The 288358-nt window shown below is 39.9% G+C and overlaps 1 protein-coding gene across 8 annotated transcripts; it reads left to right on the top strand.

The window, feature by feature from the left end:
* The first annotated feature begins 106816 nt into the window (after positions 1–106816).
* On the top strand, positions 106817–271828 carry Smarca2 (SWI/SNF related BAF chromatin remodeling complex subunit ATPase 2). 8 transcript variants are annotated; one of them, XM_076846022.2, is made up of 34 exons: positions 106817–106923; positions 120144–120404; positions 124454–124583; positions 130972–131403; positions 140178–140436; positions 146570–146696; positions 148564–148737; positions 150171–150344; positions 152805–152975; positions 161775–161828; positions 165024–165154; positions 165377–165434; positions 166609–166709; positions 167957–168104; positions 171452–171615; positions 173165–173231; positions 173895–174005; positions 176796–177038; positions 178416–178529; positions 187689–187796; positions 188527–188613; positions 191953–191999; positions 194328–194494; positions 199644–199807; positions 204573–204800; positions 208200–208277; positions 213385–213603; positions 244785–245002; positions 253523–253576; positions 263027–263132; positions 263633–263734; positions 266326–266458; positions 269700–269842; positions 270963–271828. In XM_076846022.2, exons 2-34 carry the CDS (start codon positions 120180–120182, stop codon positions 270996–270998), a joined length of 4773 nt encoding a protein of 1590 aa, XP_076702137.2. In that variant the 5' UTR covers positions 106817–106923; positions 120144–120179; the 3' UTR covers positions 270999–271828. The 8 variants fall into 8 exon arrangements, with proteins under 8 accessions (XP_076702137.2, XP_076702139.2, XP_076702138.2 ...); XM_076846024.2 differs by lacking the exon at positions 106817–106923 and adding an exon at positions 107575–107642; XM_076846023.2 differs by lacking the exon at positions 106817–106923 and adding an exon at positions 108600–108697.
* Positions 271829–288358: the final 16530 nt, after the last annotated feature.

The following is a 288358-nucleotide window of genomic DNA, read 5'->3' as shown; positions in this document are numbered from 1 at the left end:
GCCTGCCATCCACCCAGATGTGGCCCGACAGCCTTTTTAATTAAAAGGACAAATTATATTACCCTGCGTCTCATCTCAACACATCTGTACAATTGGCCAGAGAGAGGACCATGGCAAAAGTGCTCCCATGTAGACAGTGGGTGGATGGGGTCACACACCTCAGATTGATAACGGGCAATAACATAACCCTTCTGGGTAGAGTTCCCATTCCCTGGTGGGGAGGGTTGGCCCTTGGTGAGACCCTGGGTGCTCTCTGGGAGCAACTCCCTTGACAGTTCCTTCTGAGTATTCCTTCTTCTTCACTAATCTGCTGGACCATTTTCAAAGTCTCTGTTGAAGAGGAATCCCTCCTCAGGGGCTCTGCCACTTCTGCAGCACATCTCAAGCTGACACACATTTGGGGGTGAAGATTGCTTTCAACACCAATTAGAGGAGTCTTTCAGTCCAATGTTGTGATTTTATTGGCATCACTCTGCCCTAAAATACATACTTACCTTCTGATGAGTCTGCTTGCTTCTCTCCCATCAGTAGTGCTTTCTGAAGCTCCCCAGGATTGTGGTAGGGGAGGGCAGGCCATCCTGTGTTTGCCACAAGACTGAATCCTACTGGACATTGGTTGCACAAACCCATTCTATTTTTATCTCTGTTTGGGGCTTAAAGGAAATAATTTTTCCAACTTTTTGTTGCTCCAAATTTCTGGAGCCTCTTATCCCTTTAATCCTGCTTGCAAATAAGTCAGTTCAACCCTGAGGTTATTGCTTTTTTATTTTTATTTTTTTTAAAGAGAGAGAGAGAGAGAGAGAGAGAGACAGAGAATTGTTTATTTTTCAGTTTTCGGTGGACACAACATCTTTATTGTCCTTTTTTACTGGCTATTTTCATTTGGCATAATATCGTCAAGCTTCACCCACTTTGAATACACCAGGATTCCTTTCTTTTTAAGACTGTATAATATTCCACTGTATGTTTATACTACATTTTGTTTGCCCATTCATCCATTGTTCTTTCTGTTTTGCAACAATTTGCTAAAAGTAGAAAATAAAAGCCAACATAAATGCTTTCATTTATGCCAAGCTCTATTCCTAAAACCAGTCTCAATAATACTTTGTCTGTCTTCCAGCTCAGTAGGGACATTTTCTCCCAAGTGGTGGGTTTGGTTTTTTTTTTTTTTTTCATTATATAATATGTGATTTTCCCCCCTAGCCTCTAATATCAATTTTCTTCAGAGCTACTCCCTGACTTTTACGTCAGTGCTCTGTTTTAAATTTTATGAGTCAGCATTTCACTTAACGATATCACTTTATTTCTTAAGTCCTGGAGTTGTAATAGATAAACGCTGGAATATTGATGGCTGTCTTAGTCTTGGTTTCCCCAAAATCACAAGCTGTTAAGAACCTGAATACTGGTAGTTCTTTTAGGATTTGACCCCAGGAGGCAAGAAAGAAGAAATAAGGAGGAGGCAGGAAAAAAGGAAGACACACTATAACAGGTGTTATTGAGGTAACTGCTGTGGGTTCAGTTCTGTGGGGATTCCTGAGGAGTATACAGAATGCCTCCAGAACTCTCTACCTGAGGGTGGAGATGAGAACATTTATTCTCTCACTCCTGACCCCACTCATTCAGGGTTGTCCCTGGGGATGTTCATTCTCTTGCTTGTCCATGAGGTATTTGCTTGTGAAGAAGGCAAACTGGGGCCGAGAAGACCACAGGACAACAGAGTATACGTGAGGTGGGACAGGTAAGCCAAGATCTGTCTTAAGTTGTATGGAATGGAACGCCTCACTGCAGGCACCGCTGAAGTCCAAGGGAGGCCAAGGGGAATGTGAGAATGTGACCACAGCACCAGAAGGGTCTGCTACGTTGCCTTAACAACATTCAAGTTCAGTGGTCACTGACATCACACAAACGCATGTGTGGCCTTCCTCTAACAGCAGGATCCAGGCAGCCAGCGCCTGTGATTCTGCTTAAATGCAATGCTGCATCTTCATTATAATCGAAACTTAGAATGGCACACAACGTTTCTACCCACTACCCACGGGCCAGAGCTCAGTCACATGACTATATCTAACTGCACAGGAGGCTGGGAAATGTGGTCGATTTTTTGTACTACAGGATAGAGGAAATTGATTTTGGCACAAAAACAATCTCTACCACAGACATTAAGACTGTATTAGAATCAACTGAAAAAAAAAAGCATGACTTTTGAAATTTGAGTGTCTTGATTCTCAGTATTAAAATTTTTATTGAATTTATTTCTTATTAAATTATATAGTTATTAAGACTTTTTTCTGGCAGTATTATATAATTTTTATCATGGGGAGGTGGCAGTGCCACTGGTATGTTACTATGCAGGCAACATGTATGTTTTGGTCTATTCTTTATTGTATTAGTAGTTTCATGTTCTATATGTGCCAACACCAACCTATTGCCCATGAGAAGAAACATGTAAGATAAAGTATTTACAGCCATTGTTATAAGTTTATATATATATATATTTTGTACCAGAGATTGAACCCAGGGGTGCTTAGTCACTGAGCACATTCCCAGTCTTTTATTTTTTTAATTTTTAATTTTGCAACTGGGTCTCACTAAGTTGTTGAGAGCCTTGCTCAGTTGCTGAGGCCGACTTTGAACTTGGGATCCTCCTGCCTCAGCCTCCTGAGTCTCTGGGATTACAGGTGTGCACCACTGTTCCTGGCAATGTATTTTTCTATCTTGTTTCATATATATATGTTCTATAACATTCAAAACCAATTTTTTCTTGATAATGAAAAGAATACAAAATGCAAAATCCACAATTTTGATAACTGAAAATTGCTGATTGTTTTGCAATGCAGTTCTTTATTATATTGGGTGTCTTGTCTTTCTTGATCTTTTAGGTTAGCTGATGAATAAATACATTTATTAAACACCTTGGGTTTTAGCTGGGATTTTACATAGCTTGCATTTTAATTCCTTGGTTCTTGACTGTTTCTATTAGCCTATAGTATTATTTTAATAGATGTTATAATGTCAGCCTACTGACTCTGGACTATGTTTGTTTATTAATCTTTTTTTCTTGGTGGGGAGGGTATTGGGGAGTGATCTCAGGGGCACAATGTGACATCTTAGAGGAAGGAGTCTTCATCTACAGGGTGGAAGAAATAGCTTGATTTGCATAGAAAAAGGGTAAGTGTGCCTGAGAAAATAGGAAATCTTATGCCATCCAGGGGAACATGAAACCTAAACCAAAAGGAAAAGATGTGAGGGAGTGAATGGGTAAAGAAAAACTTCACCCCACATGTATCTTTTTGTAAACTCACCCTTCAGAGAAACTTCCATTAACTATTTTCCTCATTTTTAATCACCGAAACACCTGAGATGAGGTTCCCGTTCCTTTGACATTTTTGATTCCTCAATATGTACAACTGTGCAAAGTGAGGTATGTGCATTATTTTACTCAATGTTCTTTAAGGCATCTCCACATTCCAGATGAGGAAACTGAAACACAGTAAGTTTATCCACATTTTTTCTGCCCCCCTCACTTTCTAAGATGACACATTCGTTTGATAAAAAAAATACATACAGATATTATGTTGTACAAATTTTTAAAATCAGGTAATAGCTTTGCCTTTTTAAGTTATATTTTATTTTCTGTTTATAAAACTAAAATATCTAAAAATTTGAAAAACCAGATAAAAGGAAGAAAAGAGAATAAAAAAATAAAATAATAGCAAGTATTTATTGAACTAGTGCTATAGTAGTGAATGAAATAAAATACCAGCATTTTTAGAATTGCCATTGTAGTGGGAGACAGACAGACAATTAGACAGTAAATAACAGGTAACGCTATGATATACTTAAAGCCCAGGGATTCGTAGGTGAAGGTGGTAATTTTGGATGGATATTCAGGGAAGGCATCTCTGTGGAGTCACATTTGAACAGAGACTGGAGGAAGCCACATTTGAGAGGTGAATGTGTCAAGGGAGCTGGCCATGAGATCGATTTGGGGGAAAAGCAGGTCAGCAAAGAAAACAGCAAGTACATGAGCCTGAGGCAAGAGCATGTGGGACAGCCTTGGTGAGCAGCAAGAGATTGTGCTAGCTGGAGCCCCATGAGTGAGGGGAGAAGAGGCTCTGTAATCACAAGGACAGCAGGGGGTCACGGCAGCCTCGGAGGCCCCAGCAAGAATTTTGGATTATTTTCCAAACCCAATAGGAAGTCATTGGATGATTTTGAACAAGGGACGGACACAATTTGATTCACATTGTAAATATCTCACTTCTTATGTGAAAAATTTTGCTGAACTCTTTGTTGCAACTTTCAGGGTATTGTTTGCATTCTTTGTCTTTCCACTTTAACAGTAAGCAAAAGTATTATACACAGAAAGTAAGACACAACTTAAAAAGACAAAAGGATAATGGTATTCGTTATTTATTGCTGCATAACAAATTACCCCTAAACCCAGTGACTGGAAACCCCAAACATTTACTATCTCAGTTTCTGTGGATCAAGCATCCAGAAGGGGCTTATTCTATGGTCCTTCCTCGTAGTTTCACGAAAACCTTTACTCAGGGTGGCAGCCAGACTGCAGTCATCTCATTCCAGCACAGAAGGTCTGTTCCAAGCTCTCTCATGCAGCACTTAGCCAGCCTCAATCCTCTCTGGCCAGTGGCTTGATGACTTCATTTCTTTGCCAAATGGGAAGCTTTCTACCCCCACAGTGAGCACATCCAACAGGGAGAAGCCACAGTCTTTTTATAACCCAATTTCAAAAGTGACATCCCATCAGTACTGCCATATTCTGTTCACAAGGAGTTGCTAGATGCAGTCCACAATCAAGTGGAGAATTACCCAAGGGTATCAAGACCAGGAAGTAAAGGTCATTGGGGCCACCTGGGAGGATATTGACAAATCAGTCATTTCCTCCAAGTTCCTTAATTTACGGAAAAATACATCTGCATGTAAAACCTGTTTCTACCACTTGCCTTCAGGCCCTCATGGGATGGTTGTGGTGATGCCCCTTAAAAGGGCTTCCAACACTCCCAGCATGGGCAACTGCCAGGGCATATTTTTCTTTTCTCATTGATCTAGTCCCTTGTTATCCATTCTAGATCTGGCCTATGTTCTTCTTCATTCCCTGTACTAATGACCATTTTTCACCTATTGGTTAGATTGGTTTTTGTTTTTTGGATTTTTTTATTGTTTTTAAATTAATTGATTGATTTTAATTAGGTATATATGACAGCAGAATGCACTTTAATTCACTGTACACAGTTGCAACACAACTTTCTACGGTTGTACACGAGGTAGCGTCACACCATATGTGCCTAGGGTAAGGATGTCCATCTCATTCCACCATCTTTTCCTGCCCCCATGTACCCTCCCTTCATTCTCTCCTCTTTGCCCAATCAAAATTCCTTCATTTTCCCATGCCTCCCCTCTCCCCATTCTGGATCAGCATTATCCACTTATGAGAGAACATTTGGGCCTTTGTTTTTGGGGATTGGCTTACTTCTCTTAGCATGATATTCTGCAACTCCATCCATTTACTTGCAAATGCCATGATTTTATTCTCTTTTAATGCTGAGTAATATTCTATTGTGTATATATACCACAATTTCTTTATCCATTCATCCATTGAATGGCATCTAGGTTGCTTCCACAATTTAGCTATTGTGAATTGAGCTGCTATGAACATTGATGTGGCTGTGTCACTGTAGTATGCTGATTTTAAGTCCTTTGGGAATAGACCAAGTAAAGGGATAGCTGGGTCAAATGGTGGTTCCACTCCAAGTTTTCTAAGGAATTTCCATACTGCTTTCCAGATTGGTTGCACCAATTTGCAGTCTCACCAGCAATGTACGAGTGTGCCTTTTTCCACACATCCTCGCCAACATTTACTGCTGTTTGTATTCTTAATAGCTGCCATTCTGACTGGAGTGAGATGATACCTTAGAGTAGTTTTGATTTGCATTTCTCTAAATATTGACTATGTTGAACATTTTTTCATATATTTGTTGATTGAATGTATATATTCTTTTGAGTAGTGTCTGTTCAGCTCCTCGGCCCATTTATTTATTGGGTTGTTTATTTATTTATTAATTTATTTATTTGGTGTTAAGTTTTTTGAGTCTTTATATATTCGGGTGATTAGTGCTCTATCTGATATGCATGTGGCAAAAATTTTCTCCCATAATGTAGGCTCTTTCTTCACTTCATTGATTGTTTCTTTTTCTGAGAAGAAGCTCTTTAGTCTGAGTCTATCCCATTTAATAATTCTTGATTTTTTTTTCCTTGCACTTTAGGAGTCTTGTTAAGGAAGTCAGGGCCTAATTTGAGGAGATGAAGATTTGGGCCTACTTTTTCCATTACTAGGCACAGGGTCTCTGGACTAATTCCTAGATCCTTGATTCACTTTGAGCTGAGTTTTGTGAATGGTGAGAAACAGGGGTTTATTTTCATTTTTTGCTGCATATGGATTTCCAGTTCTCCCAGCACAATTTGTTGAAGAGGCTATCTTTTCTCCAATGTATGTTTTTGGCACCTTTGTCTAGTATGAGATAACTCTATTTATGTGGGTTAGTCTCTGTGTCTTCTATTCTGTACCACTGGTCTACATGTCTAATTTGGTGCCAATGTCATACTGTTTTTGTTACTATAACTTTGTAGTATAACATAAGGTCTGCTATTGTGAGGCCCCCTGCTTCACTCTTCTTGCTAAGGATTGCTTTGGCTATTCTGGGTCTCCTATTTTTTCCAAATGAATTTCATGATTGATTTTTCTATTTCTATAAGGAATGACATTGGGATTTTAATTGGAATCACATTGAATCTGTATAGCACTTTGGGTAGTACAGCCATTTTGACAATATTAATTTTTTGTTCTTTTATTACTAGAATGAAGATCTTATAGTTTGAACAGAAACATACCATTGAAACACAGTATGTGAACTCTTTGAGGTTCAGGAAGAACTTTCTATTTAACCCTTCCCTTCCTAGTAATAGAAGTTCTGATAACCCAGTCCCAAATACCCACACCTCCAACAGACTCAAGTTCAACAGAACATGTATGTGACAGGAGGGCCAAAGAAGAGCAAGACATTGTATATATTTTCACTCGATATCTGTCTATCTCACTCCACAGTTATCCAGATTTGATTGTAAACTCTTTGAAAGCAGAGACCTTTTTAGTCTCTGAACTCCTTCCCCAAGCTCTACCATTAATAATTACCTAAGAAAAATGCTCCTCTATTGAAGGCAATTCAGGTGGTTGTTGTTGTTGTTTCCACCCCCTCCCCCAGCATCTCGAAGGCTGAGATGGGAGGATCACGAGTTCAAAGCCTGCCTCAGCAACTTAGTGAGACCCTGTCTCTAAATAAAATATTAAAAGGGGGCTGAGGATGTGGCTCAGTGGTTAAGGGCCTCTTGATTCAATCCCAAAACAAAAATCTCCATGCTTGCATTTCTTCACCCATTTCCCCCTTTCTGGGATCTCTTCTACCCACTAGTGACTTCTTCATCTTAGTATCCTCTTCCAGTACTACAGCTTGAGTATCTCTTATCTGAAATGCATAGGACCACTATTGTTTTTGGATTTGGGGAATATTTACATATCCATAATTAGATATCTTGGATGGGATCCAAGTCTGAATATGACAATCATTTTTGGACACATACACCTCATACACATGGCCCTAAGATAATTCTATAAAATATTTCCAGGGGGACCCGTCACGTGATGTTAGGTGTGAAATTTTCTACTTGTGGCATCATGTCAGGGCTCAATATATTTTGGAGCTTAGAACAGTTCAGGTTTGGGATTTTTGAATTAGGGATACCCAACCTATATTACTTTACTTTGATAGCTATTTTTTAATCTCATTTCTCTAAGACTGAAATTCATTCATACTCTTCATACTACTTTAGCCTAATATTGGTTCAGATGCCATTTCTCCCCTCATGTGATTACAACCTGGAAGTCTTTCTCACCAGTTAGAGGAATTCTAAGATAACCAGCAGGTGGCCACTGGGAATGAGGAAGAAAGGGAGCCACTGAAGTCACAGATCCACTTATATGAACCTAAAATTAGGCAAGATTCCCTCTCTTTAGAGTAAATGAATTAGGAGGGAGATGTCAGAATGGACTGCCCATTATCTGAGTTGCTTATGAATACATTAGCATTAATTAATACACACATGAATATGTTTTACATTAATTTGTGTTGTGAAATATATGTGGGCCGGCCATCTGCCTAAGGGCAGGCAGGAACCATTCCCGGAATTCTCTCAGTAGCCGTGAACTAAACAGTTCACCCCTATGTTCTCAGTCCATGTTTGGACAAGAGATGTTTCAGCTACTCAAACAATTAGAAAAAGACTTGTTTACAGGGAAGAAGGCTAAGACAGGAAAATGATGGTGCCTGCATCTGTTCCATTTAAATGGGAAGCAAATGATGTATGCTTCAAGTTTGGTGCCTACTCTGTGGCGAGCATTTTACAACTATGACCTCATTGCTTAAAGATAGAAGGGAGAAGAAACTGCAGTTTATTGATTGTCTATATGGCCTCGGGTGCTTGACACGCACGACTTCATTTATTTCTCCACAGTGGTCGCAAAGGGAGGTAAATTAGACCAATTCTACCACAAGGTAAAGCAAGAGAGCTTAGTAGGTCCAAAGCCATGGAACCAGGATGTGTGTGTCCAGAATGTTTCACACCAGAGAACTCTGGCTTTGGAGGATGTGTAAATGTAATGTAGCTTTTACATGAGGAAACCCTGAGTTTGAAAAGCTCAAGGCCTCAAAACGCTTTTCTAGAAGTGAGAGGGGTAGGGCTGGGGATATAGCTTAGTTGGTAGAGTGCTTGCCTAGTATGCCCAAGGCCTTGGGTTCAACCCCCAGCACCACCAAAAAAAGAAAGAAGTAGACAGGAAGAGGGGAAAGGAACAACCATAGCATGGAGAGAACAGGGGAAAGGAACAACCATAGCATGGAGAGAAGCTGACTGCTTTTCAGGAGAGAAACAATAAAAATTAATACTGTTTTTTAAAAGCTCAATTGCTGAGCAACAAAAAATTTAATTGTTTCTGTCTTTTGACCATCCAAACAAATAATGACTACAGAAGGGAAAAAGAAAGAAACTAATATTTCTTAAATGTTCTTAAATGTTTTCTCTCAGGGCCTTTGCTAGCCTATGTGTTGTGGGGTGGGGGGGATAAGAGAAGCATCCTCCCATAGTGGAAGCAGCTACATCATCACAGACCTCAGTGGACTGACCAAGCCCTGAATCCTCTGCAGACACCTGTAAGCCCTGCTGGCTTGACTTGTATTACTGCATTATCATAACACAACAGTTATTCCCACAGTGTACTTTAGGATTCTCAGGACTCTGAAGTACAAAGAAATTAAATCTCTCTCTCTCTCTCTCTCTCTCTCTCTCTCTCTCTCTCACACACACACAAACACACACACAAACACACACACACACACACACACATACACACACACACACATTTCACACCTCGATATCCCAAAGTCACACAGAAAGCAAATGCACAAAAATAGTGTTAATTGCAAGTAATTTAAAGCCAATAAATAATGAAGGCAATTTATTAGCTGACTTAACTAACAACCCACAAAATGAAGTGGGCTTCAGGTTAGGAGTGATCCTAGAATGCACTGATTTTCCTACAGTTCCTTCACATATGTCCTTCTTTGGGCATCACATTCATTCTCACACCTACAACTCAGCAGTTGCAGAGGCACAACTCTAGAGTAGGCTACTTACAGTATCTCATCTAGTAATTCTCATGACATGGGAAGAAAGCTAATTTTCTAGGAACTCCTAGCAAATGTCTACTCACTGGCCCTACTCACATTGGATGGCACATGTGATGGTTTATTTAACCAGATTAAGGAATACCTAGAAGTCTGAAAAAGAATTATTTCATGGGTATGTCTGTAAGAGTATCTCCAGAGGGTGGACTATGTAGGGAACATCAGTCCTCAATGATGTTCTGACTGGGGGTCCAGACAGATTAAATGCAGAAGGAAGATTGGTATCTGCCCCTGAAAGCAAGAACTCACTGATCTTAGGTTTTGGACATCAAACTCTAGGCTTGCTAGCTTTGAACTCCAGGATTTGCACCAGGGGCCTCCTTCCCAGATACTCAAGATTTTGATCCTGAAATGAGAGTTGTACCATTGGCTTCACTAGTCCTGAGGCCTTTTGACTTGAACTGGGCCATGCCCACCCAACATGCCGCAGTCTCCAGCCTTACAAATGGACTGTTATGAGACTTCTCACTGGCCATGGTCACATGAGTCAATTCCCCTCTCATAAATTTTATATGCATAGCCTGTTGATTCTGTCTGTCTGAACAACCTTGAATAACTTGGCATGTTCACCCTTAAGCAAGAAATTGTGTCCAGAAGGTGAAATTAAACTGATAACACAAGCCTGATCTACATGCCCAATCTCTAGAACCAGGTAAAACATCTATTTCCAAAAGCAGACAAATGTTGGAATTGTGGGTATCAGCACAAAAATCAAGGTAATTACTAAAAAAGGGACTGAGCATTTGGCTTGGTACCCATCTGTCCACCATAAGAAATGTGATAAATTTTATGTTATTAATAATTTTCACCTTCTCCTTTCCTCGGAAGGAGAAGTATACTTTCTGTCCCCCGCTGACCCTGGGTTTAACCATGTGACTTCAGCTCTTGGGTTGGGGGTTAGTCACGTGATTTGCTTTGGCCAATGGAATGTTAGCCAATATAACATAAACAGAGTTGGATTTACTGTTTTGCACTTCTGCCATCACTTATAAAACCATAAACCAGGAAGTCCACCTGTTCAAGATGAGGGGAGACTTTTGGACCACAACTGGGCCTAATCTACAATAGAGAGGCAAACCCCACTGGACCCAGCCTGTCAGCCAACCACCCAGCTAACCTACAGACCTACGAGTGAGACTGAACCATGGTTGAGTTAGGCTAATCAATCTCAAAGTGTTCTGTTTTGTAGTATGAAGGTGACAAGAGTTGACCGAGAAAGTGGCTGAGTCAATTCTAGGTGTGTTATTTTCTTACATGAGAGCGCAGAGCACCGATGTGTCCTGTTTTCTCCTTGGCTGCAATCTAGCCTGGGTCTCAGCTGAAAATGAAGGTTGTGGCTTCATTCTACATTTTCAATCTCACAAACACATCTGATAGAGTCACAGCCGCTTTCGAAGGTCCTTCAAGAGGGGCTGGTTCCTGTGCCACGTGAGCTGGTCAGCGTCATGAGGCAGAAGCACACAGCCATTTCTTCCAGACCCTGCCAAGTGAAAGCTTGCAATATTGAAATGGCTGCACCTCAAACTGTCATGTGACTTCTGTATCATAGGAATTTTAGAAACAGATGGTGAGCACAGAAGACGGTGACGATTACACTATGCATATGGGGCAAAGGGGAAAGAGTGAGCAAGGAGGTGAGAATCCAGCAAATTCTGGAGGAGCACTGGAAAAAGAGAATTGCGGAGAGCTCGCCTTCTGTCTGAAATTGCAACCACAGGTTGCCAGAAGTTGAAAAAGAAAAACACCTGACAGGCAGTTGGGGATGGAGGAGGAGAAGAGGCCAAAAATGCGTGTTTTGCTTCAAAAGCCGTGAAGATTATATGTTTAAAGAGTTTTTTTTTTTTTTTCAAATCACACCAGAACAAAAAAAGGCAGCAAAATTCATCAATTCACCTGAGCTTGACCTTTGAGTGAATAATTTTGTTGCTGGAGGAAACAGGCAGTGTCGGAAGAGTTCAGGATGGAGCATATGCCCATGAACCCGATTCAGATAAATTACCCTGGATACCTCACACGGCCCAAGTCACCAGCGCCCTGCTCCCCAGAAACCCCATTACATCTCAGGGTGGGGGTTGATTTCTATGGACGTCTCAGATGGCTGCTCTCCTAATTCTATCATGAAATGTATTTCCCCTGGAGCTGGCATTTATTGCTGCATTCTGGCACGGCTCCTGAAATGTTGCATCTGCACCACTAAACTGAGGTTACTTGTAGTTCATTAATATGCAAGAGGGGCCGTGAAATCATTCCTGTTTCTGACAGGAGCTTGTACATGCCTTTCTGGAATGCTTCGTTTCTGAAGTGGTCTGGCACTGAGACTTTCCTTGTCTTCTTTTAATCAGCTCCATCTTGTCACTACATAAAGAGTTAAAAAAAAAAAAAAAAGGCTTTCTGAAAATCTTAAGGAAGGTGCAGTGTATCTTTTTCTCTTTTCTTTCTTTTCTCTGTCTCTCTCTTTTTTCATTGTCATCCCCCACCCCCTCCATGAACACATCAAAGTAAGAAGTGACATGCAGTGCCCCCGAGCTCTTAGCAACATGCTTTTAGGTTTGGAAAATTTCATTTTCTACCTTATGATGATTACATGAGGAAAGATGAAATGCTCGCTTTGAGGTTTATTTGAGAAAGAGATGTAATAAATGTTGTGGCTTCCCACTGAATGGAACAAATCCATTCTGGTCATGTGGGGATATTAAAAATTACATATGTGTGTGCATGGACATAGCCTGTGTGACTTAGGTGGTATTTGTGGTCCCAGATGCTGAGAAAGAAGACCTGGGTGGCTTCTTTCAGAAAATGCTGAATAAAGTTTTTCATTTTATCCAGCCCTGAATGCATTTGATTCCAAACGAAAATGAGTTCCCACCCTGTCTGAGCCACAGCAATCTCCTTTTAACCAGTCCCCCACCGCCACCAACATACACACACACACACACACACACACACACACACTCATTCATGTACATGAGCACATATAGAGTCTTTCTCTCACACACATACACACACAAATACACACACACACACACACACACACACACATACACACAAAGGACTGAATGATTCACACAGACTGGCAGCTTATGAGGTTCCCTTAACTGAAACCCACAACTGTGCCCGCCTGTTGAAGAATTAATCCAACATCCCTTTTCCAAAATTCATTTTTCTAAATACTAGAGCAAGGCAAAGGACCTTTGTGCTTTGTGCTATCAGTTTTGTGGGGTGTTTGGGGGTGTGTTTTTTTGTTGTTGTTCCTATGTTTTTGGCTTTGCCTGGGGAACTTCTCTGTAAACCGGGAGCTGAATGGAAAATGATAAGCTCACCTAGTCCAGGAAACAGAACCAGCAAGGTAGAGAAATAGCCTCATGGTTTTAGCCCTGTGCTCCTTAGTTGGAAAGGATGCTAGGAAAGAAATCAAGTATTCACCGAGTAAACCATTTTCCCACACAGAGAAACATGCAATCTCAGGCTCTATTCAGAGCTTCACATCACATATGCCACTCTTTGTTCAGCCCACAGCTGGACCACACAGGTTGTAAGATGCAGGATTTGCACAAGCTTTGTCCATCAGCTCCGGCAGCCCACCCTCCCTAGAAAGTCAATCATCAACCACCCTCAGGGGCAGTTCCTCAGCCACACTGATCATTCAAGCTTGGAACAGAACTGTGAAATTTTTGCTTTGGATGCAGAAAGGGGAGAGATACTGATCCTTTTTCATAAATAACCTAAACTCCAGCTCTCCAATGATGAGTAATCTCTGTTTACTCTCCTTCATAAGGCAATAAGAAATGGCTTTGATTGAATGCTTACTATGTGCTCTCAGATAGATTCCCTGCCCTTATCCTGCTCAGCTCTGTATTTAAAGGGAGATGACAACTTGTAAATATTTTTAAATATTTAAAGTTTGAAAAGTTTTCTCATTTAAGCCCCACAGTCCTTGGAGGCAGGTGCTATTATGGTTCCTACTTCAGAGGGGAGGAAACCAAAGCCCACTGAGTCTATACAATCCCCACCAAATGGACTGAGAAGTTGGGAGTCAAATCCAGAGATCTGACTCCGGAGGCTTGCTGTGAACCGCCAGGCTCTACTACCTCCTCCCCTGTGGGAAGTTCTTGGGTACCATTGTCCTCTGTTCAGCTCATGAGCAAGTACCATGATTTCTGCTTTCAAGTTCATTTCTTCCATACATTGTGCATCCCTGGAGTTATAGTAAGCATTTGTTCTCCAGTCTGACACCCTCATAAGTGTTCAATAAATGTTCGTTGAATGAATGAAAAATAAACTAATGAGGCATAGATTTCAGAGCATCGAAGGGAGGGTGAGTAAAGAATAAGATTCAGGGGAGAAAAAAATCAGTCTATAGTATGAAAAAAAAGGAGATGAGAAGAGACAGGGAGTTAGACTCAGCTTGGATGAGAGAAAGGAAAGAGAATGAATTGCTGCTGCTGTGACCCCTTCAGGGTGCATTCTGCCACCATGTTGGAAAAGGGGGTGGGCAGGGAGAGTGTGAATATCAAGTCAGAATATTTGTGCCATTCCTGGTTGAGTAGAAAGGACCACAGAATAGGAATCAAGAAACTGGGTTATAGTTCCTTGTTTGCTACTCACTAGTTGTCTAATTTGGGACAGGTTTTTTACTTTCTTTGGACTTCAGGTTCTTAGTCTGTACAGTGAGAAAATTGGATTAAAGTCCCTGTAGCATTGTAGAAAAGCAGAGGCATATAGTTGTATTATAAACTGGTTGCAAGCATCTTACAAATATAGCAATATGGATAACTTATAATTATCAATAAAAATAATGTATCATTAAGTGCTTTTTATGAACCAGGCATTATAGATATAATCCAGCCCAATAAGATATTATGGTCCCAGTTTTATGAGGATAGAGATTGTGGTTCAAAGAAATTACCGAATATACTCAAGCTCACATAGCTAGTAAGTGGCCAAGCTGGGATTTGAATGCAGGTCAGTCTGTCTTTGAAGTAAACCCCCGGGTACATGAGGGGACTAATGTGACGTCATTCCTTGGCAAATGTCCCTCAGAGGAACTTACCATCATTTTGACTCAGAAAGCCCTACTGACCACCCAACTCCCATGTGCCACACTGGCCTGCCCAGTGATGACAGCCCCTGGAGAGAAGCTCCCCATGGGTCCCCTTGGACCTTCAGAAAGCACTTAGTAATGTTGTTATCGTACTGCTTCCTCAGCAACAGCCGTGCCTGCTGGAGTTATAAGACCAGCAGCACACTGAGTCAGGATGAGCAAACTGTTCCCTAGAAACCAGCCCTTCCTGCTCCTCTCCCTTATAGACCTTGAAGCAAAATCCCCTTGTTAATTCAGGGGGAAGTGTCATGTGACTTCGCTGTCTCTGAGGCTGTCACTTGCCCATTCACTCAGTACTTATTTGCAAAAAATTCTTCTGTCTAGATGCCGTCAAATCTTTTTTCTTCGTTGTCTCTATCTACTCCCTTCCAAATTTAAAATTTGCTTCCATTATTGTTCCAAAGACATCAATAGAGAGTCGATGCAAAGCACAAGAGCTTTTAAATGAATCATTCTTTGGCTTTGATTATTATACTGTAAATGTCTTTAATCAAACTCTTTAAAGACTCGTAATGCAACCATAGTCTTAAAAATAATTAAATTTTCTACGTGTATGAGTTTATAACTGTTATATGTGTGCATGCAAATATACCTGTATACAAGGTAAATGTCAATATATACATGTACATAAGTTCCTTAATCACACACATACAAAAAATTCATCTTGTTTTTTGAAGAATGGGACAATTATTTTCTCCTTTTCTCTCAAAGGAGTTCCCTGCTCTTCCTTGTCATGCTCTGCCATTTTTTTAAAAGGAGGTAAAGTTTATAAACATTTTTAAATATTTATTTTTTAAATACTCATTTCTGCCATATTGTATCTGGTGGGCCTAGATCGAAAAGCTAAGGGCCTAATCTTGATATAGGAGGTTGAAAGAAGCTTGAGCACACTTTCTAAACTATCTGCAGCCAACCCTGGTTAAGTGGACTGTTGGAGTAAAGATTACTTAAGGTTCTGGAGATGTTTGAGAAGGTAACTAATTTGTAGAACAGAATAGAGCCTGTATTCTGAAGGGTCAAGCCAGGCAAATAGACACACACCAGGTCATTCAACAGAGGGGATTTTATATGCAGAACTGTTTACAAAGGTGTTAAAAAAGCCAAAGGAACAAAGAGTGAGGCAACCTGAGAATAAGAAATGAAGGAACCACTTTTACCCCTAGGAAGGACAAAGAGCAGAAAGCAAGGGTAAGCCCTGTTCACAGATGCTAGACCAACAAGGAGGCAGCCTGGCAGTTAATTGAGCTTAGCCACCCCAGGGATGCTACCAGAAGCAGAGAGAGAGGGGAGAAGGCCTCTGGATGCTCCCTTCCTCACATCCTCCAGTCTCCTGCCAGAGCTTAGCACTGAAATCTAAACAAAATCAAGGAAGCCCAGGAAACCTATTTGGCAAGAGTGAGCACTCTGAAATACAAGGCCTAGCTGGCACATTAAGGGAATGTGGCCAACAACAAATGGAAAATGTGACTGCCCTGATTTCATCACTGGTTAAGACCTTTCTGAATAATTGAGATCTATATCTAGATGTAGATACTGGTGAATATATTGCAACAGTTTACAGGTGTATGTACACAGTTGTTTATCCACGTGACTTTTTCCATCGCCCCTCAGGCGGGAACATCCTGAGCTCAGGAGTGGTGTGTGACTTGCATTGTCCAGCGATATGTGAGTAGAATGGATGCTTGCTTTGCCTAAATAGAAACTAAGAACCACACACCGTTGCTCCACCGTATTCTCTTTCCCCCATCACAAGATCTGTGGTGTCCTAGATAATTCATTATCCAACCTGGGACACTGAATTTATCACACTCTTTACAAATCACAACATTGCTTTAAATGGAGAGGTATTTCACCTGAAAGGCATCTGAAATTGAAAGGAAAATGATGTGCATACCAATTGAAAATACAATTAACATACTATTTAAAAACAAGTTTCCCCTGTGTTTCCCAACTTTTCAGTTTCCTGAGAGTCATAGAGAAATAGAAAGATGGCATCCAGCGTTGTACTGAATTCAGAACGGTTAAGGCCTCAAAACAGTCCCCAAGTTCACAAAATTAGCCCCAGCTTGAGATGAGTAAATTCTGGTGACACTTGTGGATTTTCAGAAGTGATCTGTAAAAGAAAAGCAAGGAAAAGAAAAGAACTCTGGACGTGCTACTCTCTTGCATAAAAACTCCCCTGGCTCCCTGCTCTATCCAAGCTTCCCAGAAGATAAAAAGCAGACTCCTTTGCTTGGCATAAAATCTTACCTCTATTTATCTGCCCAACTCTGTTTGTGCCCAAAGCACAATATATTCCAGAAACTTAGCTTGTTGTTATTATTAGTAAGTTGTCTTTGCACAGTTTCATGCCATTTGTATATCATTCGCTGTAAACTGAGAATTTCCTCTTCACCTCTCCTCCTCTAGCCTCCTCTTGACAAAATCCAACTCCTCTTTCTAGTCCTATCTCCAGTGTTCCCTCCTCTGTGGAGCCTTCCTAAGTGGTGCTCCCAGTGCTGCTCACTACAGCCCTTGCCACACGCCACTGTAATTCCTCTGTCCATCCATCTCCTCCTCTTGACCTCATTACCCCAGGGTAGTATCTTTCTCAACTCTACCTACCAAGCACCTGTTACAGAGGCCAGGGCATTCCAGGTCCTCTTGAAATGTTTGCTGGATAAATGAATAAATGAATGAATGAAGAGTTTCCTGTTTATCCTCAAAAGCTGCTCTGAAATCATGAGATATCTGAAATCTATTAAGAATTTCAGATACCTCAGTGTTAATTTCCAGATATTTATCTATGCTCATTACAGGTATAATACAGTACAATGTATAGTTGAGTTCAGTCCATTCATATAGAGTATTCAGAGTAACTTAATTTTAGAGGTAGAAGGAATCAGAGACCAGCTCACTCCTTTCAGGTAAAGATAAGGTGTGTTGAGCAGAAAGAGGTTCAATTAGAAGCCCATACAGCTGGAAGTACCATACAACCCAGTATTCTTTTTATTCTGCTATTCTTGACTGTGTTTGGGGAAGTTTGATTATATGAACATTCATGATAGAGAAAATATAAAGAGAAAATAAAGCATATAAAAAATAATCAGACTTGATAATAATCAAATAAATGCAAATCGTTTCACTTGTATCACTTGCTAATTTTTTTTTGAATGCTACAGTCTGAGGTTGCAGCAAAATGAGGTTTTTATACACATCTAAAGGCATTGTAAATAGGTACAACCTTTTGGGAAAGTAATAAGGAAATCCAGAGGAAGAGTCATAACATTCATATTGTTTTGACCCTGTATCTAACGTACTAGGAATTTACTCTATGAAATATTTGAGCAATACTAAAATCTTGTTTGTAAAAAATGTATTTACTGCTGTACTGCCTACTAAGAACAACCTCAATATCCAACAAGATGGGATGGTATATAACAGTAATGAAATAGTTTGCAGCCATTAAGCATTATAATTATGCAGCCTACAAGGAAACATGGAAAATATGTAACATAAATTGGGTGTAGTGGAAATCAAAATAGTGTGTGCATTATGGTAGCAACTCTATAAAACCAGATTCTTACAGGGAGGCATGGAACAGCAATTTTTAAAATGGTTGTGATAGGATAGACTTATGGTTTACTATTTTTATCAACATTATAAATGTTGCTATGACATATTTTCTCTCCTAAGAAGCAGGTGGAAAGTAAATTCATTCACCAGTGGCAACTGAACAAGGGTGCAAAGGGACACAATGAAACAGGTGAGTCATCTCTGTTTTGGCCCCAAGCATGTCTCATCCTGAGTGGTGGGAGTGGAGGGGAAAGTCAAGAAGAGTGGCTGCTGCGGGGAATCTGTTTAATTTGCAGGAAATAGAGGATGAGGGGAACTTGCTGAAGAAATCCCACTCTATTTTACTAAGAAGAAAATATGATGGCCTATGAGACGTTAATGCCCAAGTGAGAGCACTTTTCTTTGATCTCTGCTGTCAGTCATTAAGTCCACATATTTATGAAGAGACGACTAAGCACCAGGGACTGATCTTTTAAAATTTAACATATTTATTCTATTGAATCCTCATAACAATTGGGCAATGTAATCACCATAGTACCTTTTCTATTTTACAAGGGCAAATTCTAGAGCACAGGTAGGTAGGTCTGCTTTCAAAATCCTTTTCTGTTGAGTCATTTGTCGAAATGCTACATTGGCAAGGGAGTGTTCTCATTACCTGAAGACAGGTGAAAATGAGCTCAAATCACTTGTCTACTTGCCACATGTGAGCACTTTATGTATGACGCTCATTAAATCATAACATGAGGTGTACAATGCCCATTTTGATTCCAAAGTTCTAATAGCAAATTTGCAGGTAGCTAAGGTATCCCTAGGATAAATCTAAAGCCTTAAGAGGGCTCAGGACTTCCTGAAATTTGGTCTTCTTTGCAGTTTTTCTCAAAGAAGAACAAATTAGCATTCATAGCAGGGCACTCCTTGGTGCAGGGCTGTCTGATAGATTGCAAGACATTCTGTATCTTTGGCCCTGGTCACTAAATGCTTAGAGAATCACTCCCCAGGATTGAGGCAACCAAAACTGCTTCTACACTTCCATATGTTCTTTGGAGTGGGAGGGTGCTACCTCCATTAGAAAATCATTAAGCAATCCATATTCACCCATCAATAAATGTTTATCATGTACCTTCTCCAGGTCAGGCCTTTTCTGGCGTTGGAGACATTTAATAGGGATAACTGACATTTAAAGTGGTGCCATAAAATACAGCAAATGCTACAACAGACCAATGTGGCATGAGCATAGAGAAGAAAATGACTCTGTCTAAAGTATCTTAGTCAACCTTGGTGACTTGTCACCATGAAGTGACTCCAAGGAGAGATCTAGATTTGATGTCTAAAGACCTCCATTCATGTCCCCAATCCACCTCTTAATTATTATCAGTACAGGCCCCTTGCTTATTCTCACTAAAAACTAATTTTTTCATCAGGAAGATGGAAACCATTATACTATCAGCCCTACCTACCTCACAGAGTTGATTCTGAAGGATGCACTATGGTGAGCTCTGCATGTTTAGTGAGGTAGCAGTGATTGGAGTTTGAGACTAATTTGTGTGCTATGCTGGGAACCAGACATGTCTAGAATTGTCCAATGACTTGGTGGGCAGGCAGCCTCCTGAGGTCTATTTTTAAGTCAGTTTCCCTGGATTCTCATCTGAGCCCTATGGAGAGAGAGATTGTTTGCAGAGGCTGAGGAGATAGTTGTCATACAGGGCACTGAGAATATAAGGGCTCAAGCAATGCTCTCTGGTAAGGCCCAGAGCTGGGGGCTGGGGAGGTGGCGGTGAGGCAGAGAATGCATACTTGCTCTCTGCAGACAGAATAATATGTTTTTAGTTCCCTGAGGACTGAGTCCACAGTGCTGCTTTGGTCCTCAGGGCAGGCGCTGGTCCCTCACTGCCAGCAGAAATAGTGAAGAGATATCCAACTTTGAATGGCTTCAGGGGCAGGAAACTTCAACCAGGATGACACGGAGTTTAAAAAAATAAAAAGTAAAGGGGTAAATCATTAGTAAGTATAGGTGAGATAACCCTTGCAGACTCCTGAAGTACTTCCTGAGAGACTTCATCCTGGATGAGGCTATTAACAACTGGAATGTGATTTGTTGCTGTTAATGTGACCTTATTTATACCCACAGGCTAGAAAACTTGGGTTACTGTTATTTACTACAGTAAGAATATATGTCAATTAATTTTAAAAAAATAACTATGGGTAAATGACAAAAAGATCAGTAGATTAGAGAGAGGGACAGGAGCAAGGGGTGAGGGAAGGGGAGGGGAAGGAAAAGTAGTGAGGACTGAATTAGAACAGGATATATTCCATACTTTTACAATAATGTCAAAATGGGTTCTACTGTCATGTATAACTAAAAAGAACCAATAATAGCTTTAAAAAAAAGAAAGAAAGAAGAAGAATATATGTCACCAGATATAGAAGAGATACTGGTTCTCCAGGGGCCATTTACCCTTTTGTTTTTATTTTTTTAACTCCAGGTCATCCAGGTTGAAGTTTCCTGCCCCTGAAGCCATTCATTGCCCACTTTTTATTTTAGCCAGGACAAGAAGGCATTAGTCTGAAGCCCACTGCCATAGAATCCTGCGTGGAATGGCCCTGCCTTTCAGTAGACTGAGACAGGAGAGAGAAGTTTCCTCAAAACCATCTAATTCTTAGTAAAAGCAAAATAACAATAGGATTTTTTAACAAAAGTAATGGTTCCTGAAAATTAGACCATAGTAGACTCTTTTGATTTCCAAAATTTTCATAAGTCCCATGACTTTGGGACAGTCCCACCTGTGATGCTAATGGGGAAAGAGGTGGAATCTCGTGTCCTGGGGCTTTCCCAGGTGTTGTAAGCGCTAAAACATGGTAGATGAGCTCTGAGGCTAATTAGGTAACTGAAAGACTTCCAATTTTCCCTCTTCAGAACTGTCTTTTCCAACCTCAGCAATCTGTGTTTTCCCAAGATGGTGACAGCAGTACGTTCACATGCACTTCTTACCATGTGGCCCTGGTCCTGCTCGTGCAGAGAGATGGGATCTGTCTGTGTTCACTCCCTTTGAGCCTGGGTGAACCTTTGTGACTACCTTAAATATGAAGTCTAGAAGTGACGCTATGTGCCTTCTAAGGCTACAGCATCAAAATGCCACGCACGTCAGCCTGGCTCTCTTGGCTCTCTTCAGAACACTAGATCTCAGAGCCCAGTTCCTGCTCCAGAGAAAGCTCACACTGCCACAGAGAGGCCCCCAGTGGGGGAAGCCAAGATCCCAGCCGCCAGCCCAGATGAGCTGCCAGACAGTGGCCAGCACCAGTTTGCCAGCCATGTGAGTGAGGAATCCGGAAGCAGATCCCCCCCACCCCGGCTTTCAATGATGCTCTTTCCTCTTGATTTTGCCCCCACACTGCTGCACCCTCAGTTCTGGCTGTTCTAAAGACCCATCTCAGGTCTATGCCATTTGGTTTTATTATAAAGTAGGATTATTTGCTTCCTGATCTTACTGTCACATCACAAAAAAAATTTGATTTGGTAAGTTAATTCTGACCCTTCTTGGAAAATTACAAAATTTGAGAAATAGAAGACATTACTATGATGCTCATGCACGAAATGCTTTTCTAAAATTATCAACGCCTTAAAGATGGGCTTTTCTCTAGGACTACCAAATATTCACTCCTGTTGGCCTGTTGTGTTGTGCTGGGGGGGGTGGATAGAAGAGGGTGAGATTTTTGATTTATCGTCCCAGTCTCCTTCTCTTTCCACCTCATTTAATGTGATCCTTTGAAAGATATGTCCTTGTCTTGCTCTCATTTAAAACAAAGACTCCTGTCAATGATTTCCTCAATTTTAAGTTTGTGAAGCGGGAGGGAAAAAAACACAGGTAAGGTCTGCTGTTACACTAATTTCACTTATTCTCACCTCATTTCAAAACCATGTTATTCTTCCTGCTGCATTTCCACCAGCCATTTTCTCCTGCAACCTGTAGGTTTCCTGCAGAGAGAGGACAATGGGTAAGTTAAGTGAGAGAGATGATTTACAAGGCTTTTTTCCTTTTTTCTCTAATTTACAGGAGAATCATCCTTGCATGGGAAGACAAGCTAACGCCCTATATCACTAAAGATTCGAGGTGATGGAAAAGAAAATGAATTAATAGAATATAGTTTATTTTAGTAATACCAAATACATCTGATGCTACTGGTCCACTCGTGCCTTAAGTATTAATAAAAATGCCTTTCATTTTTTCTGAAAAAATATTTGCCTTTATTTCAGATAATACTTCCTTTTATTCTCTTGCAAGTACTAATTTGTATCTGTTTCAGTTAGGATTATGTTTTGATACAGAAAATAGAAAACCCAAAAGGGGAAAAGAAAAAAAGCAAGCTTCTTTTAAGAGGCTTAAAGCCACAAGGCTCTATTCTTTCATGTAAAAGACATCAGCAATGAGTGGTCCAGGGCTGGTGGGGCAGCACTACAAAGATGTCAAGAATGGAGACAGCTTCCAACTTTCTGCTTTACCCCCCAGTTTCCATCCTGGTGCTGGTGGCTGGTGCTCCAGCATCTTATCTGGGATCCTGGCAACCAGAAGAGGGAAAGGGGAAGGAAAACCCATATGGAAACCTGCTGAGTCGGCTCTTTTAAGTGTTCCCTGGAAATTCCTTATCATGGTTTTGCTTATATCTCAGTGGCCAGAATCTAGTCGCAAGACCTCTAACTGCAGAAGAAGCAAGAAACATACTAACACCTGCTCTGACTTGGGTATGGAATGAGTGTGTCCTTCACTGGTTCTTGTGCTGGAGGCTGGGTCCTCAGTGTGGTGGTGTGGAGGTGGGTGGGACCTTTAGGAAGTGTGGCCCAGTGGAAGATATTGGGTCATGGGGCACCATCCTCAGAGGGGATTAATGCTGGTCTCATGGAGTGAGTTAGATCTCAAAGGAATGGATTTGTTTCCATAGAGCAGCCTTTTACAAAAGAAACCTGGTCATTTTTTCTCTCTCTCTCTCTTTTTTAATCTCCTGTCCTCTCCTCTCTAGCCCACTTTGCTCCTTTGCATGCATTTCTACCATATGATGCCAACTACTATGTTGTAATATACCCAGAAGGCCCCACCAGAGACCAGTCAGATAAGGTCATCTGATCTTGGACTTTAATCCTCCAAAACAGTAAACTAAACAAAACTTTTTGAAAATAAAGTTACCAGCCTCATGTATTTTGTTATAGCCACACCAAACACCAGTTTATAGAGGCCCCTTACTTCTCCAATTTCCTCCAGTTGGCTGATTATCTGCCAAACATGATCAATTATAGCTCCCCTCTCTTGTCCTGTGTTCCAGGAGCAGAGTCTTTCACTAAAATTGTAAGTTCACTGAGGGTAATTTGTTACAATGTGCCTTATTTTGTCACACCCTTCATCATTCTTGCTTTGGAGCTGGTAGAGAAGGCACTTCAAAATATTTATTTATTTGTATCAAATTGAAATATATATGATGAATGAGTCATCAAGTATTAATGATATTGTGTCAGGTTGCTAGTTATCTATATAATATATCTGTTCTCTTCTTTTTCATGAGCAATAGAACCACTATAATTTTGGGGTGTAGCACTGCTCCACCTTCATACCAAAGAACTGGGAATGAAAACACTAAAAAGTGATGTGGAGTAATTAAATATCCCAGGAGCTTACATTTCTAGTAAAGAACTCTGCTTGTTTGGAGAACACAGACTAAGAGAGCTCTAGGGGGTCACGTATGTAGTGCAGACGATAAGGACCGGAGGACATTGGAGAAGAGAAGGACTTCAGAGTTGTGTTGATGTTTTACTGAAGATAGAACCTGCAGTGGGAATTGAAGCACATAACATACAGGTGTGGTGGGTAATTCTGTGTCTATTCAACTGAGCCACAGAGTGTCCAGATATTTAGCTAAATGATATTCTTGGTGTGTTCGTGAGGGTGTTTCTGTCTGACATTAGTATTTGAATCAGAAGGCTAAGTAGATTTCCCTCTTGGTGTGCGTGGGGCTCATCCAACATCCATTGGAGGCCTGAAGAGGACAAAGAAGCTGATTAAAAAAGAATTCTCTCTACCTGACTATCTTAAAGCTTAGACATAGGTCCTCTCCAGGCGTTGGAGCTGGACTTGAACTGGAATAACACCATTGGATTTCCAGGTTGTCAACCCCAGGTCTTGAAATTTCTAAGCTTCCATAATTGTGTGAGCCAGTTCTCTATAACAATTTTTTTCCCTTTCCCGCTCTCCCTTCTTACCTCTCTATTAGTTCTGTTTCTCTGGAAAGTCCTGACTAATACAATAAGTCTACAATAAAACTTTTAGCACCCTGGCCATCTCCTAAGCTCAATGACAAGGCCAGGAATAGAGATGAAAGATACATCTTCATTCCTAAATCTCTTCAAGGGCTGCTGAGGGAAGAAGACGACCCATGATAACAACATGTAAAAGTCCTATGGTAGAAGGATACACAGAGCTCTGGGGACACAAGGATGGACCTTTGACTTCACAGGAGGAAAGGACAGTCTCCAGAAGGAAAATGTGAGACTTCTCAAAGGAATGGTGGCCATGTGAGGATATGTGGGGTAGACTTGAAGGAGGGCACATTGGGTTTTGTTTCTCTTATTTTTCTTGGTGAGATTTGTATGTGTTTAAAGGCTGAGAAGAAAGGATCTGTTTTGTCAACAATTTGTCACTTCTGTCCTGTGTGGCACAATCCATTCTAGGCCCCTGGAAGTGCAGAGCAGCCACCTGAGATCTCCAGTTCCCTGGCAGTCCATAGATGCCTGGGATCTGCTGTGTTTAGAAGTCACAGAGTAGACATGGAGGTTCTGCTGGCTCTTGGACCACCCTGTGCAGCTTCTCTGAGTCAGGTACTGTGTGGGGCTGCAGAGGCAACAGAGAAGGTAGGGAGAGTCACATAAGGACTCCACATATTCAAACAATACATGGTTTGGAGTTAGAGTAGTTTGATTTGCGTGATTTGTAATAAATGCAATAAGAGCACCATTTATTTCCAACTCTCCAGTAGTATTATCAACTTTTTCTTCCAAAGATAAACTTGATTACATTACTTATTTATACTATGTACATTGCATTAGAAGTAAAAAAAAATGCATCAGGGAAAAAATCATATACAGTTTTTTTTTTAAATTAGTACTTTCTTATCTGTGCTAATAAGCTTAGATTATTTAAAAGGAAGAATATTAAATATGCAACCCACCTTCAGGTGTTAGTACTGCTTGTTTACTTTTACACATTTTGCTTAACTTGACAGGCAATCTGGAAATATCATCTCTACTCACTTTCAATTCCTCATTTTTACACCAGGGCTGAGCTTTTTGTTGGGGTCTATGACATATCAGGAGATGATATGTCTGATGTAGGATATAGATGAAAAAATGGGTATGTTGGAGCTGCATATATTTAAGCTAAAAGCCAAACATGTTTTTTGCTAGTGCAATGTGGGGGTACATAATTAAAAAGCAATTGTAATCAATCATAGTTTTAGAAACTCATGAATAGAGATGACAAATGAATTTCTGGATGTTTATTTTGAACCATCACTGAATAGTTTACTATCTTATTACATTTAGTTTTGATAACAATCCTATGAAATACCTATTATAGTCTCCATTTTACAGATGAGCAAATTGAGACTTCAGTGAGCTAAATTGGCCAAGAATAATCAATGAATGCACTAGGGGTTAAACTTATGTGTTTTGACTTTAAAGACTCCTTCTTGACCATTGTCCTTCACTGTGTCCTATGTAGATCATCTCCAGTCCCTGAAACAGGGACCTATAGGGGGCTGTCATCTCCAAATTAAGATGAAAGAACTCCTGTTAGAAAAACTTTCATATACGCAGAAGGCTAGAACCATTCAATTTTATAATCCTTTAACATTTTCCATGTTCTGGCCCCATTTCCTTTTATTCTTTTCTTTTTTAATATTTTTAAACATATTTATTTTTCTTGACTGGTCATAACTGTATATATTTATGGGATATGTGATATTTCATTACATGTGTATATTGTGTAATGATCAATTCAGGATATTTAGGTTATCCATCATTTCAAACAGTCATCATTTCTTTGTGATGAGAACATTCGAAATCCTTTCTTCTAGCTATTTTGATTGATGTGATACAATCGTTGGAAGTATTCAGGACTGGCCCCACTTCTTTTGAAGGATGCTGCCCTCTGTTGTTGGGCTAGGGAGAGGGGCCACGACATTCCGTTTAATATATGCCTTCTTTGTTCTGAAAATCTATAAAGGGGACTTACCAAGTACTACAGCATGCTTCCATTTTCCTTTACCTTTCACAAACCTCCCAACATTCAGATAAAGATGAGATTCAAAGACTTTTAAGGACAGGTGTAAAACAACAGAGTAGTTTCCATAGTACAAAGGGAATTTGACTATAAATTCACCACATCAGTGTTATGCTCACGTGTACCATGGGCACCGAAAGAAACAAGTGCTCAGCAATGAGATCATGACACTCAGGAAGTCTCTTAGGAAAGCCCACCATTTTGGGGGTAAAGAAGAAACTCCCCAGAATGATCAACGTGGGCTTCACAGTCTGCCTGCCTCCCAACCTTACCAGCTCCTTCCTTCACCATTGCTCAGACAAAACCCTTTCCACTCATACCATGTCAGAGCAGCTGCCACTGCAAAATATACCTTGTCCCTCCATTCAGGCTGGTCCCTTGTCCTGTTCCAGTGATTCTTTCAGAGTTCAGTACAATGATTAACCTCTGAAAATTTGCCCCAAACTTCTGTTCACCAAAAATGTTTGCTCTACATTTTGTAAATGCAGAGATACTATTCCATAATTGAATGCTTACATAGCCTCCTCCCTAGTAGAAGGAATAGGTTTTAAGAGCAGCAATCATCCCATTCGTTTTAATACTCCTCACCTAGCTGCATGGATCTAGTATATAGGAGGTGCCCCAAAATGGGTTTTGTCATTGCTTTTTGGCTAAATGTGTTGAGTGTTCCATGGACATTTATCAAAATGCTTTGTGAATAATAGCACTCAGTTCTCACAACAGCCCTATGAGGTAGGATCTGTCTTCTTCTCCACTCTACAAATGAGGAGACTGGGCTCAGGTGAAACAAGTTCCCCAGGTAACCTGGCTAGCAAGAGGCAGAAACAAAACCTAGACCAGGCACCAGGGATCCAGAGCCTGTGTTCTCCATAGCTGTTCCACAGTGCCCCTGCTTTCTTGGTTAGAGATGTGTTAAATGATGAATAAACCAAAAAGCTCTCACAGGATTAGAATTTGGCTCAATTTAACTCTATGCTTAAAAGGAGGGAGATTAGGGAAACTTAATAGTAAGAGAGTCTAGGTTCCCAGTTTCACCAAAAGAAAAGGCTGCAGTCCTTCTTCTTCCTCTACAAAAAGAGCATTTCCATATGATAATATTTCCATTGTCTCTCATAAATGTCTTGAAAAGAATGCAAGCTGTGTGCTGTGTTACACACTTTTAACTCCCCAAGGTAGGAGGTTGAGGCAGGAGGATCGAGAGTTTGAGGCTGATCTGAGCAACTTAGTGAAACCTTGTCTCAGAACAAAAAAATTAAAAAGCCTGAGGATGTTGCTCAGTGGTAGAACACCCCTGGGTTTAATTAATTCCCAATACCAAAAAGAAAAAAGAAAGGAAGGAAGGAAGGAAGAATTGTGGCAGCCATTGCTTGTAACCATCTCTTCAAAGATCATATATGAATCTTATAAAAGTTATGGTCAGACACAGAAACCTGTTTGGCTTTCTTTTTTCAGTTGTACTGAAAGTGATATTTAGGGTAGGAAGGGAGTAATTGGAAAGGGCATTCCTTCTAACATCCTTGGAGAGATGAGTAAGTAAGGACAACCAGGTAAGGTCTCTTGATATAAGAAGAAAGATGGGGCCATTCTCCAAACTGAACTATGGAACCACTGAAGAGTAGATCTGGTGGGTTAAATAGGATGGATCGATCATAAGAGTATCCCATTGCATTCTCTACCCAAATCAACAAATAGTTGCGGGACCCTCAAACATGGTTCTATTGTTTATGGCAGAAACAAAATTGGGCCTTTCCTCAAGGAGCTTCAGCTTTACCAGAAGCATGTGATCCATCAACTTCAATACAGCACATACTTAAATTATGGCTAAAAAAGGATAGAGGCAAAGAACTAGAATGGGTCATGTGGAGGAAAAGCTCATGGAGAAAAGAATTACTTCATAGGTGGGGAGTCCTTTCCACATTTGGTGATTGGAAGGACAATGAGCTCACTGAGCTCATTAATCCTCATGAGCTCCTAGCACATAGGTGAGAGCAGAATCATCCCATTGCATAGAGAAGAAGAATATTAAAGGGAACAGAAACATAGAAAGAGATAAAACATAGAAAGAGGGGATACAATGATGACATGTAGCATTTAATAAGTGTCTACAAAATGATTCACATAGACCTATTTAAGCTTATCCATGTAGGAATCCTGAATTATTGGTCCATTATACAGTTAAAGAAACTAAAGCCCAATGGCAATAAGTTCATGAAGTTCCTATAGCCAGAGCCAGGATTTGAAACTAGGTCTATCTTTTGTGGCCTTGGCTTTCTCTATTTCACCATGCCACCTTAAAAAAAAAAATCATATAAAAGGAAAATAAGTGTTCTTCCTCAAGGACATGAAAAGAATGTGCAAACAGCACAGTCATTTTCTACAGTAAAATCTTTTAATTATGACCCAAATCACAGCACTACAGTGATAAGCTGATTGTGAGCTCACTCGAAGTCAAAGCACTTCACAGCAAGTTCAGCAGCGACACTTTGGCTCTTTTTCTATTAGCAAATAGAGAACCCTAGGAAGGTATGTTTTATCCAGCTTAGACCAAAATGTTGTAGAGTGAGACATTTATAAGGACGCCAGCAGGAGGTGAAAGAAAAGAAAAAGGTAGAGTTTGCAACTTATTATCTCTAAAAAACTTCATTTGGGGACCTATTATCATTACCTTTCTGGAAATAGAGTACATCTCTTTTGAAGACCGATTTAGGGAGTATTTACAGGGAACATAAAGACTCTGAATGGAGGTTAGCAGGATGGTATGGCTGGGAATGTCCGCATAACTTGATGGGTTCAGAACCAATTCTGCAGCCCAGATGGAGACTCGGGTCTCAGATGTAGCTCATGATTCACTGACGGCTTGCTTTTCTTAAGTAACTAGATAACTCAGTATCATTTACTTCCCAAGGTGGCAACGTTTTCTATCATTACTCCTAATGATTTATTTACCCTTCATCATTTTTAATCTTTGAACGCTGTCAATACCTATAAAACACATTGAAATCACTTGGCCCAAAATAGTCTAAGCTTTTCTTCTTTAAAGCTTCTCTGAACCAGACAATAGCATCACAGAACTTTAGTTTATTACTTTGTTTATTCTTTTGTACCATGCCATAAGTATGTGTGTGTGTAAAAGAGATGTGATACACATACACACACACACACACACACACACACACACACACACACAAGATAGGAATATTCTGAAATTGGAAGTGAGCAAGGGCTGCCCGAGTTCTACCTGCACCCACATGTCCCAAGGTAGATGATAAAGGAGAATATGCTTAACTCCAAATAAAAGGACCTTTAGCACTTAAAAGAGGAAGAAGACACAAGAGCAAAAAAAAAAAAAAAAAAAAGAAGAAGAAGAAGAATATTCTGGAAGAAAGCATATGTCTGAAAGATCCAACAAGTTACTATGTTTTAGTTAAGTTCACTCTTGACAGCAATATATCTCATCTTGAAATGTAACAACATTTCAACCAACTCTATCACATGTGGGGGCAAGAAAAATTCTCCAAGACCATGGCATTCATTCATCCATTTCTTCAACTTTCACTGAGAACCTACTGTGTTACACAGTGCTCACCACTGTACTCCCAATTTTGTGTGGTAAAGGATTAATAAAGGGGCTGGGGATGTGGCTCAAGCGGTAGTGTGCTTTCCTGGCATGCGTGCGGCCCGGGTTCGATCCTCAGCACCACATACAAACAAAGATGTTGTGTCCGCCGAGAACTAAAAAATAAATATTAAAATTCTCTCTCTCTCTCTCTCTCTCTCTCTCTCTCCTTAAAAAAAAGGATTAATAAAGGGTAGAAACAATTTATTCCCCAAGTTTTATAGTCGATTTATCGATGATGCATGTTTGTTATCAATATGGGTGTAAGTACTGACTCTCTCTGGAATGGATAATTTATTCATTTGAAAATTTTGTAACTGTGCTCTCAGGCCCGAAGCTATAAGTATATCTCATAAGCCTAATGAAGAAATAGAGGCGTGCAAAGTCATTTTCATCAAAATCCTAACATATAGGTAAAGGAAGTTTGGCTTGCTGCATTGTCTCACTCACGAAAATGGAAAAGATGGTGACTTACCATAGCAAGGTGATATTAAAACAGAAATGTTAAAATTTTAATGAAAATCAAAGTTGTCCAATAGGAAGGTTAGCGGATAAATTCTGAGTGTTGAGCTCATACATAGAAGCATATTGGTGGTGAGTTAATTTTATTCGCTTATGTAAGGAAGGAGTGTGGCAACCAAGACTCTGGTAGCTGGTTGAGTGCTTGGAGTCTGAAAGGCAGGAGAGAAATGCAAAGATAACTCGGTCGTTTTCATGGAGCATTACCATGTTACTATAGTTTCGTCTCAGCAAAGGGCACTGTCAGCACCAAGCAAGTGTGTTATATAATCCCTCAGTAAAAATGGAATAAAACTGGACTCTGTGGAGGAGGAGGACAATGGAACACAAGTTCTGACTGTGCTAAAGGGCAACTGTACCTATGAAATCCAAGAAAATAGTAAAAGAGTTTGAGGCACAGGTATAGAGTAGGGATGATCAGGATATTCTCTGAAGCAAGACAGTATGACTGTCTGTTCTTCCTCCCAGATTTTAATCTGCAGCTCTGGGTTTCTCCTGACCAGACCTCTGTGAAGCAAGGGAGGGCAAAAGCCAGACAGAAACCTGGGGCACTATTTCCTGTATAAGTAAACTCCAACGGACAAACTGCAGCATTCTAAGTTTGGGTTTCAGGTGGGCCAAGAATTTTGCGAAGGTGACTTGATATAACATAATAACCACTGCATTTTCTTAGGAACAGCCGGTGTGTGTCAGTACCCCAGAGCGACCAGGACCTCAGAGAATAAAGTGGATATTTATATGAAGCTGGGTGCTGACACTCATCATTCTCGTAATTACTGTATTTCTCATTTCTCCCATTTCCATGGGCCAAACATAAAGTGTGCAGGAAAGCAACTCCCCATATGTGCTTCTATTTACTGAGGTTTACAGCTCTCGTACAGTACTGATTAATCCTCCCTTCTCCATGACACTGAGGCACTAGCATTCTAATGCCATCTTTATTATTGTTCGGCAGATCCCATACTACTGCATACAGAAATAGTGTAAATCATGGAACTAGTGTTTGAGGTCCATAAAATGCAAGGTTATGAATATTTCATTACTATACATTTTATTTCCCTGTCTATTCTGCATCTCCCAAAATGTTGTTTGTTTATTTATTGGCTCACTGTTCACCAGGAATACTTAATTCTTAATCTTAGGTGTGGACTAGATCACCAATCCCAGCCTGAGGTCTGAGCTGTATTTGAAAGTAATGATAAATGGGTCCCCCCCACCCTGTTCTTTTTTTTTTTTATCCTTTTTCAACCCACAAATAGTTGACTGCCAGGTTACCCCACCAATAGGAGCCTCAGCTTCTCCGTCATAATTGCATTGATTTTCAAGCCCCACATATCAACTCCCCAGCATTTCTCCTGTGAAGTACAGCTCCGTATTCAGATTTTTCTCAACGCCCCATTGTATCCTTCTTTGGCTGAAGTAAGCAGTTAGACTTTCGCTGCAGATCTTGGCAATGAAAGGCACATTGTGCCAGTGCAATTAGCTTCACTCCCTGTGCTGGTACAAATGATTTGTATGAATCAGCTGGTCCTGCAAAAAGATGCAGCCATTATCACCTGCTTTCAATTTTCCCTTGAACCACAAAATTCCTATTAGTAAATAGCTAGGGGGATTCGACCTTAGTAAAATCAGAAACCAAGTCCTGACATTAAGGTGCTAACTTCGCTCCTGCCATAGGACATAGTAGAGATTCATACAACTCTTTGGTACAGGCTGCAAAATATATAAAATGTCATAATTATATCTGCAATTCAGCAATGAAACAATTTTCCTCCTTTCTTCACTGTCATCAGCATAATAGCAGCCTATGGGATTTGTATTTTCTGGCTGTGAGCCCTTTTATGGGCTGTGGAAAAAAAATACAAGCAGGTTAGTTTCACAGCTCTGAGAAGGCCTCATGACAGAAATATTGCTTTTAATGTTATTGTCTCTTTCTAGCTTGTAACCCACTCTCTTTAGGTGGAGAGGCTTCTGTGCTGAGACAGCATCGCTTATGTTTTTCTGATAAACCCCTATGTTCCCTTCCTGGCTTCCCCCACCCATCTGGACAGGGAAATAATTAACCAGCTTTCAGGACCATGCCATGTTATCTATAGATAAAGGGGAAACATGGGTTGGGAGGGGGTTTGTCAGAGGGGAGTGGAGGAAGCATGTCTCCAAGGTTTCTTGTGGAGACATAAAAGAACATAAGAAAGATGCATTCTGACTGAATCTTCACATCCCGTTTATTTTGCTAGCCAAGACAAATATCACAGCTCACATCTAACATTTGAAAAGCAGGGCCAAATAAAATGATGGATTAATAAGTCCAAGGACAGAATAATAGAAGGGAAATATATTATAGAGAATGAGACCCATGTCAATCTGAAAGGGGTGGGGGAAAGCTGAAATGGAAATGGGGGGTAGTACCATAGCAACCTTAAAAAAAAAAAAAAAAAAAAAAAAAAACTCCTGTAGTTACGCTAAGCATTAATTAATGTTACCCAAGACCCCTATGGTACTATTACTTCAAAAGCAGGTATCTCTAGACCATTTGAGATTCTTTTTTGTTATAACCCACACTGTGGGCATCATGGATTGAACACCAGGCTAAATGTTCCCTCTATAATTATTGGTAATAATATTCCGTGCACATTTATATCCCCCATCATCATCTGCGATGAGGCTAATCCAGTACTTTCTGCATGAACTGTTATAATACCCAAAGCAGCAGGATGGAATATTATCAAGCATGGGTTTACCGATGGAAAGCCTAATGTAACTGAGTTCATTTCCAGAAAATAGGCTGGGGATGAAATTTGTTAGGATCAGCCATACCAACAGACACCTGTAACATTCTCCAAGGCGACTCACTCAAGTGACCATTTCTCATAATGGTTTCGTGTCAGTCACCAGAAGCATCCTGAATACAGTTCCATAAAACTGAGAAAATGTTCTTTAGTCAAGAGGCAGATCTTTAATGAGAGTCGAAGTGATCTGGATTCTGCTGGCATCCCAGCCACAGACACCTACGTGGCAGCGTTCAACTGACCACTGAGGCTCAGTATCATAAATGGTAAAAGGTGGAACATAGAAAGAGAACTCTCTAGGAATAAATATGATTTTAAAAACTGGTAAGCAACCCAGATATCCCCAGAGACAAATAGTTTTGTTATTGTATTTTTAAACTGAGTGCACAGACCAATACTGTTTCAAGCAACAAATCATCATGTAAATGGAATTATGCAAAATGTCCTATAATCTGAATTAATAGGAGGGAAAACCTAGAAGCCACAAAAAAAGAACTTAATTGTAGAATTTTTAAAAAAGCTGTCATGTGTTAGACCTTCTTGAATTTTAAGATTATAAAGAAGAGACCATACTTGTGCCCAGATTTAAGAAAAAATTGCAGCATATGAAAATTCAAATTTACAAACCAGATCAATTAATGGGTGATTATTCACACTATAAAAGGATTTATCGCTTTACAAATGGATTCCCTGCAGGGTTCCATTTTAATAACTGAGCTCTCTCAGTGTTAGGAGTCACTGCCAATTAAAAGTCAATCAGAAGCAAAGATAAAGCGCCTCTGAAATTAAAATGTATGTCGATGGAAAATCATCAGTAGAGTTACAAAAATTCACATTATACACAACTTTGTGGGGCAGAGAATTGACTTCCCAAACCCTTAGTAAGCACCTACTATAAACTAAGATGGTCCTGAGAGTCATGGCCAAAGTGTCTCAAAAAGTAGAATGAATGGTCCCTGCCTTTGGGATTTCTGAAGTGTAGATGCTGTGGTGCTGCATAAAGCAGAAGTGTCTACATTCTGAGTGGCATGACGCCTTCTCATGGATGCAGACCTGCACATTCTCAGTCCCCATTCAGTAAGTGCCAAGGAAGGTCTCCTGACATGGAATCAACCACAAAATGCCCCTATATACTTTCCAGTGTCTTCTGTATAACCCACCCACACACACTTTTGAGAGCCCTTGTGAAATCCAGAGTGCTTCATCTTAAGATACTCATGTTGAGGACACGTTAGAGGTCATGGAATTCAACTGTTTCTTTTGGGTGAGGAGGAAACTGAGGCCAGAAGTGACTGGTCTCCCAATGTACACCTCACAGATCTTTCTATTCATCACATTTCTTTGGAGAAAGAGAAGGCATTGGACATCTACTTTTGAACTCAACTTTTTCTAACTCACAATTCTGTCTGTATTTTCCTGGGTTTCCCTCTTCATCCCTGCCCTTTGCCCTCATTATCCTCTCTCTCTCTTGGGGCCAACTTCTACCTGTTCCCCTGAACCTCTCTTACCAGAGCTTTGCTTCTTCCATTAGCAGGATTTTAGAACGTGAAGTGAATTAGTGAAGATCTAGCTCAATGGTTCATTGGTGGTATAGAAAAAGTTCTTTAATGAACTAAGCCAGTCCCTTGCTGGGGCTTAAGGAGGGGAGAATGTTTGGAATAAGTGTAGATGTGGAGGGCACTACAGGGTATAAACCAGCAGATGAATAGAAGAAGTCTTATTGTACTGGGTTCTGCTAGGTTTCAGCTGATGGTATTACACAAGACCTAACTGACCAAATCAGCCTGTTCTCATTATTCTACTGGAAGAATGTGAGAGAAGAAAGTCCTCTTGGAAGTCATCCATAATTGATAAGTGGGTAATGTAAGAAGAAATGGCTAACCATGAGGTCCATGAGAGAGTGCCAAAGTAACACAACAGTGACTTGCATCTCCCACGTGGGAAAGCTCCCAGGAGCCAGAGGCAGTTGACATGCTAACTCTGGTGATGAGAGAAGAGAATAAAGGGAGGTAGAATTTCCAAGACGAAGGTCAGAGTCTCAGTTCTCAAACTTGTAGTAATTTTGTGTAATTGTGATGGTCCTGATGTGACCAGCTGGTGTGGTTGAGATGGGGTAGAAATGAAATTATTAGGATAAATGTTACACCCCTAAAAATGGTATGGAAAGAGAGAGTGAGACAGGTGCAGAAGTCGTTTTGTAAAGTAAATGGAAGCAAGCTTGAAAAGAATGACTCAAATTTCCATTAAAATACCTCTGGGACAAAAGATTACAAGAAGATATGCAACAATTCTCAACTGCCATCATATTAGTGTAATGCATTTGGGAAACCTAAAATAAGGCTTCATTTACTCACTGAATTTATATTGATGCCATTATTATTCAGTGGATTGGTAGGTATTTTGGATACATGGTGTGCATAGTGTAAACAGTTTGAACATCAGTCCTGTGTCAGGTACTGTATGTGATATAGTTGAGAATAAACAGGTTCCTGCCCTTAAAGAGTTTACCCCCAGGGAAGGAGAAGGAAAAAGGTTTAGTCTCCACAGGTATCTCCCCTTAGGATGTATGCCAAACCCAGATTCTCTAACCAAGGAAAACTTTCAGAATGTGTCAATATCTAAACTGGGACCTGAAAGATTAGCAAGAGTTAAAGAAATCAAAGGTGATGCATGATAGGTGCTGGCACAGCAAAGGCTCAGTACCAGAACAGAGCCAGGCATGGTGTTGCACACCTGTAATTCCAGCAGCTTAGGAGGCTGAGGCAAAAGGATCTCAAGTTCTAAGCCAGCCTCAGAAACTTAGTGAGTCCCTAAGCAACTTAGCGAGACCCTGTCTCAAAATAAAAAATAATAATAATTTTTAAAAGGACTGGAGATGTAGCTCCATGGTAAAGCGCCTCTATGTTCAATTTCCAATAATAATTAAGAAAAAAAAAACAGAAGAACAAAACAACAACAACAGAGCAGCACACAAGAAGGAACTGAAGATATGGCTGTGTTACAGAAAGTTATGGGAGGGAGGAAGTGGGGGAGTGGTAGAAGGTACCAAATGAGCAAGGATCTCTTGGATCACTCTAAAGAGTTTTCATTCTATCCCCAGAGCATAGAAAGCCATTAAGAGATTTTTACACTAGAGGAATGGCATCCTCTGATCTACATTTTAGAGAGCTCATTTTGGTTGCCTTTTAGAAAGTGCATTAGTCTGAAGAGGCAGGCAGGGCTCTATAAAGTCGAGTTACAAGAAATTGTCGCACCAGTGAGGGAGAAAAAAGAGTGGAAGCAAATGCCCAAGACTCTAGCTCATGCAATGAGCAAGGTGGCCGCACAAAACCCTAGACATGTTAGCATCTGATTTTGGTGATGGGATTAGGATGATGGTGGACCTGTTTTAGTTCTCATGAGTTTGAGGTGCCAATAGGACCACAGGCAAGTATGGTCAGTTGACAGGAATGAAGTAATTGTAGAAGTCAGGTGAGAGATCTGGGCTGGGGTTGGAGGTATAAGAAGTCTTCCCCATGCCTGGGGTCCTGGGAAAAGAGGAGATACACTAGAACCAAAGAGAAAAGGGTGTAGGTAGGAATCCTGAGGAACTCCATGTGTAACAACTCCAGGCAGTAATTCAGGCAGAAGATTATGCTGGGCTAATGAGCTAAAAGATCATAGCAGTGGGAGGTGAAAAGATGTGAGTGGGATTCAGAGACATTATAGAGGTGATTCCAAACTCTCCATTTGTGAAGCCCCAGGATGTCTTCATTACAATAAATGCTTGGTTGACCCAAGTACTTTAGAAAGTAATCTTATTGTTGTGTTTTCTATTTAGAGGATGATGAAGGCAATTCAGGTGTCTCAAAACAGAATACACGGCTAGTAGCTCTGCATTATGCAAGGGAATTTTCTGCAACATAGAGTCATTGAGGGACTGGGGCTAAGATACTAGAGTGTAAGAAGTCTTGGAGATGTGAGCTGTAAACAAATGGATAACTTGATAATGAAAATGAGTGTTCATTGATCCCCAATATATCTCAGTCTAATTCTGCAATTGATTCTTCTTCATTGTACTCCACTGGCCTGAGCTCTGGTTCACTTCTTCATGGCCCCATGGGAGAGCCTACGCTTTCTGGAAAACCAAGATACGTCCTCTCCACTTTTAAGCAAAGCTTCTTCGTCTACATAGCTTCCTGAAATCCAGACTGGTTGCAACTTTTAGCCTGGGGTTTCAACTAGAACCTCTTCAGCAATTCTTCTATTTCTGAATTATTTTCTCATTCTGGAGAAATTTCCTCTTATGGCTCTTTCCCATTCTCAAGACTTTCCCAACTGGCCTGCCTCTGGGTGATAATGTGTTTGTATAATTCCCTGTCCCTACCTGAGACAACTCCCCCTTGATCTTCCTCCCAAACGCCCTAGAGATGGCCTCCTTTGCTCCCCCACCCTGCCTCTACTGTCAGCACTCTCTCACTCAAAACTCCCCAAAGACCTGTACATTTAAAAATCAGCATTTTGGTAACTTTAGCTCATCACTCAGTTGTAACTTAGGATTGTAGAATTCTGTTGTCTCACCCATAACATGGGAATAGTACATGCTATGGTAGTACCTGACATATGATTAGAGCCCAGTAGATCTTAGTCAACATCCTAATTATTACTGAGACTTAAGTCCGAGTTCCCATCTTCTCTAGCTGTGTAATAAATGGCTGGGCACTTACTCTCTTTGACCCTCTGTTTTCTCATTTGAAAAGTGAGGATTATAATGCCAGCCTATCTCTCAAAGGTTAGTTTAGTTCTAATAAGAAACATTAAACAAAAGTATTTGCATGTTACAGGAATTTATGGAAATGTTGATTTTTTTTTTTTTTTTTTAGTTTTCTTTGAAGGTAGTGCCTTTCCTGTATATTATCAGGAGAATCAACAATAGTTGCGTGGAATGTTAGCTGGGATACAGATGGAAGAAATTGGAAATCTGACTTATAACTTTGTCACACAGCTGCCTTTGATAACTAATATTTGAAGGTTACTCAAAGATTCTCTAACTTTTATTTCAAGTTAAATTCTTAAAAACTGCACACCTGAACCATGAATACTTAACTCCCAGTAAAATGTCTTCTTTGAATTATTTAATAATGCAGAGATATTAGAGTTAAGGATTAATTTAAGAATGGTCATGTGAAGCACGTTCTGCTTCATTTATAAAGTTCCCATTGAAAACATTTGTCCTTTCTTCTGCTCAATGTTTATAAGAATCTGTATGACAAATACCAATTTAAAAAAAAACAAACAAACTTCCTAACGTCGGGACTAAATTCATTTCCACTTTACATAACACTATGATTTTACCTATGATGCAATGTACATTATGTAACATACTCCCTGACTTTCTTAATTTCTACCTGGGTTCATTAAAAGAATTACCCATGGTCTGGAATTGGTCAGCTTACAGGATGTGGGTCAGCTGGGGACCAGTTACTCATTTTCTGTTCTTATAACATAGGAGTGTCTTGGCTCTGCACATCACTCTTGTCCTCTGCTTGCTCGTGATTTCAACTTACAAGTTACATGGCCCAGGTGCTGCCTCATGACCTTGTTTCAGCCTCAACCCCCATCAAATTATTTCTTTCCTGCACTCCAAATTCCTGAGGGAAGCGATGTGATTGCCAGAGCTGAGCACTTGCACATCTGTTTGTGCAGAGCCGTCATGTCAGGCCCATCGTGTCTGCTGGAAAAGTCCAGATGGACCATCTGGGAGTAGGGGACCAGACTCCATCAGCCAAGACAGGATGGAGCTGTTGATCTAGAACATGCTGTCAGGGTATTTTCCCCTTTCTCCAGCTTGCTCTTTTACTTTCAATTGAACTTTCTTTCTTTCATTTTTTTTTCTTTGTTAGCCTTTTTATGATACATAGGTGTTGGGGTAAACACTAGTCAATACCTAGGAAAGCTTGTTATGCCCGATGCTTAGACAAAAAGGACTCCAAAGAATGTGGTAAGAGGCTGGGGTTGTGGCTCAGAGGTATAGCACTTGCCTAGCATGAGTGAGGCACTGGGTTCGAGCCTCAGCACCACATAAAGTAAAATAAAGACATTGTATATAACCTATAACTAAAAAATAAATATTTTTTTAAAGTGGTAAGGAAGGAAATGGAGAGGGGAAATCGGCTACTTCCATTGTCTTGACTCTTTAGTGGGGATCAAAGCAAAATGACCTTCGCTATAAAATAAAAGAATGCACTATAAAACATCTGAAGAAATCCATCTGCCCAGTGGGCATGCAACCAGTCCTATATGTGGCCCCTGCTTGTAGGCAAGATGCAGCCCCCCCAGTTGCATCACAATTTGGCACCACTGAGGAGCAAGTGAGTATGTCCAAAACTCTCCATTGAAACCTCTAAGTGCTTTCACTGGAATCAGGAAACAGTGCATTGAGGATTTCGCAGGCCTAGGGTTGAATAATAGAAAATTTATAATGTTTACCTTTAAACCATTTTTAGTATAAAAGAATTTTTTAAAAACAAATGAATATATCAACTTAGAATCTTTGGGGGTAAACATAAAATCAGTTTAGAAAAAAATTACTCGTTCTGGGCTAGGATCATGGCTCAGTGGTAGAGCGCTTGCCTTGCATATGTGAGGCACTGGGTTCGATTCTCAGCACTGCATATAAATAAATGAATAAAATAAAGACCCATCAACAACGAAAGATAATTTTTAAAGAAAGTTACTCCTTTTTTAAAATAAAAAAACAAATCTAGGCAGCTGAATTCTAATTAAGATTTTACTATAGGGATGGGGTTGTAGCTCAGTGGTAGAGCACTTGCCTCACACAGGGTTTGATCTTCAGCACCACATAAAAATAAGTAAATAAAATAAAGATATTAAAAATAAAGATTTTACTATTAAAAAAAGCCACTCCAACATAATCCACAAATGGTGGAGTATCTGAAGTCCTTACTATTAAAGTCGAAAAGGTGCATGATACATGATGCATGTCTTACTTCGATTCCAAAGCATAATCTTACCTGTCCTGAGATTGGGCCTATTCAATTCTGTACTAGAGTCAGCTCATACTAGCTCTGAAAGTTGATTGTTAAACTTGCAGGAACTTTGTGAGCTGCTTGTTAAACACAGCCATCATTAAAACTAAATTAGCTGAGTGCAGTAGTGCATGGCTCTGATCCCAGAGGCTCAGTAGGCTGAGGCAGAAGGATTGCCAGTTCAAAGCCAGCCTCAGCAAAAGTGAGGTGCTAAGCAGCTCATGAGAACATGTCTCTAAATAAAATACAAAATGGGGCTGCAGATGTGGCTCAGTGGTCGAGTGTCCCTGAGTTCAATCTCTGGCAACCGCCTCCTGTCCCCCCAAAAAACTTAAATTACATCAGTTCATAATTGAACAACATATATTAGCAACAAAGGTAATAAATAAGACTCATCACTTTCTTATTAGTCTATTGCATTTTACTCTTATCTCTGCTTTTGAGGTTCCTTAATCTACTGTAGTGGTATGGTTTAAATACTATATAATGGTTTGCCACTGTGCATTTTGTCCCAATTCCAAGTGCAGTAACAGTAAGCTATATGTGTTCAGAACTTCAAATGCCAGATGATAGGAATATTTACACCACATGAATGTGCAAATGCTACCCTTCAAATCTTTCCCCCTCCCCCTCTCCTGTGGAGCCAGTTATTAACCAATCACAACACACCCCTAGGCACATGTTATACAACTTGAAAGTTTTAAATTCATTCATTTAAAACTTGCTCCAATTTGCAACAATATGGGGTTTGGATAAAGGATGCTTTTTTGAAACAAGTTGGGAATCATTGCTTTAGTGCTGAGATACCTCTAGCAAGGCACTAAATTTGCTCACCAATAGGACCAGCATTGAAACCTTTCCATCTCACCACCTTTATTTAAAAGTCTTATCAACAACCTTCTAGAAAATCTCAGTATGCATTTTTGGAAGTAGAGAAGGAGGTTCCTGAAGACGTTAGTCTCTAAGGAGGTTATACACATAACCCCACATACGTACCTGTATGGAGTGTCCAACCAAGAATAGTGGCACATTGTTCTAATGATAGAGTTTAAGATTCTTGAAACAATTATGAATTCCATTTAAATTCAGATGTTTTACTTTCTCATCAACTATACATTTTCTTGAATAGAAATGAGGAAGCATACTAACTTTTTACTCCACATTTTTGATTCATGATGACCTCATTAACCACCAAACAAATTAATCCAAGTTATAACCTTTTGAAACATTACTGCATTAATAGGGTGTGGAAGAGAATTACTGACTGAATCTCTCATTAATGTATTTTGTCACTTAAAACATTGCCAAAGTAGTTGAATATTTCAAATTCTCTTATACAACAACTGGACAGAGTGATAGTACATAGGAAAAAAATGATGACCTAATCACTCTTGGAAAGCTCATGTATGGGATGGGGGAGCTGAAAGCTTCATGCATCTGGCCAACTGGCAGGATGGGTCTGCCATAGGTCTATTTGTATGATGAGCTAAGGAGTTTCTTGGGCAGATATCATCCTAATGGAAAAGAGAACCAAGCACAAGCTCACTCAGGAACAGAGCCAGTGAGGGGTGATTATTAATACATCAGAGCATCTGTCACTTGGATTAGCTCCTAGCCTAGTCCCTGACCCAACATCTGAGTTCTGAATAGAGTTGGGTTCTGCAAGTAAAAATGGATATGGCTGCTCAGGAGGTCCATTCTATGATTTCAGAGCACATGCAGTATTGATTTGGAAACCCTCTGGTATAATAAAGGGATAAAGAGAAGAAAAGCATGTTTGCCATTTTACAATGGGATTATGAACAGCCGTGGCATCTCACGGGTACTTGGGCATTGGTGGCACAGGAGCTGTGAGGGTAGAAGCCTGCCAAAGCAGCAGCTGGGTCCATCAGAGGTTCTGGCCTCCCTGGGAAGACAGTTGGGCTGACGTGTCATTATCTAGTGGGAGAGGTAGAAGTAGGCATCAGACATGGTTCCAGACACCAAGCACAGGGACCTGTATAAGAACAAAGACAAAGACAAGGCATGGTTATGGACCTGAATTAGTTCTGAATTCATTGGCTATTCTACCTAAGAATTCTGAGGAACTTGGGCAAAGAGGAATAACTTAAAGAGGACTAGAATTTTCTATTAGTACGAGCTGAAAACAACATATGTAAAAGGGTTATTTTTTTTTCTCCTATTGGAACACTCCTGGTGCAGATGTCAGAACAAAGAGCATGTTTTTCACCCCAACTGCCAAATTCCTTGTCAATGGTTGACATGGAGGCCCCCATTGACTTTCAAGAGTCGTGCTGGACTTTGGGTTACTTCTGTAAAGAAGAGGAAACTATTTTACAAATTCAGTAGGGCCTCAGGAGGCATGTTAAGATGCTCACCACTCTAGCTGTGGTGCTGTGACAGTGCCCAGTTTGGGAGTTGAGGTACCAGCATGAAGATCCCTTTCATTGGAGGATTTTTGATAACAACTAGGGTAGTTCTATTATCAGCTACTATGGTTGATAAGGTCAATTAAGAGACATAAGTTGGGGGCGGGGCGGGGAATATGGAAATGGTCTGTCTTCTCCCTTTGAATCAGTGAGACTGGTGGGAAGACAAAGAAAATGAAGATTCTAGGCGAGCTCCCAGGGGATAATTAGAATGGAGAAATGAACCACTCCGACTGACACCTGTCAGGGCAGCACAAACTGTCATTATGCAAATCACAAAACATGTAACCCCTCCAGATGACCAAGTTGCAAGGAGACCTATCTTTCTCAGGCTGACAACCCCTTACTAGGGACACAGTCTGGCAAGCAAAGAAAGACCCTCGATTCTTTAGTATGTTTGTGCATTTCACAAAATGCAGAGCTCTGCGGGTTCATCACCATGGTTTAGCATGCTACAAAGGTGGTAGTTCATCAAATGTACCCATGTTATGAATCAGGGATAAACCAGGGAGAGTGTGCTCTTGGAGGTATGAACCAGAGGCTTGGCTTCAACTGCAACATTAAGAATGTGAGGCTGGATCAGCAGCCTGGGGAATTAGCCCTTCCATCTGTCTAGATGGTGTATGCAGAGCATTGCTTTGCAACTCCTAACAACTGCCAGTCATCAAGGAGGAAAAAGCTCAGGGAAAAAAAAAAAAAAAAACTTTTAGAATCAGAGAGTGTCATGTCCTGGGGGGATGGGAGTGGGGGTGGGGGGAGTCATTGCAGGCTTGAAAGAGATCCTGGCATTGGTGAAGGTCAACTTCTCATGAGGGAGACTAAGAAATCCATTTGTGTTTAGTTGCCAGAGCTGCTCAGGGACAGAAGCCAGGGGCAGCCTCACTCATTGCTGGGTTCCACAGGTCTACAACAGTGACCCTAACAGGTGAAAGCAGAAGGAGATGGAGAGTTTCAGAGGGCGGACGTAGATCCCCATGGGGTTGTAAATCAAGAGAAAGCTGTGTCCACTTCTGGAAATCGACCATGTGTGGGCATAGGGAGGAACTGTAAAGAATGCTCTTGCCAAATTTATATTTGCATGATTCCCAAGACAGAGATCTATTTAGGAGAACAAAGAGCTGGACACTGAGCACTGTACTTGTTGGAGGAAATGAATGGATTGGAGAGCAGGGTCATTCATGATCCCCATAGCATTTTGTCTCCTGGCTAGAATTTCACACACTTGTGTATGTTCCAACCACTAGATGGCAGGGACCTGGGGAGAGGTTAGTCAGCCCTGCTAGGACTGTCACTGGACTGTGAAGAGTGGTCACAAGTAGCCACATGTTTGGAGTCCTTCCACAAGACAGTGTCACAAAAGGGTCTTTCTCCCCTACTTTATAGAAATCCTGCAGTTTGGGCACCTCAGGGATTTTTAGAGGTACAAGTCTTCAGTGGAGTTTTAAGGTTCTAGAGTTATTCTGAGAGGCAATGAAGTGAGCTACACCCAGAAGAGGTGGCCCCAGTCCCCGTGGTGGGGACACAGAGGGATCAATAGATGGGGCAGTTCCCACATAACAGCCTGAGTCCGAAGGAGAAGAGAAATTACAGAGCCACAGGGCAAATGATGTATTCATTTGTGAACATATGGGAACTACCCCTGGGACCTCTAGAGATGCCTGGGGTAGAGCTGAGGACTCTGAACAGGGCTAGGATCCAATATCTGCATGCCGTGACAAGAACCAGAAAAAAATGAGTGACAATATAGTCTTCCTTTTGAGAAAACCTGTTTTCTCTGAGAGTTGGGACAATAGTTTAAAAACTAAAATTATATCCACATCAAATATAGTTTTCAGTATCATCAAACTGCATCATTTTTTTAGCCTAAAGCCTAGAATCTAAAAATGTACAAACTGCTTAAATAAAAATGCAGCAGGCCTTTCCCCTTAGGCTCAGGTCTGAAGGGGCTATTCAGTCCCTGAACATGCCAAGTTACTCTTACCTAGGAATGTTCTCCTTCAAAACTTTGCAAAGTGCTTCCTTCCTGTCATTCAGCCCTCAACTTAAATACTTTTTTGCTCACTAGGCAGTTTTTTTTTTTTTTTCTCTCATCACTTCACCCACAACCACTCTCTCGCATAGGCAATTGCATGCTCTTAATGACACTTATCATTAGTTCTAATTATCTTAGATTCTTTTTAGTTGCTTGTCTGTGGCCTTAATACAACAAGCAACATAAGAGCACCAAAGAAACCAGGGCATTTTGCTGTCATATCCTCAGCTATATTCCCTAGCATATTGCTGTCTGACACATGGGGCGTGCACTTAAGAATTGGTGAATTGATTAATTCAAACATTCATTGTCAATTTCTTTGCAATTGGAAGAATTATTCACCATAGGTCAACATCAAAAAAAAAAAAAATGTCTCTGTACCATTTTTCCTATTCATTTTCCAGGTAAACAAGAGCCCAGAGAACTCGCACCTTAAAGGTAGTAACCTTGATTTGTTTACATGTGTTGACAGGTCATTTTCAAATTCGTATCTCTAACACCTTTGTACACTAACACCTTTCCCATATCAATACTTTAACATACATTTTGCTGGAGTATCAGATGTCTTGACAGTTCTGAATTGGCCTTTTCTAACCCAGTACTGTTAAAACAGCACATCACTAATGAGAATTTGTGACCTATCAGCAATACAGATGATCAGTTTTCACTGCATTAGCAACCCTAAAAATCATCTGCATACCATATGGAAACTCTGATCCTCAAAATTGTGCCTGCTTAAGGAATGTGTGTAACAGGACACTGTTTCAGACAGGGTTCAGGTCCCTCTGGTGTATCTCAGTGTCTTCGCATACCCACTGGGATTGGGGCTAATGTTTTCCAAATCCTTTTAGGTGGCTAGTTTGACACCAAATGTGCTTCTAAGACGCACTGCTGAATCATCCTCATTGGAAAGTTTTAAGAATAGAACAGGTACTGCCTGTGCCAGATGAGGTGTCACTGCCCTTAAAAGCTAGGATGTAAACCAACTCGCCTCTTGAGATTTGCTCTAGGTAGGTGATTTCGCTTTTTGGATTGTAATTAGTCCTCCAAAACTGTCAAGTTCTGCTCTTAGCAAACAAAATTATCTTGAAGGAAAAGAAAAACTATATTAATCAATATTGAAAGTTTCTATTATTTTTTCCATCAGAATACAGCAGAGTAACTTTAATATCAAAGGGACATTTAAGACCACAAAAGGTCAGTGACTTTGGAGGTATTTACTGATCTGTTTGGCACTTTTAGAATTTTTGCTGGTTTTCTCCTTTTATGTAAATCCTCTCTTGGTAACCAGCATGGGGTATTTCTGAAGTTCATTTACTGCCATTTTGCTGTATTGTCCAACAGATTGTTTCTAGTACCTTCTGATGTGTGGCAGCTGTGTTTTAACAATTCCAAGTGTACCATATGAAAGTAATCAAAGACATTAACACACTAGTGTCTGCAGCTCTGGAGGTATTTCCTGCATGTGGTACTGCTAGACCATGCAAAGTTATATGTAAATTACTTTGGGTTTTTTTTTTTTTTTTTTTCAGTTTGGGGATTTGGGTTTGGTTTGGTTTGGTTTCAGCATGCTGAAGAGTTCTCTACATATATGTGAGCTCATCATGTTTGTGCTCAGAGATCCACGTTTGTATGGACGTAGCTGTCTACAAAGGGCAACACACTAAAATCTGCCTCTAAGTGCCATTTTTACAGAGCATAGAATATATCACACATTAATCTGTGCAAAGTGATTTCTCAGATCCCAAAGGAGGAAACAGTTAAAGTTTAGTGTTTTTTCTGATATAGTGTACCCAGGGTAGAGTAGTAATGGCTAACTACATAACATCCTAATGTAAGCAGTTATTGGGAAATGTTTCGCATACAGTATTTTATTATAGTGAGATTGCACTGTACTTAAAGTAAATATCCCTGGATCCCCTCCAAAGCTGAAAGAATGTAGTTGGGTTCCAGAATCTGCTCATTCAGCATTTGTGTCTTATAATAAATTAGGGTTTTGAAAAGAGGGTTGCTTTGTTTATCACAAAAGGTGGGAGAGGTAAAGAGTAACCTGAAGAAAATAGACTATCAAAGTACTTTCATAGTTTGCCGAAAAGCAATGTGTTGTGCAATCTTGAAAGAAGGTATATTATATGCACATTTTATTACCTCAATGATTGCAAAAATCACATAAATCATATGGGCAAGGTATCCCAGGATGCAGCTTACAAGTCAAGATTCCCAATATTACAGATGCTGTCATAAATTGTATATTAAGATTTAAGTTTATTTTATATATTCAACTTCAGCACACTTTTGCAATGTTTATTAAAATGTAAATTCTTTAATTGTTTTACTATGTATTCTAGAATTTCAGTGGACATAAGTGGTGCAAGTTTAGGTATAGGTAAAGATACAGATTTAGAGAAAAACAGCTAATATTCCATTTTAGTGTGCCAGCTTCTCTTTCCTTGCTAGTTGAGGTTTTTTCTTCAAAATATGCTTTAAATAAGGGGTTCTGGGTCCCCGTGGTAAGAAGCTAAGAGCCCACATTTATTTGACATTCCATTTCTCCCCAGTGACCACTACTGACAGAGCCTCAGCATGTCTGGCCCGTGTAGAACTTTCACTCTTAATTAAAATAGTGACACCAAAAGCTTTTAATGACTCCCCAGATGCTATTAAAAGGTACAGGGTAAATGTTAGAGCTGGGGCCCATCTTTGGGGAATAACTCTGAAATTTGGAAGCAACATTTTCCGAGCTGCTTCATCCATTGCCTTCCCTCGGCCTCCCCTGGGACCCCCCTAGGCACTGGGCCACATCCAACCTTAACTCCTTGCTGAAGAGCATTCTTTGAAACATCAAACATGAGAAAAGTAGTTTTTTTTTTCCAATCTGAAAAAAAAATGCTTTAACTTTTAACTCTGCATCCCAAATATTTGTTTTTTTCCTGGATCCAACTGATCTTTTTTTTTTTTTTTTTGGCTCAAATATATGTAGGAAAAATCATCAAAGATATTGTCTCTTCCAAATCACCCCCAAAATGTACACATTTTCAATCTTCGATGGAGTCTGGATTTATGTAGAACTTATTTCCTGCAAATGGCAATACTGAAGATTTCTTTTTAATCTAGACTGTATCCATGTTCTTATAATTATGCTGAATGTGCTCTAATAGAGAGATAGATGCATAGAGAGACAAACAGATGTTACTTTGAAATGAAAGAGTTAAGGATTAGGATACTATGGAATCCTTGTGGTCTACCTCTCTTATTTCTGAGTCTTAACTTTGTCTGTTTTTCTCAAGCAAAGAAAATTAGAAACAGTTCCTGAAAAGTTGCCATTTGGATCAGTTACTTTAATTTACTTCACAAATTCTTTTGGGGATACTTAGAATATGCAAGGTACTGTTCCATGAACATGGAGGGATCTGCAAAAGGAAGAAATGAAGTGTCTTTTCCTGCAAGAGCTGGCTACCAGTGGGAGGGCTGAGCAGGCAAATGGAGAAATTCCAGCCGCTAGGTAGGCTGTGCAAAGGCCCTGAGGTGGGAAATTGTACACATGATTGGAAATCAAGAAGTTGATTGATTTAGCTGAAGATTAAGCTGCATGGAGAAATAATGGACAGAAAGAGAGCAAAGGGCTAGAAATAAAAGTGAGGCTGAAAAGTAAGACTTGATCTAAGCTAGGGGACTCTGAATGGCAGCCTAAGGTTTGGGCATCTCTTCCTAAGCAGCAGAAAGTCCACAAGCACACAGCACAATCCAACATTACTCTTTACTTCTGAGGTGATCTTCCGTTTAAAAGCTCAGGAATTATTTAGAAGACATTTAAGAGCATTGCCAACTGCATCCCAATTTTGTGAGAGTCTTATCACAATCTTAGAGTAGGAAAGGTTCACCTCTGGTGGGTCTTCTCCCCTTGATCCTCCTCCTCCCGCTGCGTCAATCTTACCAGGGAGAGGGAAACTAGCTCTCCACTCTCAACTCACCATTAATTACATGACTAACACTTTCATAAAGGTAAAGTGAAGGGTATTCTGTTAAATTGATGTTAGAATAAATGAACAACTCCCTTAGGATGTGGTTCATGAGGGACAGGCTTTCATCTCCTTGACCTTCCCCTCCCTGACCAATGCAAACTCTACCTAATTATTTATCCATAAGATTTCTGGGGACCAATTTTTTTTATTGCCATAGTTGAAGTAAAAATTTTAATAGCCCAGGAAGAGGAAAACTTTGAATTTATATTGAGGTGTAAATGACCAGTTATGTAAATACTATATCAGTCAGGTTCCCAGCAGGAAATAGCTGGCCTTCTCAAATTAGGATCCATCCAGAAGAATTTAATAAAGAGACTATTTACAGAGTTGTAGGGAAGCCACAGGGTTAATGCAGCATCCTGGGCTAATAAACACACAGAGTTACCAGTCTGAGGACCAAGACAGGAGAGACGGAAGCAGTTACTGGAACCCAAAATGTGAGTCACGCAGAGAGAATTGCCCTGAGAAGAGCTGGGCCCTGTGCACACCACTGACCCAAGGTGACCCTGCAGGGACACAACCAGGGGAGCACATACCCTGATCTCAACTTTAACCTTCCCTCAGTCTCTCTCGGGGGCTCCCCATTGGCAAAACTCAACCAGAGACGGAGGGCAAAGGAACCTGTGTTAGTTAGCCGTGAACAAAATACCTGACAAGAACAACTTAGAGAAGGAAAAGTTGAGTTTGGCTCAGCTCATGGCTCAGAGGTTTGGTCCATGGTGGGCCAACTCCATTGCTCTGGCCTGAGGTGAGGCAGAACATCATGGCAGAAGGGCTTGGTGGAGGAGGACTACTCCATTCACGGCAGCCGAGGAAGCAGAGAGAGAGAAGAAAGAGGGCAGCCAAGGAAACAGAGAGAGGAAAGAATGGCAGAGAAATCCCTTCAGAGCATGCAACCAGTGACCCACCTCCTCCAGCCACACCCCACCTGCCTACAGTTAGTCCATTCAAACTAGAAGGGATGGTTTATGTTTTAGCTCTCATACACTAATGATTTCACCTGTGACCATGAACACAGGAGCTTTGGGGGTATATCTCATATCCAAACCCCAACAAAGCCCATTTATGAAATCCCTGTAAGTTGTCTCCCTTCTCTATGCAGAGCCAAGCAGAAACGAGTGCAGAATAGATCTGGATAGGAAAAAGACAGATTCAGAACCAAGAAGAAAGGAGAAAGAAAGTAAAAGCGTCAAGCTTGGGGTGGGAGTAGGAGATGCCGAAGAAAGGAAGACTAAAGCTTACTGTTACACTTGTGTTCCAAAGAATTAACCTTGTTCTCAGAGACGCACACAGACACACACACACACACACATGCGCATATACAGCTTCCAAAACTAAGCAATTACATAATGGTGGACCACCTGTTCTCCCTCGGAAGTTGAAGGAGGACGTTCTCAGGCACCCCTTATTGCACAAGATGGCCAACCTCTTTTTTGTGAAAAAAAAAAAAAAACTAGCTTATTGAAATTCAGACCCTAATGACATTTTAAAAATGGGGAGATGCCTAGTCTTGATATATTAGCCCATGGGAGTGTACTTGAAGATCGGCAGGTGGAGCAAAGCATTTCTTCCTTCTCCCCATCATATTGCCTTCAGGCCATGCAAAGTCGGTCTCAGATGGAAATCCATAGTCTTCTGGAGTCTCTCCAACACCCTTCTTCTATTTTTCACTCCTTTACCCTTCCCCCAACCAAGACCTCACATCTCTAGGTCAAAGCTTTGGAAACCTTCTCTTATGGTTTGGAGATTAGGTGGCCCCTGAAAAGCTTACGTTTGGCAATACAGGAATGTTCACAGGTGAAACGATTAGATGATGAGAGCTGTAACCTCAGCAGGGGATTAATCCATTTGACTGATTCATAATTTGAATGGACTACCTGGTGGTCACTGTAGGCAAGTAAAGAATGTCTAGAGAAAGTAGGTCACTGGACCCTTGGCCTTGGTCTGTATCTATCCTCCCCCCTACCCTCCACCCCGCTTTCTGGCTGCCATGAGCTCAGCAGCTTTCCCCTGCCACGCCATCCACCATGATGTTCTGCCTCATCTTAGGCCAAGAGCAAGGAAATTGGCCATAGACTGAACCTTTGAAACTGTGAGCCTGAAATAAACTCTTCATCCTCTAAATTGTCGGCGTCAGGTATTTTGATCATGATGAGAATACGACTAGCACACCTTCATTCATGGCTCTATCTTGAGAAGGTGTTTCAAATTTTCCCTTATGTTCAATTTTTGTTTTCTCCATGAGTAAGACAGGATTCTAATGCCTGAAGCAACTGCATGAGGAAACTTCCTCCAACTAACAATAAACATAACTTTGAAACATTATTATGCTGAAAAACAAAAACTTTCTTCCTGTCCATATCTCACCCCTCATCCATACTGCAACCTACACCCCTTCCCTGTGAAAGGAGTAGAGGAGGTGAAAGAGCATGAAATCTTGTTTAGCCTCACAAACCTTAGGGAGATCTGTTTTCTGGTCGTGATTGGACAGTGAATTCCTCAATTGGTCAAACTGGTTTCATAAAGTAGGTTCATTTTTCTTATCTATAACTAAATTATTTTTAATTACTAGATTTTATTTGGTTATCTTTAGATGAATACATTTATGCCAAAATATTGTGGCTTGAAACAGTGTCTTAACTTTCATGGTTTTATGGGTTGTCTGGATGCTGTAATTTCTCAGGCATCAGAGGCTCCATTGGACTGATTATCTAAGATGGCGCTCTCAAGCCACTGGACTAGGATGCTGGCTGTTGGCTAGGTGGTAATCTAAGACAGAGGAGGACTAGAGCAACAGCGTGTAACCTCTCTCTGCAGCTTTTATTTCCTGCAGCATGGCAGGGAGGTTCTGAGAGGGAATGTTTCAGGGTAAGCCTCCCAAGGGACCCAGGTAGAAGCTGCCAACTTATTACTTAGTCTCAGAAGGTCCAGATGGCACCTGCACCCCAAACCTATCTCTAACATCAGCCAGATTCACGGAAAAAGGAGACCGACTCTCCCAACCACTTGATACAAGGAGTAGCATGTACCTACAGAGAAGGAAGGAACTGAGGATGTGGAAACCAACCAAATTTCCCGCTCTTCTTTTTTCTTTTCCTAATGACATCATAAGCATTGACTTGTGCTAACATTTTTCAATAGTCTACAGTGGAAAGATCACCAAATTCAGAGTAAGAAATCCAGGCTGAGAGTCTCTACCAGGGGCAAAGCCAAGTCAAGGCAGCAGCTGGGCTCTGAGGTTCCCATATATCTGTGCCTGGTTACTCCTATGCCTTCCCATCCTACTCCAGACAAGTACACCATTAAGAAGAACTAATCTACAGGTATTTCATCTTTAATTGGCAACTCCCAGCTCTTGCAAGATGAGTGGAGGCAAATTTACCCCCCAAATTTAGGAGTGAACAGAATAGGCCCACCAATGTAGGATCAACCTGCCAATTGTAGGAAGAGCCAAAGAATCATGGGCAAAAGTGGCCCCTTCTGAAACACATGAGCTGGCAAGTTTACTTGTAGGTCTCTCCTCTTTCAAATGAAGGCTAATTCTCCTCTCCAAAGGACATCATATGAAGCATACATACAATTTTTATTAATCCTGACTCTGTCACTTATTGCCTCTGCTTTCTTGGGCTAGTCACTTTCAAATGTTCTCATCTGTAAAATGAAGAGAATGGGTAGTTCAAAGTGCTAAGGGATCAAGATAAGCAAGATGTGGGGAAATGTTGTAAACAGTAAAGCCCTATGTACAAGTAAAGTATTTTCAAGAGAGTTTTGAAATCCGGGGTTGGCAAACTTAACTTTTGTAAAGGATCAGATTATAAATATTTTCAGCTTTGTGAGCCATATGGTCTCTGTCAAAACTACTCAATCGCACAACTGTAGGGAAAGCAAAGGAGTCACAGACACAATGGTGTCGAAAGGGTGGATTTGGACATTTGCTAATCCTCTGGTAAAGTCATGATTTCATTAGGGAAAATAATTGTAAAAAAATTTAAAATAAGTAAACTCTTTTTCTCTCTTTTTTTTGTTTTTTCTTTTCTTCATTCCTTTTTAAAATTTATTTTTAATCTTTTTTTCCTGTGGTGCTGGGGATTCAAACCAGGGTCTTGTGCATGCTAGGCAAGTGTGAAGCCGTTGAGCTACACACCCCCAGTTCACAAGTAAACCCTGAACAATAATTTTTATTTTTACTTTGCTGTGGTTCAGACACCAGACAGAGTGAATGGCAGAGGCAAAGCAGTGGGAACATGCTGATTGATGCCAACAGGTGATGATACCAGACTGCTCCAAAGAAGAGAATATTGTTGAGAAAAGATGTCCTGCATCATGCCTGGGAGCAGACAGCAAGAATGTGTTGCCTTGGCCTCAGAAGATACATTGTACTTGAGAGAGAAGCACTAATATTTATCCACTTAGTCCATTTCAGTTCCGTTTGGGAATTAAAAGACAAAGAGAGGCTCCATGCTTCTCAGTGTGCCCTGCCTGTGAACTGCCCCATCCTCCTCAGCGTGGCTAATTAACTCATGAAATGCGTACAGTGAGTTTTAGGGTTTCTTGGATTATTGTTTGTTGTTTGGTTTGGTTTGGTTTTGCTTTTTTAGGGGTTTTGGTATGTTTTCTCTAGTGAAGAGACTAGGGCCTCGTCCCTCACTTGGACCAGACTCTTAAGTTTCATGCCAGGATCTTAGAGACAGAGGCAAAGAAAATCCAAGACACAAGCCCTAACAGCACCTAGAAACTGCAGGGAGGCCCCTGGGCTGTCACAAATGGAAATGGGATGTAGAAGCACTTAGCCAGATGTCCAGAGGGCAGAGGCCCTGGCTGGAGCCTGTAGCAGAAACACTGAACTTATCATGATAAATAATGCTGATTGTAGCAGTCTTACAAAGCCCACCAAATACTTTCTCTCAAAATGTTAACTAAAGTTTTTAAAAGGTCACTATTCTCTTGAATATGAAGTTGTTGTTTTTTTTTTTAAATAAGGTAAGAAATGTACATCACTGGCAATTTTACATGGTTTTCATGAAGATTTATCCAAATTTTACCTTTCGAGGATGAAACAGTTTTCTTAAGTGATCAGTTCTTTTTGTGAACGGGTTTCTCATACAGCATGTTTTCTGCAATCACATTTTCAAAAACCTTATTGCTGCCTTTGGCTAAAAACAAAAATTAGAAATCAGCAGTTGGGTACTTGAAGAAACAATGTTCACACAATACCAAAGTCTTCCAGATAACCCTTCCCGAAATACTGACCTGTAAGTGCACATGTTTGCTTCCCTGAGACTGACCAGTGCAAAGAGCCAGGGTCGGCTGAGTGCATACACTCAGCATCTATATTTGAATCTTGGCCATGGGTTGGAGTTAGCCACTGCTAAAGGTGGCTGAAGAAAATAATTCAGGATGCTTTTATTTTATATGAAAGGCACTATGATATGCATAAACAACTTCTTCACTAGGAAATGGGTGATTTAGATTGGAACTTGAATTCAGCCACTTTTTCCTTCTGCACCCAGGGTTCTAACTAGATTCTAAAAGACTCCATTTCATCATCTGAACCATGATAATAATGTCTGTCCTATGTCACCAGGTTGCTGTGAGAAGTGAGTGAGAAAAGGTAGGCAGAAAAAGTTTTGCAAGTTGACAGAGAAACAGAAGAGCTTTTAAAGCAGCATTTGAGTTGATGTTATAACTAATTGTGAGGTATTTTCCTGTTTCACTTAATAGGATCTAAGCATGAATTGCTGAGTATGTGTACGTTATCAGCATGTCAATAGTATATGGGAAGCACATTATATTTTGTGTCAAGTTTTTTCCCAGCATTACTCTGCAAACTGATAATGAACCAAATGAAAGCAAATAGCAACTTGTGCACTGTGTGACACTCTTGGTCACCTCCCCCCGACTGCCTGTCCTTCTCCCTCCCCTGTTAACAATGCCCACTTTTTAATTCATATATCCATACACATATCTATTTCTCTACACCCCATTTAAATGATGAATATTAGTTCTTCATAGCCAATCGGACTGACTCCATCCGGTTTTTTTCAGTGACTGATGAAGAGATGCATGTGTAATAAAATTAGAACTATTAACGTCATGTGGTAATGTGCACTTACTAAGCATTTAATATATATGTCAGGCGTGTTTCCAATGCTTGTATGTATTATTGCTAATTCTGACAACTCTCCAAGGAAGATTCTATGACTAAGTTATAGCTGAGGAAATTGAAAACTAAGAGATGAAAAGAGTTGCAGAGACAGGGTCTCACTATTTTCCAGCCTGGCCTTGAACGTCCCTGCCTCAGCCTCCAGAATAGCAGGAAACTAAGTGGAGTCAGAATACAAACCCGGGAAGTCGAGCTTCATGCTCATCACCAGAACTCAGTACTGAGGGGAAATCTCCTGCAGGCTTCTGGGGAAAATCTTTTCACTGACAAAGGGGGGGAAAAGGAGTCATAGAGTATATGGCCTGAGTCACATAGGATATGCCTTTTTCTGGACGTCTGAGGATTGTGTGTGATAACTGCAATAATGTCAGGCATATTGTGACATGAGGGACACCAAGCTCATTCGCTGAGGATAGCTGAGTGAAAAGATGGAAGATTCTGGGTCTTCGATATTGTATTAAAGCACTGATTTTTACAAATTTTGCCTACCTCAGCACTTCTCAGATGAGCCAATATATTGTAGACGAGATAATATATTTATATCTTTGTTTAAACCGTTTTTTGATTGGAGGCTTCTATTACTTGCAGCTAAACACATCCCAGATGAGCAAACACAGACATATTTTTAGGAATGGTATGTTCAACAAGTAATTGATTTCCCTCTGAAGTACAATTTACTATCACTAAAATATGTCAGGAATGCCATAAAAAGGATTGACGGGGAGTAGGACAGGCAAAATGATCCAAGGTGTCTTTTAATTCTAGGTTGCTAACTTCCGTGAAATTGTGTTTGTTTCCTGTCAAGTAGGATCATTAAGATAAGAAGCATTAAAATACAATTTAACAACCTTCTGGAGGAAAATGTAAATATGTAGAATATGAAGGAAAAATAATTTGCAGAATTTTAGACATATCCTATGGCCCAGTCAAGGAACTAAGGCTAAAAATAACTTGAGACTTCAAGAAAGGCCAACTTAATTTAGGGGCTTGCTTTCAAACAAAATTCCTAGCCTCTCTATCAACCACCTATCTATTTCTGGTTTTTTTTTTTTTTTTTTTAACCTCCAGCTTATAGAAGAAACTAAAAATGCCTGCTTCCTGATTGCTTTCAAAATCATTGTCCCTGGACTTCTGTTCCTCAACCCTAGTGGGACTCCTCAAGCAGAAGCCTTAAGACTTCTTACATTGCAAATCTCCAGATCGTTATTCATTCTTCATAGCATTTGGCCTCGGCCTCCACTTCTTGTCCTATTTTCTATTCTCCATCTCCTCTCTCCATCCCCCTCACTGATTAACCTCACCATCCCTGACTTATGCATGTCAGATTTTATTTTGCCAGCCCAGAGCCCTTTCCTCAGCTCCAGACTCCACCCGTTTCCAAGTCTCTTCCAGCCAGCTTCTGTATATTACATAGTTGACCAATGTCCCAAACTGATTTTGTTATTTTTGCCCTAAAAATCTACTTCCCCCATTATTCCTTTCTCGGTTTCCCACACAGGAGGAAGGATGCTCATGCCACCTCTACATCTGCTACATCTCCTGTCAACTCAGCCTGAAATTGTCCCCACTCCATTTCCACTGCCCAACTCCAGATCATTCTCTTCTAGGCTCCAGAAGGTTTACCCTCAGATTCCTTGCTGACTACCCACATAAGTCTGACACTGCTTTTGCACATTCACTTGGATGGCTCCCCATTGGTTTGGGTAGTTATTGCTTTCAGAATGACACCAATGTTCCTTATGGTGTTCCTCACAGTATGTTTGGTCTGGTCCCAACCTACTGCCACCTCCATCTCCCGCCATTCCCTCCAAGCATCCTGTGGCTCACCTGCAAGAAACTGCCCGCTTTCTCCTCTCTCTGTTGTGCATCCATGGTGTTTCTTACAGTGAATTGTCCCATCTGTCATTCTTTGACCTGGCAACCTCTTCACGCCTCAAGGCACAGCTTAGGCTGTACCATCTCTTCCCCTGAACTTCCCCACCACCATGCAGACTCTCAGCTCCCTGTCCATCTCTATCAGCATGTCTCCATCAACGCAGACATGGGAAAGGCAGAAGCTGCAGGGGTAATGCAGTGCATCCCAGCCATAGTTCTGCAGGTATGCCCAAGTCCCAAGGGCTTCTCCGCAGCCGAGCTGATGTATCCCTGTGGGACCAGAGAGAGCTGGTACTGAATCTCCTCCACACAAAAATCAATTTTCAGGGACTGGGCCTGTGACTCAGCAGCAGTGCACTTGCCTGGCATGTGTGAGGTACTTGGTTCAATTCTCAGCACTGCATATAAATAAATAAAATAAAGTTCTATCAACAACTAAAAACATATTTTTAAAAAATCAATTTTCATAGAAAGGTATATGAAACAATGATTTGATAACCACAGACATAAAACCACAGAAGACAAAATAAAAGTCAAAGATATTCATTTTCAATCTTGTGATTAAACATTTTTTAAAGTTTGTGCCAATTGAGTATGATGAGAAAAATAAATGAGATACAAATGAGATGATTTCTGTTATCTTGGGATGATTTGATTATTTATGTGAAAAAAAGAATTCATCGAATGAATCTAGTGAGGTTTAATAAACTTATTATAAGTGATATGAATATGTATTTTAAGTATGTAAACTTCAAGAGTTTCTCCTATGTATTAGCAATAACAATACTTAAGTCTTAAAATTGATTAGAAAATATAAAGAGGAAATAAACTGCAATACTTTGGGGTATAAAATAGGTGAAAGATAAAATCTAACAAAAGGATAGTTTCCCCAAAAGCAAAAGTAACGCTAAGCATACAAAAGTAGGAGTCACTGAAAAATCATTAGTGAAAACACACACACAAATACACATACACACATACACACACACATGCATATGTATACATGTGTAATAGCAGGGATGGGAGAAAAAACACTAAAAAAGAATTTTTTTTTCCAGAAAACTGTAAACTTTTACTGAGAAGCATAATGATTCTGATAAAAGGAGAGACAAAATAACAGGAAGACTTTACATTAGAGAAATCTCAATGCTTTTTCAAACAATCCCTAAACATAATGAAATCTGATTAGGTTCATCATAACACATCTTTTCCCTTAAAACTTATTGTTCCCAGTGGCATGGGAGGCTGAGGCAGGAGGATTGCAAGCTCAAAGCAAGCCTCACCAACTTAGCAAGACCCTGTCTCTAAATTAAATTTTAAAATAATGGTGGGGTCTGGCTCAGTGGTTAAATACCCCGGGGGTTCCATTCCCAATACCAAAATAAAATACAATAAAAACTTATTGTTGATCTAAGATTCCATCAAATCAAAACAAAACCAAAAAATGCAAAGAATCACAAAAAAATGTGAGATATCAGAGTAATAGAGGACCTCTGCAATAAGATATTAAAATGTGCTACAAATCTGTAGCAATCTGAATAATGTGACACTGACACCACCTCCTAAGCTTGAATTATCTCCTCCTCTTCCTCACCTTCCGTAATTCTTATCTGCTCACAATCTTCCTTTTTTTGTGACACCTTCTTAGACCACCCACTCTGGGAGTCACATCCATAATACATTGGATCTTCTTTTGGGTTGTTTACTCCATGACTTTGGCCATATAAGAGAATGGTTACATGACTCTCCTTCCACGGAGTTTAAGTTCCCATGATTAAATATGTCTATTCCTATGAGGCTGTGTTTTAATACCAATCAGTGACAGAAGGCCATCGGAGATTTAATCACATAAGGATGTCCAAGTATCAAAGTTAGATCCAAGACCAGCAGCCGCTGCCCCTGAGAGCTTAGAAATTCAGAATCGATAGTGATTTACTATATCCCAAATATATCAAATCAGAAGATATAGTGAATCAGAAGCTGCATTTCAACATGATCCTCGCGTGATTTGTATGCACATTAAATTCTGAGAAGCACTGCCCTACAGACTTTCATAAAATGGAAATATTTCATAACTCACCTGAAGCAATCAGACATAGTTGGATATCTTCCTGTGAGACAAACAAATAGAATTATTCAAATGTTATGTTTCCTTGATAGAAATTTAGTGACACCAGAAAGGGCACTGGAATGTACACACCAGAAATGTGTGCTCAGGCACTAGGAGGAGGGGAATGGGAGAGGCATGGGGCACCCAGACTGCCGTCCAAAACTTGGAATTGCTTGACAGTCTGGTTTACTTCTCCTGTAAAGAGAAGAAACTGCTAATTTCTCTTCCCAATTCCAATCCCTACAAAGATATCATTCTTTGTCATCATCTGCCTAACTTATGTTTTAACCTGAGTTACTCTAATCTCTCCTCCAATTTTTTGTCTTTTGGGTAAACCTAGTTCTTCTCATGACTTCCTCATTCCTGTCAATCCAAGCCTGGCTCCCAGATCACCTACAAGAGTGAAAACTCCCTATTAGCACAGAGTGAGCTGCCTGGGCCACTTGCTGTCTCTCCAGGGAATATGGAAGTAGGTTGAAGTAGGTGTTAAACAATTAAACCTTCAACAAATAGTCTAAGCAAAAAATTTGGTCAGCCTTTATTATTTCAGGTCCTTCCACCAATTCCCAAGCAATTGCCACATCTTTTGAGAATAGTACTTCTTTCCTTGGGTGTTTCCTAAAATCTATTTTCATTTTGTCACCCACACCACCAAAACCACCTCTTGCCTGAACTACCATAGTAAAATCTGAGATACTCTCCCTGTCTCCTTTAGCTGTGTCTCTAATTCTTTACTAAGTAATCTGTTATACTCCACTGTTACCCAAAGTATTAATCTGGACCTTTTACTCTGGTATTCAGCTCTCAGAGTCCAAACCCAAGCTTCTTGTGGAAAGTGTTTCATGACTTCCCAAAAGGAATCTTTGTTTTTAGCCAGGATGATCTACTCATGATTATTTACCATGCATCCCCTACCAGAATCTATTTCTCCAAAGTAAAATGCCCTGTTCTACCCACCACGTTCTCAAGACTTGGTGCCTCCCACTTTTCCCATGAAACGTGGTACTGGACCATTGTAACTAACATGATGCACCCTTAGATCATTCCCTGGGATATCTAGGGTTATTCCCTTGGAACTCTCATGGCAGGAGTTACCTATAATACACAACTTTTAAATTCCTTTAAACATAACGTTATTCAGCATATCTGTTGCACATACAGGCAAATGAAGTGGTCAAGTCAAACAAACCTAGAATTAAAGTCTTTCTCTATCACAGAGTAGTGATGTGATGTTGGGCAATGTACCTCCCCTTTCTGAATCTCAGCTTCTTTATCTATAAAAACGAATTGTGTTAGTTAACATTTTTGTCACTGTGACCAAAATACCTGACAAAGACAACACAGAGGAGAAAAAGAGTATTTGAGTTCATGGTTTCAGAGGTTTAGTCCATTATGGGTCGATGCCATCGCTCTGGGCCCAAGTGAGGCAGAACATCATGGTGCAAGGGCGTGGTGGAGGACCCCTGCTCCATTCGTGGCCGTCAGGAAGCAGAGAGTGAGAAAAGTGGAAGGAACTCAGGAAAGATGAACACTTCCCTGGGCTCTCCCCCAGTGACCTACCTCCTCCAGCCACACCCCACCCACCTACAGTTACCACCAGTCACAAACTAGGATGAATTGAAGAGTTCACACCTCTCAATATCATTGTTTCACCTCTGAACATTCCTGCATTAGCACAGGAACTTTTGAGGGACACCTCATATCCAAACCATAACAAGTACCTACCTTGCGGGATTGATATAATTAAATCACATACTTTAAAAAGTTTCAAAGCAGCTGAACATGGTGGTGCACACCGGTAATGCCGCTGGCTCAGGAGACTGAGGCAGGAAGATTGTTTGTTCAAAGTCAACCTCAACAACTTAGCAAGACCTTGACTCTAAATAAAATATAAAACAACTGGGGATGTGACTCAGGGGTTAAGCACCCCTGGGTTCTTTCCAGCAGGGCTCTGGAGCCTAGAGAATGCTCAGTAATATAGACATCTTTTTCCCAGAGCCCCTTGTTATGGTTGCAGCCAGTTTCATATTTCAGTAGATCAAAATATCCATTTATTCATTGGTGAATGGATGAATGTTAATGTTGGATAGCAATATAGAGTTTTCACTAAAGAATTTTAAAGGAGAATTTTCTGTTCGTTTTAGACCAGAGAGAAGACACTCTTCCCTTAAAAAAAAAAAAAAAAAAAAAAAGTGTTGAAGGGCTGAGGATATAACTCAGTTGGTAGAGTGCTTGTCTTGCATGCACAAAGTCCTGGGTTCAATCCCTATCACCACAAAATAATAATAATAATAATAATTAATTTAAATTTTTTTTAAAAAAGTGTTGAGGGGAGTACAAAAAAGAGAAAGTGCTAGCTAAGTTACTATATCTTTAATAATGTGTCTCGTGAGGGAGTGCAGTTTTAACATTAAAACTGTACTGAGAAGTAGAATATATTCTAAAAAAAACCTCACTGTGTAACCTTGGACAAGTGGCTTAGCCTCTCTGAATCTGTCTCCCCATTAACAATGAAATAAAACCAGATGATCTGTGTTGCAGTCTGGAATGCTACAGGGATGTAGTTACTTTGTAGTAGAATTCCAGGAATATATTATCTCATTGTCTTTCACCTACATAGTAGCCCTAAGAAATATCCTTCTTCTAAGTAACAAATAAGTACCAGAGTCATTTCAGATTATAAAATATTAATTCTACCAATTGTAAGATATCAGGTTGTAATTTGGTTATGACTAAACCCCCCAAAATTCATATTAAATCTGAAAAATGTATAACATCCTACAGTATAATAGTAAATGATAACCATGCTTAGTTTACTTTGAAAAAAAGTCAAATTATCATATATAGGGAGAACAATTTACTCAAAATTAACTATTAGCTTGCTGGGAAAAATGAAGATAGCCCATAAGTTTCCTAATTTCTACTTCTCAATTTTACTCAACACTACACAAGCCCTTTGAGGCATTAAATCAGAATTATTTTTTAGTTTGGCAATTGTCAAGTATGACAAAGTTCAAATAGGACACTACCAATTTTTAGTCAGTAATACAAAATTGTTTGCTATTGGATCTCATGCATGCCCTGACTTGACAGGTGATGTGGTGTTTAAAACACACACACACACACACACACACACACAGAGAGAGCAAATCAACAGCCATGCTCAAGATGACACAAGATGCAAAAGCATGTCGACACTTGTCTTTTGCCATAGATTGTTGGTGTGTGTGTGTGTGTGTGTGTGTGTGTGTGTGTGTGTGACTAAATTGATGTTTTTTCCTATCGACCTTATTTCAGTGTTCTCTTTAGAAACCTGTAAAAGGCCAGCTTGAGGTCATTCTGTGGCTGTGACTGTGTCTACCATTCAGAGTGCCATGGAGTGGGAACTGCAGAGCAGCTCTGGTCACAACCTGAATCTCCAGGCTTCAGTAAGAAACTTGCCAAACAATAGCACAAGAGTCTGCAGCCCTAAGATTAGTAGCAGTGAATTCAGGAACTGAACATCATTTCTCCCAAACCCTGGTTACTGTCTTCAGCAGAGGTGGGAGCCTCCCTTCCCACATCTCCTGTATTTCTGCAGAAGAGTAGTTCAGGTATAGCTTCCCACAAGAAACTCTGCTCATGTGGCTCTGCCTGGGCTGGTCCTGCCCTACCTCAAACCCTCTGGTGGCCCCCTTACTGTTGCATAAGACTGCAGTCTCCTTATAACACAGGAACAAAGAGGAATATCTATGCCACTAGGCCACAGATCCACCTAAGGTGCCCTTGTAAGAGGCCAGTCCCTGGGATTAATATCCACCCAAATCAAGGCTCTCTAAGAGCTACTTAAACCTGATGATGCAGGGTCCCAGGATTCAATGACTCAGAAGTAGGTGAGCCCCTTGTGGTAAGAGCAACCCTCAGAATTGCATGTTGGTTGGTGTTCCTGGAGAACAAGTCAGGACATCAGCTCTGTTTGCAGTGGCAGCAAAGGCCTAAGCTGTCCTCAAAAGCATCTCGCAGCTTCTTAGAGAAGGGTGAACTTTCCCTTCATAGATATCCCGTTCCATCTAAAACCAATCCTAGAGCCACCCAAGTGGCTGCTGCAACAAAGCAGTTAGGGGCACCCTTCTCCTGTATCTGCCTGAATAAATGCTTTGGACATTGGGAAGGTTTCCCTTTAAGTTCTTTCTGGAATCAATGGGCCACACCACATAAACCCTTCAGGCAGGGTGGAAAGGCTTTGATTTGTTCTTATTCATTTAACTTGTACATTGCTCCCAGCAGTTTTGAGTGAAACCAGAGAGTCTTACTCAAGTGTAGGATCAAACAAAGTGATTTGACTTTGGACCACAAGCCTTCGACCTTAGTGGTAGAAACTGTTTGGTTCTAGACACAATAAGCACCCCTGCATTCACGAGACCCTTGCCTATTAGGATGTGCAGCTATCTTAGAATCAAGCAGAATAATTTTTGAATAGGTGGAATATCTCATCTCTCTGTAGAGATTCCTGGATCAGAATACAAAAAGGGAGGGGCTGTCCTCATCTGATTTCCCTCTGCAGTTGAGGATCAGATCATCTATTTGCCTGGGGGAAACAATGACTTGGCAAACTGCTTTCTTCTCTCCCACCATGTGCTGGGCACTGGGGCAAGTAATGAAATAGGAGTGGGGCTGACTTGAGCTCCGCCACAGATGTTGGCCTACCGCAGGTTTGCCCTCTCTCTCCCTCGCCACCCCTTCCTTCTGCCAAAGTTAGCATGTGGGAACAGTAGTGCACAAGGCTGTGCGTGACCCTTCCTTGGGCTGGACACTGTCATCTGGCCAGATAAACTAACAGGCTAGCAAATCCAGCTGGGGCTGGTTGTACTTTGCCCACGTCTGTTACAGCATATGGTGCCTTTGCTTGAAGTGACTGACAGGACTCTTTCACTTCGCAGTGTGTTTGTCTGATGCCCCCACCCAAATACCAAACATACTGTCACGCATTGGTGAGCAGTCTCGACTTGGTTACAATTCATAGACTTCATAAGGAGGATTACTTTAAAATTGGATTTGAACTCCACCAGTCCCAGGATGGCAGAGCTGGCTGGAAACATTTGGAGACATACCCCTTAATTGGCCCCATAATTTTATAGAAGAAGAAATTGAAGCAGAAAGATTAAGTGACTGCCCCATGGACTCACACAGCCAGTTAGTATGTGGACTAGGGCTAGAACCCTTGACCCTGATTTCCAGCCCACTGCTTTTCCAGCTCAGGCTGTCTCCACATGTTCAGTGTCATTTCATCTTCAAAATTTGCCCCCTTGGAACCTTTCCTGGAATTGGACTTCTGAGCCTAAAGTGGCTTAATGCACACTTTTGGGAAGGGAGACCACGAGGTCTCTAAGTGGTTTTGATCAAGTTTGCCAATATTTACACCCTAGGATAATCTGCATAAACTTCATAAATAATGTAAATTCCTACAAAGTGAGTTAACTGTGAGCTACATGGTCTTTTGAAAAATCCATGTTATGCAATCACCCTGGCTAAGTTAACCACGCAATAGAGTACCGAAGGTAACCACTGATTGCAGTCACTGCTATTGACCATTTTAAGTGTGACTATTTTTAAAATACTGTATGCCTCATTAAGCTGTGCTCTGAAAATGAGAAATTTGCTTTAACTGCATTGTTTTGAATTGCTGAGAGAAGAATCTATCAACCACAAGGTGCCCTGCTGCTGAACTCAGCCAAAAAGCTGTTAATAACTCCAGCAGATGTTTCAGCTTTTTAGGCCAATAGACTCCCTCCCTCCTGCCCTCCCCTTTCCAGAATCTGATGCCAATATGACTGAACTCCAGTTTTTGTGGTTGCCGCCACCAGGGCCGCCACTGCTGGGGCCGGTGGTACTAGTGCTGCTGAGAAATGATTCTTTAAACAACCACCAGCAACAGAACCTCTGGCCTTTAAGGTCAGAACATTATTGCTTTTACTGTCAGAAGTTTAAATCTTCACGGGGGAAACGAAGGCAAGGGCTTAGAATCAGTATTCCCGTTTTGTTGTCTGCCTCTGTTGCTAGTCGTTTGGTTTGGCTTCTAGTGATTTCTCCCAATGCTGAAAGTCCGTTTCTCAGACTCATCAGAGTGCTGTGCTTGCTGAGGTCAGGGGTCATTAAGACACTAGGGGCCCTACGGGTCCAGGAGAAAGGTTGTTGGGTTAGCAGCTTTACCAAGGGGGGGGGCTCTGCATGGTGCAGTTTTGTGTGGTTGTTTTGCCTGATACCATGTGGCTCAGAATGCCCTGACCTTAGCAGTTCTGCAATATTAGATGTGTGTTTTATAAATATAGCTATATCCCTATGAGATAGGTAGAGTAGGAGGGCATACAGGTCCACTGCAGTCCCATATTGGGATTTTTCCACATCTTTGGACAGGATTAACCTGACATCTTCACCTGAAATTAAATCAGTGTTCCGAGGCTTTTCAAATGAGGAGAAATTAAAGAAAAGCTGAGGAGAGAGGGGAGTGGAAAGATCCTGCCCTTTTCTCCCCAGCCCTACTCATTTATTTCAGAGAGAGCGTTTTTTAAGGTACCCCAGTGACAGCAGGGTGACCAAGAAAACACAGGTGCACCACATTTATGGAATACTGCCTTGGCTAGGAACGCGTCTGAACTGCTCATCTAGACATATCATCATGCAGAGAACTGCCATTTCAAAGGAGAAACAAATTGAGAAGCAGAATTAAGTTCATAAATATTTTGTTTCCTTATTTTAATGCAACACAAAGCCAGAATATCCAAGACTCTGTGTGCCTCTATTGTCAACTTAATTTGCCAACCACAGAAATTCAAGCCCCAAACCTCCACTCTATGGCCATAGTGGCTGTAAAAAGTGAGTGCCTTCTCTCCAGAACACTGCCACCATGCCGTCTGCATACTCTCAGCACTATGTACTTCTAATTCTCAGATGAAGCTCAGGAATGGGATGCAAGCCCACCGCTCTTTTTTTTTTTTTTTTTTAAACTGGGTAGAATAATAGATACCATTGTGACTTGGTTCACATTCTCCTCAGCACATGGGCAGAACACTCATTAATGCTAATGGAATTTGCACTATATATTGAAGGAAAAATATAGTTGCCCATGCCTATGTATTCTTTATTTTCTTATTAGACCAAGAGCAATACTATACACTAGGGAGTTCAATGGCATCAATATCTCTTAATTCTGAAACATGAGAAACTCAGATTAAAAATTATGCCATTCATTCTGAAATATAGTGTTCCCACTAGCCAGTGAGATGGGCATTTCTGCTTAGATTACTGTGGTTCCAAGAAGTGACTATCAGATGAGGACTCTTTAGTAAAATAAGCCTCAATGTTGTAACAATAAAATAGACTTAGAAAAACAACAAAAACTCCCTACTGAATCAGTAGAGAATATATTCTCATTATTAAAAAATTCCATATTAAATCACCCATATGCATCTCCAGAGGAGTGAATACATGAGATAAAGAAAGGAGGACTGAAAATAATCATGGTAAGTTGAGATTCCAGACCTGCCAGCAGTGAATATTGAAACTAGACATTAATAAACTATGTGGAGATGGCTGAAGCCCATGTAAATCCAGGCCATATCCTTCATTAGGTCTTGAACTTTACCTGGAATCTTATTCTGCAAGTGATGATTTCCAAGCTATTTTGTTCTTGATTATTTCCAGTCCAAGTAAAATGGACAATAAAGAAAAGATGCCTCCATACTATTTCCATGATGGATGTTCACAACCAAAATAACTTCACCATCTGATGTATTTCACAGTTTTAAGTTAAAACAGACATACTATAATATGCTTGTACATCTGGCTCAGGTGCTTCAATTGCCATATGTTTGTGAAATAATCCAAGGAGATGTTACAATTGTATATTCCCCTTGGGACCTGAATAAAACGTGCCCACAAAGAGTTACCTAATTATTCATTCCTGCCAACAACATCCTCACCTAATAATAAGGTGGTGCTTAAAATGAGACAATAGTGCTTTCAGTCTTGAGAGATGTCAGTGCCACTTATTATTTCAAAAACAGAAAAGTCTTTTGCATTTTTAAAATGAGAAAAAGATCCTTGGCCTTTAAAGCAAATAAAATCTCTGCAGGTGGTATATTTGGTATACTTATGGGGGCAAATTCTGCAGTGCCCATCAAGGCTTAATGCTTCCTGAAACTTATTGGATGATAGCCCATGGAGCCACAATGGAAATTAGTGACCAAAAAGCCAATTGTCTGTAAGAAATGGCTGCTCTGGCGATGCTACATGCTTATGGAGAGCTTTATAATTGGCAAGTTGCCCTCCTATATGTGGCCACTTTTAATTCTTATGACAACCTTATGAAGCAGAGACAAAAGCATACCTTAGTTACCCCTACCAGTTGTAGGACTGACTCTTTATAGCCCTAATTAAGGAGAAGGATGAGCATTTAAAAAAAAAAACAAACTTAAAACAAATTTTTTTGGACTTGACCAATGAGCACCACTTGCCAGAATGCACATCTCTTACTACGAAAGCCATTAATAATCTTCCCCTTCTTTTCCCACTATTTGCCTCTGTGACTCTCATTTTTGTATGATTCTCATTTGACTCAAAATGAATAATCTGGTTTTCTTTCAAGGGTTAAAAAGAGGAAGGGGAAGTTAAATTAGCTTCATAGGTAAAATTCAGTTTGGCCATTAAAATTCAAATTCTGTCAAACGTCCAATAAATGAAGCATGCTCCAGGCTTCGCTTTATCCACCATTACATCATTTCAGAGAATGTGGCAAAGATGAAAATGTCAGGCAGTAAACCTCTAATAGTGTGTTAGTTGTTGTATAATAGTTAAAGTAATACATGATATGGGGTTGAATGTTCTTAGAGACTAGACCAAAAGACCCCAAATAGCCAGGCTAAGTTAGAGGTTCATTTTGCCTAAAATACAAATCTCAGAGCAAAACAGAAAACAAACGATGAGAGAGAAAGGGTAAGAGACTTACCTTTGGTCAATGTGTAAATGGCTGTCCAGGGCAAGTGCCTGCCTCTAAGGTGTGATACACATCTCTTAGCTCTAGTTTTCCAGTAAATCTTAATGTTTTTTATTATGCAATGTGTTATGTTTCAATTCTGTATCTAATAATTCCCTAGAGAGGGAGGGAGAGTTTCTATGAGAAAGCAATTAAACATTGGTCTCTTGGTGGCTGAGAGAAATTAAAGAGAAAGTTCATAGAACAAGAAGTGTACAAAATTTCACTGAAAGTAGAACTCCACAGGGGAGATGCATGCAATAGTTTAGAGGAACTCTGTATCCCTGCCTTGACATACAATGGTCTGATGGATGTCTGAAACTTACCTTATGGGGGCTGAGGGGTCTATTGGTAGAAATACTGAAACCTATGTGCTTGAAGAAGGGTGTCTCAACAGTATATGTACACAGACCTTACTCATCCTTTCCCAGCATCTTCTTCAGTTAGTTAATGAGAATCACTGGATCCTATCGGTCAAGGACATTAAACCCAATTACCATCATGATCTAGAACTCTTAAAAATGTATGCATGTACCAGTAGTGGTTCAAAAAATACACTCTTTGAGCAATATAAATTATAATTAGAATATGTGTGTCTCAAGGATTATATATGCAATCAAGTAGGTATTCCTGAGTTTAATTTTGGCAATGAAGGTATTGAGATTCCTCAGGTAAATGTTTTCCCACTCATTGCCTACACACATGCATTCACACACACTCACACACACACACACACACACAATTTACTTCATTCACTAAATGTTCATTGAGTGTCTATTAGTATACTTCATGCTATGGATACAAAGTTGAGAAGGCAAGGACCTGTTCTTAAGGCATCTAAACAAGTAAAGAATGAGACTTGCAAACATGTGAGTACAATGAGAATTACTAAATTGGATGATCCACAAAGTTGAGTGGCAGGTGAGGATAACACATCTAAATCTGTCCTGGAAAAGTTCCCAGAAGAAGATGAAATATGAATAGGTGTTTTCTGGGCAGACAAAGGATTTTAAATTGTATGCTCTGAGTCATGAGATGCCAATGATCAATTGTAAGCAAGGGGGTAACAAAATCAAAATCTGTATTTGAACTCTAGAACCACAGTGAAAGGGAGATAAGAGATAGGAATTCCTGGCGGCCAGGCAAACGTCAAGGATGATATTGCAGTAAGTTAAAAGAGTGGGAGGACCTACTCAAGTGTGCTCATGGCCCTGTCAATATGGGCACATGCAAGGAGAAGAAAGAATAGAGTGTGATGACTAGAAAGTGAGGAAGTGTTTCAGTCAGCTTTTTTTTTTTTTTTTTTTTTTCTGTTGTGACTGAAGGACCAGACCACAACTGTAAAGGAGGAAAGGTTTATTTAGGGGCTCACGGTTTCAGAGATCTTAGTCCATAGAAGGCTGGCTCCATTCCTCAGGGCTCAAGGTGAGGCAGGACATCATGGTGGAAGAGTGTGGCAGAGGGAAACGATTCATGTGATGATCAGGAAGCAGAGAGAGGTCTCCACTCACCAAATACAAATCTATACCTCACTGCCCTGCCCAATTCCCACCTCCTCCAGCCACACCCTACCACTTCAGTTACCACTCAGTTAATCCCTATCAGGGGATTAATTCACTGATTGGGTTAAGATTCTCACAATCATTTCTCCTGTGAAACCTTCTTGCATTATCTCACAGGTGAGCTTTGCGGGGACACCTCACTTCCAAACCATAACAGGAAGGAATTGAAAGATCCCAGACTGTGACTTGGGAAACTAGATGAAGGATCTAAACGTTCACTAATTTAAAGAATATCAGAGGAAGAGCAGGTTTTGTGGAATAGCTGAGGATGGGCTCCAGAGCAGAGATGAATATGCTTGATTCTGGATATGAGGAGTTGGCAGTTCCTGGAAGACAGGGGGTGGAACTACTTAGGATAGATATTTAGATACAAAACATCAGCAGGGGCAAGAAACACCCGCCTCAAGTGTGTATAAAGTAGGGGGAAAAGATGCAGATATTTAAGGGGAGGGTAGAGGAATAGACACCAATGAAGGCCCTGGAGAAGGAGCAGTCATATAGAAGGAAGTAAGCCAGGACAGAGAGAAGAGTGATGTCACAGAAGCCAAACCTGGAGCTTCAAGAAGGAAGAATAGTCAGAATGCTGACCATGCTTTTCTGTTGAGTTAGGAGGCAAAGCCAGGCAGTCGGTGCAGTGATATGGGTAGAGCCAGGTTAGAATGGACCAAGGTAGGAATGGGGGAATGTGAAATCATAGATGGACTATTGGGGCTGCACTTTCTAAAAGAACAATTATCAAAGGAAGGAACATGAGGGTCATTAAGGGGCTTTTGTTTGTTTGTTGTTTGTCTTTTAAAGGAAAATGATCAACATATTCTCAAACTGAACAACCAACATATTCTTAAACTGAAGTTAAGAAAAAGGCATTGCTAAATGAAATTTCCTAAGCAAACAAAATGGAATAATATCCATAGTCCCTGTGCTTGGGGTTGCCTTTGACAGGAAGATTGTCTTTTGCTGGAGATGAGGATGAGGAAGAGCAGATGCCAATAGAGCTGGGCTTACGGGTGAAGGGGTGGCGAAATGAAAGAAGCCACTGCTGATTGTTGCTAGTCTGTAAATTAAAGAAAGGTCATCCCAAAGAGAGAAGATTGAACGTTTTGAAGAGTGGCGAAGGTTTGGAATAGTAGTAGCAGAGGGAGAAGGGAGAAGCACGTGTAATAGGACTGCCGAGTAACATTAAAGGCACAACTGAGATTAGTTTCACTCCAGATTTATGGTTTCCGTTCTGTATGGTCGTGATTTTTCTTCTTCCTCCAGCACAGCAATGCTCAAGGAATGTTTACAGCTAAGGAGGCTCCATAGAGGATTGCCTGAAGGACACGAAGTCCATCCATCTCTTCAGATAGTTTAGATTACATCTCAGAATCAAGGTAAACCATCCACGCTAAATACTTGAGCCATATTGTTTTGGCCCTTTTTACTATTACTCATTTTTACTGAATTACATCTTGGCATTGGGCCTTGGCTTGCACTGAGGGACTCAACAAGAAACAGCCATGGGCCTCCCAGCATGGTTTGTATTGTAAAGGACATTCCACTGTATGGATTTGTGTTCCTCTCATGAGGAAATTAAGAGCCATTTCCCTTAGACCTCTGTACCAGGAGACAATGTGTCTATGTGTTTACCTGGTGCAGAGTCAGGGGTCATCAGACTCATGGTCTGAAGCTGGAATGCTTGGGTTCAAATCCAGCTTCCTTTACCTATTAGCTGGTTGGCCTTGGGCCTGTTAACTTCTGTGTCTCAATTCCTCACCTATAACAGAGCAAAAATAATAGCCATTACTTCATGGGGCCTCAGTGAGAATTCAATGAGACAATCAACATAGAAGTATTTCATAATGTTTCTGGCAAATCATAAGCCCTCAGTACAGATTGGCTGTTGTTTTATTGTTATCTTACAACTGATCTTTTTGGTTTTGTGTTTTGCCTTCATTCTCAGCGGGGCCTGCCTTGGCATGTGCTAATCTTCCTCTGCTCTCCACTTAATATGATTCTGCCATTTGTTCTTTATCCACACTTCATTTATTTTTTATTTAATGTAATATCCACGTAGCTTCATTTTGGAATGAGGGTAGAGTATAAGAAAGTAAATTAAAGGAGGTCTTTTATCAGTAGATAACAATAAAGACTCTTCTGTTTTTGTCCCTCCTTTAGGATGAGTTTCAAAGATGGTGGAAAGGACTTGGAACTTTCTTATCCCACATGTGTATTAGAAACGCCAGCTTCCTTGAGATCCTTTTCCCCTTCTACTGACTTTTCTTATAATCCCTCTTGATGGGCTCCTACCAGGATTTAACCTTGAATCAGTATTTGCTTATGTAGGGACTGGAATGAGGGCTTGTTTGTGGGGTCACAGGGTCTGGGTTTAGACACCAGTTCTGCCACTGGAACTCTCTGGTCTCAGTTCTTTTATCTTCTAGGTAGTGTTAACAATATTGATGTCAAAGTGAGAAGTAAAGGACTTCAGTGAGAATTAAGCTGAACCTGCATCCAGTGCAGGAGGTAGCATTCAACTAGTCACTCCAACTGGTACTTAAAAAATCAGGCCAAATAGTTGAGTCTTCTTATGTGTTTAAAGGTAACCATCCTGAACATACTTATCTTATTGAGCTTAGTTATTAGACACATATATACAAGCCACTTAGGAATATTTAGTCAGAAATGAAATCAAAAAGCTTTAACTCCCTTTTAAGAATACCATACTAAAGAAATTTTATCTCCATTTCAAAATATCAACTTGCCTCGCTGGGTCACAGGATGAACATGAAAAATATTCCAGATTGTACTCTCTGATTTTAACAAAATAAATGATCTGAAAAAACCCCCATATACAAATAAATCTGCTTTATCTTCTGACAGACAATAGCTTTGTTTTGTTTTATTTTATTTTTCCTCGTTTCTGATGCTTTTGTTGCTACCTTGGCCAGGTAGCACACATTGATGAAAGGCAGGTTTGGTTTGGTTTGGTTTTAGCTGGGAATGGGGATGGTGTATCCCAGGTGTTGCTATCAAAAGCATAGCAAAGGGTTTAGGCCCACTTCTTTGAGGAAAGGGGAAGACTCACTTTCCTTTGCCCCTCCCAACTCCCCCGAGACCAAAGTTGAAAACCAGAGGGTGTTGTGTTGAAGGGCCACTCCCATCCCACAGAATACCCCTGAGAAATCAGTGTCAAATCGCACAAAAAGAGCCCAGCTACAATGGTTGGTCTTCAAAGGGGCTCATTTATTATATTGCTCAGTGCCCCACAGAGTTGCTCCAAGCTCATAACTGCTACTGATTTCAAAGAGAGCTCTGAACTTGCATACGCTCCGCAAGGCACAGCACAGGATGAGAAATAGGCTGAGTGGTTTTAAGCCACGTTCAGACATTTTTTAATGTTCATAAATGTCTTTGGCACCATCACTTTCACATAGAAACCCACTTACCTCCTGCCGCAAAGTGTGAAATAAAGCCATTTTCAAGCCTGGGTAGGGGATGGTCTGGAAATTGGGCTAAATCTTCAAACTGCATGAAGACTGAAAATAGGATTCACAAGCTGGAGCTCAGATCTCACCCAGTCATTTCCAAGGTCAGGTCACTATGATACTCTGCTTTATTAGAGCAATACCACCCTTAAAGGGTTAAGATGATAAACCATGGTGATCCCAGTAGCTTCCAGATGACCCTGGAGTTAAACTGAAGGCCAGGGCTTCCAAAAATTGGTGGACTACTGAAGGAGAGAAGTACTGACCCAACTGGTGCTTGACTGGGAATCAACTGGCCTCACCCTGGGAAACCTCCAGTTAGGGCCTGGCATTGCTGACCACCCAGTCTGCCTCAGGAGATGCTGTAGGCTCCCCCTTGATTGAGGATATTTGTGGGAGATCTACAGGACCCTTCAGAGGTTTTCTTCCCAACAACCTGCAGACAGATCACCCATTTTCCCCAATTGTGTTTCTGTGACCCCTTTATCACTAAGACAAGGAGGAAGAGATTCTTCAGTCCTCGAACACTAAGACTTCTCACTCAGAGAGTTAATTCTCCAGGGAATCTGCTCCATGACCTCATCAGCACCTTGCTTTTGGAAAGGTACAGAAAAAGAGGCATCCTATTTATGTACTGCTTAATAAACACTCATTAATTCTTGGGCAATGGGTTATATCGTACACCATCTTTAGTAGGAAACAGAAAGCTATGTGCTGAAGAGAAAAGAAGTTGAATTATGAGAAATCAGATGCAATTTGCATAAATCCAGGAATAGCTTCTACACGTATGAAACCATATAGTCCCTTCTCATAGTCCCTTTGCTATTTAAGAAAACATTGCTAAACATTTATCTGCTATAAATCTTCACTAGTTATTCATTCCTTCAACAAATACTTACTGAGCACTTGCTATGTGCAGATGCAATTCTAGTTGCTGGGATACAGCAGTGGACAAAGCAACAAAAATCCCTGTATCAGACTGGGTGAGACAGATGATAATAAAATAAGAAGTGGGGGGAAAAGGCACCTCTAGTGTGCCTGATTATCATGAAATGAGCAGGAATGAGGAGAAAGGAGTGACAAGGTAGAAAAGGATACAATCTGAGACTGGGTGATAGTCCCAGGTGACATTTGAATAAAGAATCCTGAGGGACCTTTGCTTTTAAGTGCTTATCTTTTTGTTGTTATTAGTCTAAATGTTGGTAGAAAGCAACTAATCCAGAATTGTCTCTGAAGTCTTTTCAAAACTTTGAAGGAATGTCTGACTTGCCAAAAATAATGAGGCAAAGCAGCCCTGTCCTCAGGTGCTTGCATCAATTTGGCTGTGCCATGGGGCCACCACAAAGCCCTGGAAGAGGGAACTGCATCTGGCATTGTGTTGTGCACACAGCCAGTGCCCAATAAGCGCTGTTCACTTACAGATAAGATCCATGGTCTTGGATTGGATCTAAAAAAAAAAAAAAAATGTTTTGACAAAAATAACTTCTCTGTGTTTTTGTCTCACTTCCAGAGGGCCTGTGAGTAGATACAGCCTACAGACAGATGAAACATCACAAATAGTTTCTGGAAATTTATCAAGCATAGCTATTCACAGTAGCATCCCTAATTTGGCCATCAACATAAATACCTTTAACTAGTCTGTCTCCACTTACTATTGCCCTCACTCAATGCAATATGCTTATGGACCTCTGCCTTCTTTCTATCACATCTTTTTTTTTAATTGCAGATGGACACAGTACCTTTTATTTTATTTATTTATTTTTATGTGGTGCTATGGAGGATTGAACCCAATGCCTCACACATGCTAGGCAATTACTCTACCACTGAGCTTACAACCCCAGCCCTCTATCACATCTTCTTATCTCTGAAAAGAGACATTTATTTCTGTCCAAAAACCTGAATGTATTTCCATCCTTTCTCCCTCCTTTCCTTTTCCTCCTTTTCTTCCTTCCATTATCTATATCATGGAAGTCAAGGTCTATTCCACAGACCTCATATTAACCACACTAAAAAAAATGTATTATTAATACAGATACTGTTAAAAGCACTGAAAAGAACAATGTAAAATGAAAGGATGCAAAAATCAGTAGTGTTTTGTATTAGAGAAAATGTCCAAGAAGGATATACCAATACTGTTGCCACTGAGGGTAGAACCTCCTACCTGTTTACCCAGGAGTTTGCAAGTTGTTGTTTTTTTTTTTTTTTTAACATGCATAACATTATGCTCAATCCTCCAAATTCTTACTTCTCAAAATGAAGTCCTCAAACCAGCAATTGGTATTTCCTGAGTGTGGCCTGAAATGCAGATCCCAGGACCCACTCCCAAGTTTGCTGATTTTCATTTTAACAAAAATCTTCAGGTACTTCGTACACATGTTGAAGTTTGAGACTCTCCACTTTAAATTGTTCTGTGAGGTAATTAGAAATTGTTAATTAATTAATTAATTAGAAATATCTCTAGCAATCAGAAAAATGCAAATTAAAACTATACTGAGATTCCATCTCACTCCAGACAGAATGGCAATTATCAATAATACAAGTAACAATAAATATTGGTGAGGAGGTAAGAGAAAAGGTTCACTCATACATTGCTGGTGGGACTGCAAATTGGTGTAACCACTTTGGAAAGCAGAATGGAGATTCCTTAGAAAACTTGAGATGTAGCCACCATTTGACCCAGTTACCCACCCAAAGAACTTAAAATCAGCATACTACAGTGATGTAGCAGCATCAGTGTTACAGCAGCTCAATTCACAATAGCCAAACTATGGAACCAACCTAAGTGCTCTTCAACAGATGTGGAAATGTGGTACATATACACAATGGAATAGTACTCAGCCAAAAAAGAATAAAATTATTGACATTTGCCAATAAATGGATGGAGCTGGAGACTACCATGAGAAGTGAAATAAGCCAGTCCCCAAAAAACCAAAGGTCAAATGTTCTCTCTGATATGTGGATGCTAACCCATAACAAGGGAGGGTAGGAAGGGGAAGTATAGAAGTTCATTGCATTAAACAAGGGGAATGAAGGGAAGGGGAGAATGGGAATAGGAATGACAGTAGAATGAAGCAGAGAGAACTTTCCTATGTTCCTTTATGAATACACGACCAGTGTAACTACACATCACGCTCAACCACAAGAATGGAATCAAAATTGTAATGGGTTGTACCCCATGTATGTATAATATATCAAATTACAGATTACTGTCATGTGTATCTAAAAACAACCAATAAAAACTAAAAATTAGACACTAGTATTGTTGTATGTATAAACGTGGCTGTATAACCAATGTGATCCTGCAATCTGTACACGTGGAAAAATGAGAATTCATACCCCATTTGAATCAAATGTATGATACTGATACGACAAGATCATTGTATTGTCATGAGCAACTAATAAAAAAATTTAAAAAATTAAAATTAAAGAAAAGAAATTGTCATTTAAAAATGAAGCTGGATTTCAGAGATGCTCAATCAGCTAATAGGTAATGGGAATTGGAATAATACACCAATATTAATTTTACTAAAGAACTGGATGTTTTTGAAAGAAACTAACACCTCTTTTTAAGTCTGATGTAAACCGATTTATTTCTTCTTTCCTCCATGAGAAATATATGGTCAAGCAGGTGTTTACCATTTGCCTATTTAACACTAGGGGAAAATATCAGTTTATAATTCCTATGCAGATGCTCCTTAAGAGATACTGAGCTGGATGAGATCCTGAGTTTGACTCCCAGCACTGAAAAAAAATGAGAGAGAGGGAGAGAGAAAGAGAGGAACAGAAGAGGAAGGGAAAGGAAACAAAGGAATTACAGATTTTCTTCCCTATCCAGACTCTTAAGTGATCTATCTGAACATTTTGAAAGAAAAGGGAAAGGCCACTAACAGTAAAAAATCACTTCCTGGACACTAAGCTCAGTGCTTTGTATTATCTCAGCTTCTTTAGACTAAGGGATTGGTTCTAACATCCCATTTTACAGGTGTGGAAGATGAGAATCAAAGGTGGTACATGTGACAAGGCTGGGAATCAACCAAGATCCTGTCAGACCATGCTGGTGCCTTCCTAGAAATAAATATTGCCTGAATTAGCATGGAAGGTGACCCCTGGTATGGGAGGGTATAACATTACCTTTTGGCATGTATCACCATTGACATTATGGTGGGGACTATTTATCATATTTTCCAAAGAGAAAACTGGTTACCAAACTCCTCCCTGTTTTAAGAGTAAAGTTAAATGGGGCACCTTGGCACATGCCTATAATCCCAGCAGCTCAAGAGCCTGAGGCAGGAGAATCACAAGTTTAAGGACAGCCTCAGAAATTTAGTGAGGCCCTAAGCAACTGAGACCCTGTTGCAAAATATAAGATTAAAAAAAAGTGGGGGCTGAGGATGTGGCTCAGTAGTTAAGTGCCCCTGGGTTCAATCCCTAGTTTAAAAAAAAAAAAGAGAGAGAGAGTACAGTTAAGTAACTGAAATTAAGTCAAAACAGAGGAGCACAAGTTGAATATGCAGAATCCCCCCAAAAGGATTCAAAAGTCAGCAGAGTAGTGTTGCTGGATAATATATTATGAAAAATCCACATCAACACCATATAAACTGGCTAAAATCCAGACACGTAATCTAAGCAAAGCCCTCTAAAGTGATGTGTTTTAAATTCTTCATGTTTAACAAAAAACAGGAAAAGGTCACCTTAGTCTTTAAGAAAGGAGAGGGATGAATAGATATCTCAAGGTGGCCGAGCTGAGAAAGGCATCTCCTAGACGCGCCACATGATTTGAGTTGATACACAAGTTCTGGAAACCACAGCTTCCTAGGCTAAGCCACATCTCTTAATCCCCGGGCTGGAATGTCCTCCTATGTTACTCTCTGAGGACAGTTCATGTCAAAGTCTCTCTTTACTTGGCAAAGAAGTAAGTAAATACTATAATTACTCAGAGTTTAACATATGCTACAACTGTTTTGTTGGCTTGGCGTTTGAGGGTACACACTTTCCAATCTCTTCCAGAAACATATCATTGTAAAAGGGACTTCATAATTAGAATTAAAACTGTACAGTCCTGGCAGGAATGGGGGCACACACCTGAAATCCCAGTGACACAGGAGACTGAGATAGGAGGATTACAAGTTTGAGGCCAGCCTCAACAACTTAGCAAGACCTTGTCTCAGAAAAAGGGAGGGGGCGCTGGGGATGTATCTCAATGGTAAAGTGTCCCAGTACCAGAAAAACAAATTCCCAGTACCAGAAAAACAATACAAAACAGTCCTCAGTAATGAGAAAAGCAGCTTCTAAACCCAGGCAGGCTCTACTTCTATCCCAAGAAAGGTCAGGAAGATGGGCTCTCAAGAGCCCAATAAAGATTTAGGTCAATCTGTGCTTGCTGGAATTGACTGGGGTCAATGTGCAATGGCTTTAAAAGACAAGGAACAACAAATATTATTAACAGAACAGATCTAAGCAAAGAAAAGGCTTAAGAATCATGTCAAGCAAATCTTGGTTAAAGTTTCACTACTATTTACATCTTGATTGCCCAAACTCATCGAGGCTTAATGCATGGTGGTAAAGCCTGTCCTATCAGCAAGAACGTCATGGTAGCTGGTTGTGAGGCTTCTGCATTCCTGCTTACATCGTGTGACCAGAAGAATGCTTTCTGAATTGAGGCCGAGAATGGTAAGTCCCCAGTGACTCAAAATAGCTGAGGAGCATGTATAAAACCAGGCGCAGGCTAGTCTCAACAATGATGGCTTTACGTTGGTTCTTTAATCTCAACATCCAGTTCTGTCCTGCCAGAACCGTCTACACTGGGGCCTCACGTGGTATTAATCAGGGCAAGAGTCAAACTTGTAAGCCTGTTTCATTATACCTGTCCAAGGGGATTTGGTCACTCAAATCACAAATGAGCTATGTTACCAGGTGTTTAGATGTGAGCAGGGTCACAGGCAGGAAGAAGACAAGAAAGCATCCTGGAGGAATTGAATTTGCTTATGCTTTCTGCTTAGGAACTGGAGATGTTGTACCTCGTGGAAAAGCAGCATGAAGAGTGTAGATAGCGAATATGTAGTCCTTGTTCCCTCTGTAGCTGACTTTCTTAGCTCCCATGTTTCAAAACCTGATTAAGTTTTACTTCATTTACAACAAAATACACTGAATAGGAATTACACCCCCTTTTCTTCTTTGCCACTAGACAGTTCTATGGCACCAAGCAAACTAGCTTCCTGCTGGTGTTCCCTGGTGTCATAACACCTATTTATTAAAACACACTCTGCAGGAGGGGCTGTGCCCAGCACTGTAACTAGATTATCTCGTCTAAACTTTACAAGTGGAAGTTCATTCATACCTTTCCTTCACATGGGGAAACTGAGGCATACAAAGGCTGAAAGCTTGTCCAAAGTAGCACAACTTGGCCACAAAAGAATCAGGATTTGATCAAGTCTCCTGAGCCTGTTTTCTGAATCTAGGTTGCATGGTTCTCTGTTTGGGTATCCCAACCCAGGATGTCCTCCTGCTCTATTAATGTGTGATTGTTCTTGAAGACGATTTGGCTGAATTTAGGTAGCACATCTGTGCAGCTGTGTTTGTTTTGATGTTTTACTCTTTTACTCTTACCTCCCCCAACCTGAGTAAAATGTCTGAATGAGTCAATAGAAATGTAACTTCTTACAGGGTAATACGTGAAGCTTTGGCCCTTTATAAATTCCTCCCTTTCTCTGGGCACAGTGTCTCACATCTGTAGTCCCAGCAACTTGGGAGGCTGAGGCAGGAGGATTGCAAGTTTAAAACCAGCCTTATACACTTAGTGAGGCCCTAAGCCATACAACAAGACCCTGTCTCAACATAAAATACAAAAAAGGGCTTAGGATTAGCTCAGTGGTTAAGTGCCCTGGGTTCAATCTCTGGCGCCGCAGTCTGGCTGGGCACAAAATAACCGAGCAGCCACACAGCCTTGTAGATTCAAATAACATCCTTTATTCCCGAACTCTCACTGGTCCTCTACCCACACTTCCCGGTAACACACTGCCTCCACCGGGCTCCCCTACAATTCTCTCAGAACTGGGCAAGAACTCAATGGGAACTCCAAAGTAGCAGGCGCCCAAGCAGCAGGATCCACCCTAATCCCAGCAGGAGCCGCCCTATTCCCAGCAGGATCTGCCCTAATCCCAGATCAGGGTCACCTTTCAACCATTCCCTCTGGCAAAAATGCCTGGCATCATTCTGACTAAACTGTGGCTCTCAACACTCTGGTTCCAGAAAAAAAAAAAATTTTTTTTTTCCCTTTATAAATGAAGGTAATAGTGCCTGGCTGATGCTCATGGTACAAAATGGCTATAAAGTAAATAACATCATATAAATAGAATTTGTTTACTAATATTTTAAATAACCAGTTCTCTCAGGGAAGACTCTTTCTTATACAATGTAGTTACCATACCACATAAGATGTGAGATGCTAAAGTGTATGTACTGATCATTACTTCAAGTTTTTTTAATTTAAAAAAATTCTTAAACACATTCTTATTTACCTAGACACCATAACTTGGTGTAGCAGGAAGAACATCTTAAAGATGAATGTGAAGCATGTATTGAGTACCTACATTTGTACCAGACCTTTTCACATTGAATTCCTGCCATTGCACTATGGAAAAAAATGTAAGAAAACCAAGAGAATGATATTGGGCCGTTTCCATGTAATATTCCATGAAAGCTGTCTCCAGAAACCAGTTCATCTACCATGTCATAATGAAGATGATTTTCTTTAAGATTTTTATGCTTAAAAGTCTGGGTTTTTGCAAACTGTTCATCTACCATTTTATAAGAATATTCAACTGAATAGCCATCATTTTCATAATAAATATGATGGTGGTGAAACATCAGAGCCCAAAGCTTAGAATCCTTAGACATTGCAAAAGACCTTAAAATCAGCACACTCTGTGACTCACCCTTGCTTTTCCAGTTTCTGCTTGAACACCTCCTAAGATGCAGAACTCACTGCCTTCTGAAGCAAACAACTTGATGTTGGAACACTTAGAACACATTACCCCTAGGCTATTCCTCAGGCATCTCCAATTTTACATGTTCAAAACTTAATGTATAAAGGAATTTCATAAATTTGTTTATAGTTAATTGGGGAGCTGGGTTTCCAGAGGAGGTTGAGCACTAATGAAGGTAACATTACTCCATCAATAATTAAACACAGATTACAGTTTAAGCATCCAATTTTTCATTACTAAGACTGAAGAAAGAGGTCAGTAAAAACATTGTCCTATCCCCTAAAAACCCTGGGGTTTTTCCAGATCACCTGGTCAGAGTTTAGTGCTCCATTTGGTAGAAGACAATGCCATCCCTCAGGGTTCAGCAGATGGGGCATTCACAAGGGATTAGAGTCATGCTAATGAAGGGGCATTTACAAAGGTAGGGGCAGGCCACAAAGAAGTCATCTGAGTGTGGTGAAGCATCCCAAGGTCAGCAAGAAAGGAGAACTGTTGGTGTCTGTAGGGTGAGAGGAAGTAGCTGAATCCTGACTCTTTCATGTCCAAGTTGTGTCACATTGGACAACTTGTCACAGAAGAGGATGCCCCCCACTCCACTAAAAGTATGGCCTGAGGTAGAGGCATGCTGTCAATGGAGGTTCAACCATGAGTACCTCTTCCTCACTGTCCCACTGGAGTTCCTAAAGGTGGCTGAGTTCTCATTGGTACCAATTAGAAGAAAGAAAGTTGCTTACTAATGCAGTACAAGAGGGCCAGGTTCCTTCAGACACAGCAAGGCACAAAAGACTAGAGAGGAGATCTGAAAGTGCAGGAGAATTCTAGCTGCACAATATTCCATGCCTCTCCAACCTGACCTGAGTTTTGTTTCTTCCGCATTACACCCTTCTTGCTACTTATCCCAACCATACTCTCCCATTTCCACCAACTAAAACACCAACAGGAAGACCAGCTAGTTTCAAAGTAGCCTCTGGTCATGGAGAGAAATGATAATCCTATAGTGCCACCAGATTTTTTTTTCATGAAAAAAAGTTAGTATTAGCTCTTCAACTGTACAAATTAACTCTAAACAAACAAACAAACCTTTCTTCCATATTTCTGCCTCATAATTAGTAGACCAAGCCAGCCAAGAAATATATGCATAAATTTTACACATACATACACACACCCACACTCCCCCTCACACACACTTACATATTTGGAGGGTATTAGGGTTTCCACATCAAATACACGTTTCTTTCTTCCTGATTCCTGAGACTTTAACTATTCTTTGTTAAACTCTAAACATGTAAGTTCTAATTTCTCAATTTCTAGTCTGAATGCTTTATCCCTATCACCATAATGTTTGAAGACTTGCCTCTCAGAAATTGTGTCCTTGACACTGTTTATGTTATTGAACATAACATTTCTGGTGAACAGAAATCATTTTAGACAAGCTACACAAATTAGGGGAAAAAAAGCAAAAAAAAAAAAAATTTAACATGGAGAACCCACAGACACTTCACCATTGAATGACATCCCCCAGTAGTTTTCATTTTTTTATTTTGAGACAGAATCTCACTAAGTTTCTGAGGATATTTCTAAGTTGCTGAGGCTGACCTCAAACTTAAAATCCTCCTACCTTCTCAGCCTCCCAAGTCACAGGGATTTCTGCTATGCACCTTCATGCTTGGTTGAGAAAAGGAATTATTAATTTTCTTATGAAACTCTCAAGATAGAGTCGACACTACTTGAAACACAAGTTCAAGGAAATGTTTGCACTCATTTTAGTCTCTTCATTGAAATTTTTGAACATGAGATAGTTTTTTTTTCTTTAAATCATATAAATCACATATTAGTTTACCCACTGTACACATACAACAAGTTTGAGAGTAGAACACCAATCAAAACCAGAATACATTGGTGATAAAGATGACAGATTCTTACATAGCATGAGCAGAGTAAGGGCAACATTCTGTCTTAAAAGGGAACTCAGACATCAGCAAGTTTGGCAGTGAGGTCTTCAGAGTTCCATAATTCTCTAATGTGTGTATATTTTTCTCCTTAATGTTACTAGTGTGGCAGGTACACTGAGAAATAGGCCTTTTAATATATGCACTCATTGATTCAAGTATTTATTAAGCCCCTTCTTTGAGCCAAGAGTGACATTAGGAGTGGCACATGAAATAGTTTATATGGGTGACAACATCACATCAAAATGCGGAAGGGGGACTTCTGAAAGCAAAGTGTCAGAGATTCTGTTCCAAGGCATCTTTTCATTTGCTTAGTGTGAAGCCATTAGACCAGGACCCACCAGGCAGTAGGGGAGCAGATAGTGAAGTTGTGCATGTGCCACAGGATCAACAAATGATGATTGTGATTCCCCATCTTCATGACGCGAGTGGCCCAGATGGTTACTAGCTCTCAGGTTGAGTAGTTGTCTGCCTCCCTTGTATATTATATATTGTATATTCAAGGGTGTCTTTCCTTTATTGTCCCCAAATCAATTCTCAGCCACCCTGGAATGGTTCTTGTACAACCTGAAAGAAGTAGTCATAGTTCTTTCTTAAATCAATTGACAGTTTTTCATGTCTGCTTAGATAAAATCCAAACTCACCAATGAGCTCCACAGTGATCTGATTCATGCAGACCTCTCCAACACCTTCCCACAGCCTTGTCATGGATTCTGTTGTGGTGACCCTACAGCACACCATACCAACTTCGGCGATGGGCTTCAATGCCTCCACACCGTGTGCACGGTGGCAGTCTGCCTGAGCCAGTCTTCCCCGTGCCTTTCCCAACTCCACTCTTGTTCTATTGGTCTTGTTCCATTCTTCTTCTCCTCACCCCTCAAGCATCATCATCTATTCCCTGGCTCACTGCCATAGCTTCCCAGTTAAGGTTCACTCCACTCCACCCCGACTCTTTCCCCATCAATCCATTCTTAACTGTGGGATGAACATAACCATCACCCACACCTACTCTGCCTGCAGCCTGTCTTGTCTCCCATAGAATGGAGAATGAAGTCCTTGCCAGGGCCTGTAGAGAAGAACAGATGGGGCCCCACTTGTCTCTCCACCCTCGTCTCCTCTTTATTCAGTTTGATTAAACTATGATAAATTTTCATGTCCTTGAAAGTCACATTTCCTCCTACTGTAGATTTTACACATACTAGTCTCTCTTCTTGGACTGTTTCCCTGCATTTTCTACCCATTTTACTGATTTCAGGTCCAGAATTGCTCCCAGAAGAAAGCTTCTTTTCCCCCCAATCTAGGTCAAGTTTCTTTATTCTGTACTTCCAAACCAGAGTGTTGCTTTTCCTCATAGCATTCACCTAGTCTGTCGGTGGTTGATAAGCACTGTCTGTTTCTATCCCGGAAGCAAGCTTCAATAGTAATGACATCTGTTTTTGTCTGCCAATGAATCCCTGTACTAGCACAGCACCTATCACAAGCGGAACACCAAAACATGTTGAGTTAGCCAACCATTCAGCCCATCTCCCAAGACTCTTTTTTGGTTGCTGGTCTTATCTGAAAAGACTTAATACCATAATCATCAATGTAATGCCAGGTAGCGTTAGTCCCCTAGCAGCCTGTCTGTATGTTAAGACAATGTACCTTCATTCTGTATTATTTTATTATTTTACTTGTCAATCTCTTGAGGACCTCAACCTCAAATTCCAGAGAAAGAAGCAATTTTTTTTTCTTTTTTTTTTTTTTTTTTGGTACAAGGAATTGAATCCAGGGGTGCTTAACCACTGAGCCACATCACCAGTCCCCCATCTATTTTTTTTTTTTTTCTTTTCTGGGACAGAGTCTTACTAAGCCTAATCAGGCTGACCTTGAACTTGTGATCCTCCTGCCTTAGCTTCCTGAGTTGTTGGGATTACAAGTGTAAACCACCATGCCCACTGAGAAGCAATATCTTAATGAACTTCACATCTTCTCTATATAACACACAGACAGTGAGTATGTTAGGTGGACAGGCTTCCCTTCCCCCTCCCCCTCCATGGGGGGCAGTGGGCGGGGACTTTCCACGTGGCTGAAGAGACCCAAAATGACCAATCAGAAGCTGACATGGTAATGGACCCAACCACCACAGTTCTCACTGGGGGAAGCAATCACCCCTGCATCTCACATCAGCCCTGACCAACGACATGATCCCCCTAAACTCCAATAGATGACCTAGGCCCTCCTACCTCCAGTTTCCCATTGTTCTTGCCTTTCCTGCCAGCAACTTCCCCCGGAAGTTGTAAATGAATTCTAACACCCTTTTGGGGACCAGTGAACCTCTCCTGGGAGCGACCCCAGTAACCTTCTTTGGGTGCCTCATTCTTGTTCCATGGTTCCTGATCTCCCGCGCCCCTTTCTGCTTTACATGAGTTATATATTCATCCATAAGTTTTTAAAGTTTGAGAAGTCATGTATCTTAGAATTCACTATTTTAACTATTTTTTTTTTGACGTTTGTAATTCAATAGTATTTAGCATATTCACAATATTATACAACCATCACTGCTATCTAGTTTCAGAACATTTTTATCAGTTCATCAGCCCCAAAGGAAGCCTCATACTCAGTAAGCAGTCACTCCCACTCTTCCAACTAGCAGCCGCTAATTTGCTTTCTGTATTCATAGATTTCCCTATACTAGATATATCATATAAATGGAATCATACAATATGTGACTTAAATATCTGGCTTCTTTCAGTTTTCATAAGTTTGGTTTGTTTTTGCAGTGCTATATAGATCCCAGGGCTTCAACACACTAGGCACATGTACCACTACACTGCATCCCCAGTCCTCATCATAACATTTTACAGGACTTCCACGTGGTAGCACATCTCTGTTCTTCATGATTATAGCTGAATGGTATTCCATTATATGGACATATCACTTTCTGCTTATCAGTTCTTCTGTTGATGAGTATTTAAGTTGCATGCAGTTTTTGGCTACTGTGAATATTGTGTCCATAAAAACTCATGTACAAGTTTATGTATGAGCACTTGTTTTGATTCTCTTAGGTATATACCTAGGAATTGAATTGCTGAATCATATGGTAACTCTATTCTTAGATGATTGAGAAACCACCATCAAACTGTTTTCCACTGTGACTGCACCATTTTACATTCTCACCAGCAATGTATGAGGGTTCTGATTGTTTCTTCACATCTTCACAAACACTTATTCTTCACTAAATACATATTATTATGTTATATTTTATTAGATATTATTGGGCTAGAAATGTAGCTCAGTACTTGAGTATTTACCTACCATGCACAAGGCCCTGGGTTCTATCCCCCACACCACAAATAAATAAATAAATAAATAAATAAAATGACTAATGATGTTAAAATCTTTTCAGATGCTTATTGGTCATTTAATATATCTCTTTGGAGAAATAGTCATTCAGTTCCTTCACTCGTTTTAAATTGAGTTGTCTGCATTTTTTTGTTGAGTTGGAAGAACTTTTATATAAATATTATATATATATCTTTGCCAGATATATGGTTGGCAAATATTTTCTTCCATTCTGTGGCCTGTCTTTTCATATTTTTGATAGTGTCTTTTGAGGCATAAAAGTTTTTAATTGTAATGAAGTTCAACTTATCTATTATTTCTTTTATTGCATGCATGCTTTTTTTGAGCTCTAAAATTCTAAAATTTTAAATGTTATTGGGCACCTTTTAGATGCAAAGAGCTATTGAGATTTCAGAGAAACTGAGTACTGTAGACCCACTGTCTAGAACGGACTTTATTCATACAGTATCTTCTTAGGGTTAGAATTCATTTACAACATTGAAGTTTCAGAAGTGCCAAGATGGAATTAAGTTGCATATAGACAGGGATAGGGCAGAAATCTTTAAATATATATTTCAAGGTAATTTAAAAGGATGTCAATTAAAGCAGTTAAAGAAAATTGAAAAATACATAAAGGCTAATAATATGCTCCCAGGGAAGTTTAAAAAAAGAAATCTGACAAATACCAAACAGTGCTTGAACTGCAGAACACAATGGTATTTGTGAAGAGGCAAAATGTTAACAAATGCTACATATAGTTGTGGAATGTCTGTAGTAAAAACCATCCTAGATAATGCAGGAAAAGAAAATACTTGGTTTCTAGTTGAATTCTAAGCAAGGTAAAATGAAAACTTTCCCTAAAACTAATAAATGTGCAGTTCAGGTTTGTTAGACACAAAACAAATTCCTGGAAGAACAATGAGTACCCTGCACTGAGTAAGTACTCAATAATATGTTTGTTAAGTGGAAAACAAAACTTCCAGAAAATAAGTAAATTTTATGTGACCAATATAAATGTATCTCAATTGAGAAAGGACATTTCAAAGTAGATGACTGATCAGGAAGAAGTAAGTAACCATATTTCAGAGAATACCATCTTGGAGAAGAAACAGAAAAGAAAAGGAAAAGGATGCTAACCCACTTGTAAATTTGTAGGCGCAATAAAGGAGGGAAAATCATCCAATGAAAGATCATTTATTCAGACTACAGGAATAGCACCATTCACTCTAGATGGAGGAAACCCAAACAAACATATGGTAGTAGTCCAGTATTACTTGTATTTAAATATGTTAATTTAGAATAAACATACTCTTTCCTCCTCTCTCCTCTCCCCTCCTCTCAGCTCCTCTCCACAGTTTTCCCATCTCTCCTTTGTAGTCTAAGGTATCTTTCAGCAAGAAAAGAAAAGTCCCAGAAGAAATTGTAAGCAAGGCTATACATATGGGAGTGGTGATGTTTATAACCTATGAACAGTAGTTTATGCTATTGCTCTTTACGTGTTTGTTTGCTTTGTTTTTTTGAAATGGAGATTTACTATGTTGTCCAGGCTGGTCTCAAACTCTTGAACTTAAATGAGCTTTCCACTTCAGATTCTAGCTGGGATTACAGGTGTGTTCCATCACACCTAGCTGTGCTCCTGTTAACAGTAGTGTATGAATACTGCAGTTTTGTTAAGACTGAGGTCAAATAGCAATCTCTTAAAATGTTCTACATCACGATTGTATTGGTGATTTCAATACCACACAGATTTGTCAAAATGCATTAAATTTTATACTCACATAGAAACTATACTTTAGTAAAGGTGACCAAAAGGAAGCAGAAAGGCAAGTCATAAGCAGGTTAATTGTAGTGCAGGTAGAAGTGGCTTACTGTCCTCCAGCTAGGAAGAGGTATTTACCTAACCTGGATGGTCCTGCAGAGTAGCTTTTGCCCTGGAAAAAGCAAAGAGAGGGGGGGGGGTGAGGGAGGGGGAGGGAGAGAGAGGGGGGGGGGGAGAGAGAGAGAGAGAGAGAGAGAGAGAGAGAGACCTCATTAGCAAGTGTTTTAGTCAGCTTTTTTGCCACTGTGACCGAAAGATCTGACAAGAACAATTTTCAAGTAGTTAAAGTTTATTTGGTGCCTGCAGTTTCAGAGGTCTCAGTTCATAGATTGCCAGTTCCATTGCTTTGGGGCCCAAGGTGAAGCATCACATCATGGAGTGAGAATGTGATGGAGGAAAGCAGTGCAGGACATGGTCATCAGGAAGCATGGTGAGCACCCTGTTCCTGGTGCTTCATTCACCAGGAACAAAATATAAAGACCCAAAGACATGTTCCCAGTGACCTGCCTCCTCCAATTATCTTCCTACTGTCACCACCCAGTTAATCAATTCAAGTGGACTAAATGTATTGTAAATATATTGAGTAGTTTAAGGCTTTTATAACTCAGGCATTTCACCTCTAAACTCTCTTGCATTGTCTCACACATGAACTTTTGGTGGACACCTCATATCTAAACCATAATAACAAGCGTGTTGTAGAATTTAAATAGATTCTGCATTTTCTGGTTGGTTAGAAATAAAGTACTGTACTTTGGCACAAAAATGAAAACAGTGGTAATCCAGAATTCAAGGGACTTTGAAAAAATAAGAACATGGAATTGTGTTGATGAATGATAGAAAAACATGTTGAAACAAAGATCAGTAGTATAAAAATGGTAATACTACCTCATTTCTAAATAAATAAAAGGAAGCAAAGAAGTGCTGATGAGGATAAAAACCTTTGTGGACTATAAAATGGTGCAACTATTAGGGAAAATATTAGGAGCAGCTTCTTAAAAGATTAAAAGTAGAATTTGCCATGTTCCTCTTTTTGGTATGTACCCAAAAGAATTGAAAGCAGATGGGGCTGGGTTGTGGCTCAGTGGTAGAGCGCTTGCCTGGCACATGAGAGGTGCTGGGGTTTGATCCTAAGCACCACATAAAAATAAATAAATAAAATAAAGGTATTGTGTCCAATTACAACTAAAAAATAATAATAATTGAAAGCAGGTTCTAGAACAGAGATTTGTATATTCATGTCCATAACAGCATTATTAACAATAACCAAGAGCTGGAAGCAACCCATATGTCCATTAACAGATAAATGGATAAGCAAAATGTGGTATATAAATTTTGGGGAATATTATTCAGGCCTAAAAGGGAAAGAAATACTGTCACACGATACAACATGCAAAAAAAAAAAAAAAAAAAACTTGTAAGCATCATACCAAATTAAATAAGCCAGTCACCAAAAGACAAATATTATGTGATTCTACTTATATGACATATCTAGAGAATTCAAATTCACAAAAAGAAAATAGACAAGTGGTTGCCAGACACTGGGAACTAGGAACAAGTTGGGAGAGACCACACTCTTCCCTACATAGGGAGATCTCAAGCATGCACTTGCATGGGATGGTAGCCTCAGCTTCTCACTGTCTCTTGCATTCCTCCAACAGCAATCCTTATAAACCTGAAGACTCCCTAATATTTGAACATAACCATTAGGCACCTATTCAGGAAAGAAGTAAAAAGTTACATAATAGCAAGAGGAGGAAAGGAGCAACCTGGAAATTGAGAAGTGAATAAAATTCACAAAACAAAATTAGAAATCATTTCATGAGTGGAATAAGCAAATGAGAAATTCAGAAGTTGTAAAAGAAAGGCAAGATAAAAAGAGCTAAGCAAGAAATAGCAAAGTATTCTATAGAAAAATGACAGGATCTGGGGGTTCCAACTGATGAATGGAACTGATGGCTAGCTGACTTTTGGTTTAAATATTTAAAAATGCCATGTTTTCTGTAAGTAGCAAATATTTATTGCATAAGCGTTAGTTCTGATGAAACACTCAGCAAATTATAATATTCGTAAGCATATATTTTACTAGAAGTCATGAAAATACTCACAGAAATAAAAAAGCAAAAAGTCGCACTGTTTACAGTAATATATTTTGAGATTCTTTTTAATAAAAATTCTTATTTATTTTGTGTCAGGAAGAATACCGGAGAATAAAATTATTTTGAAAGGAGGCTAGGTAGAGCAAAATTCATATTCTCCCCCAAGATGGGCAATAAATAATCATATCTGAACAAACTTTCATATCTAGTTGAGTTAGTATGTAAGCCATTCTTAAAATGATTTTTCAGGGAAAGTTATTCAATGGGGATTATCCTCACCTTTTACAACCCCTTTTCTTTCCTGGTATGTGGCTTTAAGCCAGACTCCTGATTCTTAAAATGCTCCAAAAAGAGATGAATTAAGAAAAAGTAAAGGAAATTCAAATAAGTCAATGGGGCTACTTGGCCATCGAGAACATGAAACGTGATGAGGAAGAAGTTGAAATGAACGAAAGTCAAAGCAACTGCTTTCTCCAATATACTATTTCTAGTCTCCATTTCTACAGAAGAAATCAAAATAAAATGGTTTAATAAAAATAACTAATATCCACCAAATAAAGATCATGAAGTGCCAGGGCCAATTCTAACTGCTTTGCCATGTATTAGCTCATTTCATCTTCATAATAATCCTGTAGGCAGGGTACCCTGTGGGAGCTGGTTGCCAAATTTTCGGAATTTTGTAAGCCTGTTGGTAGTTTGAAGTCAGTAGTTGTGGGAATGCTTGTGGAAATCAACACATGCCCCAGATCAGGGATCTTGTGGAGGAGAGCAGGTTGTTAAACTCATTCTAGAACAGCAGTGCTACCCTCCCTTTCCACAGATTGGTAAACTGAGTCCTAGAAAGGTTGAGTCACTTGACCACATTTGAGCAAGTTGACAAGTAGAGTTTCACCCTAGGCAACAGCGCTTGGGAGCCCAAGGCTTTGGTTATCATGTGCTACTACTCATGTTGCAACTAAAAGATATTGGTTGTAGTTACAAAGCTGGGCGTCCTCATTTGGACTCGTCTATTTCTGTTTAAACTGAATCTAGAGGCATTTTGTAATATAGATGTTAAAATCTAAGAAAGCTATTCCTTTATCTCTGTTATGTCATGAGTGAAATAAATTATGTGAAAATGCAAAATAAGTCTCCTTCCTTTTCTTCCTTCTTCCTTGTCCTCCCTCCTCCTTCAGTTCAATGCTTTTCTTCCTTCCCTTCTCCCTTCTTCTGTCCTTCCAACAGTGATTAGGTCTATGCTATTGGAGTAGAATATATGTAAATCTCTTGGGCTTTGGGGGCACATTTAAGGAGGACTATAGTGAATTTTCTCCGAAATGTCCCCATATTGCTTTCATCATTATCACAGAAAGCAGAACAGCTGTGCTGACTGTGGGCATCATCATCATCATTAATAAATATTTATTGAGCGTGCCCTTTGTGTTGAGCTCGGAGGACACAGTGACTTAGGAGATAGCGTCCCAGAGTTCATCAAGAAAGTGGTTCAGAACAAGTAGAAATTGTTAAAAAGAGCAGAGTAACCACAATTTGTGGTGCAGCTGGAGAAGGCTTCAGGGGGATTGCTACTGAGCTAAAGGACATATCTTGGGGGAAGTAGGCATCACAGTCGGGCTGAATGGCTTGAAGAAGTGGCTGAGGTAATTATCATTTGGGGTGTGAAATAATCAGTAGTACAATTTGGCTTAAGATAAGTTTATGAAATCGGAGATGAGGCTGGAAAGAGTGGACTCCAGTTTGAGGAGAGGTTTCAGTGCTTGACAGGAAACCTGGACTTTATTTTCTGAGCACTGATGAATCAGTCCAGATTCTTGACCACATGGAAGATGCATTAAACGGTGCTGTGAAGGAGACTGAAGTTAGCCAAGCATGGTGACTGAACTGGAGGTCAGAGTTACTGGAAACAGAGGGAACAGTAAAATAATAATCTATTATAAAGGGTTTTCAATGTAGAAAATTCTTATGGAATACTTGCAATTATAAGTAAGATACAATTAGAATTTTAAACTGTGATTATAATGGTACAAAACATATACAATGAGAACCAAGGGAAAGAACTACAAATAAATGATCACAATGATTGGGTTGGGCTGGTAGTACAATAGGTGACTTTTTTCTTTAATCAAATTTTTCGTAACGTGGTTAGTACATCAGTACAAAAAAAGTTTGTGCAAATAATAAAAATTATTGACAGCAAAAAAGATGCTTGGAAAGCTAATTTTAGGTAAAACAATGAATTATGTTTTAGATCTGGTTAAAAAAAAAGTGAAGAAAAACCATTCAAATATGGATGGCTTTGGAGCAGCTGGAGACAGCACTAAAATTTTGGAGTGCAGAAAAGATTTGACACTCTGTTTTGTAAGTCATAGAAGTGGTCAAGAATTCTGAAAGGGTATTCAAAGCAAGAAGAGCTCAACAAGAAGGACTGAGCAGGGGATTCTCCAAGAAGGTATGGAATAGGAGAAGTCCATGGAAGAGACTGAATATAATTTTCCTAAGAAAAAGAAGGTATTAAAACCTGTTAGGAGGTGCTGGGGATATAGCTCAGTTGGTAGAGTGATTGCTTCCATGCACAAGGCCCTGGGTTCAGTCCCTAGCACCACTAGAACAAAGAGACCAATGCAAACCAGTAGCTTATCAAGTAGCTGACCTATAAGAGGTTGAAAACAATTAAAAATGAGGAAAAAGTCATTCTTTTAACTTTTTGGTCTGATGTAACTAAAAAAACAAAACTCCTAAACTAATAGTAGCTTCATTTAGCAAGTGCTTCCTCTGTGTTAGTCACATGGTATATGCATTCATCTATTTCCTTTTATAATCTTCATAATAATGCCTTATGTTGGGTACCATTATAATAACACTGTCACCAATCTACAGAGGAGGAAACAGAGTTTAACATGATAGGAACTTTAGAGATTATTTGGCCTAAGTCCTCTTATTTTATAAGTGAACATAAAAGGACCCACTGGTGATTTCACTTGTCCAAGGCCACATGACTTGTCCAGGGAAGAACTTCATTTGAATAAGAGTAGCTCATGTTGGAGTAGCTCCAAAAACTATTAGTTTTTGAGTTTTGGGAGGTTATACACCGAAATTCTCCCTTGGGGATGGCAATCCCATCTCGTAGCCTTGCAGAGCCCTGCCTTCAGCAAAGATGTTATAGATGGTTATGGATTTCCAAAATGGATCTGGAATGGAGGTTAGTGTTATTTCCTCACATTTACTTTCCACATTTTCTCAATAGGTAAATTGACTAAACGTGCAAATATTGATGCCTATGTCATTCAGTATTATTTGGCTTTTCCTAGAAGTTTTCCCATTTCATTCTTGGTAGTATTACATCAGTTTTCATATACAGCAAAGCTTTTTATGCCTGGCAATGCATCTGTCACTAAAGTGGATTTTTTTTTTTCTGGAGGGGGGACATGGGGGATGTTGTCCAGGAAGGAAGAAAAATTGTGATGATTCAGAAGAACACTGATTAAAAGCTTAACCAAGGCCTAGATAATACAATAAAAAAAGGAAATAAAATGTAGACAGATTGTAAAGGAAGAAAAAAAATTGTCTTTATTTGCAGGTGACATGATCATCTATCTACATAGAATATCTGAAAGAATGAACAAAAATACATCTGGAACTATAAAGCAGTTAAAGCAAGGTTGTAGGACACAAGGTTAATATGCAAAAATTGATCTGTTTCCTATATGTCACAAAGAATAAGTGGAATTTGAAATTAAAAACACAATATAATTTGCATTAGTACTCCAAAAGATGGAATTAGGTATACATCCAATCAAATTCATACAAGGTTTACATGAGGAACATTTGTATACTTTTAGAGAAATTAAAGAATAATTAAATAAATGGAAAAATATTCTATGTTCAATAGGTAGAAAGTCTCAATGTTTTCAAGATGTCAGTCCTTACCAACAGATTCAGTGAAATCCCGTCAAGATCTTACAAAGCTATTTTATAGATAATAACAAACTGGTACTAAAGTTTATATAGAGAGCAAAAGACCCAGAATAACCAATACAATATGGAAGAAAGGGAGCCAAGTTGGGAGGTTGACGTCATCTGACCTCAAGAGTTAGTATAAAGCAATAGTAATCAACACAGTGTGGTATTGGCAAAATAATAGGCAAATAGATCAAAGAAAGAGGATAGAAAGCCCAGATATGGCATCACATAAATATAATTAACTAACCTTTGACAAAAGGAGCAAAGGCAATATAATGAATTAAAGATGGACAACAAATGGTGGTGAGCAACCGGACATCTATACGAGAAAAAAAAAAAAAAAAAACTCTAGAGATAGACTGTATGCCCTTTATAAAACTTAACTCAAATGGAATGTACAAAACTAGATGGACTTAAATATAAAATATGAAACTATAAAACTTCTGAAAGATAACATAGGAGAAAATCTAGATGACCTTAGGTTTGATGATGACTTTTTAGATACAGCACCAAAAGTACAGTTCATGAAAGAAATAATTGATAGGCTGGATTAAAATTAAAAAGGTTTTGGCCTACAAAAGACAATTTCTGTCAAGAGAATAAGAGAACAAACTATAAGCTCAGAGAAAATATTTGCAAAAGACACTTCTGATAAAGGACTGTTTTTCAAAATAAAAAAGAACTCAAAATTCAATAATAAGCATGATAATCAACCTGTATTAGTCCATATTACATTGCTATAACTAAATACGTGAGGTAGACAAACTTATAAAGAAAAGAGATTTATTGAGCTCACAGTTTTGGAGGTTAAACAACCTAATACAGGTTTCGACTCAGTTCTAGTGAGGGCCCTCTTATCTGCATCACATCATAGTGGATGGCAATGGTGTGTGTGTACACAGAAAGAAGCAATCATGTTGACAGAAAGCAAGAGAGAGGCTCAGGGATCAGACTCAGACATTTACAACAGCTCATTCTCAAGAGAACTCTGAACTCTCAACTCACTCTCTCAATTCACTCAAGGAGACCAGTATTCCCTTCCAAGGGCTGCCCTCAATGACCTAAGGAACTTCCACTGGCCCTACGTCTTAAAGATCCCACCTCCTGGCTTTACTACACTGAGGACCAATGCTCTAACACATGAAGCAGTGTCCAAACTAGAGCACAACTTCATTGAAAATGAAGACATCTCCCCAAAGAAGATATATAGGTGACAAACACATGAAAACGTACTCCACATCTTGTTATTAGTAAAATGAAAATTGAAACAATAATGAAATATCATTACATAACCATTAAAATGGCCCAAATCTAGAACACTGAAGATCACAAATGTTATTCAGGATGTGGAGCAACAGGAACTCTCATTCATTGCTGGTGAACACCCAAAATAGTACAGCCACTTTGAAAGATAACTTGATGGTTTCTCACAAATCTAAACATACTCTTACACATGTGTTCTAGAATGTTATGCTTATTTTATGCATGAAACCAGAGGTCCTGAGATTGGTGTGTACTTGCTTTAGTTAGCTTTTTCACCGACAAGAACAACTGGAGGAGGAAAATTTTATTTGGGGGCTCACAGTTTCAGAGATCTCAGTCCATAGATGGTTTACTTTATTCTTTGGGGATCATTATGAGTCAGAAAGTCATGACAGCAGGGTGTGGTGGAGGAAAGCAGTTCAGGACATGGCACCAAGAAACAGAGAGTAAGCTCTGCTCCATAAGAACAAAACAGGTACCCACTCCAAAGGCAGATCCCCAGGGTTGTTCCTCCTCCAGTCACACCCTACCTGCCTACAGTTAAACAGTTAATCCCTATCAGGGGATTAACACATTAATTGGGTTAAAGCTCTCCCAATCATTTCACCTCTAAACCTTCTTGTATTGTCCCCCACAGCTTTTGGGGAACACCTAATATCTAAATCGTAACAGTACTTATTCAGAGGAGTTGAAAACTTATGTCCACACAAAACCCTGCACACAGATATTTATAGCAGCTTTATTCATAACTGCTATAACTTAGAAACAACCAAGTTGTCCTTCAGTACATAAACTGTGGTTCATCCAAACAATGAAATATTATTTGGTGTGAAAAAGACACGAGCTATTAAACTATGAAAAGACATGGAGGAAACTTCCATACATATTACTAAGTAAAAGAAGCCAATCTGAAAAGGTTGCATACTGTATGATTCCAACTATGTGACATTCTAGGGAAGATTAAACTATGGAGACAATAAAAAGATTGGTAGTGCCAGCAGCTGGGGAGGAATGAATAGGCAAAACACAGAGGATTATTAAAGCAGCGAAAATACTCTGTATGATAGTGTGATGGTGACTACATGTCATGATACATTTTTCCAAGCCCTTAGAATGTAAAACTCCCAACAGTGTAAACACCCTGGATTAAACCCTGGACTTTGGGTATTAGGATGTGTCAGTGTTAGTTTTCAGTTGATAACAAGTGTGCCACTCTGGAGGGGGATATGGAAGAGTGGGGGAGGCCATACAGGTACAGCTGCAGGGAGGATATGAGAAATTTCTGTACCTCCTCTTCAATTCTGCCGTGAACCTAAAACTGATTCAACTCTACAAAAGAATGTATTTAGGTTATAAGTAGCCTAATGCTTTAAGTTTCAATGTTTATGTGAATGGATGGACTCAGATGAAGACCTGTTCTGAGTATTTCATCCAGTTTTCAAAAAGTGTCCTGAATATTACATATTAGCAGAGACCAGATACTGTATTCTTGACCATGGCCAGCAAGCAACAAATCCACCATGAGCCTACTAAACCATTGGTTCTGGAAGTGTTACTGGCAAATTTAATAGTTTAAACTCTCACCAAGGTGGAGGGATTTTATAGATTTTTTCATTAACACACTATGTGACATCATGCTTACACAAAAATATAATCATGAACTAACATTTTCATGTTAAACAAAATTAAGATGTGTCCACTTTACTGGATTTCCAAAAGTATAAAACTTTGCATGTGCAATTATAGGTATATTTATATGCTATTAGTTGTCCCTAAATTTTAGTTAAATTTTCCATTTAATATCTTTCCACAATTGTTGGGGTGTGCTCACAAATTCTTATCCTTGTTTGAGTATTATCAGTGTCTTTGTAAAAATGACTTACAGAGAATGATTCTTTTATATCATAACTACTATTGCTTGATTATGAGATCTATGAAGAAAAAATAGAAAAAAATGATAAATATAATATCTTCCTATTTGCTGATTGTGGAAAAAGAAGAACTGAGATTGATTTGTGTACTTCATTGTCATCCATCACTATTTATTTTGTATTCATTTACCTGAAAAAATAGTCTAGTTATAGGAACCCAGTAAAAACGTTTTATTTAAGGTTCATACAATATAATTCATCAACTCCTGATTATGAGACCTATGTTTTAATAACCTATCCTAAAATCAGAATATTTAGATGCAGGCAACAAATTCATGAAATGTATTTATTCCCTGTTGGTCCAAATAGGGCCTGTCTACTCACTGCAAATTATGCATCATAATAAGGTGTATCTATGTTAAATTAAAAAGAAACAAAAAAGAAAATATTAACTTCGAGGGCATTGTACTTAGGGTAAATCCTGTTTTAGGAAACTTCATTTCAGATACGGGGTCCATTGGTTCTCAAATCCATCCTTCATCTTGTGCTCAGCTCTCCGAGGCAAGTGAACAGTGACCCTGGTAGGCTGCACTGCCTGGCCCCTTCTGTCAGCTCTAGGCAGCCCACAGGACCCTTACTGGTAAGAGATGCAAGCCAGAGACTGGCCTGCAGGAAGAGAGGAGGAAGACAAGTTATCCCCTGCATGATTTCATTCAAATGTGGAATCTCAACCATTTCATTGAAGCTGAGAATAAAATAGTTCTTACCAGAGTCTGAGGAGAATAGAGAGAGAGGAGTTGGGAAGAGTTTCTGGTCAACAGGCACTGAGTTAGTTAGATAGGACAAGTCAGTTCTGATGTGCTATGGCACAGTAGGGTGACCACAGATAATGATAGTAGAGCATGGATTTCAACAAAGCCATGAGAAAGGATTCTGAATGTTTTAACCAGGAAGAAATGATAAATGATTGAGGCAATAAATGTACTTACCCTGATTTGAATGCTATACAATGTACACATGTATCAAAACATCATGTGTTATCTCATAAATATGTATAATTTTTACGTGTCAGTTTTAAATTTTAAGTAAAGAAATGGTAAGGTATTTCCCTTTTCCCTTTCTTCCACTCCAGCAACAATTCTACTCATCATCACTCTGAGAATCACATGGTTTCAGATTTAATAGAAGACCCTGGGCTCTGGGATTTGTTAGTTCTTCCTTGTCCCTTGGTTTCCCCAGCCTAGGAGAGACCATGACTTCTCACCGTTGCTACTCAACTCCCAATTTGATTTCTAAACTCTTTCCACATCAGTGTAACCAATTCCCTGAATTAAATTCCTTCTGTTTTCCTGGTTGAACCCTAACTGATAACAATTCACTATCTAAGTAAGTATGTGTATCCTGGATCATGATATACAATACATTTCTTACTGTGAATAGTTGTTAAAATAGTTGGAAAACCTCAGTCTATAAAAATACATTTGATAGCCTGCAGCGGGTGGTGCTCGGCCCACTTCATCAGTTGGGCACTGATGGCTGTCACTGAGCTGCCAAACAAGATCCCAGAGAATTGCTTTTTTTTCTTTTAAGAGAAACAATGTGGGATAGTGGAGGGTGTACTGACTGGAACTGAGGAGACGAAGATTCTAAACCTAGGGTGGCTGTGGACAGTCTATTCAACCATGTGTTCTTATTTTGTGCATGGAACCAGAGGTCTTGAGATTGGGGTTTAGTTTTTAAAGCAGTGACAATTGTAAGAAGTCTTAGTGTTACTACTCACAATAAGAGATTGATAGATGGTCTGTGATAGCTCAAGTATCAGCAATATTAGCATTGAAAGCTGTTTGTAGGCATAGTCATTTATCTAGATCATTATTCTTTTACTATTTCCCTCAATTTATCAGTAGTTGATGATGATGACGACGATGATAACGATGCTAGCATTAGCAACTAAGTTCTTGTGAAAATTAAAAAAAAAAAAGAACATTGGCCATGTGAATTGTGGAACATCAGGTTATGGTAGATACAGTTAGTAATGTCAATTGCCTCTTTGTTAGTATTTCTTACCTTTTTGTTAGTATCTCTTACCCTATAAACTTAAGATAGCAAAAAAGACAAATGCTCTGGTAGGTGGTTATATTTTTAACGTATTTTAATAAAATGTGAAGTGTAAACGTCTTAAAAATTTAAACATACCCCTAAACCTTAAGTCCTGAGTTTTATTAACAATGGCAAAGTGTATAATTCTCTTATCAGCAAGTCCTGTTTTTTCCTCTATTTAAAGAAGTCTATTACCAAAAGGCCCCAGATAGTCTTCATAATAGCAAAATTCCAACAGATATCACAATGTTTGTGGTAAGATAAACAATTGAATATGCAGAATTCCAGAACAAATCTGAGCTTTTTCTTTATGCCCAACACTCATTGAAGTCAGTAACTGTTCAGCTGAGTTTATCTGAAAGGGAGATAAAAGCTTCCTGCCCAGCATTAAAACTTGCCCCATGCAGAATCCAGATGCTTTCAACTCTTTCCCAAACTTCTTATACTTTTTCTTTATTTATATGTATCACTTTCTGGCTAGTAACACTATTGAAAATTAAAATAAAGCCATATTGTTGTGGAATGTATTTTATCACTACCTATGTGAAGCCTAACTTCTTTTTTTTTTTCACCCAAAGCAGATTATTTATCTCAATTTCTTTCAAGTGTCATCTAAGGTATTTTCAATGGTTACTTCTGTTTTTATATATTTCTGACTTATTTTCTATTTCTCTCTTGAATTTACAGAGAATTTCAAGTATAGAAAAGGGACTGAAATGATCACTGTGGTTTGCATTTGTGTACTGAACTTAAAGTAAGAATCCTGTGGGTGACGTAACACAAGCCAAGCTAAAAAAGGGGTACATACAAATAAATGCCAATAAATAGTAACTGAAAAGATAAATCCAGGATAGCTGAAGGTAATACAAAGTTAAACAGTACAATACAATTTTACATAATAGTATGGGAGACGTGTATACATATTGGGTTGAGGGGCTCAGAGGTCACCCACAGTGTCACATTGGTACAGAAGCACATTATCATTCAGAAATGACAAAGCAAGTCAAAGTGGAGTAGTTACAATGGCCTGCCAAACAAAAGTTAACATATTTGAACAATGTATGACAAAAAATGAAGTCATGTTCTGATTCTTACTGTAAAACTGCCCCAAGACATGTCAAAGCCTCCAAGACATGATGATGATAATAACACTTTCCCAAACTTTCCTTGTCTAGCCAATAATATATAATGGAGTACTGAGAAATCCTTAAGAACCAAATCATCCTCAGAAAGCCCTGTCTGGAGGTAAATGAAGACTTCCTTTGAGCAGCTAGAATGCATTTGAACTACCAGGTATGGTGATGCATGCCTGTAGTCAGTCCCAGCAACTTCGGAGCTGAGGCAAGAGGATCACAATTTCAAAATCAGCCTCAACACCTTAGTGAGGCCCAAGCAACTTAGCAAGACCTTGTCTCAAAATAAAAAATATAATAATTTTTAAAAAGCACTTGGGACATAGCTCCATAGTAAAGTGCCTCTGGGTTCAATCCATGAACACCCTCCTCCCGGAAAAAAGTTTAAAAAAATTTAAAAAGTGCATTTGAACTATTTAGAGAAATATTGAGTTTTATAGGTTTTTTTTTTTTTTATATAAGTCATGGAGAGGGCTGATTTCTTATCAGAAAATTATCCTAGGTCATTGACATTACCGATGCCTCTTTGTTAGTATTTCCTACCTCTTTAGGGGAAGAACCTCTTGAGAATGGTGAAATGTATGGAGTCATTGCCAAAAGTGCATATTAACATGATCATGGAATTTTGAACAGTTTCAGGGAATTCTCAAATGCCCTGAAGATCTTTTATATTCCACCCCGACAGAATCTCCATTATGGATTTAAAACCTTGTACCCATGACAAATTATTGAGCTGTTTTTATATGAGCAGTACATAACACCCTGAGTCTGGAGTTCTACAAAGTCGAATTAAAAATTCTGACTTCATCATTTAGTCATCTTTGAATTGTTTGATCATTCCCCTTGCACATAAAAAGCAAAATAAAAACAACAACAACAAAAACAACAAAACAAAACCAGAGAAAGCATGATTTATGTGTATTTATTGATAATACACATTCAGTATTAATATAGAAAGTGCATTGTAAAACATACACAAAATACAAGTGATGAAAAATGAGATGAAGATTATAGAAAAATTTTTTATTATCTTTCTAATTATGATGAAATTATATTATCAATAGTGAATATCTCAAGGCAAATATGGTAATTAATATAAATCCATACCTCAAGTAGGCTTGTATAATTGTGGTGTTTTCCACTTATTTGTTAGCTCTAATTAGACTGTCATTGTTTTACTTCTTAATGTGCTGGCAAAGAATTCTTAGAGGTTAAAGTGATAATTTTGATCCTGATTTTCACCTGTGCTTGCATTATCAGTATTATCTCAATCTTTGATTTCTTTTCAGAAGTCTTTTTAAACCACTAGCTTTACAAATAAGAGCGTTGATTGGTTAAAACTAGATATGGTAATATAATCTTTTGAATGTATTTAAGGTTGAAACTGTAAACCTGAGGCAATGTCAATGCCTAAAGAGAGATTAATGTCCATGAAAGAGTAGAAGAATCAGTGTTTCCTTTGTGGGGCTCCTTCTCTCTCATTCTTCAGATACAATACACAGCACATGACCAGTTTACTTGGGATCATGTAAAGATACTAGGGTGGATAAGTATAATAAACATTATTATAAATGCTCCTTTTTTTTCGTTATTGCATCATTACATTTTCAGACATTAAAGAAAATAAATAAATAAAATTTCTAATCTTCCAATATCACAATGAATTGCTTGCTCACTCCACTTTGGAGACCCCTCCCTGCCTTAGGTGAATTGCTTACTGACTCTAGTTTTCCTCATCTGTGAATGGGGACAATGACACATATGTCATCAGGTTAAATAGATGAAATGACATGTATACAGGTTTTTGCACAACTTCTGGCATTTAATTTAAAATAGAAATAAAAAGAACTTGCAATTAGAATGGTAACTACTCTATTACATAATTGCCATGTATGCATTCTTGTTACTTCTAGGCCTGATTTAAAAACACAAACAAAACCTCTTGTCAATGCTCTTTATATGACCACAAGAACTATAGTTTCTTCTCACCTCTCCTCCTCCAAACAAAGCCAAATAAAACCCCAAAACATTTTTCAAGCCCTTTCAGTTTACAAAATAAAGATTCTGAGCATTTAGTAATGTTTTAATTAACATGATAATTATTAATAGTGAAGACCTGCTAAATTCTCTATGTCAGATAATTTTATTATCCATCTCTCATCTTTTCATTCAACAAAGTGGTTAAGAAAAAACACACACACATACAATGTGCTAAGCATCCAGCTAATTGCTGAGGTTTCAAAGATGAATTGAACTTGTTCTACACCCTCCAGGCACTAACCATCTAGTGGAGGATACCAAACAAATAATCACATCAAAGTGATAAGTGCTCTAATGGAGGTACACATTGGTTGCTATGGGAGCAGAGTAGGACAAGCTTCCTCTGCTGGGGGGAGGGCAGGGAGGACCACTATAAGGATGCTGGTTCACAGGTGAGTCATGCTTTTTTTGTCAGAGGGAAGTGTGACCAATACAACCTCTCAGGAGCTAGAAGATAGACCAGGTTTCCCAGAGTGCAGACATTTTGGGGCAATAAACAAGGCTGGTAGAGACCTGTCCATGCACAGCATTGGGTGACATGCTAAGAAGTTTGAAATTTATCACAACAAGGATGGGGAATAAACAAAGATTTTAAAACTAGAGAGTGATATGATCACAATGAAAACTATGATTCTATTTTGGAGGAATGATTGTGGAGAGGCAGAAATCTATTGAGAATGCTCATTGGTAAAAAAGAGATGAGTGCTTATTTCTGTAGTAATTTTACTTACTAATTCTAAACTTTTCACTAAATTAAACAACATCTGATTCAATTCGTCAAAGTTTAGTTTGCATTACTAAAGATGAAGTATTCATTTCTTAAATGATCTTATCTGCTCCTGTTTGAAGTCAGACAACATTTCAGTTCACGTTAACAGTTTGTTAGGACTAGAAGCTTCCTAACTTTATGAATGGAATATTTTTTCATGAAGGTTTTGTGACAGATATCAGTTTTCAAACCCAACATCTACTCTATACAGAATGTCAACCAACACAGACGTATGTAACAATTGATTATGGCCACACAGGCATGAAAAAGGGACTTATACCCCATGATACCATTATGACTCTTCAAAGTCCAAAAGGAAAAATTTCACATGAATATAACATCCTGTGCAGCTTCCTAGAGTCATTTTAGCCTTCAACCATATTTGTTTTTGTGTGATTCTCTGCAAAACCAAACCAAACCAAATAAACAGCCTCCCCCCAAACCCCCATCATTTTCTTCCTTAGCATTAATTGTTAAATTATGCTTGACCTCAGAGATGGAGATCATACTGTATGTTCTACATTCTTCTTTTTAGACTGAACAAGTGATACTGCTTTTTTTCATTTCTCCTAAGTTTAGGCCTTATTTTATAAAAATTCCTATTTCCAGCAGTGCAAGCTACAAACAAGATGAATCTTCAGAAGCAAGACCTGAAGGGAGAAGATGAAGCATTCTTAGACCAATGTGAGGAGAAAAGGAGTTGCAATATATTTCATCTTTGCTCCCAATGATAGATGGTATTTTTCCATTCCCATACTTATGCATGTATGTAGATACCAACCCATTCAAGTACTGCATCAAAATTTTATATGATCTGAAGAATATACATGTATAAAAAGGAGTGTTTTCTTCTTCACTTTTTCTCTGACAGAAAAAAAACAAAACACAGAAAAACAAAACAGAAGGAATGCCTAGTCTCTTCCAGTGTCTTAATAAAATAATTGTTCTTACTGAAATTTGGCATGACAGGTGGAGGTAGAATCATAAGGGGATAAGGGACTTACTTACAAGGAAATAGAGGCGAAGTCTTCACTTTTTAAAACCTGCCATGTGAGGTTGGCATGTCAGAGAAACAAATTAGGCCCCCAAAAGTTAAAGCCTAAGACTTCTCAATGAAATAAGCATTGTCATCAAGTTAAGTCACTTTACAGTAGATGACTGTTTCTGGCTACATTATTAATTGCAATTTAATAGGGAGTTAAAAGTTAGTATTTATGATATATATGTACTACACTACTCATCTTGTTTAAAATTTCTCACTATGTTTTCCAGTTAAAGTTATACCAGCATACCCTCAGGCAGAAAACCAAGTTCTTACAATGGATTCTTCAGGGCATACTATGTTCTATTTCCTTAGATGTATTATCTTTTGTAGTCTTGAGGTTCACTTTGGAATAGACAGAAAATGTAGAAGCTAAAGTTAACAAGCAAGTGGGAAGACCTCAGCAAACTATAGGGTGGGTCATCACTAACTCTCCCAGCCACAGTGAAAATGGTGCCCTTTCAAGCTCTACTTCTTTCAGCAGTGGCCCAGGGATGTAAACAATTCTTGCACTTAATGACCACATGCAGTATTTGGCAGTACTTTGCATTGCTTCTTGTCTTCAACTTATCCAGCATCCTAGAACTGCATTTCAGACCAGGTTGCTCAAATAGAGCCAATTTTGCAACAGTCTTAAAAGAGGATTTTCCTCTGGGGGGAGGGGGGGGTCCTCAACCAAATAGTCACAGCGCACTTTGAATGACTAATTTAAGCCATTACATTACAAAATAAGGGATAAATCATACTTTCATAATGCTACTTCATAGGAACAGTTTTAATTTTAAGAGTCAAGCACCTACATTAATCTGAGTCTAAAATAATAGGTCCCTGATTTACCTGATTTAAAATCTCCTAACATTCTTTCACACTTCATAAAACTAAAAATAAAATTGTCTCACCAAACACTGACCTATAGGGCCGGCCAATATACTGCATTTCAAGGAAAATTGAAGCAAGAAGTCTCAAAACCACGACATGCCGGAGATTACAGTTTGTAGCCTTAATTGGTCTTAAATGTAGGGTGAGAGAGAAGAGACTATGGTCTGTAGAGAATAAGAGATTTATTCCTCTTCTTAAATCAGAAGCAGATCTCAGGCTTCAATGGCCCCCCAACCTGCCCGCCCAGCCCCCAGGGGTTGTTTCCCCATATTTTTGTCTGTTTCCCGGGAAGATGACAGGTGAGGGAAGGTTAAAGGGCTGCTTCTAGTTCACGAAGTAAACAGAGGGTTTAGGGCAGGTTTATTTATTTATAAGGCGTTTGGCCTCTCAGCTGTTTCTCCTTCATTGGCATTTGAAAGCTTGCAGTCCTTTAGAGCAGAGACAGATTTGGCAGGAGTGTTCTTTGTGCCCGCCTCCCGTTTTACTGGGTAGGGGGAAGGAGGCAGATTTATAATGACAGCCTTGAGGGGAGGGAGACAGAAAAAGTTTCAGCTGGCATGATAATGCCCGTTTTTTCCACAGCCAACACTGTGCCACAAACAGCTTTGGTGTCACTCGGAGTCCTCCCTTGTCCCCTCCCTTTCTCTAGGCAGGCTCGCACTGACAGGCGGAGGCATAGTTAAATTCCAGCACCTTCTCCACATACCCCCAAACTACTACGCGCTATTACTACGATTGCCCTCCCTTTCGCTAGGCGTTCTCCTCCTCCCCAGCCTCCCTGGAGGAGCCCCGCAGCAGCCCTGGGAGAGGACTGCCAGGAAAGATATAAGGGGCGCCCAAGTCCAGCAGGGCTTGGGTCTCTCGCGTCCTGCGCAGTTTCCCTGCTCCAGGCACAAACACTGCCCGAGAGCCGGCGCCTTGCAGACACACACGGATCCACGCATACAGTAGAGCTGTCTCAATCCACATTCTTCCATACCCCCCTCCTCCCCCCCGCGCTCCCGGAGTCGCTGAGCGGGGCGAGTGACAGGCTCGTCCCGCCAACCCGCGCCCGGGCGGGCAGGGAGGAGCGGCGCGCGGGGCCAACTGCGGCGCGTCTTCCGGCGCCCGTGGAGGCGGCGAGGGTGGGACGCGGGGCGGAGCCGGAGTTTAGGAAGAGGAGGGGATGGCTGTCATCAATGAAGTCATATTCATAATCTAGTCCTCTCTCCCTCTGTTTCTGTACTCTGGGTGACTCAGAGAGGGAAGAGATTCAGCCAGCACACTCCTCGCGAGCAAGGTAAATATAACTTACAACTCCTTTCTCCTCTCTTCCCTCCCTCTGGCCTCTCCGCTGCAGCCACCGGGCAAACCCCTCCGGCACTGCGCCGCCTTCGCCTGGGATTATTCATTATTATCCTAATTATTATTTATTGTGCATGCACGGAGACCAAAACAAACAGGCGGGCCAACCGCCACAACAAAAAAGCCCGCCTCCTCCCCGCGGGCCTCAGGTGGAATGCTCTAACGACAGCTCCCGGGCGGCGGTGGAAGAAACGAGAAAGTTTCCACCGAACCTCGCTGCTCTAATAATAACAGTAATAATTACTACTTCACGGGGGCAAGAGGGGAGAAATCCCAACAAACCACAGCCCTGACTCTGGGTAGGCAGTGATGCGATGCCAACTCAACGTTGCAACACACGCTCGGCAAGGTTGCAATTCCCCCATCCCCTTAAAAGCTGAGATGGAGAGGGCTGGTGGCAGGAGGAGAAGGGCTGGGGGGACCAAGGAGGAGAATGGAAACGCGACAGTTCATCCCAAGCAATCCTCCCCGGAAGAGTTGGAACGGGAAAGGAGGGCGAGGAGCCCGGGCTGGCGGCAGGTTGCCAATGAACGCGGCTGCCACCCGCTTCCCGGGTACTTGTTTAAAGGGCTCCGGCTGCGGATACGCGAGCAGATCGCCGCGGGAGAGCCGGAGCCGGCGCGCCGAGGAGGCGGCGGCGGCCACTATCGCAGGGTCGGTGCATGCTGGATCGGAGGTGTCAACCTCCACTCTCTGCGTTCCCTTGGGCGGGCAAAGGGGCTCTGACTGATAGGCCTTTAGGAAAGGGGGCTGCCCTGGGATCTGTGCCCGGGGCGCTGCGGAGTCTCTATTTCTGGTACTGGCAGCAGTGTGGGTTTGGGTATTGAAGTTCGGTGTGTCCGGCCCCGGCCACAGTGCTCAGGGCCGGGGGTGTGTGGAGCAAGGAGGCCCCAAAGAAGGAGGTCGGAGGTGCCACCCGGGCTCCCTTACCCTTCCCTCCCCCGGGTTTGTTTTCTTTTGCTTCTTGTCTTCCCCTGGCTACCGCCGCGGGCATACGAGGCGCCTGCGATCGTTTGGGTGCTAGGGGAGCTCTGGGACCCGGGAGAGCCGCGGCGGCTGCGGGCCAGGGAGGCCATGATCCGGATAATCCTCTCTGCCTGACTGTCACAAACAGGACCCGCGCGCACCCGGGCAGCTGCGGTGGCGTTCTCCCGGGAAGGGGAAGGGCTGCGGTGGGGAGGGAATAAGGGGTGGCGAGGGCGAGAGGCGGGGAGTCTGGGTGGAAGCCTCCTCCCAACGATGACACGCACCCCTTCCTTCTCGCTCCCTGCTAGCGAGTTTGCTTTATTCCCATCCCAACCTGGTTTACCCCTTCCTCTGCTCTCCCTCCTCCACCCGGCCGTCTTCCCCCCTCCCGTTTGCGTTGCAAAACACGGCCATGCCATCTGCAAAGGTGTCGCGATGCACTTCCCCAAATAACCGGTCCAGCGCGCCACCCCCTAGGCGCCCTCCGGCCACAGGGCGCACTCTGAGCACAGTGCCACCGGGTGCCCCGCACCAGGCCTCGCAACCTGCAAGCAGTTGCACCGCGCGGGGCGGGGCGCAGCGGTGCGGACTCCAGCGGACACCCGTGTCCTGGCCAGGGCACTCGGGCTGGTTTCCGGTACACGCGGGGAAATCGCCTCCTGCCAGTGTCTGCGCGCTCGCCCCCGCCTCCGCCGCCTGGATTGCATTATTTTTATCCGGGTTGCCGTTTGCAGGGGATGGTGGTGAGCACCCGGCTGGTCGGGCTGCGTGGGGGGTGGGGTGGGGTGGAGGGAAGTTGGACGTGGATCAGGCAGGAAAAAAAAGTTTGGCAGGGCAGCTAAGTAGGGTGGAGGGGTGGGAGGGGGCGGTGAGATCCCGCGGCTCGCGTTTCCGCGCCCTCGGGGCAGGCACGAGTGTGTCTGCGCGTGAGTGTGAGTGTGTGTTGTGCGCGCCGGGGCCAGTGCTTCGGGAGCAGCGCGCTGATAGCGGCTCCCGCCCGCGCCCTCCCTGGAAGCCCGGGGGGGACTAGGCGAGGTTCGGTGGCAAGGGCTGGTGGGGGTGGCGTGTGCGTGTGGCTGTGTAAGTGTGTGTGTGCGCGCGCGAGCCGCGGAGAATCAGGAAGTCACAGCAGCGAAGCGCACACAGACATGTTTGATCGCCGTGACATGACGCGCGCGAGGGAGGAAGCGGCCGCTGCGGGCGCCGGCCTAGAGCTGCAGCGTTGAGACCCGCTGCCTACTGCCGCCTGCGCCGCCGCCCTGGCTGCGCGAGCCCCGCGCCCCTTTTTGTTCCGCGTCCCTCAGGTAAGGAGCTTGCGCCGCCGCCGCCCGCTGCGTGCGGAGCTTTCTAGCTCTTTCCCTGCCGGCCCCCTCCAGTCTCTCGGTTCGCCTTTCCTGCAAAGTCAGGCAGGCGGGGGAAATGGGCTCCTTGTCCTTCGATCGATTGCGTGGAAAACTTTCCAGCGGGAGGCACCGCGAGGGAGAAGAAGGAGGCCTTGCGGGCTGCTGTCGCTTGTCAGTTCTTTCTCCTCCAGGTCCGGAGAGTGTGAGTCGCGGCTCCCTGCGGCTGTTGCACATTCAAACTTCGGGCCTAAATGTGTCTCCAACTCTCGCAGGATTTACTCTAGCAATAAAATAAATATTCCAAGTTGTCCACTCGTTCTTGCCAAGCAAGCATTTGGATGTTTTAAGGCAAGGACGAAGGCTTGGAGTCGAGGGAGTGGGGGTGTTGTGCAGAATCCATTCCTTATTCAGTGTCTGCACCGAGTGTTATGTAATTTTAGTAGCACATGGGTGCAAAGCCCACACTGGGCTTCTCTCTCCTTTGTTTATATAACTTTTGGGAGAGTTTTGCTAGGTTGTCTCCTCATTTTCCTCTTCCCTAATGTCATGGAGGCTGGTGCTTTTGATAAAGCAAATCTAGCCGGGTTCGTGATTTTTTGGAGAGCTGTCATCATTGTCTCCTTTCTGGTCATTATGTAGACCTGTATTCCTTTGTATGTGTAAGGTTGAAGCATAAGGAAGACGTTAAGGATACACGTTTGTTTACTGCATTGAGTTGTTATTTTTAACTTCCCTGCGTTCCTAATAGCAGAGTTAAATCTTAAACTTCCATTTCAAAGGACTTTTTGAATTTACATCTGGTTGTGTTCTTTGCTTGTATGAACAGAATGCTCCTGTGAACGGTGAGATTGCTTGGGTTGTTGTTTGGGGGTTGAGTAGCAGAAAATTCCTGCCCACCTACCCAGGTAGGACTCAGAAATCCCTTAAAACTCTACTCAAAAAAACAAACAAACAAAAAAAAACCATGCCTGATGCTGTGTGTGTGTTTATATATTTGTATATGCACAAGCAGATGTTTTCAGTAGTATTTTCTACCAGTTACTTGGAGGGTCACTACCTGAAGCCTGTTGGCCTCACTGCGTTTGTTAGGCTTCAGTACTACTGGTAGCACCCAGGTGAAGTGTTAAGAGGTGTGGCAGGTTTGAATCCTAGTTGGTGCATTGTTATGCAAATTGGGGCACACTTTTTCTTTTAGAAATCTAATTGCCCTTTTATTAGCCCAGATTTTCTTTTTTAATGTTCCTTTTTAACTCAGATGTTTACTATTGGAAAAGGGGATTTAGAGACACCTGTTAGGTTCAAAAGATATTTATTAAAGTAGACTGAGGGAAAAAAAAACTTCCTCTATAGATCAGAGGTCCCTGTACCTTGTTGATGGCATTAAAGAGAGATACTATATTGGTAAAGAACATTTTAAAATAAATTAGGGATTGGGGTATCAGAACCCTCCAGGGCAAGAGAAGGAGGGCTTTCTTCAATGCAGCCTTTCTCTTATGAGTTATATCAGTTACATCCCAGCATTGGCACTAGCTGCACTGTGGTGTTTCACAGAAAATATTCACCGCAAGAGCATGTTCAAAGCAGCCTTAGATCTTTTCTTTTGTTCGTTTTTAAAGTGGTTTTTGAGCATTTCTCATCAAGTTTCTTGAAAAGTGCTTTGACCAACACCTGAGGCTTAGAATTGACCGAAAAAAAAAAAAAAAAAGTGCCTCTGCTTGTATTATATTGTTAATGCTTGGATTCTGTTTCAAGTATTCCTAACAGAGTATAACTAGAAAGTAATTCTTTGTAGGTAATTATTTAAGACTGGTTTTCTTTGATTAAGTTTAAGATAAGTCATTCTACAGGTCATTGTAAAAGTTCATATCATTCTTTTCTAGAAGGTAATTGGGATCCTTTATAATACTGTAATATTTTGACATTTTTATTTTAAAGACTTATTATGTATTTTTAGAGCAAGACCATAAACAGAAAACTCTAATAAATTATAAAAGTGACACTGTCCTCCAATGTTGTCATGTTTTTTTTTCTCCTTTAGAAGTCTTACTTTGTAAACAAGGCCTTTGTCAAATTCTCCTAGCTCAGCAGCTTTTTGATACCCCAGAGAAATAATAAATCACTATTTATGACATCTTGACATGCTGCCATGAGGACAACTGAATTATCACAAATAAAATGCTAAGGACTATTTCCCAGTTCTAGCAAGTTGAGGGACCGCTAGTAAGGCCTAATTTTAACCACCAGAAGTTTTGACTGTTTCTGGTCAATGTGATTTTAAAGGAAGAAAGGGAGAGTTAGTTGTTAACATGAGTGGCCTTAGAAGAATCTATACAAAAGTCACATTTCCCTTCTACATGATTTCTGGTGATCAGATCAGACTATTTCCATAATATGAAAAGTTACACTTGGGGGCTACTGCTGATTTCTTTTCACTTTTTTAATATTAAAAAAATTACCTTCTAAATAATTCCTTTTCTTTAAATGTGGTATTTCAGAGATTGTTTTTGGCCAATAGAGGGATGCTAAATTTTCTGTCACCTTTGAAAGAGTTCTTATTGTGAAACTTTAATATTTAGCCAGTTAATAAACTCATGGGTCATTCCATAAGTAGTTAGGAACAGATACTACAGATTGTGGTAATTTATTTGGTAGAGTATTTAGAAAGGCCTAAGGTGTTTATGTTTTCCATAAGGAAAGTTGTGACTTTCTTTTTTTTAATATTTATTTTTTAGTTTTAGGTGGACATAATATCTTTATATTTATGTGGTGCTGAGGATCAAACCCAGTGCCTCATGCATGCTAGGTGAGCGCTCTACCACTGAGCCACAAACCCAACCCTAAGAAAGTTGTGACTTTTGATACTTGGAAGGGAATGTAGGATTCTAAAACTACAGTCTGTCAGACTCATTATTCAAGACAGCATATTTATTTGCCTAAGGTATTTATCACCAGGATCTTGCAACCTGGGTTTGGAAAACTTTAAAGCTTTATTACTGTTTATTATAACTTTATTATTTCTCATGTTAATGTAATACTTTTCCTTTCAAGTGTTCAGAATATAACTTTTAAGTAATAAAAGTTTTAAAGGTATAGTAAAAGGTGTTTAAATAATTATGCCTTAGCAAAACATACAATGGAGCGGATGAAAGCCAGTAGCTAAATGGCTAGGTCTTTTGAATGTTGTCTGTAAACATCTTTTTAATTCACTCAAAATGATACTTTTGATATGGAATATAAAATATTTGATTTTGACATAAATGGTAACTTCTGGGCTTCTGGGTTCAAAATATATTATTATGCAATGGAAACCTAGTATGGAAGTGATACTTTACTAGATATATAAGATTTGCAGGACATTTAGACAGCTATAATCAGGCCAAATGCTTGTATAATTTAATGGATTTTGAAATATAAAATATTCTATTAGGTGGACAATCATCAATATAAGCCTCATTCCTACACTAATATGTGATCTACATCTGTGCAAGTACTGATATCTTAGAAACTTTTTACAGTATGACCTAATTTAAATATGAACTGGCCATTTTATAAATTGAGGTGTAGGATCCACACAAGTTGAAATAAAATTTAAAATTTAAAAACCATTAAATGTAGCTAAAATCTCTTCCCTTTTAAAACTGAATTCAGAATTTGTGAGTTAAAATTTCTTAGAAATGAAAGAAACAATCTCTTAACAAGAAAAGGATTGTCATACAAATTCTCCAAGGGGACCCTCTATCAGTTTACACATCAGTTATGTTTTTTTTTTCTTTTGAGTGGTTGTACATTTCTTTACCTATTTGATGTGGTGTATTCTAGTTTTTGCCAATCCTCTGGGAGATGAGTTGTTACCCTGGAAACTGAATGTCTGTAAGGTAAACCCTGTCCCATCTTCAACCAGTGCTTTGTAGAATGGGGCATATAATAGCTTTGCAAATATTTGCAACTATTTTGTGGTTTGCTGTTGTGCTGTTCTGAAATGCTATTAAGCAGAGTCTAAAATTCTGTTAGAAAATCAATGGTCTGTAATTGAGAATTTATGTATTTTACAGAATGTACCTGAACATTTAAACATAGAAGTAGAAATGTAAACTGCTCAGGCTTTGTGGTACAGAGAGATCAGGCAAGCTCTCTTGAGTTGATAGGGCAGATAAGGTCTTAGAGATGGTGTATGGTTGGGGAAGGTGGTGAGTGCCAATCATACCAGATCAGAAGAAAACCCTGAGATCACAGGCATCAAGCCCAAACAAGCTGTGGGAGGACCATTGAACCTGTTTTGACCTGGCTGCCTGGGGCAAGAGGTTCCAGTTGGGAAGAGTTTTCAGAAGATAAAGTCAGAGATTGTAGAAAGACTTGACTTCCAGGCTATAGCATGAATATTTTATCCAGTGTGTGTTGAAGGCTTGTCTCTCAAAAGGTTTGAGTCAAAAGGATGCATGAACAAAGTAAAATCTAAAATATATTTTAGATTAATCTGGAGAGTTGTAGATTCAAGTTTAAGATGAGAATTGGAGCCTTTAGAAGAATTCTGGCAGTAATGCACATTTGTATCCAATAGCTTACAAAATGTCTTCATATCTATCTAATATTTTATTTGGTTCTTCTTGCAATTGAGGTTGTAGCTGGTTTCTATTATGTCTATTTTGTAGGTAAGGAATTTGAAACCTGAAGAAGGTCATAAATGGCAATTATCCATTTTAATTGCAGTGGACTTGAAGGGTTCATTGTTGAAGTTTTGTTGCTGCTGTGAAAGTCAGGGCAAGTTGGGCATATTAAAAATAATCCTTCATGTATATAACCTTGGTTCATTCAGCATATAATGGTTGAATTGCACTGCTAAGTAAAAGTGTGCCATCTCAACTAGGAGTTTTAAAGTCTGCATTTCAAATTCTTCTTTTGTATGTTGGTGTATAAATAAAACTATCTTAGCAAAAAGAAAAGGAAGTGGCTATTATTGATTCTTATCAGTATCCAAAATGGGGTTGCCTTGCAAAGGACCTAACAAGACCTGGGAAAAGCAGGCATACATGTAAATGTATATGAGTGATTGTATTGGGGGGTGTCATGCTTTGAAACTGGCTTTCAATGGTTTAGTTTGTTGGCTTTTGGTTCACCTGAATTTTTGGAGTGATAAGTTATCTGTGATTAGGCCTCTAGCTACCAGTGGACATGAGTCCTAGATTACAGGGATACCTTGCTGCAGTGCTTCTTTGTGGAGGGGTCTCCAACATTTTGGGTCATCTGGTGGTCACATTTTTTAAAACAATTTTTCCTATGTGGGAACATCATCAGTCCTCACTAAGGAGGCCATCAGATTGAGTCACAGGTAAACTCTTATATGATGGTAACTCAAGGTATCTGTGGGGATGATGATGTGAAGAGCCAGAATCCAGCACAGGCAATGCCTGGGGCTCATGGGGGACTAATTAGTGCTGCAGTTTGTTGTTATCTTCTGTTGTGCAGAGCCTCCTCTGGCCTTTGCCAGGTCTGACTCTGGGCAAGGGTGGTCCCAAGGCAGTTTATTTAGAGTGAAGGTAGCAGTTCCACACACCCCGTCCTAATTTGTTTCCCTGATTGAAGGATGAAGGAGAGTTCACAGATGCACAACAAACAGAGCAAAGTTTTAATCCAACAACTTTTAAAAACATACTTGACTTTGAAAGGGAGGGCTAGCTGACATGAATAACCATGAGGATGTGTTTTCAATGCCTTTCTAGGTTTTGATGGAATGATTCATAACCTTAGCTTTAATGCCACTGTAATTTTTTTTTTTTTGTGTGTGTGTGTGTGTGTCTATGGCACAAATCATATTGTACACTGTTTAAAGTTATATGTTTCGGACCAAGAAGCAGCGTGGGCCTTGGTAATGTTTCACCATCTCTGCAGACAACCTTGGCCTCTAAACAAGACTCCTGGTAGATTTATTTCCTTTATCTTCTTTGCTGTTCTCCTTACCCACTGCCTGCTCTCCCATCAAGAATAACAGTGCTGTGTCCCAGTTCTAGCAATGTTGCTACTTCTGTGGAGGAATTAGCAATTCATTTATAGAGAAAGCTACATAGAAAACAAGAATCAGGGCGTCAGGTCAGAGATGTTCTGAATCAGCAAACAGACATAAAAAGAACTCTTATCTTAACTATCTCTGGAGCCTTATCATTCTCCAGTAGCAACCAGAAAACTTTAAAAAGACTGAGTTATTGTTAGGGATATGAACTGGGCTCAATTCTTATTTCTGATATTTTACCTTTAGCCTGGCTCTCAAAGTCTGTCTGTAAAGTGAGCAGTGGGAAAAGATATTCTGGAGATGCAAACTTCCCTGTGCTTCCTTATGAGCTTTGGTAAAGAGCAGTTTAAGAGGTATTGTCTAGGTTGGTGACCTTCCCCCAACTGATTTAGAAACTTTTGTTTTCTTTAACTGAATGTCTGGCCTCTCCCTGATTCCCCTTCCTTCCTCCACCTTCCAAGCTGAAAGCAGTCCCTCCTACCCTGCCACCCTGTGGACATTCTAACTGTGTATGTCTCCTTGTCTTGGAGGGTCTTCCATCTTGTTGCCATTTTTTTGCGTTTAGTCTTGCTTCCCTAGCAGACTTTCAGAGTCCTGGTGGAAGCACTCTGATCTGATCATATTTGTGTGCACTACATACCTTGTGCCTGGTGGACACTCCGTAGAGGAAAGAAGAGAGGCGGAAAATACATCCTTTGGGTGTTTGATTCAACATCACCAACCTCTTCAAATTGTGACATGGCCTTCACCTCATATTCTCTCTAGAGCTCTCCTTTACTTCTCTTCTCTCTCCCTTGATATTTTAATGCATGATCACAGCCAAATCCTGATCTTTGCAAAATACCTCCCTCATTGTTTGCATCTTTGTTTCTTTGTCCTCCATTTTCCACCCCTGCACATTGTTCTGGCCTTAGTGAAAACTGTCTGCCCTGGCAGATGGCTGGCCTGGTCTTTGCAACAACAGCTCATCCTTGGACTGAGAGTCAAAGTCATAAAAAAGTTTTGACTTGGGGTTTCATTCCTGTTAACAGATGTGACTTTGGGTAGGCCATGCTGTCTCTCCCTGCCTTCCTGGCTTCATCTTTTTAATGGGGGTCATGACAATATGTCTCCTCAATTGAGGTCACTAAAATTATTATGAAGCACATGTATGTTTAAATATTGCTATGCTTGTGAGGGTCTCAGATTTTTCTAAGTCGTGATTAGAAGTACGTCGTAAGTTTTGTCAGGGTTGTCATAGTTGGAGTGGTGACCCTTAAAATTCCATGGGGTTGAATTCCTTTTAATATGCAGATGGATGTGCTGAGCCTTTCAGCTAAGGAGGGGAAGGACAGTTGGGCCGAAGATGACTGACGGTGGTGTTTGGCGTAGTGTGAGGCGCCAGCGCCTTTTATTTTCTAAAAACACACACTCCCCAGTTGTAAAGGCAGGAATGTCAGAACCAAAAGAAGACATGGTGTACTGTTGGAAAATTCTTGCCTAGGAACACAGTGGCCTGGCCCTCAGGGAGTCCTGTCTGGGAGAGAGGAAAGCATTATGGGGAAGAGGAGGAAACCCACAGTGCATGCCTATGGGAGGTAACTGTACCCTCCCTTAGGCACATTTTCCTCATTGTATTAGTCACATAATGTGGAACAGGTCCTTCTTTTCTGTGACAATGTACATCTCCTTCCTGAACACAAAAGAAAATAGGTTGTGGGTTTTATCAAGTGGACAGACCTGCCTGCACCTATCAAGGTCATCTGAGCCCCTTCCTCTCCCCTTGCCCTCCTGTGCCCATTCCCACCCAGGCCACTTCATCTCCATATTCTCTTTTGTGCTTTGGAGAATAGAAAAGGGGTCAGGATTCCTGTGGATACCATAGGGAGAAGCTGAGTTAGCCAATACTAGACTTCAAACCTCAACCATACTACTTATAATAACGTGCCTCTGCTTGAGGTTTGAGACTTGTACCTCTTGGCAGTTTATACCCCCAGGTTTATTCTGCAGGAAAGTTGCCACCAGAAATGTAGAGCAAGAATCAGAGGTCAGAACTACTGGCCTCATCTTTGTAAGGTCCTCTTGTTGGGTACCCTTGGGTCATGGTAGTCAGAAGCAGATCCTGGGATAGCCCTGGTTTTGACATGGAGATTCATTAGTGAACATACAGGGTTGGGATGGAGTCTTTGAGATGCTTCTGGGGCAGCGGGCATAGACTCATGGATTCACAAGGTAGGTACCTTTGAGATAATCCTATGGGAGTCTACAGGAAGCCTACAGATGTTAGAGGAATCCCAAGCACTTTCCCCAGGGCTCCAGTAGGGTGGTCTTAAGATTTGGACCCAGGTTTTTAGACTTTAGCTTAGCTTGGAAGTCAGTAAATACCACATTCAATTTCTGTGGGAGTTCAGATTCCTGCCATTCACTACCTGTTTGGCATGAGATTAAACTATACTATTTTTGTGAGCCATACCGGTTCATCACATCCATGAGTCTGAGGGTTCTCTTCTTATTAAATGGTTTTCCTATGTAACATGTTCCTATATTACCATTCCACTTATGTGCCTATGATTTTCCATTTCCCTTCCAATATGCTTTTCCCTCTAAGAAGTTTTTAATAGTTTCCTTTAACAATAAAACAAGGAGCATTTTTATGGGACTCTGTGTGAGCAGTTACAACACACTCTAAGATTCTCAGATGAAATTGATAATGATGTATATTAAAATGTACAACTTGAGAAGTTGGAATCAGCCTATCTTTTTAGTATTTTGTATCTTAATTGTTCAAAACTCGCGGTATATTATCAGAATACCTCTTGAAGCTGATTTCAAGGTAAGCCAAAACAGGAACTAAGCAATTTCCTTTTATTCACTAAAAAATAAAAGGGTGGATTAGTTTGCTGATATACATGAAAGAACATTATAACTTGTAGTACCCCTGAATTGACGTCAGCTTCCTAAATTTAAAGTGCTGACTGAACATGTGTGTGTTTGTGTGAGAGTGGGGGTGGAAGGAAAAAAAAAGTTACTTCTGCCTGCTTTGTTAGTAACAAAGAATAAATAATAATATTTGGCTTTCTGGTGAATTCAGGATTATAATTCACCCTTGATACTCTTGATACTCCCCTGTTTTAGAAACCAGTTGTACTGGGTTCTTTTACGTCCATGTTTTTATAATCGTCCATGTCCTGCTTTTATAATCCTTGTGAAGTAGCCTTTTCCTACTTCCCATTTTAGCCCTAGTTTACTCACTGGAAGGGCCTAAATTTTTACCTACCCTTTAATTTTTTTTTTTTTTTTGTAAGCAGACGCACCTCAAACACTGATTACTCTTTAGTTTTCATTTATAAAATTAGTTGACTCCATCAAGTTTGCCCTTGAAATTTCACCTGCAGTTTATTCATCATCTGTCCTTTGAGTACTTGCTGTGTGCTGGTGGGAGGTGCTGGGGATAGAGGAGTGGAGAAGAGCCAGACTGTGCCTTTGTGTCCCTCACATTCTAGACACACAGCCAGAAATGACAGTGGGTAAGGAGGAATGGATCTGATGTTTTTGTTTGGTGCTTCCTCTCATCCCTGGTTTCACTATGGAAAGAGCCCTGTTCTGAGTGACTAGACAGCTGCAGTTTAATTCCATCTCTGCCACTAAATGGTAGGTAAGAAAGTTAACTAAGGTATCTCATTCTGTATTTCTGGGGGTTAATGGTTGGAAAAAAAAAAAAAAAACAACTCTTGCGTGTACAGATGTGTGCCTCTAAGGTAACGTTAGCATATTGAACAATTATTAGTGTATTCAGCTCTTGCTGGGATTGTTGAATCTGGATGACATCTTGTTTCCTCATTTCGGCTCATATCCAAGGTGCCATTGTACACAGTGTGTGAGGCAGGTCCCCAGTAGGGATGTCCAGAAGCCTTGGAGCATGGGTGATAGAATTAACCTTGTTCTGCTGAAATTGGAGAACCAGAATGTCTGCACCTACACCCTGGTCCAGTAGTCACGGACCACATCTCCCAGGGATGCTTGACCAGAGCAAGGCCTGGGACAAATCACTGGCCTTCACTGTCCAAGTGTCTCAGTTTCAATTAGTTCTCTGGCAGGAGGACCACATCTTACTATATCTTTTCTGATCACTTGAGGTCCAGTGGAGATAGCCGAGGGAATAACCCTGAATAAGAGTGGCGGTTTGTTGTGTCAGGTACCAGCTATATTTCTTACACATACCATTGCATTTAAATAATTTAAAGATTGTATAACTTAGCTAGTAATCACAGATGTGGGTATTGGAACATCTATTTGTCTGATCTTCACAGCTTCTGTTTTTTTCCATGATTGGAGCTTGTCTTTCATTCTCCATATGAAATTCTATTTTTTTTTCTTCTTTTAACTATCTGGAATTCTCTGTGAAGTTTTGAATGCTTGTTGACTCATGAAAATGGGTCTTTCTTGGATATATTTTAAAGGGGTTTCTATTCTAATGGCTTTGGGGGGACGGCTAATGTCTTATAGGGTGTCCAAGACAGTATTTAATGGAGAGCATTAGTTGGCTTCAGTAATAAATTTCAAACTTGTTTAGATTCTGCTTATGTGTTAAATTTCAGTTTCTCCAGTGAGTCTTTTTGTATCTTGGATGATTTATATCTTTCTGGGGAATCATTTAGAGTGTGTTTTTTTAAACAAGTGGTCTTCATAAAGACTGGGGCAGGGAGATATATGTCACACTCACTCAAACATCTGGACGAGACAGGGCAGTTCTGTTTGATGTTTGTTATAGAAATGGCACCATCAAATGCTAACGACTGTTTTATTCTGATCTTAACATCATGTTTAAAACATTCCTTTCTTTTTCTCTGCTTTCCCACTTAGTGTCACTCTACTGCCTGACAGAGACAGGAGAAGTAAATGTCCACACCCACAGACCCTGCTGCGATGCCCCACCCGGGGCCCTCGCCAGGGCCTGGGCCCTCTCCTGGACCAATCCTCGGACCTAGTCCAGGCCCAGGACCATCCCCGGGTTCTGTCCACAGTATGATGGGACCAAGTCCTGGACCCCCCAGCGTCTCACATCCTATGCCAACCATGGGCTCTTCTGACTTCCAACAGGAAGGCGTGCATCAGCTGCATAAGGTTAGAGTTTACTCTCCCCTTTGATGTGTCTTCTGAGTCGTGGATGGCTAATATTCCTGATAACCCGCAACTTTTTTTCCTACTATGGTTAACAGGAGAATCAAGCCAGATCTTTGACTTACCTTGTATATTATTAAAAACACACATTTTGAGGCACTTTTATTGCTACAGATGTACCAGTCATGAAAATCAGATGTTGGCTTTTTAAAATACTGAGTTAGGCTGTGCATTTCTGACAGATTCTGTGACTTTTGGGTTGAAGCTATTTTGGCTTGGTGAATGAGTTTATTAGTGAATAAGTCTTGTCTTTTCCTGTCTGTGTTAAGTAACTTATATCATGTATAAATGAATGTATTGAGGATTATTCTTCCTAAAAATTCTGATACTTACTTTTTAAAATTAGATCACTAAAAGTCTCTGGGCATTGTAGTGCATGCTTCTAATTCCAGCAATTCAGAAGGCTGAGGCAAGAGGATTAAAAGTTTGAGGACAGCCTCAGCAACTTAGTAAAGCCTTCCATAGCTTAGTGAGACCCTGTCTTAAAGGACTTGGGTACATGGCTCAGTTGTAAAGTGCCCTTGGGGTTCAATTCCTAGTACAAAAAAAAAAATCTAAGAGTAGAAGGAAGGAGTCCTTTTCTTCTTTTCTACAGATTTTTAAAAACATTTTATTGAAATTAAATCGTTTTTAGGGAATCCTTAAAATGCACTTTGCTATCTTTCTGTGAAGTAGTCTTATTCTGGTTTTGGAAGAAGACTGATTTTGCAGATCTCAGGTCCAGCTGTTTGTTTCTGGACTAAGATTATAATGATCCTCTCTATTTATGAGACTTAGATTTTTGCTGTGAAGATGATCGGATTTGTACAGTTTAGCATTATGCCCTCACAGGAAATATGAAGAAGAGGGACAAGACATCTTTCTTTTCTATCGTGGGTTCTGAACCCAGTGATGCTCAACTACTGAGCTACATCCTCAGCCCTTTATAATTTTTATTTTGAGTTGAGGGTCTTGCTAAGTTGCTGTGTCTGGCCTTGAATCGTAAGATCCTCCTAACTTGGCCTCCTGTACATCCCCATGCCCAGCAAGAGAAGAGACTTTTGAGGCTCAACAAGATCCCCTGCAACAATTTGCTTCAAGTTAGCACTAAGCTAAAAGAGAATCTGTGAGGACATTGTACAATATTTGAAAGTTTTGTCTCATATGACATGTAGAGGTTTTCATACCCCTTTGCATGACATCACAAGTGGGGGGGGGCTGCTGCTTGATATTCAGCAGATCTATAGGGTTCTCTAAAGAAACAAAACCAATGGAAGATATAAAGAGATTTATGAAATAGCATTGACTCATGCAGTTATGGAGGCTGAGAAGTCCCACATCTGCAGTCAGTAAGCTGGAAATCCAGAAAAGCTGGTGGTATTGGTCCAGTTGGAGTCTAAAGTCCTGAGAACTAGAAGAGTCAAAGGTGTAAGTCCCTAGTCTGAGGGCAGGAGAAGGGCAACATCCCAGTTAAGCAGTCAGAAAGAGAGAAGGGGAGAGAGAGAGAGAGAGAGAAAGAGAGAGAGAGAGAGAGAGAGAGAGAGAGAGAGAGAGAGAGAGAGAGAGATATCTCTCCAGTGCACAACATCTCCTCCCGTCTACCTTTGTGTATGCTGTGGCCCTCTGTGGGTTGAATGATGCCTACCCACTGGGGAGGGAAACCTGCTTTCCTCAGGTCAGTTCAGAGGCTAATCTCCTCGCCAAACACCTTCACAGACATTCACAGAAAGAATGTTTAACCAAATATCTCGGCACCCCAGCGCCTAGTCAAGTTGACACAGAAAGTTGACCATCAGAGAAGATAAGCAGTAGCTGCTGACTTGACACAAAAAGATCACCACAGAAAAAAGTGACCTCTAATTGTGTAGGACTTTAGGTCAGTTTTAAGGGAGGATATGGAAGAACCATTTTAAAAAAATGTTATTTGGTGATTTTCAAATCAGGAAAGTAGTATGTGCTTATTTTGAAAAGAGAAACAATACTGAAATAAATAAGAAAACGGTTATCCTGGTTTTCATCCCAGGTAACAGCCTGTTGTAGTGCATTTCTGACCTTGTCTTCCTTCATGTTCAGTAAGAACGTCCTATTAGCACAGATGTGCATACATAGGTGGGAGGGTTTTTGTTTTTTGTTTTCTGCTTTTCTTTTGCCGTAATAGAATCATATTGTCTCGAATCATGTTGTCATTATTCGTTACTTCCTCTTTTGATTTAGTAGTAAATCATGGATATTTCTGCAGTATCCCCAAATTCCCTCCCTCCTTTTTTTTCCCTTTAAATCCATTTTCACCTTGTCAGACATCTAGAGAAATAAAACTGCTTGTTTTCTGTATCATATTTTGTGGGAACCTATTGATACACTACAATCATTAAATTATTTTGTGTTTAGGTTAATTTAGAGCTGTGTTCTAGCTCCGATCTATTGCTAGTAGACACTTGCCTAAGTGAATTACAGAATTTTAGAAAGACTTGGGGATGGATGTCTCACCTTCAAAATGAAAGAGAAAATGAGAAGGAAATAATATTTAACTAACCTTTATTTATTATTTAGTCATTTAAAAATGAAGCATGTAAGTGAGGGTTGGGGCCATGTTCTGTTTTTGTATGTGGTGGTTTTATTGATTTTTTTTTTTTTCTCTTCTGGTCTCTCTGTTTGGGTTACCTGCCATCTTTCTCACACTCTCTCATATTCTCACCCTCTCATGCTCTTCTCTGTTTCGTGTGACTCTGATGTTGTGATTCTTATGGTCTTCGCCATCCTCCTTTAGCTCCCTGTAGCCCTGGCCTATTCCCAGTGAGGATTGGACCCAGAGGCAGCATGGGGCTCACACCTGCTGGCCAGATGCCTCACTTTCTTATGTGCTTTTTATAGGCTGCTTTCTTCCTTGTCTTACCCCTCCTTCTCCCCCTGAGCTTCAGCTTTTTGCTTTTCAACATTACTGGAAATAAATAAACAAGTAGCCTAAATACATCTGCTGTGTTGCTTTGATTTCCTCCCTATTATTACTATTTAACAGGCTCAGTGACACTCTTTATACCAGATTTTCCCCATTTTTCTTCTGAACGTCCTCTTTATGGTAAATTTTTCCTCTTTTCAAGTGCATGCTTTTGACTCTGCAGAAATTAACTTTCTTTTCTCCAAAACTGCAAACACTCATACTTTCTTGCTTGAAGTCATTTGGTTTCTATAAACTCCTGGAAATATTCCTTTCAGGCTGTTTTGAACATGGCCATTACAGTTTGGGGAGGAATAGACTTTTCCTTTTTCAAACACAGGCTCCATTGCTCAATTCTGGATTGGATTAATGTCGATTCAATAGCTATTTATTGTGTGTCTGTCATGTACTGGGCCTCAATCCGGGGTCCAGCCCCCATAGTCATATTTATTTCCAAACTGTGCCTTTAACCTCTTCCAGTCCTCCTCTCCCTGGAGCTTAGCTGTCTGTTTCACACTTGTGCCTTTCTGTATTCACCCCCATTTCCTTCTCTGCCTTGTCTGTTCCTCTCTTCCCAACTGCCATGGAACTTTATGGTTTCCAGCTTTTTAACTTTCCATAGTTCCTTCCTCTCCAATGAAAAAAATTTACATCAACAACAACAACAACAAAATAGATCATCGCAGATCCTTCGGATAGTCTTCCTCAGACGCCAGACTCACTTCATCTTACAATAGTCTTCAAGACTCCTTCAAAAGGGTATGAAAAAATAACTTATATTTGTGTACTTGTGAACAGGACTTCATTTTTATTGGCAGGTTGTGACATGGCTGAGTAAAAAAGTTCAGTTTTTTTTTTTTTTTAAAAGCCTTAACTTTTGACTTCCAGATGATTTAACTGATCTTATTGGTATAAGTTTTTTTCCCTCTCACCTGTGAGTTGTAAAATATGTGACTGTAGAGTGGGTAATGGATGACTGTGTCACACTTTTGAAGACTTCGGAGAGAGTTCTTAAAACTACAGTTAGAGATATTATACCTTAAAGAATTGTCTAACTGATGCCCTTTAAATGTTTCAGCCCATCGATGGGATGCATGACAAGGGCATTGTGGAAGATATCCATTGTGGATCCATGAAGGGCACTGGTATGCGACCACCTCACCCAGGAATGGGTCCCCCCCAGAGTCCAATGGATCAACACAGCCAAGGTTTGTGTCTGCTGCACACCTGATTGTGGTTCTGTATGTTTTATATAACTTCCAAAAAATGTGTCTAAGGAGGGTCAAATTCAAAGATTTCTTTTCCCTGTAGAAAACTACCCTTATCCTTACCAACATAACTTTATGATTTGTTTGGACAATTTTATTTCCAAAGTTCTAGTAATTTTACTGGCCACCATGTGTCCAAGCATGCTGCAAAGTGCTTTATGTACTTTACCCAAGATTTTTACCATGATCTTGAAAGGTAAATAATGTTACCACTGTTTCATAGATAGGAAAACTATAGCTCAGCAAATTTACTTTGTTTTCCTAAGTTTATACATCTGGTAAGTGACAGGGCCAGAGAGAGAATCAGATCTGCCTGCCAACAACAGTGTAGATGTGAAGGTCATGTGAGCCACCTGAGTCCCTGGAGTTGTACACTTACACATTGTGTGTAGGGTGGTGTTTTCTGGCAGTGAAATTAGTTGTTATCACTGGTGGGTGGCTGTATTATTTTCCTAGGGCTATCATAACAAATGACCACAAACTGAGAGGCTTGAAACAACACAAATTTATTCTCTTACAGTTCTAGAGGCCAGAAGTTCAAAATCAAGGTGACACTAGGGTGGTGCTCTCTGAAGGCTTTAGGGAAGAAGCCTTTCTTGCTTCCTGTTAGCTTTTTCTGGCTGCCAGTAATCCTTGACATTCTTTGTCCTATGGATGAATCACTCAGTTCTCTGTCTCTTTCTTCACTTGATATTTTCCCTATGTCTATCTCTGTATTCAGAGTTCCCTCTCTTTATAAGGATGTTAGTCACTGGATTAGGGCCTCCCCTAATCCCAGTATGACTTCATTTTAAGTTGATTACATCTGTATAGATCTTGTTCCCAGATAAGGTCATAGTCACATGTTTTGGCATGGAGAGGAGCACAGAAGCTCACAACAATGACCAGATGGATATATATGGTAGATTTCTTTTCTCCTTTGAGCCTTACATGTTCTCTTTCCTTCTGTCACTATTGAAGACATATTAAAATACTTCAAAGCATTTTTTTAAAAAATTTTGATGCTAGGGATTGAACCCAGGGGCACTTTACCACTGAACTACATCCCCAGTCATTTTTATTTTTTAATTTTGAGATAGGATCTCACTAAGTTCCTGAGGCTGGCCTTGGACTTGAGATCTTCCAGCCTCAGCCTCCCAAGTCACTGGGATTATAGGCATGCACCATATCCTTGAAAGTCTTTTAAATACATTGTAGCCTGATTTCAGAATGATAGTGTGGTTAATTCAGCATGGGAGAGACATGCATTATTGTAGCACTAATTGACATTGATATGTACATATTCTAATTCAAGACTACTATGGTTTACACATTGCTGTATATACTCCTATGTAATGAAGTGTGCTTGAGTTTTTCCTTCATCCATGACCATCCATCCACTGAAAGAAAATATTTGGCTGGGAACATTTAGAGAAGTATATTTTTAGTTCTAATAGTAATTCTAAAATAAAATTGCTGTTTTTTTGAAATAAAAATAGACAAATTATGGAGGCGTCAGAGTGCTTCTTCACTAATATCTAAATGGGCTTTTTGAACATCCCCAACTCTGATCTGAATTTTGGTGGCAGGCAGGTATGATGGTTACACCTGACTTATAGAATCTTGACCATTGTCAGAAAGGCAGTCTGAAGCATTCTGGCATTTTACAGTACAAGAAGAAAAAAAATTAACCCATTTAGTGCTAAGAATGGATTAAACAGCATTTCTAGGTTTATATTTTAAATTGTAAAGGCCCAGATGTGTTTGTAGAGCTAATAAAGATCACATTTGTAATTCCTGAGTGGTATAGATGAATTATATGCAATGTTTCTTAAATCTAGGTGGTGGCTTTCTCTGCTCCTGACTCTAGTAGTGAAGTTACAGGAAAACAACAAAACAAAACAAAACAAAACAACAAACAACAACAACAAAAATACTGGAAATGCACAAGTCAGAATTGAGAGCAGTTTTGCTTAAAACTCTCTTAAAATTCTCTTAAAATTTCTCCAATGGCTTGGCTCCCTTTTTCACCTGAAGAATTATCTTCTTATTTATCTTGGAGTCTCCAACACTAGCAAGATGTCTAGCACATGACTGGATAGACACTTGTAAGTTTTGTTCAGTTAAGGTATAGAAAGGAACGCATGCATTCAAAAGACAACAATTATAAATAGATCTCAATTTTTATATAAGTTCTGTAAGTTATAATTACTTTGAAATGCAGAGGTCTGCAGTCAGTGGAATCAAAATTAACATGTAATGTTATTCTCTAAAATAGTAAAGTGCATTGTGGGCTAGGGAATAAATTAAAGGTATATTTTTGAATAAAGGAATGTTGGTATAATGTAGTCCTATTCTTTATAATAACTAGAAGAATTTAGACTTGCTAATAGCATGTATCTTTAAAAACTCCATTGTAGAAAGCCATTTATAAACACACAGGTACAGAGAGGTGTGGTATTGATCAAAAGGCTGCTAGCTTTAACTACCTAGCAACCTATTAGGTTATTTTAAGGTATTGGTTGGGAAGCAAAACCATTTCCTTCAATAAATACTGGAAGGTGTACCTTATGGTCCAAATGATAACATTGTTTATTTTTAGTGCATTGGACAGAAAAAGCCATCATAGGCAGGTATACAATATTTAATGGGCATGTGTATGTAGAGAAAGTTCATCTAAATCTGGCACTTACAAATTCAGGATTATGAATAGGAGAGAGGTTAGTGCTTCTCTCTCAGAGGCAAGGTGAAACTGGGGAGATAATGGCCCTTGAAGACCAGGGAGGGGAAACTGCTACTTTTTAACTACTTTTGAATGAGCCAATCAAATAAGATTTCAGAAAGAGCAGAATCTGCATCAACATTGTCATCCTCAGACAAATGTATATTCACTCCCAGGCAATTTCTTCACCCTGTTTTCTCAACTAAGGATAATTACCAAAATATGTTATGTTGTTACATCTTTTAGATTCTATTTTTCCTCAGGTTTTATGAAATGCTCTTCATATAGGGGGAAAAAAAAATCTCTGTAGCTGGGACCCTGTCACATTGTTAATGTCACACTGTGACAGAATGATTCTATTAACATCTTCTATGAATTCTGGGATAAAATTCCTCCCACCCCCAGTTTCTTCTTATCAAATTTCAGGTAAAATTTCTTGGCATTAACTTTCCAGTGATCATGTTCTCAGAGTCTGCATTCTTGTGCTTAATGGAACCATCTCACCGTTACAACATTGCTTTGCCATGTCTCACCCTCATAATGATGCCTTGTTCATAGTTTAAAGGATAAGCATTGCTAGGTAGTTGAGTAAAAATTTCATTGTTTAGTATTTTGGCCCATTGTATCAGGCATCCGATGCCTTGTCAACCTTAGGAAATGGGAATGACCAGAAAGCAGAAGACACATGTCCCGTTTTACTGCAGTAGGTGTAGGGTTGTCTAGAAAGATGCCATAATGAGCAAACTATCATTTTATACCAGCATTACAATTAAGGGATGAATGTCAGCCTCATTGTATTAGTTAGCTTTCCATTGCTGTGACAAAATACCTTAAAAAATAACTTAATGAAGGAAGTAATTATTTTGGCTCAAGGTCTCAGAGGTTTTCAGTCCATGGTCAGCTGGGCCTATGATAAGGCAGCACATCATGGTGGAAGGGTATGGAAAAGCAAATTCACCTTGTGGTGAATTTGTGCTTCACCTTGTGGTGGCCAGGAAGCAAAGAGAGAGTGAGAAAGGGTCCTGGGACTAGATGTAGTCCTCAAGGATACTTCCTCATGGACTCACTCCCTTCAGCTAGGTCCCATCTCCAACAGTTTCCACCACCTACCAATAATGCCATCAAATTATGACTCCATCCGTGGATTATTCCATAAATGAGATGAGAGCCCTCATGATCCAATCATTTCCTATAAGCCCCACTACATTGGAGCCCACACCTTCAATTATTTGAGCCTTTGGGGCTCATTCTAGATCTAAACCATAATGCTCATCAAAAAGGAAGAATATTAATGATAAAAGTTAAGAATATGTTGTTGATGTCCTCTAAGTGTTTATTATAAATACCAACATGTTGGGACCTGAGTTTCTGCCAGTCTTTCAGACTAATTGGAGGGAAATCTTCTTGGCTTTCTTATAAAACCAACTAATTAGAGCCCTAATTGCTGATTGGTTTTTGTCCTCCCTCATGGAGTAGTAGGGGTTTGGGCAGAGAGACTTAGCAGTTCTTCCTTTTCTCTTCAGAGTAGGAGTTCCCTGAATGGACTTCCTCTTCTTACCAATCCATAGAACAGAACCCTGTTTTGTCTCAGGGGATCATGCTACATTTACTCCCCGTCTCCAAATGGCAATTAGAAAGAAAAGAAATTGTATCCTTTATTTTCTCTGATCTTGTGAATGTGTTTGTGAGTCCCTGTTTGGTGGTAGTCCCACCTTCATGGGCCTCTGTGACTGTACATAGATGCACAGAGCTTTATCAGGTCAAACTTGACACAGATTTATATATACAGTCCTCACCTATGATGATCTGTATTATAATTGTGACACATAACATTTAATAGGGCAAAGACATTTCCTCTATGTGTGTTACTGTGTTTTGTGACACTTTTGATTTAATTAACACTTTGTTCGAACTTGAGAGTCTTGGATTACCGTAGGTCACTTCATTTTCTCCTCCATATTGGATCTCCTCCAACAGCCCTCAATCATTGTAGAAATTTTTTGGCCTGGCTGTACAGGTTGTCTCCTGAACTAAGTGCCTGGGAATTTTTGTCCATTTTAATTTTCATTCCTCAAGTAAAATATTCTTAAATTTCCCACTTAGATCTCTTGTAACCTAACAGGTTACTCTCATTTTTGTATTATATCCTAAATGGTGCTAAGTGGTGCTAAGAGAAACTCTTAAGTCCTTAACTTATTTTTGCATAGCAAAACACATTAGACCATGGAAAGAGAGTGTATACATTAGAACCAGACAGGTATTGGTTTAAATCTAGGAGCTGCCAGGATTTATTCTCTGAACCTACTTATTCTCTGAGCCTCAGTTTCCTCACTTTAAAAAATGAGTTAATAGTGCACATCTTCTGGGGTTATTGGAGGACTGATGTAACAGTGCATGCTCTCCCCCATACCTTTGGGTCCTCCTTACCATTCCTGTACCCCTACCTGCCTGATTGCCACTGGCTGGAATCACCACTTTGGTTTACTTCCACCAATACCCACCTTACCCACAACAGAGCAGTCCAAGGAGACTGGTGATTAGTTTCCCTGAGTGGTAGTAGTAGCTTGTGTTATAACCAGTGACTGATGATTGTAAGTGTCGAAATGCCCCAGCTTCTTCATCCCTTCTTTGGGATAATTGGAAGCAATTTATTTATTTCCTATCCCAGAGCTTTGCACTGGATTAATCTTCATGACCCACTGCAACAACTGCTTGATAATACACTTCTTATTGGCTGCCTTCCCTTCTTATATCACCTTCCTAAATCCCTACCAGGGTCCCCGCACCTCCTGGATAAATCTCCTGCACTTGGTCCTTGGATCACTCTCTGCTTCTGGGTGGAACTCATTTGGGACATTGTGTAGAATCCCCTGTCCTCAATAACTGGAAATTAGTGGTAACTTGCATAATAATAGGCCAGATGATTTTTGCTTTCCCTGTAAGACACTCTTCATTCCCCATTGAGATATGTTAGATGCCTTTACATTTTATTCCCTAAGTTGGAGCTACTTTTAATGTATAGCACTGTCGTCTGGTGCCTTTGCTTTAGGTGTACAACAGCCACTAACAGTTTGCCTTCTAGGATACAAGTGGCTATTGATCACTTGAAATGTGGCTAGTCGGAACTAAGATGTGCTGTGAGTGTAAAATACTTAACTGGATTTCAAAGACTTAGTATGAAAAAAATAACACAAAAGACCTCATCGATAATTTTTATATTATGAAATGTGGATATTTTGGATTTGTTATTTGAAATAAATTATGTCATGAAAATGAACTCTGCTGGGAGGTAGGGAGGGAGAAAGTGCTAGAGAGTGATACTGGCCAAATCATATGGTTATATTGTGTGCATGTACAAATATGTAAAAACAAATCCCATCATTATGTGTACCTATAATGCTCTGCTAAAAAATATGAAAAAAATGAACTTCACCTGTTTTCCTTTTTTAATGTGGCTACTAGAAAAATTTTAATGGCATACATAATATGCCATTACATAGTAAATACACTATATATAACTGATAAATTAGAGAAAATTTTTACCATATAGTGTTGTTGTAGAGTACTATTAGTATATTCAGGAATACCTCTCTTTCAGGGTCATGATCTCCTTGTGTTTTATTTTAGGTTACATGTCACCACACCCGTCTCCATTGGGAGCCCCAGAGCATGTCTCCAGCCCTATATCTGGAGGAGGCCCAACGCCACCCCAGATGCCACCGAGCCAGCCAGGGCCCCTCATCCCAGGCGATCCACAGGCCATGAACCAGCCCAACAGAGGACCCTCGCCTTTCAGTCCTGTCCAGCTGCATCAGCTTAGAGCACAGATTTTGGCTTACAAAATGCTGGCCCGGGGCCAGCCCCTCCCCGAAACACTGCAGCTTGCAGTGCAGGGGAAAAGGACCTTGCCTGGCATGCAGCAACAACAACAGCAGCAGCAGCAGCAACAGCAGCAGCAGCAGCAACAGCAGCAGCAGCAGGCACCGCAGCAACAGCAGCAGCAGGCACCGCAGCAGCAGCAGCAGCAGCCGACCCTTGTTAACTACAACAGACCATCTGGTAGGTTAATATGCAACCAAACGAATAATGCCATGGTCCAGCTCGGATAAGAAAGACTGATCTCACACACACAGTGCTGGGTTGGAATAAGCCCAGGGCTGACTCAGTCCTTTGTTATACCTCGCCGACTCTCTTTTTCTTGTTCCACTTAGATTGGCCAAGATTCTTGGTCTCCCACTGCTATAGAGTCCTAGAGCAGTGTTTCTTAACCTTTGGAGACTCGTGTGAACTGCTGACCTAGAAAGAAAGCACAATCACCCATAATTTTTCATTCTCTTGCAAAATCTTCATGTTTTCTCAGAAGCCTATCCATACACTTCAGGTTAGGGACACTTGTACCCACTGTGACATATCAATACAACTCCCTCCTTCAACAGGTCCCACCTGAGCCATTTTTATATTTGTTGTTTTTTTTCTCCTTTTTGTTGGAAAAGCATTTAAGGAGGTCTACCAGAATTATGCCTATAGTAAAATAATTAATAGAAAATCAGAAACAAGGAAGAGTATTAAAAGAAGTAAGAAATTGAGGTCAGGGATGTGGGGACCGCAAGAGCCCTCCTAGTTGCTGTGGTCAAGCTTCAAAGGCCACTTGAGTTTCCTGACAGCCATAAGGAGAGGGGATCATACACCTAACAATTCTCATCATTTGGGAGGAAGTTGCTTACCAATTTCTCACACAAAGCCACTTGTAGATTGAAAATATAAAGTAGATTTCCTGGGTAAGATTATTGTTTAAATTACAGTCGTTCCTCAGTATTTGAGGGTGATTGTTCTAGGACTTCTAAGAGATATCAAAATCCACAGTGCTACCGTCCCTTATATAAAATGCTATAGTATTTGCATATAACCTGTGCATATCCTCCCTTGTGCTTTAAATCATCTCTAGATCACTTTAAATATCTAATATAATTGAGTGCTATGTGAATAGCTGTTACACCATATTTTTTAGGGAATAATGATAAGGAAAAGAACTCTGTCCATGTTCAGCACATAGGCAGTTATTTTTTCTGACCATTTTCTATCTGTGGTTGGTTGAATTCACAGATGTGGAACTGGTAGATATGGAAGCCTGACTATACTGTTATCCTCATCTTTATTATTGCAAGAGGCTTTGCATGATTAAAAACTTCAATAAAATTTATTCATAATAGAGTAACAGATTTCACATGACCAATGTCTTGGTCTCTGTGGCATAAAATTAGAAGTTATGATATTATGTAATAGGTAGAGATGACAGAGTCCTTTGCATGGCCTTCTTGTGGTCTAACTTGATCCTGGTGATAGAACACAGAGGAATACAAAGGGTTGTAGAATGATGTTCTATGAAGGTTGTTTCATCTAGGGTGGTGGTTGTTAAGAAATGGACAAGCAGAGTTTATAGTTCAGCTCTGATGAGAGCTTGGGATTGTGGGGAATGGGATGCTCCTTGGACATCGATAACATTTCTTGTGAATGATTTCTACTCATTTGGGCAAGTCCTGAGATGCTGGTCATTAAGGAACAATTAGTTTGCTATGTTAGCACTCTTCTTAAGTTTTGTGACTTGAACAGTGGGAAAGAATTCAGATCAGAATTTTTTTGTTTTTAAATATTTTATCTTTTGAGTTTGTGAGTTTTTTTCTGGTAGAGTCAGCTCTAAGAGTTGCCTTACCTAAATGATAAACTCGTCTTGTTAACTGTAGATATAGCATTACGAATGGGTGTCTCAGGGCCTGTGGGTGTGTAGCTCAGTGGCAGAGAACTTGTCTAGAATGCACAAGGTCTTGGGTTTGGTCCCTAGCACTGCAAAACAGGGAAAAAAGGGATTGTGTTAGTCTGTTTAAGCTGCTATAACAATATAGGGTAAGCTAGATGGCTTAAGAAGAACAGAAATTTATTTCTCACTGTTCTGAAGGCTGAGAAGTACAGCATCAAAGTGCTGTTAGATTTGGAGTCTGCTGAGGACTTTCTCTTGTATTTATAGATGGCACTTTCTTATTGTGTCCTTATATAGTGGAAGGGAAGGGGTGAGGGAAATCTCTTGGGCCTCTTGTTTAAGGACACTAATCCCATTCATGAGATCTCTGACACCCTAGCTAAATTACCACCCAGAGGCCCCACTTTCTAACACTATTTCTTTGGGGATTAGGATTTCAACATAAAAATTGGGTGGGGGGATGGCAAACATTCAGATCATGGCAATTAAAAAAAAAAGTTTCAGTGGCTGGGGTTGTGGCTCAGTGGTAGAGAGCTTGCATTGCACATGTGAGGTACTGGGTTGGATCCTCAGCACCACATAAAAATAAATAAATAAAATAAAGATAATGTCTCTCTCTCTCTCTCTCTCTCTCTCTCTATATATATATATATATATATATATATATATATAAATAGTGGGGTTCCTTTTGACATGTTTATAAATGCATATACATAGCATTCTCCATTTTGATCCCCAGTCTACTCTCTTCTCTCCCCCTCATCTCAGTCCTCTATTCTGCTCGTCTTCCTTCTGTTTATTAATTTTTAATTGATGCATTATAGTTACATATAAAATTGGAATGCATTGTCAAGAAATTTCTGAAAGAATGTTCAGTGTCCTTAACAAACAAGGAGATACAAATCAAAACAACACTGAGATTTTTATCTCACCCCAGTTAGAATGGCAATCATCAAGAATTGAAATAATGATAATTGCTAGCAAGAGTATAGGGGAAACAGGTACTATTATACATTGTTGGTAGGATTGCAAATATAGTAAAAACACTTTAGAAAGCAATGTAGAGGTTCTTCAAAGACTAGGAACGGAACCACCATATGACCCAGCTATCCCTCTTCTTGGTATTTATTCAGAAGAACTAAAATCAGCCTACTACAGTGATATTTACATACCAAAGTTTATAGCAGCACAGTCCATTACTAGTAAAATTATAGAATTAGCTTAAGCACCCATCAATAGACGGATGGATAGAGAAAATGTTACACACACACACACACACACACACACACACAGTGGAATTCCACTTAGCTATGAAGAATAATGAAATTACAGCATTTGCTGGTGAATGGATGGAAGTGGAGAACATCATGCTAGGTGAAATAAGTCAGACGCAGAAAGTCAAGGGTCAAGTAATTTTCCTCATATGCAGAAACTAGAGAGAAAATTAGGAATGAAAAAGGACATCTTGTGAAAATAGAAGGGAGATCAGTAGAGTAGAAGCACAGGTCTAAGCAGGAGGGAGGAGGGGAGGGAAAACGGAAGAACTGAGGAATGAAGTTGACCAAATTATTCTGATGCATGGATGAATATTTAAGGCAACTGATTTTTAAAGAGGAAAAAAAAGTATTGATTGCACCAAGATTTCTGGGTAGCTACTATGGAGCTGAGCCATTTGTTAGGTAGAGGATCACATAAGACTTAACAGTAGTGACTAGAAAGGTTATACAAGAAAATCATGCTGAAAAAGGCAATTTAAACACTCTACAGGCCTTAAAACTGTAAAATCTCAGCTCTCAAGAATGCATCCAGATATATAGGAGGAAAATAATATGTATATGTGTGCATAGCTTGCACCCACTGCATGCCTGCTAGCTTACCCATGGTAAGGTGCACTTTGCAGTATTACACTTCCTTTGGAGGGAGAGTTGAGATCCAGATCCCAGCAGTCTGACTTAATTAAGGGTTCATCTTGACCCTTTCCTATATAGTATCCTCCCTGGCAAACTTATTAGGACAAGGGAAAGAATCTGTCTCGGAGTATGAGTACCAGATTGCAAGTGCATTTTACTCCTGTATGTAAAGAATGTAGCATCTCAGCTTCTTTTGTAGAGCCTTTTTACTCTTGCTTCAGTGTCAACAAAATTGGTCATCTTTATCTTCTCACCTTGGTATATGACAGTCTTAAATAACAAGTTTTGAGCAGAGGCCAGCTAGTCATGACCAGATAGCTGATGACTTGATGGAGAGAAGGGAGCAAAGCCTAAACTTCCCCAAAGATGGTGGTCTGGGACCTTGTCTCATGGCCATAACCTCTAAATGTGCAGCTTGTCCTGGGGTGTCACCTTGTCACAGGCCTCTGGAAGCACTGGCATTGTAAAAATGACCTAGACTCAGCAGGAAGAAATTCCAAAGTGTTAAGAATGTAGGAAGCTGAATTACTCACTTGAGAAACATTTTCATCCAAGGTTAAAATAATGGGACTGAATGAAGTAGTAAAATTTAAAGGATGAAGTTTTCAGTTGTCTGGGCACATGTACTTAATCAATACTTCATGTTCTCATAAACCCAACTATGCATGCATTTTCTGGGTCGTTTCCAGAAATGAGGGATCTTCTTCTTCTTCTTTTTTTTAAATACCCACCTCCAATACCTATGTCTTCCCTTATCAGATTTTTGCTATTGGAGGAACTTCATTTTATTACCCACTGTTCATATCTTTTGTATTTTCCAACAGTTGGGCTTCATTAGAAATGAACATATTTGGGAAGATATGATTTTATGGCAGAGGGGACAAGGAGGCCACGAGTGAAAGAAGAAAAGAAAATCCTGTCACTGTTAGGAGCTTTCATCCACCACCTTTGCAGAACTTGTCCACAAACCTGATTGCCCAGGGAGACCTTACTATCTTACTTAGTAAGATAGTAAGGTATTTTCAAGTCACTATTTTTAAATCCTCTAAACTTAGTAAGATAAACTTTCATAGTAAGATAAACTTTCTTGACAAAGGCATGTTTCAGATTGGCAATAAGGGTGAGTCAAAATAAGGCCAATTTTTTTAAAGTTAACATTAAACTATTTATTGTTCGTCTCCCTTCTAAAAGTAAAGTAAATATAATTGCTTATGACCATCCTGGTTAATATTTCAGGAAACAATAAAGGTTAGTAGGTCCACTTACCTGGAGACAGTTGCATTTCCATTTTCTTTCCTTCCACTTCCTACTGTTAGTGTGGGTGAAGAAGAGGCTTTGGGCTGGGATGGTCTGCCTCAAACCAGCTCCAAAGTTAGAATTCACCAAAAGTGTGGTCACATTGGCCACCCCCAGGGAATTATGGCTCGCCTGAAGGCACTGTCTACCGAAGGCCGACTCTGAAGGCCTAACTCTGGTGGTTTCCCGTCAGAATTGTGGGCCACTCTTGCCCTGGAACACCCCCTACCTGCTGTGGGAACCACTCCAGTCTGACCCAGCCTTTTCTTTTCATTTTGATTCAATTTTCTTTTTGGAGATTAAAGCAAATAAAAAAGGGAACTGAAAAAGTTTTGGTTTGGGGAAGGTGAAGGGAGGGATCTTATGTTAGAAAATGAAAGTTTTTGTTCAGTTTTTTTTTTCAGTGCTTGTCTCTCCCCACACTTTGTTGTTGTTGTTGTTTCAGAAATATTTCTTGGCATGCCCCATACTCTTCATTACATTTATTTTTCCAACCTGTGGAAATCACTTGAATTCCTATGTAAGGCAAAGAATGGTTATTTGCATTAATATCCTTTGTGCCAAGCGGGAGTTCAGAATGCATAGAATTTCTGTGCATGTGAGACTTGGGTGTTATTACTAAGTTTGTTGCCCTATTAAAAATCAGGCATGATGAGGTGGCATGCATCCACTCAGGACCCCTCTTAAGCAGTGCTGGGACCCCTTTTGGAGGTCCAGGGCATGTTTCTACTTTGTCTTCTAAGGTGAGGACTGAAGAAGTAGATAGCATTTTGTACCTCTGACAATTAAGCTTAAAATGTTTATATTGAAGAGAGGCTAAGATATAAGCTAAAGAATGTAATTTGTCTTCCATTTGAAGATGTCAGGGAAAGTTCCTGTGTATGTAGGTGGTAGACCACCAATGTGTGGAGTAGAGGTGATTTCTGTGGATAGAGAGCAGACCCTCCACCATGCAAATGAACTGTAAGCCACCTGAGGGACAGGCACCAAACATAACAAATGGGCAGCAAATTGTGTGTGGGTCCCTAGCCACTGTAAATATAAGTACTTATATAATCTTTTGGTAGGAGGAGAAAATAGAAACAGTAATTGAACTTGTAGTGTTTAGTTAGGAAATGGAGTTTGCTTATAAGTGGCACTGATGGCAGATTAGCAGGAAGCATACATGAAGCAGACTTGTCCAAGTTTTTGTGCTAAGTTGTATTAAACTGTAGAGACATTCTGAACTGTGCTATGAAAAAGAGTAGTCCCAAAGTTTCCTTTGCCAAGGATTTTTTTTTTTTTTGTAAAGCAGAATATAATATGTAGTAATTAAATTAGGCTCCTTTATCTCCCTTTCCTTGGTGGTAATAAAGATGAGGGCTGAATATATGGAAATGTGGATCACACCACTTTCCCTGTGAGGGGTGCATTATTATTTTTCCCATTCTATAGATGAAGAAATTGAGGCATAGAGTGGTTAAGTTACTTGCTCAGGCTTATGCAACCATTTGATGCTGGAGCTCAGACAAAACTTATCATTTCTTTTGGGGGGAAGAAATACATGCTTTAAATGTACCTACTTAGTGCATATCAAGTTGTAGACCTTTTAAATTAGAGATTTGATGTAAGTTTATGTTTAGATTTCTCTGTTTTTCGATGTTAAGGGAGGGTCAACCAGATTAGAATGTCTTTATATTTAACAATTGAAGAAGGCTAACCATATATTTATCAGATTTAGTTTGGAGACACAGACTAAAAATAACTGGATACCTTTCTTTGATTAAATACAGTTTTTAAAATGGTGACTTGAAAATACCTCAAGGAGTCCTTCTAGGATTCTGCATCAGTTGTATAGACAGCAATGCAAAAGATGAGTGCCCAGAGTGAGTGACTTGTGTAACCCTGTTGTACTGTTAGGACTTTGTGAATTATTTGAACTTTGAAAGGAGAAAAAACACTTTGAAAACTGAATTTAAAGTAATTATTGTGATGTTATCAGTGAAACCCAAATTTTCTTTACATTGAAGGCAATGGTTTTTAGAGGATTTAAATATATTAAGTTCACTATTTAGTATACTTAAACTATGGTTTACAATATATTTAAATGTATTAACTTCTTGAGCTTATTAAAGAGATTCATAGGATCACAGGGAATTAAAATAAATGTTAGAAATCTCTATCTCCTCTCATTTGACCAAATCTACCTAAAGCAACCCAAATGAAAAATGTACCCTACTTTGAAGACCTCTATGGGAAAAATATTCTAAAACTCCCCTCTATAACTCATTCCAGTACTTTAACAACCCTGAGATTTAATGTTTAGAAATTGGTTTCTAATATATGATGAAAGGAACTCTAAATAAAAAATTAGGAAGAGCTATGCATTATGTAAAAGACCTCCCATTCAGAAAAAAAGAAAATACTTAGCTGGGGAAAAAAATTTAATTATGATAGTACATATCTGAAACTTAAAATACTTGAAATAAAAAATAAAAATAGAAAATGTACCCTCCCTCCCAAGATTTTTTCCATCTGTTCCTAGAACCAGGGCTGCAAATTACCTTGAGAAGAAATCTTATCTGGCTTTATATCTTTTGGCAAGTTTTGCTTAATTTCAGAAGGAGGGGAAGAAAGACTAATAATGCACGCACGCGCGCGCGCGCACGCACACACACACACACACACACACACACACACACGAGCACACAGATGACACACAAGGTGGTTTCCTAAGCAGTTTGTTCTATTTCTTCACATTCTTCCTGTCAAAATGTTTACTTATTGCTTTCTTTTCATTGTCATTTGAGCCCATTTCTGAATGGTATTTGTTGGAAATTGAATAAATGTGTTCCATTTTTCATAATGTATGTCTTTGTATGGTTAATTATTAAGCCATTCTGAAGTCTATAGACTATTGTTTGTTACCACTTAATAACTTTTTTTCTTAGAAGGGATATGGAAAATAGTTGGAAGAATGCCTGTTAGTAGCTTTAACATATGCTTACTAATTTTTTTTTGTATTTACTAACTCATCTGGTAGCATCACTAATCTTATTTATAATTTTAAGATCACTAAAAATTCATCCAGGAGTAGAGATGTAGCACTTCTTATTTAGATCTATACCTAGCAATTAAAGTTATGAAATTTAATGTGGAAAATTACTTTAAACTTCTTAAATGTATTTTGATAAGCTTAAAGATTGTATGTTATTTGCTTGTGATAACATGAGAAAAATGCTCTCTTGAATCTTAATTATTTGCAAATTTTTATCAGGTGAAATAAGCAGATTTCCCCACTGACTTGTTTTTAGAAATATTTTCTAATATATAGTAAAAAAAAGAAATAAGTTCCTGAGATTTACTGATGAAGCCTGAAATATGTTCTAAATGCCACTAAGGAAAAATGTAAGCCCTTTTTAGCTCACATCAGAAGACCAGCAGACTCCTTGCCCCTAGGTTGGGTCTGAGGTTTGCAGTAAAGGGGCTGCTGTGGACCCCTCTGAAGTTGCATCCCTTGTTATGTAACTCCCTTATGCCTCTGAAATTTGAATGCACCTGTAATTCTTTTTTAAAAGCCCATCATAGCCCTGCATTAAAAGCTATCCTGCTATATCCTTAATTTATTACCTATGAATCATTTTTGGACCTTGTTCACCAATGTTAGTTAATACCATTCCCCTATTGGGATAGATGCCAGATCCTTGTTTTCTTTTTCCCTTTCTCTTTTCTCCTCTCCCCTCCCTCCTTCCTGCCCTCCTTATGTCCTCTTGCCTTTATGTATTTTAAGACATTTGGGGGTCTCATCTCTGGTCCCCAGGGACAGGTGTGTGGCCAGTGGGCACCGCCCTGCCTGCCCTGCCCCCCTGCCCATGTCACTCTTATTCCTGCAGGCCCGGGGCCCGAGCTGCTGAGTGGCCCCAGTACCCCGCAGAAGCTGCCAGTGCCTGCGCCCAGTGGCAGGCCCTCGCCTGCGCCCCCCACAGCCGCACAGCAGCCTGCAGCCGCAGTGCCCGGGCCCTCCGTGCCACAACCGGCCCCGGGGCAGCCCTCTCCCATCCTGCAGCTGCAACAGAAGCAGAGCCGCATCAGCCCCATCCAGAAGCCACAAGGCTTGGACCCCGTGGAGATCCTGCAGGAGCGGGAATACAGGTACTGCCCTGCCTGGGAGGGGTCAAGTCATTGGACTGGCAAGTGCCGTCATGCACAAGGGTTGAGGTGCCTCCTCAGGCTGTGGTCATTCTGTTATGGGACAGGGAAGAGCCAAAAGGAAACTCTGGAGGCAGAAACTCATGCCATGAAAATGGTTTCAGAACAAAACTGTAGAGAAGAGTTTGTGTGCCATTGCTGGGACTTTGTGGTGGCTGACTGTGGTTTTGGTCATGCAGTCAAGAAAACTTTATCCACCCCCACGCATGACAGGTGCTGGGAACAGACTCAAAAGCCCAAGGATATGGGCATCTCACTCTCGGGTTATGCAGTGTGTTTTCCTTGTTTGTCAGTTTATGTCCTTGACGGTCTATGAGGTGATCAGATGTTGAGTATGCTGTGTTGGGGTGACCTTCAGATTGGTAGCACTTCTCATGATACTAAAGTATGCTTTGGTAGCTTGGTATAATATTTTCTTTGTTTTAAGTCACACATGTTTTGGTCTATTGCTTGGAAAATCCTGTGTAAGTATCTTCAAATGGGGTCCTTATTTAAAATGTTATTTCAGAAACTTAATTTTCACTGGATTTGGCATTTTTATCCAAAATTGGGGTTTGGCAGACTTTTTCTGTAAAAGACCAGACAGAAGAAAATTTATGCTTTGCAGAGTTGTACCTCTCAGGCATAAATACTCACCTCTGCCCATTTTGTGTAAAATACCCCGGCAATAATTGCTTGGCTTCAGTCCAATATAAAACTTTATTTATAAAAACAGACTGTAGACAGGATTTGACCTGTACACTATATTGCAGATCCCTTATGTAAATGGTGAATGTCAACTCAAAAGGGAGTTCACTTAGTATTGAGCCAAGATAAAGCCAAGCTAAGACTGTGGATCCTAGATTTTTTCAGAAGTATGCTATGGTCAACTAGCTATATAACCTTGGTTACATTTCTTTTCTGTGATTCAGTGTACTATCATGTTAAAAGAAGGTATTATGGTGTTTCTCATATAATTGGGAAGACATAATGGCATAGAAACATTCAGTAAATATTAGTTATTATTATTATTTCCCCAATATTATTTAATTTTAAAGGAAATCAACATTTAAAATTTTAGTTAATGTTAGTATACATTGTTTGAATTCCCCTTTAAAACATTACCTTAATCTTTATTGATAAGCACATGACTTGTTATTAGACTAAAATTAGTCAATTTTGAGGGTTACTTGGAAAGATTCATAGTAACTGGCATTAGATGTGTGGCAGAGAAGTATAACCTTACTCTTTCATTACTATCCTCAGCTAAGAGCCTTTAAGTTGTAGTTTTCAAAATTTCACATATATCTAGAATGCTAGATACTTATCATCAAACAATATTTCAAAATTGATATGTGGACTCAATTGGGTGAATAGTTTTGTGGTACAGTGTCAAATACTAGCCCAGCCAAGGCAGGAGAACTGTCTTCATGTGTAATACTTTGTTTATGTTAATATAGATATTGAAAAGTCAGCAATAGGGTAAAGAGGCATTGTGAAGTTACTCTAAATTTTGGATTCCCTAAGAACTAACATTCTTTTTTCCTACTCTGAAGGTGCAAAGCTGCTGGTACTTTTGTTAAATCATATGAAGTGCCCTCAAGACATTCTCTACCAAGAAATTTTGTGTAATATCTGGCTTTTTCTCCTTAGCCTGTTTCTTTTGTGTGTGTGTGTTTTAACTGTTTATTTTGCTGACTGCTAAATTTTCTATATTATTTTTACCAGAATTTTAATTGCAGGGCTAATTTGTAATGAGCTCATATTTGTACCTTTTTTGGAAGTGTGATCTTAATGGATGGTTATGAAAATCTTTTATTCTCCAACCCCATATTGATAAAAAATTTGTATCAGTTCCTTTTAAATTATACACGTTGTAAAAATGTGGTGGAATGGCTATTTTTCATATTATTATTTAATATCTTTTGTAAACTGTGTGGCTTTAGAAATCATTGATCTCAACAACCTTGGGTCTGAATTTTTTTATGGCCTTCTAGACAAGAAGCATAAGTTTCTATTGGTGGTATTTCAGGACCATATCTTTGTTATTTATAGAGTAATAGTTGCTTTTTGCTTATATGAAGATAAATTGTTCATCTGCAGAGACTAAATTTATCTATTAAAAAGTTTAGATTAAGGCCTTTAGATACTTTTTCAAGACAGTCACAAACCTCTTTTCTTTTGATTCTCTGTAGTAGAATGGCTTACTAGTTTTTAGCTTGGTTATGAGAAGGATCCATTGCATTTTTATCATCTGGCTAAAGATTTGAACAATGTCTTGAAAAACCTCTTTTACACTTTGATAAACTTTGAACAAAAATCATCTGTCAGAAATTCTTTAACAGATGTTAATATCTTTGGCCCTTATAATATCACTTACCTTGTCTGTGAAAACTGCAAGGAAATTATGAGAACTTATTTTTTTTTTTTAACTTTTAAGTCAGTTGGCTGGCTTTTCCTTGTTCATCATAAAATCAGAATTTTGACAAATTGATCTTCTTTATTCCGTCCTAGCATAAATAAGTTTCTGCATGTGAACACTTTGCCTCAGATCTGTACCAGCTCTCTAGTTAAGACATTTTTCCCTATTTAAATTGGATCCTTTCTTTTTTGATGGAACTTTATTGCTTCTCTCTGTAGTTAGTGTCAGGGAGAGATTTCTACCCGCTGCTCCCACCCCCCTTTGGCACACTTCCTTTACCGTCTCATTACACCCAAGTTCGTTTCCTTCCATTTAGAGTTAGATGTCTGAACAAAAGTACTTCAGGAGTTGTCGCATTGGCGTGTAAACTAATTCCACGAATGTTTGCATGGGAAATGTATTTCACAGTCGAAAGGGTTTATTTGGGAAGGGTATCTTTGAATATATCAGCCTTCTCTGCAATGGAGTCAGAATTCAGTGTGAAAACAGTCTGCTTGTTTCGGGAGCAAGCATGGGCTCCCTACTGGTGGTATTTTTGGTCTTGCCCTGGTCTCCATTGCAACCCTAAAAATTTCTTCTCAAAAATTACCTATAGACGCTTTACCAGCAAAGTTACAAAAAGTCTTACACATGCTTTCTCTCTGTCTTTTTAAAGTGTCACTCAGCTCCTTGAAGGAACAAAATGTACCAGTGTCATTTTCTGTTCAAATAACTCTCCTACAGGAATCATAAACTTCTCCTCTGGACCTGAACAAATATCTGTTGCCTTTAATGGAACTCTTTTTCTTGCCAGAACAGTAACCCCTCTTGATTTACTGTTCATCTGTATGAAAAACCTGAGTGACCTAATTCTGCTTCAATTTTCTGTACTCATGAGGACACTAAATGAGTCTCCCGCAGTCATGCAGTATTACATCTTGCTGTTGTTTCAGGAAGTTCAGAATCCTGAATCTCTTTATCAGACTACCTGCCGAATTCCACTGATGGGAAGATGAAATTGTCTGGAGAGGAGCATTATTTAAAATGAACATTTCTATTAAGCACAACAACAACAAAGATATAATTTTCTATGTTAAAGAAGCCCCTCCTGTACCTTTGCTATCTACCCACCACGTGCAGAGTTGAATGCATATCATTTCACTGTGAAGGTTTCCTTGCCTCTTCCAGAGTTTTTACTTTGTACTTCTTGCTTCCCTTTCATAAAAGAGAGATGTTTTTGTGTTGGGGACTGAGATTCATTAACAAATGACAGGGCCCTTAGGAGAAGCAGTCCTCACAGGGAGAAAGAAGTGTACCCCCCAGTTTCTACCTGCTCTAGTGCCTCAGGCACCCACACCCCTTGTTGCAATCTCCCACTCCCCACCTCTTCCTTTACCCTTCCCCCTTTGCCCTTCCTTTACCCTCCCCTTGTAGTTCAGTGAGGTTTAATCTCAGCATCATCAGCCACTTGTCCTGCAATGAGGTTATTTATTTCCTAGTTCCATAGTCCTTTGGAAGATTAAGGAAAAGGCAGCTAACTATTCCTTCTGATTTAGCATCTGACTCACTTTGTTCAAGAGTTAACCAGAATATAAAGGGGTAGTTTGAGTTCTAGGTTATTCAAATACGGAAAGTCTTTCACAAATCTAGAATCAGGATAGCCAAATTGTTGGCAGCCATCTTACTCCACTACAATATTCGATTTTCTTTTCTTATGGGCAGAATCATAGGCCATAAAGTAAAGTGATATCAAAGGTAAAATTGTTTGTATTTTACTTTTTTCCCCTAGTGGATTTTCCTCCTAATGGCCTGATGTTCAAGATACATCATCTGCTGCTATATTTGGAGAATTGGGGCTATGTGTATGGTTAATAAAATGAATTGGATAAATGAATTTGGTATTTGTTTCATATAGTAAAAATAAAAAAACCATGAGAATAACCCCATGACCATCACTACTGGGATGTGGGAAAAATTTGAGAGAGTTTGAATGATATTTCCAAAAAAGTAAAATGGTAAAATCTTCTCATTGTTGTTTGAACTAACACAATTTTAGTCTGTTGGATGTTTAGATCATTTAAAAGTGCTATTATTTGCAGTGGTGTGCTTACTGTAAAGTAATAGCTAGGTGATGATGATAATATGAACACAATGGTGATAAATAATTTAGCAAATCAGAATCAATGGCAAGCGTACCAAATAAAATAGGAATCTATCATCTGTATTATTTATAGTGAAGCCAGTGGAAAATAAGTCATTTTTATTTTGATCATCTTTAAATGTTTGAAAAAGATGGTATTTTATTTCCCTCCCAAATCAAACATCTGAAATTTTTAGGCGTGCACTCATCTTGATATTTGAGTCATAGGAAGTATGAAGATCCTTTGCAGCACCTAAGTCTCAGAAGGTTTTACTCTTTCAAATTACTATGCAACATCATAAAGGTTGAAAAATAATGTAATAGTCATTTTTCACAGAATCCTTAATTTCCAACTTTTGTAGTGGAGGCCAGGAAAGTTCTCAGAAAGTGTATTTTAATGATTAACTTTATTATCACAATGGTTTTAGTATCAGGTAAATGAGGGTTTCAACTTTGGTCCTGTGATGTCCAAAAGTTCTTTTATTTTCATCATCAGTAAAATGGGACCATTGTAGTATTCACCTTGTGAGATGAGTGTGTGCATGTGCACATGCACTTGTGTTTGTGAGAGATAATTAAATAAAATCATCCATTAAATGCACTTAATTTAGTATAGTTAGTATTTATTAGGTTAACTCACTACTTCTTTTATTACTATTTTTATGAACTCTATTCCAACACAGTTTTGCCCTCAATTTAGGAGGCAAATACATTTAAATGACACATAATTATGTATAAGAATAGGATTCAAAACCTATTTCAAGTGTGTATTTGTGACAATAATGGTATTCCAAAGGAATGAAGAGAGATGTCTTGTATTTCTGTTCTGCCTTCATTATGGGGAAGTACCTGCAGTTATATTTTTGATGGAGTCTAAAATCAGAATTCCCAGCATCCTCCTCTAGAAACTCTTAGATTTTAACTTCTATGTACTGATGCCCCTGATTTTTGAAAAATGCCTAATTTGTCTTCTTTTCTCAAGCAAGCACTCTGCACAGAGGAAGTGGTTGTGGCTGGCAGGGCTGTCTGAATGTTTGGGGTTGGCTGGTTTCTGTGGCCTCAGTTCCTTCTGCTCTTGCCTGCTCTGCTTTAGCTGCTGTTGTCCTCAGAGTCTTGGCAAGGAGTACAAATGGCCTGGTTGCCTTAGGACAGAACTGGAGGTTAAAAAGAAAATTCTGGTCTCAGCTGTGCACTCTGGCTGGCTGGGAATTAGGGAACAAGTCAGATTTTCCTGTCTCTCATTTTCTGTTTGTTAAGAATGAGCCAGAACATTTGATTTTATTCCCCCTAGATGTAGCATGAGCTTTCTTTCCGGGTGTTAGAAGTTATGGAGAAAGTCAGAGTGTTAGGTAACATATAGCACCTGTCTATATTAATTCAAAGGTAGCTTTTCTCAGCTTAACATCAAACAACGTAGCTGGGTGTCAGAAATCGACTGTCAGTAACTGGTATGTTTCGCCATGAACTTGAACTGAGGTTATTGTCGATCATTGAAGACTAAATCGTAATGTATATTTTCATCTCCCCCCTCCCCCCATTTTATTATTTCCTTTCAGACTTCAGGCTCGCATAGCTCATAGGATACAAGAACTGGAAAATCTGCCTGGCTCTTTGCCACCTGATTTACGAACCAAAGCAACCGTGGAACTGAAAGCACTTCGGTTGCTCAATTTTCAACGTCAGGTAATACCTTTTCCCCAGTGAATCTGAGATGTAGGAAATAAATGTAATTGTTCCTAAAGGGTGATCTGAGTGTTTCCTTTAGTCTCTTCAATGTTGTTATAAAGACATAAACTTAGCAAATTAGCTTATCTTTTAGACCAACTGAGTATAGCTAATAGTATAGATGAATTGCTTATTATGGTTTTCTTCTTCTGCACATCAGAAACATTTCTTCCCCTGGACTCTGGTTTACAGAATCAGGGTTTGGGCATTTGTTACTGTGAATGAAAAACCTGGAGAACAATTAGGGCTAGCTCATATTTGCCTTTATGGTGCCAAGGAAAAATGAGGAGGTGGTTGGTCAGAGTTTCTTGGTAAGCACAAAGGGAAAACATTAGCCATGAAAATAATTTTTAAAAATGTGATAGCCTTTCTACTGTATAGCTCATTACTCATAGAAGTACATGAAACAATGTCTTGTAACTTGATTACTCTTTTCAAAACCTAACTTTGGGGCACTTGATCCCACATTGACTAATCAATGAGTTGTTATCTGGTCTTGTTAGAGTTTTAAGTAGTCACTTCTTAAAAACTAGCATAATGATCTATTTTCTGATTTCCAAATCAGTAGGAGACTTGTAAAATGAGGTGGAACTAATTTTTACTTTGATGAGTTTTGCCATGTTGACCCCAAAGGTGCAGGTCTCCCCATCTACAGATTGCCAGATAAAGTCAAAGGGGATAAAGAGCTTTTCATTACTAGTCAGATGGGTTTGTTTTATTGAAGGCCAGGGCATGAAAAATGAATTATTAATAAATAAATGTAGTTTGAAAGTATGAATTGCATGATTTGGTCTGTTGGAAGATGTGACTAAAATTCTTAGGCTACTTCCTGTGCAGTTATCATGTGAACTTGGATATACACTTGACTTATAGGTTGTCATTACAGAAAGGCATCAGTGGCTGGATGCTACTTAGCAATAGATTTGAATTTAGTTTAAAATTAAAAAAAGAAAATCCTCCAAGTTCCATTTATTTCTTTATTATAGGTGACTTCATAATATGAACTAATGAAAGTGATAAAATTTTGTTAAATGAATATTAGCTAAATTTATTTTCAGGAATAAGCTTAGATTCAAAAGAGCTTCACTGTGCTGGAATCTTACTGGTATCTGAGTTTTGTTTGATAGTATTGAAAAATCTGTCACCTATAAAGTTTCCCAATTACATTAACTGTAATTGATGCTGATTTCAGATTCAATTGAATGAGTATTGTAATGTGTGCTCCCAAGTCCCCTTCTCCTGCTGCCATATAGCATGCAATATAAGCACCTACAGTAAGCTCATGATATAATATAAAACTTAAATATATTGCAAAGAATATTATTTTTGAGTGTGAGGAAAGCAAAACAGGTATTTTGCGTCATTTATTTGAGGTTATGAATTCATAACCTTATGACATGAATAGAAAGCACCTCTTTTATTCTTTTTGCAAATCATCATTAAGGGTAATCTTTAAACACACAAGAATCTTAGTATGACATTTAAAACAAAGTAAAAATATTTAAAGTTTTTAACTAAATAACATCATGAGAGTAATTAAAGAGAATGAATTAATTTAAAGTCAGGACAACATCCATATTTTTTCCTTTTTACTATTTCATTACTATAATTGTTTTTTATCTGAATTATTTGGAAAGAAAATTCATACCATCCTGGAAAATACCATGTGAATCTGACATGTTTTTAGTTCCTTCATTTAGTTTAGGCTAACCGTGACTGAGAAACTCTAAGTAGTTCTGTTCCATTAAATGGAAAAGAGAGAAGGTCAGGGCTCAGGAATCCAGCTTCTGTTCCGGAGACTGTCTAACAGCTCTCCTCTTGACAGCTGAGACAGGAGGTGGTGGCCTGCATGCGCAGGGACACCACCCTGGAGACGGCTCTGAACTCCAAAGCGTACAAACGGAGCAAGCGCCAGACTCTGCGAGAAGCCCGCATGACTGAGAAGCTGGAGAAGCAGCAGAAGATCGAGCAGGAGAGGAAGCGCCGGCAGAAACACCAGGTCCTTAGAGCTGGGCTTTACCTGGATAGAGGTGTCTGATGGGGTCATTGGACAGGGTCAAAATGACTGCAGATATGTCCCTTTCAGGTGGTGGGAGAATCACAAAAATAGAAAGGCCTCTTGGAGTTTACATAGTTCAGCGACATCATTTTTATATATCAGAACACTTAGGCCAAGAGATAAATGGGTGACCTGCCCGAGATCACATACTTGGTCAGCAGCAGAATGAAGTTTAGGACCTAGCTTTCTTGAATTGCAGTCCAATATTGTTGGTTGAGACTACTATAATAAAATACCAGAAACCAGGTAGATTAGAAACAACAGGAATTTACTACTCAAAGTTCTGGATGCTGGAAGGCCAAGGTCAGCATGCCAGCATAAGTCAGTTTCTGGTGAGGACCCTCTTCTGCTTTGCAAAGTGCAGACTTCACGTGTCCTCGTATGGCAGGAAGAGAGCAAGCAAGCTCTCCAGGATTCTTTTGTAAGGGCACTAATTCCATTCATGGGGGCCCCACTTCTAATACCATCACATTGCAGGATTCCAGCATTTGAGTTGGTGGGTGGGGCCCCACAAACACATCATACATTTAGTCAAAAACAGGTATCATAGTCATGGTTTCATGGAAAGCTGCCTAACAGGTAGGCATAGTGGGTTTCCCAGAACAAAATCCTGGGAAAAAAGCAACTTGGAAAAGGAAAGAACTGAGCAAAAAGTTATTTTTATTACAAGTGTAAATATAGGATCCTGGGCTTTTTGATGGTCCAGTAGAAGGTTTCACAGGGGCAGATATTTAAAAATATTCCTTTGTAGGGAATATTTTGAAATAGTTTGATAGGATTTAATTTTGTTTTTGTAATCTTTTACATTTTGTTTTTTTCTTGTGCTTAATTAAGTGACTTAGTTTCCTTTTGAAAAAAAAATATTGAATTTTAGTATAAATAGGGTATACATTTCCCCTCCTCTATTTAAAAAATGACTACAAATTTGTGCCATTTTCACTTCATATAAACATATTTTGTATCACCATTCTAAGGTATTTAAGTTAGAGCAGAGGAAACATTACTTTTGTAACGTGATTTTTCACTGGAAATACCAGGTCCCTCAGGTTTATTTTAGAGTGCGGGAGCGACATACTTTAAATTTGTCATTGCCAGTCTCTTTAGTCCTGGATCTTCCCATGTGGAAGCAGCCACACCCCAGAAATGGAGTTGGCTTTTTTTCTACAGATATGCAATCACACAGCCATGGAGAGGTGCGTTTTCCCACTGGCTCATAGCCTGTCCCTCACTTGCAGAGGCCAGGGCACCTGTCCCAAAATAGATTCTAGTCTGAGTTGTGTTATGTGTACATTGAGAGTCTTGGACTAAGTTGATACCTTGATGTTGGGAAGTGCATCTTAATCATCCTTTTCTCCCCCTTGTGAATCCTTTAGGAATACCTGAACAGTATTTTGCAACATGCAAAAGATTTTAAGGAATACCATCGATCTGTGGCTGGGAAGATCCAGAAGCTTTCCAAAGCAGTGGCAACTTGGCATGCCAACACTGAAAGGGAGCAGAAGAAGGAGACAGAGCGGATTGAAAAGGAGAGAATGCGGAGACTGATGGTAAGGGGGGCCCCCTGCAGGAGCCCAGCCGGATGCTCGGTTCACATCTCTCTGCACTGAGAATATGAAATAAGGCAGGAGAAATGAAAGCTGCTTATCAAACATGTTAAAAAGTTTCTTTGAATTTCTGGGGGATGGACTATGAGTGTCTTCTCTTTCTTATACAAAGATCTATGCCATAGATCTAGGGCCAAACTTGATGAATGTGGTGTTGTACCATTGCTGTACAGACTGTAGCTTCTCACTTACATAAAGACAGTGTAATGTTTTGAACAACCAACAATAAAAATTAAAAAAAAAAAAGGCAGGGACGGTGTTTTACTGGAGTTTGATAATTAGATCTGGAAGAATTATAAATGAGTTTCTTCTAAAAACATCACTTCTCTGAGATGAACGGCCAAGTCCTTTTGTCCGTGTGTGTGTGTGTGTGTGTGTGTGTGTGTGTGTGTACACGTGCACGCTATTGGAGGATCAAACCCAGGTTGTGCATGCTAGGCAAGCACTCTACCACTAAGTTACATACCCAGCCTGTATGAATGAAAAGTTTTTTTTTTTTAATGAATAGCTTATCTTATCTTTGAATCTAAGAAGGTCCTGGTTTTGGAGCCTCTTGGTGCTAATCAGAAATTATTCTGATAACAGTGTAAAAAGTGATTTTTAAGTTAATTTTGAGATGTTGCTTTTTTGTGGCAGTTGTGTTATTCTCAAGAGCTATTCATGGATCATTACATTTGCACTGTTAGTTTTTAGTGGATCTATAAACACAGAAGGGATAGCTTTATATTGTTGGAGTATTTGGTTTTATTGGCTATTTATTTCTGAAATTGGACAAAGCACACTCTGGATTTTAGAAAAGTGTAAGCAGTCTGCTCTGATGATAGGAGACCTGCAGAACTGTCTGGGACATAAGCCTGAGTGGGTGAAGAGAAACTTTCAGCCCATAGTTATGTACCTGGGAAATTGTGAGTGACACTGTCTTCCTTGCTGGTATTACAGTCTGTGTTTTATTTTCATTAATTGTTCTTGGATTCCATAAAGTAGACACTATGTTTTCAAAAGGTTCCAGGTGTTCATGAATCTTACCGTCTTATACTGCCTCCCTCTCTGTTTTTGGGAGGGAGGGGACTGTCCAAGAGATTTCTCACTAGCTAGGGAGTCCATTTTATAGTAATTGGAGCAGTCAACAGTCAAATTTGTCTGATTCAACTGAAGTGAAACTATATTAGAACTTCAGTAACAGATTGGTTTGACACTAATGATTAGGCATTTGCAAATCATTAATTTTTGCAATTAAATGATGGAATATACAGATAATAGAGAAACTGAAGTTTTTTATCACTCTTTCTTCAAGTGAGATCAACCATAACCAAAAGCAATTAGAGTTATAATAGCATTTGAGGTTCACGCTCATTCATGGGGCAGACAGCCGCCAGACTGAGTGATGAAGCTGCTGTCACTCGGGCAAACGCTGGAGTGACATCCTCGCACTGAAGACCCGAGTTTTTCTGTGATGCAGTTGCCTCTTAAAGATTTTGCAGCTTGCTTCTTTTATTTAGGCATCACATGAGGAAAATATTTTGGAGTGTCCTTTAATTGGGTTGTATAAAAGAGATTTCTCTCTAAGTAGCTCAGAGTACATCAGAGTTTTATTCTGTTTAACCTCATCATGTTGCTTAATGGGAGGTGGAAGTGGAAATCATTGTATCTGTTTTATCGCTCAGCAGTATCAGACTTCAGGTGCTAAATGACTTGTCTCCAGTCACCTCAGCAGTGCAGGTCTCTGACAAAAAAAAATTCTCAAAATTTGACCTTTCCTATTATCCACAATGTTTCTTATACTTAGTTGTTTCTAAGTATAAGAAATTATTCGTTAAAAGCCTATTTGATTGCTTAACTTACTGAAATATTTATGAATGAAAGGATCTTATGTCTGGAATTGGCTTCAAAACAATCAGTTTGGGGTAAAAGGAAGGAAGGGTAGCAATTGAACAGGAGTTGCCACAAATTAATTGCTTGCTGTTAGTTATATAAGAGATTGTACCATTCTATCCAGTTTTTATTATACTTAAGATTTTCTGAAATATGAAGTAAAAATAGACTTCAGAAGGGAATTGTCAAATTTTAATTATTTTTGTGCAGTTAAAGAAACAGAAGAACAAAGCACCAACTCAAAGTGCTGATAGCACCACACACACACACACACACACACACACACACACACACACACAGTGGGGCTTTGTGCCCTGACTTTGCTGTGAACCCCAGGGTCCCCAGACACAGGTGTTGTACATCTGTATGTTTGCCTGGTCCCAGGCCCCTTGTGATGGCTTGTGAAACCTGGCTCATCCAGTTTGTTCCACTCACTACCAAAGTTCAGAGGGTCAGGAGCAGAGAAGAACATAAAATGCAGTCGTCAGAAAATGTGTACAGTGCTGTCATCACTCTCTCCTTTGCTTATAGGCTGAAGATGAAGAGGGCTATAGGAAACTGATTGATCAAAAGAAAGACCGGCGTTTAGCTTACCTTTTGCAGCAGACAGATGAATATGTGGCCAATCTGACCAACCTGGTTTGGGAGCATAAACAAGCACAAGCAGCCAAAGAGAAGAAGAAGAGGAGGAGGAAGAAGAAGGTAGGTGTTCTAGAGTTGATGGCTGAGCCTCTGCTCTTCCGGCAGGGATGAGCTTGAGTATTGCTCTTTATTAAGCACCACTTCCTACACTAATGGAAGGTTTGGATTATTGAATGCCAACAACTGCATAAATTGGTATGGGAACAGACAAGGTATTGGAGATAAGGGTATGAAGGACAGGATGTACTCCACCAAAGTAATAGTCTCTATTTTCATTGTTTAATACAGTATAATATTTTAAATTGAGTACCACACAACTGGCAGGAAGAATAAAAACATACAGATAAGTGTTTGCTTAAGTTTAATGGCAGTGTGGCAGGAGACTGCTGAGTTAAGAAACTGGAATGAAAATTAAGAATAATGCAATATACAGATTGAAATAAGCCAAAGGAAGATGTACGAGGTAGCTTTTAGGATTTTTTTTTTGGAACAAATTTCAGCCTATTTGGACAGATAGTGATGACAAAATTGCTCATTCAGTTCTGCTGCCCTGATGCTGCAGTGAGATAAGTGTGCAGATAAGGGTTTTAGGTAGTTAGAGGAAAAAAAATAGTCCTATGTAAAATATAACCTAATTATGATGAGAAATGAAGGGTAATATTTCGTATCTCTGTTCTTCAGCTATTATATCTCAATTCAGAAGTGACTTGCTGAGTGTAGGCCTGTGAATGCAGATTTCTTTAAAATTCAGATAGTCCAGTAATCTAGCTAGTTCTTGGTTGATGATCAGCCTTCTGTGTCTGTGAATATACATCCACGAACTTGACCAATCTAGGGTCAAAAATATTTTTTGGGGGGAAGGGGGTACCAGGGACTGTACTCAGGAGCACTCGACCACTGAGCTACATCCCCAGCCTTATTTTGTATTTTATTTAGAGACAGGGTCTCACTGAGTTGCTTTGTGCCTTCCTTTAATTGAGGCTGACTTTGAACTCGTGATCCTCCTGCCTCAGCCTCCGAAGCCACTGGGATTACAGGTGTGCGCCACCGTGCACAGCGTAGGATAAAAAATATTCTTAAAAATTTTGTGTGTATTGAAAGTAAACAGACTTTTTTCTTGTCACTATTTCATAAACAATACAGTTTAAAGTGACTTACATAACACATTGTGTAGGCATCTGTGATCCAGAGAAGATTTAAAGTATGCAGGAGGATGTGTTTAGGTTACATGCAAGTGCTCTTTCATTTTATACAAGAAACTTGAGCATCCTCAGAGGTTGGTGTCCACAGGAGTCTGGGAACAGATCCCCCCATGGATACCAAGGGATGACTGTATTTTGTTTTCATGATAAATTCTGATGATACCAGGTACAAACATCAACAGAAAGTCTTCATCAGAATTGTGAAGATTGAGGGTTGGTAGCACTTAATCATTTATTCTCTACACTGAATAATTGAACAAAATGTTTTTCAAAAAATAATTAATTTCATGGCTCCTGAATTCTCATACCTGTTTCATAATTAAGGAGGAGGAATAAATGATTGAGAAGGTGCCTTCTCGACCCTGATTTCCTTAGTGTAAGATAGCTTACCTTATTGTGAAGACGAACGAGGGATGACTCAGGGCTTGGATTTAGACATTTTGTTGGAGAGGAATACCTCATTTTCTTGTCAATGCAGCATCATAGACTTTACAGAATTCTAGCTCCCAAGTTTCTGACTTAAAAAGACAATGTCAGAGTTAGTGAAAGGAACACAGGCAAACCAGATACAATTCTATGAGTGGACCCCGTTTTTTGTTTTTTCCTAATCTAGGGGTGTGTCTTGCCGAGGTTGTCACTATCATTGGTGTTTTTGGTGTTCAAGTTCATGTCCTATATTTCTGCTGAAGAAATGAAAGCCAGTGGCCTGGATTTGAGCTTCTGGTTTATAAGTAACAGTTTCCTGCCATGGTGTTTGGTAGTCTTATCATCATGGACAAAGAAAGAAAGATAGTTGACTGTCATTGATGCTGCTGGTGTTTTTGTGTTGATCTGTGCAGAGTGGGGATTTGTTACAATATTTCTCATAGCACAGCTTACTCTACAGAATTTGTAGCTTGGCACTCTCTCCTTCCAAATTCTTGCCCCCAGGTTTGTTAATATCACTTGTTCTTTCCGTGTTATATTTTCACTCAACAGCTATTAACTGCATACTTGCTATGAGCTTAGGTTGTATGCTAAAGAGAAAAACAGTGCAGACAGACACTAATCAAGCTTTCACCCAAATATATAATTATAAACTGTGGTTAAATGCTGTGAAGGGAAACTCAGAGTCAAATTAGAGGTGGGCCCTGCTCTTCTAGCAGACAAATAAATAATAGGTATCAAAGTAATGATAGCCTGCCTTGTGAAGATCTCTGAGCTTCTCCTGTTGGTCATTTCACACGGTCAATGTGGAGGAATTTTACTTTGACATCAGCCTCTTCCCCATCATGTGATCAGGACACATAGCATATCAGCACTAGGCCCTGAGCAGGACCATGGAGAAGGGGCTGTGTTTCCCTCCTCTTGCCAGAAATGGGATAAAGAAGAAAGGAAAGAACCAGATTCCTCCTAGCCTGTCCAGTACTCTGTCTCTTTGACAGGGGTTTACGACTTAGTTCAAAGTGAGTTACCAATTCCAGATGCACCTTTATTCAAGTGCAAAAACAAGAAAAAGGGGGACTGGGGTTGTGGCGCAGTGTTAGAACACTTGCCTAAAGCATGCGTGAGGCATGGAGTTTGATCCTTGGAACCACATAAAAATAAACAAATAAAATAAAGGTATTGTGTCCATCTACAACTAAAAATTAAATAAATAAATAAATAAATAATAAGGAAAAGGGTGCTTTCAAAAGCACATTATTTAGCACTTGGATTATCTGTAGTTCTTCTACCCTCCAATAGAGGGAATGATTGAGAGCTGCTTGTTCCAGCTCCTCTGATGGAGGAAACTTTTGCATCCATAAGCTTAGAAATTCTGTGCTCTCCCTTTCAGCCTTTTCCCAGAGCATTTAATATTATGCTCTGCCGATCCATGTTTTTTAAAATTAAAAAGGCATCAGTACACCTTTGTTTTGAGAAAATCTACATTACTCAGAGAAGTAATAGCCCTGCGCTGGTCACAGCACTTGAAGGACCCCAAAGATAGACAACTATAAAAACTGTGCCATTGAAGATGAATACGGTTGACCTTGAAATTTAATTGGAAAAGGATTGTTTTTTACCTTCAGTGGTAAACTAGTATGTGGTTTTTCTTTAAAATAAGAGAAAATAAAAAAGCCCAACGTAACAGAAGGCCTTTGTCTTTCTGTTTACTGTCACTCTTGAATAAAGGGATGGGCTTTCTTTAACCTCTCATGACCTTGTTTAATTTTCTCTTCTCACCATTAGGAGCCTTTATGTGTAGTGTATTATATTTATAAATCATTTTTGAAACTTCTCATTCTCAGCCTGGTCTTTCATTATTGCCTTTGAAATGGAAGAAAAAGAAGTCAACTATGTGCATCTACCTAAGGGTCGGAAGAAGAATAATTTTTAAGTATTAAAATATAAAATTATGTGGAACCAGTCTCTGCAGTGTTTTAGAAAGAAGGTGCTGTTATGTGCATTTAACATGACCTTAAGGTCTCTGTTCTCTGCCATCGTTATTCTCTAATATCCACAGGGTGATGACAGGATAAGAAAGAAGGAGCTAGATAAAGCCACCAGGTATATGGAAATAGGACTGAACATGGCCTTATGAGTAAATTGGATGAGTATTCCCTGAATCGTGTAAATTCATAACTGCATAAGAAAAATATGCATATTAATTTTCCCTTTTAGAATATTTTATTAAAGGATGTATTACATGGTACTTCAATCTCTTGGTCTGTTAAGAGGGTGATAGGAAGTTATCTACACCACAGATTTGTTGTGAGGTTTACATGGGAAAGTTTATCTAAAGCATTTAGAATACTTCCTGGTACATATTAAGTGCTCAGTAAATATTAGTTGTTGTACCAAGAATTCTGTGATATAAAAGAGTGATCATGTAGTTGAAATGTGGTTATAGGTTTTTGAAAATGAAATACTTTTTTGTCCATTGACTGCATATTTTTTGTAATGTTGACTATATAGATGGTCATCATATTTTTGTACTTGAGGATCAATTGGTTATTTATGTAAGGATGTCTTTTAGGACAGTGATAGATTCTTTGACTCTTGGTACATGCAGAAGAAAAATGAGGATTTGTTATTTTTGGTGGACTCTGCTTACCGCTGGGCTCCTGAACTTCTACAAAGAGAATTTTCTAATTACATAGGCACTAATTTAGAATGGCTCCTGGTGGTAATGAGGTATTTCTCCCAGTGCCTTAGGATATGTTTTTGCCTAACCTGGTCAAAAGCTTATGCTAGAGGGCACCCCTGTTACTGCTTAGCAGTCTAGCCTTTTCAGAGGTTTTGCTTCCAGAGCTATTTGACATCAAGCCAAATATAAATATGAAATTCTCCCTTCCACATCTTTCAATGGGATGTATACTAGCAGAACTATGTTTTTGTTATTAATTTGTGACATTTCTTGAAAACCTGAGATACAAATTGGCATGTGCTCAGAGAACCCATGGGGTTTCACTGTGCCACAGATCTCTTATATTTTTTTTCTCTTACATTAATTTTTTTCTAAGTTGTTTTGTCCCTCCCCCCCCCCAAATCTCTCTCTCTCTCTCTCTCTCTCTCTCTCATTGATTGCTATTATAAGTAAAGCTCAGAACTGTTTCCTTGGAGGGAGAACTGTCCTGACATGCCGTATTGTTCAATGTAGTGATAGGAAATATCTTTTTGCAATCTTTGTAGATAGGTTAAAAAAAATCAGAAAAGCTGTTGGCATAATTTATAATGAAAAAATGCATCAAATACAAAAATAGTGATGATGGTGAGACTTTTGTTTTAAATTTAAGTTATTTCTTGATTCTTCTGAATTCTTAAATTTATCTTCCATTTCCCCAAAGACTGTACAGTTTATTGCAGCTTTTACCTATAAAATTCTCCTAAGTGAAAGAAAGGTTGTAAGCAGTTCTGCCCATTTGGGTATAAGGACTAGTAAAAGAGTAGGTGGACAAAGTGCTACAATGATTAGATTTATGTGATTAGTTTAATGTCAAATAGGTGAAACCAGAAGTTTGGATCAAAGTCCTGTTTAACTGGATTGACCAGTTAGTGGAATCAGAATGTTCCAATTGGTTTTGTCTTTAAGATACAACCCAGGCAATGTGCAAATGCCTGTTAATTTGATATTCCTGGGCATTTTTTATTGCCTGATAACCTATCTTAATGCTCACAGCACTGCTTAAATGACAGTAAAAGTAACCCAAGTGGTTCCTAAAGCTTAGGTTTCCAGTGAAGCAGAATGAGTCCTTAAGATGCCAGCACGTTGGAGTGTTGTTTCAGCATATTGTAACAATACCTGCTGGGGGATAAAATGCGTTCACTTTATAATAGATTGTAAAATATTTGACATAAAACTGTTTCTTTACAAAATGAGGCTCTTTGTAGCCCCTGTGCTGTGGTAAACTAAATAAAGTGCCCCACTGAAGTCCTCCTCTTGAGTTCAGCTTACACAGGATTTTCATAGTTAGGGATTTCTTTCCCTCTGCAGTCCCGTTGCTCATTATTTTATACACCTTCTGTGTAGAAGATGAGTAGCCTGCCCATAGCTTTGTTCGTCAACATTCCTAAGTGGAGGATGGGAATTGACACTGACCTTGGAAGTTGGGAACTCAAATCGTCTTTAGTTTGAATGATTTTTACTAACAAGTTATCTTCAGTTAGGAGTAATTTGTATCATTCTATCTCTTGGTATGACTAGGTTAAATAGACTCTTCCCTCCCTACAGAAGCATAATTAGTTCTCAACTTTTTGTAGACAGGAAGAAGCTAGTGCAAGCTTGATTAATGAATGAATTATAGTATTTTGTTTTGGTGTTTTTTAGTCAATGAATGTAAGCCCGGGTGTCAGCTAGCAATATTAAGAGGCTGTGTTTATGATTTCATGCTGCAGATAACTCTGAAAATCCGTCAGGTGGCAGGAGATGCTATAGCTGCTGCTGCAGTAGTGTTAGGCCACTTCACCAAGGGCTTGGAGAGTATCCAAAGTTAGCTCACATAGTAGCACCAGTCATAATCTCTTGGATAGAAATTTAAATAGGGGAGGATTTTGGCTTAGTTTTGCTTGTTTTTTTTTTTTGAGATGGAACTTCTGTTTAATGTGAGAACATGGATTTATGAAAGCACACCAACCAGAGATCCTTACCAAGCTGGAAGAACCCAAAGCATCATGGGAGAAAGGGCCTCATGGAGGAGAGCACTACTTGGCTTCTCCCTCTTAACACAATGTGGCAAAAGTGGGTCTAGGGACAGGGCATGCATGAGAGAGGTCACACAGAACTCCAGTTCAGTGACATATTGTGTGTGTGTGTATTCTTAACTATTTTGTGACTTGAAAATATATTGGTGACTGATTACAATAATGATAATTGAGTGAGTATAAACAAAGTGGAAGGTGCTGTTCTTGGTGCTTTTGTTCATTCCTGCATTCCCCCACTATTTATTTAATGGCTTTTAGGTGCTAAGCACAGCTCTTCAAGGTGTGAGAATCCCTCGGTAAGCAAAACAAATAGAAGCCCCAAACCTGTAGTCCTGTGAGACAGTTTTTAGACAATGCTAGAGACACTCTTAATTATGGACATGAAAGAATAGCCTCTCACAGCTCTGGCTTGGTTATGTTGTAGAGGTGGATACTTCTGGCATATTTTATGTAGAATGTTGGATTGTGCATTTTGAAACAGTGATCTAGCCCTGCGGCAACCCTTAGACTCTTACCATCCCTATTTCACACAAGAGGGAACCAAGACACACAGAGAAGCAGATTTGCTCAGGATCACAGTGAAGGTTTCTTGTACTTAGTCCAGGGCTGGGATTCACACTTAGGTTGCCTAATTTCAGAACCAGGAGGCTTAAATCTAATAGTGCTTTGCCTTTGCATTTGATACCTAATAGAATTTTTAAATATAGTTCAGGGGACTCTACATACTGAAAGGGCCCGATTATGAAGCAGTTTTTAGATAACGCTGGCTAGTCCGTAGTATATTCATTGGAAAGTATCCTTCAGAATAGTTTCGCTTCTATTCATTTATGGTGTTTCAAGCTTTTAAATGTTCTATTCATTGAAATGGTGATCCAGTTCTACTTGCTAGATATTTGAAATTGATTTTTTCATTGTCTCATTAGATTTTCTTTGTTGGCCAAATTTGTAGCTTATTTCTGGTTTGCATGGAAAGAATGGTGGGATTAATTGACTTTCTCCCATTAATTAAAACTATCCCTTGAGTGCAGTGCCTGAGACTTCCAAAAACGGGTCCTTCAGTGGCTGGAGGCAGGGATGGTTTCTTTGCTAAGGGAGGGGCTCTGCCATTGTTCGCTGCCTCCTTAGCCTTAAATTGTAGGGCCTAGTGCACTGGGAAGCCCATCATTCCTTTTGAGCTTGTAAATATTTTTGTTTCAGGGTGGCATAGACAGAAAACTAAGTTCTTGGACTGTCATAACCAAATGCTTTGGTAGGAGCTACATTGTTGTATGCCTGTGCCTTGGCATACATACACATGTGGATATTTGGCAAGAGAGTTATTTTATAAAAGGATCTTCAAAAATTTTAAACATTTATAATACTGCCCTTTTTCAGTATGAACAAAAGGTTAGATTTTAAACATTGAACATTTTCAATAAAAGTTGTTTTGTCAAGATACTATTGAATTATTTTCATGGAAGGCAAAGATATATTAATAGAATCAATGTCTTAAGTAGGTGAAGTTGAGTTAATATTGATTCCATACCATTGTATATATTTTTAATTAACTAAAGAGCCCAAGGGAGGAATGCTCATTTTCTTCAATGTCTTGACAAAGGAAATGACTGAAGTTTTTTTTTTTTTCCCCTCTCGTTGTATTACATAGAAATAATATAGCTTTTCAGTAATAACTTTAAAATAAAGATTCTGTAAAGGTGATATGAAATATTTTCACTTGTCAGAGAGGTTATTATAAGTGGAAGAAGTTTCAGACTGTTTTGTATATATTACAGATGAGCGCTCTTGGTTCTGTATAAAAGGTGACATAATCTTAGCTACTGATTTAGTTGTCTTTGAGGCATGTAGAGGTTAATGGACTAAGATATTGAAATATTTAAGAAAAGGTAGATGACAGAATTTTTCATGAGATCATGGTATCTGTATCCAATTTCCTTATATACACACTGTGGAAATGCTGTATATTACGAAAGCCAATTAGGTAGAATGAAAAACACCCAGGAAGCTCATGGAAATTTGTATTATTTTATATTTTTATGACCCAGGAGCAGCCCAGAGCTGATTCTTGATGGACATTTTTAGAATGTTCTTCTTTATTGCTGATGAAAACTTGCTTAGGGAATAGGCAAGTTGAACTAATTATGTCAGGATTTGTCTCCACAGTGCCAAACACAAGAAGGAAGTTTCTTGTCTTCACTGCTGTCTCAGTGCTGCCATGTCTTACGCTCTTTGGGTCTCTAAAGATGCAATCCACAAATCTCTAGTGTGCTGGCCTTGAATCACATCTGGCTTTAAATGACTCTCTGCCAGTTGCTAATACAATGCATGCTTTGTGCTTTGTCTCAGATAGCAAAGAGAAATAAAAAGACATTCACACTTCTTAAGCTTTGTTAGATGATTATGGGCCATAACGAAATAACGATATGTACCAAAGAATTGTCATGAAGTCCTGTCCCATCCTCTTGATTAACACATAACATTTGACGTTGTTTTGCAGAAGGCTGAAGAGAATGCAGAGGGTGGGGAGTCTGCCCTGGGACCAGATGGAGAGGTAAGGGAACTTGCCCCCATCGCAACCACGCTCTGCTGAACGGAGTCCCTCTCATATACAGTGCAGTACCATTCTGTATGTGTACTAATTTTATTTTTACTCAGCTAATCATTTTAAAAACAGTAGTACATAGTAGAAAATCAGAATGCTGTGAAAGGGATACAGTGAAAAGCAATCTGCTTCCATTTCAGACTGATGAGGTTTCTTGTGGACCTTTCCAAAATTTTCTGTGCACAGATAGACCTATTGATGAGTATATAGAATGTATGTGAATCTTACATGATTCTGTAACTACATTTGCTCAGTAAGTAATACAGAAGCATTAAGTATGACCCAGCTTCCCTAGTTATTAATTTGGAACTGCAAAAATATATAAATTGAGAGGTTGGGGATATAGCTCAGAGGGTAAAGTGCTTGCCTCGCATGCACAAGGCCCTGGGTTTGATCCCAGTACCACACACACAAATATAAATTGAACAGTTCAAATATTTGGTTAACTTTTATTTTTTGACAACTCTCAAGGCTTAGAGTAGAGCTCATGTATGTAAATACATGAACACAGTCTTCAGTTTTATTTCCTGGTATTTCCAATATTCTCTTGGATCAGAAGGATACAGTTATTTATTTATTTATTGGATTTTTTTTTTTTTCTGAAAAACTCTAGGATCTGTTGCCAGTGATTCACAGTGAGGAGGCACATCCCCCAAGCAGAGCAAGAAGAAAGTTTGTTTGAAACTACCTCTTCCCTCACACCTTGATCAGCCTGTTTGGAGGGTTGGGCATGGGATGCCCCTTCTCATTCTAGAATCACTGTGCACACGAGTCCTGTTGTGTGCTCACACAGTCTGGATGCAGAAAAAAGGTCCTTCTATGCAGAAACCTTGAAAATAAATGTTGTCTAACTACTGTAATTCATCACAAGGGAAGAAAGGATCAGGATAAATGTCTATGTGTAAAAAACTCTCAGTGGGCTGTTATGAGGGAAGAATACTATCTATCAGAGCACTTAGACATGATTCCAGCTTGCCTTACCTAAGCATGTCGCATGTCTATTTGTAATTAGCAAGCATGCAAGAAGAGATTTAATATGTTACTGTCATTGTGCTCTTTCTCTTATTATCTCTTGGGAGTATTAGTCACTGATCTTGGACCTGTGACATATACCTTTTCCCCCTACTTTCATTTTTAACACATATGAATTCTGATTGCTGAAGTTTGCAAAGTGGACATCTTGCTCAGTTTGTTGTGAAATAATGCTCTTATTAATCTTCTGTGTTCCTTCAGTGCTTTTTGCCAAAGTTCTAATTCCAGCCGCAGTGATTTCCAATTTTCTTTGAGGCATGACATTAGCAATAAAGCAAGCTCTATTAAAATAGTTCCAGATATGACTTTTTTTCCAAGTGAAATGATAGCAAGTGGTCGATTTCCTTCTTTAGCTTGTGAGTGTATGGATGACCTTTTGCATTAATGAGGAAGAAACGTCATATTGCCACGCAAATTATTGGTGCCTGAAACCATTCTGTTAGACTGCATGAAAGGGAAAAGAATAAACTGGAGTAAGCTTTTTCTTCTTTTAAGGTTATTTTTGTGAACAATCACTAGTATATTGTTTATATATTTTTTATTCTGACAGTGCTTTTTTGAGGGAGTAAAGAAGTTTTTTTTTTTTTTTTTGGTCATAGCCTATAAGATATAGTAGATAGCCTTCAGCATGCTGTTTTCCCTGTCAGTTTGCTTAATTGGAATAGTAAATTATACAGTAATCCTAATTACAGCTGATAGTGTTTCCTTTATTTATTTGACCACAAAACCAATTAAGAATAACTTCTGAAAAATTCTTTGAAATAATGAATTGCCTAATCCATTTTATTGCTCTTGAGGAAGTAGGTAAACTTGAAGCAATCACAAATCAAGCATTTCCAAGCATCTTACCTGGGAATGTGCTCCTAGAAGTTGGTATCCCATCAGTAGCATTCATTTGCCTAGGATTGCTCCATTTGGGGGCCTTTTGAGACAATTTGTTCTCGAGTAGGTTAAATACAACCTCTGCAATTTCATTTATTCTTTTAATTTTCTGAGCAAGACATTTTTTAGAGCTTAGTAATGGTCTTCAGCTTAGCCTTGATCAGTCCACCAGGTTATAAATAATCAGGCCCTTTTCTTTATCATACAGGACAGTGGTTGAGTTAGATACCTGGTAGTTTGATTTTGGATAAAGAACACTGGTTCTGCAGAAACCAGTCCAGCCACTAATGAGATAGCATGGACTATAGTACCTTTTCTTTCCTGATTCTTTGAAACCAAGGCTTTGCTATAGTTACCTAGGACTGTTAGTTGAGGTGGTGGTTGTTAGTTCCAGAAAACCAACTCTGCCTGCCTTAGGTAAAAAAGGGAATGTAGTACAGATTGAGTACCCCTTATCCTAAGTGCTTGGGACCAGAAATGTTTAAGATTTTAGATGTTTTTGGATTTGGGAATAATTTGCATATACATAATGAGATTGTCTTGGGGATGGGACCCAACTCTGAACATGCATTTCATTTATGTTTCACATAAACCTCACACACATAGCCTGAAAGTAATTTTACACCATATTTTTAGTCCACCTGTGTTTTGACTGTGACCCGTTCTATGAGTTGTGGAGTTTTCTACTTGTATGTGTCATGTCAGACTCAAAAAGCTTTGGAGTTTGATTATTTTTGGATTAGGGCTGCTCACCTTGTAGGAGGATATTAGTAACTCATCAGATCTCCAGGAATACTGGAGAATCAGACCCAGAACTCTGCCCAGTATGGTACTGTACAACTAATCTGTTGAAGACTTGGCTGCTGTTGGGAGTGGGAGCTTGATTGAGCCCATGCCACTTCACTGGCATGGCTGCCACTGTCATCTGCCTTCTTCTGGTCCCCACTACCTTGAACTTCTAGCTCCTAAATCAGAGTGTTGGCGAATGCATACAGTTGAAGCAGCTAAGGTCTCGAACCTGTACCTTAGCTGCCAGGGAGGCCGGCATTTTCAGTTCTTTAGTGGGAGGTGGCCTCTCACTTCCCCGCCCCAGACACATTAGGTAGTGAAACTTCAAAACACAGGGAAAGGTTTCAGATGCTGGGCCGCCAAATGGCTGAGGAATGTCTAGTGCAGACCGAGAGAGTGTCTTAAGATCCAGCAGTGACATGACTTTTCCCCCCCTTCTAGCCAATAGATGAGAGCAGTCAGATGAGTGACCTGCCTGTCAAAGTGACTCACACAGAAACTGGCAAAGTCCTCTTTGGACCAGAAGCACCCAAAGCAAGTCAGCTGGACGCCTGGTTGGAAATGAATCCTGGGTATGGCATGAAAGCACCATTACTGGTGTTCTTTGGGCTTCTTAGGTTTTGATGATCCTTGTAAAGTCCTTGAGACTAAAACAATGTGGGCTTGCTGAGACGGTGGAAGTGCTTTTCTGCGTTTGTCATCTGTACACAGAACATGCTCCTTAAGTCCTGCGTGTCTATTGTTTCACCATTTAAAGAACTAAACCCCCTCTTTTTCTCTGTTCCTTTCCTTAGTTATGAAGTTGCCCCTAGATCTGACAGTGAAGAGAGTGATTCTGACTATGAGGAGGAGGTATGTATACATCTGTGTTTGGGGTTTACTATTTAAGTTCATAAGGGAGGAAAGTTTTTTCTTAATGGAGTCCCAGACCCAGAGTCCTTCTGTCCCTCCTTCCTCTAGGGTTGACTTTCAGGTGAAGGTTGGAGCTAAGCACGTGCAAGAGCTCTGATGTTACACGCCTAGTGGCACACTGATCTCCTGGGGCTCCTGGCTGATGGGGAAGCTCAGTGAATTCTAAACTCATTTGGGACCAAGAGAAGAGAAGTGGGCATTAAATTGGCGATGGTGAAAAGGTCTTTAGGGGAAAACTGACGATGGATTACATGGGGAAGGGCAGTCCCATGCCTCTGAGTGGTTCACAGTGAGAGTTAATTGCCTAAAAATTTCTAAGTCCATGAGCCTTAGAGTCCATTTGAGGGTGCAAATCTGAGAACTTAGATAAAAAGAGTACCATGGTCTCGGCTTAATGAGTTTATCGATCCTCTGGATTTCTCTCTAAATGTGATTTTTTGTTTGAATCCTTAGATATACTTGTTACCTAAAGAGAAGCACACTTCTCAAGTCTCTTGGAAGGAATTCTTAATGTCTAGAACATAAAATGGGAATCTTGGATACTTTGAATAGAAACTAAGAAATAATTACAGTAGTTGTTAGGTCAGTTGTAAAATTTTAATGATTACAAATTGAAGGATTAAAAGAAGTTTAAATACTCGGAAATGTGTGATGTGAAGCAGCAGCAGAGAGCAGTGTTCCTCTGCACGGAGCACTTGGGGGTCCTCAGAGTTCTGCAGGCATATTCATAGGGAACGTGTTTAGGAGAAGGAGTATATTAAGATGTCGGAAGCCTGCCTTTGGAGAGAGGGATGTAGCAGATATGGTGTGCCAGGCTCTCTGATAACCACATGATGACAAACATGCAAATTCTTGGCATGATTTTTACATGTTTAGTCTTGGGAGCAAGGGTCTAGTGTTCCCAGGGGGTCCCTTTCATTCTCCCATTGAATGCTGTAAACAACAATGGAGTGGTGGGTTGCCTGGGAAGTAGATGTTAAATTTACTTCCTCTCTTCACTGTATTTACTGGCTTCATTCATGAAGTTGCATGCTACTTGTCTTTTCAGGAAATGCCAATCATAAAATTCCCTTGTTAAAATGTAGTTTCCCCCATATCTTTGCTCCTTTCCCAGGACGAAGAAGAAGAGTCTAGTAGGCAGGAAACCGAAGAGAAAATCCTCCTGGATCCAAACAGTGAAGAAGTTTCCGAGAAAGATGCGAAGCAGATCATTGAGTATGTGTCTCTGTTTTCTCCCTTGGAGATACACTGCGTGAGGATCATACTGTGTGGTTTTTCTTTTAGAAGCTATTGTTTAAGGGAAGGAGCCATCTTCATGCCTGTAGTTGACTTGGCACTGTCCCCGCAGCCTCTCAGAGGTCACTGAGCTCCAGGCCCCAGGTCCACAGGCTTCATGTTGCTCATCTCCTCCCTTTGTTCCTCTTCCCTTCCTCCTCGCCTTCCTCCCACCCTCCCTTCCTCCCCCACTCTTCTCCTTCCTTATCCCCTCCTCCACTGTGGCCTATTCACACCTGTCATTGGCCCTTCTCTCCCAGGTTGGAATAATCAGACTTACCCCTATCTGGTCAAGCTGCTTCCCTGCTTTTTCTGCCTCCCTTAATGGGACCCTCACCCAGAAGCCCGAGTTTGCAATGCCATTCCCGTCTCACCCTGGCTGCCACAGCTGAGTCAGCCCTGGGCTCCACCCAGCCCCTCAGCCCCCACTCCACCCTTCTGAGTACCAGGTCTTATCATCCTATCAGTGATCTACACATCTCTCTGCTTGGATAGCTCATTATTATAAGGAAAGTTGTGTTATTGTAAGAAAATTGTTGTGAAACAAACAGTATGCAAAAGGGAAAATTTTAGAAGTTGAATTGTTTTCTGAAAACCAGAAATAAACATCCTAATATCCCCCTCCCCTTTTTCCATAGCTAGCTGCCCCATTTCAAGAACCTGTGTTTTCCCAGTGCACTCCTGTTCCTTTGCTGAAGGCGTTGGGAACACCTCCGTGGCTCTTCATTGTCCATGGAATAAAATCCGGCCTCATTAACGAGCCATAAAAGACCAGAGACTACCTTCCTTCCTCCTTAACCCTGTAATGTCCTCTTTGATCCTCTCCCATATGTCCTCCAGTCTTTAGCCAATGTGCTGTGAAAAGAGCAAATTCATTGGCAGAAGATTAATCTCTAACTGTAGGGTTCAAGCCCCTCTCAGTCTTTGGAGATCGAGGACACCTATTGTGGCCCAGGCAAAGGAAGTAACCTCTCTGAGCCTCAAGTTCGTCATGTGCCTAGAATCAGGCTAATGCTTACCTTGCTTCATTTCTGTGACGATTATAGCAAATGTGTTTTAAGTACAAGGCATGGAGTCGTTGCTAAACTATCTGTACTGTAGCTGTTTTAGACTGTCCGTTCTTTTTTTGGGTAAAATAGCACCACACTCAAGTGACCATGTGTGAGTCTCCGTTTTGTTGTCCTCAGGACCGCGAAGCAAGACGTGGATGATGAATACAGCATGCAGTACAGTGCCAGGGGGTCCCAGTCCTACTACACTGTGGCTCATGCCATCTCGGAACGGGTGGAGAAGCAGTCTGCCCTCCTCATCAATGGGACCCTGAAGCATTACCAGGTGATCGGCATGTCCGTGTGTCCTTGGCAAGCCATTGTGTGTTACCTGTGACCAATTGGAGTGTGTCATGCAGCTTTTGATGGCTTGAAGTCGGCGACACATTTTAGGTCATGTCACTTATATTGAGAGTCCCTCCATCAAGTCTGTAATCCTTCTTGCAGCCTCTTTCCACACGTGTTGTCTTCTTTTGCAGGACACACCATACTGGTTTTCTCTTATAGTTTTTGGGATGAATTTTGTTATAAGGAATACTGAGTTAACATTTGGAAAGTTTCACTGTGTGTGGATCTCTTCAAAATGGAAAATCCAGCCACATCCTCTTAACATAGAAAACCTCCATACCTGAAGTAAATGAAATATTTCTTTAAAAGTTTTAGTTGTAGCTAGAGTTTCATGCTATGGATCTGACCAACTAGTATAATCTACTACATTTATGTTTTTTCTTTTGAAAGGCACCATATAGTTGTGAGCACCTGTGCTTTGATTAAAAACTAGGCTATCAACAACAGATTTTCATTTGATCTGCCTGGATTGAGGTCTGTTCTTTCACCTTTTACTACCTGTAGTGTTTCTCAAAGTGCGTTCATTGGAGCATTGGTTCCATGAGTTTTTACTAAAAATATATATAATAATAATAATGGTTTGGGGGAAATACTGTCAACTGTAACTGGGACCATCATGTAATTTTCTATTCTAAATTTGGATATGTGTGTGGTTGTGTAGGGGCTCTTAATGTTGGCCATAGGCATAACTCTGGTCTGCCCCAAGCCAACCAGACATGGTCCCCTTGGCATTTGCCTCTCTTGGCAATCCATGCTGCACATCAGCATCGTGCAGTAAAATATCTTTATTTATATTGCTTAAGTTTATATTTATTAAGCTTCTTTCATCACCAAAGCCATTCTGTTATATCACTTATGAAGGTCCTATAAAATGTGTATCTTGTAGAATATGCATGAAGAAGTGCATTCTTTAGGTCAGTGACTCTTAAACTTCTTGGCACAAAGTCCTTTCCATTCTTAAAAGTTGGCACTGTTTGCTGCCATCACACGAGCGGGGGGCATGCCTCGACTGGTTGTACCATACTGCCTGGATTGGTGCTAAAGTGCCAGCAGTTGTGCCCACAATTGCTTTTGCACCATTAGTGCTGATGTCAGTGCAGTAAAAATGACAAATAATGCCTTGATATTATTATGAAAATTGTCTTAACCTTAGGATGTTCTGGATGTTCTACAAAGGTCTTGGGTGACCCCAGAGTCCCTGGAGCACACTTGGAGGACCACTGCTGTCTCTCCCTGACATAGATATTAACTCATGGTGTAGTCTAACGAACTGTCATGTACCTGTATAAGAGATTCAGTTTTGGATTATTCATCAGTAACTTTTTTAATGCTATGTGATTCCCTCCTGCACCTCTGTAAGCACTCCTCATCACTCCAGTTTCAAACCTCCTTCCTCTGGCTTCCAAATGTGAGTCCTGTTCCTCTCCCCTCCTCTGTAAGATTCGCTGGATGTGATTTGTATAGTCTCCCTCTGGATATTTGCCCAGTGAAGTTTCTTCTTCTTGGAAATCTGTACCTTTATCTGCCCGATGAGTTCTCTGTTTTTTCACTAATTAATTCGAATTATGGCTCACTACTTCCCATGGCCATCCTCTCTATGAGTAAGCTTTCTGTCTTGCTCCTGACAGGATTTTGTACATTTACTATTTATTTAACCTTGACATAGCTGTGGCCTTCCTGCTACTTCCTGGAGAGCCACACCTGCTCCTTCTCAATCCCACAGCCTAGGAAAGTCCCCATCACTGTCTACAGTTACTGTGAATTTCTAGTCCTTTCTACTGCTAGTTTCTGCATTTGTTTTATCCAGAATTAACACAGATACAAAATTCAATCCCTTTTCCAGTTTCATTTAAAAAAAAAATTATCCTCACTAAGTATCCAATGTTCCTGGCATTTAGCTGACTTTCCTAGAAGTCTGGTGGCATCAGGGTCATGTTGCAGGCAGACAGCCTCTCTTGCCCAGCACCTTGTGGGTTCCATTTATTTCCCCTTCTCCCCTCTCTTTTTGCCCATTCTCTTTGAGGCTCTTTCTGTTTCTCTCTTTATCTCTTGGTTTTGCTGTAGTTGTGCAGAAACTTCTAGGATGACTTGTTTTTTTTCACCAGGTACTCCATGCGGCTCATGAAATTATTTCTTCAAACCGTTGTAGAATATCCCTAAGAAAAATTCTGACTAATACAGTTTTTAAGCACATACATTGGCACTGTTGGCTACTTCTCGGTACATGGGTATAGGTGTGTATTGTTTCTCCTTTGACTGCAGGATTCTGAAGGGAGACTTGCATCTTACACACCTTGGTATCCATCTGCTATAGCTCCTTGGTGAGCCTTTGCAAAGAATAGTCATTTAATAAATATTTAAAAAACACAAATAACTCACTTTGTTCTTACATACAATGAATTGATATTAACCTTTCACTGAGCATAATAACTTCATTGGTAAGCCAAATTGACTTCTGCATGTATGCATTATACGTTGTGTGGGGGTGGGTGGTTGATTCTGCCATTTTAAATGCAGCATCTTTGATATCATGGTGCAGGGGAGTTGGTTATTCGGGAGGGAGTTTTAACAACTTTGCATTCTTACCTTCCTCTTGTACTTAACAAGAAGAATCCAAAGCGCAGAGCTTCTGTGCTTTAAAATATGTCGAACAGGTTTCCAGGCGATCACTCCCAGTGTGCCGCCTTTGGGGAGAACCCACATGGCAGAGTCTCCATGTGTTCCCTGGGAACATTCTCTCTGCCAAGAAAAGAAATGCCCTCCCATGGGCCCAGCAGAGTAGCCCTGGCTCCCTGGTCAGTGCTTCTTCGCTGAGGGGATGCACCCTGGGGGCATCACCAAGAAGCATGTTTCTAATGATTAATAGTCTGTGTGCCAAACCTGCCTTCTGGTTTGTTCCTCTTTAATCCTCTTGTTGGCTTTTTGTTGTTGGAGTGTTTGGAATAGATTTGGGTTTGGGTTTTCTTCGTTTGTAATAATTCTAGAATGTCTTATACTGTGAAATGCTAAGTAGGGATGAGCAGCAGAACTGCTTAAAATCCCACCAGTATGCTGCAGCCCATCATTTCTAAATCTGATTAACACTCAACACCTGCCAAGCAGCAGGGACGATTACAGGCTCATATTTTAAATTCTTTTTGCGTTGGTGCTTCCCCCACTTTTCTACTGTGGGAAACCCAGCATACAGCACGGGGAAGGTAAGAAGTCACAGCCTCACTTGAGTTGTATTAGTATTAATTACCTGTGCAGATCTTGGATAATTGAAGCAATTACTCTTCATTTCAGCTCCAGGGCCTGGAATGGATGGTTTCCCTGTATAATAACAATTTGAACGGAATCTTAGCTGATGAAATGGGCCTAGGCAAGACCATACAGACCATTGCACTCATCACTTATCTGATGGAGCACAAAAGACTCAATGGCCCCTATCTCATCATTGTTCCCCTTTCGTAAGTCAAGTCATTTATTCCACAGTCACCGTTCTGTACATTGTAGATTGCCCTATTAGTAGCTTGTCCTTGTTTCTCACGGAAGACAGAATTGTATCATGTAGTAGGATTACCAAGTGCATGTAATCTGAATTTAGGTTTTAATTTCCTACCCCCCCCAGCCTTTTTGATTGGCTAATTAAGTATGGGACCAAGTGAGTTTATCAGCAATTAGCATTGCTGTCCACACAGCCTGCACACTGTATCACTGTATTAGTGGGTCTTGTCAATCATCTCTCAAGTGGCTCACAAAAGAGAAAGATATAGGTGTTTTTTTAAAAAATATTTATTTTATAGTTTTTGGTAGACACAACATCTTTATTTTTATGTGGTGCTGAGGATTGGGCCCAGCGCCCTGCGCATGCCAGGCAAGCACGCTACCGCTTGAGCCACATCCCCAGCCCCATATAGGTGTTTTTTTTTTTTTTTTTTAAGATTTTTAAATTTTTTTCTTGACACACACAAAAGATTATCTGTGTAAGTTTTCCTTAATCTTTTAAAGCAGAAGGGAAATCAAAATTAAAACTGTGAATTTTGCATTAAGCTAACTTCAGTGTGCGCACTTTGTGTTTCAGTGGCTCTGCTGCTTCAGAAAGACTAATCTTTGCTATTACCATTACATTCCCACTGCCTCACCCACTAGGTGTTTCCTCCTGGGTCTTCAGTGGAGGCTCCTATGTGAAGGAATAACTCTTCACAGCCACCCTCCCCGGGAGTGCGTGGATCTGACGAGGGCGTGAGGTGGCAGCTTTATTCGCTGAGAAAGACCTTGTCATAGATCTCAGTGCTGATATAATCTTGGAAATTGGATGATATTTTTGCATTTTCTTCAGATTTTGTTTAAAAGAGGACTGTTTGCAGACCCTTCTGTGTGAATTGTCTGTTTCCACTATATGTGGGCATTCTTTGCATTTTATCTGTTCTGCATGTTCTGACTCAAAAGAGTCATACAGTATTTCTTCCCCTGATTTATCTAATATTTTCATATGGTTTTTTGATTTTCCCCCCTTAATCAAGTTTTCTCTGAATTTATATGATTAGTTCTAAAGATTCCCCACCTCGCTGTGGCAGTTGCAGTTTCTCGTGATCATATTAAAATTTAGTTTTTCTGTATTCATGTACTTTAACATTTTTTTCCTTAAGTTTTTTCTTTTTTTATGAAACACAAAGTTGTCACCATTTGTGGCAGTTTATTTTCATCTTGACTTTTATTTCCACACGTTTAAAAATCAATATGTAGGGGCTGGGGTTGTAGCTCAGTGGTAGGGTGCTTTTCTAGCCCATGTGAGGCACTGGTTTTGATCCTCAGCACCACATAAAAATAAATAAATAAAACAGAGGTATTGTGTCCATTTATAAGTTAAAAAAAAATCAATATGTAGTTGAGATAGTTTATATTCTCTAGCCCCTTTTAAGGCAAAGCCTGAAAATAAATAAGAACATCTTTTTAGACATTGACTTTTATACAAATGTCTTTTTTACTGTATTTTTCTTTGTCATTGTTTTATAGGACTCTTTCTAACTGGACATATGAATTTGACAAATGGGCTCCTTCTGTGGTGAAAATTTCTTACAAGGTTTGGAATGCTGTATTTATATATAAATGTGGAAAAGCAAAAAATAGACCCTATTTTCTTCATTCCATATGCACATCTGTGAACTGTATTTGGTTGTAAAGTTTTGTCATGTACATCATGTACTAAACAGTGAGAGTTAATCATCCCAAGAAGATTACTGTAATAAACCATAATTACTTTCAGATAGTGAAATGCAGAAGAAAATTGTTAATTATCATATTGCGAGGTTTCTGATGAGAGTAATACAAATGACAAATATCGCACATTCTGCGTGCTGCTGACTGGCTCACTGTGGGCTGCTACAGTGCCGAATGTTCCTGCAAAGCCAGGCAATTACCAGGGCGCCGGGGCTGCCTGCTGCATGCTCCCACAGAAATGGAGCCTTTCAGCTGATCAGCGGGTTCCCTACTACTGCAAGCTTGCTGCAGTTTCCTCTTCTCTTCCCCTCCCTCTGTCTTAAGTGGGAAAACCTTCCTATAAGGGCCTAGAAAGTGTCAAGATGTGCGTGATTTAGCCAAGACTTTCTTCGTGGATAATGGATCAGGATATGATAATGCACACATGTGGGAATGTCACGTCTAGGCTCCATTAGGCTATGAATAGTGAGAAATAGCACCCACGTACTTTCCATCAGGTAATCTATATATTTTTCTTTCCATTCAGGGTACCCCTGCCATGCGCCGCTCCCTTGTCCCCCAGCTACGGAGTGGCAAATTCAATGTCCTCTTGACTACTTACGAGTACATTATAAAAGACAAGCACATTCTTGCAAAGGTATGTTTTTAAAGAAATTCTTTTATCTCTAATTATGGACCATCTCTGCAGAGTGTAAAGTATCCCTCAAATTATACTCAATGGTATAATTTGATCATTGGATGGCTGGTGTCTCTCTCTCTCTCTCTCTCTCTCTCTCTCTCTCTCTCTCTCTCAATGAGTGTGATATATTTTGGCCATGGATTTCTCTTTGTCTTTCTTTCTCTTTTGGAGTGCGTGTGATTGATGCTGAGATTTTCCCCATCTTCTCATAGCTAACGAGTTGACATCTTTTAAAAAAATTTACCTGGGTTTCTTTGGTTCCGTTGGCAGCTTCTCTCTCCAATAACCCTGAATGTGCTTGGGAAGAAATAATTGTTTTTGTCGCCCTGGGTTATTGTCAGCGTAACTTCATTCCTCTGGTGCCTCTCTCTCTCTCCAAAGATGAGTAGGTACCTCTCCATATGGTCCCTTTCCGTATGAGCACTTATTCAAGCTGAGTCTCCTGTGCTGTATCTGTTTCTGTTTTTTTCCTGGTAAAAGGATGGGCGATCATTGCTCAGATTACTCAGGGATGTTCTGTGACTATTTATCTGAAGCTGAAAAAGAGTTGTTTCTGTGACCTGTATGTCTCCTCATTTGTATGTGCTATGTTGTCCTTTAGCACAACATAGAAGGGTTTTTCTTTTCCATTTATATCATCTTATCTCTTAATATGTTCATGTGGAAAGATGGAAGTAGGGTTTTTCATGGAACAAATCAAGAAAACTTATTTTTTTCCCCCTTGGTAATTTCTTTTACCCTGTGGTGTTTTGAAACCACTATAATCTGAAACTGAGTTATGGCCAGAATTGAACAGAATCCCTGTTTCTGGGGGTTTGTTCTATCTCTGCATTAAACCTTTGCTCTGGGAACTGAGAGTTCCCTTCATGGCATCATAGGAAATAGCATAAAGGAAACGTGTTCCCAGGGGAGGTTTAATAATTGAGATGGCACTGACAACAGTGCTGCCTTCCCATTCCTCACAGTCAGAGATGAATTTGACAATGTCAAAAATGACGTGTTTCCATTATTACTAAGGGAATGTGTTTGTACATTTGAGATCCTTTTTAAAACAATTCACATCGTATCTTCTGCATATGTATTTCAAAATTCAGTGGAGACGCCTGGTAATGAGATACATTGCTTTTATTTGTTGCTGGAGAGTTGGAGCTCCAGAAAGGGGTAGTAATTTTTTTTCCTAGTGGAAGACCTAATTAGTAGTAGACCCAATAGCAAAATCAAAGGCCTCTGCTTCCTTGTTTATGATTTCATAAGCTAAATTAGGCAGGAATGTAGATTAAAGAGTATTTATTTTAGTATATTTTTGGTCTGCAGGCTCTGTTCATGCTTTTGGTAAGGCTGGGAGAGTTGACTGTACAACTGTAATCATTCTTAAACACTGTAGAGAAAGTGAAAAAAAATCTGGTGGTTTCTTTTACCTGTATATCCCAGCCAGACTGATGATTTTATTCCTTTTCCCCAGTGTACTGGTGCTTCTAATGAGGAAGGTGAGGACTGTAAATACATTGCTTGTCAGCTTCCTCTCACTAAGAGTTTTGCAGCAGGGTCCAGGGACATCTGAGCAGCAGATGCTTTCCTTGGCCATTGCCACTGTTGTGCAGGGAATGGAAAGGCTTAGTGGAACATCCCTCACCATCAGTCAGAAGAGGGCTGAGGGTAAGAAATGAAAGAGAAAAGGAATAGACAGAGGAAGGAGGATCATGCCATGGCCATTATTGACTTTGTAAGTGATAGTCATGTGGGAGAGTTTGTCCTGTTGAATTTTGCAGTTTTGACATAACCAGAGGAATGAAGTTTTTGCATTGCCTCTTTGCCAGTGAGTATATTTTTATTTTTGATAAAACAGGTTCTGGATATTGCAGGTAAGAAATATGCATGAACTGAGGGAACCCAGAAGTTGAACGTTCAGATTTTTATGTGAAATAGTCTTAACTTTTTACTGTTAGCAATCAATTCAAACAAAACAAAAGAGTACAACATAAAAACCAACACTGTTCCAAGCCCTAAAGGTAGTAGCTAGCTTATATTAAGAGAAAAGAAGGTGTAAACCAGGCTTGGTGGTGCATGCCTGTGCCCCAGCCGCTTGGGAGGCTGAGACAGGAGGATCATGATTTCAAAGACAGCCTCAGCAACTGAGCAAGGTCCTAAACAACTTGGCAAGACCCTGTCTCAAAATAAAAACATAAAAAAGGACTAGAGAGATGGTTCAGTGGTTAAGTGCCCCTGAGTGCAATCCCCGGTGCTGCCCCTCCCTCCAAAAAAAAAAAAAAAAAACAAGGTGCAAAGCTAAGAGTATCTCAGCTCTAGATACCTGCTGGTACTATCTTGGAAACATCGGACATGAACCTTGGCTTCAAGTGGGTACCTATATAATCTGTGCTTATGTGAGCAGGGCCATGGCCATGAAGTCTGGAATAGCTGACATAAGACAGTATGGATAGAAGGAGAACTGGAGGGGAGATGCAGGATCAACCATTTCATTTTGGGCCCAAATTTCCTTCCTCATAAAGGGTGACTTGGAGTCATGCATCCTCTGCAGAAGAATGTTGATTTAACATTCCATTACCACAAGATATTTTATATGCTGTATCAGGCCTGGGAAATAGTGTGTTGAGATCGTTTTTTCTTCTTATTATGCCACATTATGTGCCAAGTATGGATTCTTAGGTTTTTCCTCACCCTCACCTGCCTGTTGGAAATTATATTTTCTCTTGTTCAGTGTATGTTGTTGGCCCTTTTGTGTTGCAGATTCGGTGGAAATACATGATAGTGGACGAAGGCCACAGAATGAAGAATCATCACTGCAAGCTGACTCAGGTCCTGAACACTCACTACGTGGCCCCCAGGAGAATCCTCTTGACTGGGACCCCGCTGCAAAATAAGCTTCCTGAACTCTGGGCCCTCCTGAACTTCCTCCTCCCCACAATTTTCAAGAGCTGCAGCACATTTGAACAGTGGTTTAATGCTCCATTTGCCATGACTGGTGAAAGGGTACTCGTTGAATTTTTTTTTCCTAATGCATGACAATGATATGAAATCAAGGGGCCTAAATTTGAGAATAGTAGAGCCACAAAACTCCCACAGGGTGGCTTACCATGTGACTAACTTTATGGTTCCAATCAGTGGGTGGATATAGCCTTATTCTAGGATTATTTTCCCTTCCAAATCCAGAGGTGTGGGGGGCATTATGACCCCTTTGCCTTTTGCCAGCCTCTGTCCCAGGCCACTAGAGAATGTTCCTGACTTGGAGGAAGGCTTGACTGCTATAGACACAGAAATGATGGACCTGGAGCTATTTACCAAATTAATTTAACCAGGTCAACTCAATCAACTAAATACAAACCCTACAATGAATCTTTCCATGTTATAAACATAGATTACTCTTTGAAGTATTTCCATGTAGAGTTTCTGTGTAAAACTAAACTAGTTTACATTCATTTCCTGCACCATGTTTTTTAGGTTTCAGCGTGAGCCTCCATTTTGAATGCACATAAATCCTCATCAGAACTAGAGCAGACTATTTCCATTTCATTATTATTATTCCTTCAGCTATCTTCTCTTAGAATTCACTTATGAAAGGAAGAAACGAAATGGATGCATGCCATTTTGATTAGTGGTTCCTTAACTACAGGAATGAAAAGCCACTAAGAATGTTTTAGGATAGGAATATTTATGTTTGAACTCTGGCCCTCTAATCTTGAGGTTCCTTGTAGGCACAGCTGCCATTTGTCCGCTGGTTGGTAGTTGGTCCATTTGTGGAAAGTAGTTTCGATCTACTCTGCCCCCTAGAGGTTAACAGAGGAAGGTGAATGAAATAATATGGAGAATAGAACTTGAACAGCATCAGAGCAGAGAGGGCAGGTGGAGGGTCTTAGAGACCCACCAGCATAAGCTGGATCTACTCGCGTTCTTCCTCTTTTCATGTTCAAGTCCGTGTATCCCAGGGAGTTTCTACATCTGCAACAACCACAGGTCAGGGTAACTGAAGGCTGAAGCTTGAAGTAGGAGCACATTTACTGTTGCTCTTTTTCTTCCTGTTCTGTCTCAATCTGCAGTCAGTCTTTATTGCCAGTCAACCCAGAAAATGTTGGGCTGTTAACACACTGATCTAAAACTGTTTTTCTGGGTCTTTTTCCACAGAAGTAAGTATTTAGACAAAAAACATATATCTGGAGGTCACTTTGTTGCCACCTGATGGGAAGGTGGAAGAGAATTTAGTGGCATATGTGACCAGCATAACCTGGTTTTAATGCATGTAAACATCTCAATCATGTATTGACATATGTAATACATATAACTTAAAGTTTTATTATATGAAATATCCTTTTTTTAAAAAAAAAATCAAGTTCATCCAAGATTCCCTTGTAGGTGGATTTAAATGAAGAAGAAACTATATTGATCATCAGGCGTCTACATAAAGTGTTGAGACCATTTTTATTGAGGAGACTGAAGAAAGAAGTTGAATCTCAGCTTCCAGAAAAAGTATGTTGCAAAATCAAAAGTTGTGAGTTTTTTACCCCCTGCAAATACATTTGAGTACCTGCCCCTGAAATCATGTTTCTAAAATAACAGGTTTATATTTTAGTTACAGGCGTCTTGAAAATATCCTAAATATCCTAAAAGTGCTGCTGTTGTTTGATAGAGCAAGAGAGAGAAAGAAAATTATAGCATTCTCAGCCTGGTTTCTAAAAGATTTTGGCTAGGTTTTATGAAATCATCAAATTCATTGAGTCTCAACACATTTTAACCTGAGATTTTTTGTTTGTTTGTTTTGTTTAAAGTAATTGACCTCATTGAGTAACTGTTGCAGGAACTACACTTGTTCTGCTTGTAATCCAATAAGAATATATGGTTTGGGACTTGTGTTGTTATCATCAAAGGGCATAGGAAGCATCTGCCTAATTTCCTGGAAGTTTGTTCAGTGTTTGATATTTGTGATGTCACCATCCTGCAGACTACAGACACATCAACTAATTATTCTGGGACCTGTTTTTTTTAATATTTTGTATTTTAGTTGTAGTTCGACACAATATCTTTATTTTATTGTTATGTGGTGTTGAGGATCCAACCCAGCGCCCCGAATGTGCGAGGCGAGTGATTTACCATGGAGCCACAACCCCAGCCCATCTGGGACCTGGTTTTTGTCCTATACCTAAAATTTAAGATTTGGAAACTGAGTTTTCAGTGTTTCAGAATTTTTTTTTTTTTTAGCTTTACAGTTTTGGCTTGAATTTGAGTATTACTTTAATATTTCTCTGATCTTATTTTGGAAACCCTACACTAAAAGTGTAAGTTTTAAAGATAGATTGTTTAACATTGCATATTATTTGTTGCATGAGATATTTTTATTTGCATTTCTTTACATCAGCTAATTCTGAAATGTCTTATTTTTATATGTTTGTGGTCTTTCTGGGTAACAACTATTTTTGGACAGATTGGTTCATCCTCTTCATTTTAAAGTTGGGAGTTGGCAAGATGCTTTACAAAAGTGATCATTTTGCCAAGAGAAACTTTTATTCCCTGAAATATCTCCTATTCATTAATAGAAAAAAAAGTTTTAAACAATTATGTCATGCTTATCCTAGTAAAAGTCTGAACATTGAAGTATCTTATTTTGCTAGTGTATGCATCTTATGGATTGAGTGCTGTTGATACTCACTGTGATTTCCGTGGTCTTGGCCTCTTTGGGTTTCTGTTCAAGATGGAGTTGAGTTGCTGAATAGATAAGCTGGCAAGGGAGTGCTGTGGTCAAGTTGGCTGTCTTGCTGTACTTCCTGTCTTGCTGTTACAGTGGTCCTGCTAGTTATTGATGGATTGCTAATGATTTTAGTATGTCCTGGACTTTATTTTTTTTTTCTTTAGAAGAGGTATAAAATAAAAGGTAGTTGACTGAAGTCCTTTATTCCATAAATTGTCTTGTTTATTTACTTCCAGGACTCGCTAATGTAAGTAGACCTTTAGAAACACATTACAAATTAAAAGTATATGTCCTGCTTTAAGAAAATCCAGTACAGAAAAATTCAAACATTTGCAGCATAAAGATTATGGGGGGATCAGGTATACCACAAAGGAATTCTTTTCTTTACTAAATGTTTGCTTTGTAGTTCTTTCTACAAGAGAGTTTCCTGAGTACCCTTAAAGGATGATAAACTTAAAAAAAAAGTATTTCCTCTATGATTGTCATGAGTAAGTCTCCTGCATAAATATACTGTACACTTCAATAACTGGGGTATAAGATTGAAGGTATGTAAAATACTCTGTGGGTGATATTGTTTATGGATACCTTGATAGGTATGCATGATTTAAAATTAACCATGTTACCTTTTCCCTGGAGGCTGTTTGTGGAATGGGAATCATGGTCTCTGCCCGTCAGTGGTCATGAGTCCCCACTGCTTTCTCTGCTCCTTATTAACTGTGTGGACTTAGGCAAGTCATTTTACCCAAAAGGGTCTTAGTATTCTCATCAGTGAACTGGAACATATACGTATCTGCCTTGCAGAATCGTCATGAGGATTAAGTGGGTATGACACTATCCAGCTAGTGACAACGGCTGATACCATGGTCCTTATCTTCCACTAATGTTGCTGCCTCTGTCACTAAGGGGAGGTCCATTTTCTTGCCCACTTCAAGTTCTTTCTCACTGTTATCTCTTCTTTGCTGTGCTTTCGGTGGCCCTTCCACATCTCTATCCCCATAAACTATTCAGTGTCTGCGGGGACCAGTCACATTGCATATGTGATCTTGTTTGGCTGACATTCAATCTCCACATTTTGTGCCTTGTTAGGATTTTTTTTTTTAACCTGGGGAAAATTGGAAATTTAAGTATCCTTCTTGAGGTTGAGGGGGCTCTTCTGCTACCACCTGCTTATAACCACAAGCAACATGTGTGTTTCTTGGCCCATGTAAGAACCTATGGAGGAATCATGGCTGATGGCAGGAAAAGGCTAAATATGTTCATAGCAGTCGTACTCAAAGGTATTTATGAAAAGAATCAAGAAAGTGTTTTTAAAATCTGCTTTTTAATTTACAGTTAGTAAAATTCACTCCTTTTTATGTATATAGTTCAATGGGTTTTTAAATGCATAGTTACATTAAGCATGTCTACACCCAAACTATAGAACTATTCCATCACTCCTCTCCAAATAAAGATCTCTGGTGCCATCATTTTAATCAGCCTCTCTCTCTCTTCTTAGCCTCAGGTGACCCCTAATCGGCTATCTTTCCACATTGAGTGGAATTAGGCTATCAGTAACCTTTTGCATCTGCTTTTTTGCAGTCCACCTAATGTGTTTGAGTCATCTGCTGCTGCTCCTATCACCAGCTGGTTCATTTTTTACCATTAATGATATTTTGTATCATTCTGCTATATGGACACCCCAGTTTGTTTAACCATTTAGTTGAGGGGACATCTGGATTATTTCTAATTTTGGACACTTAAAGATAAAGCTGCTATAAACACTCATGTATAGGGTTTTGTGTGGACGTGGGTTTTCATTGGTCAACACCTAGGACTGTGACTGCTTGACCGTAGGGTCATTGTATACGTAATTCTGTCAGAGGCTTCTACATTGTTTTCTACTCTGTCTGAACCACATTATAGACCCACTCTCAAAGTGTGCACATTCCAGTTCCTCTACACTCTCATCAGTACTTGGAACTGTCAATTTTCAAAAACATCTTTAGCCCATTTCAACACGTTTTAGTGGTATGTTTTAACTTTAACTTGTATTTCTCTAATGTCTAACGGTATTGAGTAGGTTTACATGTACTTCCTTGGGTCAAACTAAAGCAGGTATAGAAGGGCCACCATTTGATGACTGCATCTCTGTTGTATAAAAAGTTAGTTTTACTGTAAGACTAGTGAAACCTTTAATGAGCAAGGGAGTACACTGTGCCATACCACCACTACCACCAATCTGCCAGCAGAGTTCCTGTTCTCAGGAAAGAGTCCAGTTCATAGAAAAAGGACTATATAAAACAACTTAAGCTAAATGAAAATTGATTTTTTGATTTAACTCTTATTTGAGGTTGTCTGTGCTGACTCTCTCCTTTGTTAATTCATGTCATCAAAAATCAGCTACCCAGCTGGCTATGTATATATTGATGTCTAAATATATTAAAATATGTGTATGATGTCTGAGGTTAATCAGAGAGAGGTTGGCCTAGCTGAAATCAATCCTGACTTTGATATAATTTGTGTCAAACACTTGAAAAAGCTTTGTTTAGATGGACAACTTGTACATTCATCATATAAAAGCTTAAAATGCTTACTCTGGTTAATCATTACCATCATTTATTCCTTCCTCATGATATGGATTCTAGAACCCCAAGCTTTCATAAATTGAATTGTATTATTTCGAAATCTCAGTTCAGACAAGCATGGTGACACATGCCTATAACTGAGAGGCTGAGGTAGAATGATCACAAGTTCAAGGCCACCCTAGCAACTTAGTGAGACCCTGTCTCAAAATTGAAAAAAAAAAATTAAGAAGATCTGGTGATGTAGTTCAGAGATGAAGTACCCCTGAGTCCAGTTCCCAGTACCCAAAAAAAAAAAAATCCTCTCAGTTCATAAAGTCCTAATATATCACACATAGTCCTCTGGGTTCATGTATCTAATAATCCATACTTTTGGAATGGGATTGTAAATGAAGGACAGAATGCAGGCATAAATTATGAATAAAGCTAAATTCTTCTACAGGGTTATTTGGGAAGAGATTGTTCATCAGTATAATCAACAGATTTGCCTACTTACAGGACCAATTTGACCATTTGTTAACATAGAATTCTTAGGATATAATTATCTTGTACATGAGATCAACATCTTAATTTTGCATACAGTTTGAACAAAAGTTGCCCCTGTGGCTCTCACGAGGCTAACTTATGGGGGGAGTTAGCTCCCAGAAATCACAAATTTCACTTCTCGTAGCACCAGTGTATTTTAAGGGACTTTCCCATCGGTGCTGTATACTCAGGTGCCATCGTGTTTGTGGAGGGTGAAGTCAGTCCCCACCAAGTTGAAGCTGGGTACCATTGTTAGAGAAACCTGTTTCGCCTTTTACTTATCGGTCTGTGTGTCTACATTGTGATGACTGTTTCTGTCCCTTTTCCCAATTCATAGCTATCAGTTGCTGATTCTGGGCGTCGTCCTGCACTCAGGCCTCATGGCAGGCATAGGGGCTACCCCAGAAATGGGAGGCCTGGGATGAGGGGTCTACATACTTGGCCTTGGAAGATGACATGTACTTACACCAGACGCTGGTGTAGCAATGGAAGGAGACATCACCCAGCCCAGCAGGGTGAATGGTCCAGGCATTCAGGTGCTTTAGGTCAGGAGTCTCTGGTGCACACACAGGGGGATGTGTGTGAGGGAGGGTGCACACTAGTGATCCCTTCAGATGCAGAATGATGTTAGAAACTCCACACGCTTATTTTTTCTTAAAAAAATAAAAACATTAAGCTATATTGTTATTTAACATTCAGATTGACACCATACCGTGTGTGTATATCAGAGGGTCTGACATGCCTAGGGTAGCTTGCCTAGGTTATCCCAGCAGGAACCGCCACCAGTATAGCACCTGACTGCCCATTCATCCTTACTGCCTGTGCATTCGTTTTCTACATATTGTAGAAACCATATATTTTACCAGATCAGCAGATTTGATATGATCTTATTTTTTTTTCTTGCAGTGCTGGGCATTGAACCCAGTGCCTTTTCCATGCTAGGCAAGCTCTATACCACTGCATCCCAGCCCCTTATCTGATTTTTCACTAAACTAACTACTCTAGTCCCCAGAGGGCTTAAAAAGATTCTACAAAGGAATAAAGTTTGAAATCAAAATCAATTATAGGTAAACAATGGAAAGAAGATCATCCTGTCTCTTCTCTGATTCTTTTTTTAAAATATTTTTGTTTGTTGTTTTTAGATATACATGACAGTAGAGAGTGCATTTTGATATATTATACATATGTGGAGTATAACATACCCTAATTAGGATCCTGTTCTTGTGGTTGTACATGGTGTGGAGTTTCACAGGTGGTGTATTCCTATATAAACATAGAGGAGTAATGTCTGATTCTTTCTACTGTCTTTCCTATTCCCATCTCCTCTCTCTTCCCTTCATTCCCCTTTGTCTAATCCAATGTACTTCTGTACTTCCCCTCCCTACCTTCCCTTGTAATGGGTTAACATCCATATGTCAGAGAGAAATTTGACTTTTGGTTTTTTGGGACTGGTTTATTTACTTAGTACGATATTCTCCAGTTCCATCCATTTACTAGCAAATGCCATAATTTTATTCTTCTTTATGGCTGAGTACTAGTCCATTGTATATGTATACCACATTTTCTTTACCCATTTATCTGTTGAAGGTCACCTAGATTAGTTCTATATCTTGGCTATTGTGAATTGAGCTTCTATGAACATTGATGCTGCTGTATCACTGTAGCTTGCTGATTTTAAGTCCTTCAGGTATAAGCTGAGGCATGGGATAACTGGGTCAAATGATGGTTCCATTCCATGCTTTCTAAGTAATCTCTATAATGCTTTCCAAAGTGGTTGCACCCATTTATAGTCCTACCAGCAATGTATGAATGAAACTTTTTTCCCATATCCTCACCAACATTTATTGTTACTTGTATTCTTTTTTGTGTGTGTGTGTGGGACTACCAGGGAATGAACTTAGGAACAATTAATCATTGAGCCACATCCCCAGCCCTATTCTGTATTTTATTTAGAGACAGGGTCTCACTGAGTTACTTGGCGCCTGGCTTTTGCTGAGGCTGGATTGGAACTCTATCCTCATGCCTCAGCCTCCTGAGCTGTTTACTTGTATTCTTGATAATTGCTATACTGACTGGAGTTGAGAGGGAATCTCAGTGTAGTTTCAATTTGCATTTCTCTAATTGCTAGATATGTTGAATATTTTTTTCATATATTTGTTGATCGATTGTATTTCTTCTTCTATGAAGTGCCTGTTTAGTTCTTTTACTCATTTATTGATTGGGTTATTTTTGGGGGGTATATGTGAAGTTTTTTGAGTTCCTTATTAATCCTAGAGTGGGTTTTTATCAGCTGCATTGTAGGGTAATGAGGCAGGAATTTTTCAAGAATACTATGTATCATCAAATTAGCATCTTGAAATACGGATATAAATCAGCTGTCTCTAACATTGTTCCTTGCCCTAAAAGTAACTCATCACATTTTAAGACATTAATATTAATGCATGCATGTAATTTATAAATAAATATTTAGAACATATTGGGAAGATGGGCTTCATGATGAGAAAATGTCATCAGATAAGTTTATGACCATCTTCTTTGAGGGAATTAAAGAGGAAAATTAGTTTTGGTGATAGACTGATAAGGTGATTGGGGAAAATCTCAAAAAGAGCCCTCAAGGTACAACAGAATTTAGAAAGAAGCTTCAAGGCCAAGGACATCCCAGGCTTAGAGAAAAGTAAAAAAGCAAAAAAAAAACCAAAAAACAAAAAACAAAAAACTCAGAGCTGTTTGGAAGTTTCTAGAAGCAAATGAAAAATGCAGTTGTGAAACTTCATTATTTGATCATGTGTATCAAACAGTTACCCTCTAATCACAATGAGGGAGAAGGCTGGGGTGATTTCCTCTTCCAAGAGTAGCCATCAGATCCTAAGGAAGAGTTCAGTTCTCACAGACAGGACTACCTGCGGGACACTTGGATCCCTGTGTCCATAGCGTAGTCCCACAAGTCTGCTGCTTCCCAAGCTCTTACCCTCTAGCCCTTAGCAGTAGCTGACTGGTGGGTAGGGGGTTAAGGGTTCATCCCCTAGTTTTGGATATGCCATGCCTCAGCCCTCCGCACCTTGAAACAGGATTGGCATCCTCCCCACATTCGGGAGGATGTGAACAAGACTTCCAAGTGGCCTAGCGGAAAGTGAACACCAGGCAGAGCTGGGAAGCCTGAAAATCTCCTTGGTCTTCCATAGTGTAGTGCTTAAAGAATGATGTCTGTTTCAAATCCTAGCTGTACCTTGAATAGCTGGATCACTTGTGATCCTCCTGCCTCTGCCTCCAAAGCCACAGGGATTATAGGTATGCACCATCAGGCGTGGCTCTTATTATGATTTCAGTGAGAAAAGGCACATGAAGCATTTTGCACAAGACCTGGCACATAGAAAGAGCTCCATAATATTGGCCCTTCATGTCATTTATATCTTTGTCCTTGTTAAAGTCTGAATTTTTTTAACAGTTTTTTTTTTTCACCAAGATCAAATTTCATGGTAATCAAGAACTCTGGAAAAAGTAGGTTAGTGGTAATCATTTCATGATGTATATGTATATCAAAACATCACACTGTATACCTTAAATATATACAGTTTTTATTTGTCAGTTATGATTCAATAAGACTGAAAAAATAAAGATATTTAAAAAGAAAAAGGAGAGATTCTGAGATACTTAAGCATATAGCGTGATCAAGTATATAAAACACAAAGCTTGTATTAAGTTCATACTTATTTATTAAACTTGGGGATTTGGGTTTTTTTTTTTCCTGACCAAGCATGTTTGGGTATTTTATTTGCTTTTCTTACTGTTATGCAAAACAGCAAGCCTTTCTATAACCTGACTTGATGCATCAAAGTGAGAAGCATAAGACTATCAACCCTGGTCCCCCCAAGTCTGACAGGTTCCTTCTGAAGCAACAGTGAAATGAATATATTCTACTTCTCTTCATTTGTGACCTCTTCTTTCTGGCCCTCAGAGCTGAAAATACTCCAATCATTTTTAATCGGTTTATTAAACATTAGGCAGCTCGCTGATTACTTTTAATCACATTCTGCAGATTTCTAGGCATTAATCCGACTTTTTTATGAAAATTGCACATTTGTATTCTTGGAATTTTTTTAATAAAGAAAAATAATAATAGGAAATAAGCAAGGCAGATTTTATGCATTAGGAGCATGATAAAGTAATACAAGTAGGTGATAAAACATGGACATATGAATTTTCTTTAACTGTTTTAAATTGGATTTTGTCCTGTTTCAACAGGAAATGGCCTTTCGATGGACATAGAGTTGTGTCCAATTGTCTATTAATTCTTCTCCTCCACCTATTGTCTTATGTTGTGTCCTTTCATTTCTCAAGAGTAGTGGTTAGTGACAGTCAACCTGGGCCTGCTGTGAAATCTCAGCTTATTTAAGGCTAGCATTAGTGATAGCCATATAGGACCAAATTAAAATGTTTTACAAAGAAAACCAGAGGCTGTTGGTCAGCCGCTGTTTTTCCTAAATTGTTCATATGAAAGGAGGTGTGGTTGGGAGGTAGAAGAAATACTAGAGATACCATATATTGAAAAATTTTGAGTATGAGCAGTCGGCAAGCCATTGCCTCTCTCAGATGGTTGAAATTAAGTCCAGACAGGGTAGAAAACAGCCTAGCTTCTGCTATGTATAACCTTTCAGGGTTCTCCCTATCCTATTGGTACCTTTAACAGGGAGGACCATGGTCTCCTCCGGTACCCCATCCCAGCCCTACCCTGTGAATCCAAGAAGGGGGGAAAGGTGACCTGGTGCTTTAGGAGTGGCACCAGATCTGGTCTCAGCAGTCATCTTAGAATGGCACCTTCTCCCTATTGCTCTTAGCTGCTTGCTCTTCTTTCTTTAGGTTGAATATGTGATCAAGTGTGACATGTCAGCTCTGCAGAAGATTCTGTATCGCCACATGCAAGCGAAGGGGATCCTCCTCACAGATGGTTCTGAGAAAGATAAGAAGGTACGTTGAGGAAGGAAGCTGGCGTAGCTTGAGGTGCTGGGCAGTGTCTTCTCATGGCTGTGGAGTATTTCTGAGAAGTATCTCTGCTCATGCTGATTTCTTAAAAAAAATTACTGGGCATTTTTTGTAGCTATTGTTGCTGCCAAGAGAAATCTTCTAACCTCTGAACTATGTTGGGGCAGGAAGAAAGGAATATGTTCTTGTTACCAAAAGAGTTATCTCTACTCATGTCAATTCTGCAGAAAACACCTTCTGTCTCAGTGTTGGGTGGCATCTGAAAAGGTTTTGAAATCCAGATTTACTCCCTGGGCATCTGTTCTGTGCTCTGACTTCCAAAATCCTAGAGAGTAGATAGTCATTCAGCTATTAACTTAATGTAATGCTTTAAGATTTACTTTGCCTATAGGATAAGCTAATCATAAGATAGACATTATATCTAACTCAGAAGCAGCCATGTAACAACAGGAACTGTGGATTGCAAGGTGTGTATGTTATTGAGAAGACCTATGGTCTTTTTTCCTTTCTATAAGAAGCCTAGCTTTTATTGTTTTGGTGTGTGTGTGTGTGTGAGAGAGAGAGAGATTTTGGACCTAACCTGGATTTTGACACATTCTAGGCAAGTGCTCTACCACGGACTTACACTCCTAACCCTGAAGCCTAGCTTCTAAAAATTGGAAATATCTGATCAATTAATAATTAGTTCTATTCTTCTCTTTCCATTTGTTCTCAGGGGAAAGGAGGTGCAAAGACACTTATGAACACTATCATGCAGTTGAGAAAAATCTGCAATCACCCATATATGTTTCAGCACATTGAGGTAAGTTTGAGTCCTGTGTTTTGATTCTGTTTGTGCTAATCCTACTAGTGCTAGTTAAAAAAATAAAATCAAGCCAGATGTGGTGGTTCATGCTTACAATCCCAGCTGTTGAGGAGCCTGAGGCAGAAGAATGGCTAGTTGGAGGCCAGCCTGGGTAACTTCACAAGACCCCGTCTCAAAGTCAAAATTTTAAAAAGACCTGGAGATTAAAAAAAAAAAAAGTCTAAAGAATCTATGTATAGAATTCAAAAGGGGATGATCTAATAGCTCTTCAGGCAGAATTAATAAATGTGAATTTCCTGGTTATGGATTCTCATTGGCACCTGAGCATCTGGAATTTTATAACCAAGAGTTTAAAGTAGTGAGGAGTGGTGTAAGCAATGGCTCATGTGTGGGTTCAAGTGAATTGCTGTGTTCCAGTGGGAGCTCTGAAATTAATGACAGCCACATCTAGTTTCTTCCAAAGGATGTCGTCAAAAATATTCAAATGATGTATTTGTAAATATTAAAGATAAAGGTGTTCTTTCAATATTTTCTTTGTGAAAGAAACTGGTTGTAGTTTGTTACTTAGATTGGTACTTTTTCTGTCTTCTTTCTACTGTGATGATGATGTAAATTGATGCTTTTATTCTGATGCTCAGCTGTTTTTAGGGGAGAGGACATTGTCTGCCCTCTTCTCTACATGTGAACATGCTTCCAACACTGGTAGTGTTTCACTCTAGCAGGGACAATTGGCTGTAGCAGAAGAGGAGCTGCCATTGCCATATCCATTTTTTTTAGTGTTGCTGAGGGAGCACATGCTCCTGGGGGCATTGTTTGCCAGTCTAGGGCCTAGTTTCCACTGCAGATTGGGCAAGAGAGAGGAAAATCACTTCAGGACTCCAATGTCTACAGCGGTTCATTTAAAAACAATAAAAAAAAGCTTCTAGAAAATTAAAACTTAATCACAGGATTTTAAAAAAGTGTTGAAATACTTTTAATTTTGAATATTCTTTTTTACTCCTTTATTTTTGGCTCACCTGTTGGGTCAGAGTATTTATTCCCTACCCCTCCCTGTGCTACAGTCCTATCTCAACTGTGCAGGGAAATTAGGAGAACTTCTTACCCTGCTGTGGCCTTCAAGTCCTTAGGAGAGAGTGTCTGAGATGTACGAGAGAGGATCCGTAGACACAGGGAAGAGGACCCACACATAGAGGAGAGTGTCCTTGGATAGGGAGGCTTCCACGGACACAGGGGATCATGCGCATAGGATTCTTGTGGAGCGCTTAGATTCATAGAGGATTACCCAGCACAGTTGAGACCGGACTCTAACATAGGGAGGGGGCATATTTATAGATTGAAGGGAAGTAACAATGGGAATAACAGTTTTAAAAACAATCTTACCAACCAGCCATATATTTAGATATAGATGAAGGAGAATTCATTGGGCATTAGTGAGTTCGTGTCCCAGGCCACTGTGTCCCTGTAACTTGGTAGAGAAAGTCACTCAAGCCTGCTTGATTTGTAATAAGAGGGGAACAATAGATTGTAGAGCCAGTAGGTAGGTGAACTTTTAAGTGAGAACACATTTCCAAGCATCTTGGAAACTAATGTGTTAATCAGGCATAAGGTGTCAGTGAATTAGCACTGGGTAGATATGGGGTTGGGGGTGTGGGGAAAGTCTTAATGATGAAAATGATGAGGGTCGTGTCAGGTTGACCTGTCACCTACTGTCCCATTTTTGCCTGAGAACAATTTTAAGGCATTTACTCTGATCTATAGAGGGCTTTGGGGACTTAGAAATTATGAAAATTAAGTGTCTTACTTCATTTCAGTTATCATAAAAAAATTAACCTTCAAAATGTGCTGGGCCATGTGGGGAAGGAAGGCAGATGACGTCTTCTGTCTTCAAGCTTCTGTCTGGAGTATTGGGAAGGACGAAGGGTCATAAAGGAGACCGAGCTTGGAGCAATGAGCCCCAGTGCCTGCCTGTTTATAAGTAGCTGCCAGTAAACAGATTTTGACTTGCAGTGTTTTTAACATTAAAAAAAAAAAAAAAAAAAACTTTGAAGAGCTTATTTTTAGAAAAAAGAGACCCACAGTCATTGGCTGATCTATTGTCAGTTACGGGTCTGAAGTATCCTGTGCATTTGCCTTTATTTTGTTTCCACACAGTCCTTTGTTGATGCCACATTATTTCAGAAGCCCTGTCTCGAGATTGGTCTCACTGCCTCTCTGGGAAACTTTGAAATGGAGATATGAAAGCAGTATTTTTAAAGATACTGATTACCCAATCTTATCATGGTCCATGGACACATACCATCACTTTGGTTTTCCCAACCTGCTAGGAGACAGGGATGGAGCCTAAGAATCTAGAAAGGAGTGGTCAGATCTGGAAGTGGAAGTGTGAATCTAGAAGGGGGAAGGGATTTTGACATTGTCATCTGTGTTGGCTTTGCCACAGGGCAGTACCCTGAGTGACTGAAGCCTGCCAGGAATAATGAGCATATTTGAGATAGAAACCAAAGGGAGACGTATGGTCCCCTTGGAGGAAAAGCTGGTGGCTAATGTAGAGGTGTGATGTATTTACCCCTAGATGGTCTCTGTTTCCATAAAGCAGGAATGGAGAGAGCCCAGAGCAGAGTCATATATTTCTTCCTCTGAATCTGGAGGGAGTTCAGTAACTAAGTTCTGTCTTCTAAAAGTGGAAGCTGAACACTGAGGGTAGAGTACATTTAGGGCCTTCATTGTAAAAACAAAAGCACCGTATGGGAGAGATGTTAGGATTTCACTTAGTTAAGAACTGCATTATGTAGTAGCCATTATTTTTATTGGTAACTGTTTTCACATTACATTTATGTTTCCCTATTAAGCCTGACTTGCTTGTGTTGTGCTCTTCCTCCAACCTAGACTCTGATCTGAGCTCCTTGTGGGTGGGTCCCCAGAAACAACTGCCTGCTCTGCTGGGCTGGTTGATGCTCAGTGCCTGTTGCATTGGCGAGCTCACGTTCTCCTTTGGGAGTCCATTTAGAGCAGAACGAAAATCTGACCTCAAAGACACTGAGTTTCCAGTTCAGCCTACACTGAGTATTTGCTTGTTCATTGATTATTTTGTTGCCTTTGACTATAGGAGTCCATAGGGCATAAAAGAGAAACTAAAAGAGAAACCATTATTAGGTCAATAATATTAGTTCCATGGAACAGCACTTGCCTAGCACATGTGAGGCCTGGGTTTGATCCCTTGCACTGCAAAATAATAATAATAATAATAATAATAATAATAATAATAATAATAATAATAATAACAACAACAATATATTTAGATTTTAAAGTCATTTTCTTCTTTTCTCTCTTTTAAAGGAATCCTTTGCTGAACACCTGGGCTATTCAAATGGGGTCATCAATGGGTAAATCTATATTTTTTTCCTTTGAAAATATAGTGTTATTGGTCCTACCTACATTATCATTTTCTATAGTAATTTTTTCCTATTATGCAAATACATACTACCAGTGTCCTTGGTCCTCCTTGCTCCACCGTGGAGGGGCAGAAGTTGTTAACCAAAATGATATCAGCATTCTCTTTTTACTTTACTGGCATAAATTACTACTTGCCTTGAGCAAGTGGCTATTCAAAGGACATAGATCTCATTTAATAGACTTAATAGTCTCCTAGTGTTCTAAAACGTTGCTGGAGCCTCCAAGGGTTGTCACTTGTAACTGAAAGTGTGGCTTGGGCTTGGAAGAAAATTTATCTTATTAAATTTCATGTTGATATTTAACATTCATGTGCATGAAAGGAAATGTCTCATCTGCTATAAACGTGTACGATTTTGCAGTCATTCATTCCAGAATGAATCTGTATAAGAGATTTTTCATTAGCAGTGGACATTGAAGGGAATCATCCTTGCAGCGACAGACAGATGAAGACTACACTAATGGACAGCCTGTTTTGTTGGGTTTGCTCCAGAGATGATGTATTAGGATAGAGGGGTCCTTGTTGGATTCCAAGAACAGACAGGGCCACTGGGAGAATTTGGAACTGAAACCCAGGCAGAGTGACAACACTGGGGTCTCCTCCCTGTCCTTGCCGCTTTCCCCTGGAACTTGTGGCCACTTCCACTCTTGCAGCTTGGACAGGGTTGCAGGGTGGAAACATGGCTAAGGGTGTGAGGCTCTGAGGGGCAGTGGTCTGTGAGGGATGAAAGCAGGAAGACAAAGGTTTGAAAATATGACTGTTAAAAGTAGCATACCCAGGGGTTGGGGATCCTAATTAGAATAAGATGTACTTCATGTTTGTATAAATACATCAAATTATCCTCTACTGTGTTGTAGAACTAAAAAGAACCAAAAAAGAAAAAAAAGTAAATAAATAAAATAAATTTTAAAAAACCCAAAAAACAAAAGGCAGCATACCCAGTGATAGTATTGTAGACTACATGTGCACTGGTGAGCTTTCCAAGCACTATTAACCCTAAAATTAAGTTATAATAGCATATGATACAGCCCTGTTGCTTTTAAAAAAAAAAGTTGTTTATTGTGGAGCAAAAAGGCCCTACTTTAGCTTTTCTCCATATCATGTCAATCTCTCTTTTCACTGTCCCTTCATATTTTTTACTTGCTCTGTAGCAGTGAGCCAGCACTCCTGTCCCTTTCCCAGGCCACTCTTATTCTGTGTCCACGGTGACCTTGCAAAAAGTTAGACCAGGTCTCTTCACTCCCCTGTTTAAAGCATATGGGTGGAGTGCGCAGACCCCGTGGCCAGTCCCTGTGCCCACCTACCTTCTTTGTCCTGTCTCAGCACTTTCCCCTCACTTAGGTTTAAGCCATTATTTGTTTTACTCACCATTACTTTTTCCAGTTTCTCCGGCTGCTTTTCTGCTTAGGGCCTTTACATGTGTCTCACCTCTCGCTGAAATATCCTCCTCTAAGCCTCCGGCCCCCATTGGTCACCTGCATGCCTTTAACCATCATTCAACTTTCAGCTAAAATGTTCTCTCCTCAGGGAGGTCACAGTGATTTGCGGACTTTCCTGTAAAGGATCAGATTGAAAAGATTTCCAGCTTTGTGGGCTATGAAGTCTCTGTCACCCTTACTCAGCTCAGCCAGTGTAGCACGAAAGCAGCCAGACAAAGTAAATGAATGAGCGCGGCTATGTGTTCTGAAAAAACTTTATAAAAAGAGGCAGCAGGCTAGGGCCCACTCAGGTCTGCCAAACTCTTCTCTAATCTGAAGAAGGTGTCTTGCATTGGGATGAGCCCTCTTATCATGACCCACTACTTTTCTTCATTGGACTAATCATAGTTAATAATCACCCTTTTTGTTTATCTCTGTACCCATGCCCAACATTGTGCTTGGTACATACTAGGTACTCAATAAGTATTTTAATTGATCACTGAGTGCCCTAAATTAACCTTTTTATGCATGTAATACATAAAGACTTAGAATTTAGAGGGAGAAAGCGAAAAGGCTAGGAACATGAAAGGGTTTCCTTTTCTTTCTAGAATCTGCCGTCATACTTAGCAGGTACAATGTACCCTTTATGGGTTTCCTATGAATAGTATACTTTCTTTCTCCACTGAGTACTTTGTTTTAGAGCTGGTATTCATTCATTCGTTCCACATTTCCTTACTGAATGTTTATTACATACAAGACACTGGGAGAACAGCAAAAAGCTACTCGATCCTTCAAGAAGACAGCAGTAATACTGTCTTCTTGTTTTGCATTTTTGGGTTCAGGGCTGAGCTGTATCGGGCCTCAGGAAAGTTTGAGCTACTTGATCGTATTCTGCCCAAATTGAGAGCGACTAATCACCGCGTGCTGCTTTTCTGCCAGATGACGTCCCTCATGACCATCATGGAGGATTACTTTGCTTTTCGGAACTTCCTTTACCTGCGTCTTGATGGTGAGTGTGTGAGGCAGTAGGCTCAGCATCCCTGCTTTCTGAAAATGAAGGGAGGAGGCATTTAGGTCCAGCCTTGGTCAAAATGCAGGAGGAGAATCAAAGTTTGTCTTTTTTTTTGTTTGTTTATTTTTTATGATACTAGGATTGAACCCATGTCCTTGCACATGGTAGGCTATATCCTGAGCCCAGGTACAAGTTTTCTAGGTGGCAGTATTTACATTCTCTACCTTTCAATAAGCTTACAACATTGTGCAATTGTTCTACATTCAAGCCAACACAAATGAATTTAGAGTCACTTATGAGTATTACAGTTACACTAAATTTTAAAAAATTTTCCTTGCTCTTAGGATCAAATGTTGCTTATGCATCATGTTGAAAATGCTGAAAATCCTTTACCTTTTCCTGAGAAGATATATTTTAAGGGAATAAAAGCTATGTCTCCTTTCTCTAGTATAGTAGTATAATGTTCATCTCCAATTATGTCTATCAGTAAATTCTCTTTTTCTCAAGAGAACATACCTATGTGTCACATTGTTAGGAGATTTGACTTCATTGTTCCCTGCATTTTGCAAACAAAATCAGCATTTCTGATTTCAAAAGTAAAATTGAAATACCACATCATAAACATTAGTAAGCAAATATGAATGGGAAGAAAAGATGAAATTGGTAATGTTCCCTAAGTTACTTTTATGAATTTAATACTGGCTATAACATTTTAGAGATTAAAGATGTTACAGTTTTCCTACTGTGGCAGGTGAGAATGTGTTCAAAGAGTGGTGAGGAGGAAACAGAGCTAATTTACAGCCAGGATGCGTTTAATCCCTGGGTACAAAGATCAGAGAACTGCTAATACCTGTTTTTTTTTTAATCTAATGCAGTATTAATGTTATTGTTAAGTGAACAGGAAATTTAAAGTTTTCTATTTGATTAGAAGGTTTTATTTTATTTTCAATCCAATATTTTGTCTCCCTTTTGCCATAATTAAATATAATTGGAAATACACCAAACTGAGACTTCTCATACATTTTCTCATTTGAATTTTTAGGTGAATTCTCTGTCTGGCCTACCTTTTAGAGTATTACTAATATAACCATCTGGCAGACTTGATGATTTAAAAGCCCTTTTACCTCTCCCCTCCAAAGTCACTGAAAGCTAACGGATGGTTAAGTAAACATTAATTTTGAATTTATAGATTCAGACGTATTATCCACAGTCTGTCTCTTTTGGCAAGACTCCTGATTGTTTTCTCTTTGACTGGTTGCTCCCCACCAGCCTCTGTCCCAGTGTGGCAAAGTGTGGCACTCTTTCTTTCCACCTTTCACTGTGCTCAGGGGAGGGCTTGATGTCCCCCTGGATTTATAGCCAGATGTCCTATATAAATATGTTTGCTACTTGTGGCCCTTCATTTGAACCTCACTTCTCAGAGGCCAGCAACCTGGGAATAATTGAATCTATCAAACTGGTAAGAAGTGATTTCCTTGAAGCAATTCATTCTAATGTTTTCTTGCCAGTGTGAAAAATTCTGATAGTCTATTGGTTGCAGTCCTTGTTGTTGTTAGTAATAACTGTCCTGACAGCTGATGTTTATGGAGCATCAATGACACATAGATAATAGCAGATGCATGCTCTGCTTCATTGATTTTCTTCATCACTGATTTTCTCCACAATGGGTAGTGGATCCTTATTTATCACTATTCTTATGATTCCCATTTAACAGATGAGAAAACAAAGGTCAGATGGTGAAAACAGGGTTTAATTTGCATCTTTCTGATTCCAAATGAGCTCAGTTTTAGCATTCCCAGTGAGATAAACCCCACCTTGGAAATAGTATTGGCTTACTGAATTGATAGCATTTTAAGAATGATTATGAACTTGTTTAAAATTATTAATTTGACTAATTGAAAATGACTAGGAATTAGAGACATAAGATAAATGAGCCACTCGCTGTTCAGACATCAAAGCTCTTATCATTCATTGAGTTGAAAGAGACAAGTAAGTTGCATAGTGCTACAGATGGATGGAGACGGCTGCACAGGCTTCTTCCACTAGAAACAGCAGCCATTCATTTTGGGAGCAGAGGGTTGTTGGAGAATCAATCAATACACACAGATAAATTATTATACACCCTTCCAACTGCACACACCCACACACATACTCCATCACCAATTAGTAAAATGTCTTCAGATTTTCTTTGCTGAATTTGATATCTCAGATTGTGACTTCAGGGGAAAAAAAAATCACTTGTTGACAGCTCAGCAAGGATTTTCTGCAAAGATTACGGTTATCTGAATAGGCTTAGCAACTATTTCATTCCTGTTTTTGTTGTCATTGGAAATGATTTTTGAGTGAAAGGTAGTGATACAGTTTTATCCCAGAAGATGAAATTTTCTAAGAGCAGCTGAAACCCAGTTAAAATTAGTAATCGTGAAAGTCTCTTAGTGTGTTCCTTCTGGCAAATTCTGTAATTTTCTAAACAGTTGCCCTTGCTATTAATCACATTCTTATAATTGGATATGTTCTACATCAGTCTAAAAGACCATGAAACTGATGCTAGTGCTGAGCAGGGTAAATTCTGTGCACCTGCAAGGAGCATTTGCCTTTGAATCTTTCTGAACAATATTGAAAAGATTGCAGATGATTAGTAAAGATCTTGACTTGAGGATCTTTAATAGAAATGAAAATCTAGCAGGACACAGTGGTGCACACCTATGATCCCAGCTACTTGGAAGGTTGAGGCAGGAGGATCAAAAGTTTGAGGCCATCCTCAGCAATTTAGTGAGACCCTGTCTGAAAAAAGAAAGAAAAAAAAAAAAACAAGACCGAGAATGTGACTCCGTGATAAGGCCCACCTGATTCTGAACCTTGTAATAAGGAATGCTATAGCTTTGCATCAAAAGCGTTTGAATCTTTTCTTGTTTGTTTTTATAACTTGTCAAGTTTCCAGCTATTTACACAGTTTAAATACACACCAGATATATAGTGAATCTGTTTGCCTGAGGTATCTGGCATAGAGCCTGAGAACTCCGTGACTAAGTAATTTTGATATTCTTTTTGTTTTTCAGTGCTTTGTTTTGCATTTAAAAAGTCATTTTGTCCCAAGTAGGCCTTTTCCCCAATTAGTTTTATTTGTATCTTCTTAACTTACTAGGTCCCAAGTTTATATTCTGCAAATATCTCAATGAGATTGACACAGCTTCATTAAAATAGATTAGAAATCATAATCTAGAGCTTATGATATAATTTATTATCATTAATAATATATCATTAAAATTAATGCATATTATCACTATTCACTTATTACTTTCCTCAAAAGACTATGACTCTAAAAACAAATATTTATTTCAGAGTTACCGTAAGTGATATTTGTTGCTCAATTTAATTTTTTTTAAGTGTTCCATAAATAGGATGATGGGACATAATGGGTTAATACATAAACAGATATTTTTCAGTTGATTAAAACTGTTGAACTTCTACCCTCAGAGTAGATAGATGCACAGTTTTTATATCCTGCTGTCAGAAAACAGATGTCATTACCTCTGGGAGCCCCATTCTTTCCCCTTTTTTTACTTTCGGTTTCTTTGGCTTTTTCTTCAGTTTAAGGCCGAGAGTAAATATGGGAACCATTAATCCATGTAATTAAAAAAATTATTGTAACTGGAAAGGTCTTAGAGAGAAGCTTGCACGGCAAAACAGAACATGTCTTCCTTCAGCATCACGAACAAATGGTTCCCGTGGTCTCAGACAGCCAATTCTGAAAATAAAAGGGTTCCACATGTTCAAAACCTCACTCAGCAGAGCAGGTTAATGCTCCTCCCCCAAATCTAGATTCCTGCCGTTCATCCTGGAGGATTTGACCAGCTTCACCAAACAAGAGATCTAATTTAGGAAGTACACTGAGTCTAAAGAACTTTGCTTCATTAAATGGGGAGCAACCCCAAACTCCTCCTTTCTAATCCTCATTTGCTGTGTGTGTGGGGAATTGATTTTCTTCCCTTCTCAGGAGGGTACTTATTATTTTTACTGGATGTGAAAAACAGATCCCCCACGTTTGGGAACTTGACCCTCATAAGTAACTTGATTCCTTAGGCTAGTCACTTAAATGTTTTAAACCTCCAAAATAAATTGCTGGTGTGTTTTCACCCTTAAAAGAAAGAACAACATGTAGAAATAATATTTTTATAGCAGCCAGCCAGCGAGTATCATATAACATATAACATGCATATGTATTTCCCATCAGCCTAAAGCCCCTTTCAGAACCCAGCCTCTGCACTCCTTGGTGAAATGCATTCAGATGGAGTGCTGGTTGGTTGGTGTTTTTGTTTTCATTTTCCCTTCCACAATGTATTTCATAAAAAGGCTGGATAAATACATTACAAATGGATAGTATGGGAATGAGTGGCCAGTTTGGAACACAAGTGTGCCCTGAAGTGAGCTCCACATCCTGAGATTGGGGTTCTCTGCTCATTCACTATCCACACTCCATGGTGTGAACCACCGCAAGGGTGTACCATGTTTGATAGGTTTTAGCGTGGCATCCTTTGAACCTAATAGAGCAGAATGTTACCTGAGATACAGACTAGAGCTTACATTTTTAAAAATATAAATGTTATTGTGGCTTCAGATACAAACATTTCATTCATATTTTATGTCTTTCCCATAGCATACTTAATAGCGAGCCAAACAGCAAAGTAGTAGAAATCAACTTTCCTTTTGTTTTTATTCTCTTGACATAACTGAGTGTCCTTCCTTTAATGCCTGTGAGCAGAGTTGCTGTAAGCCATTGTAGTAACCATTTTAGGCACATGTGTGTTTGTGGGTGGGTTTTTTTATCATTATTATTTGGTATTTTACAACCCAGAAATAAATCCAGGAAATGTTTCCAGTAAGTCTTAGATTAGAGTAAGAATGTTGTAGAATTTGTTAAGCTGCAAGGGTGCCCAGTCAGAAATGTTTAAACAATCTTTCCTTTTTTATTTTTTTAATTGCAAAATGTTCAGAGTTCCTTTCAAATGTACAGAAACCCTGGTGATTACCTCACCAACTTGTAGAAGTCTGGATGAATGTCTCAAGGAAGCAGGCCTTTTTGTCTAGTTCTCTGCCATTTTCAGACAGGAGTTAATTGGCAAATTTATTTTTCTTATCCCCTCAGGCACCACCAAGTCTGAAGATCGTGCTGCTTTGCTGAAGAAATTCAATGAACCTGGGTCCCAGTATTTCATTTTCTTGCTGAGCACACGCGCTGGAGGCCTGGGCTTAAATCTTCAGGCAGCTGATACGGTGGTCATCTTTGACAGCGATTGGAATCCTCATCAGGTGGGCAGATCCGACTCAGGAGCCCAGGCCTCTCTCTGGAGAGAAGCTGAAAGATTATCAGTTTCATCATTCACATTTATGGGACAGAGCAAATTTCTAAACGACTAGGCCATTTCTCCAAAGGAGAAATAGCCCAGCCAATTATTATGGCTCTTTCCTTATCTCCCCCGGAGCATAGATATTGGGTTGTCATACACAGGCCTTTGAAGAGCTCAAGATTGGGTTGGAAAAACTGAGTTCCTGCTAAATTTTAATCCCATCTCCCGGGATTGCCATTTGAGCAAATTACATCTGGTGAAGGATAAATCAAAAATGTTCCACTATACTCAGTAGTAGAATGTGAGCTTAGCATGCAAGAGGTCCTGATTTTGCTTTCCAGTACTCCCCCACAAAAAGAAAGAAAGAAAGAAAGAAAACTCAATAATAGCAACTGACACTAGATTTAGTCTGTGCCAACCCCCCTTCATGTGCATTGCCTCGCTCAGTTTTCTAAACTACCCTACAGTATAGTTAACATTAGTATTTGCATCTTTTACAGTCAAGGAAGCTGAGTTCCAGGCAAGTTAAGTAACTTCCTCAAGGCCAATTAGTATATAATAATTAATCTTCTATTTTGTGTATTTTGTTTAAAATATCATCATGGAAAAAATATCCTATGAGCGAAGTGTGGTGGTGCATGCCCAGTGACTCAGGAGGCTGAGGAAGAAGGATCACAAGTTCAAGACCAGCCTGGGAAACTTACACCTATCTCCAAATAAAAGACAAAAAAGACTGGGAATGTAGTTAAGCACCCCTGAATTTAGTACCCAATACCAAATATCTATATGTGTGTGTGTGTGTGTGTGTGTGTGTGTATATAACATGTGTATATGTGAATATATATTTTCATATTCTATGGAACATCTGTCATTGTGAAGTCTTTTTACCAGGTAAGTTTGGAGTTATCATTTTAAAGAAGTATTTAGATGGATTTTAAAAAATACATATTGAATGCATCCTTTGTGATGCTGGATTCCGACATTGCCATGGGAGGTGATGTATCTGCCTGTAAGATCGTGGACATAATGAAAATGCAGCCGTTGCATAGGAATTCTACAACTTGTACATCCACCTCATCCAGGTTCCTCACTGAGCTGTGCCTCCTCTCCATAACACTGACCATCTCACTGGCTTCTCTGAAGGTTGAGCAAAAAGACTTAGAGCATTTGTTTGGGGCAAGAAGTAGAGTTCAGGATGCATTTTAAGAATATGCCTACTTCCTGTTTCCTGCTGCCCCACCCCCAAGTTTCCTATTCAGTGCTCTAGGTGCTTCCTTGTAAAGCTCCTGGGAGATGCTGAGAGAGGCTCACACACCTTCTTGAGTTAGGCACTGCACATGCTCCCCAGTCATTCTCTGTAGCTGAAAAAATTCACATAGAATGACCACTGCAGTGTTCTGACCTTGAAAAGCATGGGGAGCCACCAGCACAGTCTGTTAGTTCCAAGTCTTCAGGAAACATATTATATGTATTTTGATTTTCCACGTTGCATCCCAGAGCACAGAGAGAATTCACATTCACGTGAGAGATCTGCAGTTTCCCTCTTTACAATTTTGCATTCAGTATTTGTTCTGTAAGCACAGGTGCAGTTCCTGTCATGTGGTCCCTAGGGAAAAGGAATATGTGATCCCTTTGCTCCAGGAGTTTCATTCTGCTTGGACATTTAGATTACTCCACTTGCTGGTACCTTTGCCTTTATTGCTGACCATCTGAAGATGAATGGAGAGTTTGCTGTCTTTTGTCTTTGATCTGATTTTCTCAGATGTTCATCTTCACTGGCACAGTGTCAAATCTAAGGGCCAAAGGAAATCTCTCTTTCTGGAAATGCTGATTTCCCATGGAAAAGAATGCTGAGATATCTGTGCCCTCTTCTGCTCCCTCCCTCCTCACATCTTTCCTTCTCTGTTGCAAACTTTGAGGGCACAACTTTTCTGACCAGTAGCTAAAGGGAGACCTCCAGAACCAAAGTTAAATTGCCTGGGGACTTGAAGTGTTCTCTTGTAACTACATGTGAGCTAAAATTTTGGCAGCAAAAAAAAAAGACCCCAAATTTTCTCTGCCCTAATTGACCATGAGTTCTTCGAACTGAGCTGTGTACCTCTGCCAGTTTTTGCATCTACCGTAGGTGGATTCACTTCCACCTGATTCAATAATCTAGGCTGACCCAATTTTGCCTGTTTGTCATTCAAACATGGCCATTAAGTTGGGCAAACTTTTGTTTTCAGAAATGAGTGATCTCAGAGTGATCTGGATGAGTACTGAGCTTTCACTGAAAATATAAAGGAACTAACTTTTTATTAAGCTACAACTCTTCCAGAAACTGCTAGGCACCCTACACACCTTCCTCAGGTAATACTTTGCACCTAAAGAAACTAGATTGCTCAAGAGCACAGAGCCCCGAGCCCCCCTGCATCTATGCTAATACATGTTTCACAGCCCCAAAATGAACACAGTGGAGTTTTTTTTTTTTTTTTTAACCACCCTGGTTTCAGCATGCATGACATTTCTGTAAGTTTTCTCTATTGCATTGAATCAAAATTAAGGCAAAGAGAGGAAATGGGGTTTAACAAATTGAAGATAAAGAGGGCTACCTAGAAGCAAAGGTATAACTAATGAATGTGGAATTAGCAATAAAACTGCTCAGAGTTGCTCATTTTCACACTATTGATTAGAAATAGGTTGATTTTTAACCCATGGAGCTAGAATAATGTGGCTGCTTCAGAAAAGTTAGCCACTCAGCTTCCTTGAGGCCCTCTTCTGAACTGTGCTTTTGTGTTCAAGTATCATCATTCTGCATCAGGGTGATGATCTGACCACTGATTCAGATGCAGAAGTATTGAACAATCCATTCAATAATTACAGCACTCAGTTCTTTGTTACAATACCCTCCACCCCATTTTTGGCCAAGGAACTCACAGGCTCACTTGCATGTTAGTTCTTTTGTGGTTTTAATGAACATCTTTAAGATCAGGGATCAGCAAATTATGACTCAAGGTCAAAGTCTGGCCTGCCACCTGTTTTTGTGTAACCCCAAATTGGAGAATGGTTTTTTCACATTTTTAGGTATCAGTGTAAAATAATTGGGCAGGGATAGTAGCCTTTGGCAAGAACAGTTGCACCATTTTTGCTCCTAGCCCAGAGAGCCTAGAATCTTTAGTCTTCGGCTCATTACAAAAATGTTTGCTGACCCTTGTTCTAGGCAGTGTTGAAAGGGTTGATGACACAGAGCTTGTCATTTGGCTGCTGCTTAACTGTTTGTGCTGAAGATGTGTTGAGACAGGGACAATTGGAGAAGGGTGTTCAGGGTCCCCCCCCGCCCACCACCATCACCTTTGTGTTTTAATTACCTACCTCATTCTCCTCTTTAGAAAATAATTGGGATGGGTTTCGGTTAGGTTCATGGTAGTTGCATTAACTTAAGGCAAAAATTTGTCCTCAGAAGATATTTGTCTATTAGTCATTTAATTTCAAAGGTCTCTGAAACAAAAACGAATCTCCCAGGCAGACTTTATTCTGCTGCTTCCTTAGGCTGCGCAGATGACCTAGAAGCTCAGCTGGTCAAGAGGACAGGCTTTCAGCTGTGATGTGTTAGCTCTGCAAAACACAGGACAAGAAAGTGGAAAATGGGGAATAACCTTTGCCCTAAAAATATATATACAATCTGATGAGGGACAAGTCTCTACAACTAACTAGTATCAGTCCAGACACCATCACCTGGACCACAGTGAATAAATAGGACATGTTTTTATTTAGTAGCTGTAAAATTAGGTAACTACCTCATAGGCTTATAAAGGTTTTTATTTAAAGATTTCAATAATGCCTTTTTCTTATAAGATTAACATGCTTCAAGTAAAAAAAGTTAAACCATGTGTAAGCAAAATGAACAAGATTAAACAACAGCTATGATTTTAATACCCGGCAATAGGAACATTGTTGGCATGTTGGTTTTTGTCCTTTTTCTTGTTTAGATAAATATGCATATATGAGATCATAAAGTACAAACTCACTTATAACTTACAATTTGCTCTGATAGCTTTGTTTAGTTAAATTTTCTACAGGGTAATTTTTTAGGTTACTATGTTGTTGTATTTGCACAGTAGAATACCATAATTTCTTTAATCAATATGTTATTGTAGAATGTTTACTTCTACTTTTAAAAAGCATGATAAATAATAACTAATGCTGAGAAGATACATTTTTATCTATAAATCTTTATGCGTATTCATGGTGATTTCTTTAGGACAAATTTTCAGGAGTGAAATTTCTGAATCCAAGCCATTCTCAATTTTAACATCTTGGTACATTGTGCCGAATTTCCATCTCCAAAAGTTCATCAGTCTCTAGCAGTCCTTCTCATTTTCTAAACTAAAGACTGAGCCTTCAATAAAGTTAGGTCCCAGGAAGTTGGCTAGCTGAGCAATCATTATGTATAATGTACATATGCATGCATGTAAATAATAAATGGCGGGAAAAAAAACACATGGATTTCAAAACCTGAGGTGTTATTTTCTGGTTGGGTTGGTTGATTTAAATCAAACTTCCTCAACTAGGAATGACCTCAGTTTTTTCTGAAGAAAGTAGCTTGTGTATTTTTAAAATGTAAGCAAAAGCTTACCCTAGAAAAGGTGGATTAAATAGTGCCCACTTATTTCCCTCTTATGTAGGGGCTTGTTAGCAGGGCTAATCCAGGCACCTCTGTCCTCACAGTGTATTGTTCTTGCAAACAGGATCTGCAGGCTCAAGACCGAGCTCACCGCATTGGTCAACAAAATGAGGTCCGAGTGCTGAGACTCTGTACGGTGAACAGTGTAGAGGAGAAGATTCTTGCAGCTGCAAAATACAAACTGAATGTGGATCAGAAAGTTATCCAGGCGGGCATGTTTGATCAAAAGTCTTCAAGCCACGAGCGGAGGGCGTTCCTGCAGGCCATATTGGAGCATGAAGAGGAAAATGAGGTATTAGAGGAAGCCAAGTTTATGAAATCAAACAGTGACCTTTTGTCTCTGAAGGACTAAGAATAACCCCTTTGTTCTTTAAAGAATTTCTCAAGCTGGACTTAATTAAAATGAATAAATTAGCTGCTATCTTATATCCCAAGCACAGTAAACCTCTGAAAGTTATCCAAATGAGTGTCTTGCAAGCTATTGCCAGAGGGCCCAAAAGGCCACCATCAAGCACAGTCTTGTGTACTAAATGCTGCCTCCTGAAGGGCAAATGCCAAACTGCAGGTAGGGCTCTTGGCAGGTACAAACTCAGCCAGATGAGACCTGGAAGTGTGTCCTACCTTGCCTTTTTTTTCTTTTGCCCTCCAGAGCCTTTGGTCTCTGTGGCCTTTTGGTCAGTGATGATAGCACTTCAACATGTTTGTAGGACGAACCTTCACAGACATCTAGACTAGCTCATTTAGTTCAACTTTGACTTAACCTCCCCTTAAAAATTTTCCTAAGAGCTGATCCAAGGCTGAGAAAAATGCCAGTTTAAAAAATCTTTTTTATTTGCCAAGATTGCACAAAGAATGTGATGATTACATTTCTTTTAGGGAATCTTTTGGTGGCCATTTGTATATTTTACAGATTGCCAATTTTAGTCATTTTTTACTGAATATTCATTCTGGTGCTGGGGATATAGCTCAGCAGAACAAGGTTTGCCTACCATTTACAAGGCCCTGGGTTCAATTCCCAGCACCACAAAAAGAAAAAAAAATCTAAAATGAATTTGAAATAGATTTAAAAACATATTTATAAGGTCTAGAAAACTATAAAATACCACCACCAGTCCTTACCCTAAAATTGGCTGGGGATGGACAAATTTGGTTTTGTGTGCCCACACTTATAAACAGAAGCACAGTTTACCTTATATATTCACATGGAATACATCTTCAACACATATATTTAGATATAATCTCATTTTGCCTTAAGTAGGATATGTATTTTTGAAGTCTTCTATAAATTAAAAACCAAATTCTTTTAAAAGGCTCACATACTTTTTTGTTTCTGAAATGAATTCAAATGTGAAGTAGATCTTTATATCTCAAGGAATCCTGAAATGATTTCTTTGCAAATTGGAAAGCACTTTGCTATTATGCCTCCTAAATTTGTTGGCCTTATATATTTGATTAGTTAATCTATTGAGTTTCATAAAAATGATGAAACATACATACATGTATACTCTGACAGGTCCACACATGCTTCAGGATTTTTATCTCAAATCATTTACCGTTTCTGATTCTTGAATTTGAATATTCGAGGCAGACTTGGAGTCAGTTTGTCAGGTGAATTTTTGTCGTTTACACATTTGGCCATTTCAAAAAAACACAATGATGAGTGACATATACTGTCACAGGGCCCCTGTGAGCAGAGGTGGTACTCAGCCAGAGATCTCGACTGCATTTTTGCTCATTTGTTTTTTGTAGGTCTTGTGAAAAATAGTCCCTGACCTGGGTGGAGTTTTCCAGCCTTCCTGAGCCAAAGGAGATGTTGATCTCTCCCAGGCACTAGGCTAGCCAGGTGGGGCCTTCAGTGAATCCCTGCCAGCTGCTTCTAGCTGTAAGCAGCCCCGCTGGGGCTCCACATCCCTTCCAGGCCACCAGTGTGTTGGACAAATGTTATCACATTCAGGATAGCCTGTGTCCTGATGTTAAGTCAGGGGGGATACAGATAGACCTCAGTCAAAGTCCCTGGTCCTGATTAGCCAAGGCAGCATGGATTGGCACCACTTCAGTTGGTGCACCAGGAAGTACTAGGGCACAGAGAGCCCAGGAAAATGCATTACCAACTTCCCAGCCGTTCAGTTCTCCAGGAACTCAGGTCACTGGGGGCAGCTTTCCTACCAGTTCACAGGAGAATCTTTTCATCTTTGGCCTGGGGACAACAAAGCCTCATTGTGTAGGACGTGAGAGTTCTATCTAGAAGGCAGTAGGCAAAGGAGGACATCTGCTTTTGGAGGAAGCATTCACCAGATATTTTGTACCGGGAGGTCTGAGCCCACTCTCCACCTAATCTGTGTCTTCATCAGATGAAATGTAATATTTAGACAGATTGACTTTAATCAATCTGGAGGTGAACTAGAATAGCAGGTTTTTTTCAGCAGTAATTATTATTTCAAATCATAGGTTTTTCATTATTGAATTGCACTCATTTCTAACACTTATTAAGTTCCTACAGTGCATGAGATGTTATCTTGGGAACTGACGTCGTCATCTGATTTAAGCTGCTAGTTCACTCGTATTCTTTTTGTGAAACAGTTGCCTCATTTTAAACATATGATTTGTGTAATTGGATGTTTGAAGTTCTGTGTTTTCCTCTTTCTTCCCTCTGCTGATATACTGAAATTCCCCATTTGATTTTTAACAAGCCCACTCAGCATATGATGGAAATAATTTTGGAAAATAAGTTCTATAGTATATGCCCAGTTTTTAGAATCATTTGTTAAAAGTGTGGAAGTCATAGCATAATATTTCTGGAACACTTGAGAACTGTTGGTTTCTGAGGAATTAGCAGATAGATAATAGGCCCCAGTTTAACACAATATAAAGTAAAAAGCTTTAGCCCATATATAATTGCTCTCTGTACTTCATGTAACTTTTTTTAATTGTCTTTGGAGGGTTTGTTAATGATAGCTTTTGAATTGTTCTAACCACAGCCGTAACCATGATCAATAATAGTGCCTACTTAAATTCATTGATCATTGATTGAACATGTCTTAAAGGTTATATACTTGGGGGTGGGGGACATAGCTCAGTTGGTAGAGTGCTTGCCTTGAATGTACATAGGCCCTGGGTTCAATTCCCAGAACCACACACACAAAAAAGTTTATATATTTGGTACATATCTATTATTTCTTTGGTCTTGCTGTGTGCTGAGTCACAAAATTTCATTTACTCAAGTTTTTGTGAGGCTTTGAAAAGAAGCATTAACATTTGCAATCTTTAAGACCATGTAATTAAAAGAATTAATGTTAAGTAATTTTACATGTGGATTTCCTTATTTAAATCTTACAAACCCCTGTGAAGTAGATGTCACGCCCATCTTATAGATGAGGTCATTGAGGCGGGGAGACATTAAGTAACTTGTTTTAAAAGTAACAGAATCAAGATACACACCCAGGAGAAGCAGTGTTTCTTAGAGTGCAGCACATTTCCTCCCTAGACAGATTTTGCTCTGGGAAGATGATATGAATAGCTTACAAAATACGAATGGCAAGTACTACATGCAGGGGCCCTTCTCTTTTCTTTCTGGCTTCAGAAACGGGCCCCCCTGGCGTGGAAGACAGATTCCCCTCACTTGTTTGTACCTCTCCCCAGCTGTCCAGCTTTTCTCCTAAAGCCTGTTCAATCATTCTGTTTTTAACCCCAGGAAGAAGATGAAGTACCGGACGATGAGACTCTGAACCAAATGATTGCTCGGCGAGAAGAAGAATTTGACCTTTTTATGGTAATGTTGCAGAAAATCATGACAACCCATGCCTGCCTTCTCTGCCCCCTTTTTCTGTTAGCCAAGCAAGCTGCCTGGAGCCTGTGTGCCCTGGCAGAACTTCATCTGTGAAGCCTGTGCCTTTCCTTTAGTTCAGAGTCTGCAAACTGGCTGGATTTAGCCTGCAGACGTATTTTGTTTGGCCCACGCAGCCTTTTTTAAAAATTTCGCATTTGTTGCCAACATAAAAAGAATCCTGATTTCTGGCTTCTCTTGAAAAATGAGATTGGGCAGTATCAGACCCACAGCTCTGTGTGGAAATGGTTGGCCAGAGCTGAGTAGCAGCTGCACCCTCTGGACAGGCCATGTGGTCTCCAGCTTACCATAGACCCCCACACCTAGATTGCTTCTAATCTCAGGCCAGCGTCATTCAGGAAACCTGCCTAGCTCCTGTAGACATTTGAGTTTACAACTGTGCCCTCGCTGTCTCCCTACTAGAACAAAGCAAAAACTGGCTCCCGTCAGAGCAGGGAACAGCCACTAAAAACGACACAGGTGCGCATCTTCTCACTGTTGCAAGAGAGCCTGCTTAAGCACATAGGAATCTTGCAGGTGTGTATAAAGGGAGGTCTAGCCTTCATATAAAGAACAGAACTGCCTGGATTTCACTGGTACAAAGTAGGTATAAAAGAACCTTGGCATCTGAGAATTTAATGTCCGTGTTTTTAACTTTGAAATTCCATAATGTATAGCTTCTGTAATTTTCCTGAGGTCTGAATTTGATTTACATGTGAGGCCTAGTACAAGCTGTGTTTGTGGGGAGCAAGTTGTTGGGGGGACCTGTGCAGTGGCTCATTAGAGTGGTGTTTGCTGCCTTCTTAAAGCTTTTGCTGTAGCTGTTTTGTTCACTCTCTATATTCAGTGACCACAACGGCCCTTTGCATGTATTAGTTGCTTTAGGTATTATTGAATGAATGGTGATACTTGCAAAATGTTAGGCTTTATGAAGATACGATGGATCTGGATAGATATATAAAGTTTCCTCCAGTACCTTCATTTTTATTTTCATCAAAGACATTTAGCCTGATTGTGGAGAGAGTGAATACATGTTCACCATAGCTTTGATAGTCTAATGCTGCAGAACCCAGGAATCAGAGATGCCCGCAGGACTCAGATAAGCTAGATCTACTCGAGTGTGAGGAAATCAACTAGAGTAAGTATTGGAGGTGCTATGTCTGAGAACAGAATGACCAGGTAGAAACGTGAGACCTACGTAGCCAGAAAGTACAAATTTTCCAGGAAAGGTGGAAATCACTGTTTTTAATATGCAATGTCTGGATTTCAGAATGTTTGCAACTAAATTCAGAGCTTTTATTATTGTTATTGTATAACAGTGCAGGCCAAACAAAATACAACTGCAGCCAAATATGACCCAGAGGTTTTGCAATTTCTGCTGTTCCAACCTAGACAGTCTTTGAGAATGGAGCTGCAGCTGTGTATATGCTTACGTTATTTTTGTGGGTTTTTGTGTGTGTGTGTGTGCATACATGTGTGTGTGTGATTTTTGTCTAGGGAGCACTGATTGTGTCCACACATAATGGTTTATAATAATTGGCAATTACCTCTTTCTCAGGAAAATTCAGGTAGCTATAACTCCTAAACTCTTCAACTGGGGTGTATGCTTCTTCTGCTCTCCCCTAAGTAAGCCACCCTACCCAGGAAAAAGAGAGAGAGAGAGAGAGAGAGAGAGAGAGAGAGAGAGAGAGAGAGAGAAGTAAGAACACTTACTGACCAACATGGGGTGTTGGTAAGACCTTTGTAAAACCTGAATTCCTTCATTCCTTTTGTTCACCACATGTATGGATTATTCTCTATTTCAGGAGATGAGGGGTACACATCAGAAAGAGATACCTCCTCTCTCTTTAAGGAAACTTATTAAAATATAGGTGACTGGAGAACCCCCAGGTGAGAGGTCCTCAATTTCCCAGCTGATCGCCGATCGGCAACACTTTAGCATGATTGTGGGTCCAAGTTCTCTTGTGATGTGGAGAGGATAAACTGCCTACCAGTATAGAAATGAAGTTAGGCCCAGAAATGGAGAGTTCATCCGTTGCCCTGAAATAAGGGAAAGAGAAACTTCTCCTTCCTTACTTTTGGGATGGGATTTATAGAAATTAAAAGCCTCTGAGCTGGGCACAGTGGCGCATGTCTGTAATCCCAGGGACTTGGGAGGCTGAGTAAGGAGGATCACAAGTTTGAGGCTATCCTCAGCAATTTAACAAGGCCCTATACAACTTAGCAAGACCGTGTCTCAAAATAAAAAAGGCTGGGGATGTGGCTCAGTGGTTAAGAGTCTCTGGGTTCAATCCCCAGTACCAAAAAAAAGGAAAATCTCAGGAAAAAATGTATGTCTGCCCAAGATACAGTTTCTTTTCACTTGGGAATATAGTACATGAAGAACAGTCTTATAATAGGTAAGACTGGTAGGGAACACATTTTTTTAGATGCTTTGAACTTGTGAATGTTCATGCCTGTTTCTTAAAGGTTGGCTTCTATTTTGAGGATTGTGCAGAATTTTCTTTGGTTTTTTAAAAACCTAATCTGCTGGCTGTCTTTGTCCGACTCACTATTCATTAGCACCTCCACCAGGGGGCAGGAAATAAAATTTGAATCCTTGCCAGCTACTCTTGATTAAAAAGTTTAGTGAGAAACAAGAATGGAATGTGAGCTAGAATAAGTCTCCAGATTTCAAATATTTAAACACTGTGTCCATTATTATAAAGAAATAAGTTCTTTCTAAAATTAATATAAATTTATCATTTGGTTTTATATCATGGACACTAAACAACATATAATAAGCTGTTTCTTTAGAACCATTCTTCTAAACATTTATATCACTTCTAAAAATTGACTTCAGAAAAAGTTACCTTATATTCTGTGTGAATTTACCTTAAAAAGTTCTTTGTACCAGACCCAGTGGCACACGTCTTTAATCCCAGTTATTCAGGAGGCTGAGGCAGGAGGATTTTAAGTTCAAGGCCAGCCTCAGCAACTTAGAGAGACCCTTTCTTGAATTTAGAAAAAAGCAGGAGTAAGGAGAGGCTGGGGATATAACTCTCTGGTAGAATGCTCATGGGTTCAATTCCCAGTTACCCATCCCGCCCCCCCAAAAAGTAATTTGACAGTCCAAGATATATATCTGAAACATTTTACTCTGCTTTCACAAGCTACATTCTCTACAAAGGCAAGAAATACTTTTAAAAATAATTGTACCGGTATATACAGTTTATCATCAAGTCTTAAGACAAATATTCATGTGTAACTAAAAAAGAAATTAGTCTTTTTCTTAAATGTTGACTTAAGATTTTGTACTGGTATTCTCCAAGTAGAATCTCTAATTGCATCTACCTTTCCTAAAAATGAAGGAAATTATGCAATTTGCTCTGTGTGTGTGCGTGTGTGTGTGTGTGTGTGTGTGTGTATGTGTATGTGTGTGTGTAGGTGCTGGGAGAGAGCCTAGGTCCTTATACATGTTAAATAAGCACACTACATGATTTGCTTCTAGACCAGAAAATATTTGTACTCAAATATTTGTACTCTCAGTTGTGGAAAAACACATAGGTAATAGTAGCAGTATGACCAAAAATTGGAGTGGCCATATTTGGTCTTCTCAGTATAGGATATTAACAAAAGTTTTTTTGTTTTTTTTTTCTTATTAGTTATCTAACAACCATTAGAAGGTTGCCCCATGCAACCCCTCTTTAGATCATTTTATAAATGAAGCATCCTCCATGAGCTAATTTTGAAGGTTTGGTGGCTCCCATTTCTGATACCAAAGCATTAGAAGGCAGGATTAAGCAGAGCATTGCAAGCTAAGTATAGCACATGACAGAGCATGTTGGCCACTTTTATCTACCAATGAGACTTCACCATGTCCCCAAGCCTACCCCATTCTGGAAATATAATGATTTCCAAAAATGTTAAAGCATAGTTTAAGGAGCTTTGACCTTTAATTATAAATAGGTTCTACAGGTCACATTTGGATTTGAATAGTAGATACTTCATTTACATTTTATCAGTTTTAGTTTTTAAGGAAAAATCATGTATCGAATCCCTGTTTCAGTACGATAGAACCGAAGAAAGGGAAAGGTAAATAACTTAATGATTAATGGTCTCTTTGATTGTGGAAATAATATAACTAGCAAGTGATATATAAATATAACTAACGTATATAGTAACTCAGGTGACAGTTTTATTTGCTCTTTTTTTTTATCAGATTGTTTAGTTCAAAGCCAAGTATGTGACAATTTATTTAAAAGTGAACTGGATTTTTAAAAAGAGCAGGAGGTGGGGATGTTGGCGTTTTGAAGGCTATAAAAGGAAGCCGTTTCACATAGAACATGGTCAGTGGAGTTGAGGTTATCTCTGAGATATCTCTCTCTCTCTCTCTCTCTCTCTCTCTCTCTCTCTCTCTCTGGTATAATATTTTTATACAAGCTAAACTTTTAAAAAGTAAAAATTGAAGAGTATCCCTCTGATAGTGCCCATGGTGTAATGAAAATTCAGTGCATTCATGACAACTGACTAATCAAACCTCTTATATCCCCTCCACATGTCCAATTATGGGTGGCTATTCTGCAGTGATATCTTGGGTTACTTTTTCTCCCTGCCAATTATTTAATTAAAAACATGAGCCCTCTCAAATAAAAGGAAATGTTCTTAATGAACTTTCTCTTTTATATGCTCAAAGAATTCTTTCAGGAAAATAATTAATTGTACAGTCAGGGCTCATCCCCTTACCTTGAATTTTCTCACAATTACTTAATGGGAAGCTTTGCACGCATGAAGACTAAGAAAAGGAATTCTTAAAGAGTATTTTTTAAATGCATAACTAAATTCAAAACATGGGTTCAGAGGAAGGGAAGGGATTTGACTTGGTAAAAATTCTCCCTAGATACTGTGCTTTAGGGATGGGCAGAACAAGTCAGTCAGGATAAAAGAGACTGAAAGGGACCCTGCAGCCATATACACGCCTGATGAAAGTTGTAGGTCCTGTGAAGTTTATACTTACCAAACAGAAGCCCCCGAAGCCCCTTACCTTTGGTGACTCTTTTATTTGTATCTCCAGCGTATGGACATGGACCGGCGGAGGGAAGATGCCCGGAATCCAAAACGCAAGCCTCGCTTAATGGAGGAAGACGAGCTGCCCTCCTGGATTATTAAGGATGACGCGGAAGTAGAAAGGCTGACATGTGAAGAAGAGGAGGAGAAAATATTTGGTAGGGGGTCTCGCCAGCGTCGTGACGTGGACTACAGCGATGCCCTCACAGAGAAGCAGTGGCTCAGGGTAGGTGTGGCTTTTTTAACCTGTCCTTGGTGCTCAGAGTGTGTCTGGTGGCTTGGAGAGATCAGGAGCTCAGAGTTGGTATTCTCTGAGCAGGTGAGTTGCTGGTAAAATCAGAGGAGCTCTTGAAGATAGACGGTGGACTAGCTGTGCTGGTGTAGTAAAGTCATTCTATGATTTTGGGCAGTGCTTGGAAAAACCTGTAATGAAGCATTTTTTTTGCTAGAGCAGAATTGGTCATTGGATGCACAGAGTTATTAGAGCTTTGAGACCCACTAATGTTTTATGACCAATTGCCTAGTCATGCCTTACTGTCTCAAACTGAGAATCAGAATGAGGAAGCGGACCTTAGAGATCTTTTTAATTGTTCCCCCTCATTTCATGGTCTTTGATCAGGAGTTTTACTTTGGCAAGGCTCTACAGAGATAGTTCAGGGATAGCATTGTTTTCTGAGTTATTTCATAGGCCCAAAGCAAATTTAGATCTGGAAGATGCCTTTATATACTCTTGGTTTGACAACAAAGTTGAAGCCCAGAGAGGTCAGCACAGAGCTGGAAATAACAGAATCAGTGGGTACTAATGGAGTGCGTGCTCGATTTTGGCTTGATCTCATCTGTCTATGGCAAGTACAGACTGGAGCCTGGAACTTGGCTCACTGATGGTTTGAAATGTTATTTAGGGTTTGTTTGTATTTTTTCCCCTTTGGAAAAATGGTGATTTCTTGTTTTGACTGGGGAGTTAAATCCCACAATTTTCCTTGGGGAGCATAGAAATATCAAAATGTTCATGGGAGCCACATGTGTGAATATCATTCAAAGTATTTGTCTCATTTGAAGGTTTAGCTATACTTTTAATTACTGGGAGCAGGCTTAGTACCTTGACAGAGTGAGCAGCCTAGGGCATGTATTCCAGATGGGGCCAGTAAATGCACGCTGGAAATAGTAAGCACAGTTGGGTAAAAACCAAATCAAATAGAAGCAGTCATTGGGAATTTATTCATTTTCTCTAAGGGGATTACAGTTTTCAAGCTTTGAAGATGAGGATTTTAGGACCCAGAGCATAAGTCGGTAGGTGGGTAGAAAGGCAAGGAAACGAATCTTGATACTGGCTATCAGAGGCAGACAGGGCTTGGTAGCCCTTGAGATGTGATTTGCTTAGAGTATCGTATGATGAGAGGGATGTGACCTGGATTCTGAAAAGATTGGAGTCTGTGGGATTCTGAAAAGAGACTAACAAAGGCATCACTCATGTTTATGGCTGAACCATTGCATATAAAATGTAACTCTTGTGTGATTATTTCACTATCATAGACCTTCAGATAGTCCAGTAGCCTCAGTATATGGTTTTGTGAATTTCCTTTGTTTCACTGTTGGGTTTGTAGTTGTATGATTAAGATTCATTCTTTAATGTGGGCTTTTTTTTTTTAATACTTATTTCTGAGCTCAGGAAAATTCTATTTCCTTTCTTTTATTTAAGCAGTAAATGAAGTACCTGGAATGTTGTTACAGATGAAACAACTATAATCTAAACCATTATTTTAAAATCAAATTTTTGATGTGAATAATTTCCAGACATTACAGGCAAAATAGCTCTGTTTATTGGTCAAGAATGCAGCCCAACTTACCTCTTTCAAACATAACAAAACAAGTCTTGACAATTGCTCTTAAGAAAGATAACATTATGAATCTTAGGAAGTTCTCAAGTACAAATCACCTTTTTTTTTTTTTTCTTTTTCATACAGCTTATATTACTGATGGTAATCCTATGCCTAACTTGTCTTAGAGACCCAATGAATGCTTGTGAAAATGAAAGTATGATCTCAGCAAAATGGAAAGTTACTAACTTACCAGTAATTTGGGGGTAGAATTTCTCTTTTTAGTGTCTAGTAGACTCCCTTTTTTATCCATAGTAGGCACATCTTAAAAATGAAAAACTAGTTTCTTTCATGAAACTATGCTACGGAAATTGATATTTGCCATTTTAACCCTAAGGTGCCTCGCAACATATCAAGTCATCCAAGAAGGCAGAAGCTGTTCCCAGTAGAGCTTTACTGGAATATATCTTCTTATACATGAGTCATTTGAAAACTGTCTATATTTTGTGTGAGTTGGCAATTTGCTGTTAAGCGGGATATATGATTAACACAGCACTCAGCATAGATGCCTAGTATCGTTGGTTTTCTTGTTCACCAGTAGTGATCCTATTTAATGTCAGCCTGTTAAGTTTTTGTTCTAATGAAATGAAATTCCAGGGGTTCTTAAGGGCCTGGATGTGAAGAGATGTTCTCTACTGGCCGATGACTGAACACGTTGCACAAAGCCATCCAACACAGCCTTGAAAGGAGATTGGCAAGGACTGTCGTATAAGAAATGCTCTAACAGGGCTAAAATAATTCTTCTGTTTTCCTGGCAATGTTGCACAAAGGCTGCTTGGCTGAGGCATCAGAGATACACAGAATCCCAAAGTTGGAAGGCAGCTGAATGGTGCAGCTACCATCTCGTGCTTAAATTGCCGCCTGCGCAGTGCCCATGCCAAGAGGCTGGCCAGCCCTCAAAGGAAGCACACTACCTTTTTGTCTGCATAGCCCCTCTGGTTCAAGGTCAGCCCAGATTGTTAGTTCTTCCTCCCCTTTGGGTGGAAGCTTCTCTCCCTGTAGCTGCTTCTCACTGGCCTTGATTCTATTCCCTGGACTGAATAGAACAATATGTTGTCTGTCTTTAGCATCACAGCCCCATGGATAAAATGTTTCAGGACTTATGTTCCTTCTGGAATGAATTCCCCTACCCTCCTCTTTCTTTTGATCTTTGCTTATCCTTCAAGGCCCAACTCAACGGCCGCCTCTGATGTGGTGCCTTTACAGGTAAATGCTAGCTTTCCTTTCCACTGTGCACTCACACTCCTTGGCTTGTCCTATCACGGTTCAGTTCCAATTTCCTAGTATTCCTGGTCATTGCCAACCTGCCTGATTTCTTTATTAGTTGGTCAGCTGGATCTATATGTCGTTAGAATTTGGGGTTTCCATGTGCAAATAGTAAGTGCTTATTGATCACTACATTGAAATAGCTCTGGATCGATATAAAAGAATGTAGATGATGTATAAGAATGTGATGTTCACTACTTGGGCTACAATGGATACACCTATATAGGGACCTATCAAAAAAATCAAAGTTTATTTTTCACTCAGATAAAAGTTCTTGGTAGGTATTTCTGGTTGGTTAGGCACTTTTTCTCTAGCGGGTCATTCAGGGATCCAGGCTGATATAGCTTCTGCCAGCTTGGTCATTCTGTCTTCATGAATGGAAATGGTGAAAACAGCATGGCGCCCTCAATGTGGAGCTCTGATGGGTTGTGCCTAAATGGTTGCACATCATGTCTGCCCACATTTCCACTGTGAACTTGGTCAGTTGTGCCGCAGACTGGCTGGGCACAAAATCATGAGCCACTTAAGCAGGAACAAACTTTATTTTTGAAACTGCCGCCAATGCCCCATACGCTCCCGGGAAGATTGCTGACCAACGGCGCCGTTCTCCCGGATCCCCAGAGGAAGTTCCTCCTCCGGAATTCCCTCCTACCACACTTGCACTTCCCCAACCAATGGGAACTCTCCAGGAGTCCAGTAGCCGAGGTGAACAGCAGGAGTCCAATATCCATATGAATGCAAATCTTAACATAATCATATCATCTCAATGGCTTGCTGGCATCACCTTTCAACCAAAAATGCCATGCATCATATTACTTGGCTGTGGCTCTTAGCACAGTTGGCCAGTCCAGCTGCAAAAGACACTAGGAAATGTGGTCTGGCTCCAAGTCCAAGAAGGCAAGACTCTGGTCTTGCCTCAGTCTCTGCCTTAGCACATGTATGGCAAATTTAAGTGATCCTGCTGTTTATAGTTTCATTATGAACAGGTTTTACCCTGTAATCATAGTATGCTAAAAATTTCTGCCATGTCCTAGAGAGAGTATTTAGCTGGAGGACTTTAAAGAATATTTTTTTCTGCATTCATAATATTTTAAACAATTCAGTTTTTTTTAAAAGAGAATATTTCAAGTTGCTTTGAAATCCCTGTTTTTATTGAAACTTTAATTTCTTGGGTAGTAGCCAATTTTGGGGGGTGGGTAGTTCAGTATTCACTTACTCGGTGGGCTATTTCCTGGGGGCTCCCACCCTAATTTCCTTCCCCAAATGGCATCTGGATAAAGGCAGAAGCTGGGTTTTAACATGGCCTTGGGGGTGGTGACCTGGTTCTCTTCCCATCCTGTGGTTCCGACAGATCTCTCTACAGGGCTGCTTGTCTGCTGCTGTCCCAGGAGGGTTTGACATGTGACTTGGCCTCAGTCTGCATCCAGAAGCTGTCCCACATTCTGACATCTCATTGAGACCCCTGGCCTCATTGGTCATGTAATACTGTCAGCTCTTTTGTGTCCTGTTTGGGGGTCTGCAAACTCTAGCCCTCCACACTGGGATGCAGTGGAGCTGGCCTTTTCCTCACCTGTGGCTAAGTCACTGCCAGGGTTTATCTAGCCCAAAGCTTCTAGAATCTGGTCATTGAAGCAATACAACATGTCTTATGTTTACAGATTTTGTAAAAGTTTGAGACCATATGAACACCCTTAAGGGATCATTCCAGAGCCTTGGAAAGAGCTTGTGAGAGGCCTGAAACTCAAACTTTTTGTTAACTTCCTGCTAAATCCACCTCTGAGCAATTGTAGTGCCTCATTTTCGTGCTCCTCACTCCACCCTCCCCACCATCTCAGATTGGACCTTAAAGGACAATTTTTTATTCAACCTCAACTGCAGTCCCATAGTGACACTCACTACTAAGCACAGACCCCACAAGATAAAGGGCACTGTCCTCAACAAGACTGCCCTGACTTCAGACACTAGCCACACTTTGGGGATCCCCTGGCCTCGAATACATCTGACTGGCTATAAATGCAGGGGTTCTCACGAACCCTTTATATTCCATAATTTGCTCAAATGATTCATAAAACTTAGGAAAATACTTCTCACAGCCACAGTTTCATTATAAAGCATATAAATCAAGCAAAGCAGTCAAATGAAGAGAGGCAGAGGGCAAGGCCTAGGAGGGCATCCCAGCTCCCCTGGCCTCTGTGCTTAGAATCCAGGCACATCACTCTCATAGTGTGTTCTCTTAACGGGGAAGTCCACTGAGCTTTAGTGTCCAGAGTTTTTATTGGGACTTCATTATGTAGGCATGCTAGATTAAATCATTGGTCACATGCGTGAACTTGGTCTTCAGCTTCCCTGAAAATCATGCTGGTGGAGAGTCCCAAACCTCTAATCACTTAATTGGTCATTCTGGTGATCAGTCCCCATGGGAAGCCACTTGGAGGGTGGTCCAACAAGAGTCATTTCATTCACATAGCAAAGATATTCCTGTCACTCAGAAATTCCAAGACTGTAGAAAGTCCATGCTGGGAACCCAGGAAAAGTCCAGACAAATTCTTTATTGTGCAGTAGGTCACTGTCTTCAGGATTGACCTTTGTACCTCTCTGCCTCTTTGCTCCTTTTCTCTCCATGGAAGAAGGCTGTTTCCCTTGCTTTGCTGTCACAAAGCAGCTTCCTGTATACTGTGTGTCCTGGGCATAGTGTTCTGTAACTGTGGCTTCTAGTGCCTTTCTCAAGATCCCCATCCACCAGACTTGGCTCTTGATTGCCAAGGCCCTATGGAACTGAGGGAACTCTTTGGATAGAACACAATACATTTGCTTCTTGGTGAGTGCAAAGCACTGAGATGCACAACCAGGAGATGACTGAGTGTGAAGAGATTCATTACTTGCAAAAGTAAGGAGAGCCCTGGAGTTAATTTGCAAAGTAGTTTTCTCCTTGAACAAAGAAGGCAGGACTTTTACTGGAGAAGCTTGTTCATATGGGAAAGTCTCATCATCACATGTAAAGGTAGGCACGTCCCTTAGAGTGCTCAGTTCTAGATCATAACCATGTGTTCACAAAGAAAGATGGCAAGTGCATTTCTGAGCATGCTCAATTTTGGTCACATTCCCATGTTTAAAAGAGAAGATGGTGGGCTCGGGTGAATTAGAATTTAGAATTATAAAGAGCGAAGTAGGGCTGGGGATATAGTTCAGTCAGTAGAGTGCTAAAGTCCTGGGTTCAATCCCTGGCACCACATTAAAAAAAAGAGCAAAGTTTTCTCCATTTTACCTAAAAACAATGAGCCACAGTGACTTGGTAATTTAGGGCTGGTTTCTTTTAAGTTTCTTCAAAGAGCTGCCGCAGACTGGCTGGGCACAAAATCACGAGCCACTCAAGCAGGAACAAACTTTATTTCTGAAACTCCCGCCAATGCCATGCACTCTCCCGGGAAATATGCCGAACCACACACGCAGCGTTCTCCCAGGCCACACTACACCAACAGACAAATCCCTCCTCCGGAAATCCCTCCTACCGCACTTCCCCAACCAATGGGGACTCTCCGGGAGTCCAGCTAGAGCTCCAAAGTAGCAGGCCTAGGCGGACAGCAGGGGTCTAATATCCATTTGAATGCAGATCTTAACATAATCATATCATCTCAATGGCTTCACCTTTCAACCAAAAATGCTATGCATCATTCCTACTTGGCTATGTCTCTCAGCAAAGAGCCTTAACCAAAATAAGAAAAACAACTTTGAAGATGCCTTCCTAGTCTTTTAAAAGGGCAGCAGCATTTCCTCCTGTAAGTATAGGAGCTTGCACCTAAAAGTGCTTGCCTCCCTGCCCAGCACCTAACGTCTTCTGTGGGTGGAGACTGGTTGAGATTGCTATGGGACTGTGGGCTCCTGATACTATTTTGGAAATCAAAGATGTTACTTGTCTTTGCATACCCACTGTATCCTAACCCTCTTCAAAGCCACGGGTGTCTTCCTGAGTAGGGGATGGGCCATCTAGAAGGTTTGGCACATTAATGTGATTTTTAAACTATTCTGCTCATTCCTGTTTGTAACTTTGCCATAGTGTGGTGTGCACATATTACATATTACACTTCTATGTATTTGAGGACACGTGATAATTGACTTGTCTTGATAATTTCTGGGAAGAATATCACTGTTCTTTTTGTGTGAGAGCAGGCATCCAGCTACCAAAAAGGCAGACTTCTGATGAGCCTGGTGGGCCAGGCTTTTTGATTTAACTTGAGCCGCACTGTGCGCTGGCTGTGATGTTTCTGGCATTTTAAGGTGGCCCTTGTTCTTGAGGGGAGGGGCTTTGTAAAATAGGAGTGACTGAAGAGTTAGAAAGTGGGCTGGAAGGTAATTTCTGGAATGCCTTGATTTATCATCTTTCCTGCTCCTTTGGTCCTTCTGCCAACTTCAGAATCCTTCCCTTCCTTAAAACACTTAGTGATAACCCTGAATTTATTTAATTGCTGAGTGAGTGATTTTTGCCCCACAGCACTTGAAGATAATTGGAATGCAATCTAGATTATGTGCTCTGTATAATATGTAATTGCCAGCCGGGTGGAGAGAACCGATTTTGGAGAGTATGCCTTTGTCACACAGTGCATCTGATATCTTAAAACTGATTTACAGTCCCTCTTATTTGCTGGTGTATCTTGTTACCTTTTTTAGGGCATCATCTGTCTTCTGTGGGGTCTTCGTGGATGTGAGTGTGTGGATGCTGATTTTACTATATTTCATAGGCTTCTGGCATTTAGGAAAGAACATCTTATTGTTTTGAAACACCTTGTGTATTTAGGCCTCAGTAAATACTTTGTGACTGATGGATCTGGGTCCCACTTCCTCAGATTTTTAAATCTGATGATAGCTATAGCTAGTTCCAGCAGCCATAGAGGAACCTTGAGGGAAAGAAGAGACGGGACACCCAGATGTGAGCTCGAGTTTCCTGTGATTTATGTGCCTGAGTGAGCTCCCCATAATCATATCTGCTGCCCAATGAAAAGATTTGGGTGTTTCTTCTTCCTAAAGCTTAAAGTAGAGAATACAAAATAAAATAGTATTGAAATATATAGTAGAAGGCGTTCTCGGTAATAAAATATGGCTCCTTTCTGCTTGCTTTGGTGTCTTAAAAAGCTAGATAGTTAGTGCCTGTGTGCACATAGAGTTATGAACCCCTTTAGGTGAGCTTGTATCATAGACAACCAAAGTGCTAAATTGACATAGGAAAAGGCAGACAAGTTCTTGGAGACTTCAATCACAAAGAACAGGAAAAAGTATGAGGAGAGGTTAAAGAAATTGGGGTTTCAAACAAAATATTTGAAATTCTGTTGAAACACCCTGTGAGGAATAAAAAAATTTCCCCACATGTATGAACAGGTAGACGGTGGATTTTTCTCTGTCTAGGAATCTTTGAAATCCTGACTCTGCTATTTGGGCTGGATTTAGTGTGATCCAGCCTGAAATCAGAGATGGGCTGAAATCTCTCTGCTGGGTTTCAGCGCTTGGAGCATTAGTTATTCTGGAGATATAATTTTTTTTTTCTAAAAATACTTTATTTTACACTGGCAAGGTTTTTTGGCTCCTGTATCTAAAACATAATGCATGTAATACTTTTAATATTTTCCTGCTTTTGTTTTGTCACTTTAAATAATCTGTCCTTGAATTTTGTTATAAGGTATAAAACTTCCTAGAATAGACATTTCTTTTCTTTTCCTTTTTTTTTTTAATCAAGTGGCATTTTAGCTTTAAAAATTGGGTCATCAATTTACTGGGGCAAAATTTTCTTGCAAGCTGCATTTCCGTCTTTATACACAAGGGAGAGCTAAGGCCCTAGAAAATAGATTTGGGTTTTCTCGAATTCCAGGTTCTTCAGTACTTCAGGATGGAAGTAGAGAACTAATTAATGGTGGTAAGAGTTGCGAATTGTTTGGGGGAAATATTTGACAGTAGTAAAAAAAAGAAATTAATAACTTTCTACAGTTTTTATTTTATTTTCATATCCGTTGACTAGACTGTTTTAACAGCAGCTGGACCTTAGCATGTTCCCTTTGTCAGCATTCAGTAGGGTAAATCCAACAGAAGAAACAATCCTCAGAGGGCCAACTAAATAAATATTAAAGGTTGAGAAGGGAGAGAGACTTATTTTGATCGTGTTTTTTTTTTTTTTTTTTTTTTAACCTAATGCCTGGAATTTCTGGTCTTGATTTTTTTCCTTCAAAATCAGGATTCACCTCAGAAATCAAACTCAGTCATTGAAATCATCACAGAAATTTAAATCTGGTTTACAGATACAAAGGAGGCCCAACAAGTTCACATGATCTTTAGATTGAGCAAATTTTCTTTATTTATGCAGAGAAATAAATATTTGGTTTTCTGCACTTTTTCACCTTATTGGGGAGGGTGTGAATCAATAAGGCGACATGAATCGTCATCCATGGGTGGAGTACGCTATAGGAAGGTAGAGCAGGTGACTTCACTGTCCCTGTCTAGGAGAGTATCAGAAAAGGAACTGTCACTTCTGATGGCTGGCTGTCTGAAAAACTGAGGGTATTGAATTGAGAGCAGAGCCTTGGAATCTGATGAACCAAGGAAAAATGTAATTCCAGCTGACCTCGTTAGCGCTGGACTCTTGAGTGCCCTGCTCCCTTCTCTTAGCTTTGTTGTCCTCTTCTGTACCATGGGGGAAATTTTAGCACCTGCTCGAGAGGTTATTCTGAGGTTCAAATGTGAGTATAGGTTGTACATAGAATCTGGCATATAAAAAGGTCCCAAAATACATATATTAGCTATTAAGAAAAAAATATTACTTCAAAGAAAAACTAGTGGACAGTAGGAGAAAAAGAAAAAACTGATATGTCTTGAAGGCAAGGATTGAGGTTCCTGGAAAAAGGTTAAAATGGGGGATAAAGAAACCCCTTTCCCTACTCAGTACTGGAATTAAAGGTAGATGCCATGAACTGGGTGCACACCTGTAATCCCAGTGACTCAGGAGGATCATAAGTTCAAGGCCCACCTCAGCATTAGAGAGACCTTGACTCAAAAATATAAAAATAGAAACAACTAGGGATATACCTCAGTGGTAAAGTACTCCTGGGCTTAATCCTCAGTACCCCCTTACACACATATGTACACACCAAGATCATATGTTATGGGACTTGGCCACAGGCTTATCCACCCCAAGCAAGTTAACCTATACACACTCATCAGTTAACCATCTTTTCTCTGGTTTTGTACCACACTGCATGCCAACCTATACCCTCTCAGCCATTAACCATCTTTTTCTCTGTTTTTCTACTTGAGCCTCCATGCCTGCAGGAACAACATGGGGGAAGAACATGGGGGTTAGCAACCAGGAACTTGGAGTATGGATCTTGGACAGGTCTGTTGATTGTTGTAGACTGAATGTGTATATCCCCCCAAAATCCCTATGTTGAAATCCTAACCCTGATATGGTGGTATTAGGAGGTGGGGCCTTTGGAAGGCTTTTATGGGTCACAGGAGTTAAGCTCTCATGAATAGGACTAGTGCCATTACAAAAGGGGAAACCAGAGAGCTCTCTAGTCGTCTTCTGCCATGTAAGGATATAAGAAATCAGCCACATACAAGCCAAAAGAGGATCCTCATAGAACTTGACCATCCTGCACCCTGTTCTCTGACTTCTAGCCTCCAGAACTCTTGAGAGACAAATTTATGTTTATAAGCTCTGAGTTCTCCAGAGAAACAGAATCAATCAGATATGTGGAGATATATAAGAGAAGATTGGGGCTGATGATAGAGCACTCACCTAGAGGCTGGAGACCCTGGGTTTGCTCCTGATCTGATTTAGATATGAGGTGTTCCCAAAAGTCCATGTGTGAGACAATGTAAGAAGGAGCGGAAGTAAAATAACTAGATTATGAGAGCTGTAACTCAGTCAGTGGATGAATCCACTGGGATTAACTGGGTAACCGAAGGCAGGCAGGGTAGAGCTGGAGGACATCAGTCACTGGGGGTATGCCCTTGGGGTTTATATTTTGCCCTTGGTGAGCAGAGCTCTCTGCTTCCTGTGCACCCATATCCTGAGCTGTTTTCCTCTGCCAAACCTTTCTGCCATGCTGTTCTGCCTCACTTGGGCCCAGAGTTACGGAGTTGGCTATCTATGGACTGAGAACTCATAAGCCCCAAATAAACCCTTCTTCCACTAATCCCTCCCCGCCTAACTAATTGTTCTTGTCAGGTCTTTTGATTACAACCATGAAAAAACTGACTAAAACAGATCCCCAGTACAGGGGGGGGAAATTGATTACTGGAATCAGCCCATGCAACTGTGGAGGTTAAGAAGTCTCCCATGAGATGCCATCTTGAAAGCTTGAGACCCAGGAAAGTCAGTGGTGTCATTTAGTCCAAATTTGAAGTCCTGAGAACCAGGTTAGGGGTCACTCCTCATATAAGTGCCTGATTCCAAAGGCCTGAGAACCAGGAGCCCCGGCATCCAAGGGCAGAAGATGGATGTCATAGATCATGAAGAGTGAAAGAATGCACCCTTCCTCTGCCTTTTTGTTCTGTTCTGGCTCAATGGATTGGATGATGTCTACCCACACTGGTGAGGGCAGACCTTTTCTACTCAGTCTACTGACTCAAATACTCATCTCTTCTAGAAACGCCCTCACAGACACCCAAAAATAATGTGTGAGGAGCTAACTGGGCATCCCTTAGCCAACTCAAATTGACACATAAAAGAACCATCACATCAGTACTTTTTTATAGCAGCCCAAACTGTCTAGGACATGGGTAATTTGCATAATCTTTGATATGTGGAGGACCTTCCACAAATCTAAAGAAACCTCTAAAAAGCATAAAACTCTTTCTGCTTTTACTTTTTACTGTGGTTTTATTTATTTATTTTGTTATTTTGTTATTGGGAATTGAACCCAGAGGTGTTTTACCACTGAGCCACATCCACAGCCATTTTTATTTCTTATTTTGAGACAAGGTCACACTAAGTTCCTGAGGCTGGCCTTGAACTTTCAATCCTCCTCCTCAGCCTCCTGAGTTGCTGGGTTTACAGATAGGCACCACTGTGTCCTGCTTTTCTGTGATTTTTTAAATAAAATGGTCATCTCCTGCCTTCTTACATCTAAGGGAGTACATGGAAACTGTGTAAAAGCAAATTCTATTCAATGTTCATGTATTGATTATCGATTACATTGAGCCATACACTGTGCTTAGGCAGCAAAGTGGTGTTGTTAAGGCGTTATTCCTCATAGTCATGGCTGCTTGTCTTATTAGTGCAATTAAGAGCCAGACTTGAGAGATGCTATTAGAGATAATATTGCACAGTTAGCCACCTTGAAGAGCTTGTCAAGAGCAGGTCTCCAAGTATACACAGATGGGAATTAAGAGTTGAAAACAGATTGTGAGATGCTCTAACTCATAGGGATTTTCACTGTTCAAGAAATCAAGAGCTCAAACAGCATGTATTCTACTTAATGCTAGACTTTCTGTGACAAGTGTCCCTTCCCATCCTCAGACTCCTAGAGGAGAAGGAAATGAAGCTTCCTTGGCCAAACTGTTGTAGCCTGTGGACATTGAAGGCAGGGGTTTCATCTTCTTGTTGCTGCGAGGACACTTGAGCTTTCCATCAGCCACAGCTAGGCTCCCAGGGAAAAAGAAGTACAGCTTGGTACGTTCATTCATGGACAAAGGAAAAAGAGATGGAGGGTTAGGTGCCAAGATAGTAAGGATCTGGAGCATGCGATGCTTGCAGATTCCTAGAGTTGTACAAGGTAGATTTCCTCTTTGTTCCCAGCAGCTCAGTTGGCTTCTAGGGGAGTCAGAAGGAACTTTCTAGAACAAATATCAGCTCTGATCACCACCCCTGTTTAAACTTCCCAGTGGCCTCTCATTATAAGTTTAGTGGAATCCAAACCCTTTAACAGAGTTTTGAGGCTACAGTCATCTCCTCCCCTTGCTCTCTGGGCACTGCACCACAAGACTGTCTTTCTGGTCCTTTGCACCCTCGAAGCCTGTCTCTTAGATCTTCACTTTTTCTTCTTGTTCAGATGAACTCTTTGCAAGAGATCCTTCCTGACTACCTTGCTGAACTATCCAGCACCTGTCAATAACTGTCACCTAATATGCATTAATTTTTCCTGAGTGATTGCCACTATACAGGGTATCTTGTCCTTTTCCACTGGCATTAAGCTCCAGGAAGGCCAAGGCCTTGCCCATCCTCTCCACTGCTGTGTCCCAGTACCTGGAGCAGCCGTGTCCCCAGAGTAAGCTCTCAATAAATACATGTGAATAAGCCAAAGCACTGGGCGGAAATGAGGGCTGCAGAAGATTTGGTGGCAGTCCATATCTTTTTTGGCAAAGTCAATAAAATCACGTGTTTTATTTTTAGTAATATGGGTCAAGGTAGCAATTGTTGGCCTTCTATTAGATTCCAGCGATCTGCATCTTCACGGAAAGATTTCTTAAAAGAATTTGGAAGGCGGGCTGTTTTGACATGAAAGTGCTTTTGAGCTTTTCAAGAATGTGAAGGTTCTGTTCTAATTTCAGAACACATTGATGGAGATTATTTAAATTTGAATAAAAAAGCACAACCATTGCTTCAACCCAGCTATTTCTCAGAAATCCTCATGGATTTTATAGCAGCTATCTTCTAGCTTCTTTTTCAGTAAAAACTAGATTAATAGAGCTCATTTAACTCAATGTTAAAAAGACATAAAATACTAAATTTATTGGGTTTTTGTTTTTTAGTTTTGTACAGAGTCCCCCATATAAGCCTGCTGATTTAAAGTGTAATGTCACATGGCTTTTTAGATCCTTTCTTATTTTCTATTAAAGAATGAATTATCAGAATCACGAAAAATTGTGGATGGGACCATGACATTTTGCTTTAGGCAAAGCTGGATTCTTGGGTGGCCACTCCTTCTGAAATATAATATTAAAGGTTACTGCTCATAGTCTATCAAAGAAAGCACATTCCTTATAAGCATGATGCTATTTGTGTTTTTGGTTTTTTTTAATATCTTTCCCTTGGACCTTGTAGAAACCATTTTAAATTATATCATCTTCAAAAGTGGAGCCTTATAAAGATTGCCAGTGGTTCTGCTCTGTTCTTGTACCGCTGCCTCTGATAACTTAGTAGAAGGGAAGTGGATCAAGTATCAGGATATCAGGGTCTCTGGTTACAGATCTGTTACAGCTTTGCTATGTGACCTCTTGGATAAGTCATCACACCTCCCGGGCCCTCAGTTTCTGTGTCTGTAGATTAAAGTGTAAAACAAGGAGGAGAGCAAGCCCTTTTCTCCTGCCCTGTCATTCTGTAGCTTTGTTTTTGGTGATACTAGAAAGAATAGTGTGGGTTTGCCTCGATCCACCTCCAGTTCTGTGAGACTCAGTTATCAGAAAGTAGAACTCAGACTCTTTTGTGTCTCAGTCAGACTTTTTCTTGATAACACAGTCTTGGCAAAGGGTTCTCTGACAGGTTCGTGGACTCCGTATGTAATCCAGGTTGCAGATTTCAGGGTCCCATCTGGTTGTCTGTAGCATTTGAAGAGTCAAGATGAAGAGTCAAGACTGATGGGGGGCTGGGGATGTGGCTCAAGCGGTAGCGCGCTAGCCTCGCATGCGCGCGGCTCTGGGTTCGATCCTCAGCACCACATACAAACAAAGATGTTGTGTCAGCCAAAAACTAAAAAATAAATATTAAAAGATTCTCTCTCTCTCTTTCTCTCTCTCTCTCTCTCTCTCTCTCTCTCTCTCTCTCTCTCTCTCTCTCTCTCTCTCAAAAATAAAAAAATAAAATAAAATAAAAAGACTGATGGGCCATGATGGACGCCATGCCAGCGTGCTAGAGAGATGGAGCTGGTGATGGGCAGCTGTCTGCCATAGGGGGCTGCTTTCCTTACAAGGTGGTTGGGGGCTTCAGCTATTCTGCATAAACCAAAACCTAGAACTGCCTAGCACCCTGTCATCAAGAAGCATTCCAGTTGGTCCTTTTTTTAAAATCCTTTGCACACTACTTAGCAGAGTATATAACAACTGCAAAATGGATCCAAGTAGTTCATTGAAAGTATCATTTTTTTCCCAAAAATTATCAAGACCAAATCCATTTGTATTATTTTTAACTTAAAAAAAATCAGCACATTAATGTCAAGGTAAAGTCATCCCTTTGCATCTGTGGGGTCCACATCCATGCTTTCAATCAACTACAGATGGAAAATACTGGGGGGAAAATTGTACATACTAAACATTCATATTTTTCTCATATCATTATTCCCTAAACAGTATATATAATAGTCATTTACATAGCATGTACATAGTATTAGGTATTATAAGTAATCCAGAGGTGATTTAAAGAATATGGGAGGATTGTGTAGGTTATATCCATATACTATACTGTTTTATATAAGGGAGTGAGCTTTTGTGGGTTTTGGTATCCACGGGGGATCCTGGAACCAATACCACCTCATGCCAAGTGGATGTCCCACAGTATGTCATTGGAAGGCATGGAGAAGGATATTTGATGAAATTCAGCGGACCACACTATCAACATTCCTGGAGAATCACTGACATAATTAATAAACCTAGTTTCAGGGTCCACTGGTAAATATTTTGTTACCATTTTATCTGGTTACATGAATTCGATGATTTGACTATTTTGTGTCTCTACATTTCTAAAGTCATTATCCAAAATACCTAGAGTTTTGTTTTTCTTTTAAATAAGAAATTTAAAGGTTTTTTGAGGCATTTCCCTGTCATAAAAACCTAGTGAAAGATACAGGATAGTGAAGGAAACAAAATAGAATCACCTATAATCTTACTGACCTTCCCCTAACCAGATTGGAGAAGGAGCCAAAAACTAACCAACAGAGGTTATTTTGGTGCCATTACCTTCTGAGGTATTTTTAACCTGTTGAGAGGCTCAGCTCTTTTGTAGTAGTTTCAGCAAATCCCACCCGCTGATGCCCATCAAGCCTCAGCCTGTCTGGTTGGTGGTATTTGCATGTCCTTCCATGCTGCCTGGAGAACAAACACCCTGTTTTACAGGACACCTGGTGGCAGAGCACTTTCTTTTTGTTTTTAAGGCCATGAAAGGATTTGTGGGGGCATGCCCTCCCACACTGGCATAGAGATTGTCTTCGTTTCCCTTAACAGAACTTAGCTGTTTGTGCTTCTCTCTCTCTCTCTCTCTCTCTCTCTCTCTCTCTCTCTCTCTCTCTCGATGACTTTTCGCCTCTCTTGTGTTAGATAGTTGCTGCTTCCAGAAAATTGGCAAACAGCATCCCTCTCCCCTCTCCAGGGAATTCATTACCAAAATTCATTCTTAGCAAGCACTGTGCCACTAAGCTGTATGTGCCACGAGCCCCTTTTCTTGGGCCTTATCAGGCTCTTTCTCAGTACTTGTGTTCTTTCTTCCTTTCTCTATATCAGGTCGGACTAGGATGGATGCTATACATTAATGATTCCCTTAAGGACTTGGAATAGATATTATTGTCCCCATTTTACAGATGAGGGAATTAAGCCTGACAGGCATGGAATATGGTTTGGGGATTTAGCATTTAGTTCACAACAGGTGCATTTGTTTAGCAAAAGTCGAATGTTGAGGTTATTGCCTTTTACATTTTGATAATGTACATCTGTGCAAGTCTGTGGAACTGTGGAGTTTGGTAAAAGACAAGTAAATCCCATCCCAGTTTATAGCCCCTCCGCTCACCAAGCCAAGGGGCTCCTGGTTTGTGAATCCCATCTGCTTCTTGAACAGGTTGGGGAGCTGCAGCCAGATAGAGAACAGGTGGTCTTGATGACCTGGGAGGTCTCTTGCTAGAGAGCTTCAAGACAGGCACCTGGAGGTGATATAAGACCTAACCCTGAGGGCGGTTCAGCCCCTCCTGCAGCGGGGCTCCTTTGTGAATTTCCTTCGGCCCAGTAGCACATTGTGGGCTTTTACTACAGGTCAGTTTCTCCACCCTGGTTTGGAGGGAAGCTGGGCCCTTATCTGCCCTCCTTTTTACCTGGCTGTGTTGCAGAGCTTGCTCTGCCTTTGAACTAAGGGGCGTTGATCTCACTTCAGGGCTCAGTGGTGACATTGGATGCTCCTTTTTTGCCTGTAGGGTTTAACATCTTTGTTAAGCCATTTAACTCTCAAAACTAAAGCAAGACGTAAGATTGTATATTTCATGGTATACCTTGTAGGGAAAAGTATTAGGGAAATAATGTTAATAAAAACTTATTTGCTCTTGACTTTGGCAAATAAAAAAAAAAAAAAATTGTATAGTGTTACCAGTTAAAATAAAGGCAGTTTTCAAGAAGTAAGCTGGAGCAGGATAAACTAAAAACAGGCCTTCATCTTGCTCCATTTATCTGGCTTATTTTAATTCACAGTATAATTGTGGAGCCTTCCTTTGAATAGTAATCACTTAAGCCAGGTGTTAGGATGTGCTTCCTTGGTAAGCCCTGTCATTTTGAGAAAGCAGAGGAGTAAACAACAAAGACTTGGTTTTACTTCAGCAAGATTTTTGGGTCCCACCAGTGAACAAAACATCAATCTCTGTACCATTGGAAGCTTTTTTAAAATGACTTTTCAAAAAATTTCTGAAAGAGATTTCAGGTTGATAGGAGACTCAGACCCATTTTCAAACAAAGCAAACTTACAACAAGCAGAATTAAACCAACTGAATGAAAGTGTTTACGTTGTGAAAGTACAGGAAAAGGACAGACCAGGTAGGATATTAAAATAAATGGTATTTTAGCCCTTTCTTAAAAGATGAACATGATTTGGATAAGCAATGGGGATTAGGAGAATTCTAGGCTAAAAGAAGCACATAGAGGCTTGGAAATGTGTGAGGACTCTGACTCTTCCATGCTGTGACTCTGTGTGTTGGACACATAGTTATTATACAGATAGAAACAGGGAGGAAACCTAGAGTGGGCCAGACCCTGAAGCTTACTCATGACCAAGGTATCTGGACTTTGTTCAGGTCTATACAAAAAACTCAGAGCCCGAACATATTTAAAATAGGAGAATGAATGGAGGAATGGATCTGTCCATCCTTTTAAACAAAAGGTAACCATTTGCACTGTAAAGGATGCCATTAATTTTACTTTGTGACAGAGACTTGTCCCAGAGCAAGTAGATCTGGAGGGAAAAGACTGAAGTACTTTTTGAGGTAAACTACAGGATGGTTGATAGGACTGTGGGGTGTAATAAGGGAAATTGGTGGTTTTAAGGGTCTCCAGCCTAGAAAATTGGGAGGAAATGATGCTACCCTTAGATAAGACAAAAGGATCTATAATGAAGAATATTTTCTCAGTTGATGGAAAAAATGATAACCTTGATTTGGAATATTCAGTAGGAGAGGGGAAATCCTAATTCTCCAAAGAGAAGAACAATATGGAGAGAGAGAGTTTTTGAAGCCGGAGATCTCCATGGGAGATTTTATACTCAGGTGAGGGATTGGGATCATCTCAGGTAATTCCCATCAGTAGTTTGGGGCTGCTAAGAAGACGTTCATCATATTGAACCATGCATGGATCTATGTCCAGATATAGAAATATCCAAGTATGCATGGAGAAGTCCCCCGCCAGGAGTGCCAGGATTGACAGCCTTCCTAGGAATGCCTTGTAGCCCTTCTGGAAGGTCAGTTGTGAAATGCTGCATCAGTGAGTCCTCCCAGGGTCCGTCAGAGGCTCCTTGTTACTACTAAGAGTATCAACCTCGTTCAAATGTCTTCTGTGGACTCAGAAGGGGACTGTGAGACCTTTGCCTGCTTGTTTACAATGCATGAGAATGAAAAATGGGGGTGTGGGATGGAGAAGTTGGGGAATGTGCGATTAAGGAGAGAGAAATGTTCAGGTGAGAAGGGAGAATGATCACAAAAGAGGTTCGATGAAGTAGGGAAACACAGTAGTAGCAAAACAGGAAAGTGATTTTTAAGGAACAACAGAGGAGAAAGTAAATAAAATAGGGTTTAGATGGGATTAAGATACAGGAATCTGGAGGCTTTTGGTAACTTGAACAAATGAGTGCTCTGGTGGGTGCTCAGGAATTGTACTGTGTGGCCAGAAAGTAGAATCATCGGTGGAGGTGATTTGTAGCTGGACAGCAGAGGGAAGGCAAGAAAGGGTGATGCAGGGAAAAGACAGTTTGATGCTAGAGTTTGACTAATCACATAGAAATATCTAGAACCAATACACTTGAATCCATGCTCAGTGATCAGTAAATAAATACAGCAGTTTTCCCAGGGAACCCTGTGTAAAAGTTGCATTTGTTTTCAACTGTATTTATAGTATCTAATCTCCTATCCCCATGTCTCTGCTGGGTGCTGCTGTAGGGGAGCTGAGAAAAAAAAGGAAGGCCTCTGTCAGAAAATTGTCAAAATGATCTGTCGCACCTGGGGAGGATTCTAAGGCATTGGGGTTGGTGGGTGGAGGCGAGGAATGGGAGCTGATCTTGAAGCATGTATAGGACGTGCACAGGTTCAGAGGTTGGGAAGGACGTTCAGGTGAGGGGAGAATGATCACAAAAGAGGGGATGAACATGGCTTATGGTGGGGCATTGCACAATTGCACATGTGTTCCTGTTCCTTGCAGAGTATTCACATAGCCAACATCTTAGTCTGGGCCGCTGTAACAAAATACCTTAGACTGGGTAACGAGTGTGTGTGTGTGTGTGTGTGTATGTGTGTGTATTTCTCATAGTTCTGGGGGCTGGAATTCCAGATCAAGCCACCAGCAGGTCTGGTGTCTGGTAATGCCACATGTTCATATGGAGCTCCTTGCTCTGCCCTCTCATGGTAGGGGCGAGGGAGCTTTCTGGAGCCTGTTTTATAAGGACATTGATCGCACTCATGAAATCTCTGCCCTCGGGATCTAATCACCTCCCGTGTGTCCCTCTTCTGACACTGCCACCTTAGGGTTAGGGTTTCAACCTGGAATTCTGAGGTTCCACACATCCGACCCTAGCAGTGGGCTAATGGCAAATCATACTGGGTAAGACCGGGTCCTGGCAATCTCTAGATTTCAGATAGACAGACAGACTTGGAATCAAAGTACTGTGGAATACAGGAACTTGGATAGAGCAGTAACCTGAATTAGGAAGTAGTTAAGATCTGACTAATGGAACGTTAGAAAAATACAGAATCAAGCTAATATAAAGGGAGGAAACGGACCAGGTGACAAAGAGCAAAGTTGACCTTCCTTGTGGACCTTCACCATTCCAAAAAGAACAACTAAAGCCTTAACTGTCACTTAGGATCTCCAGTTTGGGTGTTTTTAGAGTTGGTGAGAATTTGATACTAAGAAAGCACGCTGAGTGCAGACTCTTCCCAAATTATAACAGCTCAGCTCTCGTCAGACTCAACAGTGCTGTTGGGAGTTTTTTTTGTGGTTGTTTTTAAGAAACATACCTTTTTGGAGTGTTTTTGGCAGTAGATATTGAACCCAAGAATTCATACATGCTGGACAAGCACTGTATCCCTGAGCTATATCCCCAGTTTTATAAATTTTATAAAATAAAATTTTATTTTTAATTTTAAGTCAAGATCTTGCTGGTGTAAAATTTGCAATCCTCCTGTCTCACTCAGCCTCCTGAGTGGCTGGGATTACAGGTGTGTGCCACCACGCCTCAGCTTTTTAGTCTTAGTCCTCACTGCTTGTAGAAGCGAGAGCCTTCTCTCTTTTCACAATTATATTTCATTGTGATATTTGATTAAAATATGTAGTTCCACATGCAACAACTCATTTGGTATTTGAATCAAGCCATAAAAGCACAAAGGCCCAGACAAGGCAGGTATTTGTCAGAGGTAGGGTCGTCGGTGGAGATCAATGATGGAGCCTCTTGACTTCCCTCAGATTTAGTAACAAGTGTACAGTCTTTAAAATTCTTTCTAGTTATTCCTTTTCTGCAATGCATTTTAGGGGTTGTTTTCTACATATGTTTGCAACTGCCAGTTAGCCAGTTCCTGTGCTCATCTATTTGTGCAAATCGTTGGCTGGGCTTCAATGAACTCTCTTTGCATCAATTCTCTGCCACCCTATCCTTCTCAGCTTAACTTTAGCCATGGATTCCCAGCAAAACTATTAGTCCTGACTTAAGATACAAAAAAGCTATGGAAGCCGTGCGAAGCCAGAATAGAACTGTGTTTATTAGTAAAACCAGGTCATATTTATGTCTGCTGTAATTTCTTGGTTTTTTAAAGATTCACTTTAAAATTTATTACGTAGTAAGTTTTGTTTGCCATGTGCATATATCTCTTAGCTAAGTAAGTCTCAGTTTTGTTTTGAAATTTTAGCTTTGTTAAGTAGAGTAGGAAGGATAATCATATTTGACAACCTTAAACATATTTAGAACTGCATGCAAACTAGACAAGAAATTTATTGTACATTTTTAAGTTGTATTCTCATCTTCAACTGGAGTTAGCACTCTACTACTGACACCCTAGTGATATAGGAGTATGTATATATGTACATACATGTATGTATGTATGTATATATGTATCTGTATGTATTCTTGTATCTGCACATAGCTGAGCCAAATGTGTATTTGGATGCAATTTGAGCTTCCATGGGTCCAGCTACTTTCTTGTTCTTTCATGCAGTGTATATTTGTTGCCTATTCCCTGTTGTCCTCTGTTTATTCATGCATTCTACCTATGATATCTTTAGCCTTGGTGCTCATGACCTTTATTGTGCTTCGACTCCCACACCATCCAGGCATATTTTTTTCACACCTATAGTTCAGATCCCTAAATGAAGTGAAGGGACTGGCTCAGCCAATCACTCTCTGTTTATGCAGTGACTTCCTGCGAGGCCCCACACAAGTCTAGAGTCAGGTCACTCTGAGAGCAGGCAGCCATTCTCACAGAACAGGGAGAAGTCGCCCGATTTAGAACAGGGCTGCCCAGGCAGCAGGTGCTGTGGGTAGAGCAGTTTCCCTTGCATTATATGATGACACGAAAAACAAAGTCTGCTGTCACTTATTCAGAGAGGTGCATACCTGCATCTAGGCAGCTTGCTTTACACCATTCCACTACTACAAATTTCCATTACTGTGACATAAACACCAGTTCTCTAACAAGTTTTAATTACCATATGTATTGTTAGTTAGAGTTGCCATGACAGAATGCCACAGACTGGTGGCTTAGGCAATAGGAATTTATTTTCCAACAGATCTGGAGGCTGAAAGTCTTGAGATCAGGGTGTCAGTAGAAATGGTTTTCTCTGGGGCTTATCTCCTTTGCTTGCAGTATAGCCTCTTTATATATGGTCAGTCTTCCATGTGCCCTTGAATCCTATTCTCCTTTTCTTAGCTCAACAGTCATAGAAACTCATTTTATACCTTAATTTCCCTTGCTGGAAATACAGTCACATTATGAGGTGATAGGGGTTAGAACCTCAACATAGTATTTTGGAGGGACACAATTTAGCACGTAACTACATGGTATAGCAATTATGATTCATATTACATAAAGTCTAGGCTTTACTGCTAGTTCTTCAGTTCACAAATCACTGTAAAACAGGTGCATGTTATGGCCAGTGACCAGTCACATCACTTCTTTCAAAATGTGCCAGTAATTAATCTGAACACCTGTTAGTCTAGCGACTGACAGCAAAGTGTGTAGTTGTGTTGCCTCCTTGTCTTCCAGTGACAAACCTAAGGGACATCTTAAAAAATAGCTTATCAGGATAGGGAATTGGCCACCAAAGGTGGAAGTGCACTAATGAAACAAGAAGCAATAGTGCAGGACAGGACAAACAGCTGGTTTATTATGACATTTGAAAATGGCTGCAGCAAAGTAAAGACAACACAGGACCTGGGCCTGAGTGGAGCTTCGATACAGAACACCTGGAAAAAGTCTGCTGAATGTCAAAAACAAGGTAAAGTCAACTCAGGGTATTTTAGATTAAATTTTACTAGAAACAGAAAGCCACTTATGGTTGAAATTGAGTTTTTACTTCTACTTTAGATTGAAGACCATATTAACATAATCCCAGTGAGTTTAGGTAGAATTCAGGCAAAAGTGTGGAAGTTAGTTGCCTTTTTTAAAGAAAATGATAATTACACAGAGACTATAGAGGAACTTTTTACTACCTGTAAAGACTGTCCTCTTTATTTCAGTGTCAACATGAAAGGGTTACTGTTAGATTCTTTGGTGACACCACTAGTTCAAGCAAGGATGCCTCTGTGAAATCTGCACCCAGAGTCTGAGGATTAGTGCAGGGAGGTTTATGATGATCATCCAGTTTTTAAGGCTGATGAAATAGATCTTTTGAAAGCAACCTATTGAGAACTTATGTGAAGGAAGAAGATGTAAGATTGCAAAGTGGCCATAAAGGGGAGACTAGATATTTAGCCAGGGATTTTGGCGGAAAAAGTTTAAGATGTCTCAAAGGAAGTGGCACTGGCCAAAAGTTCCTTCACATTAAAGGAACTGTGAGATATTTCATAGCATTGAAAGGGCAGAGGATGAAATACTGGAAGCCGATGTAAACTTGGAAGTATGGCAGTTTGCCAAGGCATAGAAAAGATTTGCTTCATGTCATAAGTTATTTGAAGAGGAGGAGGCAAGAGCTATCCAAAATGCTCTCAATCATTTTTTTACACAGATATAAAACATTTTACCATTCAGCGTTTGATACATTAAATTAGTGTACTAAGTAAATGTTCGTTTTCCCTATACAGGTGTAACCGACAATAAGTCAGTGTTTAATGTTTTGACATAAGTTGTTTAAAGGTCGTGAAACAATCATAATTTCCCTATTGTTTATTAAAATGGCTTTAGACAGTATCAGCTTGCTTGGTTGTTTTTATGGTGCCACACTCCATGCAAAGTAAGGATTGCGCATGGGTGTGCACACGTGTGATCTTTGCCAGGAGTCTTTCTGGGATGGACCATGTTGTTTTTTCTTGCAGTATTCACCTGAACCTAGCAAAATATGCCTTAGCCTTTGACTGATGAAAAACAAAATTGTTGTGTGCTATAAAGTAAAACAGCCACCTGGTTAAGGGTGTGGTTTATCAGCCCAACTCCCAGAGTTCAAATACCAAGTCGGCTACTTTTGTATGTTCTGTAGCAAGATGGTGCTCTGCTGTGTGCCTCGGTTTCCTCCTCTGTGAAGGGGATTAATTGTGCCTACTTCATAGGATTGCTCTGAGGACTAAAGGAGTACCAGAGCATAAAGCCCTGCATTCCTGGCAAGCCAGCAAACAATATGTTTTAACCACTGGTGCTGATGGCAGTGGTGGTCGCATTCATAGCAGTAGAAGCAGAAGTATTAATAATAAGTATTTGCAGATTTATTAAGAGCCCTGGGTATGTAGCTCAGTGGTAGATCACTTGCCTACCATGTGAAGGCCCTGGGTTCAATCCCAGACTTAACTGTGGTTGAGGTTGTATCATCAAAGAGCCTCAAACTAATCTGCTTTTGATTTCTAGTATTGCTTCAATTGTGTGTGTCCCCCCGCACCCATCCTACCCCTCATTTTCGGGGCTATCCATGAACATTCTTTGCATCTGCCTCAAGCCCAAGGGTCCCCTTTTACCACCCCGACATTAATTTAATGCTGTTAACCATAATGGGTACATAGACTGAAGAATTTATTGTGATAGCACGTTACCTGGGATCAGGGATCAGTACCTCGTGGATGCCCTAAGAAAGGGAAGCCTAGAAGAGATCTATTTTTTGACTCAAGCTCCACTATGCCTTTGGACATGATCACCAAATTAATTCATAATCTTAGTCATTGTGTTTTATTTTACCTGTCTGTCTTAAGAAGCATTCAGTTGCTCATAGTAAACATTAGAATTATACCACAATTTGTTAACCCTCTCTTGGCATTTCTCCATTGTTTTAATGTACTGAGAACCTCGAAGTACAGAATTGGCCCTGCTCAAGAGCCAAGTGGGTGGAGTTCTGGCTCCTGTGAATTGAGAGTAACCGGACAAGTGGTCTCGGAATGAGAAAGCTGAAACGTATTTCTTGAAATTCTTTGCTGTTTCTCTAAGCCTCCTGCAGGCTTGCAGATTTCTCTCAGGTTCTTTTTTTTCCACCCAAGGGAGCTGGATATAACATGTGCCTAACTGGTAAGAACAGTATCAATCCTTTATTTATGTTTGTATTTGGTAGGGTCTTCAAGACCAGATGTGTTGGGGGCTACCCTCTACTAAATCTAAGTCATTCCCTGAACAGAATACTGAGTTTAGTACCGCTCAAAAGGTACAAATGAGTTCTTAGTTGATTGCATTGCATATAATAATTTTTATGCCCCCTTAACTCATTGTCTTCTTCTAAACTCCAAATTGCTTTTCTTGAAATATTGTACTAATTTACCTTGTCTGAAATATATAAGCTGTGACTCTTCTTGTTCCCCTCAACCCTCTACCCCAGTCCCCAGTTTCTTTATGTAGCTTCTATAGGTACAAAGAGAGAAGTTTGCTCGATCCTTCCTTCCTTCCTTCCTTCCTTCCTTCCTTCCTATTAAAGTGATCTGAGGTTATTGTACAACAACAATTAAAAAAAAAAACCTGAAAAACTTACTGTACCAGAAATTCACTACATCGAGGCTCAGTTTGCTTTGTCCATGGCCAGCATCCTACATGTCAGTCCTACCGAGAGGGAGCTAGCAGTAAGATTGGTGTTCAACTTGACTGACAAATGAGTGAAATAAGAAGTGAATGGGGGGTCTAGTTAAATGAATATATCATCAGTTTTTTTGCATGGCAGTGGGTGGGTGGGGGGTCATATGTTAAAACAGCCTTCATATCAACTCATCTGAATCTTTGAGACACGTTAAAGTATAAAATTTGTAAACAGTTAATGTCCTGTATTTTCTTACATCATTAAGTGGAGATTTTGAATGGACTGCTTGCTAGTCATTAACCAGGACAAGATTGAACGTGCCACCTGTTGAAATGCTGAAAGTTTTACATTCCCAGGGAAAGCTACCCAGATGTCACTAGTGTTGCGTGCAAGCATTTGAGGTGGTAGGAACATGTACAAACCTGTGGTTGTTTTTTTTTTTTTTTTCCCTTAATATTTGGAAAATTTGATTGATTTAGAGACTTTGTTCCTTCTGGTAAGACACATATAATATAAAATGTACTGTTCTAGCCATTTTTATGTGTACCTTTCAGTAATATTTAAGTGCATTCATATTGTTGTGTGGTCCATTTCAAGGACGTTTTTGTTGTCCCAAACTGAAGTTCTACTCATTGAACATTAAACTCCCCATCCCTCTACCCTGCCAATCACTGTCCTCCTTTCTCTTTTGAATGAGATCATACAGTATTTGTCGTTTTGGCTCCGCCTTATTTCATTTTAGGGAATTCAATTTTGTGCATACATTTTGTATTGTGGGGTGCTGGGTGTCAACTCGACTTTCTGCATGTTAGGCAAGCACTCTACCACTGAACTACATTCCTTTATGCATTCATTTCTAACAGGCTACTTTCAAAGATGGTAATAATTAAGAAACAAACAAACTAAAAAAACAAAAAACAAACAAACAAAAAAAAAAAACCTGTCATTAATCAAAACCCTAAGTATGAAATTCTGCATCCAAAAGGTCTACAGTTGGTTTTACCCTAAGTGACTAAGGTGGTGGAGCATCTTTGAGGAAGAGCTTTGTGTCTGTTGTTGTTATTTAATATTCCTATTATGAGAACATTCCTCATACATGATAGTTTAAATTTTCTTTGAAGTTCTGCCTTTTTTGTTTATGATTTCTCTTTCCAGTTTGGAGGGTCATTACCTTTTACTGTCTTGCAAGGTCTCAGCAGGGCTTGAGGGAGGTTTTGCTGATCAGCGCTTGTCCTCAGAAAGCTCTCCGATGAAGTAATTGTCTTTAGAAACCAATTTCCTTGGTTTCTCGAACCTGCTCCCACCCCTGCAGCATCTTGGGGTCCTCAGTAGAATTTCTAAGAGAGGAAGAACCCCCACCACCCCCAGGGAGAAATGTCACTGTCATTGGGCAGTAACAATTGTGATATTTAAATATCCGAATTGGAATACTGATCTTCCCATTAAACATGGAAGGAATTTCCTGTGTATTGTCTGAATATCTTTAGAATGGCTCCTTTAGATATTTTTTAAGGTGGTGTGTTCTGCTGTGAAGGCTGTGCTGAGCTGCTTGGTGGACTTGGAGATGCAGAGATGGAAACAATGCGCCAGAGTTGGCTTGTGGCTTTTTGTGTGCTTGTCCCTGTTTACCTATTCATAATCAGGATCCCTTCTGCTGTGGCATTGTGAAGTCACATATAATAGCACCTCATTACCCCAGCGGGCTGAGAACAAGCACAATGCCTACTTTCTGGACCTTCCATCATTTAATAAAAGATGTAGTTGGTGTGTGTCATGATGACAGAGGTCCACGACTGGAACCACGTGTGGCCGATTCCCCGGGTCTGCCATGTGCTTTGCAAGCTGCAAAGTGCTTCCTCTAGAAAGCAGCTAATCCTGCGCGACTGTCTCCTGCATGTCAGAACCCCCATGCTGCTTTCTTAAGCACTAATTGAAGAGGGAGCCAGTCTGCATCTTGCTCTTGCACATCCTTGTGTCATGAAAATGCCTTTTTCTTTTAAGCAAAATTGAAAGAAAGGAGAGAGGAGAGAGAGAGAGAGAGAGAGAGAGAGAGAGAGAAAGAAAGGGGGGGAATAAAGGTTGCCATCCAGTGGAGGAAGGAGTAATTTCCAGCTTCATTCAGGAAAACGCTGGCTGAAATATGCTTAACTCTTTTAACTTGGCTGGGGCTTTTTTTATCACCATATGGGGCTTTTTTTCGTGACATCCGGAGCCAAATGGGTGCAGTGTGCCTTTAAGGAAAGAGGTGCCTCACCAAACTTCGCTGTAGTTGTAGCACACCGTTTAGGTAGGGAAGGAAAGTGTTAATTTCTTATTTGTACACTTTTTTTCCCCCGACTTCCTTCCTATTCACTTCATTAAATCTAGAGGCAGTTCGGCATGGGAGCCTTCTGTATGTTGAATTAGGGCTCGCACTCTTGCGCAACACGTCACCAGTCGGAAACTGGGGGTTTGCTTCTGTGATTTATTTCATTATTGTGCTGGTAAAAGGTTTGGAAGGGAATTCTTTTATGGGGTAGTACTTTTAGCATTGTGTAGCAAGTTTTTTTTTTTGTTTTGTTTTGTTTTTTTTTTCTCTTGTGCCCCCCCCCCTCCAGCGCTGAGTTGAGTCAGTTGAGCTAGTTTAATAAATAATCTCTTAAAACAAAAGAACAGTTTATCTCCATGAAGAATTTTCCTGACAAGCAGGAGAAATCTTACTCTACCCTTTAAGTGCGAAAAGCATTGGGAAATATGTAGTGAATTGATTTCCATTAGAAAGAGACCCTCAGCCATCAGAGCCTGATGCACTGCATATGGATGTGGTTGGGGTCTTTGGGGAGGGAGGAGGGAAGGTGTTTTGTAGCTCTCTGCATTCCTGCATAAAGCCTTAATTTAAGGGGAATAATGGTCAGTACTTTGTGTGTTTCCTTGTCATTCCAGGACCTAGATTTAATAACAATCTGCACGTATTAGCAATTGTAATAAACATCTTTCACTAGTTCTGTTTGCAATTTAATTTGTTTTAGCTTCTTAGCTACTCACTGATTTCGAGATTTAAAAGTCAAAATATCACAAGCTTATGCTTTGTTCCCCTTTTTTTTTTTCACAATTAAAGGGGGTGAGAGTAAAATAGTCTGTTCACAACTTGCCCCTCTTCCTTTATCCCACTGAAAAGAAAAACAATGAAAAATTTTACAGCATGAAACTGAAAGTGAAGTATCACAGTTGCTCGGGATTTTCTTTAAAGAGAAGAATAACATTGTTTTAAAATATTTGAACCTGAGAACATGCACATTGCTTTTACTTACATGCATCTAATGAAAAAAAAAAAAATTTTGTCTTCTGTTTTAAAAATTGTTTGACTGCTCCCAAACCATGCAGCATATTTTTTTTTAAAAAAGCACAAGAATGAGGTATAAAATACAAAAAGAAAGCATACCTTGTTTCTATTTTTAAAATAAAATTTGAATATTAATTTGTTTTCTTATTGGCTTAATTGCTAAAATTCGAGCGAGAATCAGAAACCACCTGAGCTAAAATCTCTAATTCTGCTGCCTGGAATAATAAGGGGGAAAAAAAATATGATAAGTAGTTGTCAATATTAAAACAGGCTGAAGGAGGAAGGCTTCGGGCCTTGTAGTAGGTAGAATGAAACAGCAGATTTGAGTATCCACAATCCTTTCAGTATTAAATTTTCAGTAAAATAAAATTACTTGTATATGAAAACATAGCCTTTCCCAGCTCTCTTTTTTTTCCTGATCAGCTGATGAAGAGACTAGCAGCTCGCTGCTTTGCTGGCTTGTTAATTTTATCCCCACTAACTGTGATTTCCGATAGCCGGCCTGCTGATAGTGGTAAGGTAAATATCCTTTTTCGTTGCCGTCTTGAAGATTCAGTAGAAGTACATCCCAGGCATGTGTAGGTGTGTAACACATCAGAAGCCGGTGTTCTCCGTATTTCTGTGTGCGACTGGGTGCTTGAGGAGAGCAATACCATTAACTGTTGACAGCCTTGCATGCTGTATTTATTATTAGCATGTTCAGCCTCCAAGATATGCGGGACAATTTCCTTTTCTCAGTCTTCGCTTAGCTGCAGTGTGTTTAGCTGTATAGTGGGTGTCCTGCTTTTTAGGCAAATGAATATTAATGAAATAATGTGGAGCTTTTTTTTTTTTTTTCCTCCTTTCTTTTTCTTTTTCCTCATAACTCATCAGCTCTCGCCTCCTTCATACTGGTTATCTGAACACTGTAGGATCGTGATGGAAATTGTCTTTTGATTATTAAGGCCTAGGCTCAGGCTGTCCCTGAGGATTCTGTCTGTGTGCATGTTGCTTCTATGGATTTGCACATTTGGAGGATGCATAGGAAACATTTTTTTAATCCCAGTGGCATTTTTAACATGCCAGGTTGTTTTGTGTTCTGTACCAGGTTTTCTTCACAAAACCTTTCTTTTTGCAGGAGGCATTGTACATAAGTGAAAGAAATTATGTCTGAGCTGTAATCACTCTTTATATTGATTGTTATACTCACATGATCATAAATATTAGCCATGTTTGGTGCTGTGGAGAAATGAAGGTAATTGCCTTATGATTAGAGCTCTTTCAGCTACGAGAAAGGATTGATTAGCATTTGCATACTGGAGGCAATATTGAGAGGCAGGAGGAACAAATAACAACATCAGTTATTTTGTGTGAGAAAGCAATCTCAAAACGTAATTTGAAGATTTTTTTTAGAAAATTTCTTTTTCCATGATCAGATTTTCTTTTATCTCTGTGTGTGTTTTTGTGTTCTTCTCCCCCCTCCCATTTTTCCCCCTGTATTTTTCTTCTTAAGTTTTGAGACTTACCAGGAAAAAAAAAAAAAAAGTTTAAACTTCTGGGTCTGTCACATGGATCTTTTAGCCCTTTATGAACAGGTTTCTTTTATACCTGGTTGTTTTTATAGCTATTTTATTATCTCTCTGCATTAGTGCTGCTGGCTCTGGTTTAAAGCAAGCGTTTGCAGGTAATTGGAAAAAAGTGTTTGTTGTTTGTGAGTGTGTGTGTTCTTTCTTTATCGGGTGATTTAAGTGTGTTTACCAAGGAATGTGGCTTTGTACTTCCCGTTCCCTTGTTTACTAATTGCTACGTTAGAACAAACTCTGGATAGAATTTTGATTTTATGTTGTGAATCATGACTAAATTGATGTAAAACCTTATGGAAGAAAAGGTCAAAGCTTGTCTGATTGTATGGGTGTATTCTTAGGGGAATTTCTTTTCCTCACCCACCCCTCCTTGTTTGTTTACCTTTCCTCCTTACTGTAATGAGACAATGAGAGTCTTTTTTCTCATATTGAGCTAAAATTTCATATGGATTCAGTGATCTTCAGGCACTTGAATGTATAGATGTTTTAATTTTTTTGTCAGATCTTTACCATGAGTGTCTCAGGCCTTCAACATATTTTGCTTATGAAACAGACTTGGTTTAAAGATGCATTTATCCAATATGGTGGTGGTGGTTTTTTTCTTCTTCCTTCATTGATTACTGTAAACTTCTATTTTTTTGCTAGTTTCATCTTATTTTATTTATTCAAGATATACATACACACAGTGTGTATGTATATGTGTGAGTGTATATATACACATATATATACATGTGTATATGTATAGCTTAAATAAATGTATGTAACTGGTCTGGATTATTTTCCTGCCTTGAATATCTCTCCTTTTGTTTCTGATTAATAGGCCATCGAAGACGGAAATTTGGAAGAAATGGAAGAGGAAGTGCGGCTTAAGAAGAGAAAAAGACGAAGAAACGTGGAAAAAGATCCGGCAAAGGAAGATGTAGAAAAGGCTAAGAAGAGAAGAGGCCGCCCTCCAGCTGAGAAACTCTCCCCAAACCCTCCTAAACTGACAAAGCAGATGAATGCCATCATTGATACTGTGATAAACTACAAAGACAGGTGAGTGCTTTACTCCTTCACCTCCATCATCATCCGCCAGGAGCACTGGTGGCACTGCCTAAGCCAGATTCATGAAGCTGCATATGTGGGTTGAAAGGTCTGTCTGTGTGTTTCATGGCTTTCTCTCCAAAGGTGTGAGTCACTTTGTGCCATGCCGGATGGCCACTATTGCTATATGGTACGATGTTTCACCATGTATTATTAATGAGTTTAGATAGGAAATGACTTTAGATAACAGAATCTTAAATTTAAACTGGAAAAAGGATCCTTTAAGGACCTCGGAAATGATACCATTGCTGTCAGAGGGGTTGGGATGATAGGGTGAAATTACTTTTGGAGGTTGACTTGTTAGAGAAAGGAGAATCCTCACGTATTTAAAGTAAATATGTCAAGTTTAAGGCGCTGTTGAAAACCATATCGATGTTTCCTTGAAGTACTGTTCCCTCTGTCCTTCTCACCCTTGGGTTTCTGAGCACTTCTTTGAGTTGTCATCTTCGTAATTCTACATGGTCAGCCTGATATTTCTGCACATTCGCCTCTTTTTCATGGAACTTCTGGATGTGAGCTGTGGGAATCTCACTGGACACTTCCCGGGTCATTTTAAACAATGAATAATTATTTGAAAACCAAAACAGACATTTTAAGGTGTCCATCAGCCCTATACAGTAGGCAAACTAGTTAGGCTGCATTTTGGTTAACTGATGTTGGTTAATTGATTTGGTTTCCACTTGATAATCATGTGACAGTGTTTTCATTTGAAGATCGCATCTCATTTCTGTTGAAACATAGGAAACCAAACAGATGATTTGGTTTCTAAATTTTGTAGTGGTATTATTCAGTTTTTAGTTACCAGAGATTTTTGATATTAACCTAGGTGTTTCTCTGTACACCTGGATGTGTTTAACACAAATAGGTAAATTGTGATTTTAGTCTTTCACTGTGGTTTTGGTACATGCATGATACTAAGAAGGGAGAACTTGTTATAAAAATTCAGGAACAAAAAAGTAATAAACTTTCCACCCTGAGGTTTTATTGGTAAGATTTTCTTGGCTGTAAGGAGTTCTCAGAAATGGTGAAGGGGAATGGGTAGGAGAAAACCTCTGTGAAAGGGTCAGAATTTCTTGCCCCTTTTGCCCACCAGATCTCTTAGGGTTCATGCTCTGTTTTTAGTATTTTCCTGAAATTAAAAACAAAACAAAACAAAATCCCCTTTAAGAATTCTGAATTTGCCACCAAGGGTCAGCCCCATGACAGTGAGTTTGGATCAGTGAGTTTGAATGATGGCAATCCCACAAATCCAGTCTTTGCCCAGAGTGAACATAAAGACTTCCTCATGTAAACCAAGAATCAGTAACTCTGTCTGCCAAGTTTCTGCTCACCCCTAGCTCTGCTTCTAGATTTCCCATAGACGGGAAGCTTGGATTATTACACCTTATTTTATCAGCCCCTGGTGTAAGGAAATTATTACTGAGGAGAGAGTATCACTCTGCACATTCTTCTAGCTTTTTTTTTTTTTTTTTTTTTTTTGTCTCAGGAGAGTGGAACATCTGTTTCTCTGACCAGATGTGCCTGGATATTTAACAGGCATTTTGTTCATTCTCGCAGAGTGAGTCTGGGGGCTGTTGTAACTCTGAGAAGGCCCAAGGACGACTTTGGAGACTTAAAGCTGGGCCTCTGATTCCAGAGTGATGGCTGTGTCTTCCTTTAATGACATAGTAGAGGTCAGTCACTGGTGGACCATGTGCTGCTAAGTGATTGTTGTTGTTTTTTTTTTTTTTTTTTGGTTTTTGAAGGGGTCATAGGAGGAGCAAATGCATTTAAAAACCAGTCCATAAAATTTGTACATTTCTTGTCTCCCCAGCCCACCTTTTTGAAAAACTTAAAAATTTAGGGAGTGTGTGGCAGAGTGTGCCCACTCTGCCACACACTCCCTAAGGATGCAATCAACAGGAGTGAAGAAGTGGCCATCCTCTTTATTTGGGGCATGAAGCTGTCAGTTACCACCATCCCCATTACTCCCCACCATCTCCCCTGTATAGAGTGTGAGTTGCCATTCATCACCATCCTTTTCTACCTCATTCATATCAACTCTAGCTCCATAGCCCTCGAGTTTGTGACTTGATGGTGTACATGGCTGTAAGCTGACTGCTTTCCTAGAAACCCTCCCCAAATGCAGGGTAGTATAAGGTCTATCCTTTTAACCTCAGTAAAGTATGGCACCCTGGCTTGGAGCACAGCTCTTCTCTTCACCTATCTGCCTGCTTTTGAATGCTGACTTTGGCTTTCACTAGCTGTGGGACACCTGGCTAACTGACTTGCTTGAAGCTCAAGTTTCTCTCTGGAATTATAGTCGTGGATGAGTTAATATCACCCAGGTCCTTTAAACAGTTTAATTATTAATAATCAGCCTTTGAGACTGTGAATGGTTAATCAGGTAGGTGAAGAGACCTCTGAGCACTGTGAAGAAAGTGTCCTAGGGCTGGGGTTGTGGCTCAGAGGTGGAGCGCTTGCCTAGCACATGTGAGGCACTGGGTTTGCTCCCCAGCACCACATACATATAAAAAAAATAAAATAAAGGTATTAAAAAATGATACCTTTAAAAAAAAAAAAAAAAGAAAGAAAGAAAGAAAAAAAAGTACCCTTGCTGATACTGGTTTCCATGGTTTTATTTCCAGAAACAGAAAATGCAGTTTCCCTGGGACTGTTGAACAAGTCTTTAGTATATTGTAGGTAAAGGATATTTAATTATTTTGGCGTGCAGGTATTAAGTAGTTTTCCCTTCCCTTTTTCCTGGTTTTATTTACTCATTTGTTTATTTACTTTTTTCTTAAGTTCCTGGGACTCTTTCTGTTAGTGCCCACGTTCAGGTACTTTAGACTATGTACTAAATTTCCCACCACTGAATGTTTCATGTATATTTCATATTAGTGATCCTCTAGAAAAAGCACTTACTCTATTTATATTTTTTATTTCTCTTACCAAACTTGGTTCTCAAGTAGGAGGCACTCGAATTAGGAGGGCCTTAATTAGATACAGTGTCATATTTTTGGTTCATTTTAGAAAATGCTACTGGAAAATGTACATCTCGCTGTTGAGATTTTTTTGTGCCATTAAAGTTAGTTACTAATATAGTAACTCAATGTATCTGGAAAAGAAATAACCACCTGCATTAACCCCCCCACACCTCCGTCCTATGTCAGGGCCCGACGGTGGTGTAGATTAGCAGTATATTAAATAAGAATTGCCATCCATACTTAACAGATACATAAGAAGTAATTAGCTCTCATGAGGCAGTTGTTCAAAAGTTCTTGCATGATTCTGGGACAGATGTGTCTTGATTTTTTTTATAAAGACCTAAGATAATTCAGTTGTCTATTTATTGCTTTGTATTCAGTGTTGGGTCTCATTTAAAAAAAAAAAAAAAAAAAAAAAAAGAAGGGTGCTTTTTAAAAATGTGACCCTGAAGAACCAGTGATTTTGTGTGATTCATAAATGAGCTGCTACCGGAGGTGGTGCTCGTCTGCTGCTACTGGTTCCCATCATTTAATTTCCCCAAATAGAAAACTTTATATCTAGCAGTACTGGAAGGCTTTGTTTTGACTTGTTTTAGCATGCTTTGTTTTCTGCTTAGTTAGAAGGCTTTACAGAATCATATTCCCAGTTCATCTAATATTTAACCTGTGACTCTCTATTTCTTTGAAAAGGGATTCATCCCAAATTGCATTCGTGCCATTTAAAATTACCCCTGGGGTGAGATATAGAATAAGATGGTACAGAGTTGGGCTGAGGTTGTGGCTCAGAGGTAGAGCACTTGCCTAGCACATGCAAGGTACTGAGTTTGATCCTTAGCACCACATAAAAAAATAAAGCTAAAATAAATAAATAAATAAATAAATGGTGCAGAGTAGGGTCTAGGGGAACTATTTCAAACCCAGAGGTGTGACTTATTCCTAGTTAGCTAAAGGTGAAAGAGAGACCTAGAGGCATTCTTAAAGTTGGAAAGGACTTTGGCTCTGCTTGGTCCAATCTCTGTGTCCCTCTGCACCCTCTGACAGTCAGAACTCCAGCCTTCCCTTGGACGCTCACTGTTGTAGGAGGCAGTTCATGACACTGAAGGACAGCTCTGAACCCAGTACTTATTTCCTACATTAAAATAGATCAGCCCTCTGACTTCTTAACTGTTTGTTCTACTTGTGCCTTCAGAGAGTGAATTCAGTCTCATCCAAGAAATGTCCTTTAAAATATTTATAAGTGGGCATCTCAAGTGCAGGACCTTTTTCAGATTGAAACACCTCCCTTTGCTCTCTGAGTGTGACTTTAGCCCTACTAGTCCACCTCCACAGGCACATTCTTCTTTTCTTAGTGTCCCATTTGAAACATGGCACCCAGAACTCCAAAGGTACTTTGGCAGCTGGGGGTGATTACCTTGCTTATTCTGGACATCAAAATTCGGTTAACAGGATGCAGGAGTGTTTTAATTTTTTCCAGAGGCCTTGACATAGAGTTAATTTATGTTTAACACATCACTTGGTGAAATCCCACTCCCCCACCGAATACACATGCAGGTCTTTTCTCAAACAAAAGATGCCAAGGTTAGCCTTGAACTGAGCGTTAAGTTTTTTGACCTATTTATTTTATACTTATCCATATGTTGTTCCTCCTTATTGCTTTTGGTCACATTGTTCTTGCCTGTTGATGTAACTCTAAATTTATATTCCATTTTTTTTTTGAAAAATTATGTATTCTTGCTTTTCTCAATTTTTGTCATCTAAAGATTTAATATAAATTATCGTTGAGGTATTTCTAAAGGTGAGAGGACAGGGCTATATGACATGCCCCTGAAAATCACAGCAGGCTGACATGAATATCAGTAGTCCTGCAAGTTGATGAACCATCAGTCAACTCATAAGGTCATGCCTCCTTATCACCTACATTTATCTAACCTTTCTCAAGGTTATCAGGAAAGGCTAAAGCCAAGATACAACATGTTTGTAGCCTCTCCAATCGATCTATCAACCCAGAAACCCTGCGGAAAAAGTGAAATGAGGTTAGCCTGCCCTGGCTTTTTCTTAGAGACCTCCTACGGGTACCTAATGATGTTATTTATCTTTTCTAAATAGCCCCATGGTATCTGAATAATTTCTTCTAAGTTTTTACCAAGGGTCAACATCAAGTATAACAGTCTCAGGTTTTCTTTCTCATTTTGAAATTGGGACATTTGCTTATCTCCAGTCTTCTGATTCCATTTCCATTCTCTGTGATTTCCTACACATTATTAGCAGAAGCAATCTACACACTCTTTCAGGATGTAATTAGTTTGCAACTGGACACTTGAACTCATTTGAAGCGCCTTGATATGCTCTTTTTATCAACCCTCCTATCAGGAGCTTTGTTCTGCATTTATTAAGCCTTGCTTTTCCAGTGCAAGCTTTGTTCTCATTACTGAAGAATCTGGAAGCAGAGTCGGAGTAGAGTGTCCTCACCTCCCCACTCTCCCAATTATATGAAGATGAGTTATTTGCAGGTGTATTCTTCTTGGCACAGAGTGTGGATGTCAGGTCTAACTTTTTTTTTTGGAGGGGTGAGGGTAGCAGAAATTGAACTCGGGGGCACTAGACCACTGAGCTATATCCCTAGCCCTGTTTGCATTTTATTTAGAGACAGGGTCTCACTGAGTTGCTTAACATCTGGCTTTTGCTGAGGCTGGCTTTGCACTCGTGATTCTCCTGTCTCAGCCTCCCCAGCTGCTGGGATTACAGGTGTGTGCCACCACGCCCAGCTCAGGTCCAGCTTTGAAGAGGGATGCAGTGATCACTGCTGGCACAAAATGGGACCACAGGGATGGCAGCCACGCAGTTCCTGCCTCCCTCTCACTCTTTAGACTCTACTCTTTCCCAGGCTGGGCCTGTGTTCCTCCTGCCTCTGACTGTAATAAGGCTGATGGTATCTCTAGGAATCATAGTAGGCCCCAGCTTGTTCTGAATTTAGCTCTCCTTTCTTTGGGGGAAATCATTCATTCATCCTGGAAATGTTTCCCACATTGTTATATCCAACCTGTACTGCTGAATCCAGCCACAAAGCCAGCACTCCAGGCAATTGCCCCTGCAAGCTCACCACACAGTGGAGGACAACAGTCTTTTCTTGATGTCCCGGAATGGGCCTGGGGAATTCAAGGAAGGCAAGGTCATGTGAACCCAATTATGTGAGGATACAATGGCCATATATGGAATTGGTCATTTGGGGGAAGGGGGAATATTAGACCATTATAATGACCTTCTTCTGAGAAAATAAAGGCAACAATTTCATTCCATTCTAGTACCTTTTTTGGTGTTTTATACATCTAATTGTACCAATAGTACTTGTTTAACTCCTATACACTGGATAATAACTTGTAGTATTTCCCTTATTGTAAGACTAAGTTACTATTTTTGAAGGCCCACTTATAATCAACCCATTCTCCAGAAGGGCTAGACTCTGATTAAAACAAAATGTTAGCTTGCTCCAAGGTTTTCTCTCCAAAGTATCCCACTAGAAGTGCATTTAGGTCTCTCCTGGGTGGAAGACTTTCTTGCCTTGATTATTATCATAAGGCTTCAATCTAATGAACTCTTCATACCAGTGTTCACTCTCTTTCTGAAAACAGTACCACACACGTGAGAACCAAGTCTGTCATTACTTAACATTCTTTGTTGTTTTTGTTTGGCTTAGAAAGAAAAAATGAAGTACAATCAGATTTCTGACTTTATGTGTACTCTTTACCAGAATGATTTGAAATTATTCTGTTAGAATTCCCTTTGTTCAGAACCTGGTGTCCCCATTGAGTTGTAATCTCAGACTCAGATCATAGAATCAGTCCTGTCTGTCTCTGGATTGTTTAAGCATCTTCTGTAAAATGCCTGGCAGAGTGTTAGTGTTCAGGTTCGTCTTCCTTCGCTGTTGCATTTTCTAGATAACACGGTCAGCTTCAGCTTCTAGATCTTCTCAGCCAATACCATCATAAGCCTGAGGTCCCAAATGTGAAATCAAAAGTTTTCCCAGTTCTGGGCCTCGTTTCTGACATACACTCAGACACAAGTCTCCTGGACACACTCAGAACCCTCTCCAAGGAGCTCCCTCCTCGGCCTCCTCTCAGGCCATCTTCATTAGGCTCTTTCCCCCTTGGCTGGGCCCAGGACAGCTGCTGTCTGCCTGTGTGTCCTGCTTACAGTCCGTTCCTCATCCTGCCTTCTTTCTGAGGCACATGATCTGATCATGTCATCCTCTTATTTAAGAACTTTCAGCTGTGTGTGGTGCCTGTAATCCCAGTTGCTTGGGAAGTTGAGGCAGGAAGATCACAAATTTGAGGCCAGCCTGAGCAAGCTAGCAAGCTCCTGTGTCAAAATAAGGAATAAAAAGGACAGGAAATATAGCCCAGTGGTGGAACACCCCTGGGTTCAGTCCCCTGGGTTCAATCCCTAGTACCATACACACACACACACAAAAATAACAATTAGAATTTTTAATAGCTTCCCCTAATATAGGAAAAACATTTTCACCTTCTGAACCTAACCTTGCCAGCTTTCTTTTCCAGCGTGTTCCTGGTCTTCTGTGTGCCTTCAACATTCCAATTAATTCTGTATATTTGGAATATAGCATGCACTTTCATGCCTCCACTCCACAGTTCTTGCTGGTCCCTCTCTGAATGCCTTGGCCTCAAAGGCAGAGTGAGGCAGCAGCTCTGTGGAGGGCGGGTGTAGGCCATGTCTGCCACAGGGTGCCTTCTTTGCCTCAAGTAAGATCTAGATGGGACAGAGGGTTTTTCTAGGATGTGTCCAACCTGACAGCTGCTCTCTGCCACCACACAAAGGAACACTCACATTGCAGTGTCAAAAATCCTCATCTGAAGAGGCCTGTAGAAGGGTGAAGCCCTCAGGTGGCAGCTTATTTTCATTTCCAGTTGAAGATCACTCATTCAGTGATCCCTTAAAAAAGAACAGAGTTCTAGGAAGCAGAGCTGCCTGCTTAGTTGGTGTTTGGAGGCTGAAATTGGCTGATGCTTGGAACACCCTCTATATGCTGGCTGCCGTACCAAAGCCGCTTTATCCTACTTAATGTCACCAGCCACTCTCTGAGGTAAGTATCATCCCCATCATAAAAATGAGGTTCCAGATGCAGATGAGCTGACATCACCTTTGCAGGATCTCACAGACCTCTAGCAAGTGGTCATCAGTCCTCCATTGCTTCTCGAACCATGGATGGGATATGTGTGGAGGGAAATGGGGCTAAGGGAACAGGACAAAGTGGGAAAAGTCCAGAGAGGTTAGGAAATACATTTCCCCTCAGTTTTGGAGAATTGTGTATTTCTTCAGATGGAGGTTTCAAACATCACCCTGTGTGATCTTCCCAACCAAACAGGTAGATGAGGAGACAGGCTTGGAAAGTGAAATGAGTTCTCCAGGTGGCCCAGCCTGGGAGGAAGGAGCCAGGTGGGGAGGAGGATCCAGGTCTTCTGACTCTAGTGTTCTTTCTACTCTACCACAGGTGTAACGTGGAGAAGGTGCCCAGTAATTCTCAGTTGGAAATAGAAGGAAACAGGTCAGGATCTGTCTTGTATTCCCATGCCTCTGAATACAGGTATCCCTTGGTACAAGAATGAACCGATTCAAAGAATCAGCCTTTGGAAGCAAAATTTTCTGGTCGCCTCTCAATTGCCCCAACATGGAGAGTGGGGGGAATGCCGGCACAGATATTCATAGACATCTGTCATGCTTTTGAAGTTGTTTGTGCTGTGTTTTAATCTGGAAGCATCTGTGCATGCCTCTCAAAGGTGGTGGGAACCATCTAAACGTCGGCCCCCATGCAGCAACTCAGAGATGGCTTTCCCTGCCTCCCCTCCCACCACAGCCTGTGGTGTGTGTTCCATGGGTCTCCTGGCTCTGTGCTTGGTTTAGAAGCTTAATGCAGAGCACCTGTGGTGGCTTGATCCTGTGCAACAGGAAGTGGCGGGCCTGGTCACGCTGTTCTGCATTCTGGAGTGGATCTGGGGGTGTGCAGCCCCACTGCTGAGTTGCCTCCTGTGTGCGCTGGCTTGGCTTTCTGGGTGTGACTGCTGGGCCTGCCTGTCGCTTAGGGAGCTGAGCATTCTAGGCCAGTCTGTCTAACCTTTGTGCACCTTCGCTTCAGTTGGATGGGAAGCAGGAATGCTTTCCCCTTAGAGAGGTCATGAGAACTGGGTGATGTTGGTTGAGAGAGAGAGAGACGGGCATGCCTGATACACCAGGGTGAGAAGTTGCTATCCACATTTGAAACCAGCTTTTCTTTGCCCTTTTCAATCAGGCTGTCCTTTTTGGAAATATTGGTACATTGCTTTGCCATCCATATTCCAGCTCTGTCAATTGATCCCATAACATCCTTTACACCACTTTGGTTTTTTCCCCTAATGCCAGAAGGAAAGAACTGAGGCTGTATCCTCTATTTCAGGATGAATACTGACCACCATTTATGGTATTCCTCTTTATATAAGGAGTTATGAACTGTGGGTGATTTGTACCTATCTGGGCATGTGTGGAGATGAAACTGGTGAACAAGATTGACAATTTCTAATGTTTTTTTTTTATTGCTGTTCAGTAAACAATGATTAATGCTAGAAACTAAACATACATACCTTAGTGTCTACTGAGAAAATGGCCCCATTTTTGCCATTATGGGGGAGGGGAACAAAACTCAGTCTGGATTTGCATTTGGAAATTGAAACAGCAAACACTTGACTTTGTAAGTTTGGACAGTTTAAATAAAGGAATTGATTGGTGGGTACATCTACCTCCACCACCTAGAATGGAGCCTGATGACCTTAGTACCATGACACAGGCTAAACACCCATCCCCATGAGCAAGGACCGCCCCAGATCCTTTTTCACTTGCCCCTTTTCCACTCTTCCGTCACAGTGGTCATGTGACCATGTAAAGTGGATTAATAACTTTAAAGGGTATTGCAAGCTCCCAATGTCATGCCTGGGCTTTTTGAGGGCAGTTAATATAACTGTATGTACTTAGGACCTAGATAAATCCATTTTCACTAAGTACATTCAAACTGTCATTTCCAGAGGCAGAGCAGGGGGCTTGGTGCCTGCCTCCTCAGGGCTTTTTGGAACCTGTCTTGTCCCTAATTGTCACACATGCTTCCTTTCCCCATAAGCCTGAGCTGACAACGTGATGTTCAGAGGCTCTGTTATGATGAATTAACCCTTCCTTCAGAGAATTTTTTTTTTAATCTTTCATGTGTTCCAAATCACTAAGCATTTTCTGTATCAGTCTCAAATTTTGAAAATGGTAAAAATAAATAAATAAAATGGAGTGCTGTAAAGCTCAGATGGAAAGAGCTATATGATAAGTATTGCAGGCTGGGGATGTAGCTCAGTGGCAGAGTGCTTGCCCAGGAGGCACCAGGCAATAGGTTCCATTCCCAGCACTGCAGAAGAAAAATAATAATAATAATATGAATAAGGTTCAGGTGTGGAGAGGAGCCGTGGGGTGAGATGAGGCAGGAATAGGAAAAAATTCAAGTCCACTTGAGGTGGAATAGGAGTTGCCCAACTAGAATAGCTGATGGGGGTGGAGGATCAGAGACCATGTGTTTGGTACATGGGTGTAGGCAACCATGGAAGTATGGAAAGCAGGCTTCCTCTAGAGACCACAGATAGCCCAGTGTGACTAGGTGGCTGGTTTAAGGTAGCAAGGAGACAGCAGGGGACAAGGCTGGAGAGGCAGAAGAGCCGATCTGAGGGATGCAGGTGTTATCTTCCAGGACTGGAGTCTCTGAGCACCTTCAGTGATTTTCAAGAGCTCTGTTTGAGGAGACAGACAAGGAACATGGATGCACTCATGTTTGGAAATAGCACTCTGATAGTGGAAGATGGAGTAAAGGAGGCATCGGTTAGGGGCATGGTAGGTGGGAGAGGATACTTCCTTCAAATAAGGAAGTGGCAGTGGGTAGGAAGACATACTCCAGGTATGAATGATAGGCTTGGGGCACACTGAATATGAGCAGAGGGTTTAGATAACTTGGCTTTCTTTTCTGAGTGATAAGTGAATGGTGGTGGTAATGTTTATAGGAGTGTAGATGCAAAGAGGGTTGACGTGTGTGAGGTATGGTAGATACATGTATGCACACGTGTGTATGTAGTAACCCAGCCCCACATATTCCACAACAGGAAACCTAAATTCTCTCCATGACTGGCTATTAACAGCCCTTGCCATTTTGATTATGTCATTAGTATTGACCACTCCTTCAGGATCAGCCAACGAAGTCTTTTAGACAAAATTTATTTTTAGCATCTTTAGCACCAAACATTCTGTATTCCTTTAAATGGGGGAGGCAGACTGCTATGACAGTCTATCATGCCCAAGCACCTCTGCCTTTAGCAGTTCTAATTAGATTACAGAGAAATTGCTGTGAAACAGCAGTGCAATCAAGGGGATTTTTAGGAAATTCCAGCTCTAGGTGAAGAGCTATTCTTTGTTCATTCTGTGTATCAGACACTCTGGACCCAGAATAGGTTTGACAGTTTGCCCTGTGAAGTAGTAGCCTAGTGAGGTCAAAGCCTGGTCCCTTGGCTGGGATAATGCCTCCCAGAATGTGGTCTTTCAATGTTACACCTCCAGCTCCCTCTTGCAGAGTCCCAGTTCAGTCAGAGACTGGGGAGCCTTGCTAGGAAGTAAGCTTTTTAACTCTGTTTCCCAAACTCATCTTGACCAGTGAACCTTCCTTTCAAGGTACACCATTAATCATCTCTTAAGCAGGTGTGCTGTAGAGTACACTTTGGGAAGTACTGAATTAGAGCTCAGATATGACATTTCGTCCAGAGAGAATCTACTCATGGAAATGTGGGTTTCAGTGCTTTATTTTGCCCTCATTACAAATACTGATTCTTTAACTGCTTACTGGAGCAGGCTGCTGTGATTCCTGGTGACTTGACACTTATTTATGGTGCTCAGCCAATTATACCCACATACAGCAGGTGGGTAACCCACAAATACACTTAGTCCTTCTGCTTTCAGAAGCATAGAAAGCCTCCCCTAGCTTCCAACATTACCCTATCCCTGAAGGCCCTTTTCCCAGGGTCTCTGCCTCTCTTGCTCCAGACCAGCACCCGCACTAATGATCCTTCTTGGAGGGGAAAGAGTCCTGGATAGAAATACCAGAATGGATTTTTTTTTTTTTTAAACTGGGCAGATAAACCATGTTCAAAACCATTCCTTAAATATTTTGATTAAAAAAAATGGATTGCTCTCAGAGCAGTTACAGTTATTTGGGTATATGTGTTCTTATATTTTCACGGGAAGCCTCTTTTTTCCTACTTAGATTTACCACTCATATGTCTGTCTTAAGAGTTTACTAAATTGGCCATTGTAGAAAAGTGGTGCTCTGGTACCTGCCACAGCCCACCCTTTGAACAAAGCAGTCTTTTGGAGATGGGCACAGATGGAAAGGTATTTGATTTTGTCTGCAAAAGCTTTGTGCTTTTGAGTTTGGTCACAATTCAGCCAAAAGCTTCAAAGCATTTTTGCCATTAAGGAATGGAGACACAGCACAGATAAAAGGTGAGAATATTCAAGTAGAAGGGGGAAGCTCTGCCCCAACACTTTGGAAGGAAAGCATTCTTAAGAGACATGAGCGGGTCTCCAAGACGAGGTGGCGAAAGTGAGCAGTTGGCTGCTCAGGGAGGCAGCAGCCCATTTAGCCGTCATGTTTAGATAGAGGACAGTGAGAATTCCAAGCTTCTACCTGCTATTAGGAAATGTCAAGTTAAGGGAAAAAGGGGAGAAAACTAGACGTCTTCAGTCAATATTTCTAAAAGTCAAGTGATAGGTGGTAAATCTCAAAAATGTCTACTCAAAATGCTTGTCAAAAAAGGTAAAAACTAATAAAAACAACAACAACAACAACAACAAAAACCCTTTTCTAAAGCTCATGTTCTTTTGCAAGCACCCGTGACTGGTAAATGCAGCAACAGAATTCTGAAGAAATAGCTAAGAATTTTGTACAATAGGTTCTTAAGGTTGGACTATCTTAGGTGAAATATTAATGTAGTTATTTTGTTTATTTGGCTTTACTGGTAGCATTAACATGGTGCCAGTTGGCAAAATGTGCTGTCCTTGTTGATACAATAAATGTTGGTCATATGACCTTTAGATATCATTTATTTAAGAAAAATAAAACTGATTCTTTACCTTGAGCATGTTTTTCAAGAAGGTAACCAAATAAGTCTTGAGACCAACTTTATGGATAGTATGGTTCTAAATTACATTTGATTATAAATCTTCATTTGTTGAGTTAGAATCCATTATTAATGTTTGTTTATGCTTTGGCATATCTCCTCTGGTCCTTTTCTATGTCTGTTTAAAAACCATGAAGTTGTCCTTCACTTACAATTTTATAGCCTGTGGGTGGTTTTTTTTTTTTTTAAATGTCATAACAAGCATTTTTTCCATTCTTTAAAAGCACACAACTGTAGAATCCCTAGCATTCCATTTCTCTGGTCCTTTCTCTGGTTGTTAAACATTCCAGCTGCTTTGAATCATTTAATTAATTTAAATAATCCTCTAATGGACATCTTCATGTCTACATCTTTTATCTGTTGCAGCCTAGAGTAAATGACAGAAGTAAAAGTATGCTTCAGAGTGTGCCTGTCAATGTGGGTAAAATCCTGGGGCTTTTCTTGCAAAGGCTAGTGGGGCCTTAACATCTCCTGACATCTCTCTAGCTCTGCCTCACATTAGCTAGATGGACCTTTTTTCTTCTTGGTAACTGAGGAACATAATGTAGCGAGTCTGTCTTGATCCTTAGGGGGATTTTAACAACTACCAATTCCATAACCGAAAACAGATCTATCCCCATCCTGCTGTTTTGTTGTTGCTTCTCCTGTGCTTCCAGAGCCTTGGAGGTCAGGTTCCAAGTTTGTTATGAATTCTCAATCAGATGAGATGTCTGTAGTGAATACTGAGTGTTTGCAACACCTATTTTGGAACCAACTCAGGTTTCTGAGTCTTCTCTGAATAAGGGGCTGCCACTGCGATCTTGGGGAAGTTCTTCAGCAGTCTGTATTCAGCTCCTTAGGATTCTGATCCTGGAAAGCATGGTTTTTCACCTACTGCCCTGAAATGTTGATCCAGCCGTTAAACTTTTCTCCCCATATGATTTTCTATGTATGATTCCTTCAGGACTGTAACTTTTCTGTGAAATTCTTTTGACCCCAAGTGAGTATTCTAAATCATGACATCATTTTCTTATGGGGTTAAGAGAATTACATTTTTACCTTTACTAGTTATTGTAGATAAAACTTATTTCAGCTTTGGTTAAAGATCTCTTTTTCAGAATTATCTATTTGAAATTGTCAGTCAATCAGCTTGGGCAGGTAAAAAATAAATAAATAAGAATAGAGGAGAAAAAAATAAAAGACCCTCACCCAGTATCAAATTTCTTGCATTGTACTTTTGAAAAAAAAAATAATCAAAAGACATAGCAGTCAGTACATTCAAGGAATAGGTTTTCTTAGCCGGTCTTTAGCATGGCTGAACTATACCTAAAATGTCATCAATGGTAAAGCTGATAATTATGTGAAGTGTATAATATATGCAGTCTCCATTTTTACAGTCATTTTGGATAGATAGGAAAATATTGCCTTTTGCTTTGTGGAGGTAATGGGAAAAAAATTGGTTTCCAGATGAAGCATAACAAATTAAATCTCAGTAGGGTGTGTGGGTGGGCTGTGCATGCAGGGCTTGCAAACCATCATTTGCAAGTGGTCCATAGGCTTTTCCATCTCACACATATGACATCTTGGCATGTCCCTGTGCCCGTTCACCTTGCTGGAGAGACAAGGTGCTTGGCACTCACACCTGAAAATTATTAAATCCAATAAATTTGTACTGCCTCCACACCCCTTTCTTAGCAGAGTCACACTTTGTAGTTTGGAATGGGTCATTGTATGAAATGAATCTGAAATCCAAACCTTCCGTGGACCCACCATGGGTAGCAGTGTACTTCAAAGTAGCAATTTATTTAGGCCTTAAATTGTGTAAAATAACATAATGGAAAATACCTGGAGGGGAGGATAGTGTTTCAACAAAATCAGATCACCTTCTGTAAACCGTTATACAATTAGTCCATTGTTTTATAGTTTAAATTAAAAAAAAAAAATTCTGGCACTGAAAAACAGTTTGAAAAGCCTTTGCTGGGCTCCAGTTTGAGAAGGAAATCCCAGGAAATTCAAAACTGTGTCAGGCTGCTTTACTTCCTCTTTTTTTTTTTTTTTTTAATTTAACCTGTAATTTTGAATAAAAGCAAGTTACTGTGGCAATCCATTAGCAAATGTTTCTGCCACCTGAGTTCATTTTGTTAGTTATGTGAAAGCTATATGCTGCCTAGGACCCCAGATTTTCCTGTCTGTGATACCAGGGGAGCCACTGCTCCGGCAAGAATGGGGAAGGGTTTGCGTACATGTAAAATATTTGCACTCTGTGGGAAGGAGAGAAAAACACAGAAGAATGGATTTCTGATCAGTGAGGTACCAAGAGTTAAATATAATTGGGAGAATTTCCTCCATTTTTGTAGAGAATGGCTTCTTGATCCTGGGTGGATCATGAGATATTTGAAGAAGGAAAAAATCATAAAGAAACTTCCAACCATGGAATGAGAGATGGGTCCATGCTGGTGACCTGGAATGGGTCATAAAGAAGGGATTGGTCATACTGCCATAGCAGAGAAGTTGGCCAGTAAGACAAACTGGGGAGTCACGTCCTGGTGGGCACTTAGATATTTGAATAATAAAGAAAGCAATGTAGTCAAGACAGCTTTCTTGGGTGGCTTCTAGGTTTTTCTTTTGCCCATGTCCTCTGTTCTTAGGAGCGGGGAAAAGTAGAATAGGAGGATCGAGTCCAATGGGACCTTATTTTTGAAACAGAATAAATTTGTTTATTTCTCATTTTACAGTATTGGCACACAGTCTGAGAACATTCAGCTCTCTCCTTTATGAGCACGGATAACTCCAGACTTGTCTCCTTATAGGGTCTGGGAGTTCTAGGGTTCAGAGACAGAGACAGCAGACCAAGATTGCTGTTGCCATCGCGCCTCTCTTAGAGTTTTATTGCACACTTGGTCTATACCACTTACTTTTTATTTCACCAGTAGCACAGTTGAAATGAAGGGTATGTCCATCACAGGTGTTCAAAGCAAAAATGTGCTTCTAATCTCTCAATAGAAAAATGACACCATCTGTTGGCAATGTAGAAAATGACACTAAAGATGCCATGGAGGGTCAGGTGCTAAATCTGTGATTACAAAGAGGTCTGACTTTTGGGTTGATGCTAGGTTATAAAGAATGCTAATTATAAAGAAGCCACTCCGAGAAAAATGACTATCTATAATTCTTCCCAATTGCCTTTCCTATGTTTACCTATTTGAAATAGGTAAAATGTTTGTGTGTATAAATCTCAGAATGGTAGAAAAATATATCAGGAATCGTGGCCCTGTATTGAAGGTGATAGTAAATAAAATCATCTGGGCCACATACTACATGGCATAAATTACAGAAATACAAATGCATTTCTCAACCTGCAGCCGGTGGGGGGCGGGGGGTAGGAGGGTGAAAGAACACCTTAATTCTTGCCACAATAATGTAAAAATCCAATTCCCTAGTCTCCTTTTTACAAACCTCTTGTTTGCCCCCGATTTTAGTATTCATGAGGCCCATATATGCATTAAAAAACAAAACAAAAAAACAGTGACCCAGTATAGCAGAAAAACTGGCCCATCCCTTTGACAGAGGATTTTCGGTTAATTTATGCAGGCCCCTTTTGCACTTCAGCTTTTCCCCCGCTGGTTGCTAGGCAACCACTTGAGTTACTGCGCATGCCTCTTTTATGATAACTGTCATTAGGATTATTTTTTAATTGTGTAACTGGGACTGTGGGTTAAAACAGCATATTGCCACTCGTGCTTTGCCACTGCCTTCCCGCATTCCCACACACTCCTGGAATCACCTGAAATCTACATGGCAGTGATTCTGATTTTTTTGTTTTGTTTTGTTTTGTTTCCGGCTGCACAAAGGAACTAGAGATGGCATCATAAAGGGAGAGTGAGAGTTTTGTGGAAAATGACTATACCATGTATCACAAGCTGTTATTGATCTGAATAGGCCAAATCAGTTATTAGGATCTTGAACCTCAATTATATATCTTTGTTCCTTTAACCATGACGCTTTCCAATATTAAGGGATATGAAAGGCTTCTGTTGCTTTGCAGGCTGTTTTTCAAAAATTGCAGCATGCTAAGAATGTGTCACTTTGAAAGCTGCTTTTAAATAAACCCACCACAAATTTGGGGAAGGGTACAGCACTGATTCTACAAACAGGCAGCATCCACATTTGCCAACTATGTTTATTCTTTTTTTGCATAAATTGTTCCACCCAGATAAGTGCCATTAGGCAAGATGAAGGGTTTCCTGGGGCAAGTGACAAAGGTATGCGCAGCTCAGTATGTACAATATTCAAGAAGGAACAAGACCAAAAAGATAGTCACGGGTGCATGCAAAAGCTTTTCATCTGGCTTTCCACAGTGTATTCTAACATATTGAGTTACTTTCTAAATATAAAGTGAATTTTGAAGACAAAGGAGTATAGAAATAATGCCTTATGCATTTTTTTAACCAACTCTATTATTCGTTTTAAAATGGAATTTTTGGCTGAATAGGTTATTTAAAATATTTCTCTCATAACGAGAGAGATTCAGTCTGAAAGTAATCCCCAGTGCACTTCCCATATCTTATGTGTTACAGAAGTGGGGATCTAATTGTGTTCTAATGTGATTTGAAGTTGGCACAAGGGAGGGGCACTAATCTCCAGCATAGTTCTGGGATTTTCCTCAACTTAAAAAGACCCGTGTCTATAGGCATGGGATGTAATTTGCTTTGTTGACGTTTTCTGAAATAAAACCTCTACCGAGGAGTGCTTGATCTGGTTTGTTTCTGTTTGTCTCACCCATCCTGCAGTTCAGGGCGACAGCTCAGTGAAGTCTTCATTCAGTTACCTTCCAGGAAAGAATTACCAGAGTACTATGAATTAATTAGGAAGCCAGTGGATTTCAAAAAAATAAAGGTAGATATTTTGTTTACTAACTTTATTCTTCAACTAAATAAAGCAGACATGTGGATTCATTGAACTGTGTAGTTGGGGCTCAGCAGTGGTATCCTGTCTGACCACCTGAGATCTACAGAGGGCATACCACCAGAAAGGTGGGGATGTCCTTGTGCCTTCCCATGCATGTTACTTACTCATGTATGTAACGCGTCTGTTACTCATGTTGGGAGCTTGTGTTATGTTATGTTGCCTTTTATTGAAGACCTTTCAGACTCTCCCCTCCCATTGCTACTCTTGTCCCCCATCCTATGCTCCTTCCTCCACCCCCCCCCCCCCAACACACACCAAGGAACACTAGTGGGAGGGTGGTCTCAGTGAACTTTACCCCTGGGGCTGTGAAGTCCCCACCCCTGGCAGGGCCCCGTGCTGTGTAGACAGAGGGAGAGTCTGACTTTCTTAACCAACTAATAATTGTTGCATTTGTCCTCTTCACTTTTTTCCCCCAAAATTTCCATCAGGAAAGAATTCGTAATCATAAGTACCGGAGCCTGGGAGACCTGGAGAAAGATGTCATGCTTCTCTGTCACAACGCCCAGACCTTCAACTTGGAGGGATCACAGGTGTGTCTCTAGTTGAGTTTTTAACCTTAAGCATGTGCCTGCTTTCCTTCAAGCGAATCTTTTAACTTTTACCCTATGAATCACTGCCATACTGTACCAGAAGGAGAGTGAAAAACTAAAAAGCTGTATTCTGTGCTCCCTGTGTAAGTCAATTGAGGTTTTGGCATTTTCAAATTACCTTTGTGCCATAGCTGTGCTGTCTCCTTGCATTTCCCTTCGAGGCTTGTCTTATAATTAGAGGAGGACTTCAAGTCAGTCATTTAAGGTAATGCTGAAAGCCTGCAGTACTGTTTTTGCTTTTATAGAGACTAGGTATTGGATTATATTTATCTTCATTTTATCATAACCTGGCATCAGGAGTTGAACATACCATGATTTTAAACACAGAGGCATAGAGTGCCTCTAATTTCTTAATAAAAAAAAAAAAGAATCTTTTTGTCAGCCCAATTGCAATTCTCTTTACATTCACTTCACTTATCAAGTCTAAGAGTATATAAGTGACAAATAATCAAATATCAAAATAATGAGGAGAAGGGCACCTCGACTTTAATTACACCTCAGTTACTCTCACCCTGTCTTAAGAACTCACTCTTTGTATTTCTGTCCTCATGCCCAGTGAAGAAGAAAGAACAACATGACAGGTCAAGGTGGCTGCCAGTTAATGCAGTGTCACACCACCACCTAATTCCTTCAGCGGCTCTCCTGATCTTACTCGTCTGCCTTCATGTCAGTTCCATTCATCAGATCAGAATGTGCCTTGAGCAGATTCTGCATTTCCAGGTTAATAGTACTGTTACCTTCACCATGGCATGAGACCCTCTGAGGAAAGTTATGAAAGGCAAGACAGAGGAAGTAGAAGAGTCAGCAAAAAGAGCCTTTGGGGAATAATTCATTTTCATCTGTAGATAGATCTTTGGATTCTTTATGTCAGTATGGCATTATTAATTGTGATATGCATCCAGTTCACCATCTGTCCATTCTCTCACCATCTCACAACTGAAATGGGGTGACAAATGGCTCTTGCTTGGTTTTCCTTCTAATCTGCCCTGGATACTAGTTTCTTTCTCAACCACCTTCTTACCCTACGCCTTTGCTGCCCCATGTTTTGAGTGACACACCATCCAGAGTGAACTTAAATAACCTCTGGGGAGGGCTCATTCTCTAGCTTCATCTCCTGCCACTGATGCTCCAATCAGATGGGTCCCCTAGACATCTGCTTTTCTCACATGTACCTCTACTAGCATTTTTAAGATCACTCTAGGTTCACCTGCAGTTGTAAGGTATACAGAGACTCTGTGAATCATTTACATCTTTACAAGATGGTAAGATCCTGCAGAGTGTAGCAGCATAGCCAAAGAACTGGCTTTGATTCAGTACAAGCTGCATCATTTTTACTCTGAACTCCCCACCTTTCCCCTTTGTTCTTTCACACCTTATGGTATCTTTCTCACCCTTAGGATCCATCAACACTGATGTCTCTGGCAAATTCTGACCCAGCAGCCCCCTCCCACAGTGTTCTCTCTCCTTTGGTCCTTTACTTTCCTACCGTGCTTGCTGCTGCTTACCACATGTTACCTGGCCACTTTCTTAAGGAATACATTTCTTTTTCCTTTATTAAAAGTTCCTTTTTTTTTTTTTTTTTTTTTTGGCATGGTTGTTCAACAGATCCATAGGACTTTTCCCTTTTCCACCTTGTGGAACTGAAGTTCTGTGTCTCTAACAACTCTCCTCCTCCCCTACCTTAATTATTGCTAACTATCACTCTAATTTGCTTGAGTTGTTACAAATGGAATAATCTCAGTGTTTGTTTTTGATGATAGGCTTATTTCACTTAGCATAATGTCCTCAAGGTTCATACATGTTTGAGCATGTGATAGGATTTCCTTGCTTTTCACAATGGAATAATAATTCACTCTATGTATATACATTTTAGCCTTTCATCCATCTATAGAAATTTGGGTTGCTTCTAGCTCTTGGCTATTGTAAAGAACACTTTTAAGCACGTGAGAATGCAGATATCTTTAAGACCCTGTTGTTAAATTATTTTGGATAAATACCCAGAAATGGGATTGCTGGATCATATAGAACTTCTGTTTTAAATTTCTTTTTTTTTTGAACTTTCTTTCTCAACACCTACACAAGGCTGTGCGCAAGGTGTATGCATTACGTACTCTAAAAAGTAAAGTGTTGATTGAATGATTATTGGCCAGCACTGATAAGTTCAGTAACAGGAAATAGCATTTTAAAGAAGGTGGCTTTGCCATGGTATTACCATTGTGTTTAATAGAACAATTCAAATAAAAAATATGGTTTTATAAAGAGCCACCTGTCTCCCCCAAGCACGCGCGCGCACACACACACACACACACACACACACGCTTTGAAATGATTTTAACTGCATTTGGACTTGGTCCTGTAGGAATGTGTGTGCCTATATTTGGGTCTGTTGGGTTTTCACGTGGGCATAACAGCTGATGATGTTTCCACTGTCATTCATGAAATACAAAACTGGTGTGAGTTGCATAAGGAAGAGCATGCCGAGATTGTGCATCTTGGGTCCTCAGCTGACAGATGCCACTTTGACCCCTCAGATCTATGAAGATTCCATCGTCTTACAGTCAGTGTTTAAGAGCGCTCGGCAGAAAATTGCCAAAGAGGAAGAGAGTGAGGAAGAAAGCAATGAGGAGGAGGAAGAGGAAGAGGAGGAAGAATCCGAGTCTGAGGGTAAGGCTGGGCATTGGTCCCTGTGCTGCCTTGCACCTTTCTACCTGTACAAGTGCTTCTTCAGATGCTCATAGTCTGCTTTGTCCTCGCTGGGCAACCTTAGGCCATGTGCTGCTCAGGTTTCCTCATCTTAAAATTGAGGTAAACATGTAAAGAACTGAGCACTCCTGGAGTGGTGCCTTTGAAGGTCAGTGCAAACTTGGTGTGAAGTTCACCTACTACTACTTCAGAAACCTAGAGGGCTCGGAGGGTGTAGATTACTAAGCTCCACCCAAGTTTCTGATTCAGTAACTTATGGTGGAACTCACACATCTACGTCTGCATTTCTAATAAGTTCCCACAGGAAACTGGTGCTCACAAGCCACACTTTTGAGAATGTGTCAAACTGAATTGAAACCGTGGTCCATTGTATTCGTCAGAATTTTTTTGTGTGTGTGAGAGGCTGTTGTTGTGATCTTTAAAATTTTGTTCATCCTGGATTTTTGCATTAGTTGTTTTTAAAATATTACTTTAAGATATTTTTGATACCCTCTGTGTTTTATACCAAGGCAGTATTAATATTTCAAAGGTAAAAGCTGTCTTCAAAGTTCTAAAATTTCTTCTAATTGTTTTTACCCCATACCCGCCCTCAATACACCTCATGAATTACGTCCATACTGTTGTACACTCAGGCCATACTTGAAGAAACTTTCTAGGCTTGTTTCTAATTATATACTTAGCACTGTTGTCTTAGCATATTTTTTTAAAAAAATTTCTACAATTTCATTAGCCAATATGTAATTCAACATTTTGAGAAATTTCTTCTCAGTATTTTGTACACGTTTGTATCATTCCACAGCAATGAGTGTTGTTCATCATCAAGATATATTAATAACATTCATTAATGAGTGTACCAAAATATGTTAATTTTACACTTGAATTGGGCCTTTATTTTAAATAATGCTTTTCTAATCATTGAAACTTTTTTTGAGGGGCTGCTGTACTGGGGATTAGAACCCAGGTCTCTTGCCTGCTAGCAAGTGCTTCACCACTGAGCCACATTCCCAGCCATGAAAACATTTTTAAAATTTCTGATGCATACATATTGCCACAAAGTTGTTTACCTTCTCACCCACACACCTAAGTACCTCTCTCCACACCCTTACCTGCTCTTATTGTTTTTTATTGATTTTGCCTTTTATCATGAATTTAACCTTTCTCAATTTGGTACTGAGAACGTTTCAGGTGTACATATGCTGACATAAGAAAACCTTAGACAGCTATTGGTAGGACTAACCTGATGGTTTGCTCTGTTAGCCTGCTTGTCCACAGCAGCTTGTCAGGTGGGTTTTTCAAATTCACTAGCACACAGGCATTATAACTTTAGTGTCCCATGGTTCATTTGAATTATGCTCTTGAAGATGTGTTTTCTTGCTTTTACTGCCAATCTTCTGTTCTTTTATACCTCACATGGATTTCTGTACTCCCGGGTTCAGAAGATGTACCCTGTATAGATGAAGACACTTCATGTTTTCTTTCCACATTACTCAGAAATGCCCTGTATGGCCGGGTGCAGTTATACATCTGCCTAGAATACTGGTGGCTTGGAAGGCTGAGATAGGAGGATCTCGAGTTCAGAGCCAGCCTCAGCAAAAGCGAGGCACTAAGCAACTCAGTGAGACCCTGTCTCTAAATAAAATACAAAATAGGGCTGGGGATGTCACTTAGTGATTGAGTAAGTTCAATCCCCCAATCCTCCCCCCCAAAAAAGGAAATGCCCTGTATGAGTGGCTGATGGCATTAAGTTTTTTAAAGGACTTCCCATATCTTTATACACTTCCATTAATCTTTTTTTTTTTTTTTTTTTTTTTTTGTCTCGTGCTAAATTGCTACACCCAAGGCTCACCATCTCATAGCAAATTAAACTGCAGACATCTGGATATATAAGGAATAGAAGCTAGAGTAAGAATTCCGTTTTGTGTACTAGGATTTGTAGCTCTTGTCTCATTTGAGATAGAAGAAGGGCCCATGCAGCCATGACATTAGTTCAAAATAACCTTACTCTCACCTCTTTTGATAGTTTACATTTCCCCAGGAGGTTTTGTGTAAATGCTTTGTGGGTTCATTCACCTCACAAAAGAAATTTGAAGATTTCTCATTCTCAGATTCCTTCCACAGCTTTGATTCCCCCCTGTACAATATCTCCAGGTGCCTTAAAACCTACCAAACACGATATTCTAGCAAAGCTGAAAACTGGTTTAAGTGAGAGCCCCATGTTCCCAGTAACCTCACCATCACATTTACTGAATGTGTTATCAATGGATGGTTGTCCCAGGAAGCCAGGGAACAGATTCTTTCGTGGGTCAGGATACATACCTGTGTCTGTACCACAGCACTTTGAACTCTCACAAAGTGAGAATGGAGACGAGTGCAGTCATTCTGATGGCTAGTTTGACTGGGCACTGATAGAAATGTACCATGTGGATATGTCTGCCATGCCCCCTTGCAAATTCTACTAAGCTAGGTTAATATCCAGATTCACTTCATTTGTCCTCGAAGTAAAGCTGGAAGCTTTAGCACCCAACACTGTGGGACTGGTCAAATGACATGTACCATAAGATGGAAACTTTTTAAGTGCTAGATAAAAAATGCCCCACATGTAAGTAAAAAGCAAGGTAAGGACTATGAAGATTCAAGTGTATAAAATATTACACACACACAGAGAAGTGGTTGTAGGACTATACTGTCCCCACCACTGAAATAATTACCAGAAAGAGAACTGACTGTAGGGAGAGAGAAGGGGGAAAGAAATTTTCAAGGGCATGTCTTGATTTTACTTTCCATTTTATGCCTGTGTCATTCAAAATACTATTCAACTCTAGTTGACTATTTTTAAATCAATTAGAGTTATCTACACTGTAAAAGTATTGGCTTCATTTATTATCTTTTATTTTTTAATACAAAATTTCTATTAAATAACTGCACACACGCTTCATTGTCCTTGCTTAGCCACTAGGAGAAAGGGAGAGGATCCAGTCACCTCTGAGACATCTGCTTCTCTGTCACTGTTTTGTGTGACTAATTTCTCACACAGAGGCACATTCCTGTGAAAGCAAGCAGCAGCTGGAAAGGAGAACAGGACTTTGGGAGGTTCTGGGCACTCCGGGACATTTGGTTTGTTCTCCAGGTGGGATCATTTTACTCTCTATAAAAAGATTCCTTCGAAAATCTTCATCCTTGTCTGTTTTGTTTTTCGTTGTAGCCAAGTCTGTTAAGGTGAAAATCAAGCTCAATAAAAAAGAGGAGAAAGGCCGAGACAAAGGAAAGGGCAAGAAAAGGCCAAATCGAGGAAAAGCCAAACCTGTAGTGAGCGATTTTGACAGCGACGAAGAGCAGGATGAAAATGTAAGTGTCATGCTCACCCCTTCTCGCCTGAAAGGTTCCTCGAGGAGGGATCTGAACAGAGCTGCAGGATTAAAACAAGGGATATATTAGCCCCAAATGCTATTCTTATAGTATTAAAAAATGAAATGCTTCTGAATCAGTTTCCCTCCTCCCTCCTTACTCGTGTACGCGCTTACAGTTCTCTTCATGGCTGATTAATATTTTATATCTATCACACCCAGCATGGTGCCTAGTGTATAGCAGATTAGATGAACTAATGATTAAAGAAAGAGCAAAAGTTTGGTGTCAATTTTGTGTTGCTACCTAAGGGGCCATACAATCAAATACTTAGAGCTGTTATTTTTAATATTTGGAAAATTCAGGCAGCATTTATTGAGCTAAGCCCTGAAATAGGTGCATATTTAATGCTTGCATTAGCATCATGTGGAAGATGTCACTGTCAAGATATTGCATGCTATAATAAGCCAATTCTTAGGTCATATGTGTTTTGCTCCAGGTCATGGGGCTGGATTCAGTCCTGGGTGGTGTGACCCAGTCTAGTGCACAAAGCTCACCTGTTTAATAGAACAATGGCAGACACTTCTAAATTGCTTTCCACCTTGTTCACTTGCCTGAGGAACTCAGGTTCCTTGGTGTCTACCCCCTCTGTATTTTTCTTTCTGGGAAGATAGATTTCTATCTTAGTGTCTCTGTTAGTATGATTTTCCACTTTGGCCTGGCTGGCAAGTTTCAGAACTACCACCCCACCCCTATCCTAACCCCTTGACCCAAGTGTTTTCAAGTGTCCTTAGAATTTTGTTGTCTTTAGATGACTTACCAATGGGCAGGCCTCAAATGCCTGGTATTCCTCTTCTCCCGTGAGTTTTCTAAAACAGAACTAAAACCAAATTATTAGCCATAAACTTTTGAAGCTGTAGTGAAAGGCAGCAGGGAGCAGCATGGCTGTAGATGTTGTTTGGCTTTTTCAGTGAGGAACTGCCCTGCTTGACCTAGAGTCTGTCCTTGCTGCATAGGTGTAGAAAAGAGATCTGGGGCATTAAAAGTCGTCTCTTTTCTCCTTTGCCTCTCCCCCACCCCTTAAACATGGGATTTTGTTTCATTTCGTCTTTTTTACTTATAGGAGCAGTCAGAAGCAAGTGGGACCGATGACGAGTGATTCATCCGATGGACCTTTTTCCATGGTAGAACTGAACACTTCCCTTTCCCCTCTCTCTCATTTCTGCCCAGTGAGTTCATTGTCATTTGGGTGCTGGGTTGTTTCTATGTCTTCTTCATCATCTATAAACTAGCTTTAGGATAGTGCCCGACAAACATATGATATCATGGTGTAAAAAAACTCACACAAATATTTGTAACATATTGTGACCAAATGGGCCTCAAAGATTCAAAGATTAAAACAAGCTTTTGATGGAAAATATGTGGGTGGATAGTATATTTCTATGGGTGGGTCTAATTTGGTAACGGTTTGATTGTGCCTGGTTTTATCACCTGTTCAGATGAGATTTTTGTCTTTTGTAGCACTGATAACCAGGAGAAGCCATTAAAAGCCACTGGTTATTTTATTTTTCATCAGGCAATTTTCAAGATTTTTATTTGTTCGGTATTGTTTTTTTTACACTGTGGTACATATAAGCAACTTTAATAGGTGATAAATGTACAGTAGTTAGATTTCACCTGCATATACATTTTTCCATTTTATGCTCTATGATCTGAAAAAAATGCTTTTTGAATTGTATAAGATTTATGTCTACTGTAAACATTGCTTAATTTTTTTTCTCTTGGTTTAAAAAGTTTTGAAAACGCTATTGAATATTGCAATCTATATAGTGTACTGGATGGCTTCTTTTGTCCACCTGATCTCCTCTGTTACCAATGTGTATTGTCTCCTTCTCCCTAAAGTGTACTTAATCTTTGCTTTCTTTGCACAATGTCTTTGGTTGCAAGTCATAAGCCTGAGGCAAATAAAATTCCAGTAATTTCGAAGAATGTGGTGTTGGTGCTTTCCTAATAAAGAAATAATTTAGCTCAACAAATGTTGCCTCTTGTTTTTCAGTCCTAGGGGATTGAGATCCTTGTGCCTGAGGTGGCAGTTTCCTGCAGAGAACTGGGCAGGGCTTGGAGGAGGGGGGAGATCAGTAGGGCCTGTCTCCTGGAATGATCTAGGTGGGTTCCCAGGGACAGGAGACTATTGCTTCTCTGACTCTAGATAGCAGAGATGGTGCTACAGACCAAGCCACCCTAAGTCCCATTCAGCCTTGTCTCATGGCTTAGGTTCAATTTATTAACCAGAAAGTCTCTAAAGCTATTTACATATACAGAACACACCTGTATACCTTTCTACTAAGGTCTGACAATCATTACCGTTTTATTCTCCCTCCCTGCTTTTCTGCAAACAATTGAAAAGTTAATTTAGTCATCACACTTTACCCCGATTCTTTAGCATGAATCTTCTGAGATTAGGTCAGCCATAGTCACATGATGATACCAAAAGGAAATAGCCATAGTTCCTTAATTTCTAAGGTATAAGTCATTGTCACATATTCACAGTTGTCCTAAAATTGACTAGTATGTACATGTCTTTGACTACAGTCTTATCAAGGCACGTACTTTGCATTTGATGGGTCATGTTTATCTCTTTTATTTTAAAGTTCTCAAAAACCCAGCCCAAAGATAGGTGCATCCTTCCCGAAAACTGATGATGGGATCAAAACGTTCTCCTTCCTCACTAGTGGGTGGATGGGAACTTCCTTTAGAATTGTCAAGGGAGAAATCAGGTGGAACTGCCCATGTTGTATCCTACTTTGAGTCTCAAAGGAAATTTGACCCATGCCGAGCCCCCCTGAGAAACTCCTCTCCCTAAACAGAATCTCTCATGTATGAATTCCAGGTGTGGGATTTGCCAACTAGAAGAGGTCTGGAGATGTCCATGAAAGAAGAAGCCAGATGAGGTTTTCTTAATGAGATGATTTAGTTTCAGTTCAAAGATAACAGCTTTTCCCTGCTTCCATCTCTGCATTTTCTAAATTGTATGTGCTTTTTGTGATCTCTTGACTTCAGAAATATTGCTGTTCTAAAGCTATCAATGTCTTTATGGTTCAAGATCTCTTGTGCGAAGTGTTTTCTATTCCTGTCGCTGCTGTGTTGCTCCATAATGGAAGTGAGAGCCATCCCACTCCTTCCTACCCATGAATCCTCCCTTTGCCTGGCATATGCATGCTATATATACACTACACACCTGTCATCACAAACAGCTGTCTCAACTCTTCATCACAGTGTCTGTGTCATTCATCTTATCATGTAGGCATTATATCATGACAAGGAAAAAAAAAGTATACACTAAGCATACGCTATCTGCTGCTTGAACAAACCATGGGGACTAAAGACTTTTTCAGCAAAACTTTGGGAGCTGTCAGTGGATGGGGCAAATGTGAATGTGGTGACTACCTATATTCATGGCTGACCCCCACCTGGTAAGTGGGTCATGGCAGCTGTGATCTCAGATGCCACAGTGGTGAGGCAACAGCAGAGTGGTGGATCACCCTGAGCATGCACGTCCATCTGTGTACCACATCATGGCAGCCATTTGTTGAGCAGTTACTGAGGCTCAGAGGGCCTAGTTATTTGCAGGCTCTGAGGTTTACTAGGAACAAAGGAGGAAGCTAAGAGGATCAGGCCATGCACCAGGTCCTTGAATTCTATTCTTATATTTAGCTGCATGAACCTTGTAAAGAACGTATAGTTCTTGTTCGCATTTTACAAATAAGGACAATGCAAACCAGATTGAATAGCTGTGGCCTGTGCACCAAGGCTACCTTTGGAAGGTGAACTGATCTGACTTCAGAACAATTATTCCTTGCTGCCCTGCATCTCTAGTGATGAGTCCTAGAACTGGTCTTGTTGATAAGCCCCAGGCACCCATACGCCTGACACAGTGACACAGCTGGGCTTGCTATAAAGAAAAGTCCTGCTTTAGTCTTCTGGCTCTTTTGGCTGAGAATGGAGTTTACCACTGAAATATAATTTTGTTAGCTGAGCACCATTACCGTGACTCTTTCTCCACAGGACATTCCCTGAGGCCCAAGATATAGGCAGATCTTAAAACGCTACTGGAGGCCAGCTATGAATATAGAAACCAAGTTCACATTTGACCCACCCAGTGACAGCACCAAGGTGTTTAGGCCTCATGGTCTACAGACGCCCTGACAGGTCTGCTCTTCTACTCTCCGTGGTTTCAGTTGCCCGGAGACAAGTATAGTCTGAAAACATTAAATGGAAAATTCCAGAAATAAGTTTTAAATGGTGTGCTGTGATATGACAAGATCTCACACCACCCTACTCTGTCCTACTCAGCACATGAATCGTCCCTTTGTCCTGCATCCTCATTCTGTGTACACTACTCACCCCTCAGTGGATGAGTAGCTGTCTTTGTTACCAGATCAACTGTGCAGTATTGCAGAGCTCTTGTTGGAGGAAGAAGGTGGATGGTAGGCTAGCTACACACTACAGTTGCTACTCCATTTATCACATAGGCATTGTGTCATCTCACTCTATCTCAAGGGTGAGTACAGTACAATAAGGTACTTTTGAGAAAGAGACTCCATATTCACATAATTTATTGCAGTATTGTGTTAACTTTCCATTTATTACCTAAGTACCTGAGGTAATAAACTCAGAAAAGGGTAGGACTGGGTTTGTGGTTCAGTAGTAAAGCGTTTGCCTTGCATATGTGAGATACTAGGTTCGATTCTCAGCACTGCATCTAAATAGATGAATAAAATGAAGTTCCATCAACAACTAAAAAAATTTTTAGAGAAAAGGGTTGTTTTGGATCACAATTTTAGAGGTTCCAGTTTATGATCTCTTTGCCTTGTTGCTTTGGGTGAAGCAGCATGGCATGGCAGGAGTGTGGGACAGAGTAAAACCATTTACTTACCTCTTGGCCATAAAGCAAGAGAAGAAGAGAGCGGGGCCCAGGTTTTCACAATTACCATTAGGGGCATGTTCCCTGTGCTCCAAAGTCCTCCTAAGAGGTTCCACCTCCTGAAGGCTCAGTCACTCCCAACAGTACCACCTGAGATAATTTGCCTTTAACACACGGACTTTGGGTCACATCTAAGATTTACGCTAAGCTCATATATTTGATAATTGTTCTATTTTATTATTATTATTATTATTGAACTGTTAGTGTGCCTAATGTGTAAGTTATAATTTATCAGTTATATGTATATAGGGAAAAGCTGTACAGATAGGGTTCAGTACTGTCTGTAGTTTCGGGTATCCACAGGGATCCTCAAGTGTAGCACTGTACATCTTTTTTTTTTTGGAGGGTTACCAGGGATTGAACTCAGGGCCACAGGACCACTGAGCCACATCTCCAGCCCTATTTTGTATTTTATTTAGAGACAGGGTCTCACTGAGTTGCTTAGCACCTTGCCATTGCTGAGTCTGGCTTTGAATTTGTGATCCTCCTGCCTTAGCCTCCCAAACTGCTGGGATTTCAGGCATTTGCCACCACCTCTGGTTGCACTGTACATCTATTAGCCATGTCTGCAGTTCCACATCCAGGAAGACTCAAGTTCCTATGCATTTTTCACTTTTTCATGTGGAAATTCTGGAATCAACTCCAGAGCCACCTTCAGAACAGCCCTGACTGCCCCCTTGCCCAGCCTGGCCTCTTGGCTAAATAAGTCCCTCAGCCCTAGAATGGGATATTTTAAATAAACCTCTTGATTTCTAATTAAAAAGGTTATATAGCCCAAATGTACAGGAATTGGATACTGTCACATTGTCACTTAACAATGGGATATATCCTAACAAGTATATTGTCAGGTTGTGTAAACATTGTGTCATTACTTACATAAACTAAGATGGCTACAAGTGTCACAATATAATCTTGGGGAACAATCACCATATGTGTAGTCAGAAACATGGGAGCATGAACTGGAGTGTAGCAGGTATGTAAAGTTTTTTAACAACCTCCTTTCTTAAGCAGCTTATTATAATTTTTCAGGTGAGAGATACAGTGTGGCCCTGACCTAGAAATCAATATGTGTGTTATTCTGGGCTTTCCCAGACTTGTTTGGATTTTAGTTTCCTCTACAAAGTGTGAAAAGTGAGTTGTTCAATAATTGTAAGCCTTTCAGTGGACATACACCTTTACATTGCCAAAGGTTTCCATTATGTTAGAAAAAAGTTGCTTGTAAATGTCATAAAATATCCAGAAAGATTCACAAGATTAAGAAATAGCCTGGAGGTGACTTTTAAGGGCCCTTCAAGCATTGATGGTTTGGAAATCAGTGTTTCTCAAAGTGTGGTCCCTGGACTTGTAGCACAAGTGTCGCTTGGAAACATTGTGAATACAAATTCTCATTGCTCATTTGAAACCCTCTGAATTAGAAACTGAGGGTGGGGCATAGTAGTCTAATAAGCCTCCAGTCAATTCTGATGCATGCTCAGGTTTGAGAACTGCTGCTCTAAATCCATCTGATTCTTAATCTCTACTATTTCATTCCTGGAAATAATATGAGGCCACATTGGTCTTTTGGGGGCAGGCAGAGAGATAGGGTACTGGGGATTGAACTCAGGGACACTCAACCACTGAACCACACCCCCAGCCCTATTTTGTATTTTATTTAGAGACAGGGTCTCACTGAGGTGCTTAGCACCTCACTTTTGCTGAGACTGGCTTTGAACTCAGAGATCCTTCTGCCTCATCCTCCTGATCTGCTGGGATTACAGACGTGCGCCACCATGCCTAGCCACATTGGTCTTGAATGAGATCACTAGAACAGGCATGAACACCCGGCATACGTTGCCATTCCCCAAAAAAATAAATCAACATAAACGGGAATAACTCATAAGGCTGAATGTCTTTTTTGCGGAAACAGCTCTTCTGTCTTGCATGTTACAAGGCAGCAATCTTCATTTATGCCTGACTTAGACCTCATTCAGATTGATTAACAGTTGGGGGAAATATCTTTGGCTTGCTTAGCAGAAAGGTAAAGTCATTCTCCCCTTGTGAATAAATGTCATTCCCACAGGAATTTTATGTTAACAATCAATCTCACTACATGGATATCTGGAAGCAATGGGCAAGTCTAACCATTTAGCATTCTGCATTGAACTAGATGAAGTGCCATTTCTATCCTTGTTTACATAGCTGTGAATCTGAGGATCTGAATCTGTTTTGCCTGAGGGCGGGGGCGGGGGGGGGGGGGGGGGGGGAGGGGGGTAATGACAAATGATGCGGCCCTAGGGGAGAAACCATGACTGACAGGGTAGAAGGGCTTGACTGTGATCCAGGTGAGCTGCGTATGCCCCTGGTGTTGTTTAGGATGCTGGTCTTAATGGAGGGCAGAAGTGACATGTTCCAGATGAGGAGCCCCTTTATGCAAGAGGTGTTTTGTGTTCTGCATTAGATTCTGTAAGGATTTTCCAAATTTTTCTAGTTGAATCAAGCAAGGCCACCAAGTCTGGAGACTAGAGAGAAGCCAGTTTCCTGTTTATAAACACTGCTTTTTGTTATGTACAAGAAAGCGGCCTCATCCTCTGCAAACCAAGAGCAGCTGTGAAGCAAGGCTCACTGTGGGATTATAAACCTCAAAGAGAACAGACTCATAGTCCCTCAAGCAAATAATATGTATTTTTTAATTCTCTTGTAAAAGTTTTAATTAAATTCCTTCTCTGGGATTAAAAATTGGACATGTGTCCACCACAACCAGTGAAATAGTACAAAGAACATTAATTTAGAATTCGCCTCCCACAAGGCAATCGGCTTTAAAGGCCTGATGTGGTCACCTTTCTTCTTGGTCATATAATCACATACAAGCAGGTATGCTGTAAAATTTCAGCTCCTCCACTATCACCAATGCAACCTGTTTTACAAGAGGAAGCTGAATTCAGTAAGGAGCCTGCCATCTTGACAGTTTCTTTGAGGGAGATCAAGATCAGATTTTATTAAAATATGATTGCAAGTGTGTCTTTCCATATTGGATATGATTAGGATTCAGTATAGGTCATGACATAATTTATGATTGGTGGAAACAGCACGGTGAGAATTTTGAAGATGGGTCAAATAATCTTAGGACATGACTCTCAGGCGATGCTGCCTACTAAAGAGTTGGTGTGTCTTTCAGGAAGCCCCTGCACAAGCAGTAGCTCCTGGCCTGGGCAAGAATCTCCTGGATTCTTCGTGCTAAGGAAGACAAAGGAATCATAGCCTGAAAGCTCTGTGAGGATAAATCCTGTTAGTTCTCAGCTGTATTTTAAGGATATTTTAAGCGTTGGTTTGTTATTGGTTTTTTTTTTTTTTTTTTTTTAATACCGTGCTGTTGTCTGCAACTTGTCTTTCCCACTTAACAATACATTGAATATTTTCTTTCAAGTCAAGAAACAGAGACTAATCTTATTCTCTATTATAAAGAATATTAGTTATGCTCTTTTCCATTATAAAAGGAGTACATGCACATTGTAGAGACGGTAGAAGTGCAAGCACACACTTGTGTGTGATCGGAGGGTCCTTCAAAGGCTATGTGTAAAGGGTTGGTTCTCAGGGAAAAGCAGCTTCTGGAAAGTAATAGAACCTTTGGGAAGTCCTTAGGTCATTGAGGGTGCACCTCCAAAGAGAACTGTGGGACCCCGGGTGGCTGTCTGTTTTTCTGGCTTAACATAACACTATCTCCTGAGAAAGGGTGGCACGACCTCCTGCCAATGCTATCCACTTTCCTCATTAGAGGCCAGACCAATGAGGCCCAATGACCTGGGACCATGAACCTCTAGATATGAGAGTTAAATAAGCCTCTTTTCTTCAGAAGTAGCCTGCCTCAGGTATTTCACTATAACAACACAAAGCTGTCTAATCTAGTAGGAAAATTTTTTTGAAAAAAATTCACGTGTAATATTATCACTCGTAGAGATGTTTGGGAGACTTGCAGCCTCCTTGCAGCATGTAAGGACTTGAAGATCTCTTTCCCATTCACACAACAAAAGAAAGATAGAACTAACCGAAAGTTAACAATTCTTAACTTTATCCTAGAATGGTGATCACAGGGCAGAAGGCAGCCTGTGAAAGTAAACAGGCAGATGTGGAGTCCCAATCTACCTGAGCAGCAACCCAAGGGCAGAAAACTCAGAGTAAGCAGTACCAGGAGAGGAGCCTTTAGCAATTCCTTAATGTTTGAGAGCTAAAAGCTCCAGGGAGTGAACTGTACCTTCAGGAGCCTCATCAGGTTCTCACGTGAAGATCTGGAACACATCATCTTGTGTTTCCCTAAGGGGAAGGGGCAAAGTAGACATTTTAAATACACTCAAGGTATTTTGTTCTTCTTCATGTGGCCTGCCCTCAAGAGAAAGTCAGAGCCTAAGCTACAGGGGCCTTTTTCAGAACCTGACCAAGCTGGCAGAAGGGAAATGCCCAGCTGTAGTAACCTCTAGCCTTCCTGTTTCTCCTGGTGCCAGGGACAAAATGAAACTGAGAAGCACTTGTAAAGGTCGTAGCCCAGGGGCACAGGCTGACGACTAGACTGAGACCTAATCAGAACTCTAGGAATCTTCTCCCTGAAACCCCACCAGTAGTGGGTCCCTGTATAATAACAGGGCAGTACAGTGAAAAGAGCTGGGCATGTATTTTACAACGCTTTAGGGAAATACAAGACAACAAGGAAATAAAAACAAGGATACCAGAGGAAAGTGTGGTCTGATACCTATAGCAAGTAGTTAGTTTGCATAGCCTAATCCCAGCCAGATAAATATACAACAGCCACGAGCCAAGACCTCATTACCTCAGTTCTTTTTGCTCAATATATTGTGCCCTGCTTGGAGCAAGAAATGACAAGGTACACTAAGAAACAAAAAAAAACATTTTGAAAAGACAGAGTGAGTATCAGAGTCACTAGAATTACAGAAATACTAGAATTACACCTTCCAGAATCAGAGTTTAAAACAACTAAGATTCATATGCTAAGAACTCTAATGGAAAAAGCAAAAACACATGTAAGAATAGATAGGTAGCCCTGTGTGGTTGCATCCACCTATAATTCCAATGACTCAGGAGGCTGAAGCAAGAGGATCACAAATCCAAGGCCAACATCAGCAACTTAGTGAGAAGTAACTCCTGAAGCTGAGGCAGAAGGATCACAAGTTCAAAGCCAGCCTTAGTAACTTAGTGAGACCCTGACTCAAATTTTAAAAAATAAAAAGGCTGGGATATAGCTCAGTGGTAAAGAGCTCCTGGGTTCAGTTCCTAACACCCCACTCCAAAAAAACAAAAAAACAAAAAAACATTTTTATTGTCCTAAAATATTTTCTTACATGCCTTTGCCACTAGCCTCTTCCCCTGACAGTCTCAGCTTCCTGTCACCATAGTTTTGCCTTTTCTAAAATCTCATATAAGTAGAATCATACCTCATATAATCTTCTGTATCTATTTTTTTTCAATCAACAATGTTTTCAAGATTCATTCATAGTACATTATTTTTGTGCCTTTTTCTTACTGAGTAGCATTCATTCCATAGTTTGAATATTCCACAATTTGATTATCAACTCACCTTAATGGACAATGGTGATGAATGTCTGGGTTATTTACAGTTTTTGGTATTACCGATAAGGCTCCTCTAAATACTGACATGCAGACCTTTGTGTGGACATTTTCAATCCTTATAGCTGAATATTGAGGAATGGGATTGCTCGGTTATGTGGTAAGGTTTTTTTTTTTGTTTGTTTGTTTGATAAGGGTTTAACTATATAATAATAGCAATTAGATACCTGTATGGAAAAAAGTGAACATAATTCATTACCTCATACCATACACAAAATGAACTTAACATGAGTCAAAATGGATCTTAAATTTAATGGATAAAATGGTACATTTATAGGAGAAAACAGAATATATTTGTGATGTTGTATTATAAAGATATTTTGTAAATAGTACACAAAAATCAAGAAACCAAAAAAATATTGACAAAATGGACTTCTTCAAAAATTAAAAACCTTTGCTCTTTGAAAGACACAACTATGTAAACAAAGCAAATCACAGACTAGGGTAAAATATTTGCACTCATACATCTACCAAAACACTTGTACCCAGAATGTGACGTGCACATGTGTATATGTGTGTGTGTGTGTGTGTGTGGTGTTAAAATAAACAGGCAAACTATCCAATAACAAAGTGGGCAAAAGATGTGAATAGACACTTCACAAAAGATGAATGAATAAACACATGAAAAGATGAATGAATAAACACATGAAAAGATGCTCAACACTCTTCATCATTAGAGGCAAAATAAAGCCACAACAAAATACCACTACACACCCATTGCATTGACCAAAATAAAGAAGATGAACAGACAATAAGACATGGGCAACTAGAATTCCTGCAGTGATTCTAGGAACACAAAATGGTTTAAGCACTTGGAAAGTAATTCTTTTCAGTAGCTATATGATATTCCAGTGCATAGGTATGTCATAATTTAGATAATACTTGCTCTTCTAACACATATTTTATTTGATACTATTTGAGACTTTTTCCCCCTACTGTAAGTAATTCTATCCAATAAATTAAATCAATTTTGACTATAATTTTGAACTATTTTTTAAAACAATAAGATAAGTTACCTTTAGATCATTACAAAAAATATTTTTCTTCCAATGGGTTTAAATAAAATACCTTAAGTTAATTGCTTTTTCTTTCAGTCATGTTTATTTTTGGTCAGTTAAAGCTTCTAGTCACGTCTTATTTGCTTAACACTGCAATTTTCTCTTATATTAATGAGGCTCTGCAAAATTACTTTCCTTGTATTTTTACCCTCAAAGCCCCTAATTTTTAGAGAGATTCTAAATTACACCTGTTTTCAGCCTGCCAGTAGCTTATGTTCCACACTTTACTTTCATGTAGAAGTGGATTCCTCAGAAGGCAAAGTGCCTGTATTTTCCCTGCTGTCAAAATTTGTAATAGGGTTAGGGCTGCTCTGAGGGTCCCAGAAAGGCAAAATTTGGGAAAAGCAGGAGCTTGAAGTCTCTTTTGGCATTCCCCCAGCTGGTGGGACTCTTAGCACAAGCTTATACCACACCCCTGGCCTTCCACAGACTGGTAGCTCTTGGGGAAGCTGACTCATAAAGGTGATACTAGCTTGAATTATCTCGTGAAATTATGAGATTGTTGTTTGCTAAAGTTTAATAAAGACACCATGATTTCTCTTTTGGGAAGTTTCAGCATGTGGAATATTTGGAGTGAATGTGACCTCAAGGATCAAGTTCACTTAAGGAGAAACAGCCCAATGGTGGTCATTCACATTTAAATATTTCCAGAGAATTCATACTCATTACAGCATTCTTTAGGCTGGTCAATTTGTATAAATAAAAATTTTTTAAGATTATTCAATATTATACAGATTCAAGTATGGGTACCATGTATAAATAAATGAAAACTTCTAGAACATTCTACCCAAGTAGAGTACCCTACAGGGACAATCGATGCCTTATTACAGTGTTAAGATGGCATCATAATTGCAGTGTCTAATTCCCAGCATGCTTTCCATCAGTGTGGCTTAAATCAGCCCATGTGACCTTACAGAGTTTCTATACACTCCCTGGGAGTATGTCCTGGGAATCCAAATCCTTAATAAACAGCCTAAAAAGGGAGAGTTTCTCTCGAGTCAAATTTCAGTTTCCATACTTTAAAGTCTGATCCCAGTTTTCAGCCTGTTTCTCGCCTTTGATGATCTTCCTTTAAAAAGCAACCTATGCTCATTGCTGGGGGAAATACCAAAGGGAATCAACTCCAGAAACTGTTAGCAATTCCCATGTTAGGAACACCTCCCTGTGCATTCCATTACACCTTGCCTTCTCCAAGGCCAAAGACTCTCCTAAGAGAACAATCTGAACTGGCAACTACTCAGTGTAAGACTGATGTGGTGGTGTCTCATTACCCAAGGAGTGCCAAATTGTCTTGCCTGCTTTCAAAGGCAGGGCAGATACAAATTGCAGCATCTGGTTCTTGTTCCAGAATGGATGAGAATCACAGCTTGGATTTGGTTCAGAATTGTTTCACTTCTATTGACCTCCAAACCAGCAAGCAGGAGGTACAAAAACTGACCACCAGAGAAGGGTACTAGTATACCAACACACCACGCAAAGATTATACATCAGTATGTGATCATACCACTCTGTGGCTTCTCTCAGCAGCTTTCAGAGGTGAACCCAAAGTTCTGTAGCCGACACCGCACTCCCAGAGTGAGGAGCCTACTGGGTCAGAGCAGTTCTGTCACATCAAATATGTTAATAGGAGATATTACATGCACACACAAGCAAATGCAAATGTACTAAATTCACATATTTTTTTACATCTTTGAAAGACATTAATGTCTTTCAATTAATGATGTCATAATTTTAATAGGCAACAGTGTTTGTTCTTTGGTAGTGATTAAATAATAACAGTTACAATAGAGGGTACCTTAGAGTCAATAAAATACTGGTTTTTTTCTTAATGCCCACTCTATGTAGCATACAATGCACATTCTCTTACACCTGACTTTTTTCACTTAATGTATCTTGGAGACCATTCAGATCAGTGAAGAAAGACTAGGCTCAGTCTTTCTAATCCCTGTCTTTCAGTGCATTATCATAACATATAGAGTTCCATATTGATAGAATATTCTAGTTATTTCTAGACTGTGTTTTATTAACATTACTAAAAATGGTAAATGCTATTAGTAGGGTGACTGTCAAATGCCCTGGGGACAAACAGATGGGACAGATTATCTATAGATTTGGGAAGGAGGTACTAGAAGGTTTTATAGAGAGTGTGAGGTTGGTTTTGAGACCTGGGGGAAAGGGGTGACATGAGACAGATCAAACTGTGGAATTTTAATCTGGTCAGGCCATGAGAAAGACCTCACCAAAAGTCATTGTATGGATGACCTTAGAAAGTTCAGATTTCAAGCAATTCACAAAAAATGTCCAAACCAGAGCACTTAAATATCAGCTGCATCAGACTTGCTAGAAGCACTTGCAAAATCACAGATGACTGGGCTCCAGCCCCTAGAGCTTGTCATTCATTACGTCTGGGGTGACATCTGAGAGTTCCCATTGTGCACATACTCAGCAGTGATGCTAAGGCCAGCCTCTGAGCCATACCTTGAGAGTGACTACTCTACACGAAAGATTATGAACTAATTACTGTTGGTTAGATTCAGCTGGCAGACTATTTTTATTGGACCAGTGTTTTAATTTTTTTGCATTAATTACCAACATTTAAAAATAGTCAGATTTCTCATAAAAATCTAGACTTCAAACTTCTGTTGGAAAATTTGTTAATATAATAATACAGAACTGTATTTCTGCCTGGGAATAACATGCACATGCAAATCACAGGTGCTGCTTCTTGAAAGGTTACAAAGGCCCATCTCTATTTATTTACAATATAGAGGCTTCTGTTGGAATTGAGTTGCCTTTGCAAACCTTCTGGAATCCTCTCATCACCAAAACACATCATGCTTTCTCTTAGCTCTGGGACTTTGTATATGTGGTTTTCTATCTGGAACATTCTTACCATTATTAGCTCTCCAACCTAGCCAACTCTCACTTACCGCTCTGGCTTCAGCTGAGATGCCACTGTCTCTGGAAAGCCTGCTCTACTATCCCCATGACTGAGTGCAAGTGCTTCGCCCATCAAAATGTGCATACTTCTCTGTTGTCTCCCTAGTTCACCTGTCTTGCCCAGCATTATGAGTTCTCTAAAGGAAATGTAACCATTTCTTTCTTATGTTCTGCTGTATCAGACTGGCACATGGCAGGTGTTCAATAAGGAATTGTTGACCAAATGAATGGATGAAGAGACAAAATATCTAGAAGACAAAATGCTATTTAAATTATATTGCCTGATCTTTGACTTTTTTCTAAGTGGCAGTGCAATCTTAATCTTATTCCTAATTTTAGAAGCAATGACCAGAAAAAAAAGGCCAGTGGTAAACCTTAATTTCCATTAAAAATGCTGTGGAAAACAAAATAAATTTAAACTCTTTAATTATTTAAAATGTCCCACTAACTTGAGCTTTATTGTACCCTGCTTGCATTTACTGAAAGCCAGAAACAAAGACATGAAGTTTAATACAATTACATTTTCAAGTTACAGATTCTCATGTGATATCAACATTGTACCATCATTTTACTGGTTTAAAACAAACAAAAATTTCCTCAGAATGGAAGAGCCCATACTAGTTTAGAGACTTCTGGAGTTTGGCACTTGAAGTTTACAGGTGGAAGGGAGATGGGTAGACAGGGAGGAGAGGGAAAAATTAAGGTTCCATGTCCACACTGACACAGCCAGTGTCCTAGGCACTTAGGGAATCAAGAAGCTGTAAAAGATAGAAAATCTGCTCTTAGGGAGCTCAATGGATAATAGAAAAGACCTGGATACATGAAAGTGTGATATAAGAAAGGAAGAGGCGAGTGACTGGTAAGGATGTCATATGGGAACTCAGAGAGGAAAAAGCTCTCCCAGATGGTGTAGATGGCATTTGACCTGGTCTTGGTATAAGATTTAAAAAACGTATGTCCTTCAAGAAGTTAAATTTCTAAGTATGTTTAAAAATCTTTTTAATCTCTTTTTAAACAAAGTGTTATGTATGAGAAAGTAAGTTAGTTTAAGAAAATGAGCACTGTTTGAAGACCCTGGCACGCAGGATTTTTAGAACCAGCTTTGCCTGATGCTAGTTTGTGACCTTCAGAAGTTTCTTAATCTTCCTGGACCTGAGTTTTGTCATCTGTAAACTGAGCTGATAATACATGATCTCTAAAATCCTTTTTGGCACTATTGAATAAACTATTCAAATGAGTGTATATATTCTAATTTTTTATACTGATTAGACTTTTGTGGCTAAATGCAATTAGTTTTGCTAGGTGCTTCACAATAAATTCAGTCTTTGGAATCCTTCATTATGCACAGAGGTAGTCATGTCTTATTGCTTAGGAGACAAATGAATTGTCAACTTTATTCTGAGAAAAATTATTAGAGATTTTGTGTCTCAAGGGGAAGAGTAAATCTTATTTAAAAGTGAAATAATAACTTCAGAAGGTCTTGAAAAGACTATTGAAATGTTCTTTGGAGTCAGATAATTAAAGAAAGAAGACTGCATGACTAGGTTCCCAGATATAATGGAAATAGGCAATGCATATGTCATTAAATAAATGGCATTTCATTAGTTCTGACTAGGTAAAAGGCGGGGGATAAAGGAGGAGAACATTCTAATATATGTTGTCCAGTTTATTAGATCCTGAGGAGTGGCATTTAATATATTATAAGAAAAACCTTTGCTAATGAGCATCACCAGAATTTGCATACTTTCTTGTTTACTTTGTAACTACTCATTAGTAGTGAAAATATTTGCTTGTAAACTATGCACAAATAAATGACATTAAATAGTCAGGAGCAGGTAAGTTGCACAAACCTATGAGAATGCCCTATGCACTTAGTGATATTTTGCTTAACCTAGCTATTATGCTAGGTAATGTACAGTGACCTTCATGGACAAAGATCGAATCACTCCCTGGACTTACATCCAAACAACTTCTCACAAAACAAGCCTGTAAAACATAAGAAACCTCCAATTAATCTGCTTTTTTAAAAAAAAGGTCAGTTGCTTCATTGAAATTTGAGAACAGAGGAAGGATTTCCAGACAGCGGGGCGCCCAAAGCAGCCCTGACACCTCAGTGTCCTTCCTTTGGGGCTTCGGCAAAAATACAGTCTTCTTTCTGATTCCTGGAAAGGCAAGAGGAAGTAAAAAGTTCAGGGAACACCCAAGATGTGCTCCTGCACATCCAAGCTCAGGCACTGCTTCACCTGCTTTACATTGGGTTTGCAGGTTAAGCAGCTGCAGCTAAGACAATAGAGCTACAAAAGCAAGTAGAGCCCCAACAGCAAGCAGGGTCCAGGGATGTATGTGGGAAAACAGGATCAGAACATTGAGGGACTTGAGTGGATTGGAAATGATCTTGGATGAGTTTGTTCACATGGAAAGAAAAGAAAGATAGTTTGGAAAAAGAAGGAGATAGGGGATCAGAGAGGTCACCTAACATCACAATGACGGAAGGTACACTCAAACCCATGGTCCTGCCTTATCACATAGCTCACTGAATAAGATGAGCAGGTATTTTATTTTGGAGGGATGAACAGGCATTTTATTGTATTTTGGAACCACACAGATCTGGACTGAATCCTAATAAACTGTGAGTAAACAAGGTCAAGTCCATAAAGTCTCTGGCATCCAGCTGATGCTCAATGAATGTTAATTTTCTTTTTTCAAACCCCCATCCCCACTGTCTAATGCTAAACCTTTATGATAAATATTTTCCATTTTTTCACAAAGTTTAAGAATTATCTTTCTAATAATATGTAAACACTTTTCTACAACACTAGATAGTTATATGTCAATTTTTAGGCTTTTTAATCTACTTTTTTACTAAATGATAATTCTTGTTGGCTTTAATGTGACTTACTATGTACTAAATATAAGTTCAAGTATCATTCCAGAAATCATCTTAAAAATGAGCTTACAAGGCAGAGCATTTTGATTCTTATTTCACGCATGAGGATGACAGGCATGCAAGTCTATTTAGACAACTTGTCCAAGGTCGCCCATAAGTAACAGTGCCAAGATTCAAGCAGACAGTGTGGTGCCAAAGCCCATCCTTGTTTTTAATCCCTCTTCAAGGCTGCCTCCCAGGCTAACATCAACACACACACACACACACACACACACACACACACACACACACACACTGCTTTTTAAAAATTTTTTTTAGTTATTGATGGACCTTTATTTTATTCATTTATTTCTATGCAGTGCTGAGAATTGAACCCAGTGCCTCACACATGCAAGGCAAGTGCTCTACCACTGAGCTACAACCCCAGCCCCAATGCACAAAACTTAAGCTAATTTATTATCAACCTTAGAGATAAACCTTAACCCTGGCACAGAATCACACCAAAGTGATTGCAAATCCTTATCAATGCAATTAATTAATTGGCCTGTAGCTGTTAGCATCTCCCCCTTCCTGCCATATGCTTAAATTTCCACAATGGATCCTCATAAGAAGCCACAATTTATAGACTCACATATTGTCATATATTATCATTATTATTTTTTTTCCCCACAAAAGTTATTTAGTTCTAATGAGAAAAGAGCATTGTTTAAAGTATGCCGACACAATGTTAAATAAACAGTAGACCATTTCTGTACTTTTGAGTTCCTATGTAACAAACTGCAACCTAACTTAGTACACAAACAAATTAGAACCTAATTTAACAGTGTAGTTTTTGTAATAGCCTGATGGCAGCCAAATGCAAACAGCTGAACTTCATCCAATCACAGGCAACCAACTCATCACACCATGGACAATAGGGGAAGGTCTCATCACATGTGTCCAGGTAGGCAGAGGCCTACCTGTAGCCAGTCTGGTGATTCCTCTACTGCCAGGTTTCTGTTCTCGACTAAAAGGCTCACTCCAGTTGAATTGGGCTA

This window comes from Callospermophilus lateralis, chromosome 2 (genome assembly GCF_048772815.1).
Source record: "Callospermophilus lateralis isolate mCalLat2 chromosome 2, mCalLat2.hap1, whole genome shotgun sequence".
Lineage (NCBI taxonomy): Eukaryota > Metazoa > Chordata > Mammalia > Rodentia > Sciuridae > Callospermophilus > Callospermophilus lateralis.
Note: the sequence above shows the minus strand (reverse complement) of the source record. Positions and strands in the feature narration are given on the sequence as shown.

What these genes read in the sequence shown, in the direction of transcription:
- Smarca2 (XM_076846022.2), top strand. Translation starts at nt 120,180, where the DNA reads ATGTCCACACCCACAGACCCTGCTGCGATGCCCCACCCGGGGCCCTCG. An exon ending in GCGTGCATCAGCTGCATAAG is followed by an intron (nt 120,405 to 124,453) that starts GTTAGAGTTTAC and finishes TAAATGTTTCAG; the next exon opens with CCCATCGATGGGATGCATGA. An exon ending in CCTTTACCTGCGTCTTGATG is followed by an intron (nt 194,495 to 199,643) that starts GTGAGTGTGTGA and finishes TTATCCCCTCAG; the next exon opens with GCACCACCAAGTCTGAAGAT.